At 48.9% G+C, this 288,358-nt stretch overlaps 2 protein-coding genes, 3 long non-coding RNA genes, 1 other non-coding gene and 1 pseudogene across 11 annotated transcripts; 2 read left to right on the top strand and 5 right to left on the bottom strand.

The window, feature by feature from the left end:
* Window positions 1-1,891: 1,891 nt before the first annotated feature.
* Window positions 1,892-6,156, top strand: LOC138419999 (uncharacterized). Its single transcript, XR_011249149.1, has 3 exons — window positions 1,892-2,035; window positions 2,316-2,519; window positions 4,945-6,156. It is a non-coding gene; the product is annotated as an uncharacterized lncRNA (long non-coding RNA).
* Window positions 6,157-20,079: 13,923 nt separating this feature from the next.
* Window positions 20,080-28,498, bottom strand: LOC138420125 (nicotinamide N-methyltransferase-like; annotated as a pseudogene).
* Window positions 28,499-45,898: 17,400 nt separating this feature from the next.
* LOC138421166 (uncharacterized) lies at window positions 45,899-51,316 on the bottom strand. 2 transcript variants are annotated; one of them, XR_011249425.1, is made up of 5 exons: window positions 51,068-51,316; window positions 50,685-50,786; window positions 50,018-50,080; window positions 46,552-46,841; window positions 45,899-46,207 (listed from the first exon to the last, which is right to left on the bottom strand). It is a non-coding gene; the product is annotated as an uncharacterized lncRNA (long non-coding RNA). The 2 variants fall into 2 exon arrangements; XR_011249424.1 differs by lacking the exons at window positions 50,685-50,786; window positions 51,068-51,316 and having other exon boundaries at window positions 50,018-50,111.
* A 473-nt stretch (window positions 51,317-51,789) lies between these two features.
* Window positions 51,790-51,862, bottom strand: TRNAG-CCC (transfer RNA glycine (anticodon CCC)). The gene has a single exon. It is a non-coding gene; the product is annotated as a tRNA-Gly (tRNA).
* A 531-nt stretch (window positions 51,863-52,393) lies between these two features.
* On the bottom strand, window positions 52,394-74,062 carry LOC138421165 (nicotinamide N-methyltransferase-like). 3 transcript variants are annotated; one of them, XM_069555068.1, is made up of 5 exons: window positions 73,816-74,062; window positions 73,326-73,395; window positions 57,609-57,747; window positions 54,997-55,204; window positions 52,394-53,403 (listed from the first exon to the last, which is right to left on the bottom strand). In XM_069555068.1, the coding sequence occupies exons 2-5, from the start codon at window positions 73,350-73,352 to the stop codon at window positions 52,971-52,973; spliced, it is 807 nt and encodes a 268-aa protein (XP_069411169.1). In that variant the 5' UTR covers window positions 73,353-73,395; window positions 73,816-74,062; the 3' UTR covers window positions 52,394-52,970. The 3 variants fall into 3 exon arrangements, with proteins under 3 accessions (XP_069411169.1, XP_069411171.1, XP_069411170.1); XM_069555070.1 differs by lacking the exons at window positions 73,326-73,395; window positions 73,816-74,062 and adding exons at window positions 57,451-57,517; window positions 71,196-72,076; XM_069555069.1 differs by lacking the exons at window positions 73,326-73,395; window positions 73,816-74,062 and adding an exon at window positions 71,196-71,399.
* Window positions 74,063-83,379: 9,317 nt separating this feature from the next.
* Window positions 83,380-282,897, bottom strand: ZBTB16 (zinc finger and BTB domain containing 16). Of its 3 annotated transcripts, none has more exons than XM_069555064.1 (7): window positions 282,534-282,897; window positions 277,866-279,223; window positions 185,635-185,732; window positions 149,871-149,957; window positions 93,671-93,841; window positions 88,333-88,500; window positions 83,380-86,061 (listed from the first exon to the last, which is right to left on the bottom strand). In XM_069555064.1, exons 2-7 carry the CDS (start codon window positions 279,131-279,133, stop codon window positions 85,832-85,834), a joined length of 2,022 nt encoding a protein of 673 aa, XP_069411165.1. In that variant the 5' UTR covers window positions 279,134-279,223; window positions 282,534-282,897; the 3' UTR covers window positions 83,380-85,831. The 3 variants fall into 3 exon arrangements, with proteins under 3 accessions (XP_069411165.1, XP_069411167.1, XP_069411168.1); XM_069555066.1 differs by having other exon boundaries at window positions 282,270-282,537; XM_069555067.1 differs by lacking the exon at window positions 282,534-282,897 and adding an exon at window positions 281,833-282,028.
* Window positions 134,667-136,822, top strand: LOC138421167 (uncharacterized). The gene is made up of 2 exons (XR_011249426.1): window positions 134,667-134,756; window positions 136,665-136,822. It is a non-coding gene; the product is annotated as an uncharacterized lncRNA (long non-coding RNA).
* Window positions 282,898-288,358: the final 5,461 nt, after the last annotated feature.

Raw genomic sequence — 288,358 nt, 5'->3', positions numbered from 1 at the left:
GAATACACAGAAAAACTGTACAACACGACCCAGATAAGCACTGAGGGTGTTCGAAGGACTGAAGCTGAAGCTGTGCTTTAGCCACCTGATGCAAAGAGCCGACTCATTACAAAAAAAAAAAAAACCCAACCATATTGCTGGGAAAGATTGAAAGCAAAAGGAGAAGGCGGCGGCAGAGGATGAGATGGATAGATAGCATCGCCAACGCAGTGGACATGAATCTGAACAAACTCTGGGAGATAGCGAAGGACAGGGGAGCCTGGCGTGCTGCAGCCTATGGGTCACAAAGAGTCAGACACAGCTTAGTGACAGAACAACATCATCATCCTAAGACAGCAAGATACATTAAAACGGTTACTAAGAATCAAGCAAGGTCAGAGCGAAGGAAACACGTGGGCAAGGAGCTAGAGGTAATACTAGACAGAAGTCAGGAGGCAGATTCTGAACTAATCCATTTGCAAAATAGCTTGAAACCTTAGAAGCCGCGTGATCAGCGGCTGATTTTAGCAATGGTAGAGGGTTTTTCTACATTGAAGTCCCTGCTCCACTCACCTATCTGAGCACAGCTCAAAGGAGCCATGGGTTTTAAGTGGAACAAAACACTTTGCATACCCCACCCCTCCCCGCACCAACACACATATTAGGGAAGAACCAGCTTAGTCAGATAACACCATGACTGTGACCCATTCCACCTGTTTGGGACATATCAACTTCTGTACCACCTCAGAATTTTCTTTCTGTTGCCCTACCCCAAAGCTTTTATTGTGACTTGGGCAAAACTGAAGAAGCCCAGAAAATGGAGCAGATTACGGGGCTAAAGGGGGAAGACTATCCAGGAGGCTAGTCTGGAGTGGCTACTTCTGTTTCAAAGCAAGTTGAAGAGGCATTGGTGTTACCGAGTCCAGGCTCACTCTGCTCACCACACAACAGGCCAATAAATTAACAGAGGGGGTGTTGAGGCAAGGAATACTGACTTCACTGGGTTGGCTGGCAGATTGAGAAGATAGCAGACTCGTGTCTCCAAAAAGCCATCTTTTGAGGTCCAGATGCTAATTTCTTTTATAGAACAGAGCGGGAGAGGAGGTGAGGAAGCGAAGTAAAAATACTATTTATCTTGCAAAATGGGATGCTTCTGTTTCTTCTTTTCTGCAGCCAATCACAGGAGCACTGGGTCAGATTTTCTCCCTGTGAACTGAACAAAGCCCCTTTAGTTTAACATTCAGCCAGCGGGGCAGGGTTCCCTGGGGCAAGTCAATATGTATGATTATCAATGAAAAGCAAAGGTTCAAGGCAAAGAAACAGATCCACCAGGGAGTCACTTGGCTCCTCCCTGTTACAGCAGGAAAAGCTATCCCCACAGTGAGGGTGGCTGGGCCATGAGGCCTGCAAGCCAGCCGCTTGGGGCAGAAAAGTTTGGGAAGATAAAGGAAGAGAGAGGAGAAAATATGCTGTTGTGAGGAATGGGACGGCAGGAGAAGATTCAAAAGGAGAATTCTTTGGAAGTCTTTCTCCATGTGGTACTGTATAACACAGCTGCTTCAGGACACCGCTGAACACACATGGGTTACTTTTCAATGCTTTTGGAGTCAGATTGGGTGTTTTGCTTTTTGTTGTTTTTGTTTTCCATGTTAAGACAATCTTGGAGGCTGGTCGCACTCACACACTTTATTTTGGTTAAGCATTCATATGTATTCTTTCCTTATAGTGAAAGCCTCGATATTACCGATAATAGTAAAAGGAAGCTGCAGGGGAATAAATGATGTCTTGGGGAGCAATAGATCAGAGTGGCAGTATCTGGAGAAATAAGAGACGGGCATGGTGTGGGTTAAAGCAGACGGATTTCACCCACTTCTTCATTTGGACCAGATCCACTCTCGTTGTGCAAACGATCACAAGTCCACAGGCCAAGGCCCTGGAGAAACTAGATTAGACCTGGATAGTATAAGCTATGATCAAGGGAGAATTCGTTAAAGATGGAAATGTCACCACCCGACGGGGTGATCCTGACCCTTTCCTCAGATGCCCCCACCAGAAGGTGGGAAGGAGAGAAGTGATGTTCCTCGAGAAGGGCTGGGGGTGGGGAGCAGGTTGTTCTTCGCCAAGATGAAGTCATCAGAGCAGTGGCAGGAGGCGGGGAGCCGCGGAGGGAGAGCCTGGGTGCAGCCGGCTCTTTAGTCGTCTTGCGGGCTGGGACAGGGAGTGGGGGTGGAGGTAGAGACCAGCTGCTCCCTCAGGCGGAAGGAGAATTTGTGCACAGGCAGGGGCCGCCGCTTTATGCTTTCTTTAGAGATCTTGGCCTTTCTGTCCCTGGAAAGGTTCCTGGAATTGCTCTGAAGTATGGAAATTGCTCTCACTGGAGCCATTTCGGAGCCTTCTTCCCATCATGGCGCGTCTAAGCTGGCTCCCGCGACCACGGAGAGGACTCACAGGAGGCCCGCGAGTGGCAGCGGCGTGCATTGAGAGCAGAGCGCAATTACACCCCGAATCAGAACCTCCAGGCCGCAAACAGGGCTTTGAGTGTGAGTTCCCCTTCCAGAAGGAAGGCGTTATGGATGCCTCTGCACCTGATGTGGTATTTCTTTTCATACTCGGTTATTCCCTGAGCCATTTCCTCAAGGCCCAGCAGCCTGGGAACACTGTCAGCCTGATAATGGCCAGCGACTCAATAGCTAGGCCTCTGGCCTGGTCTGAGTAGCCACTTCTGACCCTAGAGAACACGAGAGGTGATTCCTAAGGTTTCTGCCCTACACATAGCCTTCTAGACCCGGGGTGGTGGGTGGTAGAAGTACCGTCTTCCCACTTCTGACATAGCCAGGGGCCAGGCTGCTACCTTAAAGACCCTCATATCCAAGGTCATGTGCCCTCGGGGGCCCCACACTTTGCTCCTGGGTACCTCCCTTGTCATGCTAGTGCTGCCAAGTCCCTAGCAGGGCCCTGAAACGCCTGTGCCCCTGCCTTCAGGCCAATAGGTCCAAGCTGGACAATTCACCCATAAGCAGAAACCTTTCCTTCCAGACGACCGCCTTGGCCATTTGCCTCCTCAGACTGAAACTGAGAATCACCCTGTGGGGCTCCTGGGCACAAAAGACTTTCTGTGTCCCCCATTTCTTGATTACAGGGAATATAGTCAGTCACCTACATACAAATGAGTTCTGTTCTCAGAGCACATTCCTAAGTCCAATTTGTAAGTCCTACAGAGTTAGCCTAGGTACCCAACTAACATAATCAGCTATATGGTATTGTACTGTAAGAGGTTTATAATACTCCTCACACAAAGAATACACAAAAAACAAACACAAAAATGAACATTTTTAATCTTACAGTACAGTATCTTGAAAAGTACAGTAGTATAGTGCACCAGCCGCATACAGGGGTTGACATCAGTGCCTGCTACATCCCCGCTGCCCTTACACTTGTTTCTGGATATCCTGGGCTTGAAATAAAGATACTGTGTACAGTAAAGAACACAAGAGCATAACCACCCATGGACAATACGTGAACGCGACAGTATTTGTCAGAGACGTGATTGGACATGTGAACGCAGGTTTGCATCTTTGAAAGTTCGCAACTTGAAGGTTTGTAGGGAGAGTACTTACTGTGAGCTTCGTTCAGCCTCTGTGACCTTCCTTGAGTTCCAACGGGCTGATCTAAATAGCTGCTCTTAGAGAAGGGAGGGGAGCTGCAGGCAGGGGAGAAACAGTCAAGAAACAATAGTGCAGCTTTAGGGCAGAGTCCTGGCTCCCCTTCAAGGGACAGATGTAACAATTTGGTTAAGCTATTTTACAGGTACTGAACCCCCACCAGGTGGAAGAAATTAACAGTATGCTGCCCACAAGCAGGTAGACTGTAGACCAGTTGGAATCAGAAGGTTGATGATGCTGCCTTCCACTAACTAATCAGAAGGATTTCCCAACTGATCACTCCCTTCTCTTCGAACCATTGCTATTCAACTCCGCACTACCCTCTCCAGGTTGGGACACACAGTTTGGGGAGCATTTGCCTCTGCAGCCCCTTTTGCCTGGCAAAGCAATAGAGCTATTTACTTCACCCAAAACTCTGTCTACGAGATTCGATTCAGTGTTGGGGAACAGAGGCCAGATTCTGCATCAAAACCAATGAGTGAATTCAGTGATCTGGAGGACCACGCATGAGTGCTCCTGCCATCAGCTCTGCCTCCTCCTAGAAGCCACTCCTGTTTCCTCTCCGGCTGGATAGATGCCACTCTCAGGGGCTGAGCAGCAGATTATGCTGAAGGTCTTGCATTTCCTTTCCAGATAATTCACAGGTAGGATAGCCCAGCTATTAAGCATGTGGGTTCTCGAGTCAGATTGCCTGTGTACAAATCCAGCCTTTGCTATTTACTGTGGTACCATACGCATTACCATACTCATTTATTCATTGGAAAAGACCCTGATGCTGGGAAAGATTGAAGGCAGGAGGAGAAGGGGACGACAGAGGAGGAAATAGTTGGATGGGATCACTGACTCAATGGACATGAGTTTGAGTAAGTTCTGGGAGTTGGTGATGGACAGGGAAGTCTGGCGCACTGCAGTCCATGGGGTCATAAAGAGTCGGATACGACTGAGCGACTGAACTGATTGTGTTACCGTAGGCAAATGTTACTATCACTGCTAAAGCTTGCTTTCCCCATCTGCAAAGTGAGAATAGTAACAGTACATAATTCAGAGAATTCTTGCTAGGACTGAATGAGAAAATGCATGCTTCATAGTAAGTTCTCCATGTTAATTTCTGTCATTATTTCCTCCTGTATGCTAACTCCTCAAAGAGCTCACAGTGTGGTCACTAGACACCTTTGAAAAAAAAAGAAGTGAATATCAATTACTAACTTCAATTCATAATAATAAAGATACAATTGACTCTCAGAATTCACAGATTCCATATTTGTGGATTTGCCCATTCACTAAAATTTATTTGTGACCCTAGGATGAAGCACCAGCTGGAATCAAGATTGCCGGGAGAAATATCAATAACCTCAGATATGCAGATGACACCATCCTTATGGCAGAAAGTGAAGAAGAACTAGAGAGCCTCTTGATGAAAGTGAAAGAGGAGAGTGAAAAAATTGACTTAAAGCTCAACATTCAGAAAACTAAGATCACGGCTTCTGATCCCATCACTTCACAGCAAATAGATGGGGAAACAGCGACAGACTTTATTTTGGGGGGCTCCAAAATCACTGCAGATATTGACTGCAGCTGTGAAATTAAAAGACGCTTGCTCCGTGGAAGAAAAGGTATAATCAACCTAGACAGCATATGAAAAAGCAGAGACATTACTTTGCCAACAAAGGTTTGTCTAGTCAAAGCTATAGTTTTTCCAGTAGTCATGTATGGGTGTGAGAGTTGAACTATAAAGAAAGCTGAGCGCCGAAGAATGGATGCTTTTGAACTGTGGTGCTGAAGAAGATTCTTGAGAGTCCCTTGGACTGCAAAGAGATCTAACCAGTCCATCCTAAAGGAGATCAGTCCTGAATATTCATTGGAAGGACTGATGTGGAAGCTGAAACTCCAATGCTTTGGCCACCTGATGCGAAGAACTGACTCAGAAAAGACCCTGATGCTGGGAAAGATTGGGCGGGAGGAGAAGGAGACGACAGAGGATGAGATGGCTGGATGGCATCACTGACTCGATGGACCTGAGTGTGAGCGAACTCTGGGTGTTGGTGATGGACAGGGTGGCCTGGCGTGCTGCAGTCCATGAGATCGCAAAAGAATCAGACACGACTGAGTGACTGAAATGAACTGAACTAAAAATCAGGACTTGCAGGGCTTCAGCAATCACTCCTAGACAGTGAAAAATTGAGTTGCCAACACACACATCTTAGTTGGGGAAGAACTAGGCAAATTCTATCTTCTGGCTTCAGCAATCCTACTGCATGTAGTGTGTTTTTCAGGGTCAGTTTGGTGCCTATGTTTCTTGATTTTTGTGCTTTGCGTTGGTGACATCACTATTTAAAATGGTCCCCAGTCGTGATGTTGAAGTATTGTCTACTGTTCTTTAAGACAAGAAGGCTATGATATGCCATAAGTGGAAAATACATACGTTACACAAGCTTCATTCAAGCATAAGTTGTAGCTCTGTTGGCTGTGAGTTCAATGTTAATGAGTCAACAATATGTATCATTGTTGTTTTTCAGTTACTAAGTCATGTCTGACTCTTTGCAACCCCATGAACTGCAGCACACCAGGCTTCCCTGCCCTTCACTCTCTCCCAGAGTTTGCTCAAACACATATACATTGAGTCAGTGATGCCATCCAACCACTCATCCTCTGTTGCCCTCTTCTCCTCTTGCCCTCAATCTTTCCCAGCATCAGGATCTTTTAACAATATGTATTATATAAGGTATTTTTAAATAGAAACATGTAAAACAAAGTATGTTGTTATCAGAGGCTCACAGAAAACACCCTATATTTTCCCTGAGAGCAACGGTTGGGTGTTCCCTAATTCAGGGTTTGCAAAGACTTTATAAAATCTAACTACTGTGAATAACAAGAATTGACTCAAGGTAGAAAGAGCCCAGAGAACCCAGAGGAGGATCTATCAGCTCTGCCAGAGGAAAAGCCTTCTTAGAGGACAGATTTCTGAGCTGACTTGAACAGTGAGAGCTCCTTTGGGTCAGAGGGCTGGTGTGATGTGAGAGAGGGCTCAACAAAGACAAAGCTCTAAGCTATTATAGAAGCCCAGAAGCAATTCACCCTCCTTTCATTTAACAGATACTCACTGAGCACCTCCTGAGTGTCAGCCGGCAGGGGCGAGGGCTGGGTGGTGGGGGTGGGGCGGGCAGAGGAGGGTGAGGCCGCCCTGGATGCCACAGCACGGGGCTGGAACTAACCCCAGGTCTGTCAGTCGGGAGTGTGGAGCGACCCAAGGTGGCTGAGAACAGATGTCTAGGGTGAGGCTAAACGCTTCCTTTCGGTTGCACGGTAGACTAAACAACCCAAGGAAGCGGTGACGTTTCCTTCCCTGGAAGTACTGGAGGACAGTAGAAGTCTCTACGCTTCTCAAAGCCAGCTTTTGTTATTTGCTGATGTAACGCCATCCAGGGGCTGTCATTGTGTTTGGAATTAAGTATTTGGGCTTAATTTGTAATTCCCCTCCTTTGTCCATCTCTGGCCACTTCCCTTTTCCAATCCACATACCAGCCATCCCTTGATGAGCTGCGCTCTTTCTTGTCTGCAGGTGTTGCTGTGTTTCGCTAGATTATGGTTCCACCTCCTTCCAAGCCTCTGCCTGTAACATATGCTTTGTTTACTCTCGTCAACCTCTAGGTCTCAGGTTAAAAGTCACTTTCTCCGGGAAACCCATACCCATATATGCTTTCCCTATATGTCACTTTCCACCCTGTCCTGTTTTGCTTGACTTATCATCCATCCTGGCTAAAGAGACCATGAGCTCTGAGGAGGCGGGAACGGTGTATGCCTGCCTTACTGTCTGTATCCCTCCTACCTAGTGCCTGGCACTTAGAAGGTGTCTGTGAGCCCAAAGGAAGGGAATGAGCATGTTTACCCCAGGGGACTTTGGCACCCAGCTCACAATGAATCATTGGGGTTTTCCACTACATTGAAGGCTGAATGTTCCCTTCTCCACTATGGGGACAGCATGCGCCTCTGAGATCCAGCTTTCCTGAAGCCCGGTACACTTCTAATGATTATCAAGTTTTACTGGAGGTGCTGAGTTTACCCTCCAGCCAGCAGGACCCTCTGTGAACTGTGAAACAATTGATTCTTCTCCAATGCACTAAGTGCATTTAAATGCCTATAATTACAGTTGCATTTTCTGGAAGGACACTAATTATCTTTAATTCGTGGCTTATACTGATTGCCTGGGAGCAAGAAACTAAAAAGCATATTTTACTGGTGGGGAGATATTCTGCTTCTTTGCTTCAAAGTGGGTTTTGTCGGAGCTCTTTCCACTTGCCCTGCGTGATCCAGCTCCCAACCTGCTCTGCTATGGCAGGTCACTGGCCCTGCTCTCGAGGGGCTGGAGGGAGAGAGGAAAACAGGGTACTATTCCAGGTTAGTCTCTAAAGTCTTGCTGTCTTGACTTAGTGTCTGCTTTTGTAGGTTCAGAAACTTCACTTGCCACTGTATGCATGGTTAGATGCCCCACTGACTGACGCTGATCAGACTCATAAGAGACGGACTAATAACCAGAAAGCAAACTCTTCTCACTCGGTGGGAGGAAGATGGCTTGCTGGATCTTGGGATATGGTGGTGGTAAGGCATTCCTGTCCTCATCTATCCCAGAAGGTCAAAGAATATGAGATATTCTTGAGGTATGTTTAATTCTAGCCATATCTCTTTCAAGCAGAGAGAGCATGGATTATTACTCCCACTTTTCAAAGAGACTGAGGTCCAGAGGGATTTTACCCAAATGTCAGGATTTTCTGAGTTTCCGATGTCCTTCATTACAAGTTCAAGAGGTTGAAGGAGGTCAGGATCATGAACTGTGATCCTGGTCACCAGAAATCTATATGGGTATATCACAGGAGAATTTTTAAAAATTGAACACAACATTAACTTTAGTCAGCAGAGCCCTGACTTGCTAATGCTGGTGAGGATGGTTATTCCACTAAGTCATGTCTGACTCTTTGTGACCCCATGGACTGTAGCTCGCCAGGCTCCTCTGTCCGTGGAATTTCCCAGGCAAGAATACTGGAGTGGGTTGCCAGTCCCTTCTCCGGGGGATCTTCACAACCCAGGGACGGGACCCATGTCTCCTGCGTCTCCTGCATTGGCAAGTGGATTCTTTACTGACCGAGCCACCAGGGAAACCCAACTTGCTAATAGATGGGGCTGAAATTTAAACCAAGTATGTCTAAAGAGTTCAGTCTCAAACATTTCCCTTTGTTGCTGTCTTAGTTCAAGCAGAACCCCCCTCTCCCCACCCCACCCTCACCCTCAGGAGACAAGAGGAGCCACCTTTGGAATCCTTGTATCAGCCATTCACTGGCTGTGGCCACCCTGGGCTGCAGGAGAAGGCAGTGGCTGGTAACTTCCCAGGTGAGGTGCCTCCTATCAGCTAAGAGTGATTCCCCTGCGAAGAGGGCAGCTGAGCCCTTAGTAGCTGACCTGCAATAGCAGGACTGTGGGTGCTGTCCTGCAGAAGAGGATCTGGGTGCCGCAAGACAGCATCAGCCAGTCTCTAATCCTGTGTCTCGTCTCTTTCACCTCCAGGCATTTCATCCTGGAGGCTCTTTCATCAGAGGCTCTTCTCTCTGTCCAGAACTTGTTTCTCTCCTTTTTGGTCAGATAAATCTTACTTCTCCTTTAAGCCTCGTGGTAGGTATCACTTCCTCCAGGAAGCCTTTGCCAACCCTTCAATATTAGTCCAGGCTCTGCTGTGTTTTCCCACCTACACCACGGGAAGATCCCCTGGAGAAGGAAATGGCAACCCACTCCAGTATTCTTGCCTGGAGAATCCGATGGACAGAGGAGCCTGGTGGGCTACGGTCCACAGGGTCGCAAAGAGTTGGACACGACTGAGCGACTTTAATTACTTACTTACTTACTTACCACATTATGCTTCAAAGCTGACCTCCTGCTTGGCCATGCCTACCTCAACTGTAAGCTCAGGAGGCCAGGGAACATCTCTGTCTCATGTTCTTCTCTAGCCAGCATTTCAAACCATTATTCCTGGCACTCAATAAATGCCATCATTGTATGGAATTAATAATGCTCTTCTAGAGGATTTAAACTTGAAAGTCACTAGTTGACCTAGGTGTACCATAGCAGAGGCAGGCTGTGGGGAGCAATACGTACACCATCCCCCCTGTTGTCATGAACTGCAGGAGAGTCTTCAGAGCCTGAAAAAGTTGCACTTGTGCTAAACAACTGCTGGTCTATTATGAATTTATAAGCACAGTGAACCTTGTAATGGATATTTCCCCTCTTTGCTTTGGGTGCTGGGAAGCTCAGAGCCCAAAGAGTGAATTTTCTAACTGTAAATACAAGGCAGCAAATTCCATTTTAAGGAGAACACCTTGAAAACTAGAGGGAAGTGAAGCTCCAGGGTAGGATCTGGACTTGAAGAAGCAAGCAAATGAACAGACGGGTCAGGTGTTTGGGAAGTGAGGCAATAAGCCAATGAGGAGAGGGCTGGAGACTGGACAAGGGAGGGGAGACAGGAGAACGGCATGGTGAGGGGACAGCTGGAGAAAGTGCGACACCGAGAAACCCCCATAAGGTTATAAGCAAGTACGCTGAGGGCCTTCCCTGGTTGTCCAGTGGTTAAGACGCCTCACTTCCAATGCAGGGGGCACAGGTTCAATCCTGGACAAAGAACTAGGATCCCACATGCCTCCCCCCTCAAAAAAAGCAAGAATGCCAAATATCTTAAGTTGCTGCAGTCCCAGAGCATGAACCACTTCCATTGCCTTAAAGCTTCCCCTACTCATATATTTTAGGGCCAGTGGGATTTCAGAGAAGGAGAGGATCAGAAAGATTCTGCCCAAGGGTCATGTGTACAGAAAAGGATCAGAATATTCTTGAAGTGAGATGATTCACAAACTGCTACTCAATGCCAACAGGAGCTCAGATCCCGGGATCACCAGGGGAAATATAGGACCCTGCCCCTCCAAATTCCCTGACATATTAGAGGAAGCACGGGTTGTGTGAAGGACAGAAGTTTGAGCCAGTTTCACTTAAAAGGGACTAACTCAGGTGGCACCTATATTAAATTCTGTTTTAGCAACGATTGTTCTTTAATTCAGAAATCATTAACTCTCTGCCCTCATGGCCACCTGATTCAACCTCTCATCTCACAACAGAGACAGGCACGGAAAAGGGAAGTTTCTCGTCCCCTGTCACTGTCTCAGTTTCTTAACCTATAAAATAAGAGGTTTTGACTTTTACTTTTGTAAAGTTTAACTCACAAGTAAGATCATAAATTCTGCAAGGGCAAGGGTCCCATCAAATAATTGGGATTTCCATGGCATTTAATGAATAGTGGAAGGTGGGGAAAGGGGATAGAAACTGACCCTCGAGAAGAAAGGGAGGGATAAACTAACAGCTTACCCTCCTCCTTTTGGAAGCATCTTCCGCCTCTTGTTGCACGTGGAATGCTTGAGCTGCTCTTAAGGAGACCACCAGTCAATCGGGTGGCAGGTTGAGGATAAGTGAGTTGTTTCTGCTATTACTGATCTTTCTGAAGAGCAACCTAACTAGTGTTTACGATTCTTTAACTCCTCTTCTGTTTTAACGTTTAAGAGCTTTTCTCTGGGATAAGAGAGACGGTAACCTACCAGCAAAGAACTAGTCCCCAACACCGCTAAGTTACTAAGTAGCTTCAGTCGTGTCCGACTCTGTGCGACCCCATAGATGGCAGCCCACCAGGCTCCCCCATGCCTGGGATTCTCTAGGCAAGAACACTGGAGTGGGTTGCCATTTCCTTCTCCAATGCATGAAAGTGAAAAGTGAAAGTGAAGTCGCTCAATTGTGTCTGACTCTTAGCGACCCCATGGACTGCAGCCTACCAGGCTCCTCCATCCATGGGATTTTCCAGGCAAGAGTACTGGAGTGGGGTGCCATTGCCTTCTCCCCTCAACACTGAGGTTGGAACAAAAGCAATATTAACTCATAATTATATGGGAAGATTTGATATTCAACCCCAACCCTTCCCCAACTCATCAGATGCTATCAAAATAAAAATTAAAGTTTTAAGTATCATGATTTGGCCAGGAAGGAAGACTTCTTCACTTTTTAATTATTAAAAAACTGGGTTTAGAAAAAGCACAAAAACTTCTTTTTCCTTCCTTGAATAAACAGGAAATAGAAGGTGATGGTGAGTTTACCTTATAATCTAATATTTAACATTTCTTATGCTAATCTGGCCAAAAGCCTCTGAATGGTTTATTAAAATTTGCATTTTGTGTATAGACTTAAAAGGGGAAAGTTTTAATGTATGTATCATAAAAATAATTATACTATATTTGTTAAAAAAATAGGCTGAATTCATCTTCCTGTTTCTCTAGCAACCTCATAAGTGGAGTGTACACAAGGCAATACTGGGGAGAAGCTTCTTGTTTTGGAAGGTTTGACTCAATTTAAATTCGTTGCTGTATAAACGGGCCTTTACTGGAATGGTCTCCAACAAGAGCCAAGTGCGCCCTCTGCTGGCAATCAGACAAAGGAAAGTATTTCCAAGTCCAGCGATTCAGGGCAAAAGTTTTGCCTTCAAGGAAGAGAGAAAGGAGCACTCAGCAATGTTACATCACTGCTTCCGCTAGAAAAGAGGAACACAGCATAGTGGGGTTTTTCTTTGTGATAATCTTCCTTAAAAACCTTATCCATAGCTTAAAAAACTTGAGCAAAGCTGATCTATAAACGTATAGGTATAGCTCTAAGAAAAGCTGGTTTGACTCATGTCGGTGGGCTCTATCAGAAAGGACAAAAGGTCCTGACTGGCTGACCTGAAAATCAGAAAATCAAGAGCTTGTTCTAAGGTTCCTTACGAATGCATTCCTTTCTGGTCTCCTTAGGGATATAAGTCCCCCGAGGTTAGGGCTGTGTCACTTTCAGCATAGCATCCCCAGCCTACCTAAGCCTAGTGCCTGGCCCAGAACAGGGGCATAAAAGAACATCTGCCAAATGACTGAATAGCTGTGAAGAAGACTCTGGATTCAAGGTGCCTGTGCTGCTGACTTAGATATTGATTGCAAGACGGGTTTTCCTAGATGTAGCTGGAACCTCTCCATGACATGGTTGAGAGCTTTCGAAAAGCTCTTGTTAAAAATTAATTACTTTTGGCTGCACTGGGTCTTCACTGCTGTGCAAGGACTTTCTCCAGTTGCAGCAACTGGAGGCTCATCTTCCTCGTGGAGTTCTGGCTTCCCATCGTGACGGCTTCTCTTCTTGTAAAGCATGGGCTCAGTAGTTGAGGCACATAGGTTTAGTTGCTTCGAGGCACATGGGATCTTCCCGGACCAGGGCTTGAACCTGTGTTCTGCACTGGCAAGCGGATTCTTAAACACTGGGCCACCAGGAAAGTCCCTGAAGAGCTCTTTAAAGAGCTTCCAAAGGCCACATAGCACCATGTGGCTCGGCAGCTGTCCTAGATGGTGTGAATAATATCCAAGTCATCTGAAAGTTACGAATCACTACACAGATTACACTACCCTTTCACAGGAATCTTATTTGATATCAGTAGTCCTTCAGGATGGTTATCCCTCCTCTTTTATGGAAGGAGCCCTGAGCCTCTCAAAGGTGGACTGGTAGTTTCATGGTTTCAGTCAAGTCGCAGGATGAAAGTCCATACGTGGCCTCTGTCCCCTACTTTCCCCACCTCCTCCTAGCCTCTGCAATATTTAATGGGCCCCTCGCGTTCTCTGAGTTGGCTGAGGCTAAAATTAGAGGAGGCTGTCACAACTTTTAAGCATCAGCCGTATCATGGACATCTCCTCTTATTACTGGTGACAGTCAGGTGATGGGAATTACGAAGGCTGGACTGGCCGGGCTGCCGGCACCAGCTGGGTGAACAACCTTGTGGGTGGCTTCCTCTTCCCTGGTCATCACCCGGGACATCACACACCAGCTGGCATCATCCTGCTTCTTCCAAGTTTGCTCATGGCAAGACTGTGGAACACCTCCCCCAAAAGTAGACGGAAAAACACCTGTGCTGGGTCAGCGGTCAAAGAGATTTGTATAACTAGGGACGAGAGTGACCCCTAGTCAGTGTTTGCTAGTGACTCGGTTGGTCTGTTTGATTTCAGGGAAAGCAAACATAAGCCCAAGCAGACAAATGTTTGCTTAGATCCCAGCTTCACTAGGAGAACAAACCCTGGAGGAGTGTGATAGCAGGAGGGGTTGCTTCGCACATTTGTATGGGATGTTCCTCTTGTCCGCCAAACACACCCCTACGCAGCCGGCAAGACCCAGAGCCAATGCCAGCTTTCAAAGCACCACAGGCTCACTCATCTCAGAGCCTTTATCACTCCGAATTTTAACTGTTTACGTGTCAATTCCCCCTAGTGACCCAGTTCTTTAAGAGCAGAGGCCATGGGAGACCTCCTTGGTGGTCCAGTGGCTAAGAATCCATGCTCCCAATGAGGGGCCTGGGTGTGATCCCTGATCAGGGAAATAGATTCTGCATGCCGCAACTAAAACTCCTGCATGCTGCCACTAAAGAACAAAGATCCGACGTGCCACAGCTGAGACCTGGTGCAGCCAGATAAATAGGTCAATTTACCAATTAATCAATCTAAAAAGAACAGGGGCCGTGACCTTCATCTCTGTATGAAAGAAAAAGGCTGGCTATCAAAGATGGGTTAGAACACAACCCAGTGGCTTTCAAAGTTTTTGATGACAGCCTACAGAAATAAATACATTTTACATCATGATCCAGGAGGAAATGTGTGTGTGTGTGTGTGTGTGTATACATATACATATAAACGGTTTCTGCAGTGGCTCAGCAATAAATAATCCACCAGCAATGCAGGAGCCAAAGGAGATTCAGGTTTGATCTCTGGGTGAGGAAGATTCCCTGGAGGAGGGCATGGCAACCTACTCCAGTATTCTTGCCTGGAGACTCCCATGGACAGAGGAGCCTGGAGACCTTCAGTCCATGGGGTCACAGAGTCAAAGACAAATGAAGCGACTTAGCATACATACACCATATATATGAACATGAATTTCTGTATCTATGGATATACATGTAGCTCTTTAAAAAACTAACACAGACAAGATCAGGCATGTTTAGGCTGGTATGGCTGTAGACTAAAAAACTAATACAGAACTTCACAAAATAAGACTATACAAAGTGCTGCTATCTGGAGTTTTGTTTTCTAGTTTATTCTGTATTATTTTTCCAAATGTTTATTGTGATGCACGAATTTGATTTTATGATACACTAATGAAAATTGAAATCCATTATTTTGAGATGGAGAACTGCAGTAAGAGGGACCTATAAGAAACATAAAATTCCCACAGAAGTACATATTGAGACTTTTATTGATGGCTGGGATGTAGTGACTTGTGGAAGACAAAAAACTTCCTAAAGGAAAACTTTAAAAGCTGGAATCAGTTCAGTTCAGTTCAGTCGCTCAGTCGTGTCTGATTCTTTGCAACCCCATGAACTGCAGCATGCCAGGCTTCCCTGTCCATCACCAGCTCCCGGAGTCCACCCAAACCCATGTTCATTGAGTCGGTGATGCCATCTAACCATCTCATCCTCTGATTAAATAAGAAAAAGAAAAAAGATGTTTATTGAAAGATATCAGAGATCTGCTGAATTCTCTTGAACTAATTACAGTTAATGGTCTTCCCTAGTGGCTCAGACGGTAAAGAATCAGTCTGTAATGCGGGAGACCTGGGCTCGATCCAGTTATTCGATCCGCTACCCAGTATTCTTGCCTGGAGAATTCCATGGACAGAGGAGCCTGAAAGACTACCGTCCATGGGATCGCAAAGAGTCGGACACGACTGAGCCAACAACACAAAGAATATTGACTTGCAGTTTGAGAACTACAGGTGTAGTTTGATTTCATCGGCCCTCCCCTGGCCCCACCCCCACCTCCATTTTCTGTCCTTCTGTATGGAATGCATCCCCCTGGGGGAGGAGGAAGGAGTTCTGATTGGAGGATGTAGCAGAGAGGAGGGACAGAGCATGGATGGAGCAAGAAGGAAACTGCTCCGCGTATTTCCGTTTGAGCGCCTTGGACTGGGTTTGAGCTCCTATAAACAGAATGGAGCATTCAAAATTAAGCAGAGAAGACTTATAAAACTTTGAGCACAAGCAAGGCTGCTTCAGGGTTTAGATCAAGAATCTGTACACTATAACCTTCGGCCAAATCCACCTGTCCACATGTTTTTGTAAATAAAGTCTTTTTTTTTTTTTTTTTAATTTGACTGCATTGCGTCTTTGTTGCTCCACAACATATGGGATCTTAATTTACTGACCGCTGCGGGGAACTCTCCTCCCCTGAATTGCAAGGGGAATTCTTAACCACTGGACCGCCAGGGAAGTCTCTGTAAATAAAGTTTTATTGGAACACAGCCACATACATTAATTTGCTTATTGTCTCAGGCTGCTTTCCCTATAATTGCAGACTCAGAGTAGTTGTGGTCAAGATCCTGTGACCTACAAAGTAAAAAATATTTACTGTCTGGCTCTTTGCAGGGGGTGTTTGCTGACCCTTGGCGAGGATGGAAAGAGCTTCCTACCTCTCCTGGAGGAAGCCGGTATGGCTCTGAGCCATCCAGGGCAGAACCCCAGCACGGGCAGGGTTATCTTTCTCAGGACAGCCATGTCGTTCCTCCCCCAGTGTTTGCCGACTACAGATGTGGATCGGCAGCAGCACAATCTGAGCAGGAGAGGCTGATCCGGGCCGATTCTGGGCGGGGACCGCTGCTGCAGGGCGGCCTTCGGAAGTACCTGGAATCACTAGGGGTATCACTATGACTACAAAGATGAGAACATGCGAGCCAACTGATGTTGGCTTGCATTTGCGTTCTCAGTGCCCGGAGTAGGGAAGGTACTTGGAGGATGCTAAGCAAATGTTGGTTGGATTTTTTTTTTTTTTTTCGGCTGCCCTGGGTCTTCGTTGTGGTACCTGGGTTCTTCACTGTGCTGCGCAGGCTTCTCTTGTTGCAAATCGTGGGCTCTAGAGCTCCAGCTCAGGAGTTGTGGTTCACGGGCTTAGTTAGTTGCCCGTGATGTGGAATCTTCCCAGATCAAGGACCAAACCTGCGTCCCCCTGCATTGGAAGGCAGATTCCTAACCACTGAACAGCCAGGAAGTCCTTTGAATATTTCTTGAATGAGAAAGAAATTAGTGGCCTGCAGTGTAGAAACTGAGATTTACCACAACGTCTCTGGAAGGCAATGCCAGGAAAGAGCCTGGATGCCAGCATCCCAGAACTGCAATCATCTCTCCTACTTAGAGCCAAAGACGTCTTTTCTCAGCTACGCTGGCAACTAATATCAAAGATAATGATTATAGCTAACAATAAATAAATAGTGTGTGCTTATCAAGTGCCAAGCATCTATTCCATGTCTTTTATATGTACCAGCTCACTTTCATTCTTTGGATAAGAAATTCTATTTTTATCTCATTTTACAGATAAAGAAACAGACATGGAGAGATTATGTAACTTGTCCAAGGAGAAACAGCTAATAGGTAGCAGAGCCAGAATTTGAAAATGGGATGATCTCAGTAGGGAAAAAAAAAAAAAAAAAATGGATGCTGAGATTATCAGAGATGCTAGATCATTCGTTGAACCCAGGGAGTTTTCTTCTTTCTTTTCTGCTGTCACCTAAGAATTTATTTGTTCATTTAACAAATTTTAGGAGTGTGCTCTGTCTTCTCTGTGTTGTGTGTAATTGGTCTAGAGTTGGGCATGTTAGTCTGGTCAGTAAGATGTAGGAAGCCTGCTGGGGTTTCTGAAACAGATTCCCTCCCATGTAAACTCCACTCACAGGCACAGGCAGAGGAGAAAGAGATGTGATGGGCTGCTCGACCATGCTGTAAAGCCACCTCTTTCTCTTGCAGGTACCTATCTTTGAGTTTCTTGTTTGTGAGATTAATAACCCCTTATTGTTGGAGCCATTTCCAGCCAGATGTTGTCACTGAGACAGTCTCCAGTCCATTATCCTGTCGCAGTGCCTTCATCGCCCTTATCATTATCAGACAGTATCTCATTCGTTGATTAGTTTCCTTATCTTTCTGTCCCACAACTTCCTCTTCCAGAACACAAACTCCCAGAACAGAGCTCTTCCCTCTGCTGTTCACTACTCTGCGCCTAGAGCCTGGATCATGTCTGGCCAAACAGTAAGGGGATCCACACACAAACCAAGAGCCTCACAGTCCAGTGGAGGAAACAGACATGCATTACAATAAATGCCATCTTAGGGGTAGAGTCACGGAAGACCCATCTGTTCAGGGACTGGGCCTCACAGAGCCTTTGTGGCCAGTCTGGTCTCAGCGTTTCTCCCCCCAAGACTTGCATAGATCAAAATAGAAAACCTATCATTTGAAAACTGAAATTGCTGGGGACTTCCCTCGTGGTCCAGCAGATAAGACTCTGTGCTCCCAGTACAGGGGGCCTGGGTTCAATCAGGGAATGAAGGTCCCACATTCCACAGTCAAGCCCAGACGCTGCAACAAGACTCAGTGCAGCCAAATTAATGATAAAAGATAGAAAGTGCTGTTTAAAAAGAGATTGACTAGGAAATTCTAGTTTCAATCAATTTAAATTTAAATTGATTTAAATTTCAATCAATTTAAAGGCAGGCTTATGTTTTTGTTTGCAGTTATGCAAATTGAAGCAAGGGCCACTGCTTTGCTTGGGGAGAAGGTAACCAGATGCAGGTGTTTCAGGAGAAGCCTTGACTTCTATTCTGGGTGGAGGCAGATGGCACAAGTTTGGGAGAGCCCAGTATCCACAGATTTGGTCATTTCTTTGGGGCCCCAGGGTGACTGGTGCTGACTCCTGGGAGCTAAGCATGTTGCCTTCTGGGAGTAGTTATGTGCAGAAAGGATGTGCAGGCTTAATCCTGCCTACATGCTTGTAGGAACAGAGCCAGACTTGGCTTTCTCGATGCAGCCTGGACTGGCCTTCAGGAGGGAATGTCTGGAAGTCATTATCAGGTTAGAATGTTTAAACGTGAATATCCTACGCGACTGAACAATTGGAAATGTCCTGGAAGTGGACCCATTATTTACAACCAAGTAAATAAAAATGATTGCTTGGGCTTCCCTGGTGACTCAGATGGTAAAGAATCTGCCTACAATGCAGGAGAGTGGGGTTCAGTTCCTGGGTCAGGAAGATCCCCTGGAGAAGGGAATGGCAACCCACTCCAGTTTTCTTGCCTGGAGAATCCCATGGACAGAGGAGCCTGATGGGGTCACAAAGAATTGAGCATGACTGAGTGACTAACACACACAAATAAAAATGTACTGGTGTTGGACTCTTGTGCCCTGATGTGATTGTCAGTGCACATGGGGGCATGGGGAGGGGGAAGAACTCTCCTTTGAGGGAAGCAGAAATGTCCTCTGTCAGTAATCCTAGGAAGAGGGAAATCTTGGGATGAGAAATGAAGATGAGAGAAAAGGACTCCAGGCTGGGGGACGAAGAAACTCCTTCTCTCTCTCACTTGGGTAGAAGAAGGCAAACTTTTTCTACAAAGATCCAAATAATAGATATTTTAGGCTTTGCAGGGTGTATCTGAAGCAGGTATATCCCAGCAGGCAAACAACCATAGACAGTACGTAAATGATGGCCGTGGCTGTGTTACAGTAAATTTTACAAAATGGGCAGCAGGCTGGAATTGGCTCCCGGGCTATAGTATGTCAGCCTCTGTTTTAAAGCCTTGGGGTGATGGCCGTAGGACCTAGAGAGGATGAGCATGCCATAGGGAGATATGCTGACTCCAAGTAGATGCTTGGCAAAAAGCTATGCCAACAGGCTACCTCTCAGGACCCTCTAAGCCTGTGGCTCTAAAACACTCACTAGTTTCTAGCAGTGGCTCTATGATAGGGCCTGTTATTTCTCTCTCCAATTCCTAAGCTTCTCTTCCAGTAAAAGTTACAGTGTTGGCTTAGGTGTGTTAAGGGAATTAATGAAGGGCCTACCCCATTCTTGGGACCAAGAGGTGAAAGTGGCAGCTGTTCTCAGACCCTGGGTGGTGGTGGCTCCAGTGGACCCTAGAGGAGGACACGGTCTCCAGAGAAGGCAAGAACTGAAGGACAGAAGTCTATTCCCAGGAAAGATGAAGGCGTCAAGGAATGAAGAGTGAATAACCGCAGATATTTCTCTGTAAGCAGGTGTGGACTTAAGCCATCATAACAGGGAAGATCAAGGAAAATGAGGTCTTCTTTTGTAACCACAGGCGATGAAGACTGGGCATGCCATTGGTCAGACTGGGTCATCATAACACTAACACATGTGGGGAGCACAGAGCGGGTGGTCAACCAACGGTTGCCAGGGAGACTGACCTCTCCAGTCCTGTCTGAGGTGAACCACGGGGCCTTAGCCATTAGCCTCTCTGCAGCACACTGACTGTGGCAAGGACTGAAGTCAACTGGGCGCATCAGAGGAATTGCTGTAATGGCGATCCCAAGGTATCACACGGATGTGCTCAGCTTCTACCCTACCAAGAAGGAAAGCCCTTCGTTGTCAGCCATGGTGGAACAGTAACTCTGGGAGATCATCTCAAACTGTTGGGTGGTGTAGCCGGCCTCCCTAACAGCAGCCTCCATTGCCTCCGGGCCCAGACAGAGGCTGGAGACCTCTGATCTCCGATCACAGAGTAGCTGCTCTTCAGGGCATCCGCGAGCACCAGGAAGGCCCCCAGCTTCAGCGGGCTGCTGCGGTTCTTAAGAGCTGTGCGGCAGGCAGGGAGGTACACATAGGTGGCATCTCGGCACAGCGGGCTGAGCAGGCAGTCGGCCGGGGGCAGGGGGATGGCCCTCAGCAGCCAGCTCTGAGTCACGTCACACTTCAGGACCTGCTCGACTGCCCGCCTCAACTTCTCCTCCTTCTCTGGCCCCTTGACTCTGAAACATACAAACCAACATACGTGGGTGACTACCCCACTCATGGGGAACCCAGATCTCTCAGGTCAGGTACGAAAATGGTGATGCTATCCCAAATGTTATATCCTTAGGAGCACCCCTGTTGTAAAAACAGAGAAAGAAGACATTTTGGTGTCTGAATGTGACCGTATTACCTTGTGGTGGGTTAAATCTTTTTAGGAAGTGAATAAGAATATAGAAATAATAATCAAAATACTTGGCTGCTTGCTTCTACAATAAATGAACTGTCCCCATGAAGTGGAAATTCCTCTTCCACTGCTTAGAATAATGCCTGGATCATTTTATTATCATCATCATCATCGTCATTGCATTTGTCCCCTCTGCCAAACTGTAAGGTAGTGGCTGTTTGACCTGCAAATATCAGACTGTGGTTGTTTTCCAGTCACTCAGTCATGTTGGACTCTCTGAAACCCCATGGACTGTTGCACATCAGGCTTCCCTGTCCTTCACCATCCCTCAGAGCTTGCTCAAACTCACATCCATTGAGCCGGTGATGACAACCAACTGTCTCATCCTCTGTCATCCCCTTCCCTTCGCCTCAATCTTTCCCAGCATCAGGGTATTTTCTAATGAGTCAGCTCTTTGCATCAGGTGGCCAAAGTATAGGAGCTTCAGCTTCAGCATCAGTTCTTCCGGTAAATTTTCAAGACTGATTCCTTCAGGATTGATTGGTTTGATCTCCTTGCAGTCCAAGGGACTCTCAAAGAGACTTCTCCGACACCACAGTTCAAAAGCATCAATTCTTTGGCACTCAGCCTTCTTTATGATCCAACTCTCACATCCATACATGACTACAGGAAAAACCATAGCTTTAACTATATGGACCTTTGTTGACAAGCAATGTCTCTGGTTTTTAATACATTGCCCAGGTTTCTCATAGCTTTTCTTCCAAGGACAAGCGTCTTTTAATTTTACGGCTGCAGTCAACATCTGCAGTGATTTTGGAGCCCAAGAAAGTAAAGTCTGTCACTGTTTCCATTGATTCCCCATCTATTTGCCATCGAGTGATGGGACTGGATGCCATGATCTTAGTTTTTTGAATGTTGAGTTATAAGCCAACTTTTTCACTCCTCTTTCACCTTCATCAAGAGGTTCTTTAGTTCTTCTTCACCTTCTGCCATAAGGGTGGTGTCATCTGGATATCTGAGGTCATTGACATTTCTCCTTGTAATCATGATTTCAGCTTGTGCTTCATCCAGCCTGGCATTTCGCATGATGTACTCTGCATGTAAGTTAAACAAGCAGGCTGACAAAAATACAGCCTTGATGTACTCCTTTCCCAATTTGTAACCAGCCCATTGCCCATGTCTGGTTTTAACTGTTGCTTTTTGACCTGCATACAGGTTTCACAGGAGGCAGGCAAGGTTGTCTGGTATTCCCGTCTCTTTAAGAATTGTCCACAATTTGTTGTGATCCACACAGTCAAAGGCTTTAGCGTAGTCAATTAAGCAGGTGTTTTTCTGGAATTCTCTTGCTCTTCCTATGATCCAATGGATGTTGGCAATTTGATCCCTGGTTCCCCTACCTTTTCTAAATCCAGCTTGAACACCTGGGAAGTTCTTAGTTCACATACTGTTGAAGCGTAACTTGGAGAATTTTGAGCATGACTTTGCTAGTGTGTCAGATGAGTGCAATTGAGCGGTAGTTTGAACATTCTTCGGCATTGCCTTTCTTTGGAACTGGAATGAAAGCTGACCTTTTCCAGTCCTGTGGCCACTGATGAGTTTTCCAAATTTGCTGGCATATTGAGTGCAGCACTTTCACAGCATCATCTTTTAGGATTTGAAATAGCTCAACTGGAATTCTATCACCTCCACTAGCTTTGTTCATAGTGATGCTTCCTAAGGCCCACTTGACTTTGCACTCCCAGATGTCTGGCTCTGGGTGAGTGATCACACCATTGTGGTTATCTGGGTCATGAAGATCTTTTTTGTATATTTCCTCTGTGTATTCTTGCCACCTCTTCTTAATTTCTTTTGCTTCTGTTGGACCATACCATTTCTATCCTTTATTGAGCCCATCTTTGCATGAAATGTTCCCTTGGTATCTCTAATTTTCTTGAAGAGAGCTCTAGTCTTTCCCATTCTATTCTTTTCCTCTATTTCTTTGCATTGTTTACTTAGGAAGGCTTTCTTATCTCTCCTTGCTCTTCTTTGGAACTTTGCATTCAGATAGGTATATCTTTCCTTTTTGCCCATGTCTTTTACTTTTCTTCTTTTCTCAGCTATTTGTAGGGCCTTCTCAGAGAGCCATTTTGCCTTTTTGCACTTTTTTTTTCTTGGGAATGGTCTTGATCATGGCTTCCTGTACAGTGTTATGAACTTCCACCCATAGTTCTTCAGGCACTCTGTCAATCAGATCTAATCCCTTGAATCTATTTGTCACTTCCACTGTATAATCGTAAAGGATTTGATCTAGGTCATACCTGAATGGCCTAATGTTTTTCCCTACTTTCTTCAATTTAAGTCTGAATTTGGCAATAATGAATTCATGGTCTGAGCCACAGTCAGCTGCCTGTCTTGTTTTTGCTGACTGTATAGAGCATTTCCATCTTTGGCTGCAAAGAATATAATCAATCTGATTTCGGGACTGACAATCTGGTGATATCCATGTGTAGTGTCTTCTCTTGTATTGTTGGAAGAGGGTGTTTGCTATGACCAGTGTGTTCTCTTGGGAAACCTCTGTTAGCTTTTGCCCTGCTTCATTTTGTACTGCAAGGCCAACCTTGCTTGTTACTCCAGGTATCTCCTGGCTTCCTACTTTTGCATTCCAGGAAATATTGGATTTAAATGCTGAAACAGTATCTTTGTAGTAACTGCTGATCCATGTGGGAGTCATCTATAACCATTTGTAGAAACTATTGATCATACCACACAACTGTGGCCGGGGCCCTTTTAGAGAGATGAGAATGCCTGGTTTCCATTTTCAGTCTCCAAAAAATACTGCAGATAGGGAGTATGTTTCCTGACGAAGATAGTTTTCTCAGCCTTGTGAGGAATCCTTCCTCTTCTGCCAAGTCGGCACTCCACTCCAGTACTCTTGCCTGGAAAATCCCATGGACGGAGGAGCCTGGAAGGCTGCAGTCCATGGAGTCGCTGAGGGTTGGACACGACTGAGCGACTTCACTTTCACTTTTCACTTTCCTGCTTTGGAGAAGGAAATGGCAACCCACTCCAGTGTTCTTGCCTGGAGAATCCCAGGGATGGGGGAGCCTGGTGGGCTACCATCTATGGGGTTGCACAGAGTCGGACACGACTGAAGTGACTTCGCAGCAGAGAGAAAGTTCATTAGTGAAAGGAGAGAGTCAAGGGCAGGAGGTAGAACTGGTGCCTCAGATCCCTTTGGAATTTATTAGTTGAGGAATGAAGGAACAAGCTAACCAATGAACAATATTAAATAACACAGAGTGCAAAAGGGAAGCTCAAGAAAGGAAACCAACAAAGGAGAAAGAAGTAGCAGAAAATTAGAGGCAAGAGAAAGAAAAGAAACACTGAGGATGTCACGTGCCCAGAAGGCCACCGAGCCCAAACAGTAGGAGTGATGACTGGGTATCGAACAAAGAAAGCACTGGGAGCAAATCCAGGCTTACATGCAAAGATCACACAGTCACTGGCTCCAGAAGAAGCCAGCCACTAGGGCAACAAGACTTGATGGAGAGAATAGAGGATGGCCCAAGATAAGAGTAAGTGAGAGAGAGATTTACAATGGGATCATTTTGCATGAGGAAAAGCTGATTGTTTAAATAAAACTTGGAAATTTACCTCCAGTGAGAATGATTTCAGACAATAGCAATTAGTTATGGACATCGTATTTAAGTATTTAGTTAAGATCCTAATCCCAGCATGTATAATCAGTTATTTACAAGCATCCTTTAACTGTGTTATAATTTTCCATTTAAGAAGATTAAATTTTCTTAAATTTTCCATTTAAGAAGATTAATAACAAGCATATGAAAAGATGCTCAATATTGTTGACATCAGAGAAACAAATATCAAACCATTAGCTATCACTTAACACCCACTAGGACAGCTATAATAAGAAAGATCAATAATAACTAAGTGTTGGCAAGGTTATGGAGAAACTGAAGCCTACGTACACAGCTGGTGAGATGGTAAAATGGTTCCTTTTATATGCGACTGTTTTTTACTTTGGAAAACAGATTAATTTTGAAATAATTGTCTTAACATAAAGACTTAACATGACGCAGGAATTCTACTCATAGAATTATTCCCAAGAAAAATGAAACATGAGTCCACACAAAATCTTGTCCATGAGTATTATTCAGCAGCATTATCCATAATAGTCAAAAGATGGAAACAACCCAAATGTCCACCAACTTATGAATAGACAAATAAAATGTGGTCTGTCTACACAATGCAGTATTATTCAGTGTGCTCAGCTATGTTCGACTCTTTGCAACCCCACAGACAGTAGCCTGCCAGGGACCCAACAACTGTAGCCTGCCGGGCTTCTCAGTCCATGAGATGTCCAACAATGCTTGCCATTTTGTCCTCCAGGGGATCTTCCTGACCCAGGGATCAAACCTGCACTTCTTATGTCTCCTGCATTGGTTCAGTTCAGTTCAGTTCAGTCACTCACTCATGTCCAACTCTTTGTGACCCCATGAACTGCAGCACATCAGGCTTCCCTGTCCATCACCAACTCCCAGAGTCCACCCAAACCCATGTCCATTGAGTCGCTGATGCCACCCAACCATCTTATCCTCTATTGTCCCCTTCTCCTCCTGCCCCCAATCCCTCCCAGCATCAGAGTCTTTTCAAATGGGTCAGCTCTTCGCATCAGGTGGCCAGAGTACTGGAGCTTCAGCTTCAACATCAGTCCTTCCAATGAACACCCAGGACTGATCTCCTTTAGAATGGACTGGTTGGATCTCCTTGCAGTCCAAGGAACTCTCAAGAGTCTTCTCCAACACCACAGTTCAAAAGCATCAATTCTTTGGCACTCAGCTTTCTTTAGAGTCCAACTCTCAAATCCGTACACGACCACTGGAAAAACCATAGCCTTGACTAGACGGACCTTAGTTGGCAAAGTAATGTCTCTGCTTTTCAATATATTATCTAGGTTGGTCATAACTTTCCTTCCAAGGAGTAAGCGTCTTTTAATTTCATGGCTGCAATCACCATCTGCAGTGATTTTGGAGCCCCCCAAAATGAAGTCTGACACTGTTTCCACTGTTTCCCCATCTATTTCCCATGAAGTGATGGGACCGGATGCCATGATCTTCATTTTCTGAATGTTGAGCTTTAAGCCAACTTTTTCACTCTCCTCTTTCACTTTCATCAAGAGGCTCTTTAGTTCCTCTTCACTTTCTGCCATAAGGGTGGTGTCATCTGCATATCTGAGGTTGCTGACATTTCTCCCAGCAATCTTGATTCCAGCTTGTGTTTCTTCCAGCCCAGCGTTTCTCATGATGTACTCTGCATATAAGTTAAATAAGCAGGGTGACAATATACAGCCTTGATGTACTCCTTTTCCTATTTGGAACCAGTCTGTTGTTCCATGTCCTGTTCTAACTGTTGCTTCCTGACCTGCATACAGGTTTCTCAAGAGGCAGGTCAGGTGGTCTGGTACTCCCATCTCTTTCAGAATTTTCCACAGTTTATTGTGATCCACACAGTCAAAGGCTTTAGCGTAGTCAATAAAGCAGAACTAGACGTTTTTCTGTAACTCTCTTGCTTTTTCGATGATCCAGTGGATGTTGGTAATTTGATCTCTCGTTCCTCTGCCTTTTCTAAAACCAGCTTGAACATCAGCAAGTTCATGGTTCACATATTGCTGAAGCCTGGCTTGGAGAATTTTGAGCATTACTTTACTAGCATGTGAGATGAGTGCAATTGTGCGGTAGTCTGAGCATTCTTTGGCATTGCCTTTCTTTGGAATTGGAATGAAAACTGACCTTTTCCAGTCCTGTGGCCACTGCTGAGTTTTCCAAATTTGCTGGCATATTGAGTGCAGCACTTAAACAGCATCATCTTTTAGGATTTGAAATAGCTCAACTGGAATGCCATCACCTCCACTAGCTTTGTTCATAGTGATGCTTCCTAAGGCCCACTTGACTTCACATTCCAGGATGTCTGACTCTAGGTGAGTGATCACACCATCATGATTATCTGGGTCATGAAGATCTTTTTTGTACAGTTCTGTGTATTCTTGCCACCTCTTCTTAATTTCTTCTGCTTCTGTTAAGTCCATACCATTTCTATCCTTTATTGAGCCCATCTTTCCATGAAATGTTCCCTTGGTATCTCTAATTTTCTTGAAGAGATCTCTAGTCTTTCCCATTCTACTATTTTCCTCTATTTCTTTGCTTTGATCATTGAGGAAGGCTTTCTTATCTCTCCTTGCTATTCTTTGGAACTCTGCATTCAAATGGGTATATCTTTCCTTTTCTCCTTTGACTTTCACTTCTCTTCTTTTCACAGCTATTTGTAAGGCCTCCTCAGACAGCCATTTTGCTTTTTTGCATTTCTTTTTCTTGGGGATGGTCTTGATTCCTGTCTACTATACAATGTCACAAACGTCCGTCCATAGTTCATCAGGCACTCTATCTATCAGATTGAGTCCCTTAAATCTGTTTCTCACTTCCACTGTATAGTCATAAGGGATTTGATTTAGGTCATACCTGAATGTTCTAGTGGTTTTCTCCACTTTCTTCTATTTCAGTCTGAATTTGGCAATAAGGAGTTCATGATCTGAGCCACAGTCAGCTCATGGTCTTGTTTTTGCTGATTGTATTGAGCTTCTTCATCTTTGGATGTAAAGAATATAATCAGTCTGATTTCGGTGTCTACCATCTGGTGATGTCCATGTGTAGAGTCTTCTCTTGTGTTGTTGGAAGAGGGTGTTTGCTATGACCAGTGCGTTCTCTTGGCAGAACTCTATTAGCCTTTGCCCTGCTTCATTCTGTATTCCAAGGACAAATTTGCCTATTACTCCAGGTGTTTCTTGACTTCCTACTTTTGCATTCCAGTCCCCTAAAATGAAAAGGACATCTTTTTGGGGTGTTAGTTCTAGAAGGTCTTGTAGGTCTTCATAGAACTGTTCAACTTCAGCTTCTTCAGCTTTACTGGTCAGGGCATAGACTTGGATTACTGTGATATTGAATGGTTTGCCTTGGAAATGAACAGAGATCATTCTGTTGTTTTTGAGATTGTATCCAAGTACTGCATTTTGGACACTTTTGTTGACCATGATGGCTACTCCATTTCTTCTAAGGGATTCCTGCCCACAGTAGTAGATATAATGGTCATCTGAGTTAAATTCATCCATTCCAGTCTATCTTAGTTCGCTGATTTCTAGAATGTTAATGTTCACTCTTGTCATCTCCTATTTGACCACTTCCAATTTGCCTTGATTCATGGACCTAACATTTCAGGTTCCTATGCAATATTGCTCTTTACAGCATCGGACCTTGCTTCTATCACCAGTCCCATCCACAACTGGGTATTGTTTTTGCTTTGGCTCCATCCCTTCATTCTTCCTGGAGTTATTTTGCCACTGATCTCCAGTAGCATATTGGGCATCTACTAACCTGAGGAGTTTATCTTTCAATGTCCTATCTTTTTGCCTTTTCACTGTTCCTGGGGTTCTCAAGGCAAGAATACTGAAGTGCTTTGCCATTCCCTTCTCTAGTGGACCACATTCTGTCAGACTCTCCTCCATGACCCGTCTGTCTTGGCCCCACACGGCATGGCTTAGTTTCATTGAGTTAGACAAGGCTGTGGTCCGTGTGATTAGATTGGCTGGTTGTCTGTGACTGTGGTTTCCGTCTGTCTGCCATCTGATGTCCTGTCTCAGTGCCTGCCGTCTTACTTGGGTCTCTTACCTCGGATGTGGGGTATCTCTTCACGGCTGTTCCAGCAAAGTGCAGCTGCCACCCCTGACCTCGGACATGCGGTAGCTCCTCTCGGCCGCACCTGCGCGCCATCGCAGCCACCGCACCTGCATTGGTAGGTGGATTCTTTACCACTAGCGCCACCGGAGAAGCCATATATATATACACTTATGATGGAATACTATCCAGGAATAAAAAGGAATGAACTGACACAGGCTATAACATGCAAGAGCCTTGAAAACATAATGCTCAGTGACGAGGTCAGAAACAAAAGGCCACCTGCTGTAAGAGTCTTTTTATATGAAACATCTAGAAAAGGCGAATCTGTAGAGACTGAAAGCAGGCCAGGGTTCGCTAGGCACTGAGAGGACTAGGGGAAAAGGGGAGTGATTGCTGATGTGTATAGGGCTTCTTTGGGGAGCTGTGAAATGTTCCAAAATTTTGCTGAGGATCATGCAGTTCTGCAAACATACCAAGAACTATTGAATTGCACTCTTTGCAAAGGTGAATTATATCTTCTGTGAATTTTACCTCAGTAAAGCTGTTCTATTAAAAGAGAGAGTGGAGAGGGCTTTCCTGGTTGTCCAATGGTTAAGAATCTGCCTTTCAATGCAAGGGATGCTGGCTCGACCCGTGGTCTGGGAACTAAGATCCCACATGGAATGGAGCGACTAAGCTCACGTGCTGTAACTACTGAGCCCACGTGCCTCAACTAGAGAGAAGCCCATGAGCCTTGAGGAAGAGCTCGTGAGCCACAACAAAAGATCCGGCATGCCACCACTAAGACCCAGGACAACCAAATAAGTAAATGCATAAATACTTTTAGAAAGAGAGAAGCTTAGCAAGATATTACTTTCAGGGAATTCCTACCAACCAATAAGCTGAGATACACAAGGAATGATCACCACCTGTGACTGGGTCTACCAATGGGTCAAAATGATAGTAGCATGACCAATTTGCCCCAATCGGTCTAAACTTATCTATTTTTTTGTTTGTTTTTTGTTTGTTTTTGTTTTTTAACTGAAAATCCCACTTCCTGGGAACCTGTCTCAGTCCTGGGCAAACCAGGAAGGTTTATCATTCTAAAACTAAGGAAACCAGTTACAAAGCTGCCACCCCACCTGGTAAAATGTGGATGATTTGACAGAGCATTTTAAGAAGAAAAAAAAAATTCCAAAAGTATGGAAGTCTGTGTGAAACATGGCTTTGAAGAGGTAGATTAATCTAGAATAGAAAAAATTCAAATAACCTACCTGCACCTACGGATAACTTAAGTGTATACAAAAAGAAATGACAACACAGAGTTCTTTTGAATGGGTCTGAAGATGATGCTGTCTATTAGAAATGATTTGGTAATTTGTATTTAAGTGATTACGTCAGAGGCAGGTTGGACCTCTGGGCCCTGTTGTGTATGAAGCTATTTTAAAAACGCAAGTTGCCACAGAACTAGTACTTGCCAGTCAGATGATGATGGAAATTGTTCCCAAACTGTGAGACACACTGTGAAGTCTGGAAAGCTCACAGAGAAGGTGCCAATTTGAGAGGGAAATTTGTTAGGAACACCCACTGTCACGGATACCTGCTTGTCCTCGGATGTACTGCAAACACTGCTGAACTCAGTTGCCAAGGCAGTCACGTAAAGATTACACCTCAGGGCTTCTCAGGGCCCGCGATCCACCTGCAGTTAAATGGATTCTCCTGAAGACGCAGGCAATTACCACTCAGCCTCACAGTTAGCTCAAGGGGTGGGGAATAAACATACACCGGGAAAACGTGAGGCAGTTCTACAGAAAGCTAACAGCCATGTGACCATTTCTCTAGTTCTAAAGATCTAGTCTTTCAAAGGCATCAATATGCAAAGGAAAAAAAAGCACCAATTTCCTCTGTAAGTATAAAAGCCTGAAGGAATTGGAGAGGAAGCAGGGAAGAAAGGATAAATCGGGGACTCCTGGGAAGAACACTTCGCAAGAATGTCTTTCCAGACCCCAGGTAGTTATCCTGAGATTTAGAGCAGTTTCCTCCTGCCCCGACTCTGCAAGGCAAGAGGTGAATCAGAATGCCCTGGACAGATTCCATTTACCTCTCCAAGCCCCATCCCCAGATTCCAGCAGGTCCCCCTAAGGGGAAGTCATCAAGGCATATAAAGGAAATAAAAAGCTAAATCCGCTTAGATGTCAATGTGTGACTTGTAAGAGCAAGGACTAACCACCGGGAACCCTTCAGTATAGGCCATAGCTGCATGACACGGCAGGAGGAAGCCTCCAGAAAGCAAAATACACACGGTCACTTCATTTATCAATATGTTTTGACCTTCTATTGTGTGTCAGGAAGAGCTCTAGGCAGAGGGGACCCAGGGTGGAATGAATGAGAAACAAATCCTTTCCTCGGGGAGATTATAGTCTGGGAGGAACAAGTCATCCAATGATCTTCCACAAAACTGAAACAGTGTCTGTGATAAGTGCTAGGGAGCGGGGACACAAGGCAGTAAGAGAAGAAGGCTGAGAGCTTGACTCGTCTGGAGCATCAGGGAGAGCTCTTCCCGGAAGAAGTCAGGTGAGCAGAGAAACAGAGGATAAATAAATAGGAAGGAAAGGGGCAAAAGAGAGTAGGGATGGAGGAGGATATTCCAGTGAGGAAATAGCAGGCCCTGGGGTGGGAGGAGACACAGAGATGAGAACACCAGGTGCAGCTGAACCTCAGCAAACAAAGCAGAGCAGAGCAGAAAGGGAGGCCAGACAGTGAGCTCCCAGGTGATACGGGAGCTGCTCGTCTGGGAATCACAAGGCATGCGCCAGGCTAGACAAGGCTTCACGGACCATGCTAACAATTTTGCTTTTTATCCTAAAAGCCATGGGGAGACGTTAAGGGATGCTAAGGAGCAGAGGGATGTGATCAGATTTACATTTTGAGGCAATCAATTTGGGACAGAAGGAGAGGTGGGAGGTCAATTAGGAAGACGAGGATGGTAGCACAGACCAAGAAAACAGCCTGTGTTTTGCAAAATATTGGGAAAAAATATACTGGTCTGAAAGGAACTCAGGCAGTGAAGTGGATAGCGCTTGGTGTTGGTCATGAAACATGATTGAGGGGAAAAGGACAAGATTGGCTTCCAGGCTTCCGGCTTCTCCAATTAATCATATGATGGGGCCATTCATTGAGCTAATACCAGAGATAAAACAGATTTGGGGACAATCACAGCTCTATTCGGGCACACTGAGTTTGAGATATTTTGGCATACGTGAGTAGAAATAGTTTACCTTTAAAGGAAACGGCCAGTTGAAGGTTTTTCAACCTGTCCTGTTAATTTCCCCCAAGAGAGAATGCAGTGAGAGTCCTCATTCAAGACAAAGATGTACTTTATAAAAGGCAGAAGCTTGTCCTAGATGTCCCTGAGACAATTGTCATCACCATCAAGATCTTGATTTTGAGAAGAATGTCAGTCTTTTATGAGGTATTAAAATACAGAGATGCTTTGGGATAGAGGCAGTTTGGGTTTCCCTGATGGCTCAGATGGTAAAGAATCTGCCTGCAATGTGGGAGACCCAGGTTTGATCGCTGGGTTTGGGAAGATCCCCTAGAGAAGGAAATTGCAACCCACTCCAGTATTCTTGCCTGGAGAACCCCATGGACAGAGGAGGCTGGTGGGCTACAGTCCATAGGGTTGCAAAGAGTTCACACAACTGAGTGACTCACACACACACACAGAGGCTATTGACTAGTTCACAGAACAAATTTGGCACAGCTGTGTCTATTTGGGGCAATAGACAAACATCTTTTTCAATAGATATGAAATTCTTTGTATGGAGAGCATTTATTTCAGAGAACCACCGCCTCTACAGTTGCTCAAGCTTTCTCCTGTCCGGTACAAGAAGGTAAGTGAAGGAGCTGCTCCCTGCGGAGGCAACTAGCAGGGGCTCCAGCCTCCAGACTGCTCCAGGCTGCCCCGAAGGCTGAGGAGGGCTGAGGGCTGGTTTCCAGAGCACACTTGGAAATCATCCCCACCCACCAGCATGTCCTGACATACCTGCTGAGAAGTTCTGTTCTGGACATTGGTGCTTCTCAAGCTGTAAAATGCATTCAATCCCCCTGCATATCTTGTTGAGATACACATTCTGATTCTGTAGGTAAACCTGAGAATCTGCATTCCTAGTAAGTTCCCAAATAATATGAAAGCTGCTAGTCTGGGGACCACAAAGCCATATGTTCCAAGCTCCAGGAACCAGAGGTTAATTAATGGTTGTTTCTAGGTTTTCTTAAGGTAAAAGCTCATTTTCCTTGGTTCATGCTTGAGTAGTTAGTATTTGACTTTCTGACTTGATAAATGAATAGTGTGAGGCAAGAATTTGATACCAGTGTCTTACAACTTTTAGGATAATTGTAAAAATGAGTGGCATCTTACTGTCTGAGTCACACTGTAAAGGCAGAGAAACAGGAGACAGCTCAAATTGTCTTCAGCATCAGTCAGCACAAGAAATAGCTTCAGATAAAGGAGAAATAATCTCAGGGGAAATAGGCTGTGGGTTGATAGAGGGACTTGGAGATGCAAGAAAGACGTAAGTTGAATGGGATCACTATCATTCTCAAAATGGTTGAAGTCTAGGCTCTAGCAAAAGGATAAGGGTGCAAATGCAGAATTTTACTGCCAAAAGTACAGTTCCTTAGTCTAACAGAGTGATTGGGAAGGGACAGTGTCCCAGAGCAATTGTTATAAGCTGATGATTCTGGTTTGAGATAAGTAATGCTTTTAGTAGCCTGCTAGAAGTTAAGGATTCATTTCTGAATAAGATGGAAAGGCTTGTGATAGCTAGGGAAATTGAGAACAAAGTTCTAAAAGCCTTCCTGACACATGATTTGGACTTTGGAAAGGTGCACTGTCTGACAATGACTAAAAACTTTTTTATAAACTTTCCCTGAAATTCTATAAGTCCTGGGAAATTCCATATTTATTTAATAACTTTGAATATTGTTTAAGTCCTCATAGCTACAGTTATCTTCTAGTTAATGTCCATTTCAGTCTGTGAAGTCACAGTGTCAATTTAAAAAGCTTGAAATTACTTTTATTTTGAAGAACATAACTTTAGTTTGAAGGCTCTAGCCAGTATAAGTAATGCTTTTAGTACTTAATTCTAAGAAAAGGGTTTACAGGTTTAAATGGCATACGACAACAGTTTCTCTTGATTTCTTGTTTAATGCCAAGAGAAAAACATGGAGCAATATTTAAGTATTGTTAAATAATTTTACAATGTTGCTCATGATTATGGACAACAAAAATACCTTCCAAATATTCCTGGGCTTAGAAAATGTATCACTTTTTACTACAACAATCAGTGAACCTTGAAAATACTACAGCATTGAAAGAAGCCAGACACAAAAGGCCACATAGTGAATGATTCCATTTCCAGAATAGGCAAATTCAAAGAGATGGAAAGTAGATTAGGGATTGTCTAGAGTTGAGAAGGGGGTTTAGGATTTCTTTCAGGGGTGTTGAAAATGTTCTAAGATTGTGGTAATGGCTGCACAGCTCTTTAAATATACTAAAACCCACCAAACTATACACTTTTAAATGAGTGACCTGTGTGATATATACATGCTGCTGCTGCTAAGTTGCTTCAGTCGTGTCCGACTCTGTGCGACCCCATAGATGGCAGCCCACCAGGCTCCCCTATTCTGGGATTCTCCAGGATGTCTCAATAAAGCTGTTATATACATGAAAAAAAAGAAAACATGTCACTTTTCTGTTCTTGAAAAAGGTCCAAAGACCTGTTCAGTTGACTAAGAGATGAATCAGAATTTTTAAAGTCAACAGCTAAAAAAATCGTATATAATGAGCATAAAATACCTCCACATAATTGCGAATATGATTCCAAGCTGAGAGCATATGATCTTGAAAGAACATATAAAAATAATACTTTCAATGACAACATTTGGATTTAAAATCTCAAGAGTTTAACAATAAATACCAGGAAGATGCCAGAAGCACTTGAGGGCATCAAAAACTATTAAATTCCTCATAATATATTCTTACCTGATGTTGATAAGCTGAGAAAATTTCTCTCCAACAGACATCCACTATAAAAAACACTAAAGGACGTTCTCCAGGTGAAGGGAGACGATGGTAGATAGAAACCTAGATCTTCAGAAATAAGAGATGGATGCTAGACAGGACAGATCTGGATAAACATAGGAGACTTTATATTTGTTGAAATTACTGCTGACTGATGTGAATATACTTAAAACTACTAACCTGTACACTTTAAAAGTTAAGGTGATAAATTTTATGATATGTATTTTTTAACCATAATTAAAAATAAAACAGTAAAAACAAACAAAAGCACTGCTGATTTCTTGTAGCAAAATTAGTAACAATATGTGTGCATGCACGCATACTCAGTCACATCCGACTCTCTGCCAAGCTCCTCTGTTCATGGAATTTTCCAGGCAAGATTACTGGAGTGGGTTGCCATTTCCTTTTCCAAGGGATCTTCCTGACCCAGGGATCGAACCCAAGTCTCTTGCATTGGTAGGTGGAATCTTTACCACTGCACTACCTGGGAAGCCCCAGTAACAATAAGTTATAGTGTTATAGTATATATAGAATAAACATTCAACCACAATTGTATAAGGGGCAGGAGAGTGGGTTCAAGGAATTAAACTGTTGTAATATCTTACATTGCTCATGAGATATTATGAATATATTATATAATTTCTAGAAAAATCACACATGTGTAAACATACACACAAAACACACACACAAAAGAAGTCAATAGAGGAGATAAAGGTCCATGAAGAAGATAAAAAAGAACTATGAAAATATGTATTTAATACTAGATGGAAAAACAAACATTATTTCATTCACCAACAAGAAGCAGAAAGAAAGGCGCAAATGAACACCAAACAGATGGGACAAATAGAAAATATATACCAAGATGGTATATTTAGACTCAACCGTACAGAATCAGTAACTACATTAAGTGTAAACTGACTAAACAATTCAGTTAAAAGGCAGAAATTGTTAGGTTGGATTGAAAAGCAAGACCTATTACATGCTATTTGAAAAAAAAAAGTTACTTTAAGTATAAAAACATAGGTTGAAAACAAAAGGGTAGAAAAAGATTTATCTTGTATATTATTTATCTATTGCTACATAATAATTTATCCCCAAATTTAGCCATCTAAAATGAGAAACATTTATCTCACAGTTTCTACAGGTCAAATATCTGGGTACAGATTAGCTGAGTGTCTCTGGGGGAAAGTCCCTCGAGACTGCAGTGCTGGCCACTCTCGTCTGAAGGCCCACCTGGGGGTAACTTTGGTTCCAAGCTGACTCCTCAGAACAAGCGAGTGAGTATAAGAGAGAGTGCCCAATAGTCTCTTTGTAAACTAATCTCAGAACTGATGTCCCGTCACTCTGCTGCACTGTATTTATTAGACTCCAGTCACTAAATCTAGTGGACACTCAAGGGGAGTTCAGTTCAGTCGCTCAGTCGTGTCTGACTCTTTGTGACCCCATGAATCGCAGCACGCCAGGCCTCCCTGTCCATCACCAACTCCCAGAGTTCTCTCAGACTCACGTCCATCGAGTCAGTGATGCCATCCAGCCATCTCATCCTCTGTCGTCCCCTTCTCCTCCTGTCCCCAATCCCTCCTAGCATCAGAGTCTTTTCCAATGAGTCAACTCTTCGCATGAGGTGGCCGAAGTACTGGAGTTTCAGCTTCAGCATCATTCCTTCCAAAGAAATCCCAGGGCTGATCTCCTTCAGAATGGGCTGGTTGGATCTCCTTGCAGTCCAGGGACTCTCAGGAGTCTTGTCCAACACCACAGTTCAAAAGCATCAATTCTTCGGCGCTCAGCCTTCTTCACAGTCCAACTCTCACATCCATACATGACCACTGGAGAAACCGTAGCCTTGACTAGACTGAGAGAACTAAGCAACAGCATGAGTCACTTGGAGTGAGGATTAGTGGGGACCACCTTAGAGGGTCCCTACCACCTTATGCCAACTTCAAGAATAAGAAGGCTGGTCTGGCCATATTAATATCAAAGTAGACATCAAGACAAAGTGTATTACTGGAGGTAAAGGGAGATATTTCTTGATGATACAATGGTCAATTCATCAAAAAGACATAACAATCCTAAAAATGTATGCCACTAGTAACAAAGCATCAAAATGCATGAAGCAAATGTTGACAGAACTATGAGGAGCAGGAGATGGATCCACAATCATAGTTTGAGATTTTCACACCTCTCTCTCCCAGTAATTATAGAACAAGTAAACAAAACCTCATGCAGAATGTTTGAACAGTTTTATCGATCTACATGATTGAATTAACATCTATGAGGTTAAAGCATCTACCTGGAATGCTGGAGACCCGGGTTCAATCCCTGGGTCGGGAAGATCCCCTGGAGAAGGAAATAGCAACTCACTCCAGTACTCTTGCCTGGAGAATCCCATGGAGGGAGGAGCCTGGTAGGCTACAGTCCATGGGGTCGCCAAGAGTCGGACACGACTGAGTGACTTCACTCACTCACTCACTCACTCATGGAAACTATACCAACAACTGGACAATATGCAGCCTATTCAAGGTAGAAAGCACATAGAGTGTTCACCAAATAGACCATATGCTGGGCCACAAAATAAATCTCTGATTACAATGAAATTTAATTACAAGTCATAACAAAATCTAGGAAAAATCCCAGCAATCTTGGAAATTAACCCCCCAAAAATTGCAAGTAATTTATAGTCAAAGAAGAAATCACAAAGAAAATTATAAATATGCTAAATTGGATAATAAAAATATGACATATCAAATATCATGGGATGAAGCTAAAACAATGTTGAAGAGTGAAGTTAAATGATCCAAGCTTCCACCTTAAGAAGCTGGAAAGAGAAGAGAATATTAACACTAAGTGAGGATGTCCCTCGTGGTCCAGTGGTTAAGACTCCACCTTCCAATGAGGTGGTTGAGGGTTTGAGCCCTGATTGAGAAACTAAGATCCCACATTTGCCAAAATAACCTTGAAAAAGAACAACGTTGGAATACGCATGCTATCTGACTTTCATACTATCTGATATCTATCTGATTTCAGACTTAGTATCCCTGGTAAATGGAATAAAAGGCTAGCTTAAACCCAGTGGAACTTTAGAGATTGCATGACACCAAAAAGGTTAATTGGGAACAAAATGTAAAACTCCTGTGTGTGCTAAGTCACGTCAGTCATGTCTGACTCTTTGGGATGCTATGGACTGTAGTCCACCAGGCTCCTCTGTCCACAGGATTCTCCAGGCAAGAATGCTGGACTGGGTTGCCATGCTCTCCTCTGGGAGATCTTTGCCTCATGCTCCTGCAGCTCCCAGGCTCTAGAGCACAGGCTCAGTAGTTGTGGCGCAGGAGCTTAGTTGATCTGTGGATGCAGGATTTTCCTGGATCAGGGGTCGAACCTCTGCCCTCTGCATTGGCAGGTGGATTCTTTACCACTGAGCCATCAGGGAAACCCAGCTTCTGAGACTCTTATGCCTCAGTTTCGGTGTGTAAAATGGGCATAGTAGGGAGAGAAAAAGTTCTCCTCTATCCCCTTAGGGTCTCTGTCTGGACCTAAGAATTAAATGGACATAAGACAGAGTAACAGGAAAAAATATATACATTTAATTAATTTTTTAAATGTATACAAGGGTGTCTTCACAACAGAAGGAAGTCCTGAAGATGTGACCAGAGGAGGAAGCTTTTAGACCTTTTAGATGAAGAAATAATAAAATTGTGATGAATTGTCAAAACAAAGGGATTTGGGGCGAGGATACTAAATGGTAAAGAAGTAACTAGGAAGATCGGGATTGGTTCAACCAGGTTTGTTTGCACAAATTTCTCAGCCCCAAATTCCCTGTCTCCAGTGATTGGAATGTCTTCTTTCCAGGGAGGGCATCTTTCATATGAGATTTTTATCTCCTATTTTCAGGAAGAAAAAGAAGAGTCAGAGTATCCCTGTACCTGCTGTTTCTTGAAAGTGAAGTCACTCAGTCATGTCTGACTCTTTGTGACCCCGTGGACTGTAGCCCATCAGGCTCCTCTGTCCATGGGATTCTCCAGGCAAGAATACTGGAGTGGGTTGCCATTTCCTTCTTCAGGGGATCTTCCCGACCCAGGGATCGAACCCAGGTCTCCCACATTGCAGGCAGATGCTTTAACCTCTAATTCACACTAATGAATATGCCAAAGTGGCATATTATAGGGGTGATATATTTGGTTTACTTTGACAGTATCTGTTCTATTCAAGGTTCTCTGTTCAAGGTATTGAGAAATTCGAATCATAGCTTCCCTTACATGGAATCCTTACCTTGGGAAATGCACACTATTCCCACCGATGCCAGGGAACTTTAAAAATAGTGCTTATATGTGGCCTTGATATGGTTGTACTACTTTTCTCTTCACCTCATAATCCATTTCCCCCACCCTTTTCAGAAGCCATCAAGATTGATAGTCAGAATAAGATATCATTATAGATAGGTGTTCCTGGTGGCTCAGATGGTAAGGAATCTGCCTGCAATGCAGGAGACCAGGGTTTGATTCCTGGGTCAGGAAGATCCCCTGGAGAAGAGAATGGCAACTCACTCCAGTATTCTTCCCTGGTGAATTCCATGGGCAGAGGAGCCTGGTGGGCTACAGTCTAGGGAGTTGCAAAGAGGCAGGCTTAATGAGCAACTAACACACACATAGGATTACAGACTGAAGGCAAAAGGAAAAGAGGGTGGCAGAGAATGAGATAGTTAGGGAACAATGGACATAAATTTGAGCAAAGTCTGGGAGATAGTGGAGGACAGAGGAGCCTGGTGGGCTACAGTCTATTAGGTCACAAACAGCCAGACACAGCTGAGCAACTGAACAACGACAACAACAGAGATAAAAAGCTGCTTCCTCATAATGGCCCTTGACCCTCTCTTACATGGCAAAGGGCAATTATGTTTGTAGAATCCAGCTCTTACATCACATAAGGCAGAAGGGCAGGCTAGAGCTGTGAAGCAATGAATAACAGGTACAGATATCAATACACACAAGCAATAATAGGTAATATTTATGAAATACTTATATTGTGCAGCTACTGTTCCATGTACTTTACAAATATTAACTCATTTAATCCACGTAATGATTCTATGAAGAACCATATTTAGAAGTCCAGTGACTCCCAAGCAAGATATGTAAAAGCCACCTATCACTAGACATTTTATTGCTAAAACCACCAAACACCAAAGACTATGAGAAGATGCTGAAAACATCCAGAGAAAAACCGCAGATTATCTCCAAAGAGGGATAGTCACCCTGAGAACTGACATTGCAGGGCACAAAAGGAAGGCTGAAGACAGGAGAACGGTATTGTCGATGGGGCGGAAAAGAGTCCCCGTCAGGTTAGAATCTTTAACAAGAAAAAGTCTTTCAGGAACTCAAACAAAATAAAAACATTTTCAGACAAAAAAGGAAGTTTGCCTCTAGTAGTTCCTATCAAATGGATATCCTAAATAATGTCTTTCAGATGGAAGGAATGTGAACCCAGAGGGAAGGTCTGAGATTCAAGAAAGAATGAAGAATGATAATTTGTGGGTAATTCTAACAAACATATAAAAAAATAATGTCATTTGTGGTTATAGATAAGCAATGAAAAAGAGAATGTCATGACATGCTACATACCTTTCAAAGATAATAACTAGATATTATGAATAACCTTATTTTAAAATCTATATTTGCCTAAGTATACACTTAAGTAAGTATACAACCCATACAAAACTTGAATGGACTTATAACCAATGGTGAACTTAAAATTTTTTTCCCACACAAGACCTACAGGGCAGATGGCTTCACAAATGAGTTCTACCATATATTCAAGGAACAGTGTAATCTTACACAAACTTGGAGAACAGAAAAAGAACAAAACACTCCTCGAGTAATTTGATAACTTTAGCAAAACCATGATACCAAGGTTACTTATGAGAAAAATGACAAGCTAAAATCACTCATGAATACAAGTACGATAATCCTACACAATTATTGTCTGGCCAATCAAACAACAAATACTTAGAGGGTGCATACTATGTTCCAGGCACTGGTTTAAGCATTTGGAACATATTACTAAACTTTACAATAGTTCTGTGAGTCAGGTACTGTTATATCCCCATTTCACATATGAAGAGATAGAGACAAGTTAAGTAATTTGCCAGGGTCACTCCAGATAATGGTACAGCCAGGTTTCAAACCTAAGCCTGAAACACGCATTCTTTTAGGAGTTATACTGTAAACCAGGTGGGCTTATCCCCCAAAGTCAATTTAACATTCAAAAAATAAATTTATGTAGATAGTTATATTTACATATCAAAGGGAAATATAACTTCTGATCCAGTCAATAGCGAGGGAAAAAAGCTTAAATTCAACATCCATTCACAATGAAAACAGCTCTTGGCAAACTGGGAATAAAATGCAACTTCCTTAATGTGATAAGGATTATCTACAAAAACTTCAACAAACATCATACTTAATCATGACAATTTAAAAATCTTTCCCTTTGACTTGAGAACAGAGACAAGATTGCTAACAATTATCAATTTTATTCAAGATTTGACTAGGGGATCTTAGCACAGTAGGTAAGAAAAATGTGTATAAGGATTAGAAATAAGATAAGCAGATGATGATATATATAGAAAGTGAAAAATAATCTGAATAAATTACTAGGATTAGAGTTTAGCAAAGTTTCTTGATACCAAGTCAATGTAAAAAAATTAATTTCTAACCAGCAGCAGTTATAAAATGAAATTTAAAACAGACTTCATTCACAATGGCATTAAAAAATGTGAAGTACTGAGGAATAAATCCAACAAAACATGTACAAGATATTAATGGAGAAAATTATAAAATTTTATTGAGAGACATAAAAGAAGACCTAAATAAATGGAGAAATATACCAGTTCATGGATTGGAGGACTCAACATTGTAAAGATGTCATTTCTCTCCAAATTGATTTATAGACTCGGTAAAATCGCAATTAAGATCCCAATAGGTTTTCGCCGGAACTTGACAAGCCAGCTCTAAAATTTATATGACAGCACCAAGGGCCAAGAGTGGCTACTCTTGAAGAAGAAGAATAAAGTAGGAGGGCTTGCTCAACCAGATGTAATACTTATTATAAAGCTGTAGTAATTAAGACGGCATGGGATTGACAAATAGACCAACGACGCAGAGTAGAGAATCCACAAAAGGACCTACGCTCCTATGAATATTGGATGAATGCCAGAGGTGACATCCCAGGTCAATAGCAAAAAGACAGACTTTTCAGTCAATAACGCTGACATAAATGAGCATCCATAGGGGAGAAAATGGAATTAGAACCTCACTTGACAATATAATACAGAGAAATTAACTCAGGTGGATTAAAAAACTATATGTAAAGAATATACATGGGCTTCCCTGGTGGCTCAGTGGTAAAGAATCTACCTGCCAATGCGGGAGACACAGGTTCGATCCCTGGGTTGGGAAGATCCCCTGGAGAAGGAAATGGCAACTCACTCTAGTATTCTTGCCTGGAAAATCCCATGGACAGAGGAGCCTGCTAGGCTGCAGTCTGTGGGATCACAAAAGAGTCAGACAGGACTTAGCATCTAAACAACAAAATATATATAGCTACAGCTACAGGTATCAACAATGATGTTTCTTCCAATGCTACAGAGTGAAAGATGCAAGTCATAAAAAAAGACTGATGTTTTTATCAGATTTATACAAAGTTCAAAACAGACTAGAGTAAACTATATCATTTAATGATGCCTAAAAGCATGAAAAACAGTGAAATGATTGCTTCAGAATTCAGCATAGAGGTTCCTTCTGGAGGGAAAGGAAGGGACTATGCTGAGGCAAAGGACGATTCTCCAGTCTTCTACTTCCTAACTCACGGGTGATCCCATGGTGTTTATTTTCTATGAATTTATTTTCTATGAATCTGTTTATAAATGTTTTATGAACAGTTTTCTACATATATGGTATCTCACAATTAAAAAAAAATCCTGCCTGTCTAGATGCAGAGCCACTTTTAAAACAAGCACAGATTGAGAGACCCAGGGTACTTGATCATGGAGGTTTTCCCCAGTTTCCTCCGTAAAGTAGGTCCTCAGCGACAGTTTTATCCAGTGGGGTTAAATCACTCAAGGGCACTAAAGGATAAAGGACTATCTCAACAAAAGTAGGGCAAGGATGGCGGGGAACGTTACAGAAGTTGCCATTCAAGTTTCCTCCCAAGCTTCTCTTTCCAATTCTGGAAGAAGTCCTTTTGTGCTTCAGACATCAAGGCTTACTTTAGATCAGCGGCCCGATATGCTCCAGAGATGATCAGATCCCAGTCAGCAGTGATCTCTTATACTATTATACTCCATGGCTTCTGCTGATATCCAAGAAAGCAACGGTCGCCCAGGCATGCCGCAGCAATTAGGAGCCTGCTCCCATCGCCTCTGCCTGCTCCCATTGCCTCTGCCTGCTACAGCGGTGTGTGTCAGGGGTTGGTGGGGTGGGGGCGGCTCGTTAATAACGGCAGAGAAGTGGGTCTCCTGAGCCTCTTTCCGGATTCTTTGCTCAAACCAAACCTGAGGCCAGGTGTGAGCCCCCAGATCAGAGTCCCAGCAGAGCCAAATGAAGCAACTCCTCCAATCAGAGGAACCACCAATCTGGGAGCCTTTCAAGTTCTTGGTAATTAACAAGAAATAAACAAAATTACAAGCAAAATGATAACTCATCAGATTTGATGCTGTCCCACAGGGCCTGCTTGAGGGTTTAATGAATGTGTATGGTGAGTCCAGGGATGATTAATCTGAGCCTTAATTGCAGGGGAGTGGGGAGGTTTTTCTTAAAGTCCACAACCTCTCAGCTTCCCTCTTTGGTTGAGAGTCCTGCCTACCTGTGGGGAAGAAAGGACAGCTGTCCCCTCAGACCATGAGAAGGGCAGTGTGAGTGCAGAGAGCTACCTTTTGCTCCCTCTGCCTCTAACAGTGCGTCCTCCCACAGAGCCTCGAGTTGAAAACCCACAGCCACACTGACACTGGCTCGGCCAGAAGCTCTGCTTATCTAGTTATCTTTCTGGTTATCTATACTCATGAATCTCCACACTTTAACCTGGCCGCTGAACCCACTGCCCAGGTTGCAGAAAGTTTTTAGAAGGGTGTCAAAGACAAGAAGGAGAGGAAGACATGAGTGGTGAGCTCCTTGGCCACAGGAAGAAGGCTAAGGGGAGACAAATTGGTGGGGTGGGGGAGGGCTGCTCAGGAAAGAACAAAGCGCTTGAGCCTCAGCCTCGGTCAATGTCATCATCCAGCCAAAAGCTGTCCAGCCCCTGCCCAACCCCATAGGACGCGAGGTGTTTGAACTTCAGGGGAGCTCAAACACCTTCAGGGAATTCCGAGCTTCTTGGCTGTGGCAGGAGGGCCTGCTAGCTGGATGGAGATCAGCGTGTACCCAGCAGAGGTCATGCTGGGTACATGATCAAAGAGCAGTGAGGCCAGAGATCAGCGTGCTGCTCCCATAACACCCACCTGGCAAAGGCTGACACCTTTAGTGCCTTCTGTGCTCTTTGGATTATTTTTCTTTGCGTCCTTTCCTCCTTGAGTATGTACCTACTTGCAATACTTATGTGCGTGCACGCTCTGTCGCTTCAGCCATGTCCAATTCTTTGTGACCCTATGGACTGAAGCCTGCCAGGCTCCTCTGTCCATAGGATTCTCGGGGCAAGAATACTGGAGTGGGTTGTCATGCCCTCTTGCAGGGGATCTTCCCAACCCAGGCATTGAACCCACATCTTCTGTGTTGCAAACAGTTTCTTTACCTTTGAGCCGGCGGGGAAGAATTTATAATACTTTCTAAGATCTAACTAGAGCTGTCTTCTCTTTTCCACTGATTTTTTTTTTCTTGTTTCCTACTAATTACTGTAATGTTACAGTATATTTAGGACACCAGTCCTGTCACTAATAATGCTATACAAATACAAGCAAGATGTATTTCACTCTTTTCTCCCTCTGCTTATTATATATGTAAAAAAAAACAAATCATTTCATGTTCTGAGTAAAAGCTTTTTGGACTATGATTGGATTTAGTAATTCTGTTTCTCTTTGTTTAGTTTTGGAAAACGCATGAGGTCAGATGATTAAAGGAGAATGCTTGTGAAATTGGGAAAAGCACAGCAAAGGCTGAATGCAGGCTTTTTTGAAAAATTGAAGAAATCTACAGTGACTTCATGAAAATCAGACTCCATAAAGGAAGCCAAGTCTCAGGGAAAAAAAGCTGTGATTGTCAGTCTTCAATCTCTTGTCAGAAAGCTTTTGAAAGGAAGAATCTGTGTGGTGCAAGTGAATTCACCCATTCAATTCTATTTTCTTTTCTCCCTCGCGTTTTCCAATTATTCCCAAGTGTTTATTATATACTTTTATGTGTATTTTTGTAAAATATGTACTGTTGCTCCATCATTGTTGTTGTTTAGTCTCTAAGTTATGTTCAACTCTGCACAACCCCATGGACTGTAGCCCACCAGGCTCCTGTCCACGGGATTCTCTGGGCAAGAATACTGGAGTGGGTTGCCATGACCTTCTCCAGGGGATCTTTCCAACCCAGAGATCAAACCCATGTATCCAGCATTGGCAGGCGGGTTCTTTACCACTGAGCCACCAGGGACTGTATCCAGGGTTTTTGAAATATTGATTTATGGCTGTGTTAGGTCTGTTGTGGAGCGTGGGATCTTCGTCCCACAGGGTCCTCACCGTGGCCTGCAGGATCTTCTGTGTCGGCTCTCGGGCTCAGTAGCTGCAGGGCCCAGGCTGCAGGGCCTGGCAGCACATGGAATCTTAGTTCCTCAACCGGGGATCAAACTGAGTCCGCTGCGTGGAAGGTGGATTCATAAGCACTGGATCACTGGGGAAGTCTCCGCATATATTTTTATTTACGCCGTTTCCACTCTGCTTTGAAGGCCCATTCTCACTGTTGCGTGCACATGTGGCCCGTTGCTTCTGACCATGGCTCTTCCTGACTTGCTTCCCCGCATTTGTTATCTACGCCCCAGTAATGGACACTCAAGTCGCCGCTAAATCCCAGCACAACGTTCTGTAGATATCTAGGTCTCTCTATGGACCCGTGTGAGCCTTTCCACGGGGTATATTCCCAGGAGTAGAAATGCTGAGTCCTAAGGTACCACATATTTAATTTTACTAAGAATCACCAGGTTGCCTCCAGCAAGGCTGCACCAGTCTACCTCTCCACCAGCAGTGCGTGGCTTTTGCTGTGTTACCAGACTCACACGCGTGCCTCCAAACCCTACCGCGCTTCTTGAAATGATTGATCTACTGTACCAGTTTTTGCCAGTCTCATGAGAATAAGTGAAGAGGTGTATATAAATACATATATTTTTTGCCTTTCCCCGGTGAGCTTGAGTACATCTAAACATGAGTATGAGTGAGTAAGCTAGGCAACATAACAAACCCCAGATCGCAATGGCTTAACAAAACCATCGACAAAAATGGTTTATTAACAAAAATGCTTATTTTTTGTTCACGTCACAGTGCAGCGTAGCCAGGGTCAGGGGCAGAGCACTACTCCAGGTGGTCAGGCTTCTATTGCACAGCTCTGTCATCTTCTAGGGCCTCAGGGTCCTCTGCTGGATTCTCCGCATACAGCCAACAGGGACCGGAAGAGAGAGCCCTCAGAGAATGGCACTCACGGTGTGCTGCGCCAGGCACAGATGCGGTCACATTCCTCGGGCCAGAATTCAGCCATGGGAAACAGCCTGGGAAATGCAATGCGCTGTGTGCCAAAGAAGAGAAGACATGGAAATTGGTGAGGAATTAGATAATCTCTGCCGTAAGATGTTTATTACTCTGGGGCTTTCCTCATCTGTAAATTCTCTTATCACGTCCCTGTCCTTTTTCCCCTTGGATTTCTTCTTGTCATTCTTGTTCATCTGTATCTTCTAGAAGGTATCAGTTTCTGGTTGGTTTTACCATTGCAAATATTCCAATCTGTCTGCCTGATCACCTTGGCTATTGGGGTCTTTCACCACTCAGGAATCTAATTTTTATATAACCTAGTTAACCAGTTTTTAGCCTTACAGGTTTCATTTTTGCGTTTGTTATTTATTTAGCCCATACCTGGATTCCTCTCTCTTTTAGAAGAATGTTGTTTAGTTTTGGGTGTACCGGATCTTCATTGCTGTGCAGGTCTTTCTCCAGTTGCAGGGAGCAGGGGGTGGGGTGTGCATGGCTCCTCTTGTTGCAGGAAGCATGGTCTCCAGGGTGTGAGGGCTTCTGTGGTTTCAGCCCGTGGGCTTAGTAGTTGCCGCTCCCAAGCTCTAAAGCACAGGCTCAGTGGCTGTGGCGCGTGAGCTTAGCGGCTCCGCAGCATGTGGCGTCTTCCCAGACCAGGATCAAACCTGCGGCTCCTGCACTGGCAGGCAGAATCTTTACCACCAAGCCCCTTGGGAAGCCCAGGTTCCTCTTGAAAGCACCCTGTCACTACTTTCTTTGTCAGTTTCCCCCTCAGTCCCCAATTTGCAGGAGCATCACCTATTAAGAATAGGGACATGGAAGATCCCCCAGGGAAAGACTCACCCAGAGGCTAATTTCCCAGCCTTCTCATCTCTTTCCAGCATCCAGTTTTCCCTAATCCTGTAGGCTCTAGCCTGGAAAAGCTTGGTTCCCCAAAACACATGGAAATGTACAAAAGAGTTCATTCAGGAAGCCTTTTCGACTGGCGGGAGAGGTAGGCAAGAGCCAGGTCTGGAGCCTGAGCCTGTTAAGGTGGTCGCAGCATTAAAGGGTGTGAGGTTGGAACGTTCTCAGACACACCAGAACTTCTTTTAACCTCGCTCCCATGTCATTTCTTTCTTTTTTTCTTTAGTATTTTATTTATTTATTTATTTATTTTTGTCTACACTGGGTCTTTGTTGCTGACTGCGGGCTTTCTCTAGTTGCAGCGAGCGGGGCTACTTTCTTGCTGTGGCACTGACTCTATAGTTGTGGCTCACGGTTTCGTTGCTCTGAGACGTGGCTCGGCTCAGAACCAGGGATGGATCCCGTGTCATGTCTGCCGCACTGGGAGACCGACACTCTACCGCCGAGCACCAGGGAAGCCTCCCATGTTGTCTCGACTTCGGCCTCCTGCTCACCCTTTTCCCTTGCCTGAAAAGCCCTCTCTACCTCTGCTTGGTTAAACCTTCTTATCCTGAACCTGGGCGTTGCTTCCAGGAAGCCTTCTCTGGAAGGCTCCATCCCACCCCCAGAGGGTGAATGCACTTCTGAGTCTTGCACAACGGTCACTGAACTTACCACACTACGTTACGATGGCCATTTGCCTACGTGATCGTGAACTTTTGGAAAGAATATGAATCCAATTCTGTGTCCAATTCCCCTTTGTACTCCGAGCACTAGAGCAAGACCTAATACATGCGGTAACAGCTGTTGGATGGATCTGATGGGCTTACTATGTCCTGGCCACTGAACCTGGCTCTCCTGTCCCAGTTTTGTGGGCTTCGGGGAGGTCTGCATTACTGCAGAGATGCCCCAGAAGAATTCCCTTCCACAGGCCAGCTGGGGTTCCTCTCCCTTGGTGTGTCATCCTGACTACTTAGGCGCCGTCTCTAGTCGGGCTCTGACGCAGCAGATCTGATCAGCTCTCCTGGACCTTAGCCTCGGCTCTCTCGGTGAGGTGGGGCAGTGGGGTAGGGATGGAGGGGGAGGGCCGTCATAATTATATACGGTTAAGTGAAGGTGGTGAAAGTCAGGGTGCTGTCCTGGGAGTGGCCTCCTCTTCCCGATCCCCCCATTCAGCCGTCAGTTTGGACAGGAGAGCAGGCTCAGACAATGAGCCGGCGGTGGACAAGCAAGAGTGAAATAAGAGTCCTCCAGCCCCACTGGCCCTGCTGCCTGCCAAGCTCAAGTCTTGGCTGCCCCCTTGTGTCCACAGAGTGAAGGACAAGGGAAACTTCATCCAAAGCTGGGTTAGGACTGGTCCCCTGCCTCCTTCTCCCCAAGGGCACTCCCCGACACACAGGGACTCCCATTCAGCAGGACCACCTGCCCTGTCCTCCCGAACACCCTCTGCCCCAGTTACTCTCCACAGCATCGCCCTGTTTATTTCCTTCTGGGGCTTCTCACACCGTTGTTTTGGCCCACTCTTTTGTTGCCTGCCACCCTGGTGGCTCAGAGGGTAAAGCGTCTGCCCACAATGCGGGAGACCCGGGTTCGATACCTGGGTCGGAAAGCTCCCCTGGAGAAGGAAATGGCAACCCACTCCAGTATTCTTGCCTCGGACATGACTGAGAGACTTCACTTTCACTTCCCCACCCCTCTCAAGGGCAAGGAGACTGAGGGCAGGGCCTGGTTGGACTCAGTCACTGCATCCCTAGATATAGAACAGGCCCAGCAGGGAGCAGCCGCGCAGCATGCATTTCCTGATCAAGGTTCCCCAGAGATGCCTGATGTCCACCCGTGGTTCCCACCAGGGCCGAGCTGCCTCCTCCTCCTCCTGAAATGCCTTCAACACCCCAGCCCACCCCCGCTCCGCCTCACTGTCTGCCTGGCAACCTGGTATTTATGGTTAGTCCAAGGCTCAGTTTAAACATTGCCTCTTTGGGACAAACATGGACACCAAGGGGGAGGGTGGGGAGGGTGAGATGAACTGGGAACCTCGGATTGACACACACACTATTAATACTATATGTAAAACAGATAACTAATGAGAACCTACTGTGTAGCTCAGGGAACCCTACTCAGTGCTCTGTGGTGACCTAAATGGGAAGGAAATCCAAAAATCTGGGGCTATATGCAAACGTATGGCTTCCGTGGTGGCTCAGCTGGTAAAGAATCTGCCTGCAATGCAGGAGACCCTGGTTCAATTCCTGGGTAGGGAAGATCCCCTGGAGAAGGGATAGCTACCCACCCCAGAATTCTTGGACTTCCCTTGTGGCTCAGCTGGTAAAGAATCTGCCTGCAATGCGGGAGACCTGGGTTCTATCCCTGAGTTGGGAAGATCCCCTGGAGAAGGGAAAGGCTACCCACTCCAGAATTCTGGCCTTAGAGAATTCCATGGACTGGATATAGTCCACGGGGTTGCAAAGAGTCGGACACGACTGAGAGACTTCCACTTTCACGTTCATTTCCTGGGCTTCCCAGGTGGAGCTAGTGGAAAAGAACTCACTTGCCACTGCAGGAGATGTAAGAACCGCGGGTTTGATTGGGAAGATCCCCTGGAAGAGGAAATGGCAACCCACTCCAGTATTCTCGCCTGGAGAATCCCACAGACAGAGAAGCCTGGCAAGCTACAGCCTATAGGGCCGCAAAGAGTCGGACACATCTGAAGCAACTTAGCATGCACGCCTGTATATGTGTAGCCGACTCACTTTGCCATGCAGCAGAAACTAACACAACCTTGTAAAGCAACTATACTCCAATACATTTTAAAAAATATTTATTTATTTATTTGGCTGTGTTGGGTCTTAGCTGCAGCATGTGGGATCTAGTTCCCTGACCAGGGATCGAACCTGAGCCTCCTGCGGTGGGAGCACAGAGTCTTCGTCACTGGACCACCGTAAAAATATTTTTAAAAAATAAACATTACCTCTTCGTGATGTTTTCTTGATCTCCCCTAAACTGGGCATTTCCTTCTGGGTGCTGTCACCTCCTGTAATGGGATCAGAACTGTCTGTGAGCCTGGCAAGGGCAAGAATTATATCAAATTTGTTCTCACACTTTCAGTGCCTGGCAGATGGCAGATGCTAAATAAATATTTATTGACAAACTCTGATTACCCCTGGAGAGACTCGCAGAGCCCAAGGCCCGGAACTGCCCCCCGGGCCTCGCCTCCCTCTGCTTTCCAATAGAGAGCCCACCCTGCAGGCAGCACAAACATCACATCATTCACCCAGCATCTTCCCAAGGCCAGGTTTTGTAACAGGATTGTTTCCTCCAGGGGAAATGCCTTTCCAACCATCTCCCTCCTTTATAATGCATCTTGGCTGCTCTTCCACCTGAAAACTTCCTTGGTTCTAGAGCAGGAACCGATCCTTCCTTCATCTCTGCTTCTCATCACTATTCCTCTTCCCAGTTAATTCTGCCTTGTCCTAGGGCCCTGTGTCAGCTCAAAGGGTGCTTAGCAGAAGTGTGAAGCCTGTTGTCTCAGCGAATTGTAAACCCTCCCCTGTCACTAGCTCTGTCTCACACACATTAAAAAGCGTTAGTCACTGAGTCGTGTTTGACTCTTAGCCACCCCACAGACTGTAACCCACCTGGATCCTCTGTCCGTGGAATTCTCCATGCAAGAATTCAGGAGCGGGATGCCATTCCGTTCTTCAGGGGATCTTCCTGACCCAGGGATGGAACCGGGTCTCCTGTTTTGTAGACAGATTCTTCACCACATGCGCCCCCATGGAAATCATGAAGCCACTCACATGCCCACTCACAGGCGGCCCATGAAGCATATATGGTAACCTGCTGCTCGTGTCAGGAAGCCAACAGCTCCTGATGTGAAAGCTCGTGTTAACTAACACCAGGGCCCCGGAAAAATATTGCCCAGCTACATGCCCACACTTCATGCAGGGAAGCAGAGACTGGGCACCTCAGTCCTGCCAAGAACACCCACCCCAGACACTCTCCCCATATGCCCACCCACCTGCTCTTTGCCTAATGCTTTCCTAGCCCAGCTCAGCTTTCTGGCCAGATACCCCAGTGGATACTTGGAGCTCGCCCTGGATGGGGTGTTAGCACTCAGCCTCTGGGTCTGTCGACTTGCAGGCAAGTTCTAGGAGATAGTCTTGATCTAAACCCAGCCTCTGGGAGTCAACCTCACTGATCACTCTTGTGGTGGTTCCATGGATAGATGTGACCCACCTCTACTACCATGATCAGCACACACACACACACACACACACACACACACACGTGTGCACATGCCCACATACACAAAAAATATACCCCAGATACACACACATGGAGTAGAATGTGATCAAGGGCTTCAATGTTGCAACCACGTTTAGCGTGAGGACCAGCCCTAGGCAAAGGTTCTGACATTACAGTGTCCAGCTGGACGCAGGCACTTGACAAATATTTGCTGAATGACTAAATTGCTTGCTTGCCCACCTCCAATGCCACCCATCGCCACTGATTTGACACTCGTCCTCCCACTCTGAACACTGGCCTGTTCTCCCATACCACATGTATTAGCAGTCCCTCAAGGGACAGAGCCTCAATCTTGGAACCCAAGTGTCTTCAATTTTTCTTTTCTTAATTAATTAATTAATTAATTAGGCTGCCCAAGGTCTTAGTTGCAGGACGTAAGATCTTCAATCTTCATTGCAACATGCAGGATCTTCAGGTGGAGCATGTGGGATCTAGTTCCCTAACCAGGGATTGAACCCGGACCCTCTGCATTGGGAGTGCAGAGTCTTAGCCAGTGGACCACCAGGGAAGTTCCTGTCTTCAGTTTTTCTTGAAGTTCACCCAGCACAGTATGTTGTCTCCCCTCTGGGTCTCAGTACCTGTACCAGAAGCTCCTGCCCTTCACCGCGACTCCTTCACTTGGCTTACTCTTGGTCACCCTTTCACCGATTTGCTCCCTACTTCCCTCAAAAAGTCTTTTCCTTGTGTCCCATCCCTGCCCCAGACGGGGTTAGGTGGGGTTCACTGGACAGCGAAGGAAAACAACTTCTCTAGCTCTCTTCAGAACTCCTTATGCCATCTTATCACATCCTGTGACAAGGTCTCTACAAGGTCAGCCAAGCTTAAAAAACACACAAGCTTGGACTTCCCTGGTGGCTCAGACGGTAAAGCGTCTGTCTACAATGCGGGAGACCCGGGTTCGATCCCTGGGTTGGGAAGATCCCCTGGGGAAGGAAATGGCAATCCACTCCAGTACTATTGCCTGGAAAATCCCATGGACAGAGGAGCCGGGTAGGCTACAGTCCATGGGGTCACAGAGAGTCAGACACAACTGAGCGACTTCACTTGTTCACATGGTTATTTACCAAGGGTATTCATGTTATACCTTTTGGGTGTTACAGAAACCCTGGGGAGAGGTGTGATGATTTCCATTTCAGCGATGGGGAAACTAAGGTTCTGAGATATTAGGTGCCCACCTAAAGTCACAAGAGCAAGTTGAATCAGAGAGCCAAGGATCAAAATCCATGCATGTGCTTTCCATTTCAAGGGGCAGGGCTGCAGGATTAGCAGGCATGGGGAGGGAGGTGGAGACTGAGCTCAGAAGGCGTGCAGTCTGAATTGCCTAAAATCAGAGAGCGGGGAAGGGTCCTTCCCACTTCATTCCATGCAACCCTGAAGGAGCCCAGAAGGAAGGAGGTGCAGCTTTATTTCTCTGGTCCAATTCTTTTTCCCAGCTTGGGGCCATTAGTGGAATACATTATAAACATCTCTGGGAGAAGCATCCCGATTGACCTGGCGATCATTTGCCAGCAAGCATTAGATGTGAAGCTGGCGAAATGGAGAGAAACACAAACGAGGTGGCAGAGGGGTGGTCCCAAGCCCGCCCCCTGACCACCCGCTCCTCCAAGCCGCTGCCTCTAGTCCCCTCTCTGGGCCACCAGGAAGAACAGCCCTGTGTAGTCAGTGCGATTATCCACATGGGTCTCAGCGGCCCGAGCGACCTTCTCCAGCTTCTCAATGATGAAGCCGGCCTCCTGCAGGGCCTCCCGCAGGAATTTCTCATTCAGGGGCAGAGTGGGGAACCTCTTGTCCCCCACCATGAAGAAGGTGGACTCGAAGCTCCCGCTCAGCACCAGATGGCCCCCGGGCCGGAGCAGGGTCCTGAGGTGGCGCAGGGCATCCCGGCAGGCCTGCGGGGTGGGGCAGGCAGCCTCAAGACACAGGGAGGAGATGAGGCCGTCGGCGGGGGGCAGGACCGCGGGCTCCAGGGGTTGTTCTTTCAGGACATCACACTTGAGCACCCGGGTGACGGCTCTCCTTACGCGCTCCTCCTTCTCTGCCCACTTGTCTCTGGATGGAAGGGAAGAAAGAGAGAGGCCGGCTGGGTCACGCTCATCACATGGACCACTCACGTCACTCTCAGCCATCCTCTGCCTGGCGTATGGGCTCCCAGAGCACAGGCTGCCAGTTCTACAGATGAGGAAACTGAGTCCCATAGAGAGACCAGCTGGGGACAAAGTGAAGCCCAGCACCTGCCCACCCTGGGGTCATGGCTCAGGGGCCCCCTTCCGGCCCTGCGCCCCTGGTGGTTAGCCCGTTCTCTCTCTGCTAGCCCGTATCTCACATGACCCGGCAAGTGCCCCCAGAAACAGAATCTCTGCCTGGACTCAGAGAAGCAAGACTACAGTGTGAGTTTGGGGGACATTGTGGGGGGCCCCTGGCCACTCCATTCAACCTCCTCCTCGACTCACACATTCCCTTCTTACCTATGCCTGTTCCCAGGATGTGGGCCACATGCATTCTGCAGTATGAGTAAGTACTAGCACTTAAAGGCCTGCTCTTTCCAGCTCTGTATTTTTTAAAACACATTGTCTTAACATATACCCTCTGCTGTATATAAAACAGGTAAACAACAAAGACCTACTTAGAGTGCAGGGAACTATACTCAGTATCTTTAATAACCTAAATGACCCATAATAGAAAAGAATCTGAAAAGAATATATATATATACATATAAGTATATGTGTATGGAATCATAGTTTTGTTCAGTCACCAAGTCATGTCTGACTCTTTGTCTGACCTCACGAACTGCAGCATGCCAGGCCACCCTGTCTTTCACTGTCTCCCAGAGTTTGCTCAAACTCATGTCTGTTGAGTTAGTGATGCCATCCAATCATCTTATCCTCTGTTGCCCCCTCTCCTTCTGCCCTCAATCTTTCTCAGCATCAGGGTCTTTTCCAATGAGTCGGCTCTTTGCATCGGGTGGCCCAAATATTGGAGTTTCAGCTTCAGCTTCAGTCCTTGGTTATATACTTGAAACTAACACAACACTGTAAATTAACTATACCTCAATGTTTAAAAAGTAAGAAAGAAATCATAGTTTTAAGCAGAAGGAATAAGAAACTAATGCACAACTTCAACCATCTTAACTAGGGAGGGTGATATTTGCCGAGTGGAAGGGTTATGGTGGATCTTCCTGGTGCCTTGAAATTAAATGAAAATATACAAGGTAAGTAAATTCTGTTCCACTTGCCATGTAAGATTGTCTTAATTCTAACCCTTATCTCCTGTGATCCACAAAAAGATTCCACAAGTTTAGAGCTCCCTGGAGGTTGTAACTGGAACAACAGGGCACCAGCCAACCAGAAAGGAGGCAGCCGGGAGGGTTCTCCTGCTTGGACTCAGACCTTGGCTTCCTTGTGGACCTCGGTGATGTTTCTTCCTGGCTCCAGGTTTGTCTCTAGCCGGCTCTTCCTATTGCCCCTTTTGGTCTTTATAGGATTCATATCTCACTCTTCCTCCTTTCTTCTTGGGGTTCCACTGACTTCCTTCCTTCTTAGTCTCCATCTGCCTTGCCATTTATACACAAACTCCATGGAAAACTCTTGATTAGGAGCTAAGTGAAAACCATGCAGATCTGAAAACATGCAACAGCCCACTTACCTGTTCCCCTCAAGCTCACACACGTATTTCACCACTGGAGACCAGTCAAACGCCCCCGGCATCTTCTTCAGCCACTTCTCCAGCTCCTGGAGGTTCTTGTCTGTGTAGTCGGTGGCGACGATCTCTTGGAAAGACTCACAGGCAGAGGGGAACTGGTAGATGGTGGGCCCGGAGCCGATGTCAATCAGGAGTTTCCCTTCCAGCCCACCTGTTTTGGATTAGGAATATTTCTTCTGAATCATTAGTACCTGGGAGAAGGCAATGACACCCAACTCCAGTACTCTTGCCTGGAAAATCCCATGGACAGAGGAGCCTGGTAGGCTGCAGTCCATGGGGTCGCTAAGAGTCAGACACGACTGAGCGACTTCACTTTGACTTTTCACTTTCATGCATTGGAGAAGGAAATGGCAACCCACTTCAGTGTTCTTGCCTGGAGAATCCCAGAGACAGAGGAGCCTAGTGGGCTGCCGTCTCTGGGGTCGTACATAGTCGGACATGACTGAAGCAACTTAGCAGCAGCAGCAGGGCTCCAAGGCCCACACTTCCCAAAAGGTTCTGCTCTTTTTGCTCCACTGGGAGATGGCACAGGGAGTTGACCATCAGGGCATGTAACCTCCAGGACCGGGAACCTTGCTGCACTAACAGCTCCAGCACACTGAGCATGGAGAGTTTTTGCAGGAAGGGAGTGTTAGGAACAAGGGAGCTTGTTTAGGGGTAGAGTGTTAAAGAACCAGCGTTGACATTTCACCTACCAATTTACCACTGTAAAGTGTCCAGGACTTGCCTGGTGGTCCAGTCATTAAGAATCCATCTGCCAGTGCAGGGGACACAGTTTGATCCCTGATCCCGGAAGATTTTACATATTATGGGGCAACTAAGCCCTCAAGCCACAGCCATTGAGCCTGTGTGCCCTAGAGCCTGTGCTCCACAACAAAAGAAGCCCACACAGGACAATTAGAGAGCAGCCCCTGCTCTCTGCAGCTAGAGAAAGCCCACATGTAGCAATGAAATACATAAATTAACTGAATTTTTAAAAAGTGTCCAAAGGAGAAAGCTGATTCAATTCTTGAGTACACTGGTTTCCCTGTCCCAAGCACTCTTTGTTCATGTGCCCTGTGGCCCCACTGAGACCACATGTAATGTTCCAAAGATCAACCAGCAAACATTTATTGAGTATCAACTGTATCCCAGAAACGTGCTTGGCCGTTTGGGGACTAAAAGCAGAAAACAGGGCCTGTGAAGAATACTTGGCCTCCCCTTCCTGTTTTGTTTCTCTCCATCCACAAGAGACTGGTTGACACAAAATATCAAGAGTGTTTGGACCTTGGCAAGGAGCTTCCAGGGGCTTCCCAGGTGGCAGTAATGGTAAAAAGCAAAAACAAAAAACCCTCCTGCCAATACAGATAGACATAAGAGATGTCGATTTGATCCCTGGGTCCAAAAGATCCCCTGGAGAAGAGCATGGCAACCCACTCCAGTATTCTTGCCTGGAGAATCCCATGGACAGAGGAGGCTGGCAGGCTACAGTCCATGGGGTCACACAGAGTCAGACACAACTGAACAACTGAGCACACACACAGGGGGCTTCCAAGATAAACAACAAGGCCAAGAGGACAGAAAACCAGCTGGTCCTGACTGACTGCTGAGATGAGCCAGCTAATCTGCTTCTACACGTGTTTGTCTGTATGTTGTTATATCTGTAGGGTACAGTAGCAAATAAATTGAAGTAGGCATCAAAGGCTTAAGAAAATTTGATGCCAGAAAATTTTAATTGGAGAAATTCTGGCTACTGGGTTATGTTTTCTTCCCATATGAATGATGAAAAGATACCCAGCATTTGATTTTAGTGGTCCAGTCAGCCTAGCACTATACTTCCCTGGGGCAGTAGTGATGGAGGGAGGTGCAAATCTGAGAGCCAACCACCCATGATGTTTGCATGGGCCACAGTGGAGATCAGGCAGAAGGGCAAAGCCCACCCCAAACGAGACCAAAGCTTCCCTACACTTTCGGATGCCCTTCAGGTTTCCCTTGCAAGGGATAGGGAGAAGACAGGCCTACTCAGGATGATCAAAGACCACAGCTCTCAGGCTTTATGGGAAGAGGAAAATCTGACCTCAGGAACTTTGAGAGGATACCACCATGTACCATACAGCAAGTGTATCTAAACTCTTCCTAACTTCTTTGGTAATCCCCCTGCCAATGCAGGGGACACGGGTTCAGTCTATGACCGGGGAATATTCCACATGCCGTGGGGCATCTGAACCCTCGAACTGCAGCTGCTGAGCCCAAGTGCCCAGACGCCATGCTCTGCAACAAGAGTAGCCACCGCAGTGAGAAGCCTGTGCACCTCAACGAAGAGTAGCCCCAGCTCCTTGCAGTTAGAGGAAACCCACATGCTGCAAGAAAAAAAAAATTTTTTTTTTAATAAAATCTTCCTATAGGGCAGAGCCATACCCTCTGAAGATCCCAAGTTGCTATTAATGGTCTGGCCATCCTTTCCCATTCCCACTCGAAGACTGCCCTACAATGAAAGAAAACCAGCATCTGATTTAAAATTTGCGTGGCCACCCTTCCTCCCACAAACCTCCCCCAGGGCTGAAGGAGACCAGCACCTGATTTAAAGGTGGCGTTGTAGTGTTTTAGCAGGAAATGGAGGACTTCATCACCGATGGGATCCTGGTTCATCCTGTAATACTCCAGGTAGGATGTGGGCTCAAAATTCTCCTGGTAGACATCAGGCTCCTTGCGTTCCTGAAGAGCCATGAAGAGCAGTGAGTTTTGTCCAGGAAGGAGCAGCAGGCAAACTGATTCCCTGGGGCCTTCTTTGCGGGGCTCAGACTTTGTCCTCCCCCCAGCCCTCAGAACAAACACTGGAATGAAGGCCAGAGCAGCCAACAAAGGATGATTCCTGAACCTGCCTCCCTTTGGCCATTCACTGCTCGGTTCTCTTCCCCAGCCCCCAGGCTTTTCAGTGGCTTTGGCTTGTTTGGAAGTGTTAGTCTCTTTTGCTCCATTTATTGTATCCCCTTCTACAGTGATTTTTCAAACTATTTAAAAAGCACGCCTAATTTTTAAATGCAATCTCCAGCAAAGCCCCAGTATAAATGAGTGATCCTAGGATGAGATGTCTTGTGCTTAGTCACTCAGGCATGTCCGACTCTTTGTGACCCCATGGGCTCTAGCCCACCAGGCTCCTCTGTCCATGGGAATTCTCCAGGCAGGAATACTGGGGTGGGTTGCCATGCCCTCCTCAAGGGGATCTTCCCAACGCAGGAGTCAAATCCAGGTCTCCTGCATTGCAGGCAGATTCTTTACCTTCTGAGCCACTAAGGAAGCCCTGGATCAGATGTCTTAGTTAGCTTTTAATTTTTAGTGTTTTCTGAACTACGCTCCCCCCCAACACAACACCCTGGTTTCTGTCCTAGACAACTGAATAAATGTTGATAGTATTTAGTAAAACAGGGAAGACAAGAAGGTTTTAGTTGGGGAGTGAGGAGGGTAAGATGATGAGAGGAGATGGGTTTTGTTTTGAGCACACTCAACTTAAAACTGAAAAATCTAATCTAACCTGGATAAAGTTCTAGAGCTCACAGAGAGATCTCAGCGGGAGCTACAGATGTTATAAGACAAGTGTACAAAATTGTTCTATGACTGAACTAAATTTCTTCTCGAAGCCCCATGCAAATGGTAGACATTTTATCTCAATTATGTAGTCTTCCTTTGCCAGGGGTGAGGGTGGGGAACTTACTTGGTGCCAGGCACGGGAGCTGGCACTGTTTTTCATCCAGGCTGTTGGCATCGAATGAGATCTTGTTGCATAATCTGGTCCCAGCTCACTGATTAACAAGGGTTGCAACACCTTTTCCCAACCTCCATGCCTGGATATCTCTCTCTCTTTTTCTCATTTCCATTGCCCACTCAGGAGCAAGGGAAATCACTCTTCTGCTCCTCAGGATGTTCTGGGCTCTGAAGCCATCACATCTGTGTGTGCTCAGTAGCTGGGACTCACAGGCTTATTTACTCCGAGGCATGTAGCATCCTCCCGTGTCCCCTACATTGGCAGGCAGAGTCTTTACCACTGAGCCTCCAGGGAAGCCCCAGAAAATGTAGATCCTTCTGTGTGGTAGAGCCTCTTGTTTTCCGGTTTTATAACTGGTATCTATGTTATGGTGTTTTGAACAGAGTGTATTACTTTATATTATTTCTACTTTGGGGAAATTTTATAATTCTCTGGTACAACCAAGCTCATGTGCCACAGCTATCGAGCCTGCACACTCTAGGGCTGGGGGCGGGGGGTCGCAACCACTGAGCCCCCAAGCTCCCTAGAGCCCGTGGTCCACAGTAAGAGAAGCCACCACAGTGAGAAGTCCGTGCTCTGCAACTAGAGAGTGGCCCCAGTTCTCCACCATTAGAGTAAAGCCCCCACAGCCACAAAGATCCAGCACAGCCAAAAACAAATAAATAAAATTATTTAAAAATTTTTAAAGTATCTGATAAACACTTTTGGATCGATGAGAAAATCAAAACAAAAACTTTAAACTCTATAGAAGAAAAAACTGTTTAGGAAGGAATTCTGCAGATAAGTATCTATAAGACAGATAAAACAGGGGAAAGTTCATGATTCTAAATATCCATATTAATAAACAAGACAAATCATGAATGAAGCATTCAAATCAATCAGTGAAAAAGATTCAACACATTTAAAGAAAGCAAAAGGGTGAAACAGATAAAAATAAATGCTGACATTAGTAAAGGAATGAAGTTATAAGTACAGCCACCAGATTGAGCTGGGTGAAAGGAAGATGAAGAAATGTAGGCAGAGGGTGTAAACAGCACTTCCAGAGCGTGGCTGTGAAGGGGAAGAAAGATGTAGGGCAGCAGCTAAAAGCGGATAAGCCTTAGACAGGCAGAGAAACACTAAATATTTTGACAGCAGAAGAAAAGGCAAGAATGGGTGCCAATACAAGCCAGATTGACAGGAATGAGTAAGGAACTGAGTTCACGGCTGGAAATGGTGTTTTTCTTGAAACTAACAAGTACAGAGGTACAGATGTTTGAAATTCGAGGTGAGAATGAACAGCAAATGGAGGGCAAACACTGGGGACATACAGAATTATTAGGTATTTTCAAAGCCCTGGGTAACTGGATAAGAGTTTATTCTCGATAAAAGTTTATTCTTCCCAGAAGTATTTTTTTTCCCCCAGTGTTCTTAGAAGTCTGGTTCCAGGAAAAGTGAAGATACTGGGCTGATGTAGTATTGGAATTTTACAAAACAGGTGGAACAGAAGGCAAATGGATAAAAGGTAAAAGAGACAGCTATCTACTCACTTATTCAAAATAGGTGCACTCACTGAGCATAGATTTGGCAGCTAAACTGCCTAGATTCAGAATCTAGCTCCACCACTTAAAAGATATACTCTTGGACAACTTATTTAATCTTTTTCCTTTTTGCCTCTGGTTTTTTTTTTTTTGTTTTTTTTTTTTTAATCTAGAACTCATGAGGACAGTAACTTACTCCCACAGAGTTGTTGGGAAGATTAAATGAATAGATTCAAAGAACTTAGAACAGAAATTTCACTTCTGGCCAGTAACAAATATTGGAGCTGCCTTTCACCATAAACAGCCTGGACAAAATGACACAAGTGTTTTCAGGCACTGGACCATAGGCAGTGCACAGCTGCAATTCCTCAGAGAAGGAGAACACCGAAAGCGAGCCCAGCCCTCACGAGCTGACCGCCTGGGGACAAATGTCCTGACTGCAGCACGAAGGAGTGGGAACCAGGAAGACTCCAAGCATCCTGCTGAGCTGAAGAAGCCAGGAGCAGAGTTTGGAGCTGCTGGAGCAAACGGAACTTGTGGGGTTAGTGGCCAGTGCGGAGGGAGTCACATAAAGGGGGCTCCCGAATTCTACGTGGACACATATTCATTTTCTGGGGCTGCCTTAACAAAGAACCGCTAACTGGATGCCTTAAATAACAGAAATTCATTCTTTCATAATTCTGGGGGCTGGAAGCCTGAAATCAAGGCGTCATCAGTGTTAGTGCCTTCTGAGAGTCGCGAGAGAGAATCTCTCGTGCCTCCCACTGGTCACTCTTTGACATCCACTGGCTTCAAGATCTCTCTCTTGATTCCTTCCTTCATCCTTCATGTGGCTTTCTCACTGTGCACGTGTCTCTCTGTCTGAAATCCTTTTTGAAACAGATTGCATTGATTGATTCACTTCTGTCTGTGCTGAGTTTTCTCTGGCTGTGGTGAGGGGGGCTCCTCTCCGGTTGTGGGGTGCAGGCTTCTCTTGTGGCAGACATGGGCTCAGTCGCTCCAAGGCTTGTGGGATCTTCCCAGACCAGGGATCAAACCCATGTCCCCCACGTAGACAAGCAGACTCTTTACCACTGCTCCACCAAGGAAGCCCCCAATATACTTTTTTATAAGGGGCACTAGTTCTGTTGGATTAGGACTCACTCTGATGACCTCATTTTAGCTTAATTACCTTTATGAAGGATGAAATGATTGGATAGCATCACCAAGTCAAAGGACATGAACTTGTCTAGGAGACAGTGAGGGATAGGGAGGCCTGGCAAGCTACGGTCCAGGGGGCTAGAAAGACATGACTTAGCAGCTGAATAACAACAACAACCACCTTTATGAAAACCTCATCTCCAAAATTTATTTGGAAAGAAGTCACATTTTTAAGTATTAGGGGCTAAGACTTCAGTGTATCTTTTGGGAGGAGCACAATTTCACCCGTAACAGGGGTTCCCTGTCAGTTTCGGTCAAGAACTGGGCTGACCCTGCACAGGCTGAGACTGGAACAATCTGGCTGCTATGGAGTTGAAAGCTGAATGGAAACACTAGAGGTCATGATGTAGGAGATAGGCGGCCCCTGGGCCAGACAGCTGTTGTTTATCAAGTGGAGTAGAATTTAAGCTTTAGTCTCACCCAAACACTCCAAGGACAAAGCTAGTGGCGAAAGCTGAGCTCTGCTAAAACAAAGAGATAAGGTGCCTTCTCCAGAGGTCAATACAGACTTTCCTGTCTACACATGAGTAGGAAGGCTTCTTGGCGGTCAAAATGGGAGGGGCCCACCCCATAATAAGTGTGGCTATGCATTCACAGGCCTCTGTGGTGAGATCCATCTTAGAAAAAAGTTGCGCACATATCTTTCAGAGTGTCCAAGGAGCAGTCAGATGTGAAGGAAGAAACAACATAATTAGCCAAAGGGAAACAAAGACCTGGAAAGACTGTCCTATATAAGTGGTTTACATTCCCTCTTTATTATACTCCTCCTCATTGCAGAGGATGCCCACACCCTTTCTCTCCAGATGTATATCTCTGCCTAGCTTCTGACTTACTACCCCTCTCCTCATTGCAGAGATGCCCACACCCTTTCTCTCTGGGTGTGTGTCTCTGCCTAGCTTCTGACTTACTGCCCCTCTCCTCATTGCAGAGGATGCCCACACCCTTTCTCTCCGGATGTATGTCTCTGCCTAGCTTCTGACTTACTACATCTCTCTTCATTGCAGAGGATGCCCATGCCCTTTCTCTCCAGGTGTGTGTCTGCCTAGCTTCTGACTTACTACCCCTCTCCTCATTGCAGAAGATGCCCACACCCTTTCTCTCCAGATGTATATCTCTGCCTAGCTTCTGACTTACTACCCCTGTCCTCATTGCAGAGGATACTCACACCCTTTCTCTCCGGGTGTGTCTCTGCCCTGTTTCCATCTTAAATAAACTGTTTTTATCTGTGTGCTCTCCCATACATTGTGCTGTGCCCTCTACTAATAAATTTTATACCTGTTTTTACAGTTTTTGCCTTCTTGAAACATTCTTTCTTTCAAACAGGGGTAACAGCCAGGGTCACTTTTCTTCCAGCCTCTAGCCCCTTGCAGTCTAGTGGCTAGGATTCTTGGTTTTCACCCAGGTGACCCAGATCCAGTTCCTGGGCGGGGAGCTAAGATCTCTCTTCAGGACCACTCACTGCTCTCACTCAGATCAGTCACACAGTGCTGGGAGTTCATGTTCCAGTCACAGTGGAGAGGACTTCTTGTTACAGAATGTACTACTTCAGCATACAGTTGAGATGCCAGAAAGTTATGCTTTGGGAAGAGGGATTATACCCTGGAATAAAGGCTACTTTAGATGCACCCTAAGTAAGTAAGCAAGCTAAGTCGCTCAGTCGTGTCCAACTCTTTGCGACCCCGTGGACTGTAGCCTACCAGGTTCCTCCATCCATGGGATTCTCTAGGCAAGAATACTGGAGTGGGTTGCCATTTCCTTCTCCAGGGGGTCTTCCCGACCCAGGGATCAAACCCAGGTCTCCCGCTTTGGAGGCAGACGCTTTAACCTCTGAGCCACCAGGGAAGCCTCACCCTAACAAAGCCTAAAACCAAGCCTTGACAGGGTCAAGGAAAGCCTCTGATAAATTAATTACCTGTCAGAACAAAATACAACACTCTTTAAAGGAGAACAACATAATCCAGACTCCTTCTGATCGATTACCCACAAAATCTAGCCTACAATAAAAAATCACCAGATGGTGAATCACCAAAAAACAGAAAAATGTTATCCGTAAAAATCAATGCTATCAATGGAAACAGACTCTGAAATGGTCTAGCAATTGAAATTAGCAGACCAGGACATTTTAAAGCAGTTATAATTGTTCAGTTCAGTTCAGTCACTCACTCATGTCCGACTCTTTGCGACCTCACGAATTGCAGGACACCAGACCTCCCTGTCCATCACCAACTCCTGGAATTCACTCAAACTCACGTCCATTGAGTTGGTGATGCCATCCAGCCATCTCATCCTCGGTTGTCCCCTTCTCCTCCTGCCCCCAATCCCTCCCAGCATCAGAGTCTTTTCCAATAAGTCAACTCTTCACATCAGGTGACCAAAGTATTGGAGTTTCAGCTTTAGCGCTAGTCCTTCCAAAGAACACCCAGGATTGATCTCCTTTAGGATGGACTGGTTGGATCTCCTTGCAGTCCAAGGGACTCTCAAGAGTCTTCTCCAACACCACAGTTCAAAAGCATCAATTCTTTGGCGCTCAGCTTTCTTCACAGTCCAACTCTCACATCCATACATGACCACAGGAAAAACCATAGCCTTGACTAGACGGACCTTAGTTGGCAAAGTAATGTCTCTGCCTTTCAATATGCTATCAAGGTTGGTCATAACTTTCCTTCCAAGGAGTAAGCGTCTTTTAATTTCATGGCTGCAATCACCATCTGCAGTGATTTTGGAGCCCCCCAAAATAAAGTCTGACACTCTTTCCACTGTTTCCCCATCTATTTCCTATGAAGTGATGGGACCAGATGCCATGATCTTCGTTTGCTGAATGTTGAGCTTTAAGCCAACTTTTTTACTCTCCTCTTTCACTTTCATCAAGAGGTTTTTTAGTTCCTCTTCACTTTCTGCCATAAGGGTGGTATCATCTGCATATCTGAGGTTACTAATATTTCTCCTGGCAATCTTGATTCCAGCTTGTGATTTTTCCAGCCCAGCGTTTCTCATGATGTACTCTGCATAGAAGTTAAAGAAGCAGGGTGACAATATACAGCCTTGACGTACTCCTTTTCCTATTTGGAACCAGTTTGTTGTTCCATGTCCAGTTATAACTGTTGCTTTCTGACCTGAATACAAGTTTCTCAAGAGGCAGGTCAGGTGGTCTGGTATTCCCATCTCTTTCAGAATTTTCCACAGTTTCTTGTGATCCACACAGTCAAAGGCTTTGGCATAGTCAATAAAGCAGAAATAGATATTTTTCTGGAACTCTCTTGCTTTTTTGATGATCCAGAAGATGTCGGCAATTTGATCTCTGGTTCCTCTGCCTTTTCTAAAACCAGCTTGAACATCAGGAAGTTCATGGTTCACGTATTGCTGAAGCCTGGTTTGGAGAATATTGAGCATTACTTTACTAGCGTGTGAGATGAGTGCAATTGTGATAGGGAAATTAAAATGGAGGAAGTCTTGTTCAGGCTTTAGAAGCCTCTGATCTGCTTCTGATCTGCCTGGATACTGTCCAGATTCCATGACTGCCTGCAAGCACAGCAAGCCAGGCAGCACTTTAGACAAGAAAAGAAGTGTGTCTTGGAATTCCTGAGCCCCTAAGGGTCTGGTCAACCCCCGGGGTCTAACTAAACCCTGTAACTTATAAGATGAAACAAACAGCATTGTAAAATGGTTAATGTAAAACCAGAGTTGCACTTTTGCACATGAATTGATGATGATATCACTTTGTGGTTTGGGATTATAAGCCAGAGCCCCAAAACTGCAATTTGAAGTCTGAGTCATGGGATGGAAGTACTGCCCAGGACACTTTCCCAACTGGGACTCCAGATTGCTTTTAACAAAGGACTTCCCAGCCCACTGTCTAAGTCTGCATTTAGCTTGGCCCAATTTGGTGATGTATCCACTGTTACTTCTCTCTATTGTTTCTATTTCTTTTCTTTTAATGGCTGTATATTGAAATAGAGTCAGGTAATCTATAAAAAATTGAAATTATTTATGTATGTACTGAGTAGTTTTTTTTTTTGTTAATGAATCCTTCAAGGCTAAAACAAAAGTAAAACTTTCAGCAAAACACTAATAAATTTATTCAAGTAGATAAAGGAAAACACAGTCTTGATGAATAGCAAACAAGGAATCTCAAAAAGAAGACTTTTTAAAGAGAAATTCTAAACCAAAAATATAATATCTAAAGTGAAGAATTCACTGAATTGTTTTAACAGTAGATTGGAGATGGCAGGAATAAGGGTCCCTGAACTTGGAGAAGGAGCTGTAAAAATGACCCAACTCAAAGAAAAGAGAGAAAAAAAGGTTGAAACAAAATGAACAGAGCCTCAGTAATCTGTTGGAAAATATAAAGCTAACATTTACATAATTAGAATCCCTGAAGGAAAAGAGGAAGAGAATAGTATAGAAAAAGATATATGAATAAAAATGATAAAACTTCCCTAAATTTGATGTAATATATCAACCTACAGATTCAAAAGCTCAGCAAACTTCCAAGTCACAACAAGGCATATCATAGTTGCTTGCTTGCTTGCTTGCTTCTTTAGTTGCTAAGTCATGTCTGACTCTTTGCAACCCCATGAACTGCAGCATGCCAGGCTTCCCTGTCCTTCACCATCTCCCAGAGGTTGCTTAAACTCATGTCCATTGAGTCAGTGATGCCATTCAACCATTTCATCTTCTGTTGCCCTCTTCTCTTGCCCTCAATCTTTCCCAGCATCAGGGTCTTTCCCAAAGAGCCAAGTCTTTGCATGGGATGGCCAAAGTGTTGGAGCTTCAGCTTCAGCATTTGCCTTTCCAATGAATGTTCAGGGTTGATCTCCTTTAGGATTGAGTGGTTCGATCACCTTGCTCTCCAAGGGACTCTCAAGAGTCTTCTCCAACACCACAGTTCAAAAGCATCAACTCTTCTAGCCTGGCAGACTATAGTCCATGGAGTCGCAAAAGAGCCAGATACAACTTAGCAACTAAACCACTATCATGGTTAAATGAAACAGAAATATCATCGTTAGACTTGTGCCAGCTGTGAAATCATCCAAAGGAAAATGACATGTTATACACAGGAGAACACGGACACAATAAATGGCTGAGTTCTCATCAGAAACAGTGGAGGTCAGGAGATCAAGGATAATGTCTTTAAACCCCCAAACAAACAAATAAAATAACTGTCAACACAGAATTCCCTTTCCAGCAAAAATAGCCTTCAAAAATGAGGGTGAAATAAAGGTATTTTCATATAAATGAAAGCTGAGGGGATTTGTTACCAATAAACCTGTAGTATAAGAAATACTGAAGGAAGATTTTCAGGCTAATGGAAAATGATACTGATAGAATCTTAGATCTACAGAAGGAGGAGCTCTAGAAATGGCAAATTCTAGTCTTCCTTACCCCAATGTACCTTCTTTTTCGTCTAGACCCTTAATCACCTTTTCTCCCTCTTTAGGCTTAGGTACATCCATTAGGAAATTTTCATGTCCTGAGGCCCCTCAGATCCAAGAGATGACAGGAGGAATGGAAGGTTTGGGTCCAATCAAACCTGGAGAGCTGACATAATTTTTTTGCCTGCTCAGCAACTAATTTGGAAAGGTTCCATGGTTGAACAGTAGAGGGAAAAAAAAAAATCAACCAAGGTGAACCAGACACACCTCTCTCCAAGCAGGATTCAAGGTTATGACAAGGACTGTTATAGAAAAGAGGAGTTTTTCAGTGATATCTGGAAGCTCATAAATGGGCCCCTTGGAGGAAGACTTGGGCAAATAAAAATTGGCTGAAAATATTCCAGAGCAGTAGTTCACAGATGGGCAGGCATCCAAAAAAACCCACTGGGCTTCAAGAAGTAAATATTTGAACTTCTATTTACTTGCTAAATCTTAAAATAATTTTTTTTTACTTTAGTGTTTTTTGTACTTAATATGGTACTACAGTGGTACATGTATATAATGTGCATTAGTTTCTAAGTCGTGTCTGACTCTTTGCAACCCCATAGACTGTAGCTTGCCAGGCTCCTCTATCCATGGAATTCTCCAGGCAAGAATACTGGAGTGGGTGACCATTTCCTTCTCCAGGGGATCTTCCTGACCCAGGGACTGAACTAGGTCTCCTGCATTGCAGGCAGATTCTTTACCATCTGAGCCAAATGTTGAGGTATATGATTAAAATTTAATTTCATATCATTTTTTAACAAAAAATGTGGGAGATGATTGACCTCAGAGGAACTGCGACTTTGCTGGCAGAAACTGCCTTACGGATTTCATCTTAGGCCTCACATCATTGGTATATTCTACAAAGTTTCTGATCCAGGTCCATAATTACATCATGGTCATCCAGAAAGTGATTTTAAAATACATATTCCTATGGCCACAGGTGTTCATTCCAATGGCCTGGGATAAGTAATCAGATATTTGAGTATAATTTTACAGAAGCAGAAGAAACTCCGTGAGTTTGGGTGCACAGTTGGTGTGAGAACCACAGTAAGTGCAGTGTGTGGGAACTGACCCTTTCCCAACAAGCTTCAGAGGCTGCAAGATAAAGAGGGAATTTTGTGAAGAAGTGGGAAGATTGTACAGATGTTCTGTCCAGCTGGGAGAGGCTGAGCAAGGGACTAAAACAAGAGACACAATTAGCTGATCTGAGGGTTCCATTCAGCTGTCCCCCTCTAAGGGGAAGCAAGGCGATTGTTGTTCTCATAGCTCCTGAGTGCTTCCAAGTGGGCAGTGATGTCTCCACTCTATGGACCCAAGTCAGGGTCCATCAGATGACCCTACTCCACATGGTCTCTTCAGAACATTTCCTTCTTTTCACCCCTATTATCCAGCCCCATTTCCAGCCTTCATCATCTCATAGCTGAAAAGTTCATGATAATAACCACTTTCTTCAACAAGTCAGCAGTATGGGAGACAGGGAGAAAGAGATTTAGGAGAAACAGCAAATGTGTGGGCCTAGCTTGGTTCCTATTTCAAACAGGTCGACATTAAAAAGTTATTTTTAAGGTAATCAAGGAAATATGAATATGGACTGAGTGATAATACTAAGAAATCATTTCTAATTTTTTGAGGTGTATGAATGGCATTGAAATTCTATAAGAAAAATTGACTTTTAAAAAAATGAAGGATACAGTGGGATGGGGGAGGAGTGACATAATGCCTGGGATTTTCTATAGAAAACTTCACCAGAAGCAAGGAAAGGGGAAGAGAAATGAAGGAAGGGGAGAAAGAAGGATAGATAAAGCGAGTATCTTCTTGATAATGTTGAATCTGTGTGACGGGCTTTGTGAGGTTCGTCGTATTATTCTACTTGTGTGTATCTTGAAATTGTTCATTAAAAAAGTTTTCAGTAAAACACTAAACCAGTGTCTGGCACACATGATATATTAATATGGGTGTCTGTCATCATAACAGCTGTATGGCAATCCCAGTTCTTAACACCAGCAGGGGCAAACACAGCCAACAGGATCCTGGTTTTCACACAGCCCACGCTCAAGTGGAGTGGGGCCTGGACCATGATGAGTAAGCAAATAAAGAAGATAATATTGTGTGGTGGTAAATGCTGTGAAGAAACACACTTGAATGGGATGGTCAGGGAAGACTCCACCAAGAAGCAATGTCTGAGCTGAGACCTCAATTATACATGCAGGAGGCAGCCTGGCATAGGCTTAGACAGAGGGACCAGCATAAACAGAAGCCTGCTCTGTCTGGGAAGCAATGGGAGGCAGTGAGGCAGGGAACGCTGGTAAAGGACAGTGGGAAAGGCGGGACAGGGAAATAGACAGTGGCTAAGATCATGGCGTCTGTCCCATCACTTCACAGGAAATAGATGGGGAAACAGTGGAAACAGTGGCTGACTTTATTTTTTTAGGCTCCAAAATCACTGCAGATGGTGATTGCAGCCATGAAATTAAAAGACGCTTACTCCTTGGAAGGAAAGTTATGACCAACCTAGATAGCATATTGAAAGGCAGAGACATTACTTTGCCAACTAAGGTCCGTCTAGTCAAGGCTATGGTTTTTCCTGTGGTCATGTATGGATGTGAGAGTTGGACTGTGAAGAAAGCTGAGTGTCAAAGAATTGATGCTTTTGAACTGTGGTGTTGGAGAAGACTCTTGAGGGTCCCTTGGACTGCAAGGAGATCCAACCAGTCCATCCTAAAGGAGATCAGTCCTAGGTGTTCTTTGGAAGGACTAATGCCAAAGCTGAAACTCCAATACTTTGGCCACCTGATGCAAAGAGCTGACTCATTTGAAAAGACCCTGATGCTGGGAGGGATTGGGGGAAGGAGGAGAAGGGGATGACCGAGGATGAGACGGCTGGATGGCATCACTGACTCGATGGACCTGAGTCTGAGTGAACTCCGGGAGTTGGTGATGGACAGGGAGGCCTGGCGTGCTGCGATTCGTGGGGTCGCAAACAATCAGACACGACTGAGTGACTGAACTGAACAAGGAGAGAAGTATGGCTGGCTAGAAAGATGGAGTCCCATGGTAGGCAGAAATAACACAATTAGGAAAACTCTTGCCAGACAACTTGAAAGACAGACCAAATATGTATTGAGTCTCTAGCTCTAAAAGAAATTTTGGGGGAAGGACCAGAGTGTATGTTAGAGTTTGTGGGTTGTTCTCCAGTGTTTACAGCAAAATATTATTAACAACTTCCCAAGAAGAAATACAAGAAAATAGGGTGTATCCAGATAGTTGTGTGTTTGGGGATGTAGGTAAGCTGATTGTTTCTATGCCCTATGCAATTATAGGAAATAAGACTGAGAAAGGCTTCAAGCAATAAAGGTTCATTATTTAAAATTCTCTTACAAAGGGATTCAGCTTCACAGCAAACATCAAATTAAGAGTGTTATGATTCCACCCAAGCCAGCCCTCTCAGGTAGCCACCAGGAAGTTCACAAGCAGGCTTGGATTTGAAGAAGAAAAATAACTACTAATAACAATAATAATATCAATGATAAAAGCAGTTTTGACAACTGTGTGTCAGAAAGAAATTTGGGTGTGTCTGCCAGCATGAGGAATGGGTTAGAAGCAAATAGATCTAAAGGCTGTTTTTTTAAGAAATTGAATTGCCAAAAAAATCCATGAACCCAGCCTAATAAAGGCCTTGGAAGTTCAGACCTTAAAATCATATTCAGTCCCCCTGAACTTGTACTGCTGGTGCTGGTGGTGAAAGAGGTACTGTCCTAAGGGAGGCCCACCTCCCAGGACCACTTGAGATGGGTCAGGATAGATAACAGTCAAGAAATGATTCCTCAGAGGCTGGAGCCAGGGCTTTCTGAGAACATTGGACAAAGCGACTCCTCCCAAGCTAGAGATTCAGAACATTCCCCACTGCTGGGGCAGGGGTCCTTCACACGTACCTGTGTACAGGGCCTCCATCATCGCTGTGGTCTTGAGACTTGGATGAGCCCCTTGCTTCCCATTGCAGAAGGGGATTTTTATTATAAAGCAGGCTGTAGTGGATTGGATGGTTTCGTCCCAAGAATGTCCACTGTAACCTCAGCATATGACTTTACTTGGAAATGGGGTCTTAAATGTGGTTAGGATAAGGATGGTGATGAGCTCATATTGGATTTGGGGTGGTAGTTCAGCTGGTAAAGAATCTGCCCGCAATGTAGGAGACTCTGGTTTGATTCCTGGGTCAGGAAGATCTAAGGAATAGGCTACCCACTCCAGAATTCTTGGGATTACCTGGTGGCTCAGCTGGTAAAGAGTCCACCTGCAATGTGGGAGACCTGGGTTCCATCCTTGGGTTGGGAAGATCCCTTGGAGAAGGGAGTGGCAATCCACTCCAGTATTCTGGCCTGGAGAATTCCATGACTGTATAGTCGGTCAGGTGGCAAAGAGTCAGACACGGCTGAGTGACTTTCACTTTCCAAATCCAATGAGAGTGTCCTTAAAAGAGACAGAAACAAAACAGACACACAGGGCCAAGGTCACGTACAGAGTCAGGGATGCTGCCACAAGCCAGGGAATGTCAGGCACCTCAGGAGCTAGAAGACGAGACAAAAAATCCTCTCCTCGAGTCTTAAGAGGGAACGTGGCCATCTGACACCTTGGTCTTGGATTTCTGTCTTCCACAACTGTGGGAAAACTAGTTTCTCTTGGTTTAAGTCATCAAGTTGTAGTGATGTGTCAAGAGAGCGTCAGGAAACTTCAACAAGGGATACTGTCTTTAAAATCCTCTTCCCAACAGTAATACAAATGACTTCTACCCACGTGATTGTTAGCCATCAGTCATCTGGCCACACCTAACTGCTGGGGAACTATAACCTTAATTTAAACCAAGAAGGGGAGAAAACCGGTTCCTGCATAGCATGGGCAGTCGTCATTTATTTTAGCCATGTACCCGTGGATGTGGGTGGGATACACGTAACTTGCTTTTAGTTCACAGAGCTGATGGTGAAGACTGAACATCAACCAGAGACCCCGCATTTTGGAATGGGTGCAATGATAGGATAGAATTGGGGGTTATTTTTCTTTGGGAATGTCTTACATGCAGGCAGAAGAGTGTAAACAGAGGAGAAGGACAATTGCTAAAGGAATCTCTAGCTTTCCACCAAAGCTCACTCTCCTCCCTCTGAACGTGGCTGAAAGGCATTTTCCTGTTCCCCTTGCCCTTAGATGTAGCCATGTGACAGAATACAATCCAATGAAACGGAAGCAGGAAAGATACATATTGTTACCGGGCCAAGGCTTGTAAAAAGCAGGAAAACTCCCTTCAGACTCTGTCTTCCCTTCTTCAAGAAGATGAAGACGATGACAAGACCTCCAGGGATGGCCGAACCACAGGACTGTAGGGAAGAGCCATCCGCCAACCACAATCATCCACCTTCGGATAGCTAAAGGAGTGAGAAATGAACTCATCTTGGAGGCCCCTGGAGTAGGCAACAGCATGCTACTCCAGCATTCTCGCCTGGAAAATTCCATGGGCAGAGGAGCCCAGCAGTCTACAGTCCATGGGGCCACAAAGAGTCAGACATGCCTGAGTGAGCACACAAAGACATATTGGAGGAATCGTGTGTTTTGGATCTCTTTGTTATTGCAACTAGTGTTATCCTATTTAATATATACCCAGTGGAAGAAACAGGCATGGATACGTACTGACAGGCTTTCTGATAAGGACATGGTAAGTTTGAGATGCCTGTTTGATATGAAAGTGTTTGTGTCAATTAAGTAACTGAGTCGGGAACTCAATGGAAAATTGAGGACAAGGGAGAAAGATTTCGGAGTCATTAGCAAGTATAAACGTGACGGAAGGGGATGCCACAGGGGACAGTTGATAGTTAGGGCAAGAAGGTCAGGGGAGCAGCTAGAGATAGCCTACTGTTATAGCCAAAATTCCAGCAGAGGAGTCAGTGAGACTGAGAAGCAGCAGGCTGTGGGGTAGAGGCTAAAGCCAGGAGAGTAAGTGCTTCCAAAAGGAGCCCGGGATCTAGAAAGCTGCTGAGAGCTCAAGCAAGATGGAGACAGCAAAGTGGCCTTAGTCTCTTGGAAGCCACTGATGACCTTGACAAGACAATTTCAATGAAGTAAAACTGGGATAAAACCCAGGTCAGGAAAATGTTGTAAGAAAAACGACAGAAGGCAATGCGAATAGGCAAAATTCTCTCTAGAATTTTGTTGTTCAAAGAAGGATTCAGCTGGTAACTAAAGAGGGACTTCGGGTCAGGGGAAGTTTTGATAACAGATATTTGTAATACTGATGGGAATAATCTGGTTAAAAGGGGAAAATGGGTGCAGCAGAGAGAAAAGTACAAAAGCAAAGGGTTTGGAAGAAAAAGGGAGGATGAGACCCAGAGCCCAGGAGGAGGGGCTGACCTTCAATAGGATGGACATGTAATCCATTAGACGCCTCACTCTGGGTCTCACTTTATTGGGTTTCTTGGTCCTAGGGATTAAAGATGGCATGGTCTCATGAAGGCAGGCAGGCAGAGAGCTGGGCTAATGGTATGTTGTTCTTGGTGCTTATTTGCTGTTGTTGTCCTTGAGACTTCAGAGAAATCTAATTTAAATGTTACAGGCTGGTCTCAGCTGTGCTCTGGGGAGTGAAGGGAAAAGGTCAAGTGCAGCCACTTGGGACAACTGGTGTTAAAGAGGAATGCTAAATGGCAAGAGATTTCTGAGAATAAGGTGGATATCAATCAAATCTAACTTGTGTGGTCCAACCCCCAACCGGTTCCTGCTCCTCTCCTCTGGACTCCCTCCCTTCCCTGTTCCTTTCTCTGCCCATCAGACCAACCACCAAACGTGCGTTTCCCCCTTCTCACCACCTGGTGTCACTAGACGCTCGCTCTAAACTGAGGCTCACCCAATCCAGGCGGAGGGAGAAACAAGCGCTAACAGCTGATGTGGAGCCAGAGGTATCCTTTGCTCTGAGGATCTTCATAATTGGCAAGAGTCATAGAATCTCGGAAGTTTAGCGTTGGTAGTGAAGTGAAGTCACTCAGTCGTGCCCGACTCTTTGCGACCCCCATGGACAGTAGCCTGCACCAAGCTTCTCCATCCATCGGATTTTCAAGGCAAGAGTACTGGAGTGGGTTGCCATTTCCTTCTCCAGGAAATATTCCCAACCCAAGGGCTGAACCCAGGTCTCTCACATCGTAGACAGTCGCTTTACCGTCTGAGCCACGTTGGGAAGGGTCTTCTAAACCATTCCGTTGAATCCGTTTGAGACGGTCAGAGGTGCCAAGAGTCAAGAAGAGAGGCAAAATGACCCAACCTAAGATCACTTCCAATCAAATACCCTGTAGACCCCAATGTCCAAGGAGAGTCCACTACCTCCCAGAGAACTCAGGCGTTAAGCAGCCAGAGAGGTGCTGTGGACAGGCACAGGTCAACCCGCTGTATGAGAAGGGCGGTTCTATTTAGAGGCAGGAACTGACCTTAGCAACCTTCCATGACGGCTCTCCTAGGCTCTCTGAAGGTTCTCAGGAAGTAAGAGCTGGTCCCACCGCCCCTTGCGCTTTGCTGTCCCCTCTCAGGCTCTCGAGTGTGGAGCTGGGGACCTCTGAGCTCCTGTGCAGCCCTCTGGCCTGCCTGCTTCTCTCCCAGCAGCAAAGCTTTTGAGGGGCTGGATCCCCTCGAGGCTGATCTTCCTTCAGTGTCAGATGAGGCCACGTGGATCCTTGGGGTGTGGGCTGGCTGATGGCAGCCTTTGGGGACAGGAGGGGCTGGATTTGACAAGGCCAGTTGCTCAGCCAGGAGAAAAAGGATCGGGGAAGAAATACTGACTCGGGCGAACTTCTGGAAAATCCAACTGCACCATCTCCCAAGTAGTTTAGCATTTCCTTTCTGGTGTAAAACTGGACCACTTTCTCCTCTTACGAAGCCCAACCTGGTCCATGGACTGTAGCCCGCCAGGCTCCTCTGTCCATGGGGATTCTCCAGGCAAGAACACTGGAGTGGGTTGCCATGCCCTCCTCCAGGGGTTCTTCCCAACCTGGGGATCGAACCCTCGTCTCTTGTATTTCCTGCATTGGCAGGCGGGTTGTTCACTACTAGCACCACTGGGAAGCCCTACCTCAGACTCGGTATAGCACAGGGTGCCCCCCAAGAACCCAAGTTCCTTGCAAGGGGATGTGCTTTCCCAGTCACTTTCCAGACCTGCCTGCCCAGTAGAGGCACCTGCAGTCAGTGTCCACTAGGTGGTGATAGAGTCCCAGTGATGCCAGAGAGCCCAGGAACCCACCCCAAGTCTTCCAGGTCCTGGCTGCAGGGCCCTAGCTCTGGAAATGAATGCCCAGGCCATGAGCACCACTGCCCCCTCCCCCACTAATTTATGCTTTCATTTTATAGCAAAGTGGTGTTTAGAAAGCTGATTCACATGCCTTGCTTCAGTTGGCAATGTCCTGAAGGTAAACAGGGCAGGCATTTCTGTACCCCATTTTACACTAAGGACAGAGAACCTCAGAGTCGCTTGGAGTTACGGTCTAGGTCACACGATGAATGGCCTCAGAGCTAGGTCCTCTTGACTCTGGACACTAGATTCTTTCAGCCTGGACTCAGTTGCCCCTGTTCCTTGGGGGGAGCCCAGAATAGCAGCCACCACACATCAGTCAGAGTGGAGCTGGGTGCTCGATTCTGTGGGGCCATATGCTGCACCCTGATGGGACCCATCTGGGCTTCATTTGCTGCCAGGCCCCAAGGCCGGGGCTCAGCTCTGCCTCATGGGGCCTGAGGGCACTTGGTGAAGCAGACAGTGCCAGGCAGCCTGATGACACCACCCTGCAGGAGCCCACAGCTGGCTTCGCTCTCCAGACCCACCCAGGTGTGAATGGCAGGGGGGACGTGGTCCTCTGGCTAAGGCTGGCCTTAGGTCTGCCCTGGGACAGGCTACTGAGAGTGAAGGAAAGGCTGTAGGGCCCGGGTTTCCAGCAAATTCTGGGCAGGCGTGTGAATGAGGCAGAAAAAGCTGGGAGATAAAGGCTTTGATTCAACACAGGAGTAGAAGCTGTGAAAACATATCACTAAATGGAAATGGTCCAACCTGGGTTGATCGGGCCAGGAGTGGGAGGGTGTCACCTAGAGAGGTGGCCTGGCGGAGAGAAGAGACGGAGCTGATGGAATGACAGATCTCGGCTTCCAGCCTCACCTTCACCGGCCACCACCACGAGTCACAGTCTCAGTTTACCCACCCGTAAAATGCGGCCAGCACTCAGCACCTCACAGGAGCTATGAAGAAAGGGAGGCTTCCAAGAGTCCCCCAAATAGCAGACCCCCCTGGGGAAGCAGGGTGTTGGGCTCCTGCTCTTTTGAAGAGCCAGAACAAGAGAAGCAGCCCCCTGCTCGGGTCAGGGAGTATGAGGCGGAAGCTGTGACTTTCACATTGTGGCCCCAGGATCTCCAGGAGAGGGTGGGCCTTCCAGGCTGTATCTCTGCATCACCAACCCCTCCCCCAACCCCCCGCCCCCCAGGAGAGGCGGTGGCAGAGGAACGGGGTGCCAGCCGGGTACAGTTGTGAGCTGCAGAAAGCAGTGGCTTTCCTATTAATGTAGTCAGTAAATAAATAAAGGAGGGCTTAAGCGTAGTGTACAGCAATCAGTTTAGAGCTACAGGGTAATTAGCGCTGCAGGGGGCTGCAAGGCTGCAGAGTCAGGTTTAAATGAGTGAGTTCACTTTCACTGAGACGCCCCCCCGGAGAGCAAACACAGCCCAGAGAAGAGCCTGCCCTCCCGCCAGCCCATGTGAGGGGCAGGGGCTGGGGTTGGGGGGAGGCGGGGAATGGCAGGCCTGGGTCTGAGCCACAGCAAGAGTTGGGGGATAACCTCTCCCCAAAGTGGCTGGGGACCAGGTGTCTACACCCACGTGCTCATGCGTACACATGCACCCAGAGCGATATCCAGGCTGAGACGCACTGCTGTCCTGGGCTGACTGCTCCTCCCCTGCACATGGCTATGTGCTGACTCTTCAGGCGTCTCTCTGAACTGACGTGGGCACGTGTGAGGGGAGGCACGGTCGCCTCCACTGAAGTCTGCACACGGTGACATGCACGCTCATGGAGGTGCCTGGGCGGCATGGGTGTGCACCTCTGACCTCAGCCGCTGATGCTGTCTCTCCTTCCCTCCTTCTCCCATCTGTTTATCTGGCAAAGCTTTACTGGGGGCCTTCTACATGCCGGACAGCGTCAGGCTCTGGGAATATGAAGACACACAATGCCCCCTCTCAAGGAACTTAGCATTGGGGCAACGTTGACAGTTAAGGAAGTGAGTTATCATAACGCATGAGGACAATGGGACCAGGGAGGGAAGGGGTGACTGAACCCCATCTCAGCGGCCCCTTGCAGAGCTTTCCTGGGAAACTAGGGTTTGCCCAGGACCTGAGCCGAGACCAAAGCGAGGCCAGTGTGTGTATGCGTGATGCAGTTCCCAGAGCACAAGGCACAAGCAAAGGCCCACGGGGCACAGAGTTCAGTGTCTTCCAGAAGCCCTCTGCAGTCTGGAGCACAGGGGCCAGGGAGGTGGGGACAAGGGCAGGGCAGGGTGCGATGCTGAGATGAGGCTGGGATGGCCGGCAGAGGTTCTCTCATGGAGGGTCTTGCAAACCTTGTTAAGGAAGGAGTCAGAACTCCATCTGCAGAGTAACGAGGGACTTTAATCAAAGGAGTGACGTGATGCTGTTTGCATTTTTGGGAAATCCATCTGGCCGCTGCAAACTCAAGGGTGGACGGAGAGAGGAAGAGCACGTGGGGTCAGTACTCCTCAGTTCCCTGCCTTCCTGGTAGGGACGAGGGGCCCCGGAGAGGCCAGGCAGAAGCCCCAGCAGTGTAGACCTGGGTGGGGAACGCCCTGGCCTCGGACTCAGCTGGACAGTCTGCTCCCCCGCCACAACCTGAGTCTTCAGCAAGCCTCTGCTGGCTCTGCTGCTTGGTGCTCCGACCTCTGGCAGGAGGGGCCCCCTCAGAGCGGCTGAAAGGAGAGCCATTAAGGTTGATCCGTGTGACCCCAGAACCCACCAGAACTCCAGCAGCCTCATCCAAGAAGGGATAGTGTGCCTGTGTGCGGGGAGGGGCAGCCTCCCACCTAATGTCCCCGGAGACACAGTCAGGAGGAATGGAACCCCTGCCCCGCCCTGCCAGCAGCCCAGCCCCTCCTCTGAGCCCAGCAGAACATCCTCTGGGCAAGCCCAGTCCTGGAGGAGGTGGCCCTGGGCTGAAGGCTGGAGCTGAGGGCAGCTGCACCTGGGCTGGCCACAGGCAGGCGGGCGGCCAGCCCCCTGCCCTGGAGAGGGAGGCTGGGGCAGCGGGGCGGGGCGGGGGTGAGGGGGGGGTTGAGTCAGGCCAGGGAGCGTTTTCAGGCTGGCCATGGCCAGGGCCCCTCTCTCTCCATGAGATCATATCTGGGTCAAAGAGCACGTAAAGCAGGCAGACCCCAGCGGCCACACAAAGCCCATTCAGTCCGGCCCTATTCACTCACCTCCTCTCCCCCAGAGCCCGCGCACTGCGACCCCAGCACAGTGCCTAAGCCCCAGCTTTGATGTCCAAGAACAGAAAACGGCGATTAAATGTTGTTTTAAAGAGGGAGCGCTCACTGCCCTCCCATCTGTCAAGAGAACGCTGAGGCCTGGGGGGGAGGCGGGGGAGGGACATGGGGGAGGGGCAGGGAGGCCGGGGTGGGGTTGGGTTGGGGGGGGGCATGGGAATGAGCAGGGACGGGAGGAAAAAGGTCTGGCCCAAGGGCTCTGAGGAACGGGGCAGGGGCTCGGAATCAAGGGGCAAAGGGTTGTTTTCCAAGATGAGAAACATGGGGAGGGGAAAAGAGTATGGGACCCAAAGGAACCTCAAAAGGAAGGAGAGACAGAGAGAGAAGGGGAGAGGGGAGAAGGACTGGGGGAGAGGGAGAGACGAGAAGGTGAAGGAAAAAGACCAGAGCGGAGCGCAGAGACCGGTAAGGAGAAAGGACAGACGGACAGAGCGGCCACCCGCAGAGGGGCTGCCACCCACCCAGGCAGGTGAGTGTAGCTCCAGGCGATTTGCAGCTCGCAACCCCAGGGACACACAGACACCGGACCAGGGGGGCTGAAGGGTCGGCGCCCAGAGCTGGCAGGTGAGGCCGGAGATCAGGCCCCACCGCCCGGCTGGTGCTGGGAGGGCATCACGTGGAGGACGCTTCCTGCTGATGCCCAGGATGCCACTGGAGGCCAGGCCAGCCCCTGAGGCCTGGCACTGGTTTCACACCCAGGGGGCGGCCTGCCTGCTCTGTTCTTAGCGAGGTCTCTGTGACCAGATGGATTCTCCTCCTCCTTATTCTGGTCAGGTAGGTGGCCTCGGGCAGAGGTGTTGAGCCAGTGTGTCTGGCTTTCTGGCTTACACTTACCAGCGGGGCAAACACTCCTATCCCCAAGGAGAGGAAAGCAGACAGACCCTGAGACAGGGCAGCGTGGGAGGAGCCACGGCATCCCAGTTTGTACAAAGGCTTTATTCTGCCAGTGATGATGCTGAGCTTGCGTCCCCCCCCCGCCCTGCCAGCTCCAAACTCCTTTCTCCCCTAGGCCCGGCTGCCAGACCTAGGGACCTTTAAATGGGGGGCAGCTTCTTGTTGAGAAACAGATGAAACTCACTTGGCTGTGAGCATAAAGTAGAAAATATCTCTAAGACCAGACAGGACCCCCCCCCCCCCCCCCGCCGCTGCTTCTGATGTCAGGGGAAAAAGGAACCTGATTTGGAACGGGGAGTTCTAGATGCAGGGTGTGACCCTGCCACTCACCAGCTGTGGGATCAGGACAAGTTATAATCGAAGAACATTCCAACCCAGCAGCTTAGAATACTGGCTCCTGAGAGGAGGGGTCTGTCTGCTCCCTTCTCACTATATTCCCAAGGTTTATGACAATAACTGCCAACTACCAGATGAACACTTATGCTGAAGCGATAAATGGACAAATATCTGCTTCACACATCCTGTGTGCTAAGTCGCTTCAGTCGTGTCTGACTCTTTGTGACCCCATGGACTGTAGCCCACCAGGCTCCTCTGTCCATGGGATTCTCCAGGCAAGAATACTGGAGTGGGTTGCCATGCCCTCCTCCAGGAGATCTTCTGACCCAGGGTTGAACCTCCATCTCTTGTACTGCAAGCAGATTCTTTACCCACTGAGCCACCCAGGAAGCCTGCTTCACATACCGTACCAAGGGTCAAATGCTATTTGTGTATTTAATGCTATTTTTTAAAGGAAAACTCATCAAGTAAGTATGTCGTGAGGTGGGTATGAGCCTCTCAAATATGCATAAAAGTGCCACGTAAGTGAGGCTGAGGGGTAATGCACTCTTTCCCATCCCCACACAGAAACCTCAGTTCCTCCCCACCCAGGAAAAGGCAGAAAAGGCAAAGCACTTTTTTAAAAAAGGGGGACACTTCAAACCAGAGACAACTGAATTAACTTTATTCTCTTCTAACTGCAGATTCAAGGTATACAACTGAACATTGCTATTTTTCTTATGAGACTTATAAATAAAAATACAAAAAATGTTCACTACAAAAAAATCTACTGTTAGTAGGATGTAAAAAATATTCTCTTTGCTATAGAAGGCACAGACTTCACTTAGTGACACATGGAGAGAGAAAAAAACCTGCAGCAGTAAATTCATTTTTTTTTCAATTTTTTTCTTTTTTCCTTTTTCTTTTTAAATCTCGTCAGAAACACTGAAATTACAAAGAAACGCGTCCATCTACACGAAACGAAGGCAGATGCGGCAAGCTGCAACCAGGACCGCACAAGTTCGGGTGAACTGCTTCGGGCTTAGAACAGATAGGGGCTGGCAAGCACAACGCGGGGGGTGTGGCAGGGCTGGGTGGGGCCAGAGGCGGGGGGCAAGAAGGGGAGAGTGAGAGAGAAAGTGAAACAAACAGGAGTGAGAAGGGAGGGAAGGGAAAAGGGACGGAGGGAAGGAGGGAGGGCAGAGAAGGAGGGAGGGAGGGGAGAGAGGTGGGGAAGAGAGGAGAGGGAGGGAGGAAGAGATTTGTACAAAAAGGAACCAGTAAAGTTGAAGAAACAAAATTGGGCAACCTCCTAAAAGTAGGCTAAGAGGAGGTGCTGAGGTAGACATGAACTAGAACATCAATTAATTAAAAACACTATTCTGTAATACAGCGCGATCAGACTGGCACTCTTGCTGTCACGACAGAAGACAAGCCACACACACACAAAACAAACAAGTTACGAAACAAAACATGATACCCAAACCAAAAGGCTGAGTTCCGCTTGGTCCAGCAGGGCAGCAGAGCCCTCAGTGCCATAATTTACATACATATATATATATATTTATCTTTATATATACGGGTCGGATGTCATGGTGCACCACCACGGCGTCTTAACCTCACAAAGATCATGCATAACACTATGTGAACAACTCCTATGCCACACCCCAGGAGGCCGGTACCCTGTCTGCAAAGCGGGATGCCAAGGGCTCAGGGAGGCAGGGCTGCTGGCGGGGGCCTGAAGGCCCTCTCCCCACAGCCCTTTTCCCCTGACCCAGCTCCCCTGGTCTGTCTTGCACACCTTTCTCCTGGTTGGCTGTGCCTTTTGCCCCTCCACCCAGCAGCCCCACCGTATAGGCCTGCTCTGGCCTTTTGCCTTCCTCCTGAAATATCAGGTTAAGTGCCACCAACGAAGCTCCAAGATGGAGGGAAAAAAAGACGGGAGGGGAAAAACAGATTTGACGTAGGCCTAGGAAAAAACGAACACAGGCTGCTCGCTTTCCACTTTTCTGTCGTAACGTCTGGTGCCCCCAGCTTTTGCCCTCATGGGGTTTGCAGGGCATTGGCCGCCAATCTCCCCCAGCACCCCCTGGAGTCAGAAGGCTGCTCCCCACCACTGTTCACCCCCCTGGAAGGAGGTGAGCCAGTCAGCTCTGTCCCTGCAAGGCCTTGACACCCCAGCAGCCAGTTGTACCAACAGCATCCAGAAGGGTACCATACACTTGTGAAAAATTGCAGCAGGTTTTTTTTTTTTTTTCCTTTTTTCTTTTTCTTTTCTACACATGGAAAAACTGTTCAGGCACAAAGATTAAACAAGCCCGCGTTGCATCCCTGGATTGTACTGAATCACTGGGTCCCCCAGCCTCCCACCCCACCCCTACACCCCACATCTCCCTTCCCCATATTTGTGGCCTCCTCCAAAGCAGCCCAAAGCAGCAATGATACTTACTATTTTATATCTCTCTCTTGCTATATATCTCTCTCTATATATATTTGTCTATCCTATATACACATAGGATTTTAATGCTTTGAATGAGTGAAGGAGTGAACAGGGAAAGAGTGGATGAGTGAGGGGGGAAATGTCACCAAAAGCATTAAGGGGGCACAGTTATAGGAGCTGAACACAGGAAAAGGGACTGTTAGTCAACTTGGACTTCCCAGACTGGACAAGCTCACTGTGCTGGATAAGGCAGTAGCAAGTCAGGTTGTCAGCAGTACCACAGCCAGAGGCGAGGGGTGGCCAAGGAGCTGGCAAAGAGGAGGGAAGTAAGAACACTGGGGTCTCACCTGGGCAAAGAGCGGCCTTCACCCTCCTCGTCTCCTTAGCCCTCTTTGTGCAGACACGTCTAAAGCCTCCAGATCATCTCTGACCTTCACCTTGGCCATCAGGCCTGACCACCTTGGCAAGGTCAGAAATCATTTTGTCTTTGTGAGCAGAAAGCTGCGGCAAGAGGCATGCTGGAGTCTCTCCAGGGAGTCTGGGGCTTCGTGGGAGAGGAGGGGAGAGCCAGATACAGAGATCTCCCCGCTCGGCATCCTTCAGAGACCCGACGCCCAAACCCCCTCTCTCCCCATCTCTCGACCAGGATCCCTCTGGGATGATGGGGGCTGGCAGGGGCTGATTAAGTACCATCCAGCGCTGCAACACCAGATTACGACAATACTGCATGACTGAACACACAACCGCACACAACAAGCACACGCACGCACACGCATGTACAAAGGGACATTTTGGTGGTGGTGGTGGTGGTGAATTTTTTTGTCTTTTTTTTTTTTCCTATTCACATTACAAAAGGAAAAGGGCAAGGTCTGGTAGAACTGATGAAGGAACTAACAAATATTACAAAAATATTACAATTTGTAAATATCAGCTCAACCCTCTCAGCTTTTATGAACAGGGGAGGAGACCCAGGCTGTGCAGGAGGGGGAGGGGGAGGGGGAGGGGGAGGGGGAGAGGGGCCAGCTGGGCCTATGGAATAGTTTGATTTTTTTTTTCCTTCCCCACCTAAGGTGAATGATATCTTGCTGTTCAAACACTGTTTTCTGGGATTTATAGATCCCCTGAGGGCCAGCCTGTCCCCACTGCTTCCAGGACTGGGGGAGGCCGCAATAGTGCACAAAGATTTCTTACGGACTGCCCCTCCCCCAATGATTCCACTCTTTTCACATTATAAACACGACAACTGTTCTAGTTACATATTTCAAGTTTAACTTTTTTTCCTTTCCAAAGCACTAAATCATTATTATAGTTGCAAAACAGCATCCTCCCTAGTTATCACCCCCAGTCAACGGTCTAGTGACACAGTCCTCCCAATCCATATCCCCCCAACACACCACTTTTAAGGCCTTCAGATTTGGTGGGCGAGATTGCAGGGGAGAACAGAAGGGATGGGGCCCAGGAACAGGGTTGTCACAGCAGCACACACCCCTCCGACTTCCCTGTATGCCTCACAACCCTTCTCCCCTAAACCACTTCCCTAAACCCCTTTTTAAAACCTAAAAATAAAAATGCAGCCACAATTTTCTCAGAGAGAGAAAGGAAAGAAGAAAAAAAAAACACACAAAAAAAACCCACAAACAACTCTTACAAATAAAGCATGAGATGAAACGGAAGACCCGTCCCAAAGCGAACACAAATATTGCAAATGTGCTTTCCAAAAATTCAGCGGGGGGAGGTTGGGGAGAAGTGGGGGACGCAGAGCAGCAGGATGGGAGGCGTGAAGGGGAACAAAAGAGCTGGACAAACGTAAGAGGTAGCTTTGAGAAAAACAACACCCCCACCCCATTGCAACAACACACGGGCCGTCTTGTCCCCAACCAGCCCTGCAGAGAGACCAGAGGCCAGTTTTGGCAGTGATAATGCACACGGAGGTGGGGCCACACGCGTGAAAAAGGATTTGAAGAACACAGGCCCCCAGACCTGGAGGACCCAGCAAACTGTAAGAAAGGTGGGATTCGCTCCAGAGTGTTTTAGGCCTGGGGACGTCATGTCTGGTCAGAGCCAGCTGTGGTCCTGCGGTGTCCCCGGCGCCCTGTCCCCGGCAGGCACCCACCTCCTGCCCCGGCCTCCCATTCAGATCCTGAGTACTCAGCTCCTTCTGCACGGCTCCCTCCATCTGGGAGGCTCGTCCGAGGGGATGGGGAGGGCCTTGGCCAGCTGAAGTCTATTAAACCAGCTATTAATTTACACAAGAAACTGAAAAGAACACTCTCCCCATTCCTCCAACCCCCAACCAAAACAGAGATACAGGGGTCAAAAAAGCTCATGAGGTCACAAAAAACTGAGGTAATTCAAGTACAATGTGCTAACAGGTGAACAGAGGACACAGAACAGAAGCAAAACGGAACACAAGGCAAAGCGCTTTCAATGCCTCCTCTCGGTGGCCTGGGCACCCCTGGGAGCCAGGAATTCTGCACAGCCCTCTGGACCTGGGTCTCCCTGCAGAGAGCACCAGGCCTGGGGGGGTCCCATGAGTTCCAAGGGTCCCCAGCACGGCATCCCAACTCCCTCCCAGGACAGGGGTACCCCCCACCAGGTGTAGGGCACCTCTGGAGAAGGACATCACGTCCCTTCACGGGCCACGACCCCTTTCACGGACCGAACCCTCCTCCTAGGGGCTGTGTTCGTTTGGTGGGACAGCGTGTATTTAGCTGTTACATTTTTCCATTTTGGAAGCAAAAGCAGCTCAGCAGGAGTCTTGCTCAGGATGGCTGGACTGGGATGGGCTATTCCACTGAATTTGTCTGCATTTTTTCAGAAACCAAAAGGGTGAAAGTTGGCGGCGGGGGACGGGGGGGTGGTGTTCTCTAGTCAGACCCAGCTTCCCCACCAGGGAGCCGGAGGAGGCAGGAGACACTCCGATCCATGGGGGGGCTGGGAGAACAGGAGTCAAGGGGAGCCAGGGAGCAGGCAAGAGTCCCGAGGCTCCTAAAAGGCTGTGAAGGGACACCGGGGTGTGGGGGAGGAAGAAAGCAACAGATGAACTGAGCAGTGGGAAGGGCGGGAGGGGGTCCCTCCCCCACCCCAGTGTGCCCCCCAGCAAACCAGAGCTGCCACTGTGAGCGTCAACCAGTGACCAGCCCAGCCCCAGCCTCTGCAGGCCGCCCCCTGCACACCCCCACCCATCCCTCAGCCCCCGACCTTCCGGGGAGTCAGTGGGGCACGGCAGGCAGGGACGGTCTGACTCTGACCAGAGGACCCCGCAGCCCTTTCCTAGTTTCTATTTCGGGACACAAAAGGAGGATCTGGGTGGAGGGAAGAGAGAAACATCCCACCATCTGAGCTGGACAAACCCCCCCCCCTCCACCCCCACCCGAAAAGAGCAGGCCGACGACCCCCAGCCAGGAAAGGAGGGATGGAGGCCTGGGTGGAGGGGCTGGGCCAGGCATCTGGGTCACCTGGAGCCCCAGGCAGAACCAGAGCCAGACAGCCCCGAGACTTCCTTTTCCTCCTTTCTCTCTTTCTCCTTTCTGCTTTTTTTTCATTTGCTTTTTGTTTCTTGCTGTGTGTTGTGTGTGTGTGTGTGTGTGTGTGTGTGTGTGTGTGTGTTTCTGCCCTGCACGGTCCTCCTGGACTCCACCCAGCTCCATCGCTTCTCCTCCTGCTCCCGGCTCCCCCGCCGCGGCCTCAGGCCGGCCTCACACGTAGCACAGGTAAAGGTACGTCTTCTCTATCCTCCAGTCGGGCGGGATCTCCTCGGGCTTGTGGCCCTTCATGTGCTTCTGCATGGAGGACAGGCTGGGGCAGTACTCGCTGCAGATGGTGCACTGGTAGGGCGACGCGCCGTTGTGCGTTCGCAGGTGCTTGATCATGGCCGAGTAGTCCCGGGAGCGCTGGTGGCACAGCTTACACTCGAAGGGCTTCTCGCCTGTGGGGGAAGGGGGGTCAGGAGAGGCCAGGGGGCGGGAGGGGGCCGTGAGGAGCCCCACCCCGGCGAGCTGGGGACGCTCAGGCCCTCTGGGCCCGCACTTCTCCGTGTGCCGCGTGCACCGCCCAGCGTGGCGGCCACAAGTCACATCCAGCTCCCAAGTGCCTGAACCGTGGCCTGTGCGACCGCGACCCTATGTTCTTTCTGTTTTTAACTGAAGTGTGGTTGATTTACAATGGTGTGTTAGTTTCCAGTATATTACACTCTTAATCTTGTTCACCATAACTAATGTATTGTGTGTGCCTGTGTGCGTGTGTGCGTGTGCAAAAGTCACTCAGACGTGTCCGACACTTTGCAACCCCACGGACCGTACCGTCTATGGATTTCTCCAGGCCAGAATACAGGAGTGGGTAGCCTTCCCTTTCTCCATGGGATCTTCCCAACCCAATCCTGCCCACACTGCAGGTGGATTCTTTACCAGCTGAGTCACAAGGGAAGTTTTGGGTATTGGGACCCTGCATGAACTTTCTGGCCAACCCAATAAATTTAGCCACATGGAGGTAGTGGTCATGTGTGGGCCAGCTCCAGCCCCTGGACTAAAGCGTTAACTCTCTCTAGCGTGTGGACTCTCTCCTTCCTAAGAGAGGAAACAGAAATCTAAAAAAGTGCCCTCGAAGCCTCTAAAATTCTTAGGGATGGCTCTTTAGCACACAACTCCTTCTAGGGAAGCAAGGGGATAGAGTTCTTTCAGGGCTACAGATGATGAGAAGCAGGGGGTGCTAAGAGTGAGAGGACCCCAGTCTGGCAAGCATGCTACCCCTGGGGATGCCTCCTCCTCTAAGACTAGGAAGAATCTGCCCTGGACCCTGCTTCCCCTCTCGAGCTAGAATAGGGAGGGACGGAGACCCTGGGAGCCTGTGGCCTACACCCTAGCTGTGACCACCCACCCCTCTGTTACAGTCCCCTGGAGCTGAGCGGAGGACACAGGAGAACCTTGTTTCGATACAGTAATTAACTGGCCAGCCATCTCACTATCGATACTCCACCGTGCAGAGGCCCCTGCAAATAATGAAGTAATGAACAGCCAAAGTGATCTAACTATCGACCGGCTATTTACAATAGTCAGTGCCAATGCATTTAATGATCCACCCGCCAGGTCACATCTCCCACAAGGGGCTAAGGAAGCCCCTGAGGCTCTGCGAAATCCTGGGGGTCATTCCAGTTGTCAGCAACAACCACCCCATCCTCTCGGTGTGGCCCAACGCAGACCTGTGACAACACATATCCTGTGCTTACTGGCCCCTCCATCCACCTCCCCTCCCAGGAATTCACACCCTCCCCGCCAGCCCAGCGGAATCGCCTCTCCCTTCTAACTCTGCTCAGGCAGCTATTTCCCCTGATCAGGGGAGCTTTCTGTTTGGCCACATTCCACTGCCTTCCACTACTTCTTATCCTCAAAGGAAGTCCTTCTAAATATCTACCTCCAACCCAGCAGTGTGCCAGTGCTAAGTGTTTAACACTGGGCTCTCCACAAAGCCCTGATTTTGTAGCATTTGCAGATGGTCATGCTGTGAATACTCCCATGTGGCTGATTTTAAGCAAACAAGGTGATAACAATGAACACAGGGGCGGGGTGTGGGGGTGATGCTGGAAAGACTTGTGAAAGGAGCCTCTCCCAGGCAGGCTGGGGCCGGCTCCAGCTTTCCACTGCTCCCAGCTCTGGCAGCGCTGGACATCAGGACCACTTCCACCTGTTCTGTCCTCAGGCCCTAAGAAAACAGTTGCTCACATTCATGTAGAAAGGAAGGGCAAGGCCCTTTGAAATGGTAAAACATTATACACATGGAGGGGTTAGTAAAAACATCCGCTTTTCTAATCTCTGAACTCAATCGAACTTACGATTTTTCCCAACCCTCATCGTAAATCCTAACTTAATGTCCCCTAGGCTCTTATTCTAACCCTCAAGTCACATGAAATCATCCTAGCCTTCATTTTCAGCTAATCGGGCCAAGTGAACCCTAATTAAGGATTCATGAATGGACATCATCTGCGAGCTATTGGTATGGCTGCCTGGAAGGCTGCTCTGGGCTGCTGGAAAGTGTGATCGATTAGCGATGTCTGCCTCGCCCTCTCCAGAAGGTAGTGGCACTCAGGTCACTGTACTAAGCCTTAACAGGAGCTGTTCCACCCTGGTTCAGCCTGGGTCCATCCTCGCCTGGGCTTCTCTGGGGAGCCACCTGCCCCCGTCCCCAGCCCGTTTGCCCCCGGTACCTGTGTGCACCCGATAGTGCGTCTCCAGCTGGTGCTTGAGGCTGAACTTCTTGCCGCAGCCGTTGCACTCATAGGGCTTCTCGCCCGTGTGGATGCGCTTGTGGCTCTTGAGAGTGCTCTCGTCCCGGAAGCAGCTGCCACAGAACTCACACTCGTACGGGTGGTCGCCTGTGGGGACAAGGGGCTGCATCAGGCCCTCGCCGCCGCCCACCCTCTCTTTAGGGGACATTAGGGCAGGATCAGAGCACCAGAGGACGAGATTGCTTGTCCTCTGCAGTCGTGACAGGAGCGCCCACCCCTGCCGGCCCCTTAGCATTAACGGGGGGCACACACGGCCCCACGGGCATACATGCCTCAAGGGCTAGTCCTGGGAAAAGAGAGCCCATCTAACTCAGGGAGGACAGAGCCCCCAGAATGCAGGCGCCCCGGGGGCAGAGCAGACCCAGGGGCTTCTAGACCCTGCTCCCAGCTTCCCTTCTTCGAGGTCAAGGGTGCAAGCCATTCCAGCCTGACTCCACGACCCTCAAAAAAATCCCTCCAGTGTTCTCAGTCGCCCTGCTCTTTCCCTCCTCCACAGTCTCATGCAGTTGCTCTTTCCGTATGATACTCTCTTAACGAACTCCTAGTCACCCATCAAAACCCACATCACGTGTCACCACGGTTCAGAAGTTTCCCTTTAGCGCCACCTCCCATCACCACAGCCTAGGCAAATTGAGTCACTTTCTCCTCAGTCTCCGGAGAGAAGAAATGTCCAGCATTCTGTCCCTTTTGAAGTAGTAGCACAATTTTCATGGTGCTAATTAAAATGGCCCACGTTGAGCACTGTGCTGAGAACCTCACACGGATCATATCACATAATCACTTCAACAACCTTACCAGAAAGATAGTATCATTCTCGTGTTACAGATGAGAAACATGAGCTGTTTCAAGACACTTAAGCACGGTCCTGAAGGTCAAAGAACTGGTAAGCAGCTGAGCTGGGATTCAGATCCAGTTCCAGGGTCTGGACACTGGAATACCAGTAATACTAACTGGACATACTGGAATACTAGTGTCAGTTAGCAGACTAATAACTGACGTGCCGTGTTGTATCTGTTGTGACAGCCACCGTGCCTGAAGAACTGAAGCACCGCAAGGGCCAGAAGGAAGCCTCGCTCATCCCTGTGGCCTCAGTACGTAGCACACAGTCAAATCCAATCAAAGTGCTCAGAAAACGTCAGTACGTGAAACTGGGGGAGAACAGCTTTTCCCCTTCCCTGGCCTGGCATCTATGCCCATCAGCATCCTGTTTGTAATGCACCCTGAAATCCCCTACTGGGTCAGAGGCTGGGGCGTGGGGATTAACCATCCTTCCTCTTGTACCCAAAGTGGGGGCTTCAGTGGCGGCGGGGCGGGGTGGGGGGATGAAAGGTGAAGACTTCAGCTACTTATTTATTACAGGAGTGAAGGCACAGACAATAAAGATAGATTGATCACCCCAGACTTTGTTCATGAATATTTAAATATCGCTGATTCGTCTTGTCACTGTAATTACAATTTCTCTGGGCTGCATCTCCAACAACCACAGTTTATGGTAAAGAATGGCCCACTGTATTTCACTTGTCCCTCTGCAGATGTGCGAGGCTGCCAACCGTGTAATGTCCTCTGCATTTCATACATTTTCTTCAGCCGCTGAAGGTTTAAGTCATCCACAATGACCTACGTTTTTTCATTATCCCCATGTCAAACTGCGCTCGTGCCTGGGCATAAATTGTCCTTCTCGTTATAGACTTGCATGCCTGCGCCTTCACTTCCTCTTTAAAATGATATTTTACTCTCTTCTCTCTCCCCTCCTCAGGCCTCTAACCAAACCTCCCCATTCTCGAAGGCAGGCCTCTGTACCCATATAAATTCTCATCTCTTCTGATGGCTCTGAAGGGTTTTTAAGGCTCTGTGGGGAGAGGATGCTGGGGTCTGCTGGCTGGCGGGCTCTCTCACGGGAGGAAGACTTGCAAGATGCTCCAAGGATGTAGAGGGGTGGGTGGGAACCCTTCCATTGAGGCGTCAGATGGAAGAAGCTAGAAGAAGAGAGCTGTCCTTCCACGCCAGTCACCACCACCCTAGGGGCCCTGCCCTGGGTTCAGAGGAGAGCCCCCCAACGTGCAGATCTGGGGATGAGCAGAGATCTGGGTTCCCGGCACCCGCCTGCCCTCTCGCTGCCGGGCTGTGCAGACTGCCCGGTCCCCCAGCCTCCAGCCTCATCCAATCCCATGGGAGACAAGGCCCAGGCAGACCCTGGTCCTAATTAGTTGTGTGTCTAACAGAGTGAGGGGTGATCTGTGTGTGCCTGGCCCCGCACGCCACTGTGTGTGTGTGGATGCCTGTGCTCACCACCGTCTGACAACCAACTCCACCCCCCCCCTTAGTGAATCGGCAACGATTACGACTTTAATCAAGGATTCAGTATCCTCATTAAGATATAAATAAATAAATAAGGCAGGGCCCACGTGAGACTTCAGCCGGAGCCGGTAATTAAAACGTACATCGGCAGCCACTGGGCAGGTGGGTGGGGGAGCACCGCCGTCTGTCTGCGTCTTTCCCCCTCCAGAGGGGGCCCGGAGAGTTTAAAAAAACAAAGGGTTAAGGCAGAGGGGTTGGTTTGATCAGATTTTTATGAATTTAATTATGAAGTGGATCACATTAAATGAGTTTAAATAGGAAATCTCTAGAGGCAGTCCAGGGAAAGGAATAAAAAATTTAGGAAGGACAGGAATGCACCAACATGCACACACCAAAACACACACACACACACGCACACACACACACAGGGATTTTGAAGCACCTGGCCCAAAATCCTCACCCTGAGAGTTAATCGTGTCAGTGTTGCCATAATGTACACAAAACTGGCTGCAGAACTCAAAATCCAATTTGTGGTATGTTGATTAACTCTGTAGCCTCTTTAATGAGCTTGACATTAAGTGCAGGACAAACGAGACTAATTAGAGCCCCCTACGGCCTGCCCAGTGCACCTGTGACCCCAGTGGTCTGTCCTCACCTGGTTGGTTTCCTTGGCACCGGCCAAGCCCAATGTCCTCTTCCCCACCCCAGCCCCATCCCGTCAGCCCCTCAGCTACCCCTCCAACACAGCTGAGAGTTTATTATATGATGAGCCATGTGAATCAGGGATCCATCAATGCCAACAGCGCGGCTGGACTAACCTACCAAACACAGCTGCCGATGCTAAACACCCGGCCCCAGCAGCAAACGGGCCAAGAACAACGGAATATTAATGAGGCATTGTGTGGGGGTGTGCTCGGCCTGTGTGCACAGGCCCTGGCTAGTGTGAAATTGATGGGTGTTGGTCTGTGTGTGCACAGGCAGTGCACACGCTCCATGTTTCCTAGATTAAGCAAGTACTTCTCCCAACGATGTCTGGCAACAGTTCCTCCCAATGGATCCGAGCCACGACTGACCCAGGGACCCGTGACATTTCGGTATCTGAGCTCTGAGAAGACAGCATGGGCACAGCAGGGCGACCCTGGGTGGGATTATCTGAGTCCCGTGAATCCAGCCGAGGGCACCCAGCAGCATGCTCAGAAGTGGCCAAAGGGGGATTCCCTGGTGGTCCAGTGGTTAAGAATCCTCCTGCCAATGCAGGGGACACGGGTTTGATCCCTACTCTGGGAAGACCCCACGTGCCGCAGGGCGTTTGAGCCCATGCACCACGACGGAGCCCACGTGCTGTGCAGCCTATGCCCTGCGACGAGAGGGCCCACTGCGATGAGAAGCCATGACTGGAGGGCAGCCCCCGCTTGCTGCCACTGGAGAAAGGCCCACGTGCAGCAATGAAGACCCCACTGTGGCCAAAAATAAACAAATAAAAATTAATAAAAAAGAAGTGTCTGAAAGGTAACTGGCCATCTTCGATAAGCTGAGCTTAGGGACCCAGTGGGGCAGGTGCTGACAGAAGGTGCTGATACCTGCCGGGGATGCTTAGGCGGTCACTGCAGAGAAAGTTCTTGCCAGCATCCTCTCCTCCTTCGCCCTTCTTGTTGGACCTTACCCTCTGGGACCCCTCCTCATCCTAAGCCAGCAAATCTGAGAAGTTCCAAGCAAATCTGGCGATGCTAAGGCAACATGCTCCCCTGAACAGAATGGCATCCAGAGGTGAGAGCCTGGGAGGCTCCTTGGTGAGGACGCCTATTGCCAGCAGGACAGGCCAGGTTGTGATGAATAACCACCTCTCCCATGTTCAGCAAAGCCTGCCACTTAATCCTGGGGCTGTGACAAGACCTGAGAGTGAGGAAAGGGTCCTGCCGAGTCTGTCAGAGGCAATGCAGAGTTTTTTATACCCTCTCCAGCAGCCAGGAGGACACACTCTGTTACACCCCCGGAAAGATAATTTGCCTCTCTACATCCCCGGCCCCATCACCCACCTCTCACCCCAAACCCAGGACAGAACACACACAAGCAGAGACACATGCAGACTTAGAAACGGGCAATCCTTCATCGACGTACAGTCAGAGGAAGGGAGGCTTCAAGTCACCTGTGACATTGCTGGGGGTTAGGGGATGATGCAAGGAAGCCAATGCCCCTCGGGTCTCAGAAGCAAGCACCCCACCCCCTACCCCTGACTCATAGCTACTCTCCTTCCCCACCAGCAGCGACTGGCTCAGTTTATACACCCACGCTGTCTCTCCTAAGCAGGGCAAGGCCCAATACAGAGCATGTGCTTCTGTTAACTAGTAAGCCGGACCACTTCTGCCACATTCCCTTAAGAGCCCAAGGCTGACCTCAGGAACATACGTGCACAGCGTGTGTATGTGTGTGTGTATGCTGTGTGTGTACATTGTGTGTGTGCATGTGTGTGCAGTGTATGCCTGCACAATGCATGTGTGCCCAACATGTGTGCATGGTATATATATGTGTGTGCATACAGTGCGTGTGTGGTGTGTGTGTGTGTGTGTGTGCGGAGTAGGACCAGTGGTGGGAAACAGACCAAGCAGGCAGATTTTCCTCAAAATTCATTTCAGGCCCACCTGCATCAGAATCTTTGGGAATACTTATTAACCATGTTGAGTCTTAGAGTCCCACCCATGCCCACTAAATAGAAGTTTCTGAGGTGGGGGGGACCCATGAGCCTACATTTCTAATGAGCGCCGTCTCTGTTGGGCACAGAGATACCGAGACCTAAACGTCCCCAAGGTGGGATGGGACAAGAACTGTCCACACTGGCCTGCACCTCAGAGGCCCCTGCACACTGGACCGAGGGCTCCCCCACCAGATGAGTTTGGAGGTAAACTGTTTGGACAGCGGTTCCCAGAGACCCCGCCCACCCGCCCGCCCGTGGCCAGCCTACCTGTGTGTGAGCGCAGGTGGCGTTTCAGGGCGGTGTGGCTGGGGAAGGTGCGGTTGCACTCGCTGCAGATGTAGCTGCGCACGCCCGCGTGGACCTCCATGTGCTGCTGGAGCGCGCTCTGTGCCTGGAAACGCTTCCCGCACAGCAGACAGAAGACAGCCATGTCCGTGCCTGCGGGAAACGGGGCAGAGCCTCAGCTGGGCTGGAGCACGAGCCAGTGTCAGGGCAGCACTCCCGGCCCCACACTCAGCAGCGAACCCAGAGGTAGCGCGGGCCACGTGATGCTGATGGAGCCCCCAGTACACGGCTCCACCGGTGGACAAAATCCACTCACTTCCCATCCTCATGGAACCTAAAGTCTAGTGGGAGAAACAGAGATATTAATCAAGAACATCATGGCAGCAAATGACTCTGCAATTGTCTGGAGTGCTGTGTCAAAGGCAGGGTACCAAGAAGCCATCTATCAGAGGGCCTTTCCAAGCCTGGGCAGGAGATGGGGCGTCCGGGGGCCTCTGTGAGGAACCACAATGGCAAAGATGAAAGCCACCATTGGAATGTAACACTTAAAACATCCCATCTGCAAAATGGGACCTCTACAGCCTCACCCTTCAGCTAAGGAAAAGGAGACACAGAGAGATTGAGTAATTTGTCCAGAGTAGCGGAGTTCACAAGCAAACAGAGCTGGGATTCAAGCTCAGGCAGCCTGGATCTGATCCTCCCCTGACGCTACAGACCCGATTCTCTTAACCACGTCTCCACTCATGAATGCATACCTCCTAAGGATCTGTTCTTTGAACAATACTATTTCAGTATCTACTACAAGCAGGACTCTCTTTTTGGCCCTGGGGGTGTAGCCATGGAAAACTGTACAAAGTGCCTGCCCTCATCGCAGATGTTACCCAGCACACTGGGGACATGGGGACAGCATTCTAGGGAGAAAAAATAGTATCTGTGAACTGGACAGAAACATAGCCGGTAGAAGGATCAGACAGAACAGTACAGCTAGGGAGGCAGAGAAAAAACAGGGAGGGAGTCAAAGAAGTGGGCCAGGCCAGCTTGTACTGAGTCTTGCAAATCGTGGTAAGAACTTTAGGCTTCATCCCAAGACCAACATGCAGCTGTCAAGGGATTTTTAAAAAAGATTTTTTCGATGTGAACCATTTTTAAAGTCTCCACTGAATTTGTTACAATATTGCTTCGGGTTTATGTTTTGGTATTTTGGCCATGAGGAGTGGTGGGATCTTAGATTCCCAATCAGGGACTGAACCCATCCATACTCTCTGTATTGGAAAACAAAGTCTTAACCCCTGGACCATCAGGGACGTCCTTGGTCAAGAGATTTTAAGCTAATGAGGGACATGAGATTTTCATTTAACTCTGGTTGTTTTCTGTGCTGATCAGAAGTAGAGGTAGGTAGCCCATGATATCCTACAAAGTTGTTGTTGCTGTTTCGTCGCCAAGTCGTGTCTGACTGCAACCCCATGGACTGTAGCCCACAAGGCTCCTCTGTCCATGGGATCTCCCAGGCAAGAATCCCGGAGGGGGCTGCCATTTCCTTCTCCAGGGCAACTTCCTGACCCAAGGATCGAACCAACATCTCCTGCATTGGCAGGCAGATTCTTTACCACTGAGCCCAGGAAAGCCCTACAAAGACAGGCTGCTATTTTCTGTTCGTCACCCCTCTTTCTGGTGCTGCTGTGGAGCCATGGCTTTCCAGGGTTCAGCATCTAAGGAGGAAGCATCTAAGCCCTCCATCTGAGTCCCAGCTGGTCTTGGCCGCCTTGGCCACTCTTTTGGGTTCCATTTTCCTGAGCATGTCAGCTCCCCTGGAAGCTCCCAGTCTACTCGCCTCTCTTTGCAGGCGTCTGGGCTTGATCACTCGTGCTCAGCCCAGCCCTGCCTCCCTGCCCCGCTGTGTAAAGGACACAAGCAGGCAAGGGGGTGGGGTGCAGCGCCTGCCAGTCCAGAGTGGAAGACGGGGCAGAGCTCCGGCTGCTTCAGATCAAGGTCTGCTCGGGGTGGCATCAGGGAGCTCCCAGCGGGCAGGGGGCGGGGTACAAGATAGCACGCAGAGCCTGCTGTCTCGCAGGTCTATCCGTGGAGACAGCAAACGGGGGGTCTCTTTTGTCTGCCTCAGTCCCATTCACGGCTGGCGCTACGAGGGACCAGCAGGAAGGCAAGGACGGCTTCCCATTTCCCCACATCCCCAGCCCTCAAGGCACTTGGAGCCACGCTCCATCGCACCCACAGGCATCGCCTGCACCCAGGTCCAGGGAAGGCTGGGCAGGGGACGTGAGGAGCAGCCAAGGCACGACCTTCCTCCTGGCCTCAGAGAGCAGAGGGGACGGGGACTGCTTTACGCCTTGTGCTAGGTGCTTTATTTATGCCATCGTCTCATTTGAAACTTGCAACCGCACCCGGCAGGATGCTCATGCCCCTTTTCACAAATGGCAAAACAGAGTGGTTAAATAACTTGCCTAAGGTCACACGGTCAGAAAGAAGAGGAGCTGGGATTTATAAATGCCTCAGTTTGTCTGATTTCAGAAACCACGGAGTTGGGTTAATGTCTATCTGCCTGGGCTTCTCTGGGAAGAAGCACAATGATGACGCAGAGAGCCAGTTCCAACCCAGCTGGCTCAGGAGCCCCCATGCATCCAAGGCCCACCCTAGAAACAGACAGCCCAGGCCAGGAGGAGCGCCCTAGAAGACGTCACGAGGTAGGGCTCTCTGAAGCCTTCCAACCCCTCTGGGAGCCAGCAAGGCCTCTGCAAGAGGAACTGAGGTGCTCACTCCATTTGATTAGGGGGGTACAGTGAGAGGAGTGATCTGCCCAGCAGACACAGACAAGGGTTGACAGTGACTCCTCAAAGTCCAGTCTGGTCTGGCCAGCACTCCCGAGGGTGGCGTCCATCTGCAACACATCCAGGGGCATGGCAGCTCTAGCTGCTTCATCCCACGAGCCCTATCTCTGGCCTGAACCTCAACCTACAGAGAGTCCCGATGAAGCCAGACATCAAACATCTGCCTTTTATTGCTAAGAGAGAACAAGCTTCCCGGGCAAGCCATGCCCTTTAAGAGCCCAGGTTTCTCTTTATGGATCCCCCAAAATCCCCAGTGTGGAAGGAACCTGGGTCAGAGGGAACATGAATGACATTCCCAGTAGGAGATCCCAAGCCTAAAAAGCCAAGCCCAGAGGAGTTCTGAGGGTAAGTCCCAGCCCAGGGAAGACTGAGAACCCTGGCAGCCTCACCCTCCGGGTCTTCCCAGGGCCCCAGAGCTGCCCCACTGTGCGGCCCCTTCTTCTCAGGATCCCCTGAGCCTATTTCGTGTCCATTCAGGCAACTCTGTGAATATCACCTAGGGCAGGCACTGTCCTAGGTGACAAGAGGGATGCTGAGATCAACCAGAGACACAAGGTCCCGGCCGCGTGGAGGACACAGACAAACCAACCACCAGCCAGAGGATAAGACAGGCTGATCCCAAGAGGGCTCTGGAGATTCCTTCTTAGGCTTTAAGAAATAAAGTGTACTGAGGAGCTAAGGACCACAGCAGGCACAGGAGCCAAGCTAGAAACAACGCAATCAGATATCAAAGCAGGCAGGAAGAGAGGACAGACCCCCCCCCCCCAACTCAAGGATGAAGATAAGCAGAGACAGTTATTGGGGGTCAGATGGCAGACGGCCATACTGCCAGGTGGGATTGCTCAGGGGTGTGGGGAAAAGATGCGGGGAGCACGGGCTAGCATGTTCCAACCAGTACGTGAAGGCAATGCCCCTGGGTGCTGAGTGGGGACCAACGGCATTGGCAAAGTGGCTGAAATCAGGGACAGAGGTGATGGCTTTTGTCCTATCACTGGAGGAGTGTTGGGACCAGTCTAAGGTAGGGGCTGGGAGGACAGAGGAGGACTGGAGAAGTGGAATCCCGGGGCAATGGCAGGACAGGACCCTCAGCCCGGGCTCAAGTCAGGAAGCCTCATGCGTCCGAAGTTCTGGATATCGGCTCTTGGCGACAAGTGTAAAGTCATGCAGTGACCGCCAGGAAAGGATCTATTACAGGGTCCCCACGGTGGTCCCTCCTTCCTAGGCATCCCACAGGGCACAGGGGTTCCCCCTGGTCACTGATGACACTGCCTGAGGATCAGAGATGAAGAAAGGAGGGGCCCCATCCACTTCCCATTCTTCTGTTTGGAGACCAGCAGCTGAGAGGATAGAAAATATCTTTAAAGGAAAAATGAAAGGGCGGGGGTCGGGGGGAGGGAGAGAAACGGATGAGACACAAGAAAAGCTATTGGTGCATGTAAGTTAAAAATCCAGCGACTAGATTTGACTTATTAAACAATTTGCTGTAGTTCCTGCCTAGCTGATTGTTCGCATGTATGATGAGTCAGGGCAGATTCTATTACACTGGGAGATTAGGCAAATAAATGCTAGCTTTTGGAAACACATTAAAATGTGGGACTATGGAAATAAAATTATCTAGAAAATTTTATTAGCAATTCATTAGCTGCCGTGAGATGTAGGGCGAAGCAAGGGGGCCTGGCAGTTTTAGAACCCTGTTCCCTTCAATGCCTGAGCCCCTGAGACGCACACTGCCCCTTCCTCTGCTGTTGGGGGAACCTCATGCCTAATACCACTGGGGAGAGGCAAGGAGCCTCCACTCATTGCAAAAGACCTTCAGAAATCAGAGGGCCAGCAGGACACGAGGGAGACCAGGGAAGCACGTGGGTCCTGCCTCAGCCACTCCATTGCCTTGCAACCCAGAGCAAGTCACTCTGCTTCTCTGGACCAGAGTCTGTTCCATCCTTTGCCGCCCTGCTTGTGGCCGTTGAGAGCATCCAATGAGATACCCAAGTGGAAAAGCTTCTTAGCTATGAAGCGGTGGCAGAACTAACGCCAGCCCAGAGGATGCCTTTGTCTGAATTAGAAAATAATGCCTCTTTCTCTAGCCCAACACAGATCCTCGCCTGGGCACACAGCTCTGGCACGCAAGGACGGCTGGACTCCAGCCTCTGTTTCTCCCTCAGCTGGGCATCCTACTGCAGTGAACAACCTGGATACAGATCACGGTCGCCCTGCACGAGACACAAGCTGACGTTGTTTTATCGACTCTGGGCTGCTTCTTCCAGGAAACTGGCCCTAGAGAAGGTATCCTGGATGAGAGACACTGTTTAGGACTCAGTGCCAAGGACACCTCCTTCCTCTGAGCCTCACAACCCCAGCACAACTATTAAACCCTTTGTTGTACTTATTTTTGACATGTAGCTCTGCCCAGGAGATGGTAAGAGATGGTAAGCAAGAAGCACTTTCTTCATCATTATATCCCCTAACATAAATCACAGGGCCTGGCATACAGTAGGCGCTCAATAGCTGCATGTTGCATTCAAGAATAAATAAGGATGGACATCCCTGGCAGTCCAGGGATTAAGACTCCAATGCAAGGGGGCAGGTTCAATCCCTGTTCGGGGAACTAAGATTCCCACATGCCACACAGCATAGCCAAGAAAATATAAAATAATAATAATCAATAAAGAGCTTTTTTTTTTTTAAAGAATAAATAAGGGGTTGTGGGACAATCACAAAGAGCACAGGGGGTCACAGGATGGGGAAAGTCATGGTACAGAGCAATGGATGGCTAGAGCTGGGGAAAGCCCAGACTGAACGCAGAACGTCCAGTAAGATGCTCCTCGGAAATGAGTAATGCCCAATAATCCCTAAAGAGCTGATGTCTTTGGGGCCTCTCAGGTCCGTCTAGTGGGCTGAACAGGACACCTTGGTTCTGGCTCCATGTTTCAGCCCTGCTGCTCAGAAGCAAAGACCCAGTCCACAGAAGGATCAGTTTTACCACCTCATGCAATGATACAGTCGGCAGACCCTGGTTCTCGCCCAAAGGTGAAGCCCTTCTTGGCTGTGACCCTGGGCCAGCTACTTGCTGCCCTTGGCCTCATTCTTTCATCTAGGAAATAGTATTCATGACTCAGCTGCCTTTTCCAACACCAACTTCATAATGCTGTTAATAGGCAACTGGCAAAAATTATTGAGTATGCAAATCCTACAAAGGTATTGTTTTCAATCAATCTGTAAATTCAAATGTAAATCAGATACATAAATTAGGCTTGGCCCAAAGAAATCATTTATCAGGTCAAAGAATAGAACCCCCTCTGCCCTTATGAATGGGTCTCCATCTTAGGCTGGACCCCAAGGGTGTCTGCCTGGTCTGAAGGGAATATGAACTAGGAGGAGGGAATGGGTGTGCTTGGGTTGATGGAGAGAGGCCCTAGGTAAGGCGGGGAAGAGCATGCAAATATCTGTACCCTCATTAGCACCAATTCTACCCGGAGATGGTGGCCCCCAACATGCCTGCCTTACACCCTCAAGGGCAGCGCAGCCGATCTGGCTGCAGGGCATGTACGACTCACAGATTCCCAATTTAAAACAAGTTTAATTTTAGCCAAAAAAATAAAAAAGAACCGGAGAAAGCCAAGGCTAGGATGGAACAGGAGGCAGGAGGGGTGACACCGACCCAGGGTATTTATTTCACCCCGGTGATGACTGGGTCTGAAATTATGAGACACAAAACCCCTCATGTTTACACCTGTGCCATTTCCATACCAATTAGCTCTTTAATAGAAAGGCAGGAACAGGATCAGAGGGGCACACAGCTGGAGAAGACGCTCAGGTGCTACACCTTCTTGGAGCAAGGCTCTTATTATCCCTAGACATAAGCAGGTTCTTAATCAAAAGAGCGGAGGAATCTAAATATATTGGGGCTTTTTTTGGTAAGCCGGCCGTGACTGTTACATGTGTGTGCGTGTGTATAAGCATGTGCTTGCACACGGGCCAAGGATGGGCTTCTCATGTCCAACTCCACCCAATCTCACCCAAGAAAGGGAGAGCTGCTTCCCCACCCCCTGCAACTTCTTCTTTCCAGAGGAAAGAAAATAGCAAATTTGGGCTGGGGCGGGGAGCACCGTGTGAAAATCTTGATTTAAATGGGAACCACCTCCAACCTTCCACCCCTCCACCCCCCCCATCCCGAAGTCCTCAGACAGGGCTACCTACTGTACTTCCTCTGACCTTCAGGAGTACTCTTTCCTAAGACACCGTTTCCAGTCCTCTGAAGCCTTGTGAGCGCACACCCAAACTGCCACAGAAACTGATACCTCTCCCTCTTCCCCTTCTTTCTCCTCCTTCCCCCTACTCCCCTGCCCCAGGTCACTGCTAAAGAAGTGGCAGAGCTGCGTCATCCACTGTGCAGGAGAAAAAGACAGACAGAGACAAGCAGCCCAGGGCTGACTCACACGGAAGGCAGGAAGGCCCTGTCTGCATCTCAAGAGGCTGGAGGTGTGAGTGTGGGGTGGGGAGGACAGGACCGGAAGCAGACAGAAAGGAAGCAAAAGCCCAATGCATGACATGGGCAGGGATGCCTCCTTTTTGAACCCCCTGAGCCATCACTAGGGCTTGGCTCCTTTTCAAGGGATCGACTGAAGAAAGCACCAAAACGATCCTGCTCTAGCTCTCCTCCTGGGCATAAGCTGAAGCATCATTTGGGATGAACCCTCAACTCCCAGCCTTCCTGAGAAGGCTAGCTATGTGCACAAAGAGGGCCCAGTCCACCCAGCCCAAGAAAATGTCGGCCCACCAACCCCCGACTCCCGCCCCGGGAGTGACAACTGCTGGAGAGTGGGAGACAAGTCCCACTGTTTCCTTTACTGCCTACAGCCAGCCTCTCTCCCAGGAAGGGCAGGGAAGGCTGAAAAAAACAGCTTTGGTAGGCTTGCCTCAAACCAAATTAGCCACAAGTCTGTGCACCAGTGCTTGCCTCCTACATATAGTCACCTACTTCTAGGGCACCTTTAATCATCGGCTTCGTTGCATCTTCCCAAACCAAGCCAGGAGCTAAAAACCATAGCATCTTAACCTTCCTGTCAACTTCAGTCTTGTCAATTTCAGTCTTCTTATCCAGCCCGCTTGCCACATTTTCCTTTATTTCTTATCTGCTTAGAATCTTGGGAGGCACCCATATATCAACATAAACCTTCTATGTCCACAGGGAAAGGGGGGAATGTTGGGATTTCCTATCATTAGCCCAGAGAGTAGAGTTATCAATGAATAACCAAAGGGGGAGGAGCTGGAGCTGCTGATTCAAATTTGTTTTGGAACTAAGACATGGATTGGTGAGTGACTACAAGTCTCAGGGCATGTGCGTGCTCTACACACACACACACACACACACACACACACACACACACACGAAGGCACACACTCACTCACACACACCCCTCTCAGTCTCTTGGGGAGTGTGGCCGCATCCTCAAGCAGCAGCAGCAGGCAATGCTGGCTCCCAGAAAACTCTGTATTTGTTTAGCAGTGAGCTGCAGACACAAATGCATTTCATTACTCGGCACCTCCAGCTACAGTAAACAAATTTGTCAGCTCACTAGCTCATTAAGGTGCACCCCGGACATGGGGGGGATTTATTGAGACCTGCACAATAAAAGTAACATGAATGGATTTACTAATTTTGTCAATCATTCCAACAAACAGAGCCAAAGAGGGGGAGAAACTGGGGGAAGGGGACAAGAACAGGGGAGGAGGGGTAGAAAAGAAAGGAAAAGCAGTGAAAAGGAAGAGGAAAGTTGGATTTGGTTGGTAAGAGAGAGTCCACGGGTTAAGAGGGAGTCAGATCTGTGCTCTGCTGCCTGGTTACATGACCAACCGCCTCCAGTTCCCGTACCTTGGGCTGCTTTGTCCAGGACGCATGGGCCCGGGCAGAAAGGCGGAGAGGGCAAACTCAACTGCAAGACCTCAAACCGAGTCCCAGGGTCCCGGGCAGCACTGCACTGATGGGAACACGCCCTCCCTGCCCCGCCTCAGAGAGGGAACTAAGGGATCAAGGACGCAGAGCCCCCTTTGGAGGAAGCAGCAGCCACCACCTCCCCATCAGACCGGCTGCCTCTCCTGGAACCTCCCACCTGCCCCTCATCCCCGTCCCAGCCCAGCTCCTGGACCCTTCCAGACGTTCTAGAAGGAGCCCAGGCTGCTACCGCCAAGAGCAAAGGGAGGAAAAAGGGAAGGGACACGGTGCGTGCGGAGTTGGGGGGAGGAAAGTAAATCCGGAGAGGTATGCGGCCCTCTGGTCTGTAACTTTCAAAAAGACAGCAGGACTAGGGCAGAGGTCAGGGGGTCCGAGGCCTTAAGCACCTCGGCCAGCTGTGGCAGTGCCGCGGGACGCCTGCCCGTATAAATCAGCCATAAGCAGCCCCCGCTGGGGGCGAGGACAATGGGCCCCCACGGGGGTGGGAGGCAGGACAATGGGGCCCAGCCAGTGCGCAGGCCCGGAACAAATGCGCCCTGGCACCACGGGGGCCCCCATTTGTGAAACTAATTGGCCCACGATTGAAAAATTGGACCAACTTCAACAGCCCTGAGTGGAGAGGGGCGGCCGGCAGTCCCTTAAACCTAGCTCAGCTCAGGAGAGCCTGCCTGGCCCAGGAGTAGGGGTCGGAAATGGGAGCAGCTCCCGGGTGCTGCCCACTCTGGCGGAGGAAGACGGGCCTCTGAGACAAGGCCGTCTGGGAGAGGAGGGGCCTCGAGCTGCCTAGAAGGACCAATACCCGGCTTCTCCTCCCAAGAGGCAGAGAAGGACCGACTTCCGCAATTTCCCTACGCTGTCTCTTCTGCAGGACTGAAGATCACAGGAGACAGGCAAGGCACCTGTCTGCCCAGAGGGTTCCTGAAACCCAAGAGCTCCCAACTTCCTTCCTTTGGTGGGGAGATGGGTACAAATAAACCCAGAGCTGCAATGGGTTCCGTCCTCAATCCAGCCTCCCTGGCATGTATTCAGCTCTGCACCTGTGGCCTATAACCCCCGCGAGAAGCCTGCTGCTCTCTATCAGGCTGTGTGAGAGCTGGCTTGGAAGAAGCCAGGAGCCTCCTGGTCCTGAGGTTTCTGGCAAAGAAGCCCTGAAACGTGAGACAGGAAGCCAGGATGACGTACGAAAGGACATGCCAGAGTAATCGCCCTGCCATGGTCCTCTTGCCCTTCCCTTTCCAGTGACTTCTCACTACCGCCTCCTAGTCGAAGAGGACCAGAAGGGTAGAAAGCACTGGAAGGCCCATCCTCAGGTCCTGGCTCAGCAGCTCCCTTGCTGTGCACACTCAGGTCCCCGGACCTCTCTGGGCCTCAAGTTCCTCATCAGAAAAATGCAGGTAGAAGTCAGTAATCTTCAAGCTTCCCCTCACTCTGTGTGTTCAGTCGCTCGGTTGTGTCCAACTCTTTGTCACCCCATGGGCTGCAGCACGCCAGGCTTCCCTGTCCTTCACCCTCTCCCAGAGCTTGCTCAAACTCAAGGCCACTGAGTCAGCGATGCCATCCAACCATCTCATCCTCTGCCAACCCCTTCTCCTCCTGCCTTCACTCTAACAGGCAGTAATCCTAGGCTTGTAAGAGGGTGCTGGAAGCTAAAAGGCCTTTCCCACAGTAAGATACGTTCCAGACATTTCTCCTTCAAAGTCCCCCTTGACAGTTTTTCTTTGGTTAAGGAGACTCTCAGGGCTTCACTGGGAAGCCACCATCTTTGGCTCACAGAGAGAGCCCCAGGAGAGGCACAGAAGACAGCTAAGCTTGACTGAACACCAGCTTTGGGCGATCCAGGTCTCTCCCTCTGAACCCTCCACCAGTCCTGAGACACAGGGGTGTTTAGGAAGATGGGGCAAGCAAGACTCAAGAGACCCTGCTAGGTCCTTTCTCTCAAGGGGTCACCAGTTACTTAGTACCTCCTAGAATGAGCCCTACGCCTAGAAGGGCAATTCTTGAGCTGCTGAGTCTGAGAGTCCCTGCCAGCCTCTTTGTACAGGGCAAGGGCCAGGCTGATGGGGAAAGGTGAGGGGAGAAGGGGCTTTCTCTCTCAGGCCTCCAGAGCTGGGTGACAGAAAACACAACCAAGATGGTGGGTCGGAGAACCAGGCCCCCTGATTCCAGTGGCCTCATTTCCTTAACATTTTGCCCAACACACAGTAGGCACTTCAGTTTTCAGCTGTGTGTCCAAGGCTTCATGGGAGGGTGTTGCGGTTCCACCTGAAGATGAGGCCCAATTTCCTTATTGCAGTGATACAATAACCTATCCCCAGGCAGCTTTCCTCTCTCTTTTTCTTCAGGTGTACAAGATGTTTTCAACAGAGCCCACCTCCCTAGATCCAGGCATCCCCAAAACCACGTTGAGGCCCCCTAGGCTAGAATTGGGACCCAGAAAAGGGATCAATGGAAAAGAAGATACCAGCTCAGCTGGGGTCTCATCTAAATGGTCCTGTAAATCCCAATGCATTTCAGAGATGATGAGGATGAGCCAGCAGGGAGGCCCACCTAGAAGAGAAGGGACAGAGGAGGAGACAGGCCTCTGCAGACAAAGACCCAGGGACAGAATATGGTGGGGAGGGGAGCAGGGACTGGGGGAGATGGAAATTCACAATCAAATGGAATACTGGTTGTTTCAGACAAACATTGGGCACTGCAAAGGAAAACCACCCCATATAAATAAACAAAACCAAACCAAAGAGACAGAGAGAGAGAGAGAGATGGATGTATTCATTTTACTGACATTTTAATGGCTCCTCTCCTTCCCCCCACCCCCCTAGAAGATGATTACAAATTAAGCAGCATTTAAACGCTTTTTACTGTCAACAATTAGGAGGAGGGCTGTGAGCCTGAGAGTGTGGTGGCCATTCATTCCCACGGTAACCAGGCTATCAGAGGCACTGCCAGGCCTGCCTGTACTGTACCGCACACAATGGCCAGAGAGGGAAAAGTCCGCACACCGTTAATTTTGCAGGACATTCAGAAGCAAATTAAAAGACAAAAAGCTTCTGGTGCACAGACAGAGAGAGTGAGGGCAGGGCAGGCAGGTCTAGCTTGTGGAGTAAAGTCTTAGCAACAGGAGAGTTTAAGCACAACCTGATTACACCTTATTCAGGGCTGCCTTGTGTTCAGTTTATGTAGCGTGTGTGTGTGTGTGTGTGTGTCTGTGTGTGTGTCTGTGTGTGTGTCTGTGTGTGTGTCTGTGTCTGTGTCAGTGTGTGACAGAAAGGATGAAGAAGTCTCCTGCATTGCACGCAGATTCTTTACCATCTAAACCACAAGGGAAGCCCTCTGGGGACAAAGGAATAAACAATTAGAGAGACCAGGAGCTTAAGGCCAGACTCCAGACCCCAGCAAGTGAGTAGAAGAAACCAGCTAAACCCTGATGCAGGCTACACAGTGAGTACTGGTCCACAACACCCACTCCTCCAGTGCCGGAGCCATAGCTTCTCTGCTGGACCACAGGGAGGAACCTTGGGATCTGAATTTCACCCTGGTGAGAAGGAAGGTTTTCATTCCAGGGTGGACTGAAGGACAAATTTAAGTTTTCAGAAACTGGCTCTTTCATCACCCACACTGTCACCACCAACTCAGGTCCACCCACCCAACGCCACCAATATTCACGTCTTTCAGAGAAGTTAAACCCTAGTCCGCGCTGGGTATCGGCACATTTTATTGCTAGAACTCTGTGTTATCCAACTCAAAATCAATTCTAAGAACCCATATCATCACAGGGGCCTTTTAGAATAATGAAATAATGAAAACTCATCCCTAGAATAAAGGGGAGAAATGCAAGGATTAAAAAAGAAAAGCAGTGTGGGAGGGAAATACAGGATGTAGCCGCCAATTTCCTTTCCAGTCCTTCAGAGAGGGAGATGGAAAGCAACAGAAGTGAGCCGGCTACTTGGTGGAGGGCACGAGGAGGCTGGATTTAGGAGCCAGGTACATTTCTGTGCCAGAAGGTTTAATATGCAGAAGGGGTGCCACAGAAATAAAAGAGACACGTCCCCTTTAAAAGGAAATATAATTTACAGTGTGCAGCCAGGCGGCCCATAGTTTCAATCTCGTTTACTATAGAGAAAACTCTGCTAGCTGTTCTCTATCCCACAAATCCGATTTAATCAGACAAGCCAGCCAGCGTGGCTTGGAGTAAAAACGGATAATTAGTAAACAGAGAGCTACTCCAGTGCTTCATTGGCATTCGAGCTGGGCTACTGTGTCGCATTTAAAATGCAGTCTGATGAAGTTTACAAAATCAAACCATTTGTTACTCCTATTGAAGAGGCTTCAGGCCACTTGCAATTAAATTGGAATTAGTGCTCAGAATGAGACACAGCAAATTCATACTAAAAAGGGATCTGACTTTGAGACATTTGACTTCAACAGTTTCTGTGTGAGTGCGTGCGGTTGGGTGTTACTAAAAAGACGCCTCACTCACCCTGACTCTGCAGGGCTCCCCAACTCGGTGAGCTTGCCCCCCACAACCTGCTATGCTCTGGACTGACGATGAGAGATGGGGCATCGTGGGGGAGGGGACAGACAGCTGACACTGGGGAGCCAGGCCCTTGCATTCACACCAGGAAGATACTGTACTGGGGAAAATGTGTCCACAAAGGACCATATGGCTCCCTTCTGCATTGAGCCTTTGGACAAGGGGGTAGAAGGGGGGCAGGGAAGCTGCCAGAAGGCACGCTTCCAGAGGGCGCTGGCCCCGCCCACCTCAGACAGCAGGCTGGCAGCTTGGGGAGAAAGGGGGCACCTCTTCCCCTGTTGGCTGGGTTCCTGGGATGTTCCCGCCATCCCTCTCTCTCTTGAGAGCCGGTGCACAGGGAAGGTTTCTGTCAGGCGTCCTACCCATCAGCACACTCCTGGCCCCGGGCACTGCCCTCTCAGGCGGAAAAGGTTAGGCAAACTGGCTCCGCAAGGCCTCTCTGAACCTCCAGGCCAAGAAACCCCAATGCAACCCAGGGACAGAATTCAGGAGGCTGGTGATCATGGAGGAGAAAATATTCCCTTTTTATTTTTACCAACCTCTAACCAATGGTGGGAAAGATTGAAGGTGAAAGGAGAAGGCGGCGGCAGAGGGTGAGATGGTCGGATAGCATCACCGACTCAATGGACATGAAACTGAACAAACTCCCGGAGACAGTGGAGGAGGCTGGTATCCTGTAGCCCACTGTGTTGGCAAAGAGTCAGGCATGACTTAGCGACCGAAAAATAACAACAAACTGAAATTCAGCAGTTCCTTCAATGGGGGAATGAAGCGACAAAGCAGTCAGATGAACTGTACTTGTGACCTGCTCATGCACAGGCAACTAGATACTTTCACACCACATTAGAAGAAATGTTGCGGTTACCTCGAACCAGTTATGCCAACTGCAGATGCCCAACCACTGCTTGAGCCTGTTAACAGGATGACAAAGGATCCCACATATTAACTGTATTACAAATGGTTTAAAAATCTTGTGCTATCTGTATTTAAAGTTTCCCTTGGTAATCTTAGGTATTTCACTCTATGCAGCTAGAGACATTATTCCGAGGCAGGGTTCCTAGCTTTCACCACATTTCCCAAGGGGCCCATGGCACGAAATGTGAAGAATTCCTGGTCCGGGGCTCGGGGGACGTAGGGAGAATTACTGTTCAACGGAGACAGAGTTTCAGTTTGGAAAGACGAAAAGGTTCTGTGGACGGACGGTGGTGACGACTGCACGACAACGCGACAGGACTTAATGCCACTGAGTACTGTGCGTGCGAGCTCAGTCGTGTCCGACTCTGTAACCCTAGGGACTGTGTAGCCCACCAGGCTCCTCTGTCCATGGGATTCTCCAGGCAAGAATACTGGAGCGGGTTGCCATTTCCTGAATGCCACTGAACAGCACTCTTAAAAATGGTTAAAACGCTAGATCCTATGTTCGATACATTTTACCCATGACCCCCTGCTGCTCAGAAGTATCAAGGCTAAAATCCAGTTTCAATCCTTCTGAATGTTTCCATCTCCTTTTTAGAGAGAACTGAAGCTCAGGCTCCAAGGAAGGTGGGGAGTCATCACGCACGGGTCTCGGAAAGGGCCCTGCAGAAGCTCCAGGCTCAGCTCTGTGGCCGCCAACTAGCCTTGGTAGAGCTGCTTCAAGTTCAAGGTTTATGGTGTCTCCCTCCCCATCAGAACAAAAGCCGACTGAGAGCAGCAGACCCCGTGGCTGTGTCTCTTGGATCTGACAGGCGTTTGATGAATCTTTATTGGACGGAGAGAAGGACGGACCAGCGGATGAAAGATTAAACATGAATCTTCTCTCTGACTCTCAATCTCATCTGGGACATAAGGAGGACGGGCTCTGTGATCCTTTAAGGCGCCGACAGTCTCTGCGGGGCTCCATCTGCTCACTAGGCTCCCCTGCCTACTGCCCACACCTCGCCTCCAGCACGCAGCCCTCAGAAGTAGACAGTGGGTGGTGTGGCGGGTTCGTGCACACAGGTTGGGGGGGACGGGTTGTGGCAGGGGCATGCCTGACGTGGAGACTGAGGGCGAGGGGCTCCTGCCCCCGGGCCCCACGGCTCTCCCCTGGACCCCAGGCCTCGCCCCATGGAGAGGAAATGGGCCGGTAGCGATGGTGGGAGACAGAGGACGATGGACATACAGACCTGCTGAGCAGACAGGAGACGAGAGGGAGGCAGGGAGGCCTGAGGACTAGGCCCTGAGGTAGCATCAGGTGGCATGCGGTGGCCTTTAAAGCCTGGAAGGAGGAAACTGTCCTTTGTGCTACTCAGGGAGGGTGGGAGAGAAGCATGCAGTCAAGAACAAAAACCAAACCACATGGTCCACCAGCCTTCCCCACTTCCCTCAAATGTGGAAGTCCCCTCCCTTCAAGCAGGCTGTGAACCTGACTCTCTAAATCTTTCCCAGGGGCAAGTGACGGGGTAGCCACCCAGCAGACATCGCCAGGGCCTTAAGCCTGCACCAGGGAGTGTGGATGCTCTTCAGACAACTGGTGAGGAACCTGGGCCTTCCTTGCCCACGCCCTCACACGCACGCGTGCACACACACACACACACATGCACACACGCCCCTTGACAGCATGATGGAAGGTCTGCAGAGAAGCCCCAGCCTCACATTCTAAAAAGGAAACACAGGAGTGTTAGGGAGTGGTCAAGGCTTCTCATTTCTCCCCTGCGGGTTCTATTTCCTAGGTCCCTCCCCTCTCAGTTCCACCTCTGGAGTGGGGGCGGGGGGCTCTAGGCCACTCCCTGCCAGGACTGGAACTTGAGGCTGGACCCAGCGCAGATGGGAAAGCTGACAGTCAACTCTCTCATGCCACAGCCAAACGCCCAGCACCCCACTCACAAAAGAGCCCAAGAAGACACCTCTGCTCTATTAATCCAACACAAGCGCCACTTGATTGCCAAACCTGCCCCTCCTTCTTCTTTCCAGTGATCTTCATGTCTCTCTTGGGGTGGCAGCATTTTTATTTCCCTTGGGAGACAGCATTGGAGCCTCATTCTTAGCACCATTCACTCATTTTCCCATGCACCCTGGCACCTGGCGTTTCATGAGCTCCAATTCTGCACAGGCATCAAATACGAAGGCTTTAGCCCTAAGAAGACACTTCTTGCTCTCACTAAGCTTGCAGTCCAAGAAATGGAGAGAAAGAAGTCAGACAGAACTGGCTCTGCCATTTACTTCCTAGCTAGAGAATCGTAGGCAAATTTCCTAATATCTCTGGGTCTTGGTTTATTTTCATTAGAGAGATAACATCCACAACTCAAGCTCGCTGGGAGGGTTGGAGTTAATACATGAGTCTCCCACAGTGTGAGAGTTTCTGTCGTAGCTCAGTCGGTAGAGAATGTGTCTGCAATGCAGAAGACCCAGGTTCAATTTCTGGCTTGGGAAGATCCCCTGGAGAAGGAAATGGCAACCCACTCCAGTATTCTTGCCTGGAGAATCTCTTGAACAGGGGAGCCTGGCAGGCTATAGTTCATGGGGTCATGGACTAAGTCAGACACGACTTAGTGACTAAAACCTATAACCACCACCACAGTGTGAGACGGTAGGGAGTGGAGAATTAGTAGCTGGTTAGAACAGGGATCCAGGGACCTGGCTGAAGGCCGTAGGGAGACAGGTCTGTAAATAATGGATTTGGTGTTTGGACTTAGGTAGCCTGAACTGAGGGTTTCCCTGATGGCTCATATGGTAAAGAATCTGCAATGCAGCAGACCCGGGTTCAATCCCTAGGTCAGGACGATCCCCTGGAGAAGGAAATGACAACCCACTCCACTCTTCTTGCCTGGAGAATTCCATGGATAGAGGCTGGCAAACTACAGACCATGAGGTTGCAAAGAGTCGGACACGACTGAGCAACTAACACCTTCACCTTCATCCTGAACTGTGCAGTCCCACTCCAGGAGATGCTGACAGAGAATACTCCAGGCCTTTCTTCACCAGCAAGAGCTACTCCTCTGAAGTATTACACTGAAACCTCCTTCCCCGGCCCCAGCTCTCCCATCCAGTTATTCTCACCAGGACTGTTCTCGGAGCCCCAATGATCCCCATCATGTCCTCCCTTTCTGCCTTCTTTTTCCATCAGCCCCTACTTCAGGGCCCATGGTTCAACTCCCATCTGCTTCCTGGCCAGTTCCTGAACTCCCTTGCCCATTATCCTCCCACTGTGCCACCCCACCCCTGCCAAAGGCTACCCTTGGATCAGTCTAACTCCTTGCCTCCCTCCACCCCTAGAGCTGCCTACACATGCTGCCCCCCTTCCCTCCCATGTGCCCAACCCACCATGATCTCAGCCCTGATTCCATCATTCCACGAAGACCAGGACTGTTCACCTCTGATAACCAATGCCCCCATGTCACTAAACCCAACAGATGTTTCTAGTCCCTCTTAGAGGGCTTAACGGCAGCATTGAGACTGATGACTACTTTTCCCCTTCCTCTTTCATGACACCACACTCTCCCGGTCTCCATCCTGTTTCTTCCAGCAACTCTGTTTTAATCTCCATGATGGGTTGTGACTATCCTGGAGGGCCCAGTGCGTTGGAGTGCCTTTGGATTCTATTCCAGGCTCTCCTCTCTTGTTCTGTAAACTCACCAGCTTCAAGAATCGTTTATATGCCGATGACGCCAATAGATACATGGCCAGCAAATCTCTCTCTTTACGGAATTCCAGACATAACAATGAATCCAAAGGCCTCCTGGACGGATCCCCACTGGATGTCACACGGGCCTCACTCCTGTGACACAGACTGTTCATCATCTTAACAACAGCAACAACAAAGTTCTGCTTCTTCTCCTTCATCCCCATTTCAGTAAAGGGCTCCACTGTCACCCACTGGGCCCCAAATAAGAAAAGGGGCCATCATCTTTGATTCGTTTCTCTCTCATCTTCTACAACAGATCACTTATCAAGTTTCTTCAGGCTCCTAAATACCGTGAACTTTTCCCACTTCTTACCCGTCCTCACTGTAAATACCCTGGTTCAAGCTACCACAGTTTCCTGCCTGGATTATGGGCAACACTTTCCTTACTAATCTCCTTACCTTCTGTGTAAACCCTTCCAGTCTATTCACAACTGTGTAGTCCAAGTCATTTTTCTAAAACATAATTTGATGTCACTCTCCGAGGACCTTTTAATGGCTCCCCATCACCCTCAGGAAAAACACACAGTTACTTAAGGTTTTTAGGGGTCTTTCACAGTTAATGTCCATCATCTCTCCACACTCAGGCCTCAGCCCTACTCTCCACTCCTATTTTTCCATTCACACATCAGCCTAACTTGTCTCCAACTCTGGGTGTTGACTTTAGTCTGACATTCTTCCCTTTCTCCCCCAATAACCTATCTTCTTTACTTAACAACTTCTCATCCTGCAGAAGACACCACCTCCAGGAAGCCTCCTCGATTCCCCATCCAAGTGGAGGCCTCCACATGTGCTCTTATAACAGCTTATGCCTCCACTGTAACAGTATTTATCCTGTACGTGACTTGCTTACTCACCTGTCTGCCTCCCTGTAAGACATGAGCCCCATGAGGACAGGAATTCTGTTTACTCACCGCTGCATTCCCAGAGCCTAATACACTATTAGGTATATGACGGGTGTTGATAAATATTTACTGAATGGATAAATAAACAAACGATACCCAAAGTTTTAACCTTTAATATCTCTGTGGGTCTGGTCCACGATCCTTGGCAAGTTACGATTTCTAAAGTCCACGCCATTAATATTTGATTCTTACCGACTTCAAGTAAAACATGCCTCCTTACCCTCTTCAGCCATTCTGCCACCAGCCCAGATTCCCTGTGAGTTGCAGGCTTCTGGGCCTGTCTGTTTCTATGATTAGTTTTCCTGACTGTAGAATAATCTTTAGCAAGACGCCAGCAGTCTTTTTGTCATGGTGTTCTGGGAACAGTGTATTCTGGTTTAGTGATCATCTGGAAGATGATAAATTGAGATTTAAAAAAAAAAAAAAACCACCAAAAAGTGTGTTGTAAACGGATCCCTTAAAAGCTTGAATATTTGTTACAATATAGTTAATAGTGTGACTGACCAGAGTGTGAACTCGTATCCGTATGCTCCAGAATCTGGGCACGGGCTCTCCCAGGCTTGGCCTCGCCTCCCAACCTGGAAGCCTCCTGCGCAGAACTACCCAGGGGGTACATGTGGTACCCAGTGCAGAACTACCCAGATGTCTCTTCAAGATGGAAAGTCATCTGCATCAAAGGAGGATCCAGCTCTCTGAATGAAAGGACTATAGAACGGAGTTACCAGATATTACTTTCTGGCCAAAGCTGTGAGCTGGCAGCCAGCAAGTCACTAACAGTTTGGAACCTGATGTTAAAACTGGCAACTCCTCCTGGCCCCTGGCAGGACATGGACCCAAGGCTGTACATGCACCCGGTGTCCACTTGCTGCCTCTTCCTCCTCTAAGATCAGAGCTGGCCCTCAGCTCTCCCCGAAGGACTTGCTCTGAGCTGCCCAGAGGACAGAATCCTCTACACTCAGGCAATGGCCTTCCTCAAATCACACTCTGGGCAGGCTGCCTTCAGCCTTCTTCAGAGGGTGATGATGTATACTGTACTATTCTGAGACTCTGTCCCTAGAGCAGATGGAAAACCCCTAAAACAGAGCTGCTAATGGAAATGCCCAAAGCTGCATCACCATCATACATGTAAGTTGTGACCTCCAATACTATTCTGCTCGGAAACTTAAGATTGATTTTTCTTCAAGAGTTCAACAGGCTTTTGCCTGAGATCTGAGTCCGGGGTTGCCCTCTGACCTGGTCAAAGACCCAGTTCCTGTGGCTCTATGGGTGACCTGCCAGTGGTGAGTGTAGTACCCGGTGTCCTTGTAAGCAAACGTGACAACACAGGGATTCCCTGGGAGATACCAGGTCCCAGGCAAAGGGGCCTTGGCATTGCCCACATCCATTCAGGTCCCTTTGTGTTTCCAGCTTGTCCACAACTATTTCCCTTTCCCCCACTTCTCAAAACCCTCGGAAATGAGAAAGCAGTGTTCATTCATTCATCTTTACACCTCTTTCCTAACTTTTTTTTGGGGGGATGAGAAGGTGGGAAGCATATGATTTTTTAGACTAATGCTAGGGGCCTTTGAGAATTGGCAAATACTGAGGACGCTTTCTGTTTATTTGCATTAGAGTAACTGTTCATTTGGAGGATTTTCACAAAGGTCTTTAAAAGGAGTGAGGAATCGTCAAAATGTTCCCATCTGAACTCAAACAGAAGCGCTGTGGAGCTTTTTGAAGCCTCTGGGATCAGCGGCAAAGATCAGCAGGAAAAGCCTTATCCTTCCAAAGGACTTCAAGCCAGGTTCCCCACCACCACTCACGCAGGACATCTGGTTCCAGGAGGGTTTTCCACACAGGGAACGCCAGCGACAAGTCCCAGTGGACGTCGTGTGGCCACACCTACTCCTTTTCACAGCCTGAGTCTTCCCTTTGGACAGACCAGTTTCTTATTCCTCCCCGGCTCCTCCAGTCTCCAAATGCTCCCCAGGTCACCCAACCTACTCCCTTCTCCCTGGTCTTCCCTTCCTCCTCCTCAGGTCAGCTGTTTCTTAGAAACAACAGCCTACTGAGATAAGACTAGTTCGTTAGTAATACCAGCACAGAGAAAGCTGACACGCCTCTTGACATGAGGGGCCTGGACAACAGAGCAATGCGGATGTGGCCGTGCGGACTGTACCAAGGCCTCAGACAAGGACAGCACAGACACAGCCCTCAAACCTTTCAGCTCCGACAACCTGGGCAGCTCGTGAGCTTTGGGTTTCCTGAAACATCGAGGGCAGTGCACAAGCAGGGCAGGCTGAGAGGAGGTTGGGGGACGCATATGGACTCCCTGCGACATTTTCTATTTTTTATTTTTATTTATTTATTTTTTAATATAAATTTATTTTTTATTTTTTAAATATAAATATATTTTAATTGGAGGCTAATGACTTTACAATATTGCATTGTTTTGCCATACATTGACTTGAATCCGCCATGGGGGTACATGTGTTCCCCATCCTGAACCCCTCTCCCACCTCCTTCCTCATCCATCCCTCAGGGTCATCCCAGTGCACCAGCCCCGAGCACCCTGTATCATGCATCAAACCTGGACTGGCGATTCGTTTCATAAATGACAATATACATGTTTCAATGCCATTCTCCCAAATCATCCCACCCTCGCCCTCTCCCACAGAGTCCAAAAGACTGTTCTATACATCTGTGTCTCTTCTGCTGTCTCCTGCAACGTTCTCTAACTCAGCTGCAGAGGGCTAAGGTGTCTCTTCCTCTTTCCACTGTGAATTTTTTTATGATGTGCTTAACTTCAGACAAGGCAACTTCCATCTCTGACAGAATCTGGCTTGATTCCCTCAAACTAGTTCATTCTCCAAACGGCAAAGATCCCGAAGAGTCGGTTTACTCAGGGCTGGAGGGGCGGTCGTGTACTGTTTGCACAGAAGACTGCCTCTGAACGAACGCGAGACCAGAATGCTCATATTAATTAACATCTTCATAGAAAGGAACCTCTCCAGGGAGTATCTGTTTGATTATTCTTATTTACTCAGTGATTTTGCTGCGTGGTTCTTCCCTCCCCTAAATCCGAAGGAGCCCAAACAGATTCTGTGAAAGGAAAGGAATCTGTGTAGCCTGTGGATGGAGACTCTAGGGCCAGAGATCGGAGCAGGTTGACTTTTCTGCTGCCTGTGGGCCTCCAGGCTGGAAAAGCTGCCACCAAGCATCAGGACACTTACGTATAGTCTACGTCCGTGTATGCCTGCAAATTGTCAACACGGTAAACCTAAAGAACATTTATGACAGGGAGCCCTGCATCACCCCAAACCTTCTAACTGACAGCTCTGGTGGGTGTCCTGCCCATCTCATTCAGTGCTCATGACTGTCCCCAGACGGGAACCATGTGAGGAATGCCAGGATCAGTGTTGGACCACCAAACTCAGGTACCAATTTCTAGGTGGCGCAGAGGGTGAACAGTCTGCCTGCAATGTGGGAGACCCGGGTTCGATTCCTAGGTCAGGAAGATTCCCTGAAGAAGAAAATGGCTATCCACTCCAGTATTCCTGCCTGGAAAATTCCACAGTCAGACAAGCCTGGCGGTCTACAATCCACAGGGGTCACAAAGAGTTGGACACAACTGAGCGACGTTAACACTTTCACTTTCAATTACTAGTTTAATAAATGAATTGGTGGCTACCATGAAGCAACAGAGGAAAATAAGAATGCTGCTAACGGGCCTTCCCTGGTGGTCCAGTGGCTAAGACTCCCTGCTCCCAATGCAGGGAGCTCAGGTTCGATTCCTGATCAGGGGACTAGATCCCACATACCATAACTAAGACCTCTTCTTACGCCACAGTAAAGATCCCACGAGATGCAAAGAAGACTTGGTGCAGCCAAAAAGAGAAGACAGAGAACACTGTCAGAAATTTCTCTGTGTTTCTATTTATTAGGCACCCTGTAGGAAGCAGCTGCTGTGCAATGCAGGTCTTAGGGACAGGCTGATGAATCAGACACATACAGTCCCTGCCCTTGGAGAGCTTCCTGTCTATGGAAGGAGACAAACCAGCGTGACTACTTCTAAAACTCTCGAGGGTTGGACTCTAAAGTCGGGCTCTAGGTGAAGTCTCCTGATGTCTCCCCCTCACAATATAGCCTCATACACTCTTCTTTGCTGCTGCTGCTGCTGCTGCTGCTGCTAGGTCGCTTCTAAGCTAAGCTAAGTCACTTCAGTCGTGTCCAACTCTGTGCAACCCCATAGATGGTAGCCCACCAGGCTCCCCCATTCCTGGGGTTCTCCAGGCAAGAACACTGGAGTGGGTTGCCATTTCCTTCTCCAGTGCATGAAAGGGAAAAGACAAGGGGAAGTCACTCAGTTGTGTCTGACTCTTCCCGACCCCATGGACTGCAGCCTACCAGGCTCCTCTGCCCATGGGATTTCCCAGGCAAGAGTACTGGTCGCTTCAGTCATGTCCAACTCTGTGCAATCCCACAGACGGCAGCCCACTAGGCTCCCCGTCCCTGGGACTCTCCAGGCAAGAGCACTGGAGTGAGTTGCCATTTCCTTCTCCAATGCATGAAAGTGAAAAGTCAAAGTGAAGTCACTCAGTTGTGTCCAACTCTTAGCGACCCTATGGACTGCAGCCCACCAGGCTCCTCTGTCCATGGAGGTTTCCAGGCAAGAGTACTGGAATGGGGTGCTACTGCCTTCTCCAACACTCTTCTTTAAGAGGCTATAAAAGGACACATTTTCTCTCTCACACACATACACTGCCCCCCCCCCCATTCCAACACCCACAGTGCAAATATGAAATGTCTGCTCTTCCGGGCCAGGCTGGGTTATGCGGCTGGAGAATAGCAGGCAAGCAGTTGCTCCAACGTCCTTGTACTGGAAGTCTGTTTCTGCCTGAGCTGATTTATTCCGAGGACCATCTGGGCACAGAGAACAATGTGCTCTCCTATCTGAATGACCGGCCTATTAGTCATACCCTCTTAACTCGACCCCTCCGTCCCCTAATCTTCACACTTCCCTTCATTCCCTTTGACGGAGGCCAAGGACTGGCTCTCTTTTCTCACCTCTGCCTAGGCTGAAGAAGTTCGTCCAGGACAAAGAACTCTGCCCTCGTGCCTGTGGGTCCAGCAGTCAAACTGGGACAGGCTGGGTGAAAACCAACCCCCTCCACTCTCCTGTTTGCATATGGGGATAAAGCCCCCCAACAATGCTCACCCCAGGCTTCCCAGGCACCAGACCCAGACGGACTTGAGAATCAGCTCTCAATTCCATTAGCGACTCACGTTCTAAGAGCTCTCCCTGAACTGGCCTCACTTCTCTCTGATAATCCACACGCTGCCCAGATGGTGGACGTGTGACTTGTCCAACAGCGTTGCGTCCTTACCCATATCTGCCTTAAGTTGTCCTCTAGCGGTTTAACATGGAAAGTGTCATATCTATTTTTTTCTTTTTAAAGTTTCGTTGAAATGTAATTGATGTACAATGTTGTGCTAATTTCTGCTGTACAGCAAAGTGAGTGCTCATTTAGTTATGTCCAACTATTTGTGACCCCATGGACTGTAGCCCACGAGGCTACTCTGTCCGTGGGATCTTCCAGGCAAGAATACTGGAGTGGGTTCCCATTCCCTTCTCGAGGGGATCTTCCAGACCCAGGGATAGACCCAGAGATCAAACCCATGTCTCCTACATCTCCTGTACTGGCAAGCAGGTTCTTCACCACTGAGCCACCAGGAAAGCACACAGCAATGACTTAGTTATAAATACATATATATGTGTGCGTATAGATATTATTTTTAATACTCTTTTCCATTATTGTTTTAAGCTACAGTTCTTCCAGAGCAGCGGGGAAAAAAACCCAATCTTCTACTTTGATCTCCTCATGGCCTAGCAATAGCTAAGTCAGGCATCACAACTCGATTTTGCAATAAGAATGAGGGACCCCAGCACAGAAAACCTGAATCTTCAAGCCAGATTAAAGAGTTTCAAATGCAGCCTCATCTCCCACCCTGGCCCTGTACCCAAGGGAGGGCCTGGGTTTCTCTGGGATGGGAAAGAGCCAGAACTTGTTCAGATCCCTAATCAAAGATCATATACCTGCTAAGGAAACTCCCTTTAAGCATTTCACTTGGATGCTACAAGATGCTGCTTAGGTCTGTGACCTGTGGGTTTTGGCGTGGTGGTTTTGCTATATTTTGGCTTAAGCGCTTAACTGGAAACAGTCATTACAAAGAGAATTCTGATCCACGGGGAAAAGCAAACCTTCATGCCTCTTCCCCCGCCCAGGTTTCCACCGCATTCATCCCCTGTTCTTGTCTCTGCCATTCAGATGAAGGGGTCTCAGTCAATCTTCCCCTTGCTCCGACTCCACTCCGCGCACGCGCGCGCGCACACACACACAGACACACACAGACACACACACACACACACACACACACACACACACGGCTTTCACTTGATGTCTCGCCTTGTGCCAAGGCAGAATTGATGGTGATGAGCGAAGGAGACAGGAAAAAACTCCAGCGGACGATTAGCTGGGTTAGGTTTATGGCAACAGGCAGCAAACTCATTCATTTCATGTTTTGCAGAATATAAAAGCGCTGAAACATTTTCATTTTAAATTCTTATCATTGGATTTACTGCTTTTCTCCCACAATGATTTGTGTTGCTTTTTAATTTTTACAGTCTCTACAGAAGCCAGATGCTACTGCCTAAGGACAAAATAATAAAAACCTACTGCAGTCATGAGTTACAGAACAAAAAAGAAACAAGCAGTTGACAGAAGTTAATATCTCAATTTAACAGCGCTGCTCTGCTAATGATCCTTTGATATGTGTTTATTTAGAAAGGTCTGATCTTGACCTTGAAGGCAAACTCAACCGCAAAGTCTTTATGAGAAGAGAAAAAGACTTTTATTTATAGATTGGCTTTATGTCAATCACTCTAGCAGCCGGTCCCAAAATGCCAAGCCATCAGAGAAGGACATCAGGAAGAGTGGGACCCACATGCCCAGAGAAGCGTTCATTTGGGGATCAGGGTGAGAGTGGGAAGGTGGGGGATGGGGTGTAAGAGAAGGTCACACCCAAATGGGGCCATGATCCCAGCTTCCTCTGGAAGGAAGCGGGGGTGCTTATATTCCCTCAAGAATATGCGACATGACCTAGCACCATAAACCTCAAAAGAGAGACACACATGCAAAAAGATGGGGCCGCGGGAAGCGGCCAGCTTCAGGGCTCACTGGACGAGACTCCCAGGAAGGGCCGTGCCGCAGGGCAGGGTCGGGTATTCGATCCATCTAGAATGGCCCAGAGGACTGACTGTTCCATCCCAGAAGAGGAGGGGGGATCTGACATCCCTTAAGGCGCCAGCAGTTCTGAAACAATTCCTTCAGCCTGTCTTCTCTCCCGCCCCAGACCAGGGCACTGGTCAAAGGAGCTCCCTGGGGTTTAAGAGCACCAGCCGCTGGGGCTCTGGAGCTCCTCTGGCTCATCTGTGGGTGTCTCTACACCCGCCACGCCTGGGGGCGGCCCTCCAGAGACAGCCCTCTGCACCCCAGGCCCATGCTTCTTTCTGCCAAGTCTAAGGCTGACGAGGGCTGAGGCCTTGCTCAGCTTTTGGCCCTGCAGTGTTCAGCTCACGGTGCTCCCTGCGCCCCACGATCTGTCCCAGTGAACTCTCCCCTCCCGGTCTCACTGGCCCTCAGAAGCTAACAACCACGCCTCTCGCCCAGACCTCTGAGCGCGAAACCCACAAATGCGAGTGCCCCAGCATGCTCCACAGGCACCCTAGATTTAGCGTGTCCAAGCCTGAAACCCACATCTTCCGCTCCCAATCCCGCCCCCATTCCTGGGTCTCTGTCTCAACTGTCAGCACTGTCTCCCATGCTGTCACTCAGGCTAAACGCCTGGATGTCATCCCCGAGGCCCCCCCCCCCACCCTATCCCAATCTGGCTAATGTTTTAGGACCTGAGACCTTGCCATGTGTGTCCCTTCCTTCTCCTACCAGAAAGTCACAGCCTGGACCCAGCTTCCAGTGTCCCCACCAGTGTCCCCACCAGGATTCCTGCAAGAGGCTCCCGAACACAGCACATCTTCCCGAGCGCATCTCACACAACCACCAACGTGGCCTCTCGGAAACTGATCTGATGTTGCAGCGTCCTTTTAAAGGCTTCCCAGGACTCTCCATCACCTAGAGAGAATTTCTAGGCTCCTTAAGACAGTCTAGGGACCTCCCTGGTGGTCCAGGGGTTAAGAATCTGCCTACCAATGCAGGGGACACAGGGTTGATCCCTGGTCTGGGAAGATCCCACATGCTGCAGAGCAACTGAGCTCAGCTGCCACAGCTACTTGAAGCCCAGGACCCTGGAGCCTATGCTCTGAAATGAGAGAAGCCATCGCAATGAGAAGCGCATTCTCTGCAACAAAAAGCAGCCCCGACTTGCTGCAACTGGAGAAAGCCTGAGCACAGCAACGAAGACCCAGCACAACCACAAATAAATACGTTATTTAAAAAAAAAAAGATGGCCTAGCAAGACCTCTGTGGTCTGGGCCTGCTTTTCCCTCCAACCTTACCCGACACGTCTGTCTCAGACGTGATGCTTAAGCTACCCCACCGCCGTTTCTAAGCACACACAGGTCTGTTCCTTCTGTCCAGCTCTCCCTTTATCTTGTCTAATTTCTCCATCTTCTTTCAATCCTGTGATGTCTTCTCCAGGATGTCTTATCTGTCCCCTGAGTATCCACTGTGGACACTTCCTCTGAGTGCCCACAGTACCAAGTACAAATGTCTCCATTAACCAGCACTGTCTGTTATAACCACCTGCTTACTGTCTGTCTTCTCGACTCTGAGTCCCTGGAATCAAGACATCAGGACTTATTGACCCTTGTATCCCTAGCATTTAGCACACAGTAGACACTCCATGAGAGCTTCCCAAGCGGCACTAATGGTAAAGAACCTGCCTGCCAATGCAGGAGACGTAAGAGACGTGGGTTCGATCCCTGGGTTGGGAAGATCCCCTGGAAGAGGGCATGGCAACCCACTCCAGTATTCTTGCCTGGAGATTCCCATGGACAGAAGAGCCTGGCAGGCTATGATCCAGAGAGTGCAAAGAGTCGGACACGACTGACGTGGCTTAGCAAACAAACATGCAGGCACTCAATGAATGTGAATGAATGAATGAACATCGGGCTATTTCGCTTCTGAAAATACTAGCGGGAAGCAGGGGGTCCTTTAGGAACATGCCAGCACAGTGAGAATCTGGATTTGGTTCAAGGAAGGGGCAGTGAGGCCTCACACATCCTTTGTCTCCAGCCGTTCATCAGAGGATGGAATGTGTGTGCTCTCGGTTGCCTTCAGCATAAATGTTTTTAGGCTGCTAGCACCCAGTTTTGTCAGGTTCTCTGGGGCCCAAACAAGTTTTTCCAGACCAGCTAGGTGGGCACTCCCCTGCCAAAGTTCATCAGCCTCCAAACGTGGTGCTGGAGCAGTCATTCTCCCGTGTCCTTTTCACCCAGACTCCTTCTGATCGAAGATAACAGCAGAGTCAGAGCCCCGGGGCACCCCAAGAGCATGTCATCAGCCTGGTGAGGGTGTGACAAGGAGAGACGGTGGGGACAAGGGGAAGGAAGGCCCACCAGACAGCCTGGGCACAAGGCCAGCTAAGGCAAGACTCACACCATGGCCACAGAGGTCCCAGCCCAGCCCTACTCTGCCAGGAAGTCATCAGCACCCAGATCAGGGACTTTCTTGTATTTGTCCCCACCCACCCCACACACCAAAGCTGCAGTGTGTACTTTACTGGTGCAGTGTGTACAAGGGAGAGGGGGGTGGGGAGACAGGGCGGGGTGTCCTCTTCCCCACTGAGCAGCCCCAAGGAAAGGTTCACTCAGGGCCGCAGGGCCTGTTCTTACCTTGTTTTTACCCCAGATAAAGTGGGAAAGGTGATAACCTATGGAAATCACAGCTTTATCCTGGCCTGCCTTCATGACGCTCCCACACCCCCACCTTGGCTGCCAGGTTCAAGGGTTTCCCTCCTCTAAGCCCTTCCTGTCCTGGGTGAGCACCGTGGGCAGGGTCCCGGCCACCAAGTCCAGCCCCCTGCCTCTGACTTTCCAGCTGGGGAGTTCAGCCAACCTTTCTTCAATGGTCTTCATGAATGATGCTTGAATTATATGACTAAGCTCTATTACTTTTAAGGTGTGTGATCACCAAACCATTTAAATGCAACTTCTAAAAGATTTTTAAAAATCAATGAAAACTATATAAAAAGCTAAGAGCACATGTATGTGTGCATGCTCTAGTGATGGACATGCCTCAGCCTCTCTTAAGACCAGCTCTTCAATTCAGGAAGTTCTCTCCAGCATCTCATCTAGATTTCTTTTCCTTATTTTCTTTCCAAAAGCTCACTGTCTTCGTTGTAGGGTACAGATGAAAGAAACTCCTTTACAGAAAGAAACTCCTGTACCTCTTTCTCTGTGCTTCTCTTCTCTTCCCTAGCACAGCCGGCCACATCGAGGTGGGACTCCAGCAGAGAGGGACTGGGATGAGCCGCCGTATGTCCCCTTCCCCTTCTGGGTCGAAGCCAGTCATTGAGAGGCGAGAGCTCTTGGTCGTCCCGGGCTGGCAAGCCAGGTGGCCCTTCTCCACAATCCCCCTTGAATGAGGAGCCTGACGGTGGAGGAGGGAACAGCTAGCTGCATGCCTCGGCCACTCAAGAGGAACAAGATGACAACTTTAAAACACGTTCTTTTACTGCAGGCAGCCAGCTTACACCCAGACTGAGTTATGAGTCCTTTGTGTTGAACAACTACTAGTTATCAGGTAAGTCATAAAGGATCATTCATAAAATTAGATTCACCACTTGTTTTTATAGCACTCATTAAGGAACATAAAAAACGATTCTTTTCAGCATTTGGGGGGGCGCTGAATTATAAATTCAATTAACTGGACACAGTTAACTTCATAGATCCAGATATCCTTATATCAAAGAGGCAACTCCCAACCACAAGCAGAAGAGAAGAGGACACGCTCTCTTCCTTGGTTTCCCAGGTCCCTGGTGCCAAGTAAGCAGTCTCTCTGCAGTCTACCTCTGACACTTGTATCCTTTTCACCCTTCACTTGTGCCTTTTTCTTGGCCTTGGGGAAAGGAAATGGATTTTGAAATCATGGGGAGAATTCTTGGTCAAGGTACAGAGCTTCTTTTCAGCCTCAGGTTAGGGATAATAACAACCATAGGGCTGATGTATAAAGATTAAAGTATAGCATAAACAGGCACTTTCCAAGTGGCATTACTGGTAAAGAACTCACCTGCCAGTGCAGGAGATAAAAGAGATGCAGGTTCAGTCCCTGGGTCAGGAAGATGCCCTGGAGGAGGGCACAGCAACCCACTCCAGTATTCTTGTCTGGAGAAGCCCCATGGACAGAGGAGCCTGGTGGGCTACAGTCCACAGGACTGCAAAGAGTCAGACACGTCTGAAGCAACTCAGCACACACACGCACACACAGAGCAGAAATAACATACCTGGCAGAGGACCCGGCACCCTGTCAGCACGCCATGAAAGGGAGACGGCTAAAAATGCCATTTTCCTAAAACAAATCCACTTCACTCCACTTCCCCCACTCACTCCTTCCTAGTAATTTAATCAGCATTTGTAGAAGAGCTAACATGCCCCAGCCCTGGGTGAGGTCTAGTGATGGAAAGGTGAGGATCAGTGCCCTTACTGTGGGAGCTTACGGATGGGGCTGGGTGATGCCCTCGTTAACATATTGCTCCTCTAAATTCCTCTCCATGCACACCCAGGCTGGCATCTGATTACACAGTGACCTTTTGCTGGTCTCGGGTTGATTTATATACGTCTATATATAGTGTCTCCCAGCAAATTTATGTTAGGATAGTGAGAAAAAACAATACGAGCACTGACGTCTGAAACTCGTGAGTTGCAGCCCAGCTCTGAAACCTAAAGAGACAGAGGGGTGATGCAGCTCAAGGGGCAACTCTGTAGTCCCAAATCCAGCTTGGCCACTTCTGCTGTGTGGTCTCGGGAAAGTTACCTAACTCCTCTGTGCCTGTTTTAGGCTCTGTAAAACCAGGATGATACCAGTACCTACTTCACAGGGGTTTCGTACAGATTCAGGAAGATCATGCGTTTTAAAAGTTTAGCACTACCCAGCATGAAGCAAATGTTCAGTCAGTTTTCACTATAATGGTTATCAGATTCATCTCCAGGGAAAGTGGTTCATGCCTCCCTCATCTGGAGACAAGCATGGTCACTTTGAAAAGCTGATAGAAGGACTAAATAAAATTATTACAAGTAAGACTTAGAACAGTGTCTGACACTCAGCAAAGTCTATAAGAACGCGGTAAATGCTGTTCTCTCACCAGCAAGAACCAGGTCTCACACAATTTCAGTCTTTTCCTCACAGTGATGCCCCGTCAGCCCAAATTAGCATTCACTAATTTAACTGGAATAGGAATGTAGGGGAATAGAAAGAACTGGGATTCCTAAAGCAATTCCCGAGAAGACAATTCCTTGTACTGTATCTTCTTAAGTGGCAGCAAGAAGGACAAAATCAGGGATACGGCCAACAGGGATATCATGCGACTCCCACAGACACGTAACTCAGGCAAAGAATTTCTCTGCCCGGGTTTCCACCGGTGCTCAACGAGTTGAGAGGCATGAGCAGGGCGTCCCTTTGCTATCCTGGGGCATCACCAGCTAAGTCAGCTGGGTAAGATTTGGGGGGTTAAACGTCCCCCTGGGGTGCTGAGCCCACAGCAGAGAAGAGCTATACACAGTGAGGTGCCCTGCGAAGTCCCGGCTCTGGGTGGCCCCTCTCACACCCGTGGACAGTCAGCCTCCACTCAGGCCACTCCTGAGCTCCAGGCCAGGGGAAGCTTACTGTTCAGAAGAACATCCAGACCATCAGAGTGACAAAGACTGGGAGAGGGATGCTGCTATTTTCTACCACGCAGAGGACACGGAGGCCCCTCCCCCACAGCCCCTGGTAGATGTTTAGGAAGGGGGCATAGAGTGAGTCCTCTGGGTCACGTGAGCACACACTGTCTATTCAGAGATGGAGGCGGGTCCTTCCAGCCCAAGGAACCTAGGAGAGGCCCCCAAGTCTCAAACATCTAGGGTTTAAAAGCACAAAATAGTGGGTTGGCCGAAAGTTCGTTTGGTTTGTGGCCAAGCAGATACCATCACTTTATCTCCACTTGGCATCCAAAACTTTAAGAAACAACTTCATGTGCTCAGAGGAGCCAGCGGAAGGGGGGTCAGGAGAACAAAACCCAGTGCCTGCCTCTACAACCAACCAGCTGCGTGACTCCGAGTGAGTCCTTCCACCTGCCAAAGCTCTGTCTCTTCATCTAAAACAGGGGGACGCTGGGGCGGAGAGACCCTCGCTAGGTTTTTAAGGTTATGCTACAGTTGAAGGACCACCTCTGTCCTTCTTGCTTTCCCAAGCTGGGGCCACACTTAGGGACAGAGGGCAGGGACCTCCAGGGATCCTCAAACATGTCTGGGGAGGGCAAGAGACACAACAGAACCCCTTCCTTTCTTTCTTTTTTTTAATCCAAAGTCACTCCCAGCTTCTTGGGACACAAAAGTTATCTCTTAAGGTAAGTTAAACCTTCTCAAGATGAATTTTCCTGCTACTTTTAATTAAAAGTTCTTTAGAATTAAAAGGACACTATTCAGAAAAGGTTGAAAAAAATTTTCATTGACACTCCCTCCCCACCCCCTCCCCCTTTTCCCAAGGCAAAGAAAAAGCTGTTTTGTGCACTGCTCACCCAGTCCGCACTGTACAAAAGGAGGTGGATTGGCGGCAAGACACATGAGATGACCCTTTGACCCCGAACCGCTGACAAGTCCTCAATGGCATAAATACCAGATAATCAATCACATGCCAGGAGGGCGAGTCCCCCTGCCCTCGCCCCAGCGTTGGGGTTTATGAGAGATACACTGTAAATAGACGCTGGCTTCTTAAGAGAGGCCCCCTCTGCATTCCAGGGGCCGGCCATAATCCTGAACCAGGCCCAGCCAGACCCTTGACCATCTCGTTTTACAGCTTTCATCACGAGCTTATAAAGCGCTCTTCCCTCCCAATCCCCCTCTGCACGCTGGACTTTCTGGTATGAAATGAAGACAGTCCTCACCCAGCCACCCCCACCCCCTATCCAAGAGAGGACTCCAAAAGTCACTGCAAAGAAAGCTGGGCTAGGGGAGCCAGAGATGGGGAAAGTCACCCAGAAAACCTGTGGGGTGCCGATGTGGTGGGGACTGGGAGGGGTGGGGGGAGGTGACCAAAGAGATGCAGGACCTGGGCAAGTAATAAAGAATCAATAATGGTACTGATGTCAACAGGAGTAACAACAGCTAATGTCTGCTAAGCAGTGAGGACACTGATGTAAGCGTCAGGCCCCATTCTGGGCTCTTCCCATGCTATCCCATTACATACAATATCCTACTATGCTTGTCATGAATGTGCCCACCTTACAGATGAGGAAGCGAGGCTCAGAGTTCACACAAATTGCCCATTTAGTGACTAAATGACAGGGGAGGGATTTACACCCAGAGAATTGACTCAGGTCCAAATACCCGCCCTGCACCATCCTCCAAGTCCACGGATTTCTGCCTGGAGGGGGAAAATGTCGGAAATCAATCCTTTGGATCAACCAGTACTTTGAGATCCCATAGCAATCGGGTGGAAGGAGGCATTAAAAAGTTCTGAGGAACGTGGGTCTAAAAATCGATGTACCATCTGACTAGTGTCCAGTTTCCAAGCTAGCCGAGAACTAGGCCGGTTCCAAGAGAGAAAGAGTGTTAAAAGGAAGCCCATAAATTCTGACGCCCACTGGAACACCAGACTTTCAGCTCTGCCCTCTAGCTCACCTTGGACCCCAGGAGCTCGGACAGGCAGCACCAGGCCCGGACGTCTCTAAGGCAACAATGGTCTTCTGAACCTTTGCTCTTGCTCAGAAGTTTACCAAGGTCCTAAACCAGTCCAGGCAAACAGGGACATGGGGGGCAGGGAGAGGAAGACAGAGCCTCTTGGCAACTAATTTTGATAATGCTTTTGTGTCGAGGTCAAAGGTTAAATATGGCCACACTAATCCGCTTCTTCCAGAATTAAAGCACAAGGGAGATTTTTCTGTAGCTTAGCAAGACAGTTTTTCTCATGGCTGGAGAAATGGTCCTGAGCAAGCCCACTGAATGGGGAGCCTGGCTACTGGAGACATTCTTGCATTTATTTGGACAGACCATCCCAGGCCCTGGTCACTCGGTCAGAGTTATTTATTATTAAGACCAAGGTGAAAGGAATGCAAAGTGGCACTTAAAAAATGTAAGAGTCCCTCTGTCCAGCTCCACCTGCTTCTAAATAATGTTTTCTGAGATGCCGGAGAAAGAAGGGGGAGAAAATGCTGGGGAACCTCGCCCCCACACACAGAAACTATAAGAATCATATATGCGAACTGCCAGCAAACTGTGGTTCTTAAAGAAACTCTAATAACCCACCATATATTGGCTTCACAGGGTGCCGGGCGCTCCACACCTATTATTCTCTGAGCCTCACAGCAGGCCTGTTAGGTAAGCGAGCTTTTTGGAGCCCTTTCTACCAATGCAGAAACTGAGCTTCTAAAAGGGCAAGGTCCAGAGTCTTGGTTCTGATAAGCAGCAGCAGCAAGGCCAGAAACAGTCTTTGTTGCTGTAACTGCAGGAGACAGACAGACAGACATCCTTCACGCAGAAACACGGGGCTCCCCCGCAAGCAGGAGACCCACAACAAGAAGGCCGGAGGGAATGTGGGCCGGAAATGTCTCCTGGATTCATTTTCTTGAAGCTCTCCCCACCCGGGGAGGGGCATGCCACTGAACTGGCAGGTGAGAGAGGAAAGGACACGGACCCAACTCGTGGCAGGGGGGGGGTGGCTGCTGAGGAGGCGTCCCCTCCGTTCCTCCCACTCTGGCTGGGAGCAAACTTCTCCTTTGCCACCCCCTTCCCAGCTGGGGGAGCCGTCACCACCCCAAGGCAGACAGGGGAGCTCCCGAGGGAGGCAGTGGTCCTGCGAGAAATGATTGTCCAAGTGTCAACAACCTGCTGCTTCTCAGAGCCTTGGGGTCAGAGGCCAGGACGGAGCACAATGGCTTTCTCGGGCTGAAGGGTCCAGGGAGTGGGGCCTCTGGGGGGTCCCGGAATGCAGAGGCTCTGAATCCAGGCACCGGGGTCTCCTGTCTTGCCCTTTTATATCCTTCCTCTCTGCACAAATGCCAGACACCGCCAGCCTCAGAAACAGGAGACTAAGAAAGGAAAGGGATTAGCGACAGCCTCCATCTGCAAGCCTAAACACGCAGGTTTTACTATGCAAGATACAGGGAGCAACTCAGTCACCATCCCCATGAGATAAATTTACCCTAAAGCAGCATGAGAAGAAGACTCAGCCTGAGGGTCTCCTCCTGCCTCCGAGCCCTTCCTGGCCCCATCACGGCTGGGCGCCCACCCATCTTGCTCCCGAGCACGCCGGACACAGCCGTCCTCTCATCTGCAGGCTCCTGAATGGGGGTGGGGGGCAGGTGAGGCAGGCTACCCTCAGATGCTGGCAGGTGGGCACCTGCCACATGCCCATGGTTGGTGCTCCAGTCACACAGGGCGGAAGAGCAAGGGATGACCGAGCTCAGGTTCCTTCTGGAACTTTCTCCACACTAGAAATTATGGATCTGGAATGGATGGCATGTGGGATCTGACCTATTCAGATCATATTCAGTCAAAAACCCTAGGACGCCTCTCTAACGTCTGTCCATCATGTTACACTGAATAGTTAATTTCCAGTTAATTTCCTGCTTCCCCCACTACTTTTTGTGTAATTCAAAATATATGATAACAGAATTTGACTTTTTTTTTTTCATGCAGCATTCATGTATGTGCAGGGGACAGGATGGTAGGTGCAGCAGAGCAAGCCAGGGAAGCGAAGGGCCAGGAAGAGCTGGGAGGGGTGCGGTGCAGAGGGTATAAACTGGGTATCTGAAGGGCAGAAACCAAGGCCCCCCAGGGGCTCCCGAGCTGGGACAATTAGAACAATAGCTTACATGTGAATTTGCTTTTCACCTCACAGGGACGTTACTGCTGAGATTATTCTAGCTGTCACATCCATCTTTGGCATGATTGGGGCAAGCATGAAGCTCTAGTTTTTCAGGTAAGGAATCTGAGACTTACAAAGGTTGAGTGACTTGTCCAAGGCTATATACAGCTGGCACGTGAAGAGCAAAATTCTAAATTCGGACAGGTTCCCTTTTCCTGCTTTTCACCAGGAAGCTCCCTTTATTGCTTTTGGTTAACCACACAACAAATACTGATTGGGTGGCTACTCTTCTAAAAACAGTCAAAGGGTCCAGGGACCAAAGATGGTTCAGACAGTGCCCCTCCCCAACACATGGAGTAATAAGACGGCCAAGTGGGGCAAGTGGAGTTATGCCTGTGGTGCAGGAGATGAAAAGGAGGCCATGCCTTCCACTGCTTATTTGGGGAAAAGGGGGTGACAGAGGACGGTCCAGTCTTAACCTCCTTGGGCTGCTCTAGCAAAATGCTGTGACTGGGCAGCTTAGCCATCATTTACTTCTCATAGTTCTGGGAGCTGGAAGTCCTAGATCAGGGTGCTGACGTGGCTGGATTCCCGGTGAGGGCCCTTCTTGACTTGCAGATGGCTGCCTTGGAGCTGTATCCTTACATGGAGGCAAGAGCTCTAGTCTCTCCTGCTTCTTCTGTTGTTGGTAAGTCGCTAAGTCATGTTCGACTCTTGGCAACCCCATGGACTGCAGCACACCAGGCTCCTATGTCTGTCACTATCTTCCAGAGTTTGCTCAAATTTATGTCCATTGAGTTGGCGATGCTATCTAACCATCTCACCCTCTGCTGCTCCCTTCTCCCTCTGCCTTCCATCTTTCCTAATTTCAGGGTCTTTTCCAACAAATCAGCTCTTTGCATCAGGTGGCCAAAGTATTACAGCTTCAGTTACAACATCAGTTCTTACAACAAACATTGAGGGCTGATTTCCTTTTAGGATTGACTGCTTTAATCTCTTTGCAGTCCAAGGGACTCTCAAGCATCTTCTTTAGCACCACAATCTGAAAGCATCAATTCTTTGGCGCTCAGCCTCCTTTACGGTCCAGCTCTCACATCCATACATGACTACTGGAAAAACCAAAGCTTTGACTAGACAGACCTTTGCTGGCAAAGTGATGTCTGCTTCTGCTTCTTATAAGGACACTAATCCCATTATGGGGGTTCATCATCCTTAAGATCTCATTTAAACCTGCCAAGGCTCTACCTCCAAATACCTTCACCTTGGAGGTAAGGGCTTCAAGACATGAATCGGGGCAGGGAACAGGGGTGGAGGGCAAACACAAACATTTATATAACATAAACAATGGAGGTGAAAAGAAATAGTCTACAAAAACAAGACATAGGAAAATGAAGGAGTCAGGGGAAGCTACAAGAAGAAAAGCAGCAAAGAGAGATAGGAAATTATAAGTGCTTCAGGATGAACACTGTAGGTGGTAGCATGAGATGGCCTGAAATTCTGATTGGAGGCATTTTCTGGGCCACGCAGTACAGCCTGATCTTATCTCATCCGGAAGTTCTCAACCCTGGTTTTACATGTGAGCCTCCGGGGGAGCTTTAGAAAACATCCATCCTGAGCCCCTCACTGGCCCCCTCGCTGGAGATTCTGATTCAGCAGGTTTGTAGTGGGAATCCTTGCTTGCTATTTCTTAAAAAAAAAAAGCTCCCCCAAGTGAGTTTAATGTATAGCTGATAAACGACAATGAGGACCTTCCAAAGGAGGAACACGGGAGAGACAACACTGGGTGTGGGCTGCCAATTCCTCCTGCAGATTCAGGGACCAAACCCACGTCTCCTGCATCTCCTGCATGGGGAGACAACACCGGTAAGGATGCCAGAGCCAACCTTAGCTAAGGTAAGTGCATAAGGCTACGCCCTAAAACCAGCCTGGACCCATCAACTCCAGAACCATCCTCCACTGCCATCTCCATCTGACAGAACTGGGCAGGAATGTGAAGACAATGGGGCTCTCCACGCCACCATCCTGGGTCTTATGTGATAAAACCATCACCTGGGGTCCTATCCCAGAGTCAGCTGCCTTCAGACCAGTGACTTCAGTCTAATCATGTGCTCCTGAGCAATCAGGCAGAGACATAATGTGGGGGATACTGTGGGCAGGAACTATGGGTTTCTGGCTGCAGCAGAAAGAATTTCAGGCAGATGAAGGGACGAGAGATACTCCAATCACCACCCCTGGATCCCCACAGCATGCATCTGATTCAAGTGCCTTGTATCACTAATTACCTTTTCAGCTATGTCTGTGTTTTTTCCTCCTTAGCAATTGTTCGCTTTCTGAAGGTAGGATTCCAATCTGATTGTTCTATTTTGAAAAAAAATTGATAGAGTAATTCAAACAGTACAGCTGGTGGGCAAGTGAGATCTGAAGAAGTTCAGAGCATCGGCACCATTTTTGCCCTGAGCTTCTCAGACCCCTAGGGGCCCTGGCAGCTCTCAGTGCAGACCCTGATGCACGGATAACCAAGGAAGGCCACATGGACAGAATCTCCGACTCTGGAAATTCCCAGGAAAGGGGCTGAGGATTATTTCCAGATTGAAGAGTTGCGGGAATCCCAGGGGACGGGAGGAGTGATCCAAGACCAGGATTCCTGGGTTACATACCACAGTGCATGCGTGAAAGCTAGGTCATATCCGACTCTTTCTGACTCCACGGACTGTAACCCACCAGGCTCCTCTGTCTCTGCAATTTTCCAGGCAAGGAAGTCAGTTGCCATTCCCCTCTCCAGTGTATCTTCTTGACCCAGGGACTGAACCCACATTTACTATATCTCTCACATTGCAGGTGGATTCTTTACCACTAAGCCACCTGGGAAGCCCCCTAGACCACAGTATGTCTCTCTAACTTGCTGTGTGATCCTGGGCAAATCACTGAACCTCTCTGAGGCTCAGGATCACACTCCTTAATGCCTCCTGCTCCAATTCTGAAGTCTAGGATTCTAAATATGTTAGAATTTGAGATCTGGAATTAGCCTCTCCCAATATGAGCAGCAATATGAGTACACCCCAAAGCTGGGCTAATAAATGTAAATGGTGATTCCAGGCTCTATTTTGTAAGGTGGGGTTGTAACATTATGACTCACTGATGGATGAGGCAAGTTCTCTTTCTGAGCAGCAACCAGGCCTCCTTCCATCACCTAGAAGCTTAAGATGTTGTTTTTGTTCAGTCACTAAGTCATCTCAGATTCTTTGCGACCCCATGGACTGTAGCACGCCAGGCTTCCCTGTCCTTCAACTATCTCATGGAGTTTGCTCAAATTCATGTTCATTGAGCTTAAGATGGGGAGGCCAGAAGGCATCCCAGAACAGGGCGTCCAAACTTGGGAGCCAGATGAGAGCAGGGGCCAAGATGCTGCCTTCTGGACCACTTCCCCAGAGACAGGGGTTCCCAAGTCATTTCAAAACAGAGCAAAACTTGGTGCCCCTTCATTTGTCAAAAACCTCAAGTGTGTTTCCCAGAGGAGAGAAGTCAGAGCGACTCTAGGGCCCAAGGGGCAGCTTTCCAATACAAAGTCTCCCCCTTTTCAATTCCTGTAACTAAAATGAATATGGAAAAGATAATTACCTTTAAAACATACTTAATACTTGAACACATTATCTCTACCTGCAGAAAAAGAATGTTATCTGATGGGATCTTCCCCATAAGCTTAATCAAATTGCTATCTTAAAACTCTCTGGAGTCCTGTGAAACAGTAATAGAAAATCTGAGGCAGAGGCTGGAAGCATTTTATATTTGTTTGGTGGAGGGGAATGTGTATTCCATCTAACAATGGGCACTTAGAGACAAAGTCATTTCCAATCTGTAATGGATCTTCTCCAAACGGGGGAAGGGAACACTTCATCTGACCCAAACCTGTAATCCCCCTGTTAGGTAACTTTTTCTAATGTTCAGAGAAGGAAATGCCAAAAGAAAAGCCTTTTCCTTAATACCTGTTTGGGGTTCTTCTTTGGTAGGAAATCTACTCTAGTTGGGCCTGGGACACTTAACACATGGAGATACTTACCTTGCTACTTAACTCTGGGCTTAAACTTGGCAAATAAATCGACGCCTGTATTTTCCTTGCTCTGCCCAGCCCCCAGGCAGTGCCATCCGTTAAGCTAGTGGAGTAGGTAAATTACCTGCCCAGATCGTGCCCAGGGCGAGTGGCCATTTGCAAGGCTGGAGAAAACCAAAGGCAAACAGCTTCTAAGAAGATCGAATGTGAGGACTGGCTGTGTTCCCAGCATCTCAAGCTTGCCTGGAATGACCAAGTAAACAGCTGCCGCAGAAGTGCCTGGCCAGCCCAGTTCATCTTGTTGACAGAAGCAGCGATAGGTAAGAGGTGATAACATGTTGCATCTGTTAGTCACTCATCCTGCTTGCAGCCCCCCGGAGGGTCCTTCACGTGTGGGGAGTGGTTCCCCACCCCCCACCAAAGCATGGAGAGCAAAGGGGGCATCCCAGTGCACAAAGTAAGGCAATCAGAGGCTTACAGAAAAAAAAAAGGGGGAGTAGGGGACAATCCTAGGGAAGCATTACAATGATCATCAAGATACAAGTTTGCTGGCATGCGAGCAACAGATTACAGAACAGCATGCGCTGCCTGTTATGGCCCCAGTGTTGTTTAAAAGACAACAGAAAAAGATGGTGGAGCTACAGGAGACACATTTCTTCTGTTTACATGTGTTTTCTAATTTCCCCACACGGAGCGCACACTACTTGTGTGATTCTTTGCTTAAAACGGGCTGCCTGGGTCCACACTATTCATGTACGCCCTCTGGTCAGAGGGACTCCTCTCGGGCATGAGAAGGCCTGGCTGTTCTTCTGAAGATGTACAACACAAGGCAACTCCCAGTCTCCTCTGACTGTGCTCAGATTCACATCCTTCCCTCACTGAGGGTCCCGACCTGATCCCTTCTTTCTTTCTTCCCGGCAGTTGGCAGTCGATACGGAGGAAGGACAGGAGGAGGTCTCTGAGCCATCCTGCTCCCCACTGCCTCCAAGAACAGAATGATCCTGAAGGCACCAGAGCCTCCTGCACTGTCTGAATGGTCACCATTCTGCAAACTGCAAGCGATCTAAAACAAATCCTGAGATGCAGCAGGTAGAGGGGATTGGGCTGAGGGTGTAAAAACCAACAAGACCTGGAAGTTGCTTTTCATTTCAGTGAAGATATAATCCACCACAAACCATGAAACACACCCTTTTAAAACACACAGTTCAATGGTTTTCAATGTACTCAGAAAGTTGTACAACCATCATCAACACTAACTCCAGAACATTTTCATCACCCCTCAAAAGAAACTCCACACTCATTAGTTTTCACTCCCCATTTTCCGCTCCCCTCAGCCCCTAGCAACTACTAATCTGCTCTGTTCCTATAGATTTGCCTATTCTGAATATTTCACATAAACAGGGTCACACATTATGTAGCCTTTCATACCCAACTTCTTTCGTGTTGGTTTTAACATTCATCCATGCTGTAGCATGCAAGCGTATCTATTCCTTTTCATGGCTGGATGATGATACAGATATACCACGTCTTGTTCATATTCCTCAGCTGATTGATAGACACGTGGGTTCCAGTTTCTACACTGAGGGTATAAATGAAGTGGCTATGAACACTGATGTACAAGTTTTTGTGTGGATGGGTGTTTTTCAATTCTCCTGGACTAGAAGTGGTTTTTTAAAAGTAAATTCTTGTTATTAGGTTGTCATTTGTGTCTCTCACACATCAAAAAAAAAAAAAAAAAAGAGCACAGGGTATTTAAAAGATAGTTTGAAATATCTGAGACTTTCAACTACATACTTGGGTTCCAAGAAACTGACAGCTGTGGGTCCTTGTTGTTCCCCAATCCCACACACGTATTTTTATTGCAACTCCTCTGCTCCTCCACCCCAGGGGCCACCATGTCACCATCCTTACCCCGTGGGCTTCGCCAGTCCAGTTCATCCTCTAAGAAAAAATCTGCGCTACAGCACATGAAATATTTAAGCTGTTTTTCTAAATATATACATTATTTAGCTTACAGTCTATAAAATATTTACATTGTTCCTCCCACCCCCAAATATCTGCATTATTTACAGTACAATCAGGAAAACATTAACCCTTGTAGGGCTTTTTGTTGTTGCTTTTAACTTTTAATTTATATTGGAGTACAGCCAATTAACAATGTTGTGAGAGTTTCAGGTGGACAGCAAAGGGGCTCAGCCAAACATATGTGTATCCAGTCTCCCCCAAACTCCCCTCCCATCCAGGCTGCTACATAACATGGAGCAGAGTCCCCTGTGATATCCAGTAGGTCCTGGTTGGTTCTCTATTTTACAGGGCATCCAATCTACATGGCAGCGTGTACATGTCCATTCCAACCTTTGTTTTGTGACCTGGGCAGTTTTCCTGGATGTCACTGGGTGCACACAGCTGTGAGAGGCAACAGTGAGTTCTCTGGCCCAAGTCACTGGGGACGCAGGAGCTAACACAGTGTTCAAAGCCAGACGGACAGAACCAGTCACACCTGTCACCAGAGGGCACAGACCACTGAATTCCTAAGGACCAGAGGACATGGACCGTAGAATTCCTAGGGAGGCAGTTCTGGAGGCCAAGCTCGTACCCTACTCGTGCTGACATTTATCTTAGTTGCTCTCTGAAAAATGGGAGCTCATTCCTATTGGGCCCTGGCCTGGGTCACCCCTCCAGGTGTGACGTCAGTCCTCACTTAATTTTAAGGAAAGTCTCCCCTGCTACCTATGTCCTCTATCAGGCCGTGGTGAATACAGACAGTAGTTGTGACCCCTGAGCGCTGGCACAAGCCCCTCCCAGATCCCGAGTTCTCCATCTGGAGTCACCTGCCTTAAGAGTGGGAAACTGAGGTCTAGACAGTCACGTCCTACGTCTGCCTCAAAAACCCATTTACTTGCACTTGCAGCCTTTTTTTAGAAATTCTCCTCCATGGAAAGAATGAGGCTCAAAGGTGATATTTTTTATTATTTATAATATGACCTTAATTTTTAGAATCAAACAAGGGACTTCACTGGAGGTCTGCGGCTAAGACTCCGTGCTTCCACTGCAGGGGACATGGGTTCGATTCCTGGTTGGGGAACTAAGATCCCACATGCCGTGCAGCATGGCCGAAAAGTAAATAAATAAAGTAAAATTATATAAGTAAAACATGCCAATAAGTCATTATTATTATATAATAATAAAGAAAATAAATACTAGTTCTTATTATTATTCAGAAATAGATACTAATGCAGAAAGTAAAACCCGCTTCACTCTGTAATCCTATTCTTTAAAGATAATCACTGTTAATAGGTGGACTGTAGAGCCTTATAGAATCTTATAGGATGGCTTCTGTATTTTACATGAAATAAGATGACACTAAACCGCCTTCTCCTCTAATCACCTTTTATCGCACAAAACATCAGGGCTCTTTTTCCATGCAGGTGCCATAATTAACAGAGTCCCTTCCTTTGGACACGTAGGTTGGTCTCAGGCTTTGTAATTACATATAATGCTGTAATCAGCATCTCTAAGGGAAGCTAAAAAACTGACCTTTGTGACATAAAGGCCAAAGCTGGGCATGAACCACCAAGGGTCCCTGAGCATCTGCGGCAATGTAATAGGGGTGACCTGCCCTGGGTTTCCAGCCCAGCTCTGCTGCATGCCCCCCCGAAACATCAGGAGTGTGAAATCAATTCTCTCATCTCCTAGTTGTTCAACTCAGGAGAGATTTCCTCTTCCTCCTCCTCCCCCCTCCCCCCAGTACCTCTACTTACCCTGCTTCTGTTTTGAATCTCTAAAATAATGTGACAAGTTAATGATGGTACAATTATCTAAATGTTTAACAGACATGTTATCTAAGTGAGTCGGATTGAGATTCCATCCCGCTGACAATAAACATCAGTGGTGGAGCAGAAAGCGATAGGCAAATTATAGCAAACCCTGCAATTTCAATGCTATTAAATTTGGAGGAATAACAGCCTTGAGGCCTGTAAACTCTGAATAAAATAGGCCCTTGTGTTTGTCCAACTATTAAATCAAAATGCTACCAACATCCTAGAAAAAAACAAGGCGATTTATGGCTTTTCAAGTTTAAGTTACACATTGGTTTTTATTAACTCCTTTCTGTCATCAGGCAGCAGTGGTGTCACGGGGGGAGAAGGGAGCACAGCCAGAGAGGAAGGGGCAGGAGCTGAAAAGATGGAGGGGATACATGGGGCCAGCAGGAGTTGGGGGTGGAGAGGTGAGTGGGAGCCCCAAGGCTGACCACGGGGACTCTGGTCTGAGGACCACATGAAAGGGAAGAGGCCATTCTGAACACAGGCAATTCTGAATCCAGTTAAGTCCTCTCTGCATATGAACCTTCGAGTTGCAAACTTTCAAAGATGCGAGCGTGTGTCTGGTTCCAGCAAGGAACCAGATCCCGTGCCACCCACGCCAGCTGTGAGTGAAACTGCAGCTCGCCCTCCGTCTCCTGCTGCTGGCGGTCCACCAGCTCTACCATCTCCCACCTCCTCGCCCTCCGCCAGTCAGGAGCGCTTCTTGCCTGCTCACTCAAGACCAGCCCCCCGATGCCAGTTCTCACATTGTACTTTTCAAGGTATTGCACGGTAAGATGTTTTATTTTTTATGTTTGCTATGAATTATGTGTGTGAGAAGTATTATAAACCTATTACAGTACAGTACCATGGGGCTGACTGTGTTAGGGGTACCTAGGCTAACTTCAATCGACTTAGGAACAAGCTGGACTTACCAACCCACTCACGGAACAGAACTTGTTCGCATGGAAGGGACTTAGGACCGTAGGAGAATGACACGCACCCGGAAGTTCCATCAGACTCCCAGCTGGGGGCCCTGAACTTGAAGCCTAGCTCTTCCATGGAGCGAGCCATGCTACTTAAACTGCTCTGAGCCCACAGCTCCTCAGCGGTGATAGGGGCAGTGAACCTGCCTCTTAGTGGGCTCTACCAGATAATATATAAAAGCACCAGAGCCAGGCACTGTCCAAGTTCTGAACAACAGTCCTCAAAGATCAAAATCGTTTCAATCCCCTTAAACTTCTGGAATAGTTTTTAAAAGACAAAAGATCTTCACCTTTAATTTCTTCTTCAGACACAGTATGCATTTAATTTTTTATTGAATACACATCTCAATAAAATGAAAGAAGCGGTTGTCTACTGGTGAGACAGAAACTGCAAATGTCTAATGTGCTTAGTTATGTCTGGCTCTTTGTGACCCCATGAACTGTAGACTGCCAGGCTCCTCTGTTCATGGGGTTCTCCAGGCAAGAATACTGGAGTGGGTTGCTATTTCCTATTCCAAAGGATCTTCCCCATCTAGGGATCAAACTTGTGTCTCCTGTATCTGAAGATGGATTCCTTACCACTGGTCCACCTGGGAAGCCCCTGCAACTGGCATAGGTGCAAATGTGCTGAAGTGGAGAAAAATGTAGACCATCCATCCAAGATCGGAACTTTAGGCTGTGCTTGGAACCACGCAACCTCTCAAACAGCAATTCTTCTTACCTAATTCCCACTCCCGATATTTGAGAGAAGCAGAGAAACAAAGCAATTTGTCCCATGTCATAAAGCAAGCCTGTGACAGAGCCAGGATGAGAACTCAGAACTCAGTTTTCCTTTCCCCCCAATTCATTCTTGTTTTCCCTAATACCAAGCTGCCCCCACACGACAATGATGTTCATCGTTTCCACTATGATGGGAGACAGCTGGAGGTGGGGACCGAGTGAGTCCTGCTCACTGCTGTATCCTTATCCCAGGGCCCAGCATCAATGTCCAGCACAGAGCAGATGCTCAAGACGTCTTCTGAATGAATGAGCTTTAACCTCTTCTAACCCAAATCAATCTCAGTTCAATTTTCCTCTCCAATCCCAAGAGAGCTAAATACCACCGATCCCCTCAAAGTGTTAACACTTCATGCAAAAGTATTGGGGTGATGGATGGGCAGAGCTCAGAGGTTCTGTAGGGCAGTGAAACTCTTCTGTATGATACCATGGTGAATACACATCATTATACATTTATCAAAACCCAGAGAGTTTACAACAACAAGACTGACCCGTTAACATGAACTCTGCAGGATAATCATGTATCAACCTCGGTTCATCAGGGGTAACAAACGCACCATTCTGATGAGGGATGTTGACAGGGAGGGAGTTGTGTTGGGGTGGGGAGTAGAGGGTATACAGGATACGCTATGCTTTCCACTCTATTTTGCTATAAATCTAAAATCACTCAAAAAAAAAAAAAACCAAAATCTATTCATAAGCAGCAGCACTGGAGGTCAGTCCAGAAGGAGCCAGAGGGACCCTGGCACCGCTAGGGTGACCGGTGCAGAAGGCAGGCGTGGCTGGGCAGCAGGTGACAGCAGGCTGCTGTTCCCTACACCACAGCAACAGCTCCAACAGAGCTGAGAGCCCTGGGCTTGGAAAATAAAACTCTATATTAGGCATCAAACACGCCTCGATAGTAATAGCACAAAACGAGCTCAAGAGTAAGTCTGTGCTGGAGCACTGACTGTACAAACAGGGGCACATGACTCTCCCTCCCCAAGTGCCCATGACGTCCTGCAGCCGTCCCGAGCTCGGGCTTTCTCGGGTTCAATTCCCTGGCACACCACGTGAAACGCTATACCAATCACCCCTGATATTTATAAAAGTCAAAAGCTATTATGCTTTCAATGGGAGAGGTCACGCCAATCCAAGTGGAGCCCACGTGTCCATCTGATGACCCCCTCCTCCCTGCCGCCCTTCAGCCTGGGCCAGGGTGGGAGGCTCGTTCTGCCTTTTTTCCATGTCAAGCTGTGGGGAGAGGAAGTTCTTTCTCATCTGCTGGCCCTTCTCCCTTTCCCTCCCCCATCCTCTTTGGGACCAGGGAACAGAGAGACTGCCCTTGGGAGGAGGAGCCAGAACAGTTGCTGGTTTTCCTACTGCAGGAAGACAGGAGCCAGCCGCCCTGATAGGGCTCCTCCCTCGTGCCCAGCACCACCCCTCGTGCCAGGCCCAGGGCGGGGCGGGGGGGGGGGGGCCAGAAGGCCGGCAGCCACCCCCAGGTAAGGAATGTAGCTGCTCACCCCCTTTGATTCTCTGCCCCGGCTGCTCATCCACCACCGAAAGTCCTCCAAACAAGGACTTCATTTTCTCCTCTGGAGTTCAGGGCCAGAGACAGTCCCCGCAGCTCTTTCCAAGTATCCTTAATATATCAGGAGGGACAGAGGGGCCAGTTCAAGCAGGCAGCCGACAACACCAAGCTGGGGGCACAGCTCTCTGCACAATCAAAGGGTGTACATGTGTGTGCTCGCGCGTGTTTGTGTGATATCACTGCCTTCTCCTCCCAAAGCCACAACAAGGTGCCTCCGAGCCTCCTTCACACTGAGGAGGAGAGGGCCCCAGGGAGGGCGCCTCTAGCGCTTGCTCCGTGCTACCAGGGGTGGGCAGGTCCTGCAGCGCCGCTGCCCTTGGCCGCCGGGTGAGTCAGCTGTTCTGGGCCACACGACCCTCCTGAGGTTGACATGGAGAAGCTGAGAAGGAGCATCTTAGCATTTGCATCTACTTGAATGGCTTTCTCTGTGACGCAGGAAGGTGGAAATGAAGCAAGTTTTTCTAGGCCAGCAAAATAAAGTCCTTATTTTGTAGTCAAGAGTGGAGAGTACTTTGGCCTGGAAGTAAGAACTCGTGGGTCCTAATTCTGGTTTGGCTTATTTGTTCTCAACTGACCCCCCTCTGCAAACATAGGCCTCTGAGCCCTAGTTTTTTAGGCTGTTGAATGGGCAGAGCTGAGTCCCCGGCTCTGCACATTAGGTATGATGCCCAGGCCCACATGGGGAGGAGAAGCAACATTAAAACACAGGCTTTAGGGTGCAGGAGCCTGAAGCACACGTTCTAGCCATCCTGGACAGGTCATCTTCAACTTCTCTAAGTTTTAATCTTCTCTAGCAAAGAACAGGGAAGGAAAATGTCTATGTTTTAGGACGGTAATAAGGACTTAATAAAATCATATATCCAAAATATCCAAGAGTACAGCTACTATATTATCTGTGAGTGCATGCTAAGTTGCCTCAGTCGTGTCCGACTGTTCGCGACCTCATGGGCTCGCCAGGCTCCTCTGTCCATGGGATTCTCCAGGCAAGAATACTGGAGTGGGTTGTCATGCCCTCCTCCAGGGGATCTTCCTGAGCCAGGGACTGAACCCGCATCTCCTATGTCTCCTGCATTGGCAGGCAAGTTTTTTTTTGTTTGTCTGTTTTACCACTAGCGCCACCTGGGAAGACTATATTATCTGCAACCAAAGCAGATTCACCCTACTTGTTCATTTCCTCCACAACACTCTGTAGCCTTCAGGAAGGCAGGGACCACCCCTTGCACACAGTAGGTACTTCAAAACTTAGTGGATAAATGAATGAAGGAAGGATGGGACGAATCAGCCGCACAGGCTACTCTGGTATGTAGCGAACACAAGTCACTAGCCTGGCCAACCTCGTGGGGGCAGGGAGTGGGCTGGAGAAGAGAGGGGAATTGCTTTGGAGCAAGTCTGCAGATCAAGCGTCCTGGGCTCTAAGGCGTCTGTGAAGCTTCCTAGCCCCAGAACTCCTAAGCTCAGGAATGACTTTCCGTCTCTTTTCCTTACCTGGGTACTACGAGGGCATAGAGTGGGATGACACAGGTCTGACTTGTATTTCCAGAATACCCAGGTTCCTAATGGCAACAGACATGGGCCAGGACACCAGTGGGGGACTCAAGCTCCTGGAAGGGGGAACACAGGACCTTGCTCTGTTCCAACCCCAGCTCTGCAGCCTGTCCGGCCTAGTTGGATATGTTATCGGTTTAAACGTCGGAAGAGGGCAGTCCCCCCGGGAAGCTTTGAGCATTCTAGGAACTAGGACCTTAAATAAAATCCACGAAATCTGCTGAGAGGCTGTTTCACATACACAACTTCATTATGCCCTCACCTCTCCCCGCTGCAGCTACAGCAGGGGCTCTTGGCTCTACAGGTACGCTGGAAACACCCTCTTGACCAAAGGACACACCAGGATCCTCAAGATCCCATCCGCTCAGCAAAGCAGCTGCGCCCCATTCTTACTCCTTGCTTACCGTATCAGCCTGCCCCTTCCCCTCTCACCTGCCTAGTCAGGGGAAAGGATACCCTCCAAGGGCATGGCGAAGACCCTGATGGCGCAGAGTTAGTAACCACCATCACCACTGACTGAGCGCTTACTCCATGCAAGGCCTGTGCTGAGTGCTTTCCACGGATCATCAAACTAAATCCTCACAACATCCCTTGTACGACAGCATCATTGCTGTCACATCACCAAGGAGGAAATGGGCTTAGGGAAAGTTAAGCGCCCTGCCCAAGCTCATAAAATGTGGAAGTGATGGGACCAGATAGGACTTGAATCTAGACAGTCTGACACCAGATTCCAAGCGCTCCTAATACCCTGAATGTCACACTCAAGACTTTGGGTTCCAAGGGTCCCGCTTCTTTGAAACCTGCAACACAAACCTGAACCACGCTATCAGGGCCCCAACTTGTCTGGTGAATAAAGCCCTCGAGAGGTCATCCTCCCTGAGTAGCCATCTGCACATCTGCCTTTCCTGCTGTGGGGTTCTCATGGGCTCTCTAGCCTGGCCCCCAAACACTAGCATTGGCCCCATCTCTCTTATGTTCAGATCGCACATAGACAGCTGTTCTGAGTCCCCTACATGCGGACGTGTTAAGTCACTTCAGTCGTGTCCGACTCTGTGCGACCTGACCCTATGGACTGCAGCCCGCCAGGCTCCTCTGTCCGTGGGACTTTTCAGGCAAGAATACTGGAGAGGGTTGCCGTGCCCTCCTCTAGGAGATCTTCTCAACCCAGGGATTGAAGCTGCGTCTCCTGTGTCTCCCGCGTTGGCAGGTGGGTTCTTTACCACTACTGCCACCTGTGAAGCCTCTGAGTCTCCTACATATGAATTAAAAGAGCTGAAGGTTCCTTCAGCTCAATTCCAAGGCTGCCGCACTGACATCTCCCCGCTCCCCCACAGGGCCTGCTGCAGACTGCCCCAGCCCCCTTGCCCTCAGTTCAGCAGCTGAGGTATCTCCCCTGTCCTCTAATTAATGCCACCCGATCCCATCTGTTGCCCCTAGGCCTGTTCACATCCCAAACGGGGATGTACAGTGGCTCGGACAACATTATGATTTGTAAAACCCACTCCTAATTAGTTTGACTTTGAGTGAAGAGGGTAATTATTTTTAAATTTATTAACTGCTGCCTGGCCAGAGAAGTTTCCAGATCAAATGACACAGGGAAGCTATTTCTGTTCAGTGACGCAGCAATTTATATTACTGATCGGTCATTAAAACCTCTGGCACAAAACCACTTGTGTTTCCTGAGCCAAGATACTGTCCGTGTGTCAAATTTCAAACCCAGAGTATAAATTAAGCCATTAATGTTATTTATCAATTTATCTGGACTTTTAAAGAACTACTTACTAATTTAAGACATTCCTGATATAGAACCCAACTGGTGCACTGGGTGTGTGTGTGTATGTGCGTGTATATGTGTTTTCTCGCTTTTTATTTTACTGAACAGTGTAAAAAAAATTCTGATGTGTAAATGAAGTACAGGCATCTTGGGGAGCTGCAGAGCTGTTAATTCCTGACTGCTCTGCAACCCAAACATTTTGGAAGCAGCAGTGTTTTGCAATATGTATTTGTCATAATATAAAAGGTGTAAAGTGATCTCTGTTTATCTCCTCAAAGTCTTAGCTGTAGCAAAACAGAAAACTGAAGTGTGACAACGAAGCCTGAGCCCAGCCCAAGCGTAAGTGTGTCGTCCCTGAGCACCAGCTGGAGCCCACCAAGATCCTGGAGGGCAGGGACAAGGAAGGGTCACACCCACGGAGACAGAAGTCCTCCAGGGTAAGTGGAGGAGCTAAAAGGGTGAGCCCTGAAGATGATGTGTTTGGCGAAAATGGGATTGGAAATATTTTCTCCTAAATTCATTCTGCAGTGTCAAGAATATCTAAGAAGCACCCTGATAACCCATCCCAATGCCATGCTATACATCAGCTCTGTGAATTCCCTACGTGGCGGGCCTGCCTTGGGCATGGAACTCCCAGACCCTATCTATTTCAGGGATATTGTATACCATCTCCTGAGGGGCACACGGTCATCAGGGTATTGAAGATGCTTAGTTAAATAGGTCATAGGGATCCAAGAGCTCTGCCCAGGACGTGGCCATGAGCTACACAAGCTCTCCCTAAACCGTTCAGCCACAAACCCATGGACAACAGTAAGTCAATGAGCAGGCAGCTGGGGATTGGTAGAAAGAGCACTGAAGTCAGAGTTGGGTCCAGTTCCAGCTCTTCACTTCCTAGTGCTGGGCTTCTAGGCCTCCATGGTCTCATCTGTAAAATGGGTACAGTGGAAGAAGGTGTTGGATAAATATAGGTATCAGAAACATAAGACGGCAGTTTCATGACTTTACTCTCCCAGGGTCTCTTCCTTCTCAGAGCTTCTTCCCCGCTCTCCTGTTCGCTCTCTTAAAGGATATCTGGTACCCCACCGGCTTCCCCTAGTCCAACAGCTTTAGCATCACTTTCAGCATTCCTTATAACAAGGCCTCTCTCTTCCTCAGAGGCCCCCTTTCTTAGAACAGAGATGGCATCTAGATGTCACGTTGTGTTTTTTCATTGATTATTAGGGGAGTCCGAGAACCCATCTGGGTGCTGCAGGTTCTACAGGTATGTCCCCTATAGTACTGTGCCCAGCTCTGCCTGTCAGCAGAACTGCCTCGATGCCAACCTGAACGGCCACCACCACCTCTGTCCCCAGCCGAGGACAGCCTGCCCAACACCAGGAGGGGCCAAACGCTTCTCCTGGCAAGGAAGCATGCCCCTCGCTCACAGCCAGCTGGGAAGGGAGCCTTTCTTAAAGCATCCACCCTGGTTCCTTCTGCACAATTTGGATTCAGCTTGGAGATAAAGCAGAAGTAAGTCTGAGGGTTAAGACTCCGGTGGTTAAGACTTACTTCTAATGTAAGGGGCACAGGCTTGATCCCCAGTCAGGGAACTAAGATTCCCACATGCCTGCTCCACAGTACTATCCCTGGCCCCCAAACAGGTCTGAAGGAGCCGGGCTCCACCTCTGCTAAGGAAGGATGGGCACTATACCCTTTGCAGGTGAGGACATCTGAAGGGCAGAAAGGACTAGGAACAAGGTTATCCACCTGCTAGCCAGCAAAGTTAGATTCCACCCCCTCCCAGCTTCTGACTCAAACTTCAGCTTTTTTCCAATCACTGTTGTTTAGCCTCTCAAGTCATGTCTGGCATGCCAGGCCTCCCTGTCCTCCACTATCTCCCAGAGTTTGCTCAGACGCATGTCCATTGAGTTGATGATGCCATCCAATCAATCTCACCCTGTCACCCCCTTCTTCTCCTGCCCTCAGTCTTTTCCCAGCATCAGGGTCTTTTCCAATGAGTTGACCTTTGGCATCAGGCAGCCAAAGTACTTGGAACTAATATTCTTTTCTGAAAAATGTTGGTCACTTTCAAGTCCTCACTAACTTAATAAATCCTGGAAGGGCATTAGTCCTAAGACACCTCCTGGTTTTCAGAGCCCAATCAATACCAAACTCTAAAAACAGGTTGCAATGTCATTTACACCACTGAATTATACACTTAGTTAAAATGGCAAATTTATGTATCTTTTATGACAGTCTTAAAAATACACTAATGTATCAAAAACTACAGACCTGGATCCTTCAAACACATGACCAGGATGTGAATTACATCTCACGAAAGTTGTCTGAAAAACTATACAGGGAGCACGTCTGCGTTGCTCACTGCCATATACCCAGTGGGTGCCAGGCACACAAAAGGTGCTCAAGAAGTGTGTGGGGTCCTGTCTGTGAACGACACACCCATCTGCTCACTCAGCAAGGACGCAGTCTCTCGCCCTGGCCCTGGCACTTAGGGCAGCTTGCTCCCTGCTGCTGCAAATTTAATCTGGATGGACAGAATTAAGCTGCTTTGCAAAGCTGGCTCAGAGTTTGGTGCCCTCAGCCCCCAGTTGGAATTCTCAGAGCAGGATTCTCAGTTACGTGTGCAGTCCAGAGGCAACAAGAAATAGCCGGGAGTCTGAGAGACATGCATCCTTCCTTGGCTTTTAAGAACACCAGCTCTGGGATCCTGGGCAAAATCTGCAGGCCAAGTCCTCTTCTCTAGAACCGAGCCAGGGAGACACTGACTGGGCTGACAGCTCACCTAGAAAGTTCTGCTTAATGCCACAGGTCAGGGCAACACCAGCCCAGAGTGCATGATACCAGGACTATGACATACGTCTTTCACATGGAGAGGCTGATTTTGAGGAAGTTTCTGCTTCCTGACTCTTGGAGCCCTGAGTGAGAGGTCCAGGCTGCTCTGCTGGAGAGAGAGGCCAACAGGAGGAGGACTGGGAGGCAGATACGAGAGGGAGGGCGCTGGCCCACACACCACCCAATGCAACCACGTGAGAGACCCCAAGTGAAAACTGCTCACCTGAGCATAGTCACCTACAGAAACGTCTGATATGTTAACACAGTGTGGCTTTAGTCTACTGTTAGAGTGGTTTTCCTTGCATACCAATTGGTAACAAACACTCCTGCGGTCAATCATCAACATAGGAACTGGAGTGATATTTTAAACCCATAAATCAAGTCATGTCATTCTCCATTCAACACCCTCCAATGGACTGTTTTGCCCATTTTCTATAAATGTTTGTCTGCATAGGCGTGTGTGTGTGTGCACAGTGTGTGTGTGTGTGTGTGTGTGTGTGTAGTTTACTGAGTCATAATTCTTGTACCATATGATATACCAGTCATGCTTTTCAAGGACAAAGTCAGTACTTTTTAATGTATTCAGAGATGCACAACCATCACCACGTTTTAGAACATTTGAATCACCCCAAAAAGAAACTCCATACCCATTAGCATTTACCATTTCCCCCCAAATCTCCCAGCCCCTTACTAACTTCCTTTCTGTCTGGAGAGTCGCCTATTCTGGATGTTTCATATAAGCAGAACCATACAACACGTGGCCTTTGTGACTGGATTCCTCCTCTGAGCATAATGTTTTTAGAATTCCTCTTTAAAATGTTTAGAATGTATCAGCATTTCATCCCTTTTTATAGATGAGTAATACTCCACTGTATGAATAAACTACATTTTGTGTGTCCATTCATCAGTAGGTTGACGCTGAGTTATATCTACCGTTTTGGCTATTATAAAAATGCTGTTAAGAACACTTACGTGCAAGTTTTTGTGTAGATACATGTTTTCATATACGCAGGAGTGGAATTCCTGGGTCACAGTATCTGTTTACCTTTCTGAGGAACTGCCTGTTTTCCAAAGTGGCTGCACCATTTTACACTTCCACCAGCAGTGTATGAGGGTTCTGATTTTTCCACAATCTCAACAACACTTCTCATTTTTATTAAGCTACATCTTGGTGAGTGTAAAGCATTTAGTATCTCATTGTGATTTTGATTTGTAGTTCCCCAATGGCTAATGATGTCAAGCATCTTTTCATGCGCTCAATGATTATTTGTTTATTTTGGAGACATATCTATTCAGTCAGATCCTCTGCACAGTTTTTGCTTTGGTTATTTGTATTTCTATTAGAGTCCTAAGAGTTCCTCATATTTTTGAACCAAATGAAAATGATTTGCAAATATTTTATCCCCCCGCCCCAACCCCAAGAATGGACTCTCGGCACACGCAGAATAAAATCCAAATTCCGTGCCAGGACTGAGAGACCCACCTAATTTCTGACCTCATCTCCCACCACTCTCTGCACCTCACTGCCTGCCCCCTACCACCACACCGCTCTTCCACAAACCTGTCAAATTCAACCCACATGCTTGAGTGTTACAAGTATTTGTTTCTTTTACTCAGATCTTCTTTCCTCGAAACCTTTAAGTAACTAACTCACTTTCCAACTTTACAGCTGGGCTCAGATGTCACCCTCTCAGAGGAAGACTGACCATCTGACCTAAAATACCCCTTTTTTCCCTTATCCTGCTATATTTTTTCTCACTAGTGCTTATTACAGCCTGGCATTATTACTACACAATCACGTGCCTATCCTATCGCCCTACTAGAATCTCAGCTCCATGAAGAATGCTATCTGTCTCATATGTTATTAGACCTTAAAGACTCCCACAGTGCCCAGGATATTACAGGAACTCAATTAATATTTATTAAATTAAATGCATCTACTACTATTTATCGAATGCTTATTATAAGCCAAGCATTCCCCTAAATACTCCAAATAAAATATCTTATTTAATCCCCCCAACAAATCTATGCTGCACGGTAGATACTAGTATTACCCTACTTTTCCAACAGGTGAGGAAACCCAAATTAAGAGGGCTTAAGTCACAGATTCACGGCTCCACAAACAGTAAACGGCAGTGTCAGGATCAAACCAGTACCATTCCTGTCCCCACTACTCACTTCAGCAAGTCACTTACCCTCCTTTGAATCTCGGTTTCCTTATCAGTGACACGGGAGTAGCTTTCTACTTCACAGAGTTATGGAAAGACTGGCTAACTGAGATCAGGTAAAGCACTAAGGACAGGGCCTGGCATGTTGTGAACGCTCAGTAAGCGTGAGCTACAATGATGACGCCGCTGCCAAGTACCATGATGGGATAACACTGATGCTATGAAATCAATGGTTTGAGATCACAGCAATATCACTGTTGGGTAATATTGTTCAAATGCACGCCTGTGGACAGACTGCTTTCTTTTAGACAATGACTAGACTCTTGCAGAAGGAGGGCCAGCCCACTGGGCCACTTCAGAGTTAGACAACATCACTGACTTTCTAAAGCCTCTTAAAGTACCAGCATCTCCATGGAGATGGGCTCCAAGTGGCCTATTAGAGACAGAGAGCTTGGCCTGATCCAGGGCAGCTGTTCTTCTGGGGCAAAGTCACACTTATAAGCTCCTGCCCAGCCAGCTCCACAAGCAAGGGTAGCTGAAGATAGCACAAACCACCCCACTCACAGCTCCCCAGGGAAACAAGGGCCAAGATACTCACATCCACAAGCCACCACAACGGAGGCCTGGAGGATGGGGTCACTCAACAAACCACCCCACTCACAGCTCCCCAGGGAAACAAGGGCCAAGATACTCACATCCACGCGCCACCGCAACAGAGGCCTGGAGGATGGGGTCACTCACTCACCAGTATGGGTCTGCCTGTGCGTCTCCAGGGCTTCCTCCTTCGAGAACTGGGCACCACACTGATCGCAGACAAAGGCTTTGGCACCCGCTGCAAGAAAGGGGAGGCAGTTACCTTATTATTGAGAGTGACACTGCAATAGGAAAAGGGGTCCTGGGCTAAAATCGTGCAGGTGGACCCTGGGGGAAGGGGCTGAACACCTGTGAAGCTCTCAAGTCAGGGATAACCCACGGCCCCAGAGCCAGCCTGGACCCACCTCCAAGATGTGACCACCCACCCAACTGAGCTCCCAAATGCCCCCAGCAAGGGCTCTCCCAGACGGAAGAGGGAACAGAACCAGACAGCCATAACAAACAGCGAAGGGATCCGGGAGAGATGTGCAAGAAGAAGGGGGATCCTAAGGGGTTCGCACCCAGTGAGGGATGGAAAGGCGTCCCTGATACTGTGAGGGGAAACGTGCCCTGCTGCCCAGACTATACGTTATGGAAAAAAAGAAACTGCTGACACAGTAGTACCTGGATAATTCCCTAACTGAGTATGCCTGGGGGCTTCCCTGGTGGCTCAGACGCTAAAGAATCTGCCTGCAGTGCAGGAGACCCAGGTTCCATCCCTGCGTCAGGAAGATCCCCTGGAGAAGAAAATGGCAACTAACTCCAGGATTCTTGCCTGGGAAATCTCATCGACAGAGGAGCCTGGTGGGCTACAGTCCGTGGGACTGCAAAAAGTTGGACACATCTGAGCAACTAACACTTCCACTTTCTGTGTGTCTAAAACCAAACTGTCGGGACTTTCCTGGTGGTCCAGTGTCTAAGGCTCCATGCTTCCAATGCCGGGTGCTCGGGTTCAATCCCTGGTCAAGGAACTAGAACCCCCTATGCCACGACTAAGAGTTAGAATGTCTCCAAGAAGTTCGAAGGTCTGCAGCTAAGACCTGGAGCAGCCAAATAAATAAATAAACGTAGGCATTTTTTAAAAGTCAAACCAAACCACATCTACCAAAAATTAAACTTAAAAATATTTAACTGTCTACCCCCCCAGGCACCACCTGCAGCTAACAATTTAAAATCTCTGAATGACTCTCCTTCAGAATAAAGTCCACAATCCACCGGGTAACTCACAAAGCCCTTCCTGCGCTTCTCTCTCCTGCTGCTTCTCTCGCTCCTCATCCTCGTTCCCTGGTCTCCAGCCCTCCCGAGCAGCTCTGGTCCCCTGCAGGAGCCTCGCACTTCCACACTGTGAGCTCTCTGAGCATCCTTCTGTGCCGCCTCTGTCTCTGACAGTCCACCCCTCTCCCCAGCCCCACAGTTCGGCATTATCATGCCTCAGCTCCCACCCTTGCCCAGGGTCTGGTGAGGGGGACCCTCTCCAGGCTCTCACAGCACCCCGTTTGTTCCAGGTTGCGGTCTCACCAGGCCCTCTCCTAAATGCCTGTGGACCCGTCTCCAGCTCCCCGAGGGAGGAAGTATGTCATCATATGCACAGTTGTATCTGCCTAACACCCAGTGCGAATGAATGACTATACATATCTGTGGAATAAACAAAATCAGTTCAGTGCAATTCAATTGGATCAGCTTTTTTGGAACCATTTTTACAAGCATCAAAATAACAGTGCCACAATGTGACAATGACTTTCTACCACTTGCTAATGGCTTTCAAGGCTCTGTTCCTTCATCTAGGGAGCACCTGTCACAAGCTTTGGAAGGTTTTCCTCCAAATGTCTTCTAGCTGCATCTCACCCCCTGCATGTTGATAACCATTGCCCCTACCGAGGCCCTTGTGGGTTGTGTCCAGAACACCGGATGACTCGAGGAGGACTGCCGCACCACCAGCCACCCTCTGATCCACCCAACAGAGGCAGGTTCCTGATTCCTCACACTTCCTTGCTCAAAAATATACAATGGCTCACAATTTGCACTGACTCTAAACTCCTCGGGCATCCCTGGTGGTTCAGCTGGTTAAGAATCTGCCTGCAATGCGGCAGACCTGGCTTGGATCCCTGGGTTGGGAAGATCCCCTGGAGAAGGGAATGGTTACCCACTCCAGTATTCTGGCCTGGAGAATTCCATGGTCTGTGCAGTCCATGGGGTTGCAAAGAGTCAGACACGACTGAGTAACTTTCACTAAACTCCTCTGCTTGGCTTTCAAGGTGTTCCATCAGCTCACCCGGTCAGCTGTCCAACTCCAGTGGGAATTATCCTTGCCAGCCCTCTCCGGGTGCCGCGGGGCCCTCCTGGGTCACGGTGACCGAACAACGCCTCTCTTCATTCCTGTCCATTCCAGTCCTAGTCCATTTCCAAGACCAAAGTACACATGTGCCAAACACGCCAGCCCCTCGCGGCTCTGCCCTTTCCAATCTGCTATCTGCTGCTGCACTTTGCTCCTTTCGACAAGTCTGAGCACTTCTTTAAGTGTGCCTGCGTTTTAGCTTTGTATTCAAGTCGCATAAGAGGCACAACTATTTCTTTCACAGATTTATAGTAGAAAGCAGTCTAGTGCTGTTTGCAAACCACCTCAGATTTCCTGGTGGGCTACAGTTCATGGGGTTGCAAGAGTCACACACGACTTAAGCAACTAAACAACAACATAGCATATCCCAGGCGTAAGGTGGAGTATTTAGCATGTATCATTTCATTTACTCCTAACAAGCTTTCAAAAGACATAGTGTGATTAATCCCATTTAGCGGATGATTCAACTCAAGTTCAGAGAGGTTAAGAAGCTTTCAATGTCACACAGTGGCTAACCGCAGAGGTGGACTCAAACACAGGCAGCCTGACTTCAGAGCCTTTCCTCTGAATCCCTGCACCCTTCAGCCTTCCCAGGGTTTCATCTGCAAAGATGCTTCATGAATATGAAGCTGGGCTCTAGACTTTCTCCCCCTACAAAAAATCCAATTTATCCCTTTTATACCTCAAAGTGTTATGTAAAATTCTAGTTAGAAAAAAAAGTTCCACTGCTTTTCAGTTCAGTCACTCAGTCATGTCCAACTCTTTGCGAACCCATGAACCGCAGCATGCCAGACCTCCCTGTCCATCACCAACTCCTGGAGTTTACCCAAACTCATGTCCATTGAGTAGGTGATGCCATCTGACCATCTCATCCTCTGTCTTCCCCTTCTTCTCCTGCCTTCAATCTTTCCTAGCATCAGGGTCTTTTCAAATGAGTCAGCTCTTCGTATCAGGTGGCCAAAGTATTGAAGTTTAAGCTTCAACATCAGTATTTCCAATGAACACGCAGGACTGATCTCCTTTAGGATGGACTGGATCTTCTTGCAGTCCAAGGGACTCTCAAGAGTCTTCTCCAACACCACACTTCAAAAGCATCAATTCTTCAGCACTCAGCTTTCTTTACAGTCCAACTTTCACATCCATACATGACTACTGGAAAAAAACATAGCCTTGACTAGATGGATCATTGTTAACAAAGTAATCTCTCTGGTTTTTAATATGCTGTCTAGGTTAGTCATAACTTTCCTTCCAAGGAGTAAGCATCTTTTAATTTCATGGCTGCAGTCACCATCTGCAGTGATTTTGGAGCCCCAAAAAATAAAGTCTGACACTGTTTCCCCATCTATTTGCCATGAAGTGATGGGACCAGATGACATGATCTTCGTTTTCTGAATGTTGAGCTTTAAGCCAACTTTTTCACTCTCCTCTTTCACTTTCATCAAGAGGCTCTTTAGTTCTTCTTCACTTTCTGCCATAAGGGTGGTGTCATCTGCATATGTGAGGTTACTGACATTTCTCCCGGCAATCTTGGCTCCAGCTTGTGCTTCTTCCAGCCCAGTGTTTCTCATGATGTACTCTGCATCTAAGTTAAAGAAGCAGGGTGACAATATACAGCCTTGACGTACTCCTTTTCCTATTTGGAACCACTCTGTTGTTCCATGTCCAGTTCTAACTGTTGCTTCCTGACCTGCATACAGGTTTTTTAAGAGGCAGGTTAGGTGGTCTGGTATTCCCATCTCTTTCAGAATTTTCCACAGCTGATTGTGATCCACACAGTCAAAGGCTTTGGCATAGTCAATAAAGCAGAAATAGATGTTTTTCTGGAACTCTCTTGCTTTTTCCATGATCCAGTGGATGTTGGAAATTTGATCTCTGGTTCCTCTGCCTTTTCTAAAGCCAGCTTGAACATCTGGAAGTTCACAGTTCATGTATTGCTGAAGCCTGGCTTGGAGAATTTTGAGCATTACTTTACTAGCGTGTGAGATGAGTACAATTGTGCGGTAGTTTGAGCATTCTTTGGCATTGCCTTTCTTTGGAATTGGAATGAAAACTGACCTTTTCCAGTCTGTGGCCACTACTGAGTTTTCCAAATTTGCTGGCATATTGAGTGCAGCACTTTCACAGCATCATCTTTCAGGATTTGAAACAGCTCAATTGGAATTTCATCACCTCCACTAGCTTTGTTCGTAGTGATGCTTTCTAAGGCTCACTTGACTTCACATTCCAGGATGTCTGGCTCTAGATGAGTGATCACACCATCATGATTATCTGGGTCATGAAGATCTTTTTTGGTATAGTTCTTCTGTGTATTCTTGCCACCTCTTCTTAATATCTTCTGCTTCTGTTAGGTCCATACCATTTCTATCCTTTATTGAGCCCATCTTTCCATGAAATGTTCCCTTGGGATCTCTAATTTTCTTGAAGAGATCTCTAGTCTTTCCCATTCTATTCTTTTCCTCTATTTCTTTGCACTGATCACTAAGGAAGACTTTCTTAACTCTCCTTGCTATTCTTTGGAACTCTGCATTCAAATGGATATATCTTTCCTTTTTTCCTTTGCTTTTGCTTCTCTTCTTTTCACAGCTATTTGTAAGGCCTCCCCAGACAGCCATTTTTCTTTTTTGCATTTCTTTTTCTTGGAGATGGTCTTGATTCCTGTGTCCTGTACAATGTCACAAACCTCTGCCCATAGTTCATTAGGTACTCTATCAGATCTAGTCCCTTAAATCTATTTCTCACTTTCACTGTATAATCATAAGGGATTTGATTTAGGTCATACCTGAATGGTCTAGTGGTTTTCCATACTTTCTTCAATTTAGGTCTGAATTTGGCAATAAGGATTTCATGATCTGAGCTACAGTCAGCTCCCGGTCTTGTTTTTGCTGACTGTATAGAGCTTCTCCATCTTTGGCTGCAAAGAATATAATCAGTCTGATTTTGGTGTTGGCCATCTGGTGATGTCCATGTGTAGAGTCTTCTCTTGTGTTGTTGGAAGAGGGTGTTTGCTATGACCAGTGCGTTCTCTTGGCAGAACTCTATTAGCCTTTGCCCTGCTTCATTCGGCACTCCAAGGCCGAATTTGCCTGTTACTCCAGGTGTTTCACTGCTTTGAAGTAATTTTAAAATCTTTTGTTATTCAGTCCCTGAGCCGTGTACAACTCTGTGCACTCCATAAACTGCAGCACGCCTGGCTTCCCTGTCCTTCACTGTCTCCTACAGTTTGCTCAAACTCATGCCCATTGAGTTGGTGATGTCATCCAACCATCTCATCCTCTGTCACCCTCTTCTCCTCTTGCCCTCAATCTTTCCCAGGATCAGGGTCTTTTCCAATGAGTCGACTCCTGGCATCAGGTGGCCAAAGTATTGGAGCTTCAGCTTCAGCATCAATCCTTCCAATGAATATTTAGGATTGATTTCCTTTAGGATTGACTGGTTTGATCTCCTTGCAGTCCAAGGGACTCTTAAAAGTCTTCTCCAGCACCATAGTTAGAAAGCATCAATTCTTTGGCGCTCAGCCTTCTTTGTGATCCTCACGGTTCGTCCTCACACATGGGTGAACTCTCACATTCATCCATGATACTGGAAAAACCATAGCTTTGACTATACGGACCTTTGTCAGCAAAGTGATGGCTCTGCTTTTTAATATACTTTCTAGGTTTGTCATAGCTTTTCTTCCAAGGAGTAAGCGTCTTATAATTGTCTTGGAGTATTTAGCACACTAAGGGCAAGAATTCAGAATACAAGTTATACCAGTATAGACTTAAATACTAATAAACATTTAGGGCATTGATCTTGTCTACATTCCTGACAAGGAGCAGGATATACCCTCTATTAGGGGCTCAATAAATACTACACAGCTGACTAAATAAATGAATGATAAAGTGCCTCAGGAAAAATATGAAATTACTTTTCCTTAAAGAGTTTCAAAAATAAATATTGTCATTTGTCTTCAGTGGCTGGAGTAGAATTTTGCCTCAAGGCAGGGAAAATACCATGATCCCCTCCAGGTATCCCTACAAGTTGCAGGGTGTCCTAGGGCCAAGCATCTGTACGCGGCTTCAAGAGCTTCTAAGAAAGAGCCAGGGAACTTGATGGCAAAGCAGTCACCATGTGCATCCACCCTGGAGGCAGCCAGGCCACTTTTTATCCATTCATACTGGAAATGCAGCAAGTACCTTTTGAGTACTTGAGGGCAGAAGTGGGAAGCCTCGGGGCAGAGGAAACCATCCCCACTTACAGTGAGAAACTTCCCCCAGCTCCAAATCATCAGCCAGCAATGAATTTCTGCAGACCTGTAAGGAACTGGATTTTAACCCTAATTTTTGCTTTGATCCTACCAGTTCTCATAGCTCCCTAAAGGACTTACAGGTTTTGTTGGCCACGCCACATGGCACATGAGATCTTAGTTCCCTGACCAGGGAATTGTGCTCCCGGCAATGGACAGGTGGAGTGTCTTAACTATTAGACCACCAGGGAGGTCCCCTCCTGGGTCCCTAAAGAAGAAGGGGAAGGAGGGCCTCAGGAGGGAAGCAGGGGCTGGAAAGGGGAGGGCCCACCATTGCCGTCGCCATGATGCTGGAGCCTCTGGGTGAGGAGCCCACTCGGGCTGCAGCTTCAAAGAGCTGTGATGATGAAGATTCTTAGAAAACAGCCATCCGTGTGGCTGCAGGAGCACCTGCTTTAATGACTGAGAAGCAGGGAGTGGCCAGGTAGGCAATCACGGGCCGGGTGTGTGACATCGTCGAAGCCAGATGAAGATAAAGCAGATGAGAGCACACGTGATCTTAGCAAGGGTAGCGGCTTGGCCCAGGCCTGACCACATCTGGCTGCCCTCAAAGTCCTCTGCTCTCCAACCCCTGCCTTGCCGAAGTCACAGAACTGTGTGTGTGAAAGTCCCCCATCCTCAGTGACTGTGGGTGACGACCTCCTCCCACGTGGATGCCAAGGACATAGGCTCCCACGCCTGCCTGCCCTCACGAAGCCTCTGTACTCCCCGTCCCCACCCAGACTCCCTCCACAAACCCCAAGCCCAGGAGCAAGGACAGGCAGTTACGAACCGGGTAGAGGGAGGCACAGAGCCCCCCTCTCCCAAGGAGGCATGTGCCTTTAAATTGTCCCTGTAATGGCTGGCTCAGAGGCAGAAATATTTGGCAGCCCTGAAATTAAAAGTGATAAATTTCCTCACCAAGCTTTGATCAATAATAGAGGCCTCATCTGTTAATCAATAGGACAGTCTCTGCCTGTTTACTGTGCATATGTTGTTTGCTGCTGCCTCCAGCGTGATGTCAGGTTTGCATTGAGAGCAACTCAAGTGTGCATAAACCACACGGCCATTCCCAGAATGCATTACGGTGATATCACCCAGCCACTGATACATTTATAAGCCATCAGGGCAAGGGGGTGGGGGGAGGTCATGCCAGCTGAACACAATGGGCACATAAGGACACCGCAGCATTTATACCCCTCCACAAAATTTCTTGGGGCTCATGCAGGGCATGGCTCAGCGACAGACATTCTTTGCCATCCCCTCCCTACATAAAGGGGATGTTCCCTGGATGTCTGTTAAGTAGTTGCCAAGAGGGGGAATTACAGGACATGGAGAAAAGAACATATCCTGGCCCTCAAGAAGCTTATATTCGAGAGGGGAAAGCACGCTGTTAAAAGCCAAGTAGCTATAAAATAGGTGGCAATAAGCCATAAAGAACTACATACGTGAAGAGGGCCAGGGAAGGCGGGGCTATTTTTATGGAATGAGCTGACATCTGAGGAGGTGAGCCCACAGTCTTAAGAAAGTCCATTCCAGACAAAGGAAGAGTGAGGAGGCTGGCTGGCTGGCACGCGTCAGAGAGCGGAGAGGGACGGATAGGGTTTGGATCACAGGAGGATAAATTCAATAGCAAAGAGGCAGAGCCGCACGATGATCAAGCGGTCTAGACCCTCGCTGTTCCCCAGCTGTTACAGATCAGAGCAAACCAGAGGAGACAACGGCTTGATCCAGAATGGTGAGAACGGGTCCCAGGCTCGCCTCAGCCATGCCCTGCCGTGGACCTCACACCCCTCATCACACCTCAACATGCATGCATCTCCGTCTGCAAAATGGGAATGATCGGATCCACCTGCCTCACTTGAGGCTATGGGAACCCAAGGAGATCATGTAGCTGATGACTACAAATCTCTGGTTAATCACCAGGCACTCTGCGGACAGGAGATTACTGATGTTCTTTATACCTTGGCGGGTGGAAGGGGCACAGCAGAATGTGGTTAGGAGCGCAGGATTCGAGTCAGACAGATCAGAGTTCAAATCCCAGCTCAGCGAATCACCAGCTGTGACCCTCGGCGAGTTGCCTAATCTCAGGGAGACTATTGCTCCCTCTGTAAAATGGGAACAGCAAGAGACAGTCCCAAAAGGGCTGTGAAAAGCTGGGCAAAGTGCTGGGCCCCACGGGCCGGGGCAGAGCCACAGAACCGGTCAGTGACACTGACCGCCAGCCCAGACGGGCTCGGGGCCAGGACTCCTTTCATGAACGTCTTTGTGCAAAGTATGATTGATTTTACTGAAATTCAATGTACAGCTATTTGGGGGCCATTTATCTCTTGTAAAGTGAGCTCACATTTGTAAAGACATATTTCACTATAATCACATACACACACGCGCGCACACACACACATCCCTTGTCATGCTAATTTAAAAGGTGAGGGATTGTCTTGTTGAGGGAGCAGAGCAATCTATCAGAGGACCAACATGTCAGTATTGACAGCTCTCCGTATCCTGCCCCCTTCCCCACACACCCCTGCACTTTCTACACTGCTGTCCGAGGAGCTCCATTCATAGGTCCTATGTTGCCTGCCAGACTTCTTTCCTCTCTCTGTCTCCTCAGCAGACTGCACGCTCCATGAGAGCAGGCAGGGCTGGCATCTGGCTTGTCCTCTACTCCAGGGGTCCCCAACCTCTGGGATCTAACGTTTGATGATCTGAGGTGGAGCTGATTAACAATAACAGAAATAAACTGCATAGTAAACGTAATCTGCTCAAATCATCCCCAAACCAGCTCCCCGCCCCCCTGAATCATCCCCCAAAACCGGTCCCTGGTGCCCAAAACGTTGGAGACCACCTCTCTACTCCCAGTTCTCTCCCAGTACCTGACACGTGGATGGCGCTCACTAATTGCCCCATAAACACAGAACCGTCAGGCAGGTTCCTGGTTTGCAGAACTGGCCTGTGAAGGGGGTACTGGCCACTCAGGGCACTGCCAGGCCGTCCCCTAGGGGGTGGCAGAGTCCTTGGTCTACACGTGTTGGGTTGTCTGCTGGCCCTTTTTCAAAACTCAAGGACACGGTCTCCGCCTGGAATTCAGGCAGTCTGGAGGAGAAGGAAAGGGAAACTTAGGAAGTGGAGCTGTCTGCTTCCCCTGGAGCAAGATGTCCCTCTCTTCTGCCCGCCCTCTGGCTCCCTGTCCAGCTGCCCAGGACTCACTCAGCTGCAGCAAACAAGCAAGCCCTCCCTCCAGCCCACTCGGGAGCCTCTGGTCAGCCAGAGTGGACCCCCCACAGGCCAGCAGAGATCTGCTGAGCACACCCGCTCCCAGTCCAGACGCTAAGCTTAGCTGAGAAAAATGGGGCTATGTTAGCCCCTCAGTTGTGTCCGACTCTTTGGAGCCCCACAGATTGTAGCCTGCCAGGCTCCTCTGTCTGTGGGATTCTCCAGGCAAGAATTCTGGAGTGGGTTGCCATTCCCTTCTCCAGGGGATCTTCCTGACCCAGCGATCCAACGAGAGGTGGCGGGGCGGAGGGCGGGGGGTGTTGCAAGTGGAAGCAGCCGCCTGACCATTCTGAATTCTCTCCTTCCTCCCTGATGCCTCCAGAAAGTGAAACAAGGGCCAGAGGAAGGAGGAGGGCTCACAGCGGGTTAAGACTGGGTGAAAAGAAAGGAGGCAGTGGCCAGAGCCCACATGGAGGCGTCCTCTGTGTGTGTGGGAGCCGCCCCACTCGGTGCTAAGGATCACCCCAACTCACAGGAATCAAAGGCGAGACATGCCAGAAAAGCACTTTCAAAACCATAAAGCTTTCTATCAATGCCCAGCATTCCAATAACAACAGAGCCGCAATCCAGTAGAAGCATGGCAGGCAGGCTGCCCGCAGCCGCCCTCCTCTCCTGCCACCCGCTCGGGCTGCTCCTCCTTGGCAGAGCACAGCACCCCCTTGCCCAGAAATGGGGTTGGGGGTCCCGCGCACCTAAGGGAGGGGACGAGAAGGCACTGCACACAATCAGATGTGGCCTGCAGCCTCTCTGAAGCCAGTAAGGCGCAAGCCAATGATAAAAGGAAAAAATTTCAAAATCCCTTGTCTCCCAAAACTCTCCCACCCCCGTGCTAACAAGAAGGGGTGGGGAGGGGGCAGGGAGGAACCACTGAAAAAACACCTAACGTCTGCCAGCATCTAATGTCGAGTACTGTGTCCTTTTTCTTTTAATTCCTTGAGATTTTAAAATAAACATCTTGACTGTTCTGATGAGATATGCATGCCTGCTTACATAAGGAAGTACAGAGTGTACCAAAACAGCAGACCCAAAAAAAGCATAAGCTGTCAGAACAATGAGTACAGACTCCGGGCATTTTACAACGGGCCATGGTGTACAGTTTTATTTACAGTACCTCTTATCTGACAGAGAACAGTACACTGGCTGCCAATTCCAAAGGCCAGCACTGCGTGTTCTTTCACTCAAGGAGATGTGTACTCCCTAAGAGGAGCTGGAAAGCCTGCTCTCTCTCTCTCTCTCTCTCCAGCTCGCTCGCGCACTCTCTCTCTCTTTCACCTTTATCAACAAAACAAAAACTGGTACAGAACCAGCATCTCTGTAAGATACACAGATTTAGGGAAGAGGGAACAGGAAAGGCAGGTGGGCAGATGTGGGCTGCCCGGAAAACAACCAGCCCTATCGATTGGCTCAGAATATGGTTCAAGGGCAGTTCTCCGTGACGACCAAGTAGGAGAAAGGTCCTCCGGGCCTGGCCCTGCTTGCAAGATGGGGGTGGCAGGGGGAACTAATAACACTGGGCCTCAATCAAAGGTAGGACTCAGAAAGTCACCAGGACAGACTTCCTGGCCAGGCGACAGAGATCACGGAATGACCGGGGATTCTGGGCGGCAGGCTCTCCTGATCTCTAGACGTCAATTTCCCATCAATGCTCCGCTGACTGCCAAACACAGTGTCCCTCATCCCTATCACTCAGCCCGGAGAGGCTTAGAAAAGCTCCTCTGTTATCACTTTTAACACCAGCAGACAAACCAACAGGCTGAGAAACACAGTCCATGGCCCAGAGAAACACACACACCAAATACACAGCTTCATAGCAGGGAAGAACCCTCGCTCTGGAATCAAAACACACACAGGGTCAAGTCCTGGCTTCTACCATTTCTAGCTACCACCCCCAAGTAAGCTAATTATCTTCTCTGGACCTGTTTCTTCACCTGTAAAACTGGGCACAGAGCATCTACTTCACAGGGTTGACTGGTGACTCATTTAAATACTCTATGTAAAGTCTTTACCACCATGCCCGGCATCCAGTGACTGCTCAATAAAAGCTGGTTGTCAAATTAACGTCCTCATCATTACCACTGCTCCCTCCCCTTCCCCCGGTGTCAATGTCTGAGACCCACACAGACATCAAATGAATGCAATACACATCTCATAACATTTAAAATATTCTTACCACCCCAGACCAAAGAGCAAGAAACAAAAGGGGAGAGACTCTTGTTTGGTCTCTTTTGATGAGACTCTTTTGATGGCCAGGTATGGGCCTGGCATCAACTTTGTGGCCTTGACTTTCCTCCTTAAAATGGGGTTATCTATCCTCATAAGATAGCATGAACAAGAACCTGTATGAAATACCAGGCACACAGTAAGTACCTGGATAGTTATTACGATTACGGAATAATTTCACTTCATCAAGTTGATGAGCTCCAGGAGACCAGCCTTTGGACAGCGTCTTCAGGAACTCCAGTCCGTAAGACTCTAGCCCCATAGCTCCCACCTGTGATGAGCAAGCGGCTCAGAAAGGAGAGACACTGCATTCTCTGGGGGCCTTGAATGCATGGTCTTCAGCTGTTTGGGACGGGAGAAGGGGCACCCTCGGATGAGGCGGGTGAACTGGCCCTGTCTGAGCTGTGTAGCCGTGGGTGAATCACTTCATCCTTCCATCTGTAAATGACTAGTTTTAAGTGGAGACCCAAGGGAGAAGAAAAGACCAAGGGGCATCGCTAGGGAAGAAGCTGGAAAAACAGGGCAAAGGAGGCTTAAAGTGGCCGTAAAGGGGCCCAAATGCTTACAACCCTTGGCAATGGGACAGTGGTGCTGGATCAAGTTGGGGCTGGGTTCCCTGGTTCCAGCAGGGGATTCCTTCCCCAGGGGCAGACTTTGCTCCATCCGGCAGCCAAAGTGGGGCAGACAGTCCAGACACTGAGAGAATCATTAACCAGACAGAGCTGGGCTGAGCCAGTGAGGCTGAGGTGGAGGCTGAGCCAAGTTCCAGGGAACACCCAAGCTTTCAGGTATCCACGGCTTCGTCCTGCTTAAAAGAGGTGGCACTGCACTCTTGGTATTTGTAAAGGACGAGGTAAAAAGGCCACAAAAACTCTAGCAGCGGGGCGGGGGTGACTTTTGCCATGATTTCACTGGACATCCCCTCAACCAACCCCTGGTCACCAGCAAGGACCTTCCTCCCTAGTTCCCACTCGGGGATTCTCAGATGAGAGATTCCTAAAGGGCAGAGGGCTCTCTGCCGGCCTCCAGCAGCCTCGAAGCCCTGCTTGTGATCTGAGCCTCTGGCCTCCTGCTCTCAGCCTCAACCACTCTGCTCCCTTCTACTGGAGTTCCCCGTCAGGGGTCCACAGCCAAAATCTGGAGTGGCGTGGGCTCGCCCCTGACCCACCTCCCAGGGGAAGAGCATGGCACTACCTAGACAGTGCGTGCTGAGTCAGTTCAGTCACATCCGACTCCGTGTCCCCACGGACTGTAGCCCGCCAGCTGTCCGTGGGGCTCTCCAGGCAAGAACACTAGAGTGGGCTGTCATTTCCTTTTCCAGGGGATCTTCCCACCCCAGGGATCAAACCTGCATCTCCTGTGTCTCCTGCATTGGCAGGCAGGTTCTTTACCACTAGTGCCACCTGAACAATAGAGAAAAGCAAAACCAGGCTACTCCAGGGAAGACAGCCAGAATCAAAACCCCACCTATCCACATTACAAGCTGAGGGTTGCCAGCACCCCAGTCCCCCAACATCCCCTGATACCCCCTCCAATTAAACTGTCCCTTGAGGTACTTTCAGAGAAGAGGGAAGGCAGACTCGCTCATCCCTGACTGCACTCTGGCCCCCCCTGTCTCCCGGCAGGATCCTTCCTCCCTCACTTCTCACTGACTGCAAAGTATGCCAAGGCCTCTCAAAACCTGGGAAGCTCTTTGAGATCCCTACAGAGGGAATGCCCGCATCCCCGCTCCTCTCAGTCCACTTCCATTTTTAAGCTAAAATACCCGTGTGTGTGTGTATGTGTGTGTGTGAGTGTGTGTGTGCGCGCGTGTGTTCAGTTGCTCAGTCGTGTCTGACTCTTTGCGACCCCATGGACTGTAGCTCACCAGGCTCCTCTGTCCATGGGATTCTCCAGGCAAGAATACTGGAGTGGGTTGCCATGCCCTCCTCCGGAGGCCAGACCCAGGGACTGAACCCACGTCTGCTGTCTTCTGCATGGCCGGAGGATTCTTTACCACTGAGACCCTGGGCAAGCCTAAAACACCCATAGTTGATCCTATCCCAACAAGTTACAAGGAACAAGGCATTTCAGGGGGTTTCAAATGCTGTCCCAGTGTAATAACCACTGCACTAAGAAACTAGTGGGCAGGGGTCTGCAATACGAGCGTCTATTGACTATTCCCTTTGCCGAGCCCTGGAAACAGGAACTTCCCCACTCCTGGGAGCCCCACCAAGACGCCATGCCACAGCCCCTGAAGAGAGCCTGCCAGATTACCAGAAGAGGCAGGATTCACCCACTGTCAAGCCCATCCCTGGCTTTGACACTGACATATTTCAGCTCAGGTGCCCACCAGCTGCATCAAGGGCGGAAGCCGTTTAACCTCCCTGAGCCTTGGTTTCCTCACCAGCTAAAGAGGCAATATTAATAATACACCTATCGTATCCTACAGTCTGAAAGCGTACAACGCCAGGGGCACCACTCAGCCAGAACGGAGGCCACAAGCTTGGTAGGACGTTCAGATGAGATGATGCACGTGAAGGTGTCCAGCAACAGGAACTGGCGCTTGGCAACTGCACCCTAACTCTTCCCTCCCCAGGATGCTAGGAGTCCTTCCTGCAAGGGCTGCCCTGCCGAGACAAGCAACAGTGCTGCTGCAGCCTTGAGAATAATAATGATACTGATAACATTACTTTTTAATGGATTTATTTTATTTGTTTGGCTGCATCGGGTCTTAGTTGCAGCATGCAGGATCTTTCATTGGGGCTCACGCTTAATTGCCCCAATGTGGGATCTTACTTAGTTCCCTGACCATGGACCAAATTCCCACCCGCTGCATTACAAGGCAGTCTAAACCTCTGGATCACCAGAGAAGTCCCTGATAATTCAATTATTGAATATTTATTATAAGATAAACACCATATTAACTACTCTACATGCCACAGACCATTTAACTCTGCCATCAATTCTAAGATTACTCTCATTTTATAGAGGTGAAAACTGAGGTCTGAAAAGCTTAGTACACATACCATTAAATTCTGCCATCAGTTTTAAGCTTCTTCCCATCTTATAGAGGTAAGAATTGAGGCTGACTCCAATTAAAATAAATAAATACATTTCAAAAAAAAAAAGAATTGAGGCTGAAAACCTTAGTTCAGTTCAGTTCAGTCGCTCAGTCATGTCCGACTCTTTTGACCCCATGAATCGCAGCACGCCAGGCCTCCCTGTCCATCACCAACTCGCAGAGTTCACTCAGACTCATGTCCATGGAGTCCATGATGCCATCCAGCCATCTCATCCTGGGTCATCCCCTTCTCCTCCTGCCCCCAATCTCTCCCAGCATCAGAGTCTTTTCCAATGAGTCAACTCTTCGCATGAGGTGGCCAAAGTACTGGAGCTTCAGCTTTAGCATCATTTCTTCCAAAGAAATCCCAAGGTTGATCTCCTTCAGAATGGACTGGTTGGATCTCCTTGCAGTCCAAGGGACCTTCAGGAGTCTTCTCCAACACCACAGTTCAAACACATCAATTCTTCGGCGCTCAGCCTTCCTCACAGTCCAACTCTCACATCCATACATGACCACAGGAAAAACCATAGCCTTGACTAGACGGACCTTAGTCGGCAAAGTAATGTCTCTCCTTTTGAATATACTATCTAGGTTGGTCATAACTTTTCTTCCAAGGAGTAAGCATGTTTTAATTTCATGGCTGCAGTCACCACCTGCAGTGATTTTGGAGCCCCCCCAAAAATAAAGTCTGATACTGTTTCTACTGTTTCCCCATCTATTTCCCACGAAGTGATGGGACCAGATGCCACGATCTTCGTTTTCTGAATGTTCAGCTTTAAGCCAACTTTTTCACTCTCCTCCCTCACTTTCATCAAGAGGCTTTTTAGCTCCTCTTCACTTTCTGCCATGAGGGTGGTGTCATCGGCATATCTGAGGTTATTGATATTTCTCCCAGCAATCTTGATTCCAGCTTGTGCTTCTTCCAGTCCAGCGTTTCTCATGATGTACTCTGCATAGAAGTTAAATAAGCAGGGTGACAATATACAGCCTTGACGTACTCCTTTTCCTATTTGGAACCACTCTGTTGTTCCATGTCCAGTTCTAACTGTTGCTTCCTGACCTGCATACAGATTCCTCAAGAGGCAGGTTAGGTGGTCTGGTATTCCCATCTCTTTCAGAATTTTCCACAGTTTCTTGTGATCCACACAAGAAAAGGCTTTGGCATAGTCAATAAAGCAGAAATAGATGATTTTCTGGAACTCTCTTTGTTTTTTCCATGATCCAACGGATGTTGGCAATTTGATCTCTGGTTCCTCTGCCTTTTCTAAAACCAGCTTGAACATCAGGGAGTTCATGGTTCACGTATTGCTGAAGTCTGGCTTGGAGAATTTTGAGCATTACTTTACTAGTGTGTGAGATGGGTGCAATTGTGCGGTAGTTTGAGCATTCTTTGGCATTGCCTTTCTTTGGAATTGGAATGAAAACTGACCTTTTCCAGTCCTGTGGCTACTGCTGTGTTTTCCAAACGTGCTGGCATATTGAGTGCAGCACTTTCACAGCATCATCTTTCAGGATTTGAAATCGCTCAATTGGAATTCCATCACCTCCACAAGCTTTGTTCGTAGTGATGCTTTCTAAGGCCCACTTGACTTCACATTCCAAGATGTCTGGCTCTAGATTAGTGATCACATCATCATGATTATCTGGGTCATGAAGATCTTTTTTGTACAGTTCTTCCATGTATTCTTGCCACCTCTTCTTAATGTCTTCTGCTTCTGTTAGGTCCATACCATTTCTGTCCTTTATCGAGCCCATCTTTGCATGAAATGTTCCCTTGGGATCTCTAGTTTTTCCCATTCTGTTGTTTTCCTCACATACTATGTAATTCTGCCATCAATGCTAAGATTCTTCCCATCTTATAGAAGTAAGAACTGAGGCTGACTCCAATAAATTAATTAATTTAAAAAAAAAAAAAAAGAACTGAGGCTGAAAAGCTTAGGTTTGTGGCCCAAGGTCTCAGTCAGTAAGTGAAAAGAAAGACACAAATCAATCAGGGTGACAGTATGGGAGGCCCAGCTAACCTTCAGGGCCTCTGATTATGTAAAAGGTTATCGAGGAAGAAGTTCACATCAAGGGGAGCAGAAGAGACGCTCAGAGGCAGCGAGCTCTCGGCGCCTGCTGTTTTCCACCCCCTGGCTCATTCCTGGAGGGAGGTCTTTCTCACAAGCTCCAAGGCCAGCTCCCCAGTTTATATCCTCGTGTCTGAAGAACAGCTCTCCTCTCCGGGTCCAGGGATGCACCATGCCCACTGCACAGCATGGACGGATCTAGTCCCGCTGTGGACTCCGCTGTAGCATTCTGCCTCTGTTTCTCCACCTCTAAAGTGGACAGCATGTTCCCAGCCCCGCCCTTCTACCTAATTGTGGAGGAATGAGTTCAAGATGAAAAAACATGCAGGGCCTGACAGAAGGTACCATCGATCTTTAACACTGACTTCCAGTGAAAGCACAGTTGGGAATATCCCTTCATGACTAGCTCCCTTCCTGGGCCTTCTCCTTGTGACTTCGAAGCCATCAAGTTATTTTATCATGAAAAACAGTCAATTGGATTCATTTAAAGCAGAAAAAAAAAAAATGAAAAGGCCTCTCACATTGATGAATGACAGTGAACTATAAAGAATGAAACAGACAAGGCTTTCTAGGCTGACCTTCCGTTAACCAAAAAGTCCCCTTCTTTCACCTTCCCTGAGCATTCTGGTCAACCCCAGCTTGACAGAGCAGACGCCCTGTGGTCTCTCCCCTTCCCCAGCTCTGTCTGCAAATAACCCTTAGAATCTGCCCTTTGCTCAATGCCCAAACTGGATTCCTCACCCATCCCCACCCGCCACCCAACCCCTCACCACAGCAGCAGGTAAATCCGACAAGTTCAGGGCTGAAATATGTAAATTTTAGATCAAGGTGTCCATCCTAGACTCAAGCATTGTCAATTACTTTAATACAAAAACATATGGGGGGAGGGGGAGGGTGGTCTTCAAAACCAAGGCAGAAGCAACCAATCCACAGCTTTCTATTCTTTATTATTTTTTATTAGCGTATAATTGCTTTACAATGCTGTTAGTTTCCGTTGTACAATGAAGCAAAGCAGCTGCATGTGTAAGTATAGCCCCGTTCTCTTAAGCCTCCCTCCCACACCCCCCATCCCACTCCTCCAGGTCATCACAGAGCACTCAGCTGAGCTCCCTGCGTTACAGAGCCGCTTCTCACTAGCTGTCCATCTCACACGCGGTACTGTACGTATGTCAGTGTTACTCCCCAGTTCAGCCCACCCTCCCCTCACCCACCTCTGTGTCCACAAGTCCACTCTCTATTCCTGCCCTGCAGACGTTACGGAATGGCTACCCACGCCAGTATTCTTGCCTGGAGAATCCCATGGACAGAGGGGCCTGGCAGGCTACAGTCCACGGGGCTGCAGAGAGTCAGACACGACTGAGCAACTAACACCACTTTTCTAGATTCCATACGCTTATATAAGATGATATACGGCATTTGTTTTTCTCCTTCTGACTTACTTCACTCTGTATGATAGACTCCAGGTCCATCCGCATCGCTGCAAATGACCCAGTTTCATTCCTCTCGCTGGCTGTCATTCTGTTCTTGATGACAGCTGGAAAAGAGGCCCACCGCCCGGCTGGCCCCTCACAACACCCACCACCCCATCTCAGTCCGGGGGCCTCGGGGACTGCCACCCTCCCTCCCCTTCCTCGGGCCCCTCAGCGGCACCTCCAGGCTGCCAGTCTCTCCAGGCCTGCTGTGGCTTTCAGAAAACAGAGCATTTCTATTTTTAGCGCTTCTCAGCCTAATAATACTCCCCAACACCCATTCAGCTTAATCACTTTATTGAGGGCAAGGACCAGGCTCTCTAGCCCGAGTGCTTCTGATGTTAGGAAGTAGTAAAATGTTCAAACTGGTTAAAAATGACACTCACTGGCTTGCCTTTGGTGTTTCTGAAACCTTAATTGTGGCTCAGGCTGTGGATCTAAAGAAGCTTGCAGGTTTCAGAGTCTTTCCTCCTTACCCCCTGCACCATAATTGAGGTGTTACATTACAACCGCCGCACTGACATTTCCAGGCTCAAAATTCAGGAGCCTTAAGACTCCACACTTTTCCAAACGGAAATATGGCTTGTCATACTTAATGCCCATTCTTAGTGTGAACCATCACCCTCCATCCCAGCCAAGAAAAAAAAGAGACACAAAAACAGCTCTCTCCTTTTGCGGCTGACCTCATGCAAAAGGCCCAAGCAGGGTAACTGTGTCCCATGCTAACTCATGAAAATGCACCTGACAACTGAAGCGGCAGCGAGCTGCCGCTCAAAAACTGGAGGGTTCGTCGGGCTTGTCTGGTGTCGTTGGAGGACCTGAGAATTTGGTGAGTCCAGAATATAGGCTGTGGGCAGCTCTTCTGCAGGCACCGTTGAGACAGTGACTTCCGAAATTGCAGGGGGAATTTTTGCAAGCTTACAGCCTGTGCCACGCGAGCTAGGGGCTGGGAGAAGCGGGCAGCCTAGAAAGGAACTGCAAGCGATTTTTGCCTCCAGGGTTAAGACCAGGGATGTGGGAGGCAGGCAGGCCTGCATTTATGGCCCCACGCTGCCTCTCCCTCAGTGACTGATCCTGGGCAAGTAAATTCAGTTTCCTCATCCATAAAGTGGACATAATAACAGAGACTGTCCCAGGGATCTTGTGGGGATCACAGGAGATGACGAATAAAGCGTCTGGCATAGGAACGGGCACCTGTTGGGTCTCAGGAAATGTCAGTCACCATTGTAACCATCACTTTCGGCCTTCCCCCTTCTGCCATGGACACCCTCGAAGACAGGTGTTTGGTCTTTGCCTCTTCAGCCTTGCACAACCACAGAAAAGGAACGTGGCACTAAAATAGCTAACCATAGGCAGCTGTGTGGCCTTGGAGTCCTCAGACAAGAGGGAGGGAGTCCCTGTGGTCCACAGTGGCTGATGGAGGCTGTCCCAAAGCTGAAGCTTGGAGGGACGACTTCTCAGGCCCCTCCCAGCTAAACAGGCCACAGCCGGGTCCCAGGCCTGCAGGCTCACCTGGACAAGGCTATTCCACACTCCTGGCCCACTCCCTCCTTTCCTTCTCTCCCTCGTAGGCGAGGGACTCGAGGTACCTCCATAAACTTTCTGCTCTTCAGAAGGCAGAGGCGGAATGCCTCATTAACTTTCCTAGCTAATTTTACAATTTAACCAAACAACACATTCCTGCCTCGATGCAGCCAGCCTCTGACTGGGACAAATTTATAACTGTGAGATGGAGGAAGAAGACAGTCCAGGCCAGAGAGTGAAGGCAGTGTCCTGAAAACTGAAGTGCGAGATGGAAAAGAGAAGAAAATGGATGGGCCACATACTTAAAAAAAAAAAAAAAATAGCTCTACGTTTGTTCGCAGAGCAGAATTCTAGGCTACGCCAGGTTGAGAAGGGAGGGAAGAAAGCCACACGGGTCATACAGCTTCAGAAAGATGGAGAGCTCCATAACAATGACCCTGCCTGTCCCCCTGGAAGGCGGGGGCTACATCTGGAAGCAGAGCTACACGCTGTCCTCTGAGGGGCATGACTCAATGCAGGTGGACAGTGGGCCAGAGGCTGGGCAGGGCCACCCAGAAGACAAGGTCGGCTTGGCAAGGCCCCAGGCCCCCTGCCAAAGGGTGCTGACAAGTCCTCCCCAAGCCACTTAGTCCAGACCTGCAGGTGGCAGGTTCAGGCTGCAACCTCCTGATTACAACTCTGGCCGGGGATGCGGCACCAGGGAGCGTATAGCTTATCTAAGAAAGTTTTTACCATAAAGAATTCTCTGGGACAGAGAAGACAACATTTATGTAGGCCCACACCTTGCCCACCCAAGACAGACAGATCCCAGTTGAGACAGAGGGCACAATGCCAGCCTCGTCACCTGTGGTCAGGCATGTTCTCAGCGCACACGTCAGCAAACAAGATGCTGGCCTGTGAGGTTCCCTGACCCTTGTCCGCTGTCTCCAGGCTCCCAATGCTTGCCCTCATTCCTCTCCCACCTGTATCCCAGAGCATCTGACTCTGGACCCCAAATCTCAATCCACGTACACCCAGCCATCAGGGGCCAGGTGTGCAGGACGGCTCCTAACAGGCCTTCACAAAATAACCACGCCATCAGGGCAGGGACGTTCACGCAGAAATCCCCAGTGAGCAGCAGCCTCTCAGAAGAGTGCGTCTCCGGGCCTCTCTCTCTCCTGGGCTCATCTTAATGAAGAAATAAAATGAGGACGATTCCAGCAAATCAAAAGTTTCAGGGAGTTCTCTCCTTACCTGGAGTTACCTTGTTACTGACGACTGTGGCCTCTGCATAATTACTCCAGCAAAATGCTCATTGCAACCGCCAATGAGCTCCTAGCACTCAATTAGCTTGTAATAGTCAGTGAGAGTCACCAAGCTCTAATCTGACTACCCCAGAAGACTTCTTATCCCAACTACCTAATGAAAAGTTTAGAACTTCGTGTTGTTGTTTTTTTTTTTCCTCCTTTCCCTGGCAAGCAAAAGAATTCCAATCAAAATAGGAGGGAGGAGGGAGGATTGTGTTAAAGGCCAGGCAGAAGTCTAGAAGATATGTCTCTGTCAGGATGAATGAGGAGAGGGCCCCAGGGAAGAAGCACCGACCTTCACCTTCAAGAGGCACATAGGCAGGGGTCTGGGAAGGAGGCTGGGGCCTGGGGGCCTTAGCCTAAGGCATTCCTCTCCCTTCCCCTGTCCCCTCCAGGGCTCCGAGTCCGTCCTCCACCTCAGAGGTGCAGCCCTCTATGGTATGTGTTCTCAGCCTGTGCTTTGTGGAGCCTGGACACTCATGATGTATTCTGGGGGTCATCTAGTCTTGCATGAGAAACACAGAACACTCCGGATCTGTGTCCAATCTGAAAGCCCACGTTCACACGTGTGCTTATTCCGTGGACACCGTGCAACAGAGAGGCTGCGTGAAGTGCCAGCTCTTCGTTTTTAACGCAGTCATTCTCAGCCTGCAGCCCCAGGTGGGCCTCAACATCCTTAGAACTCTTGAGGATTCTCCAGTGTGAGAAGCTGGGCTTTAAAGTCTCTTCAAGACTGCTATGAAGAGAAGAGGGAGACAGGACAGGAGGAGGAGGAGGAAGACACCTACCCGGCTGGCTGCTGCTCACGGAAGCTCTTGCTCCCTCTTGTCCAGAGACACAGATCCACTGCCCACCTCGTGGCGCCATGTGGACACTCCAGCAGGAGACAGTCCATCAAAATCTCAGGAACCTCCTCCCTCATCACCCTGGTCCTCGGGACCTCCCCCTTTTGTAAACTGCCACACTCACTCTTTCCTGTTTTCGGGCATGGGGGCACACCCAGCCTTGCTGGGGTCTCACATTACCCTCTCCGCCAGACCAACGGCCCCTGGCAGGTGAGGGCCCTGACTGCAGCCCTTCTGTATGCGCTGCCGGGCACTACATCGATGGGCCCTCCCTGGCCATCAGCTAACTGATGAACTCATTCACGGACGATTTCCACCCACCCCACCCATCCCCCCTGCAAAGAGAGCCACTTCTAGTGACCCAGAATAGTCATTGAGGCTTCTCTGCTGCCCCAAGCTTCACCATCTGGTTCCCATTTGGTTGATGCTTTGGTCCCCAGAGAAGGCTCCAGCATCCCCAGCGCGTGCCTGGGGAAGATGAGGTTGCTGGAGAACAGACAGAAGGAGCCTCACGCCAAGTGGTCCAGCTCCACTGGACAGAATCTGAAAGACCAGGGAGGCCTGCAGCGAGTCTCACTCCCAAGATGGAAAGTCTGAGGAGCCCCGAGTCGTCACAGCTCCCACGTGTAGGGATGGCCAGCTGCCCCCTTTACTCTTGATTCAGCATCACAGAGCAGAGGGCCTCCACTCAGCAGCAGAGCACCCTGCTGGGTTTCCCTGCAAGGGAGACTACCGGCAACAGTTCTCTGGACCTGCCACTCCTCTCTGCGTGAGAAAGCGATGGGAAGAAGGAACGGGCAAAGGACACCGCCAAGCTCTCACCCGGGTGGGAAGACCACATCCTCACCCACAGACCCCCTAGCAAGGCTCCAAGAACCACCCTGTCCGCTGCCCTGCAGGGGGATATCCACAGATGAACACAAGAGACTCGAGACTCGGGAAGAGCAGGAAGAGGCTCATGAGCTGCACCCCCGCTCCCGGTGGCCCAGGGGCAAGGCCCCCAAGCAAGAGCCGGTGACCCCCTCCCACCCCTAGGACCCCTGGGGACAGGACCTTACTGGCTCTTCCTATCTCGGCCCCCCAATCACTGAGACCCTGGTTATTTTTATAAACAGGAAAGCAAGCCCTTGGGCCAGCACCGCAGTGAGGTGTGGGGGTATGGAGGGCAGAAAGCCCTGGCAAGGAATCTAGCTTCACCACTCCTGGCTGTGTGACCTTCCACGAGGCACTCCAGCTCTTTAAGGACACTCTAATGTCCTCACCTGTAAAACAGCATCAGAATAACTACCCTCCAAGGTCAGTGTTAGACAAGCGAGTTCGGACATGCAGAACGCCAAGCACCAGGTCTGGAACACAGGAGGCATCCAATACATGTTCTGGAGGGATTTTTCTCTCCTCCCCTCCACCCAGCGGTGCATCCGGAGCCATTCATTTATTCTACAGGATTTCCTGAGGGTCTGCTGGGTGTCCGGCTGTGGAGAGGCCGTGGAGCATGCCCCGGATAAGGGCCTGCCTCCGCTCCTGTCTCCCCGTCCAGACGGCTGACCCTCAGGGCTGGCAGGATGCAGGGCAGCGCTTTGGGGGTGTGCCCTGCCTCGCCACACGCACATGTCCACTCACCCACTAGTTCATTCAACAAGCAACTGAGGTATACCCACCTTGCAGGTCGCTCTGCTAGGTAGTATGGGAGACATGGAAATAAATCACGTGTTCTGAAGAAGCTCAAGAGTCTGGTAGGTGAAAAAGGACAAGCAAATAAATAGCGATGACACAGACAGGTGCCATAAGGGGACAGATGAAAGGCCATGAGCAATCAGATCGGGGTGCGGTGGGGTGGGCGGCCTCACGTCCTGCCCAGACCGACGCAGCCTGTGGCTAAGCCGGCTGACTTTAAAAAGAGAAGAGGAAAAAGATCACTGGTCCACTGGCACTGTTCCTCGCTCGGGAAGCAGGCAGGATCTATTTTAAAACGGCTAGAGGCAGGTTAGCGCCTTTTCTGGCAATTCCCAAAATTCGTGCTTCCTCAAGCTGACTGGATAGCAGGACGGAACCAATCCTGTCAAAATCCTACAGATCTTAAAAAAAGAGAAATCATCTAGCTGTCCCAGCCAGGATGATAAAAGGGCCCTGCCATTCAAAGGGAGGGTCAGCGTGGGGAGGAAGGTGGGGCTGGGGTGGGGGGCAGGGAGAAAAAAGTAGGGGATTGAGAAAAAAGGGGAACGGCCCCCAAATATGGATCAGGGCAACCGGCAAAGGAAATGTATGCATTGTAGTGGCTTTACTACCTAATTAATTCAGTAATTTCAAAAACAATTTTATTTATGTTCCATTTACCACATCAAAAGTTAAAAAAAAAAAAAACATACTGATGCTAAAATAATACCTCAAGGCGTCTATTTTTAATCAGTTAAAAAAAATAGGGAGGGTGAAAAAAAAAAAAAGGCAGTCCTGGGTTTCTATACAATCTCTCCCGGGCAGACCACCAACCCTCAGAGAGAGAGAGGGAGCGAACACAGCCAAGCCCTCTCTGAGAGCCTTCCTGGCTGCCGAACACCGAGCTTGTCAAAAAAAACAAATCCATAATGGCCCGAGGCTCCTCTCCAATCTATTTTCTGCTCAGCTGGTTTTAAATGAAGTTATTATGAGTCATTAAAACACCCGCAAGCCAGTGGAAGTCAGCCAATTACAATTTTAAATTTAGCCTGTTCTCTGCCCCGTTCTCTTGTTTTCTTCCTTTGCCCACAGAATACTGCTGCTGTTATTTCTTCCCTCCCTTCCTCTGCCCAAAGTGGAAGAGACAGTTATGAAAATGCAAGAGTACTGCATGGAACGCAGAACCATTCACAGGAAACCCAAGTTATTAAATTAAAACATGTAAAAACTTCTGCCCCCTCCAAAGTCAACCCGTCAGCCCAAAGTACCACCTCAGCCCACTGGATTCCTCGGAAACTCTAGACTCCATCCTAGAGATCACGGGGCTATTTTTTAAATGAAAAGCTTCTTGAGAACCTACCGCATAGCACAAGGAACTCTGTTTGCTCTGCAGTGGCCTAAATGGGAAGGAAATCCAAAAAAAAAGAGTGGACATATGTATGGAGGGGCCCCCAACCTCTGGGATCGAAGGCTTGATGATCTGAGGTGGAGCTGATGTAATAACAGGAATAAAGTTCACAATAAATGTAACACACCTGAATCATCCTGAAACCATCCCCCTCACCTCCAATGGTGGAAAAATTGTCTTCCACAAAATGGGTTGCTGAAACCAAAAAGGTTGAAGGCTGCTGGATACATATGGCTGCACAGCAACAGCGTAACACTGTAACGCAACTGTACTCCAATACGATTTTTGTAAATGAAAAGGTTCTTGCGTGGGATCCCTGTTGAGAAACATTTCCATTCATCACACCAAACCAACATGTCCACGGTAGAATCCAAGAGAGGGAAACATACCATCCATATCTAAGCATTAATAACAAACAACGAAGTCGAAATTCAAAGGTAACACAGGCTTTGCAATCAGGCATGAATGTCGAGGGAAGTCACTAGATATGATGAGCTCATTTAGTTTTTAAATCTGCAAGGTAATGGTCTGTGCGGAGCCATTAGAGCAAAGGGACAATTTTGAGTATTTCATGTAAACGCTTCTTCTTCATCTCTTTTTCTTAGGTGTGCACACACACACACATACACATGCACACACACACAGAGCTGCCCTCACGACTGGGAACATAACTGTAGCTTTTCCACATCTTCCAAGAAGGAGTGTCCTTCCCGAAAGATGGCCCAGTCCTGCTTCTGCCCCGACCCTAATTAATGGATAAGTCTGGAAGCACAGCAGAACAGACCCCTAAACCTCTAGGTACACTGCTCATCACCTCCAGGGCCACTCACCTTCCTGGTTCCTCTCCAAGACACGCACACACATACATATACATGCACAGACCACGAAAGGACCAGTGCTTTGCTCCAGTCAGACGTGACCCAGGCAGATGGAACACCTAAGAAAGGGGCGGCTGCCACGCTCCTTCACTGAGAGTCACTGAAGCCCAGGGTGGAGGCAGGAGGCTGCCGCATGCACTGCTGGACCTGGCAGCTCTGGGTGAGACAGGACTTAGGGTCTGTCTGCAGCTCTCAACCAGGCTCACTGAGAAGAGGGCCCTGAAATGCAGAGGTGGCCACCAGGTCCACTGGGACCAACGGCAGCTTACCAAAGGCAGGAGAATCTGTCTTGCCCCTTGCAGATTGCAAACCTGAGGCCTGAAAACATGGCTGCCCCCACGTTCTGAGGGCCCCCAGCATGGATGCTAAGTTACCTCAGTCATGTCCGACTCTTTGCAACCCCACGGACTGTCGCTCGCCAGGCTCCTCTGTCCATGGGGATTCTCCAGGCAAGAACACTGGAGTGGGTTGTCATTTCTTTCTCCAGGAGATCTTTCCAACCCGGGAACTGAACCTGCATCTCTTATGTCTCCTGCACTGGCAGGCGGGCTCTTTACCACCAGCACCACCTGGGAAGCCCAGGGTCCCCAGAGCACAGCAGATGTCACCATCCTACCCTTAAACTTGAATCTCCCCACTCAGTCGCTGCAACTCTGGGGACGCCAACTGGTGGCTCCTCATGGTATGTAGAGAGGCCCCTTCTTTCTGAAGTTCAAAAAGCAGAAGCTTCAGCAACAACTCCTGCCCTCCCCGCCCCCCCCCCGCTCCCCCCCCCCCCGCTCCACTGCATGGGTCCATTCCTCAAGGGGTGGGTGGGGGGCTCTAACATTTGATATTCATCATCTTTTCTGAGAGAGGGTAGAAGCTTCACCAAACCCAGATCTGTGCCCTGAAGTACAAACTCTTTAGTAACAGGGTATTATCCCTTATTCAACAAACCCTCATCAAAAGCCTTCTGTGTGCTGGGTATTCTGCCCGGCCACAGGACGTGAGGGTAAGCACACTCCCAGGTGCCCAGTGGGCTCTGCATTCAGGGGCATGGTACAGACCTCTGGGGGCACAGTGCCAGCAAGATGCACTTTTTTAGCACCAAAGTCCAACAAGGATCTTACCAGACCTAACCCTGCTTATCCATACTCAACCACACTCAGTTCAACATAAGGAAACATCCAGGAACCTAGGAAAAGCAGGAATCAAGCCAGAAAAGCCCCACTCTGGTTCCCTAGAGGTATGGGGCAGGAACACACAAGGCTAAGGTGCCGGGAGCACTCTGGAGTCCTCCTCAGGCCTTCCAGGCCAGAGTAACAATTTATTCCACACCCCAACCACCCTCAACTTCCCAATGAAAAACCTTCGAACTCTGTGAGACAGCCAAGGCCTCCCCTGCATGGCAAGAGACCAAGTCTAATGAAGACGTAAGGAAGAAGCTAGGAGACGTAGAGGAGCACTAAGAAAGGGCTGGGCCCGACACAGATGCAAAAACAAAGAGGTGAAGTGCGGTGAAAGGAGACGGGGGAAGAAATGGAAGCGAGGAGAAGGGCAGAGCTGAAAAAGAAACACCTGCTACCGGAGAGAGCTCAGAAGGCCGCATGGAGGACAGCTGGCAGAGAGAACCGTCACGCCTTGGTCTGGGGGCAGCTGGTCTCTTGGGTACAGCCCTGGACACTGGGACCCAGGACAGACCGGGAAGAGAGCAAGGCCCAAGGGCTGAGGGCGAAGAGGGCAGCGGAGGACCACGCAGCAATCCTGGCAGGGTGCACACCCAGGAAGGTGAAAAGAACCCCAGAAGTAAGAACATGGCATCGCCTTTGGGTGGATTCCTCACCAACATCCTCCCCTGCCACCCCACAGCCAGCCAGCCCCAGACAAAAACAAGGGCCAGCAAGGCAGCCCAGAAGGTGGCAGGGTGGCGGGAGCAAGGGAGGGGGAAGGACAGAACAGGAGAACAGACAGACAGACAGACAGAGATGTCCCAGCATCCATCTCTCGAGGGCCATCATTTCCTGATACGCACGTCATTATCTCGACAGAATCAGATGGCACGGAAGGGAGTGTGTGTTGCGGGCTGGGGTGGGAGGGGGGGGCCGGTAGAAACCACCCTATTTTGGGATAGAAAAATCAGAGAGAGAGATACACACACACGCAGTGAAACAGAGAGAGAAAAAGAAGGTTATTACATAATTTCCACTTTCTTCCCTCCACCCTTAAAGTAATGTTCTATCTGACAGGCTCCTCTCCGAGGGGGGGAAAATGACAAATCCAATCCCAAATTCAACAGCCTGTGTTCTGTTCGGAGAGCACACAGTGTACTGTACAGCCCATAAAACTCCAAACAGCCTCCAGACACTGCCGCAATCGTCCTCCATCAAAACACTTTGTCTTGCATACAAAAATAAGATACAGCGCTGAACGGAATACAAAATCAACCCATTACAGTACAGGGAGGCTGCTACTTAGCAACGAGGGGGCTCTAAAGCCTCGATGCTCTACAGGAAGCAAAATCTGTCGAGCCTGTTGGGCAAATGATAAACATTAGCGGTATTAAAAAACACAAAAGCCATGTAAATGGATAGACATAATGTGGAAACGAATTTATAGAATAAATTGGGACGGGGGGACTCGAGCATAGGGGGAGAGGCTGGGCTCCAGAGGGGTAGATGCATGCGCTTCCCAAACCCCTGCTAAGGCACCATATGGAGGGAGAGACGTGTGTGTGTTGGGGGGGTGCTATGTGAACCCCTTTTTTCACACAGGGACTGCAGGTGAAGGGGCAGGACGGAAGTGGTGAAAACACTGTTTAATACAATGACCTGCCATGAACTTTCTGAACTTTCTCTGTTCAGCTGGCCCAACATAACACCTGAGGGACCCAGGCACACACCTCCAGCAGCATTACGGTGGGGAGATGGGGGGGCTTTATCTACCCCGGGGCCACCATCGCACCCAATGCCACCTCAGGACCTGCCATTTGCTATAAACAAGATCCCTGGCAAAAAGAAAAGAAAAAAAAAAAGAAAACAAAACCAAAAACACCCCATCTGGGCTGGAAAAATCAGTATATTTCATCAGGTAAAGGGGAAAAATACCCTGGCTGTGAATCAGCAGTGGGGTTTCGGATCCCAGCCAAAACAGGAGCTAAAAGGCAAAACCATATTCTTCTGGTCTCCGTTTAGGCTCGAGGCAGAAAGGGAGAAGGGGCGGGGGTGGGGGGCAGCAAGGGGCAGGGAGGAGGAGGGGGGGAAGAAATGTATTTTTCATCAGCCAGTGTATAATTTATAAACAGCATTAAACAGTTTTTGTTTTCTTTTTCCTCTCTCCCGTGTATGGGCTTGGACGGCAGTCAAGCCTGCATTAATTTCTGCTTTGGGTACAGTGTGTTCTTGGAGGCACATCTGCAAGTGATCATAAACTCTCTGGAATGCTGGCAGAACATCCAGACCTGCCGGCAGGCCAGTGACGACACCACTCTGGGAAAAAGTTCGGGAAGCAGGCCAGATTCAGAGCAGGGAGGGAGAGAGGGGAGCGTGCTGGAGACAGAGCCGGGGATAGTGGCTTCTCCTCGTCCCTGCACCCCCTAGACCAAAGGGAAGGTGAAGGCGGTCTCTGAGCCACTCACACCCCAGCTTAACCCTCGATCGAGCCCACCTCTGCAGATCCAGGACCTGGGAAGTCTCTTCTTGGTTATCTCCTGCTTCTACCCCAATGGCAGAAAGCCAAGAGCAGAAGGGAGCGAGCAGAGAGGGAGCAAATGGACCCTCGGTTCAGAGCCGCCCAGACAACCCTGTTCTCGTGTTCCTAGCAGATGGGTAATCTGGGAGGAAAGAAGAGAAAGACAGGAGAGAGAATGCAAGGTCAGGAGAAGCTGCAGGCCCCAAGCAGCCATCTTTGCATCCTAAGATGCTTCTCTATCATCAGTGTGGGACCAGTTCATAAGCTCCACCTCACAGTCACATCTCCTTTGCCCCCTCCCCACATTCTGTCTTTGCAAAGAAGGACCCAAACGTTAGTGGTTCCCAAAAGATAAAAAAAAGAAAAAGGAGGCCAAGTACACAATCCACAGATCTTTGACATCTCGTAAAAGTTTGTGACTTCCATCCCATCAGGACAGGGAAAAGCAAGAGAGGAAACAATTGTGTTTCTGACCCCAACCCCACCTGCCCTTTTCCCTGCCAGCCAGTGACCCGGCCCCGGATGATACGCCCGGCCACACCACGCTGCTGCTGCAACCAGAAAAATCTGTTGGCCAAAGACCATGCTCTTTCCTGGTGCTTCTAACTATGGGGAAGAATCTGCTTTTGGGGGTGGTCCTCGACATGGCTCACACAGCCCGGAGAAGGGCAAGGACGAGGGAGCATGCAGACAGGACTCCCAAAGGAAGGCTGCGTGCCCCCAACCAGGGCAAGAGGCACAGACCACACCACACTCCAGCCATGCCTCAGGCGCACCACCTCCCCTAAGAGTCTTATGAACCCTATACTCCAGTCTAGAGTACATTAAAAAGACCAACAGTCCTTTCCATTCCAGAGGAATAAAAGTGTCCCTGCCTTATCCAATCTTCCAATGGTTTCTGAGTGCCCTAGGTAAAGTACAACTCACTTTGCAACTCGAGGCCCCTGCAATCTTGCCTCTCCGCCACCCCATGCCCAGCCTGTACTCCCCAGCTACACTGAGCATCACCCCAGGAGGCACGGGCTGCCCACCTCAGGTCATCTCAGAAACCCATTCTACCACCTTCTCCAGGAGCCCCATTCCTCTTCTGAATTCCTCCTAGAACTCTGTCTTAGCGATCTGCACATATCACCTTCTTTTACCGTAACTTCACAGTATCAGACATCCTTCCTACTAGACATAAGCACCCAGAGGGCAGGGGTGCTGCCTGTTCTCCAGGGTTAAGTACACAGAGCCCGAAGCATCTGCTGGCTCCAAAAATGAATGACACTCCCAGAATAGAAGCAGGCCACAGAAATATGCAAGCCTCTAAACAGTATGCGGCCAAGGCAAAAAATAGGGGCAAGCAGCGATGGGTGTGCTGTTATAATCCACCAGGACATTAGGCCAAGCTGGGGGAAACCTAATGGGAAACCTTACCCCAGCACATCACAGGATCAACTCGAGTCATCGCCCGAGTCTGTGGTTTCTGCACGGACATCCCAGAGCGAGGACGTTCTCTTAAGAGAGAACAGGAATGGCAAGGACACAGCGGGTCACAGAGGCCCCCACAAGGGAAGGGGCAGCAAAGGACTGGGTGGGAGATTTCAGAGAGATCTGGGCGCACACAGGGGCTGGGACCCTTCCCCTGTTCCCTGCACCTGAGATTCACATTCCACAAGGAGCAGCTTTGCAAAGCACTCCAGTGGTTGCTCTTCTCACCCCAAATCTCCTTCTCAGAGCTCAAACCCTCCTGATCTCCAAACCACCTCTGAGAACGCGGGGTCTTGCCAGATCAATCTCATTACTGAGTGAGTTAGGTTATTGTTTGTTAATCTAAACTTATTGTTATCATCAGGTATAACTCACAAACACTTGGTTAGTTAACGCATTCAAATCGAAATCAAAACTTCAATTAAACTGAACATTCACTACCACCATTTAGGATCTTAAAAAAGAAAAAAGAAAGAGACAGAGAGAGAGAGAGAAAGAATTGTCTCTAAGAAGGGCCTCCTACAGGGCAAACTTCTAATTAAACAAATTGTCAATTTCAACACAATGCAAACTGATTTAGGAGTATAAATTTGGTATTCCAGTCACTGAAAATAAGACCTCATGGTGTCGATCTCACACAGGCTGATTTCCTCGGGTAGGGAAACGCAGAGGAGAGGAGGAAGATAATTCGAGAAAGAGGAACGCTGGGGAGGAAGGGTGAGCCAGAGCGCTTTATCTTTTCAGAAATAATATCTCCGCAGAATTCAATGAGGCCTGTTCTCAAGCACTGGAGAAACTCCTTCTTGCCTCCTCCTTCACCCCACCCCTACCAGATGAGAAAAAAAAAAAATTAATCGTGTATGATGACAAACTTGGCTCAGCACTCACTGTACACACTGTACCCACAAGGCTGGCGCCCAGCCAGGCCTGGCCCAGCGCCAGAACTACAATAACAAACACGGGCCACGCTCGCCAAGAGGGGGTGGGGCGGCGCACGCAGAGCCTGCAAGGCAGTGAGCCTGTGCAGCTCCGAGGAGGAGAGGCAGTGAGGATGAGCCTTTTCGGGGCAAAGATGGCCTTCAGGGGAAGTCAGGAGTTCCCTGACCTCGACCCAGAGCCCAGACCCCCTTTTCCCACGCCTGCCCCCGTTTGAAAACATGGTCCCCAGGGCAACTCTAGTTCTGCGCCTCTCGGCGCTGCTGCTGCAGCCCCTGGTGAGCTCCTCTAAGGCGGGGGTAGCCCCCCAGATGCTCAGGGGCCATCCTGGCTGTCTGCTCCCTGCACGGAGCCTTCAGTACAGAGCGGCAAGAAAATCTCACGTCATCTAATTGAACGTCTCCTCGAAGACCGCACATACTTCTGTTATCGCGGAACAGGAGGGAGGAATTGGAATGAGGAAAGTACAATTTCTGCTACTGGAATCTGGGAGAAGGCCTGGCATCCCGACACGGCCAGGTCCCTCTAGAGGCCTCAGGGCCTTCACTGTTTAAAGAGGGGGGACGAACAATTCGAGATCTAGCCTCACGAAGCCCTTGTCACTGTTTTCTTCTCAAGCCATCCTGACACGAGGGTGAGAGGTATGTGGGGCCAGAGAAAGAAAAATCAGAGTCAAAGCAAGCTCTGAGCTCTCTGTAAGGGCGAACTAAGGCCCTGCCGTGACCTCCCCCATCACCGAATCCTCTTTTTCAAGGGCAGTGGCAAGTGAATTTCAGAGGGACACATCATTTGCACAGACTCCAGGGACAGAGAGGAAACCTAGGAAAACAGGCCCCAGGGTATGCACGAGGCGGGACTGTGGGATCTTGAGCCCCCACTCAGTCATGGGGCGGTGCATTCCTCATCTTGCCCGACCTGGGGCCCCTGGACCCACCTGAATGTGTGTAAGCAGCTGCTCATCCTTCTGCCCCTCCACCCACCTACCCACACTCCTGAAGAACTGGGTTCACAACAGAGGCCTCAGCTAACTCACACGTAGCCAGTGCCCTGCAGGGAATCCTAGGGACACAGTCTGAACTCTTTCTGTTGCAGGAGAGACCCAGTGAGAGACCGGAGCTTTCTTAAGTCGCCTGGCTTCCCAGGTTGTAGTAATCCACTCAACCAGCATCTATAGACTCCAGCACTGTACCAGGTTAACGGGCTGCACATCACGGGGACGGACCCTGTCCCCAAGGAGCTTATTCCAGTCTATTAGGGGAAAACTGAGGAAAAGGGCAGTTACATTTCCTGAGAATCTATCATGTGCCGGGCAGAGTGCTAAGTATCTAATGGAGCCTTGCGTTCAGAGGTTCAGATGGTTTACATTTCTTGCCCAAGGTCACATGGTTAGGAAGAAGATGCCCAAATTCCTAATCCTGACTCCCAAGAGGGAGGAAATAAGGCAATTCCATTAATAACAATAATACAGAGAAGAAAGACTGTACCCAGAGACAGCTTCAGATAAAGAAATACGGACTTGAGAAGAAGGCTTGATCGCTTCTGGCCGGAGGTGGGGGACAGTCAAGGATGGGATCATTCTAGAGACCTTGGAAGACCTGGGAAGACTGGGGATGGGTTATTCCCTGCACAGGGATGGAATAAACAAAGCCACAGAGCTCGGTGAGCAAGCTGTGCTGGCCGGCACACCAGCACCAGAGCACACCGACCAGAACGCGAGCATGGCTAGCACGCTAGACCCAGGAAACAGTAAGAACCAAGGGAGCTTACTGGGCTGAGTTACAGCGTGCGAGGAAGCCTTATCTTCAGGCTGCATCACCCGCATGGAAGTGCCTGACAGCACGTGGGGTACAGACCAACACAGGTGCCAAGAAGCAGGGAATAAATGAAACGCAAGACTGGAGGAGGGTGGCCAACCTGTGGGCAGAGAGCACACGGGACCCCTCGCTAAACCCTGAACAACCTGCAAAGAAGCCGGAGCAGAAGATCGCAGGTGCAAATCACACCAGAAATCACAACACACCAGAAAGCACACGGGCACCCAGCTTGATGCCAAGTCCAGGAAGGCCTGGACTCAGAGGACTCCGGGCCAACGGGGGGCAGGGGGGGATGAGGATGGCGCCCTGGGGCCTGGTGTGGGGGAGGGGAGGCCCCAGGGGAAGGAGGGAAGGAACACAAAGACACAGGGGCCGGGCGGACACAGACACACCCAGCTGCCCGGCGTGGCCCAGCTCCTGGACCTGCAAGAGGGAAGAACGGGAAGGAGTTAGAGCACCTGATGCAGGGCTATGAAGGCCTGTGAGAGGGACAGCACCCCACACGTCGCAGAGGCACACGGCTGTGCAGGAAGGCAGCGCGAGCGGATGCGTATGAAGCTGCCAGCAGCAGGACCAAGGCGATGAAGACAGTGAGACAGGCCACAGACGTTCAGACCATCCTCCAGGAGCATGGCGATGGCCACGCTCCCTGACGACAGCTTCAGAACCGAGGAAGCGGGAGGGAAAGTGGAAGCAATCGACAGCTACTGAACACCAACTGCGGTTTAAGAAGGGTATGCCGCCTTCATCATACATTCTGGTACCTAACTGATAGGAGTTAGCAACAGCTTGCCCTTTACAGATACAGAAACTGGGGTTCACAAACCTGCCTGAGGTCACAGAGATGGGGATCTGGCCAACCCCAAAGTCCAGACTCATTTCACAGACACTGAACTGCCAACTGCCTGGAGGGCCCCGTGAGGGAGGCAATACGGAAAAGGACAGCAGATGCTGGGCATGGACAAGACAGGAGAGAGTAAGACCAGATGAGAAGACAGTTGGCTCGTCTCCCCTAAAACCTGACTCCAGAGCCCAAAGACAAGGAAATTAGAGGGAAAAGAGCACTGGCCCCATGGAAAGTGTGGCGGCCTCTCCCACTGAACCCAGGCAACCCCCCTGGCCTCGAGGCAGCAGCCTTGGACCTGCCGTATCCGCCCCTCCACCGAGAATGCCAGGGTACACTGCCTGCTTGCCTCTCCTCCCTTCACGCCTCGTGAGGCAGAGAAGCTTTGCCCAAACACAAGCAAAAGCACCAGCAGCCGCAGAGTCGACCCCACCAGAATTGGATTAAAATTAACTTGCAAAAGACAGCACGCTGTAACTAGCTTTGTGTTCCAACCTTTCTATATCTATTTAATTAAAGGCTCCTGTATAATGTGAACCAATAGTCAGATTCATTAGACAGCGAGAACCTAATTCCACAACTGTTCTGCTAATGAAACTGCAGTCTACTTGGGAAGGTGGATCACACAGGGCACTGGGTACCCACGATGCCCCAGGAAGCCCAGGAGGGCAGAGGATGGACCCATCCAGATGGTCATGTGGTCAGGATGGACTTCTCACTCCAGCAGCCTGGAAGGAGCATCCACGGGACGGGGCAGACCAAGGCCCACTAGCAGCAGAGACGTTCACGCTCTGGGTGGGGGAAAGGCAGGCAGGCAGGAGGTGGGCGTCTGTGCTCAGATGGGCCGGTCAGGGCATCCATGCCTACCTGAGTGAGCCAGTAAGTGCATTCTCAGTCGCAGACTGTCCAGGAACCGCTTTCCGCAGAGCTCACACCCGTACGTCTTCATCCCGCTGTGCAGTTTCCTGCAGGAAAGGAAAAGACAGGTTGCTGCCGCTCTGGTTGCATGGAAAGCAGGCCCACCCCCACTGGGGGAATTCACAGCCAGCCCTCCAGCAGGTTGACAGGAGGAGGGGAGACAGAGGGCGTGGGAGCTGGAGGTGGACCCTGACACATTCATCATCCCACAGGTGGCCGAGAGCCCCCTTTCCCGTGAATGGCTGCCAAGGCGGCATCTATACCTGGTCCTGTCCAAGGGCTGGAAGGATAGGGCATGCCCTAGTGCTTCACCCTGTGGCACAGAGACCAAGGGAAAAAGTCAGATTCAACTGTGGAGGGAGGACGGAGGAAGCCCCAGGTCAGTCAGACAGACACAACTTTCACAGTCAAACTAGCATAGGCCATTCGTACAGGCCGAGGTGCCTCTGCTTACCAGGCTCACAGCACGGCCCATGCTGCGCTGCCCTGTGAGAGCCCCCGGCTCCCCCAGGAGACCACACACCCCGGAGGGCCGCCCTGTACCTTCTCTGTCTTTCACAGCCCAGCGCCCACCCAGTGACGGGCACAGAGCAGGCTCTGAATAAGCGTTCTTAGTGAACCGAGGCCTTCAGGGACATCAGATGCTCCTCTTAGAGTATCCAGGGGTTCTTAGACCTGCAGTCACTCTCCAACACAAAAAACCTCCCCAAAGGCCCAGCTTTTGACGTGCTTTCCCTCTGCTTCCCACCAGAGGTTGAACCCAGATGGAAAGAAAGGCTTGAAGAAGCCAGATAACATCATTCTATAAAAGGAAGGTGGGAGCCTTCGGTGCTGGTTTTCCAAAGTACTTTGACGCACGTTATCTCATTTTACTGTCCCTGCCACGTGAGGTGGGCCAGCCACCCACAATCACCCCAGCACCCCAGAAGACAGGGGCCCTGGTAACCACTGTTCACAGGTCCAACCTGCAATCCTGGTCCTTGCCCACCGGACCCCACCGCTCAGGCAGGAGCCAGCAATAGAGCTGATGAGGGGCAGGGAGGCGGGTGGCTAGCGGGGAAGGTCTAGAGAGTCGGCTGTGGGCTGGCATGAGGGCCGTTTGGCCCGGAACTCTGCCTTTCCTCCACCCACACTCCTGTTCTCAGGCCTCTCTGTGCCTCCGCCGGATACAGGATCCACCCCCGCCTTGCCCGCCGCCTCCCCAGGGGCCTCAGCCCCAAGGAACCGGGCAGGTACTGCAGCCAGAGGTAGGAGCCGAGGGCGGTGGGGCGGCAGGCAGGCACTCTTAGGGGAACTGCCCATCACAGCTGGGACACAGATGTGTTAGGCCCACAGTCAAAGGTTGGAGGGCTGCTGGTACAAGATACTAGATAAACGCAGGTGGGGAAGGGGAGGATCATACATTCCAGTCAGCGGTGCCCAGATCATGACACTCAGGCCAGCCACCCACTGCCAGCACCTTCCAAGTCCCACGAGAGCCCAGAGTACGTCACCACCCTGAGGGCCCCAGGGTGAGTATGAGCCCAGGCTGGTGGCTTGAAGACTGTATCTGGGGTCCAGTGTGCCCAGCTTCTGTCGGCCATCGCACTCAGGCCCCTTAGCAGAACTCTTTCTCAATCACAGTTGTGTTTGCTTGCCTTCCCTTTACCCGCGTGCCAAAGACAACACATGATTTCTCAATCGCAAGTACACACACACCCTCATCTGTGACACGGCCGTGCACCCCACCCCCATGTTATCTGATTCGTGGCTGAGGCCGATCCATCCCAATTGAGAAATAGTAACAGTACAGAACATTTCCACCGAACATTCTCAACTCTAAATATATTTCACAATGCTGGGCACTGGGACATGTCTTAATAGCATTCTGGGCAAAGCGGGTTTTAAAATATGCACCCAGGCGTAGGCGTGCGTGCGTGTGTATGTGTGTGTGTGTGTGTGTGTGTGTGCGCACCCATGCATGTGCCCACGTGGTAGCTGACTGTGCCTGTCACTTGCCCAGGCAGGACAGGGGTTTGCTTTCCCAAGAGCTGTTCTGTGAAGCAGCAAAAGCTTTGTTCACAGGTGGTCCCACAGGTGACTCTGGTGCACATGCTCACGGTCTGGTCAGCGTGGGTTCCAGTCTTATTTATCTCCACCTTTGTCTGCACTAATGCTTTCTTAGCTTCCAGGAGTGCCCACCTCTGGGGTGGCTGTCAGGAGGAAGAGGAGGACAACACCCTTTCAGGTTGGCTTTCCCAAAGGACACTGGAGTGTCTGAGAATCGGGTTTCAGCAGCCACCACCAGGAAAGCACCCCCACCCCACCCTCAGGCTTCTGTTTCTTCCTCCTGCAGGTCAAGTCTCTCACCCCAATGAACACTTTCAGGGTTACCCTGATGCCTTGTTTGGTGCCAATGGATTTGCCTGGCCACTGGTGTCAGCGGCTTTCTTGACCAACAGGAACGGCGTGGTTTGTAAGGCGATGCACTCTTGCCCTCTACTACAGGGGGAGCAGGATGAAGGGAAGGATGGCAGGGGAGCAGCCAGAAGACCTGGATCCTGGTCCTAACTTGGTCATTAACTTGCCTTACGACCTTGCCCAATCCTGCTGTCACGATCTCTCTGCATTTTTTTTTTCACCTGTAAAGTGATGGATGATGTCTAGTGAAAGTCGCTCAGTCATGTCCACTCTTCGCAACCCCAGGGACTGTAGCCCACCAGGCTCCTCTGCCCATGGAATTCTTCATGCAAGAATACCAGAGGGAGTTGCCGTTCCCTTCTCCAGGATATTTTCCCAACCCAGGGATCGAACCCAGGTCTCCCCCATTGCAGGCAGATTCTTTACCACCTGAGCCTCATAGGATCAAAATTTTATTATCCAAAAGTCTTACCCATACCCTTTTATCCAAGGGATTCCTCTGAGGGGTATTATTACCTCTCTGGTTGGGAAGATCTCCTGGAGAAGGGAATGGCAGCCCACTCCAGTATTCCTGCCTGGAGAATCCCACGGACAGAGGAATCTGGTGGGCCACAGTCCACGGGGTCACAAAGTTAGACGTGACTGAGCGAGAGGGCACATACATTCTCTCTCTGAGCCATATTCCATTTGTGTGGTGTCTCACAACACCTAGGCAGTCGGGCTAGGACAACCCAAGCAGAAAATGACACCCGTTCCCAGAAATCTATTCATTTTAAATCCTTCTAATACAGACAACCTAAGTTCCCTCCTTTACCCACTTGCAGTCTATCTTTCAGTGAAAGAAACTTCCAGAACTCATGGCCAGCCTTTCTTTGGAACCATTCTGCCGCCCTGCACTTTCTAGCCTCCAGAGACACGGGTGTCCTCTCCTGCCCAAGCCTCAGAGTAAGGAAACTGCCCTGCTCCTGACCTACTAACTCAGTGCTCCCACACAGGTGCCGAGGGTGGCGTCCAAGCGATCCCAGGTGGAGTACAAGGACCGCAGTCCTGCCTCACTGGCGGAGAGAGTAGGACAAAGCAGACGAAGTCCAGAAGAGAGAGGGAGGCACCTCACAGGCCCGCAGCTCAGCTTAGCCCAGAGCCGGTTTGCCCATCTCCTTTGTTACTGTTTAGACGCCAAGAGATGGCTGTAACGAGGCAGTGACCTCTCCTAGTTCAAAGAAAAGGGAAATGGCAGAGAAGAATCTGAGTGTATTCAAGGGTCACCAATAGATTCTAAATGGCACCATCTGTGGGAATGATCAACATGGAAACAAAGTCCCAACTGGTTTCTAGAGTAAAAGAACTAACTGTCAGAACTCAGGGTCTGTCTCTCTAGAGCAGTGGTCCCCAACATTTTTGGCACCAGAGACCTGTTTCTTGGAAGAGAGATTTTCCATGGACCACAGGGTGGGGTGGGGGGAATGGTTTGGGGATGATTCAAGTGCATTACAATTATCGTGCACTGTATGCCTATTATTGTTACATTAGCTCAGATCATCAGGCCTTAGATCCCAGAGGCTGGGGACTCCTGCTCTAGACCACAACCCCCATCACCTCTGTCCCTCACTGTGCCGCTGCAAAGTATTTGATGAAAATGGAAAGTCTGTCCACCTTTTCCTTCCTGAACCACACACACCTATATTTTCCCAGCCCGGCCATGCCTTCTCACAAGGTCAAACTGCTCGTGGCCATCTGAGGCAGGTGGCTAGCGGGGAAGGTCTAGAGAGTCGGCTGCGGGCTGGCATGAGGACCGTTTGGCCCGGAACTGAGCCTCCACTGTAACACAGGAAAGGAGGACAGCTCAGGACATCTTTGCACCTTTCTACGCCTGATGCCTTGGTTTTCACACTCTCTTCTCTGAGAAGCAAGAGCACCGGGCACGGTTTTGAGTGTAACCCAGTTCAAGACGGCCCAAGCATCTCCACACTCTAGTCGGCGGAGAGTCCATTCCCCCACAGGCTTTGGGGCCCCGTCACCCACTCTTGGGGAGCAGGCCCAGATGCTCCCCCACCCCCACTTCTGCCCCAGCACATCCACACCTGACTCATTGGGTAAATTCACCCTGAAGGTGAATCTTCAATTCGGTCCAAGAAGACAAAAAAAAAATTAACCTCTAACAGGTTTCTAGCTATTTTCTCAAGAGAGCTGAATCATTATGAGAAATCAGAGGTGAGCTAAGATGAACTTCTTAACAAGTTAACTGGAGGGAACGACACACTCCTCACTGATTCTCAACCACACAATTCTCGCCCAGTAAAACCAAGTCAGCAAGCTGCACGCTCATTCAAACCACTTTCGTGCTGTTGTGAGCCTGAACGCTCATACTCATCTGCTTTCGACTGTGACTATGGAATGGCAGAAGCCCTGTTTCGCTTTCCTTTTCTTCGTAGGGCCTAGTTTAGAAGCGACTGCTCAGTGCTGCCAAAGAAATTCCAGACAGCCTCCTCTCATCGGAACACTGCACCAAGAACAAGAGCATCATGGGCACCTCCAACCCAGAGCTGGACCTTCACTTGTGCCCCTGAGGTCCACACGTGGAAGGCCAATGGTGACATCACAGCTGCACAAAGCCTGAGCTTCAAACCAATCTTACCTCAGGATAAGGCTTCATCTCCCCACTAGACCACAAGAGGAGAGTAAGTGGGAGCAGGGAGAGACTGGTGCTACATGCTATCCTCACCCACCCAGCCTCCAAGGACAGCAGTCCATACCAGCTGCTCCCTAAGGGGCGCCCTCTGCATCTATGCCCTGCAGGGGAGGCTCAGCCCTCCTTCACCCCACACAGCCAAGGACTAAGGGGAGGATGCTAGAAGCAGGGCCAGCAGCACTGCTTGCCTGAGAGAGAGGGGTTCAAGGCCCAGCACCGTCAATATTCCATTTCTTCCCAAGCTCCTCTGCCGAAGACAAATGGCAGGGAGAACAGACCAGCAAGAGGGGAAATTCTGTTCCAGTAACCCAAGGGCTGTCCTTCTTCGCTGTCCTCCTGGGGAGGTGAAAGTGCCCGCCCTGTGACTTTGCTGGTCACACCACACCAGCATTGAAAACTAAGATCTGTCCTGAGCGTTAAGTGAGTAGGGGAACCACCGACTCACCTCTGTCTGAGAGAAGATGCAGCGGGGAAGCCAGCCTAGAAGGGCCTTTATAAGATGATGCTTTCTTTGTTCTCACCCTACACGACTCCATCCCCTGCTCCCACCAACACTCTAGCTTCAGCAGCTCTGAAGGTCCTTCCAGCTCACCCCTCTACTTGGGGTGAGCTGCCCCACATGCAGAAGTCAGCCCAATGCTTGAGCTTTTGCTTTCTGATCCCGTGACCATCAACCTGACCTACACAGTGCTTCTAGGGGTACGCAGAAGAGATGAGGACAAGACAGAAGGTTCTATGACTCAGCTCCTCATGATGGTTTCAATGATCCCTTTCTCTCAAAAGCCTGCTGCCTCCCAGGAGTCAATACTGTCTAAGGCTTTCTACTGATCATGGGAAGGCAGCCCCATGCAAACCTCCCGCTCCCCTCTTGAGCAGGACCTGTCCACTGGCCCTGAATGGCAGCCACTGGCTCTGAATGGCAGCCATGTCTCCCCACATGGGCACCCTGTGAGCTGGGTGCACCTTTGGGAGCTCTGACAAGGCTCTCAGTCTGCAAAGCAGCAAATGGCCCTTAAATCCAGTGGTAAGAGAACCTCCCCAGCCTCCCTCATCTCTCTGGGCAGAAATGGAACTGACAGAGGAAAAGAGTTTATGCACTTCCACAACGGGCTTACTCTTCTTCCCCAGACCATTAAATTCACAACGTGCCTTCTATGTCCACTTGCCTACAATTCAAATGCCAAGAGGAAGGCCAAACAGTCAACGCCATTCTGGGCTTAAACTTTAAGAAAAGATGAGTGAAAAGCGATTGGGTTACGAGGGATTTACTCCCAAAAGCAACTTCTAGGGAGACTGCGGAGTTGTTTCTGTACACAGTCCAGCCTCCTGTTCTTTCTCCGTATGCCTTTCTGTGGTGAAAGAATACTCTGAACAGAACTGTTCCACTAGTGGCCTCCATCCTAAGCCAGGGCAGGTCATCCACAGGACACCTGGGATGCTCATGGAATGTTCTCTGCTTTCTAAAGGTGACAGGGTATCTCCTCAAGGGACATCTCTCTCTCCTTTTTTGTCCATACCACGCAGCATGTAAGCATGCGAGAGCTTAGTTCCCCAGCCCACGGAGGGAAACCACCTTGGGAGTGCAAAGCCTTACCTACTGGACCACGAGGGAAGTCCCACAAGGAACATCTTCTAATGCGGTCAACAGTGAGTGATCTAGTTCAGTCACCAAGGGTCAACAGGCACATCCAGTGTCATCCTCCTTAGGTACCTTCTTGGAGTATCAAGCCCACAGTTCTGGACGAAGCCATTTGTAAGTTCTTCAAATCTACAAGCTCCTGGAGGACAGGAACCGAGACTCCACTTCTCCCTCCAATCCCTCAGCTACCAACGCAGGCGCCAGAGCAGACCCATGAGAGGCTGCAGACCCACGAGAGGCTGCAGCTCCTGAAGCAGCTGCCAAGCACCCCGAGACCAAGGGATACCCGACACTGAAAGCCAGCCCCGGAACTGCCTGGGTTCAGACAGGAGGCCTGGCACCCCCAGGGAGAAAAAGAAAGCATAGTTCTAATCTTGACTAGGGCGTGGGTCACGTTCATTTTCTCAAGGCATAAATAAGGGAAATTGTCCTTTTACCCACTTTTTTTAAACGTTGAGATTAGACAGTCATTTGACAAGCTGTGAATGCTTAGCTGGTATTACCGCAAATTATCCTTCCAGCAATAGAGTTCGTTGCTCTCTGACTAGTCAATATTAATAAACATTAGCGAATGCTTTTACAACACAATTTATTTTTTAATACAGCTCTTTATGTATGCCGTAAAGTAAATATACCAATAAAAAGCAAGGATTTCAAACAACAGATTTAAAAAAGCAACCGAGAACTAACAGAGTGCTAGTTAACACCTTCTGTGCTGCTAAACGGGGGGCAGACCGACAGCAAGCATCCCTCTGCTGGGAATCCAGGCCTATGGGCCGTGGAAGATGGAGGCCATTTGGTTGCCTCAGAGCCTTTTAAAGAGGCATGTTTTCTCAAAAGTCTAGATTAGAAGTGCGGTATTTTGACCACTAGCGGTAAAGAACCCACCTGCGAGTGCAGGAGACATAACGAGACCCGGGTTTGATTCCTCGGTCAGGAAGATCCCCTGGAGAAGGGAATGGCAACCCACCCCAGTGATTTTGCCTGGAGAATTTCATGGACCGAGGAGCCTGGTAGGCCAGAGTCCACGGAGTCACAGAGAGGTGGACATGACTGAGCAACTAACACACGTATTGACCAAAAAGCTGGACTAGGGGTGGGGGACACAGTGTCCACTCTAGCTGGTCCAGGAACCATGGGGGACACAGTGTCCACTCTAGCTCTTCCAGGAACCATCCCAACGACCTTGGTCAAATCACTTGCCCTCTCCAGGTTTCACTCTGCAGCTTTGGAACCAAGCAAGAATTGAGTTAGATGATTTTCGAGGCCTTTTCCAATCAGGTTTATGACATTAAACGGCTGTGGGGTTGACAGGGGCCTGTGCTAGCCAGACTACAATCTTCTTTGAGAAGAGGCCATACAGGTAACATCCCCTCAATCTCTGTCATTGAGCCCAGAACATAGGAGGGACTCAGGGCATCTTTGCTCAATGAACAGACAAATATGAAAGGGAATTCAAGGAGAAAAAACGTAGAGATTAAAAAACCCCACTGCCTTTTACACATGCATGGACATGCACACACGTGTGCACACACACACACACCCAGTAAGAAACAGTTGTCCCTTTAGATGGCCAACAGGCACATGAGAAGATGCTCAACATCGGTAATTATCAGAGAAATGCAAATCAAAACTACAATGAGGTATCACCTCACAAAAAGTCAGAATGATCATCATTAAAAAGTCTGCCATTACCAGATGCTGGAGAAGGTGTGGAGAAAAGGAAACTCTTCTACACTGTTAGTGGGAATGTGAACTGGTGGCAGCCACTATGGAAAACAATATTTTGTTTTCAGAAAATTTAAAACAGAATCACCATAGGAATGAGCAGTACCACTCCTGGGCATATATCCAGAGAACACTATAATTTGAAAAGATACATGCAACCCAATGTTCAAAGCAGCACTATTCCTAATAGCCAAGACATGCAAACAACCTAGATACCCAAATGCCCATCAACAGACGAATGGATAAAGAAGATATAATCCATAGATGCAGATAAAGATACACACACACACACACACAATGGAATACACACACACACACACACACAATGGAATACCACTCAGACGTAAAAAAAGAAGGAAATAATACCATTTGCAGCAACATGAATGGACCCAGGGATTATCATACTAAGTGAAAAAAGAGGAAAACAAATACCATATGATATCAGCTATATGTGGAATCCCAAATATGACACAGATGAACTCATCTCTAAGACAGAAACAGACACGCAAACACAGACAACAGACCTGTGGCTGCCGAGGGGGCGGAGCGAGAGGGGTGAACCGGGAGTTTGGGATTTGCAGATGCAATCTATTATATACAAAATGGATAAACAAAAAGGTCCTACTGTACAGCACAGAGAACTCCATTCAAAGCCCTGTGATAAAGCATGATGAAAACGCGTATGTCAAAGAATGCATGGATAACTGAAGCATTTTTCTACACAGAAGTTAACACAACGTGGTAAGTCAACTATATTTCAGTACGATGAATTTTTAAAATAGACCAGTTGTCCCTGTTGTCCAAAAGAGAAGACCTCCCTGGGCTTCTTGGAAAGAAAAGCATGCATTCTGCCTTGGCCCAGGATCAAGGCCAATCTGGAGCTGACTGAAGAGGGGCAGGGGCTGTCCTGAGCCTTGAAAATATGAGGAGGAACAATGTCATTCCCCACGGCATAACCACACAAAGTACAGTGCTTTCAGATAAGGCTGCCCCAGAGTGTTAAAACACAACGTCAAAAATGACAAAGGGCCATGCTAATCTCCCCGCAGCAACTGCTCAAAGAAGGATCTTCGTGGCGGCCCAGCACCGGGAGGCCCAGGCTTCTGGCTGTTATGTAACCGGCCCTTTGTTTTAAAGCACCAAGTTCTCCCCAAGTCATTTATTTGAAATATCTCTATCAACAAATTTCACCAAGAACAAAAGTTTTTCATTTGTGCACCAGGCTATAGGATGATCTTATCGCACACAATCTCATACAGTCTTCTTTCAACAAGGTCTTAGCGTGCTTATCTGCGAAGTTCCTGGTAGCCAAATATGATTGAAATGTTCTATTTATGCTCACTGGATTAAGGAGATGTTGCAAAACTGCACAAAAACCTGGCAGATGTAAGCCAGGTATTACAGCCGAGCCAGTTAAGATCTGAGGGAAAGAGATCAATACACACTTTGGTAGTTTTCTTTTGGGTTTTTTTTCTTTTTTAATTTTATTTTTTTTAAAGAAACCAGAAAAGTTGTGCTTTCAGAAAAGAGAAGAGGAAAAAAAAAAAGTAAAATGCCTTAAGATTTATAGCTTTTCGGAGCTTTTTTCCAAACCCAAAACAGGGCACCATGAGGCATGCTTGATGATGTCAGCCCAAGGGAAACAAAAATAAACCCGAAATATTCTCTCCAGATCCCAAAAGGCCCTATATGGGAATTGAACTGTGATTACAGATGAGCAGCGCTTTTTGCTGTCACTCCTATATGAAGCTTTCAACCAGTACAAATAGCCAATTTCTAGGAAAACCCTTTCAAAAAGCTACAGATTCCCCCTTAATCTTCCTGCTCTGCCTGGGTGTGCGGAGGAAATGTCGGTTCTCGTAGGCTCACATGAGAGAGCCTAGGCTCATCCTGAGATGCTCTCACGTTAGCCGGGCAGCCAAAATTCTACCGCCTTCCCGTCCCACAGAGCAGCATGGATCCTGAGAGACTATTGAAAATAACCGAGGTTTATTAAGGGCCTGAGGAGGAAGTTCCCGTGGAATTAAACCCTTCTGAAAATCTCCTTAATGTATATTGCCTCATTCTTTCTGCTTTAGCACACCGAAAATTGAATTACTTTTCTATGAGGATGCTGAGCTTTGGAGCCATCATTCTGAACATCAGTCTCGAAACGCAAGATAGGGGAGTGCACAGATGAACCTGTATGGACATCCAATCACACTGCGAAAGTCACTGTCATTTTAATGAAGGAAAAAGGCAAAACCCCAATAGAGAGCCATTTCCCTGCTAGTTCTTTTTTTCTTCTAGAAAAGTGCAAAAAAAAAAAAAATCTAGTCCACAGAGATTTAATAATAATATGGCTAGTGTGTTTAAGCGTCTGCCTGCAATGCGGGAGACCCAGGTTCAATTCCTGGGTTGGGAAGATCCCCTGGAGACAGAAATGGCAATCCACTCCAGCACTCTTGCCTGGAAAATCCCATGGATGGAGGAGCCTGATAGGCTACAGTCCATGGGGTCGCAAAGAGTCGGACACGACTGAGTGACTTCTTCTTCAGTGCGTTTATAAATCACATCTGAGTCCGAAAGGGTTTGCTGAGGACGGTCTCAGGCCACCTCATGTCTGGGGAAGGGAGCACAGTCCCCTTTCCGTGGATGAGGACACTGAGGATGAGTCACTGATCTTCCCATAAAGCAGGCAGACGTCTCCAGATCTCCCACCTCCCGACCCACATTCACACTTGCCCACCTGAGAGAATACACGCTCCACCCGTAACGTCTCCTCACACCCCTAGAGGCACCAGAAAACAACCAGCAAGAGAGGAGACACTGAACACACGCCCGTCACTCACCCAATGCGAATCGGGAAGCAAACGGAGCCAACCGAGTGCACAGCTGAGTCCAGTGATGACACCCAGCGCCCATGGCAGGCTGGCTCCTGAGAGGACTTCAGCACCTCCTACCGGGAAGACCTCAGGGAACACTTGCAGCCTCACCCCCGACGGCTGTTTAATATCTGTTAAGCACCTTCTGGGAAAGTTAAGGCTGCACTGGAGCCGAAGTCCACCTGGGTAGGTTCTCCGTCAGCGTTATTCTCCATCACTGCACTCCACTGATTTCCTGCATATCGCTTGCCATGACTGACAACTATACACTGAGTTTTTGCTGCTCTTCCTTATCGCTACTAGACTGTAAGCTCCCTGAAAGCAGACACTATCTGCTGAAGCTTCAGAGTCTGGCGCAGTGCCTGGTACAGAGTAAGCATTCAATACATTTTTTAAGTGACGGCTTTATTGAGATCATTTACATACATACCATAAAATTTACCCCTTTAAAGTTACCTTTTGATGGTTTTTAGCATATTCACTGAGCTGTGCAACTATCACCATTATTTCCATTCCCAGAACATTTCCATCACCCCCAAAAGAAACTCCCTACCTGGTAGCAGTCATTCCCTATTCTTCTGTCCCCCAGTCTCTGGCAACCACCAATCTATCTTCTCAACGGATCTGCCTATTCTGAAACATTCATGAAATGGAATCATATGGAAGCCTCTTTTGTCTGGCTTCTTTCACCGGGCATAATGTTTTCAAGGTTCATCCATTTAGTAGCATGCATCAGTACTTCATTCCTTTTGATTCCATGGGATGTATATATATGTGTGCATGCTCATGACCGACTCTTTGCGACCCCATGGACTAGCCCGCCAGGCTCCTCTGTCCATGGGATTCTCCAGGCAAGAATACTGGAGTGGGTTGCCATTTCCTTCTCCAGGGGATCTTCCCGACCCAGGGAGTGAACCTGGGTCTCCCGCACTGCAGGCAGATTCTTTACTGTCTTAGCCACCAGGGAAGCCCTGTATATATGTACATAGGGCTAACTTACACATCTAATGTATCCACTCGTCAGCGGGTGAACTTCTGGCTATTTCCCCCTTTTGACTGTTATAAATAATGCTTCAGTTATGTCCATGTGTGTACAAGTTTCATCTGTGGACTGCTCCTGGGCGTTCACCGAGAAGCAGACTTGCCGGTACCTCCATGTGTAACCTTCTGAGGACCCTTCCAAGGCCAGACTCTTGCAAGGCAGCTGCACCATTTTACATTCCCATCAACAATGTATGAGGTTTCCAATTTCTCAGTACATTTTTGGGCTAAATGAATAAATGAATGAAGATTCTTTCTGCTCTAAAAGCCTGCGGAGAAGGGGATACATTTCCAAGGCTCCAGCACTAAGCTCGCATCTTCATCTGCAGACATGACATGCCACACTCGTGTTTAACAGAAACCCCAAAGAAGGCTATTTATATTTAGCTCATTCTAGAGAGAGAGAGAATCGAATGAAAAAATGAAGACAAGGAAAATAAAACTCCAGACAGCTCAAAGTGGGTTCTACCTTCGCATATGATTTCAACCCCCACTCTCCACCCCACATCCAGACTCAATAATTTAATAACATACATGCCTTAAACAGATTTAATTGAAAAAAATATGACCAGGATCCCAGCTCAACTGCAGCTGACTCTGATTTGGTCAGCAAGGAGAGCAGCTTTATTTGATAGCCCTGCTTATCTAAGACGGGAAGTTTGAAAATATACTTAAAATCAACACATACAAACAAAACTATCCCAGGAAAAGGCTAGGAGAGAGACCCGCAGAAATGAGGACACAGGCAAGCCAACAGCAAGGTTGGCCTCTCTTCCCAAAGTGTGGGAGTTGGGAGAGAAGCTTCGAGAAGGACTCCTCAAACTTCTTTTGCTCCCCTTGTCTCTCTTTGTAAAAAAAGGCAGCCCTATGCTTGCTGCACAGACTCCTTGCAAAGAACAAACAAACAAAGGCTGGGACAGAGCAAGGCCCCTTGCAAGCTGCAGGTAATTAAAACGGCCTGTAAATGCCCCAGCAGAAAGCACTTCAAAGAGACAGTAATTCCAGCAATGGCCAGTCAAGACCGTGTGGTGTAAAAATTATGAGTTTTCCCAACGGGGAGCTTTGTGTGAAAAGGACAAGGGTTGGTGGCAAAGGGAGGGTGAGCCACACGGAGGAGGCTGACAACAGCATCCACACCGGGTGTGCACAGGACTGTGTGTGCAAGCGTGCATCTGGGTGTCACACACAAGGGCAAGAGAAAGGAGGGTTGTGTATGTGTACAAGAGTGCACAGTTATCGACACTGAGATGGTCCAAGCATGCGGACCTGAGATAAAAGGAAAAACAAAATAAAAGCCATAATGCATCCTCTGCCTGTGCTGGGCCTCATTTCACAGGGAGGAGTACCAGGCAGCCTGCTTGCTCCGCCAGCTCCTAACCTGTAAGCCTGCCGAGCTAGGTGTGCAGGAAATGCGTAATACCCAGGACGCTGGGCACGGCCGACAGTCACCACACAGCCGGCTCTCTGGGTGTCCTCGTACTTTCCATCTCACAGACACGCACTCAGGACCGCAGACCACAAGCTATGTTATCACAGAACAGAGGATGGAGAAAAGAGATTCTTAAAAAGAGTCATGTGGCCATGAATCTGACCACATTCGCTAAATCTTCCGGGCTACCTGCCTGGTGGCCCCGCACTCAGGGGATGTGGTGGCCAGTCCGTGGCACGGAGCCAGTGCACACGACACGGGAGGTGGCAGTCCCGATGCACAGGGACCCTGGCCTCACTGTTACCATACACGGCACAGAAAACCCACACGACACACCTCAGTGATCACCTGGCCACAGCATCATCACCATCTGTAAAAAGCCTATCGGTAGGGCATTATTTTTCCCGGATTCTCCCTACAGGATCGAATAGCCATGAAGGGACATTTCTCCTCGTAGGAAAGCTAGCATCACCTTTAGGGTCCTTCCACTCCCAAAGCTGACGAGCATCCATTTCACCCCATCCTCTGCCTGTGCACCTACTACGTGCCAGTAGTGCTTGGGGCTGCATCGCTCGCTTGTCTGACTCTCCTACTAGACAGAAAACAACCCCAAGACAGACGCAGCCTCACTTCTCTGTAATCTCCAGCCTCACAAAGGGGCTGGATCTGTGGGTGCTCAGGACATGTTCTGGGGAGGAGTGAGTGGGCAGAAGTGTCTTGACCAGCCCGTGGGTAATACACAAGCAGAAGAGGGGTGGGGTACATACAGTATAGTGTGCAGAGCCTGGCACCCAGCTCTTCTTAACCTGCATCAGGCGGTTGAGGGGTCAGGTCACATGGCCTGCGGGAGCCCCGGAGCCCAAGGAAGGAAGGTGACAGCAAGCCAGTGCTCGCTGGGGTGGCAGGGAAACGGAGGCTGACGCGAGCCGGTGGCTTTATTTCCCCATAAACAAAATCGCACTCTGCCTCCCTCCCAGTCCCACTCACTAACTCCTCCCTGACATCACTGGCTTTAAGCCCACACATAAAAATGTCCTTTACTATTTTTATTTAATGAGCTTTCATTTTCCTCCCCTTCTTTGTAAATGAGAAAGGAAAGTCCACCTCCTAATGGGGATGGGGGAGAGGAAGCCAAGTGGAATCTTTTTAAAATAGGCCATAACTTCACCAAAAGGCTTCTCCTGGACAACACCCCCGACGCACCATCAACCCTCTCCCAGCCCCTGCACCCTGCCACCCTCCCACTTCTCACCACTCAAAACAAGATGCATGGATTTTGGACATTTGATTACTTTTAAGTATATATTTTCCCCTCAAATAGACTGAATACAATGGTTAGGAAATGTGACAGAAAACTATTCTGAGCCATTTATTGCCTTAATACCCACCTTTGTCCAACAGGCAGTTTTGACAACAGCGATAAATTCCAAATTTATGTCAACAGAGCATATGTTGAACACCTCATTTCTGAGCTAAAGCGGCATGCTGCCCTATAAATCACCGTTCTGTTTGAAATGAAAGTAGATTACAGGCCTGTGTTATTGAGCAGTTAGAGCTATAGTCATATAAATCAGAACTTTTAACTCTAGGCAATCCGTTGTGCAATTAACTAAAGGGTACTTTGTCATTTCAAGGCTTGTGCACAGACTTGGCAGGGCTCAGAGCTACTGGGGAAGGGGGTGGGAAGGAGAAAAAGTTTTCAGACTGCAGGAAGGTTCTCGCTGCAGCGTCCATCACACCACCACCACCCACGTCCCCCACCTCCCCCCACCACCACCGCCGCAACAACCTGCCAAGACTGAATGCTGGCAAAGACAACCTTGTAATCAGTATCTGTCACGAAGACAACATCATACCGAGTATTTGTCACCAAGTCACCTCTGGAAACCGAAGGATCTTCTCATTCATTAATTAAGCATTTCCTGAGCACAAGCCACGTGCATAACCTTGTGTTAGGTGCTAAGGGGATACCTGAGACCTGAGAGGTGACGATGTAACACAGACAACAATACTAAGCTGATGCTGACAGTGAAGGAGGATTAGGAAGATGGTATCCAAGACATATTTGAGCACTTGCTATGTGCACCATCTCATTCAACGCTCAGAACAACTCCACTGGGCAAGGGTATTTGCATTTCTGTTCTGCCATGAGAAACTGAGGCACAGGAAGTAATCAGCTTGTCTGAGGTTATCAAGTTGGTAGGCGGCAGAGCCTGTTACATTTCTAGATGGCAGAGCAAACATGTTAAAAACTCAATCTCTGATACCAGCCCTCACTGTAAATTTCAGGGTGACAACTGACTAGCTGTAAGATGCTGTGATTCTCTAAGCCTTGGTTTTCTCATCTGCCAAGTGGGATAAACATTACCTCAGAGGACAGAAAAATGAGACTGTGCACATAAAAAGACACAGCAAAGAGTTGAGGATGTGTGCTAAATAAATCAGCTAGTAGAAGGCTGAAGAAGAAGAAAGATAGACCCAGCTCCTCCAGTTGGTTCATCACACAGCTGGTGAGAAAGAGACAAAGAATCCCAAGTGGAAGGTGTGGTTATGAACAGAATGCTGACAAATAATCCATGTTTCAGACGTGCAGAAGAGGAGCAGCTTAAAAGGTGAGTGGTGGGGCTAGAGATGGCTTGAGGGCATGGTGAAACTGAGCTGGTCCTTTCAGGGGCTCTGTAAGCTCTGAAGCTCTACCAACCCATGTTAGGGACTATTAAGAATGGAACGGCCTTGGATAAGGGAGAAAGTTCCATGTGATAAGCGGCATCACATGAGCCAAGACTTGCCAAGTCATGCTGGACCAGCCTCTGGGAGTCTGGCTGGCTATGCAGAGGGGTCAGGTGAAGAAGTGGGTTGCAGAGGTCGTAGCAAGGGCTGGATTGTGCAGAGTCCTAAGACAGAGGCAGACTTTGATTTGAGCACTGCAGTCGTTGACCAGCCACCAAAACCCTCCCTGAAACAAACAATGAAGCTGGTGTGGAGCGGAAGGCTTGGTGTGGGAAGGAACCATGGAAGGAGAGGGACAGAAAGAAGTACCCAAATTCTGTATTGAGAAGGAGGATATTTCCGAAGATGGTAGTTAGATCAGCCTCCCAGAACAAAATGCCAACACGGCATCCCAGCTATGTGTGTATAAGATATTTCAGTCCCCTAAGAAGGTACAAAAAGAGAGAGATTAGAATAAACCACCTGTCTCGAAGATACTTCAGTCCCACAAGAAGGTACAAGAAGAGAGATCAGAATAAACCACCTGTCTCAATGCCAGGCACCTGGCTCCATGTAGTCCATGTTACCAAGGCAGGGAACTCAGCAGAGCCACTGCTTCTGTTACCTGGCAGCAATGTCCACGCAATTAAACAGACCATCATCTCCTGATGGGAACGGAGAACGAGAACGTGCAAGGGAGGAGCTGCACTGTGCCGCTTCCCCTTAGTCATCTTGGGCTGGTCCCCCACTCAGTGCGGCGGGAAGCAAAACACAAGTCGCTCTCCTCTCTCACCAGCCCAGACAGGTTGAGAATCAATCAGGCAGGTATGGGCACAATGAAAGATATAACCACACCACAGGACAACGCCTGCCTCCCTGAAGCTTGCCGTCCAGCTGAGAAGACCATTCACAGAAGAATGTAAACCGGTTCTTACTCCCATGCTTAGGCGTCAGGTCCCCACTTCAACCGCTGCACCCAGGTTCTGCGGGAATCAAAAACTTGAGGACTCCCCTGAGGATGGACTTCCTAGAAGGCAGCAAGGATGCGTAGTAGGCAGAGAAGAGGAAAGGTATTTCAGATGAGGGCAAAGCAAGGCTGAGAACTGCATGGTTCCTGAGCAAAGGGTGGCCAGCCAGAAGCCAGGCGAGGGGGAGCTGAGAGTCGTGGAGCGGCGTGGGAGGCGTGTAGACCCGATGCTAAACGGGAACAAGGTGGGACTGGGAAGCAAGCACACAGGGCACCATCGCAGGCCCCTGGCACGGGGAGCGGGCACAGGATAAAGGCGGTGCCACAGCAGAGGTCTGCCTCGCCCCAGAAGCCCTCCCACCATGACCCATGGCACTAAAGCACATCTGGCCTTGGAGACTGGCCAGACACTTGCTCTGCGACCCCCTGCACAGCCGCCCCTTTGCAGACACGTAGATTCCTCACAGGAGTATCAGGGTGACGGGGCCTTCTTGCCACCCACTCTGTCTTGGTCACTTGCCAAGGGTGCTCTGTCTTGCTCCCTAGCTGGATGCCAGAGAGACGAGCAAAGAATGAGCAGAAACCACACCCTCCCCAAGAATCCCCTACTACAGGGCACACACAAGCGGCCACGTCCCCACAACACACTCCATCTCTTCACCATCTGGCTGAGCAAACTGCTGGTCTCTGAGGAAAAAAAAAAAAAAAAGGTAAAAAAAGAAAGGAAACCTCTTAGAGATTATTTGTTTAATATCTGAAAAGTGAGGGAGCAGATGAAGTATGCAAGTTTCATTTAGAAAATCATTAAGGAACTATTATAGTAAAATGAGGCTTCCTGTTTCCAAATAAAGCTGAAACAACCACACTGAACACACTGGCAGAGCTGGCGGATAAAGGAGCTTCGAGAGGAGCAGGAAGGAAGAAGGACAGTAAAAATAATAACTGGAGAGGTCAGGGAATTACAGGCCGCCCCCTTCCCCCTTCAGGAGAGAGGATCAGTTTGATAGATGAGCTGAGACATCCACAAATCAACAGCAACAGTCTGAAGAAGGGTCTCCATCGGGTTTCAGAAGTGCGGTTCCAGGCACCCCTCTGTTTGGTGGCTACCATTTGCAGCACACGATGTTTGTCTTACAAACTCTCACACCTCTGCAGGAGGAAGAGGCTGGCATCAGCTTTTTTTTGAGACAGAAAGCTGGCTGGGGGACAGGTGATGACTGAGACCATGGGAATATGAGTAACTAACTCCTCTAGGAGGAAGGGAACAGTGAGGGGCACTCCCGTTCCCTCAAAGTTGACAGATATTTATTGCCCACTAAATGCAAAGCATGGTGTTAGCCACTGTGGAAAGGTTCGAAGAAATGGAATACACAGGCTACACCCTCAAGGACCTTAAAACATAGTAGGGAACATGAGCATGTAAAAAGCTAACAACACATGACAAGAAGAGGGGAGAGGAGATGCAAGGCTGAACATCAGATGGAGGGTGCTACAAGTTTCACGTATAGGCTCCAAACAACAAGGCAAAGGAGAGTGCTCCTTCTCTGCCCAAGGTTTACTGCTGTCTGGAAACACCACAGCCATGTCTAACCCCCCATGCATCCCTCCCTCGGCTCTTACATCCTCTCCTGGCTCCAGACTGTGGGGTCTGTCAAGCTGGGGGTACTAACCCTGGCCACTCTTCAGGCCTGCTACGCTCTAAAGGGGCAGCTCCCAGGGCTAGACCCTATCACGGCTCCAAGAGTTGCCTCCTGCTCTCCCTGCCGCTTGCTTTTCTTTCCAGCTTAGGAACAGAGGACTTGTAGGTGGGCCTGTCAACAGCCCCTGAGCACCTTTTCATCCTGGTCCTCGCCAAGCTCCTCTCTAGGGACCCAACAAGCCACTCCTCATGTGCTGCCTTCTCTCTGACTCTCAGCACTCACCTGAGTGGTTCCCTCTGCACCTGTCACACACACAGCACAGGGCCCACCGCATTCATCACCCAGATAGGGGGCTGTGCTCAGAGCAGCCAGGTAGGATTTGTCCCCAGCTCTGCACCATCCACTTGGGGAGGAGGGAGACTCCACCGGGGTCTCAGAAAGCCCCCTACCATCCACAGAGGCATTCTCCAATGCTACTGCTCCACTGTCTTCTCCATGGAACCCACCTTCACTCTCTCTGCCCAAAGAGAAGGACATGGTCAACCTTTATGAAATCAACTATACCACAGTGGGCAGGGAACTTTGGCTCCCTTCCAGGAGACATAATTTAATTCATGTGCTAATTGTCTTGCTGGAAGCCTCCAGGACTCTCACTGTGAGGAGGCTGGAAGGATTTGGAAGCACCTGGAAATCCTTGGGTCTGGTCATATAAATACTGAACTGCCATCTGAACATCCACATCCTGTCAGCTCCCTAAGGCTGACAAGTGTGTGGCCAAGTTCCTTCTCCAGCGAGGCTGAGGGATGGAAAGGACCACAGGTAGCCTTTTCATCTTTCTTGCTTGCTTTCCACTTTCTTTCTTTCCCGAGACACTTGCATCTTGGAGCGGATGGGAGAGCTGGGGAACGAGGAGGCACTGTGAGCTGGGGGAGCACTGACTTCTTTACCTGGTTGTCAGCTGTGACCTTAATCATGACAATGAGGTTTAGTTTCTCTTTGGGTAGAGAGATGAAGAGAAGCAGACTTCAAATGGGAGAGATAATGGTTGGTCTGAACAACGTACCCCCAAAGGTCACCCGCGCATGCAGGAAATAAGAGAAGACACAGATGCGGTTTCCATAATAGTTTAACCTTCCAAGAATCAGAGGGCTTAGAGAGCCTGGGAGGTCCATGGGCCTTCTCTGTATCCAGAAATAAAGCAACTTAAGCATTACAGACAGAAAACCTAGAATATTTTTAAAGACTTCCAGGAAAGAAATGTCAGAGAGAACATGGGACCGCTGTGGAGATTTGGAGGCAGGAGAACAGCACAATAAGAGACACAGATCATCCAGCAGAAAGAGCTAAGTCACAAACCCCAGAGACAGTACGTTATGACCTTCAAGGAGGCTGATGCCCTCCACTTAAACCTACGCTAGAATCTTAAAAATAAAACTGAAATACCCAAGACAAAGTCATCCTCCGTAGACGTTATTCTCAGGTTCCATGATGGAGAGTAATACCTCGCCAACCAAACCCTTTGGGAGGCAATATTCTATCTGATTAGTTTCATCCATCTCTTGGGGGAACACTGAGAGGCTGATCTCTGTCTCTACCACCACAATTCACCCACCGCCCCTAGACTGGCAATATCAGAAGGCAAAAACCTTAAAACACAGCGGGGCCAGAAAAAGGAAAAGCTCTCAGATGGTCACAAACTGAAAGATTTTCCATGGGTCATATAAGCTCTCTAAGCCTCAGTTTCCCGCCTCTGTAAAAGGAGGATGCTCCTCTCCCCCCAACTCTGACAGCCTCTGGACAGATCTGTGGTTGATGAGCTCATGAGACCCTCTCCCCTATGGGAGCAGGACCTCATTTCCACAGCTGCTCCTAGACGGCACCTTACCCTCCAAGTGGCAGTCAATAACCTTCACAAAATGCCAAGACTTGAAAACAAATGCTGTTTTTAGCCCTTCCTGGGAGAACCTACTTTAAAAAAAAAAAAAAAAACTTCAGGTTGTTCACACAAGGAAGATAAGTTCAAAAGAGAACCTGAGTGAAGGAAGGTGGAGTTAGGCATCAGAACCCCAGATACCCCGCTGGCCAGGGTCCAAGCTTATCCCTCAAGGCAGAAAAATGTCAGCCTAATTTCATGCAACCCTCTTCCCATCTTTAGCCAGCGCCCCACCTCAAGAATCTGTACCCAGTCAGTGAGTACAGAGCAGGAGAGAGAGGAGACACCCCACAGAAGGAAGGGAGGTACAGACAAGGGTGGGCTTGTTTTGCTTTGAGAATCTGGGTGGGATAAGGGTCAGTCCTGTCTGGCTCTCCAGAAAGGGATGAAAAAAAAAATCACTTGTGTTGCAGGAACTCCTGAGAGCAGTAAAGAGCACTGTTCCCTCTCCCCAGTCATTCACCTTCCCTCCACCTGGCTGCATTAGTTTCTTTTTGCTGCTATAACAAATTACCACCACGTTAGCAGCTTAAAATAAAGCAAATGGATAATCTCACAGTTCTACAGGCAGAGAGTTCAAAGTGGGTCCCCCTGGGCTAAAATCACAGTGTGGGCAGGCCAGTGTTCCTCCTGGAGAGCCTAGGGGAGAGTCTGTTCCCTCACCTTTCTCAGCTTCCAGGGGCAGCCCTCACTCCCTGGCCTATGGCCCCTTCCTCCATCCTCAAGGCCAGCAACTCCAGGCTGTTTCTCCCAGGCTGCCATCTCTCTGGCTCTCTGCTTCCATCCCCGTATCTCCTTTTCTGACTCTGACACTGACTCTTCTGCCTCCCTTTCCGACATCTTAAGGCCTTCGTGATTACTCTGATTATCTTGGACCCACTTGAATAATCCAAGATACCTCTCTGTCTCAAAGTCAGCTGATTAGCTGTCTTAGTTCCCCCACTGCCAGTAACATCTTCACAGTTCCCAGGGAGGACACAGACATCACGGAGGGTGGGAGGCACTATCCTGCCTGCCATATTCATTAACCATATGACTTCAGGAGTGAGTTTTTGTCTGACACCATGATCTTCTGCTGGTGTCCATACTTGCCATCACACCAGCCCATAAGGCTTTGCTAAGGAGGAGGAGGAGTGCCTCATATCACCTTAGTGATGCCCCCAGACAACACCTGGTGAATTTCTGAAGCACTGGAATCCAGGCTGTACTGACAGGATCCATAGGCTACATCTACCTCTGTGTACACACATGTGCAAGTACGTATGTGTGTGTGTAGTGTGTGGCCTTAACCCGAGAGAAGGGATTATAGCATATACATCTCTGACTCTTCCACAGTATCCAGCACATCTCTAGATACAGAATAAGACACTCAACACTGGCGCCTTATCTGACCCCTGGACCAATGATCCCATGAGTAATGTGGATTACTCAAATCCCAGAATCAGGGAACTTCTAAATCTTAAGCTTTAGAATTAACCTGAAAGGTATTCATGTAAAAACACAAGGCAGTGTTTATTATAAAACAAATACTTAGTAAAAGTTTTCCCTCTTAATTCTCTCTCTGGTTACATTTCTTTTATCCGTCATCGTTGTTTACTTCCCAGATGGGGGAAGTGTTGGCAGCTCAGTCATGTCTGACTCTTTGCGACCCCGTGGACTGTAGCCCGCCAGGGTCCTCTGTCCATGGGATTCTCCAGGAAAGAATACTGGAGTCACTTGCCATTCCCTTCTCCAGGGGATCTTTCCAACCCAGGTATCTTGCACTGCAGGCAGGTTCTTTACCATTTGAGCCAGGAGGGGGCTAATCAAAATATGAGTAAAGACCAATAATGATGCTTTAAGAACACGAGGATTTCAATTTTTCTGGCCTTGCCTATATCCATCCCACCCAACAACCTGGTGAGCCGCAAATGCTGACATGTTAAATACCTTCACTGTGCAGCCAATCCCAGGTAGAAAATGCTGCGCTCAGTTTCTCTGGAGGGCCATCAGCTGGCCCCATTCCCATCTGTTAAAAATAAGAAATAATCCTTTCCTCGTCTTCATAACTGAAGACACAGCTGAGCTTGTGTGTCTAGAAGCCCAGAAGCCCTCTACACTTTGCCTGCCCTGTGCCACCACAGAGTCTGAAGATGGAAAAAGAGGAAAGATGAGGGAGAAAGGAGGACAGAGGAAGACCCAATGCAAAGCTGTAGTGAGGAAATACAGCTCTGTTTGGTGGTAATGCAACCAGGGTTGGGAGAACAAATCAAAGCCACTGGAGGTTTGCAAATCACTCTCTCCCTGGACATCCTTTGGCACCAAGAGCAAACATCAGGCACAGAGCAGAAGCAGATACAGTGAAATGCCACTGTTGCTGAGCCCCGCTGATAAAGTGTGGGGTCCACGTGCAGACTACGGGAAGCGACTTTCACAGATCCACCCCAGCCAAGGGAAAGCTGTCCTGAGCCCGTGGTGGGGCCCAGCCAGGCCTGCTCCTGTGTCTCAGAAGCTGCACACAACCCCACCATGCTCTCCACACCAGGGCTCTCTGGGCACTGGAAAAAAGACCCAGGCTGCCCTCCCAACACCCGTGGGAGACCTAAGTACTCTGCCAGCTTGTAGGGGCTGCCGGGGAGAGTTCCATGGGCCAACTACCCCCAGGGACCATAACAGCACGGCCAGAAATCCAGTCTGCAATGCTGCTATAGTCATGATACGTGTCTGAGGGCCACCAGGCCAATCCAGCCGAACACCTGTGCCAGAGGAGCAATTTCCACGGACGCTGACCTGCCAAGAGACTCGTGTCTCCTTCCTGGAGGCTTGGACCTAACAAGCCAGGGCCAAGACTGCCCAGGCCCCATTTTCCAGCCTGACACTTGGGGTCACTGAAGGGACCTCAGTAAGAGGGCCTGGGAGGAAAATACCATCAACCTGATGGCTCCTCACAGTAAGACCTTCAGCCCTAAGCTCAGGCCTTGAAAGGCAAGAGCCCCTGGGGCTCTGTGCTGGACCTCAAACTCATGATTGCATTTTGAAATCCAAGATGAGAGTAGCCTTTGGAAAGACTGGGCCACATCCTCTGGTGGGCGCTCAGCAAAGGCAGCATGGCAGGAAATAGAGATGGAGGCCTTCAAGTGGAGAGCCCAGAGGGCACCCTGCCAGCACACCTCCCCAGGGGCTGACCAGAGAGACCCACTGCCAGGAGGGGTGGGGCGGAGCTGGTGAGCAGCCAACTCCTCCGGTTCAGGACATTAATTAGGATCGGAAAGTGTACCCCACACATCGTGTAAATGGACCCATTCACCAAGAGAGCACAAACACCTCGGCAAGGCAGGGCAGCGATGGGCTTTGTGAAGAAAGGAGACGAGAGATGGACAGGCAACGCTTTTGATTTTGGAGAGATCTGGAAGGTTACCAGCCCTGTGCGTAGCTGCACTATAAAAAGAGTCAGACACTAAGTATTTCCTTTCCCATAAAATATTCATTGCCGCATGGAAGAGCCAAGAAGCCGAAACCTCAAGCATGTCTAACTTTGTGCTGCAGTAATAACAGAGTTTTATAGGAACCTTCTGATTGTATTTATACCAGGCTATAAATACAGTTCCATCTGAGAGAGAGGACAGGAGACACAGCTAGCCCCCCCACAGAGGATGCACTGGAATGAGAAAGACCCCAAGTACATCCACGATTCCAATGAGCATCTCAGCTAGAACACGTCAGATGGAGAGATCCGTGGTACCCATCCTCCTTAAAGAAGTATGTGCAGAGAAGCCTGGACTCTTCTCACAAAAAAATGCTTGGGATGTACTGAAAACCTGGGTTAAAAATGGCACTGCTCTTGCTTAACAACGGAACAATGTCCCAAATGCCTGATGTTTACTCAGCTCTTTGTAATTTACAGAGTGCTTTCCCATCCGTTGATCCCTCCAAACAAGCCTACACAGAGCAGCATGGGTGCTGTTTTCTCTATGAGCCTCGGGGAGGTTAAGCAACTTGTCCAAGGTCACACAGCTAGAAGGTAGCAAACCCTGATGAGATGCAGGGCACCTGGCTCCACCTCCAGCCCTCTTTCCTGCAGTCACCCCTTCTGATGGACACTGGAAGGCAGATCTCTAAAAATTCCACTTGATGACCCCATGCTTCGGCTGCATGACTTCACCCCCTGTGTCTTACAGGGACAACTTTTCCCATATGAAATAATGAACCCCTGCCAGAGGTTGCCATGGACTGGTAAATTGCACATTAAACCAAGTGATAAACATCTTTTCTTCAACTACTCATTCGCATTCACCATACATACGACACACAGACTTCATTTAACTAGATCCTTACAGCATTCTAGACATAAAGGGTGTGGCTTAATAAAATGACATGTAACAATTTCAGAGCATTTGACACTGAAGTTTGAGTTGAGCTTAAGTTCACAGTAAATAAATTTATTCTAGTAAGACAGGCCCCAGTCTTCCTAACTCCCCCAAACCAGTTGGATTTTGCTCAAAAGACTTTTTAGTATATGAATCCACTGACTTCCAGGGATGTCCTCAGAGAGTCAAAGATGCAGAGTATGCGAAATCCCCGTCATTCGCCCTTGGGTACACCCACCAAACCCAGAGCAGACAGACACCGCCAAAGGCTCGCTCAGGGCCATTCAAAACCAATGAACATGTCTGCCTACTCCAGAAGCACTTTAATGTGTTCCAAGGCCAGATCATCCGTGACCTGCAATAAGTATAGCAAATTCTGCCTCAACAGAAAGTTCTGGAAAGTCTCTGAGAATTTAGATCGGGTTGTAAAGACAAAGAGAAAGGGGTAAACTATGGCCTCCTCAGGGATTATTTATTCTGCTTAGTTCAATCTAAAGCTAGTGTGGGCCTAATGGTTTTTAATGGTCCTAAATGATTCAATGAATCTGGGCATTCACTGGTGGGCCATCTGGGGACAGGCCTGCCTATCTGCAAACTGGCAGGCTTCCCTATTTGTTCTGCAGAACAATAAATGTCAATGAATTAGAGGCTTCAATAATTCAGTACATTTCCAGCACCTGATTCTTCGGAAAAACCAGACCCATGAAAACAAAATATTTTGTGTGCAAGTTAGTAAGACTTTTTGGACAAAAGTGTTCAAAGATGTATCTTAAACTGGCACCTCTCAATCTCAGCATTATGGACATTTTAGACCAAATAATTACTTGTATTTACGGAGTGGGGGTGAGGAGGAAGACTGCCCTGATGGTTGTAGGGAGCTCAGAAGTGGCCATGATCTCTATCCACTTACATACCAGTAACAGCTTCCCTCAGTTGCGAGAACCAAAAATATCTCCATACGTTGCCTGGTGTGCCCTGGGAGACAAAATTGTCCCTGGGTAGGAACCACCTTCTTGGAGTACATATTAATTCAAACCAGTTCTACATGTTCCATATGACATGTACAGTCGTAGGTAATAGCCAAAGGCTAGCTCTCATATGCTGTCAAAGGATTTAAATATCTCACTACATGGTACTTACAAAGAAAATGTACTACTTCAGTTTTGCAAAGCATTTCCGCAGAGCTCATACCCAAAGGATTTTCTAGTTAAGCCTCAGTTAGCCAAAAAACAGCTTCATCCCGAAATATTCCAGTTAACTCTGTTTTATTACATGAGGGTACACATGCACACACAGAATCACCTTAAGCTACGTTTATTTAGCCTCAGAAAAGGATTCCACTACCAGCTCACTTCTAGGGTCGAATAGGGGGCTGAACGCATCTATTTTATTTAGGAGCAAGAATTGGGAAGGCAACTGCAGAGAAGAGAAAATGAAGTTTTGATCACCTCACTGGATACTGTCCTCTCGGGTGTCCAGGGCTCACTAATAAAAGCCACTGCAAGCCTGGAGACTGCTGTCTATCTGAGTTCACACTCAGCCCCAACACAAGGCTCACACAGCTCTCTATATGCATATACGTGAAAGCGCACACCCATGCACTGTGTGAATGCATGCCCATGCACTGATGCTGACACATATGAATCACACCTGGTCCAGCACAACCTCATGGCTCCTTTGGGTCACAGAGTCAGTCCTGGATTCAAAAGGGCCACATCTCAACTAACTTGACAAATGAAAGCGGAAATGGCCCGGGGCGGGGGGGGGGCAAGTATAAAGATCACATACAAATCCATCGGCCCATCCAAGACCTTCCATCCTGCTGGGCCTCCGATAGGGCTGGACAGTTACTCAGCTCTCTTCAGAGACAAACGAACTGGGGACATCCAGATGCTTGCTTACCCCAAAGACCCAGGCAGTCACTAAGACAGCACGGTTCTCTCTGGGATCCGGCCACGCCCTGGTGACATTTACTTTTCCCCTCCACAAAGAGGGTGAGCTGACAAAGCCAAGAGGCCTCTCTCCCAAGCTAACAAGCAGAAACTTTTCGTAAGTGAGAGAAAAACAAGGCCTGCCTTTTCTGCAGCATCCTGCCTCTCTCCAGGACTACTGTTAAGAGACATGATTTCCACACACACCTTGCTCGTCCGAGGAAATCAATATGAAAATCAATTCATCCACTGATATATTTTATCAAGATACATGTGGCAATGCCACATTTCATTTACTGTGCAGCCCTCGGGAAGGCCAAGGTCACTGGCTAGAAAGCCGGCTGCAGGAGGGGGGCGGCCCCACACGCCGCTCCGGCTGCAAATAGAAAAGTGAATGAAATAGGAACAGAGATAGAACAGGGAGCCTGGGGATGCAACAATTACTGTATGGAGGAGGCGCAGCGCCGGGGCCAGCTTGTTTAAATGTGAAATAGTTGGGAGATTTAGAATTCTGAGTAATTTTTCTTCTGACCGTGGCAAACGCAGATGATTTTATGGGTGTGCCAGTCAGTAGAATATAAAATATTTGTGAGCAGGAAATGAAGAGGGAGGAAGAAAAAGCAGGTGGGAGGGTAGGGGTGGTGGGTGGGCGAGGGAGACCAGACAGGATCTGGCCAAGAGGGCCAAGACAAAGAATGAAAGGGAGCAGGCAGGAGGGCCACGGGACACGTGCTGGGCACGAGCGAATGGCAGGAAGCGAAGAGGAATTTCAATAAGCCTCAGGGAGGAAAATTATGATATCTGCATGGCTGCAAAGGGGCATATTTTTAGTAAATTTGAAAGTGATTTGCCACACACGGCACCATCCCACTCGGAGGGCTCTCTCCGCCGGCTCCGGTAGCTGCGCCCTGGATCAAATGTACTCGGTAATTGCAGAGTCACTGCTACCCTCTTACCTCTAAACAGAGCAGATTAAAATAGCATGAACAGCTATAATAACAGGTTTGGGATTCAGCTTTTTACAGCCAGAAAAATGCTTATGGAAATAAGGATTTTGCTGACTCTCTTCAAAGTGAAGTAAAGAAGAGAGACGTGAGCGGTCCCGGAGCCGCAGTGTGAACGGTACGGGCGGACGGGGTCCAAACGGGCTGGGGGGAGCAGCGCACCACCTCCCGAGCAGACCCCAGGCTCAAAGTCAAGGTTGCGGGACAGATTCTCGGCACCAGTAGAGGGCAAATGGCACATCAAGGGCAGACGGCAGGTGCGTGCCCCTTCCTGGGGAAGGCAAACTGCACTAACTCAGGCGCCTTCTAAAGCAGCCCAAGGTTCTACTGGCCAGAACCCCAAACCAGATGCTCATTATTCTTGAGGAACTGAGCTTCATGTTACAAGCTCATGAGTGTCTCGGGAACACACCCAGGGTCCCAACTGCTGCTAACCCTCACTGAAGGCTGACTGTGGGCCAGGCGCTAAGAAGGGTTTCATGGCTTCACCTCACCAAACCCTCATAAGATCTCATACCCTAGGAACTAGCTGCTGTACCTTCCTCCCTTTTCATAGGTGAGAAAACTAAGGGTCAGGAGTTTGACTTATCTGCCTGAGATTCCTCAGCTAAAAGCATTGGAGCCGAGACTCAAAGCCAGGACTATCTAAGTCCAGAGGCTGGCATCTTCATCCCTCTCACTGTGACCTTGTGGATGGTGTGCCCCCTTCCCAGAACCAGGGCTCAGTCACCATTCATGGCCTCCGCAGAAGCAACTGGGGGTCTGAGCATCCAGCTTGCCTGCTGATAAGACAAGCACAAGCTAAGCTGCAGACTGCCCGGCCTCGGCCTGGGAGGGACTGCCCTCCCCTACCCCCAAAGAGATGTTTCTGGGTGTTCCATGCATAGGACAGGCATGAGGGCAAGCTGATGCCACAGCTCGCAGGAGCACCGTGCCTCCAAATCACTAACATCTCGGGATCCTCCAGCCTTCCTAAGAAAGGCGTGCGGCTCTAGAAGTGTCTCACTCCTTGCTGCAGCCATGGACACACTGAGCTAAAAAAGCAAGAGGCCTGATGGGGTGGGAACAGGGGACAAGAAATTAAGCTCCCAGAAAGGGAAAGAAATTGTCCAAAGTCCTACGAGAACTAAGCAAGAAAGGCTTAGATCCAGGCAGGTATGAGTCCCAGTCCTGCACCCTTGCAGTTGGATCTTTATTAACTTGCCTCACATCACTAGTGATAGTCAAGAGGCGGGGGGTGAAGGGAGGACCCTCAGCATCTAGTCTCCAGGCTTTATAGAGAGGTGACAGCAAAGAGATTCTGCAACTCTAAGATATGTGCTCAGCTGCCTCGTCCAGGGCTCAAGATTAATCACATAACCCTTCCCCAACCCCACTTCAGGACGGCCCCAGGGCAGGGGGGCGCCGTGACACCTGATGAGAGAATCAGGCTTCTGTATGTCCAAGGGGTGGACACGTGGGTGGCAGCTCCAGACTTCTGCAGGGATGGAACAGGCCCCTCCCTGAGCCCTCCTGGCTCCCCAGCAACCCCAAAGAACCCCATCCTGAGATCCCCCTTTCCGACCCTTCCTTCCTCTAATCCCTGACATGAGTCCAACTGAAGAGCCCTCCCGATCCCATACTCAGGCACTGCCACCCAGCCACCCACATACCTATCTGTCTGTCTGTGTCTGTGATGACAGGGGCAGGGTGTGGAGGCTTCAGACCACTTCCGCCGTTCTCTAACTCCAGTCCGTGGGGAACTTACTGAATACAGATTTCTACTCACGATCCAGGGTTCTGATTCCAGGCCATCCCTGTGGGCCAAAAGGCTTTAACACCTGCCCCATAGGCTTCCAGCACAGGTGGGTCAATGGGTCACCCTGAGAACCCCGTGATCTACGGGCTGCAGTGGAGGAGGAATGAATTCCTGCATTCGGGCAGGCATGCTCATGAGAGGAGCTGCACCAGGAGAACGCATCAACATCCTCTCATCCCGGGAAGGCCCTGACCCCGGGAAGACGCTGCTGTCACCAGGGTGCGCGACTGCCAGGTGGGGGGTTGCAGGGAAGCAGGCAGGGAAGCAAACGCAGTACAACCCAGAGCCAGGAGCCCAGGAGGGGCCCAAGAGCCAGCACTCCCCACCTCTGTCCTACCAGAATCAGAGAGACAAGGTCTCGGCCTTTGGGATGCTTACGACCCACTGGGGGAGAGGAAGCTGTCATACCCGGAACCGTGGAGGGTGCCACAGCTGGTGGTAAAGTAAGCAAGTGTGGTTTCGTGGAGCCGGGACTCTGCTGCAGACTGGAAGGTGGAGAGACTATGGCAGCCTCTCACAGGCACAGGCACTGATGGGCCGGGAGTGGCTTCCCTGCTTCTGCCAAGGACACACAGAGGGCCTGCTCTCGTCTGTGAACATCTCTGGGGTATGAGCTCTCAGACCCTCCCCCCACCAAGGCAGGAGTGTCTGCCCACTGCCCCAGCTCTCATTCCCATGCTAACTGCAGCGCAGGGGCACATCCCCACTTTTTTTTTTTTTTTTTTGGCTGTGCCAGGTCTTGTTGTGGCATGCGGCATCTAGTTCTCTGACCAGGGATCAAACCTGGGCTCCCTGCACTGGGAACACAGAGTCTTCCCACCAGGGAAATCCTGCAACCCCACTCTTGACAAAGACAAAGCTGGGACCACTCTCAGCAATAACACTGAGCTCTCTGATTCAGACAGGAAGGGCCTCACTTCCTGCTCTGTGGGCAAGTTTCTGGGACCATCCACACAGGACCCAGCTGAGTCGGCCGGCCCTCATCCTGAGAAGGCCCTGACCCTGCAAAGACCTATGTTGACACCCACGGCCACCACCCCAGTAACCTGACCTGTCCCCGCGGGGAGGAGCGAGGCCAGGGGGACAGCTGCCAGGAAAACTCCGCGTGGATACCGGACCAAGGAGGCTAGGGTCACGAGGCTGCCGGTTTGTGGCCCCCTTCTAGGGATTTCGGGGCAGAGCAGTGGATTCACCTCGCTTTAAGAGCAGCTGGGGCAGAGCTAGCGTTAGATGAAGATACCATCCACACCCGGGCAGAAGGGAGGGAGTCCACGAGACCTCACAGAAGCACCAGTTCGGAGCCAGAAAGATCCTAGAAACTGCAGAAGCTGGGGGTGCAGCCTGAGCAAGCTTTCCATCTCACTGTGAGGGCAGCGGGGGGCGGGATGGACACGCACTGCGGTCCTCTCCTTTCACCCAAAGGACAAGTGTTTGTGTGATCCCAGGTCCAGCCCAAAGGCAATGGCAAAACCTCTCCATGAAAAGGGATACCTCGTTCATTCTGTTCTTCTGTTACTTCTTCATGAGAAACAAATGCATTTGTGGAGTGAACTTCCTTGATTTCAGGTTTGGCCCTGAAAGACCTCATTTAGCCGTCTGAAGCCCAAAGGGCTCAAAGCAAGGAGCCACTTCAGCAACGTGCACCCTGCACCCTTCCCATCACCCAAAACCAGAACAGGGGAGCGGAGGCCACCGGTCTGCAGAGGACCAAGGAAGGCGGGGGTTTTTCACCTCCTACTTCCCTACCATCTCCTTCCTGCAAAGCAAATGGGTCCACTTTCTGCAGTCTTGCCTGAGCGGCAAAAATGAAAACACGGGTGACATCACGGGGGAATGGTGGGAATCCTGGCACTGCCACCTGACAGCTATGCGACCTTGGGGGCATTGCTCAACGACTTTGGGCCATGGCTTCCTCACGTCCAGAAACAGTAATCCCACCTACCTCCAGCTGCCAAAAGCATGAGATCAGGAAAGAAACCCAGGGGCAAGAAGTTAAAAACCAGTAAACTCCAAATTGGAACAGGCGATATGCAAGTTCTCTGTGTCATTCTTGAAACTCGTCTGTAAGTTTGAAATTATTTCATAAAAATAAAACACAGATTAGTTTTCCTTAGGGGAAGAGCTCTTTATATATCTTTGTATTGCTTCATTTTCTTAAAAAAAGTGTACGTGGTTCCTGTTATCTTTTTTTTTTTAATTTGAACAAAGTTTTCAAGGGAAATAGGCAGATGGGGAGGCAGAAGGTTCAGGACTTGCACCTGGCGCAGAGCACGGTCAGCAAGGGTTAGAGCCTTGCAGTCCCCTCCCCTTGGCCACCCCCTGGGCTCTGGATGAGCCTGAACACTCCCCCAGACACGTGCAAGCTCCCTGAGGACAAGAGACACAGCCTCCCTCTCACTCACGACCCCCCTCCGCCACGGCCGCTCGAGCCGCACTCTGCACTGGGGTGGTCATTCAATACCTGGGTCCATCTGACAATGAGAGCAAGTGAGAGGCTGGAGCAGGTGTGCCCGGCGGAGTCATTAAGGACAGAGAGATTTTCATCAGCCTGGCTTGGCTTAACTGTCTCCTTCTGGTGTGCGCATCTCAGGTTTCAGGGATGTGGCCAAGACACGCAGATTTGCCCGTGGCTGAAATGGTGAGGCCTCTCAGCGCTGTGGGCTCGAGGGGTTAATGTTTGGGTATTCTCTCCTCTCCCTCCATCCCCTTTCCCAAATGACCGGCCCTAATCCCAGAGCTTAGCAAGGGCGGCATTCCAGAACACCTCAGTTCCGGACCTTGTTTGGTAGGAGGCTGGGGGAAAGATGCCGGGAGGGAGGGGAGAAGCATTGGGGACAAGAATTCTGTTGCTGGCTGCTGCCTCCTCAATCATCACAGCCGCGAACACACGGCTGCCAGAGCCCACCTTCTCACAACTCTGCTGGAAGCGCTGGTGGTACTGACGTATTAAAAAAATAAAGAAGGCTGTGTGCCTCCCCACATTACCTGACCCCGCAGCAATGTGCCTCGCCTAACACTCACAGTAACTGGGAAACTGACCATGCATGACATGGATTCCTCGGAGTCACAGACAGAACCAAGCTCCCCCGTCAGCCCCAACCATCTCCCCCAAATAAGTGACCTTAAAGGCAGAATACATCTGCAGAAACCCTGCTGAGATTATTCATATGTTTTGTGACTCCTAATTCAGAAATAATCAGTGGTTCCGGGTTCCAAGTTTAAAAATATATTCATCATCTGGTCTCTGCAGAAGCATGTTATCTCACTGGCTTGGAAGGCTCCCTGCACTGGTCCGGCAACCTCAGATCTGTTTAGCCATAGGTGACAAGAGTGTGTGGTCCCATGTCACCTTTTTCATTTTATTAAAAGCTCTTATTTTAAGGCCATTGGCAATAAGAGAGTCTGAATACCTCTGGATCATAGAGCTAAGAGGCTGGCAAACTGGAAACCCAGCTCTTTCTTCACAGCTCCTCTGAGGCACAGAGAACCCATGAGCGTGAGAAATGGGAATTTATCCTTCATTCAAACTCTGTGTGTAAACCAGTACGGACAGCAGCTGATTACAGTGTGATGAAGGGTGACAGGGGCCCGGGGCCGTCCTCAAACATTCTTGCATTCCTTCTCCAGAAAGTCCTCTCTAGCTTTATAGAGACGTATACGTGTGTATATGTATGCATACGTGTACAGAGTACATCATACACACACACGCATATACACACACACAGGCACGCATATACACACACAGCAGAGTCATCCACCCCAAAGGTAGTATACTGACAATGAGGTTCAGATTCTAATACGGCATGTGGGGCTGCCTTCACAATGTATTCAGCCTCTCCATCTATAGCAGTCTCCTTCTAAGAGCCTGATAAAGCTTCCTTCCAATCTGCTGGACTCAAGGGTAGAATCTGAAAGCCATGCTATACATAGATGACTGCCATGGACTGAACTGTATCTCCCTCCCCACCGCAAGTGCCTATGTTGAAGCTCTAGCCCTCAATCTGACTGTACTTAGAGATGGGACCTTCGGAGAAGGCGATGGCACCCCACTCCAGTACTCTTGCCTGGAAAATCCCATGGATGGAGGAGCCTGGTGGGCTGTAGTCCATGGGGTCACAAAGAGTCAGACATGACTGAGTGACTTCCCTTTCACTTTTCACTTGCATGCACTGGAGAAGGAAATGGCAACCCACTCCAGTGTTCTTGCCTGGAGAATCCCAGGGACGGGGGAGCCTGGGAGACTGCTGTCTATGGGGTCACACAGAGTCGGACATGACTGAACTGACTTAGCAGCAGCAGCAACAGCAGCAGAGATGGGACCTTAAGGAGGTAATCAAGGTTAAATTAGGTCATACAGGTAGGGCCTTCATCCCACAGGATTAGTGCCCTTATACAATGAAAGACCAGAGAGAAGCTCCCTTGCTCTCTCTTCTCTGTCTCCCTCTCTCCCTCTCTTCCTCTCCCTTCCCCTCTCTGTCTCTTTATCTTCCTCCCTCTCTCTCTTTCTCTCCCTCCCTCTCTCTCTGCCGTGTGAGGATACAGCAAGGAGGTGGTCATCTGAAAGCCGGGAAGAGGGCCTTCACCAGAACCTGACCATGCTGGACCTTGGACTTTCCAGCCTCCAGAACTGGAAGACAATAAATTCTGGTCAAAACGCCCCAGTCTGTGGTGTTTGGTTACAGCGGCCCGAGCAGACTCAGACAGGACCCTTACCACAAGGCCTTCGGTGAGTGAGCAGCCAAGGGCAGACACCTATGCAAAATGCAACAGATTCCCTCTCTAGAGTCTGGGACACCGACAGGAAAGTTCAATTAAGTCCTGTTACAGGTAAACCTGGGTGGGAGTCCTGGGATGGTCATCTTCAGACCACCCTGAGGGCCACAGAGAGATAAAAAGGCACCTAGGTGCATGGGCTGAAGTGAGGCTGAGAAAGAGAAACACTGCCCAGGTTTCCGACAGCGACTTTCAGTGCTGCTCACTTGCCTTTCAAAGATGGGCTGTATCCCTACCCTCAGGCACCATGGAACACTCCCGTGTTATGACAACAAATAGTCTTGTTTATTTTAAGCCGGCACAAATCTTTTTTTAAAGCTACAGCCCAAAAAAAGCCCTGAGTAATAAACACGAACATAGACACTGAGGTCTTTAAGAGCCAAAGCAGTGTCTTCTAGGTGTTTATTTAACTGCCCCACCCCCACAGTAAATGCCCACATTCTACAGAAACCAAAGGGACGAGTATCCACTGAACTGAAACCAGGTCCATCTGCCAAAAAAACGCCTCTTAAAGAACCAGAAACCAAAGATGGCCCAACGCAAGCTTCAGACAAAAGTCACTCATAAACAACAACTGCCTCTTTGCTCGGCCACAGATCTTACACAGACTCTAAGGATGCCATCTTTTCTCATCTTATGTGCCTCACACACAGGGTGTGCATTCAGAAAATGAAGAATAAAAGGCCGTTTCCATTTCTGATCCCACCCTCTGCCAACCATACCAGGCACACATCTGCTGGAAGAAATGGTTGCTATAGAAATCACCATTTTTGGAACAGGCAAACCCAGTGTCTACAAAGAATGCAGCCATCTCAGTCCTCGGTGAAATCTGTGGTCTTGGTGCTCAGCAGAGTCTTAGAGGACAGCCAGTATCTTGCAACCAAACTGACCAAAGCCAAGGTCAAGACACCTCACATCTCTGAGAATCTATCTTGACAGCCCAGCGTGAAGAGTTGCCAACTGGAGCTGAGATTGTGTTCAAGGACCCTCCCTTGGGAGTAGAGCCAAGTCCAGAGATGTCTGTGAAATGCTATAAAACTGGAAATATGACATATGGGTGAAGGCTTGGAATCTGGGATCAGACAAGTCTTGGTTTCAAATTCAGGCTTGACCACTTAGAGACCCTGTAGCCTTGAGCAAGTGAGTTACCATTCCATGTCTCAGTTTCCTCATCTGTAGAATGGAGATAATAATAATCCGTAGTTCATGGGATTATATAATTATGATTAAATGTGATAACGTACGTGTGTATGCGTGTGCATGCTAAGTCGCTTTAGTCATGTACAGCTTTTTGCAACCCTATGGACTGTAGCTCGCCAGGCTCCTCTGTCCATGAGATTTTCCAGGCAAGAATACTGGAGTGGGTTGCCATTTCCTTCCCCAGGGGATATCACCGACCCAGGGATCAAACCCACGTCTCCTGCCTCTCCTGCACTGGCAAGTGGATTCTTTACCACTGAGTCACCTAGGAAGCCCAGCAATGTCTACAGCATGTTTGCTAAATAGCCACACTGCCAGCCAGAATTAAGAACCAGACGATCAGGACAAAGTCCGTAATTCGTGGGATTATATCAATCGCATGAACAGTCAAGACAAAGAGCAGAGTCGTGGATTTCATGTTCTGATTTGGTGAGGGCCACCCTCCCCATCTTATTTCCATTCTGGAGGCTGACTAGGATTGCCAGGACATGGGTGCTTGCATCAGAAGCGGTGGTCTTCTGGGGTCAGCTCACACCACTGTGCACCTCTCCCCCCAACTCTGCCTCCACGACTCTACACTCTCACCTCTCTCTCTCCTCTTTAGTCGCTCAGTCGTGTCCGACTCTTGCGACCCCACGGGCTGTAGCCTGCCAGGCTCCTCTGTCTACAGAATTCTCCAGGCAAGATTACTGGATTGGGTTGCCATTTCCTTCTCCAGGGGATCTTCCCGACCCAGGAATTGAACCCAGGTCTCCTGCATTGCAGGCAGATTCTTTACCAACTAGACTATGAGGGAACCAGCGCTTCAAATCAGTCAGAGTGGGAGTATTTCTACCATAAATATTAGAAACGCTACAAATCAGGTGTTTTGTCCGTTAAACATTTCCTAGCATGTCAATGGGAGAAGGCAATGGCACCCCACTCCAGTACTCTTGCCGGGAAAATCCCATGGATGGAGGAGCCTGGTAGGCTGCAGTCCATGGGGTCACGAAGAGTCAGGCAGAGTTGAGCAACTTCACTTTCACTTTTCACTGTCATGCACTGGAGAAGGAAATGGCAACCCACTCCAGTGTTCTTGCCTGGAGAATCCCAGGGATGGGGGAGCCTGATGGGCTGCCATCTATGGGGTTGCACACAGTCGGACATGACTGAACCAACTTAGCAGCAGCAGCAGCATGTCAATGAAAAAGCTCCCTCACCAGGCAAGTGGGATCTGAGATTTTGTACCTAAGACTGTGCAATCCTAAGGTTTCTCAGGCAGGATGTCACAGGACACAAGGACTGCAACTGGGCATCCCTGAGAAGGGATCTAGTTTTCCTAGTTTCCTAATTTCATTTAGCTTTCCTCCACCCATCAGACTGTGGGGACTGGCTCCCTGATGAGATGCCGTCTCGGAGGGACTGAGGTTACACTGGTTCTCAGAAAAGGGAAGAAAGCCCTGAAGGATGGGCAGAAGATTTAGAGACGAGGGCTGACAAGAAGGGACCCTTGGGTGCCTGCTGGTCCTTCCCTTTTTCATCTTTCTTATTCAATTCCTACACTTCACCAGAGCTCCAATTACCATCCCCATAATCCACAGACTCTGTCAAAGGTTCTCAGGTCCCAGAGAAGGCCCTGACTTGGTTCCTACCAGGACACTGCCACCCTTTAGAGCTTGTGATCAGGATGAATAAAGAAGTCATCCAAAGAGATGCCAAGGAAGAATGCCGAGGAACGCAAACTTGGTGGTTTCTAGGGGTGAACATGTAGTAGGCATCAAGAGGGTACTACTGCAGTCCATGGGATTGCAAAGAGTCAGAAACAACTTAGCTTTGGACCAACAACAACACACCAAGAGGGAGAGGAGTTGAAGAAAGTGGGACAAATCAGAAGGAAGCTTTCTCCCATTTCAGAGTATAGCAACTTGCAGATACAAAGAGAATTCCGTTTTAAAGGATGAGATCAAGAATGGACTATGCAAAGGAGACAGCGTGACCCAGGGGAAGAGGAGGCCTAGGTTCAAGGTGAACAAAGCTGCAGGGCCCCTAAGGAAGTCTGGTGGAGGGGACAGCTCTCCATTACCTACGCCCCACCAGATGCTCTGAACCGCAGCCCCACTCATTAGCAAGTGCTGGCTCCACCCCCAGAGTCCTGAGAGGACCCTGGAAACAGAGGGGTTTGGGGGTGGCTCCAACGGCTCTCTGGTCCCAGGAAATTAGAGAAAGTCTCTGCTGGCCTCTCAGCAGCTCCCCTCCTGGAAAGGCCCCAGAAAGCCACCTAACTCATTCCACTCCCTCCAGGTCTGTCCACAGGACTCTATCCTTCGTATCATTGTGACGGAAGACTCTAGTCTTTCTTCTGAGAAATCCCTCCTCCAAGGAAAGCTGCTCCTCACTCCAGAGGGAACAGCCCAGGCGATAAAAAGTGATCCTCACCAGCACCAGGCATGGCGGTGGGAAGGCTGGGTGTCAGTCAAGGTCCCCGCCCTACGCTCCCAGCTGGGTGACATCAGGCCAGGCACGCAACCACTCTGAGCTTCACGCTATTATCTGTACCCCGACCTAACAATACCTACCACTGACCTCTCGTGACGATTAATAAAGTCTGGTTTTCAAGGTACCTGCACAGGGACTGACATAAACATTAGAGGAGAGGCGGTGCTTCGGCTGCTGTTGAAACCCACACTCCGCATCACTGGAGAGACCCAGGTGGGCCCAGACAGAAGCCCCCCATCACGCTGTCCAACCCGAAACTTCTGTGGCCCCACACCCCTTACCAGGCACACAGCCCTGTGCAAGCTCTCTCTGGTTTTGCGGGAAGAGAGACTTCTGTACCATGCAGAAACACAGTGGAGACCGAATTAGCGGGTCCCTAGCAGGAGTTCTTCCCAGGAAATCCTACAGGCAAGCCCAGGCTTCCCAGAGGAGAAGGCAGTGATGGAGCGTGAACAGGCATGTGCGTGCACACGCTCACTCTCACATACTCTCTCCCACACACACCCTCTGTCATTCACTCACATATATGACCCCCTGCATCCTTCATCACAAAGGCCAACCTGAAATGTCAACTGAACTCCAAGTCACCGTCCAAGTGACCCACGCTTCCCTCTCCTTCACTGTTCCAACCTGGAGACAAGCAAGACCACGAGAGCTCAAAAACACACTACAGACACATGCCTCAGGCTCTTTTTTTTTTTTCTTTAAAGAAACACTATTCTCTTCCTAACCCCTCCCTCAAGACTGACTCCTCAGTCAGAACTATGAGCTATGAACTTCAATGAGACTATGAAGCAGGAAGCCAAGCTTCTGGTTGCTTCCTATCTCTGGACCTACGTTTCTTCAGGGAAGATAACAGCATGGTCTCCAGGTTCTAAGATTCCATGATATACATTCAAGAATTAGTCAAGATTACCATAATAATAGCTTTCCCAGTGGCTCAGGGGTCAAGAATCTGCCTGCCACACAGAAGACACAGGAGACATGGGTTCAGTCCCTGAGCTGGGAATATCCTCTGCAGGAGGGCATGGTAACCCACTCCAGTATTCTTGCCTGGAGAGTCCCATGGACAGCGGAGCCTAGCAGGCTACAGTCCAGTGGGTCACAAAGAGTCAGACACGACTGAAATGAATGAACACACAAGCACCATAATAATGACGATAAACCTTACCAAAACTCCAGTCTGTCTTCTCCAGAATCTGTGGATTTTATAAAGTCATCAAATATGTAATAGATTCAACACTAATTTCAGACACACACCTGGGGTCCTGTGATAAAGTCTGGTGTGTCTATACAGCCAAGGATTAGAATTTCAGAGTCGTGATTTCATCAGTCACTAACTATAAAGGATTAATTAGGAGCGAGGGAAGAGCCCATGGCTCAGGAATCCAGACCTAAGGAAAATATCTATCTCTGTTCTCCAGATGTCAGCACACACACGAACAAAGGTCTTTGATGAAAACACTTCTCATTATTCAGGGGACTCCAAAAATACTGTTTTCTGCCATGGAATTGAGATACTTCTGATGCTTATGTACTCTAAAGCATCATCAAAAGTCAATAAACACAACTGAGTTCATATACAGAAAACTTCAACTTGTCAAAATATCTTTCCTTCAAGACCCACTGCAAATACACAGACAACTTCTGCATGGTTTTTCCCCAAGATCTCTTCCAATAGCACGTTCAAAACATCAACTTAATTTTTCCACCCAGAATTTCTTTTATATTCCCAGCAGTCATCCAAGCCAAAACTCAGGGGTTTCTCCCAACTCCCTCCTCACAATCCTGCCCAACCAAGACCTGTCCACCTCATCCGCCAGCTGCCCTGTTCCCTCCACCTCCCTGCTGCTCTCGTAATTCAGCCTGCACTACTTTGCCAAAAACCACTCAACAGGCTCCTAAGTGGTGCCCCTGACTCTAAACTAACCCCCACAGATCCATCCTCAATTCTACACTTGGCGGACTCTTGCTAAAATGTATTTCCTATTATTTCACTCTCCTGACTGAACGCTTTCAACACTTTGCCCCACATGTACAGAATAAAGTGCATGTCCTTTTGCTGGCAAAGTCCTTCCTAGTAGACTCAACATCGCCTGCAACCACGGCCTCTACCTACCTCATCACACATCTCAAGCTCCAGTGAAATCCAGTGGCCTGCAGTTTTCTGGTCCTCCTTCCCCTGGGTCTTTGCACATGCTGTTTCTTCTACCTGGAATGCCCTGCCCTCTTGCCTAACTAGTGATCTTTCTCTCATCTTCCCAAACTCCGCTCAGATGTCACGTCCTCCACAAAGCCTTACCTGCAGCCTCTCGCAAAAGCACAGCCATGGCTGGCCTCTAATCCCCCTATACTATGCTCTTCACTTTATCACCATTTATATTATACTCTAAGGGATCGGTGTGTCCCTCTACTAAGTTACAAGATTCCCGGCAACAAGGACCATTTCTTTGGATGCCTGTATCCCTACTGTCTGTTATGTAGCAGAACTCAATAAATACCTGTTGAAAGAATGAGTCAGATGGGGCCACACTGGTCTTGGAGCTTCCAACGCATTTCCTAATTATCTTAGAGAATGTGTTTGTACTCTGTTTTCTATTACAGCCATTTGTTACTAGTTCTAACCCCAAATTATGAGCAAGGAAAAGGCTTATGCTTCACTATTACCTCTCCAACAGAGCCAAACACATCTAGTAGGTATTCAGTAAATATTTGATGAATTGAATAAAGTGAGTTCAAAGTGACTCGCCAGTGGAGATGTAACTTTAAACACACACACACACACACACACACACACACACACACACACAATGTTCAATCACCTACTTAGGAGGCCCTGAGAGGTTTCCAAAGGTCCAAATATCCATCTTCTGAGCTGAGGGTTACAGAGGGTCAGATTCCAACCTGAGAACGAGGAGTAATTCAGCAAAGCTGAAAAGGAAGACTGTACATTGCAGGTCAATAGCTCCCAGGTATTAACACCTCCCTCTACCCCTCACTTAAACACATGCATGGAGACTCTTGTTTTTTTCTTCTAGGTCTTTCTGCCCCCAATTTCAGCAAACACACACTTGCATACACCACCCGGAAGTTGGAAGTGAAAACGCCCCGGGCAAGTAAAAAAGAAGACCATGTAAACCCATCTCCAAAATATTCCCAGTAGTTGTGATCCCGTGGCAGGCGGGCAGGGTAGGGAGGGGATGCAGCCTGAGGCCCAGCGCTCTGCACACACACGTGAAAAACCAGCATGTATGTGCCCGCACATGTGCACCCTGGGAGCCTGCGTGGCCAGCCCCTGCCTGCCTCCCCGCCTTTCACCCTCCCTTCCTCCGGGAAAGATAAATTAGCGGCCTGTCAGTAGAGGACAGCCACAGCAGTTGTGTTTCTGTAAAGGGGCAGTGGAAGTGTCTTTGATTAATGAAACCCTAATACGCGCCTGTTAGACAACGTCTCTTCAGCAGCTTTGAAGGAAGACAGATCCTTTCCAACACGCTTTAAAAATAAGAGGAGAAAGTCCCAGTGTGCACCCACCACCCGATCAGGTACGGGACCCCCGTTCCCAACTCCAGCTCCCAGGAGCATGGCCTGGGGCTGCCCCGGGGGAAGGGCATCGAAAGCAAGGGGTGGGACCCACTTCTCTCCCCGCAACAGAAGAACGTGGGACTCGCGCCTGCTCACTAAAAGCAACACCTGCCCATGTGCTGGGAGTCCTCTTGAAGTCCCAACAACAGACATCAAAGCTGATGCTTGGGAGCTGAGATAACAAGGAAAGGGAATAAAAAGGGGGGAAGGGAACAATACCCACAAAAAGTCTACCTCACCTTTGACCTCCCGAGAAGCGGCAGACCCCAAACACTTTCAGCTGGGCTGGAGGGCGCACCCGCTCTCCACTCTGGTCACATCCTCATAAAAATGCAACCGTCCCTTCTTCTGGAAGGTCTTTTTAGAGACAGTAGTACAGAGCTTCAGCTCCTTGGGTGAGGGTACAGAAACTGAAGGGGTCCTGCAGGCTTTCAGCGCTATTACACCCTTACACAGCTTGGTCCTACCTCCCCTTTAACAAAATAAGGAAAAGAAAGGAGGGAGGGAGGAATAACCGCGTGAATCTGTGCTCCTGAGATCTTTATTTCTCTGCCCCTCTAGCCCATCAATGTGGAATGACTTCTATGAAATGCAGTTCAGGACCAGAACATTCTAGGGAATACATTAACATCCACCCTGACTTCCATCCCAAGTCTTGAAAAACAGCATATATTCTGTAAAATAACATATGTTCTGTTTCTGGAAAGAACTCTGATAAGAACTGAAGCAAACATTTTTTATAAACACTACCGCTTAACTCAGCTCCCTGCACCTTCTATAGCACTAAGGCTGGAACTTGGCAGCAAAGACACAGATCAATCAGATGAGAGACTATAATTTTTTTTAATATTCCAAATATTCCAAGGTCTAAAGAATGATATAATAAGCCACTCATATGGAATGAAGTCCCCCGTGGGTCTTTTCCCAATCGGATTTTCCCTCCCAAACCCACAACCCAAAGTAACTTCTCGCATCAATTTCCTGCCTTCAGTCTTCATTATTCTGTCTTCCAACAAACATTTACTGGTTCCCCACTTTGTGGCAAACATCATGCCAAGTATTAGGAACACATTCTCCAGAAATCATCTCCAATTAGAATATCAGGTTACTCTAGACTCTTAAGAGTATTTATAGTATGTTCTACTCATGGCATTTCTACTTATTTCCTGAAAGTATGTCATGGAGACAGAAATAGTATTCTTTCTACTGAATCACCTGGAGATTATAAGACAGCCAACAGGGAGAGTTTTTCCGTAACAATTTTATCCCTACCATCCATTACGTCCACTAATAAATCAGCTTTTTAATAGAAAGAGAGTAGGAGCTTAGTCGCTTCAAGTACTTAAAACTAGACTAACCTCATATCGATTAAACAACGTTTTGTTGAATGACTAATAGAATGAATAAATGAATATACAAGTAAAAGAATTAATGCCAGGTTTCAAGCGAAGACTATCTGGATGACAAGACAGCTAACTCTAGCTGCCCCAAGAACCTCAACAGAGTTGGCTCTGAAAAAGACACCCCTAATCTGCTTCATTTAGGGAGAGGAAATGAAAGGATGGGGAATAAAAGCAGAACGGGGGTTAACTCAGAAGAGCCATCTCATAGAACGTCTGCATTCTGTAACCCCTTTTCCCAAACAGATCTCAAACCAGAGAATACGTCACGAGGGCAAAGATCATGACATTTCTATCTGCCCTCCATCACTTCTCTCAAAGCAAAACACTTGTCCGGTGCTCTGGGAGGATAAAAGGTCATGATTAGATGGGTTTTAGATTGGGAATATCCTGAGGTCAGCGTGAGCAGCTCTGAAATTCCTTCTTCTCTTCCTTTTTGTCCTCCCGAAACTCCAACCAGGTTCCAAATCAACACCTCAACCTTACTTATGACAACAAAACGCATGCAGTGTGAAGCCTCCAGGCCCCGGAAGCCTCTGGGGGAGGCTACACTGGTCTCAGGAGAGAGTGTAGGAAAAAGGAATGGATACAAGTTGGTCTGTCTGGTAAATTGCTTACTCATAAATAATTATCGCACAGTGCCTGCTGAAGAAAGTGAAGAATTTGAAGACAAGACAGAACAACAGAAAAACGAGCTCTCTGCTCCCAAGTTAAAGTCTAAAAAGGAAGGTTAGGGAGACTTCCCTGGTGGTCCAGCGGTTAACACTCTGCACTGCCAATGTAGGGGGCGCAGGTTTGATCTCTGGTTAGGGAGCTAAGATCTCACATGCCACAGGGCTTGGCCAAAAAAAAAATAATAATAATAAAAATCAAAGTTAAAAAAGAAAAGAAAGCAGCCTGCCCTTCTGCCTCTAAGCTAAGTAACTGAAGTCGCTCAGTCGTGTCCGACTCTTTGCAACCCCGTGGACTGTAGCCTACCAGGCTCTTCCGTCCATGGGATTCTCCAGGCAAGAGTACTGGAGTGGGTTGCCATTTCCTTCTCCAGGGGGTCTTCCCGACCCAGGGATCGAACCCAGGTCTCCCGCATTGGACGCAGACGCTTAAACCTCTGAGCCACCAGGGAAGCCTCAAGTATCCAAAAAAAAAAAAAGGGAAGGTTAGATATGCAGAAGTATTTCTGTCAGAACCTAGAAAGCAGTAGGTCCTTTGAGAGGTCAAAATAAAGTGTATGGAAACAGAGGTGGCTTTATGGAGTTTTTATTTTAAAAGCCTCGGCAGGAGAGAAAACCAGGAGAGAGAATGGGGTGAGGCTGCCTTCTGTGGACGGGCAGCTCGTAGGTAGGAGTCCCTTCAGCACGGGAAACTTCCGTGAGGCAAGTACGCGCTGGAATCGCCAGAACGACACTCCCCTTAGAGAAAGGGGGCCTCAGATGACCATGGATTTCTTTGTAGGAAAAAAATCAACCTTTTGTCTTCACCCTCTCTCCTCCTTCCCGTTCTTCCCCTCCCCTCTTTCCTGCCCTCTCTGTTTCAGTATCTGAATACTCTACAAATCCAAACTTTAAAACACGACCACTGAAGGCTTTATACGCCCCACTCTATAGGCATCATGGTGACATTTTAAGATTAGATTAATTATAGGGATTTCCCTGATGGTCCAGTGGTTAAAACTCTGTCCTTTCAATGCAGGGAGCATGGGTTCAATCCCTGGTCAGGGAACTAAGATCCCACATGCTGTGCAGTGTGGCCAAAAAATAAAATTAAAAAAAAAAAAATTAAATTAGATAAATTACAAAAATGGTATAGGATATAAAAGGAACCATAATCAGAATTACAGGACAAATGATAAACTGGAAAAACATCTGCTACGCCTTTAACAAATAAAGGATGAACATTTCTGATTTATACAGAAAAAGAACCAACAGATATAAAGGAAAAAGACAAAAACCCAATAGAAAAACACACAGAATGTTTAAAATTTTGATGTAGTCAAATATATAAAGATAAACTCTATATACCTCAGGTTTTGTATATGACCTGTTGAATACATACATACATATATATATATATATATATATATATATAAAATTTAAAATGTATACTTCCCCCGACACTGAAGAAAACATATCTGACAAGTGCTCACAAAAGAGAAATTCTTTACTGATGTGGGTCTAGAAGCCTCCAAAAAGAGTTAGGGTAAAGAGAAGAGGAAAAAATGTATCTCAACAGCAGCCAACAAAAACACCAGAGATAAATAAATTCAGCATGCTGGCATCTGCAGACCCGGAAAAACTAGGCTACAGATTAAATTAATTAGGAAAACCACCCACAGCAAACCAAAAGCACCGGGAAAGGGAGACAAAAGGGGAAGGAGAGGCTGAGCGCTGTCAAAACAGAGGTGTCAGAAGAGCCTGGGTACAGTAACTCCTTGGGAACTTCAGACCATCAGGACACGGTGGTCTTGGTCCCATTCATAATGTTTGCCTTGGCTGAGGTTCTAAATCACAAAAACATCTGTATAGAAGGAAGCCACTGATTTCAGTGAAATCATTCTGGAAACTTTTCACATGTTGCGAGTCATTTCAGGAAAAGACAACGCAGTTCGTGGTATGCACTGGACGCAAGAATGATGTTGTCAACAGCTCTGGCCAACTTCTCTCTTCTCTTTTGGTGTGAAAGCACAAGCAGGGGGTAGTGTTCAGAGACGGAGAGGGGAGGAGAGAAACAATTTAAGGAGCATAGGCAATTATATAGGTTGGTTTTAATTTTGAAACTAGTACTTAAACACCAATGGTATTGCCTTCAGCTCTCTAGAAACAACACTGTAATTAGGTTTACTCAACTTAACTTAAAACATGTCCAGTCATTAAAATTTTTCTTGATCCAGCCAAGTTATTGCACACACACAATCTCTAAGCCAAAAGTACATCAAGTCCCATCAAGAAACAGCAAACATGCTTTTCAGAAACCACGCTTGCGTGTCATGGCCTTCTTTAAAGATAACGTTCTCACGATTAATTAATTTATGATTAGCCCCTCCCCCAACATGCACAACAGGTTCTATGCAAATTCTTGAGCTTTTAAATTATACTGTTAATGAAAGCAAATAAAGGCAGTTAAAAGGCAATTTGCTCAATTGGTGTTAATATTTAAGCACAGCATGTGTAAAAAACAAGATCACAGAATTCAGTTTTTACCAAGAAAACTTTAACCCAACTTTATTTCCAACAGATCAGACAAGTTACCAAGAATCAGTTTTTTCCCCCTACCCTTCAGCATCAGGTAATGAGGCTTTTTATTAAGTAAATATTTCACATTAACCTCATCAGTTTCTAGCACTTAGAAATTCCAATCTATAAAATCAAATCAGCTTAATCATGTTTAGATTAGAACCTGCATCCCAAAGGCAAACTGAATTGTTTATATCTCCGGTCTCCTAGGCACACTCAGGCACCAAGATTCCAAGGTGTGAGAACAGGAACTTTCCCACCACCTCACAGATCTTGAGGTCTCTCCTGTTGCCTGATTCTTAGTCCTAGAATCTGAACCAGTGAAACCAACACACCGGTCTTGGCATCTCTGCCAACTGTTTAAAACCAGCCTCACACAGAAGTCCTAAAAGTTTACCAGCCAGGAAAGAGCAGCTGCTGTGACGTTGCCCGGAGCACACCTAGACTCTCGCACACAAGAGGAAACTATCCAGGTCAGACTTCTAACATCTACTGTCCCCTAGGAACCCCAGATGACTGCTCTGGGGGGTTTCTGCACACAGGTTGCTACAGAGGTTTATGACCAATCTTCCACTTCAAGGTTGGAGTGAGGTACCAGGATCTCCCAGAAAGCCTGAGCCCCCTAAAGGAAGAGGAAGAAGAGCTACGCGGGAGGCAGTTAAGAGGGTCAGCCTCTCTGGGATGTGGAGGCTCCCTGCCAAGAGCCCTGAGACCACCCCCAGCTCACACATATTCACCTAACTCTGCCAAACTCTCCACACTCCTTCTCCAGGAGTCTAGTGCCCATGAAGCATAGCATTTCAAAGAGTACAATTCTGAATATGATGTTGCAGGCCTTTAAAGTACTTGAGGGACTTCCCTGGTGGTCCACTAGTTAAGAATCCGCCTTCCAACGCAGGGGACATGGGTTCGATCCCTGGTCGGGGAACTAGATCCCACATGCTATGGGGCAACTAAGACCCGATGCAGCCAAATGAATGAATACATTAAAAGAATTTTTTTTTAATAATATGGTACTTGAATTCGCAGGTTCCCCCAGAAGTCCTCGTGGGGCCCCTGCCAGCTCCTGCCTGGCTCATCCGGTGCACCTCTGTACGCCTCACTGCTCCGCCCAGCTGGTCAACTGAACCACCGTGGCCTCAGCGTCTTATCCCACTGCCTAAGAGAACCGGCCAGGTCCGCCCTGCACCAGCTCCAGGGAGGCTGGACCTGCTCTGCATCAGCCTGGAACGCACCGGGAGAACAGCCCCCGCAGACAGTCTTGTCTCTGAATTCAGTCACTAAATCTCTCCCCACCCCTCCTTCCTTTTCCTCCCTCCCCTAAGCCCGCTCATCCCCAAACCATTTCTATTCGATTAAGGGGACTGGCCACAGCAAGGATGTTTACATTAGGCTCACTTCCAGGCCATAACCCGTCCTGAGGGAACACATTCCTAATGGGGCAATGGAAAAAACTATGCAAAAAATCTGGGCCTCTCTGTGCTCCCAACCCCAGCCTTGGGGCACTCCATCAACCTCCAGGTCTCCCCAAGAGTGAGTGCCACGGCCAGGGCAGCAGGGGACAGGGCCTGGCGTCAGGGCCTGGGAGGCTGGGGAAGGTGCAGACATTTTCAGTCTAGCGAAGACTTGGCCCAGCCAAAGATGTCCCTCCTCAACACACAAAGAACTAATCTCACTCACCACAGCATTATTTCTGGAGAAAACAGCATTTTCCAGAAGGCCAGTTCAGGACTGGGACAAAGTTCTTTAGAAAAACTGCCACTTTCAAACGGAGAGCTAATGAAAAGACAAAGCTAAATCCACTAAAGAAGGAGCAACGATGCTTCCTAAGGATGAGGACATGCCCCATACTCTTCCTGCCTCTGCCTTTGTGTGTGTGTCCAGTCACTCAGTTATGTCCGACTCTTTTTGACCCAAGCGTTGTAGCCCCCCAGGTTCCTCTGCCCATGGGATTCTCCAGGCAAGAATACTGGAGTGGGTTGCCAAGCCCTTCTCCAGGGGATCTTCCCAACCCAGGGATCAAACCCAGGTCTCCTGCATTGCAGGCGGACTCTCTGCCGTCTGAGCCACAGGGAAGCCCAACATGGAAGAGGATGACCTATGTGCCCATCCACAGTCCCCACAGGGCACAGACTCACCGGAGAAGAAATCACAGAAGATGAATAACTGCAGTTTGGCAAAGCTAGTTCTGTCCGGGTGCCCACGTCTAACCATCAACTCTGAAGCCAGACTATCCCAATATTCACAGAGAAAATCCAAGGCATTAGGAGCACAGGCTAAGCAATTAAGACAGACCTGGGTTTGATTTCCAGACACCCAACTTAAAAGAATGGGCTAAACAGTCTAATCTCTTTGAACATCTCATGTGTACACATGAGGTTTCCCATCAGTAACACCAGGATGCCAAAGGTCTGTCGTGGGGACTGAATGAAGTAATGTGATGTGGACCCAACACTGACCTCAGAGCCCATTGCACCCCAGGGGGTCAACCCAGGGGAGCTGCCTCCATCATGCCTAGGGAAATCAGTCACCACTACCAGCTACCCTCCTCAATCCTACTGGCCATCTCCTAATCATTGAGGTGTCCTATAGAGTGCTGAGTGGGGAAGGAGTGGGCGGAGGGGGAAGGAGGGAGATGAACTCAAAGGTTCGTCGTGATGTTAAAGTGAACTCCTTCCAGAACAGCAGGCAGGGAGCTATGACGGAGGAAATCCATGAATAAACACATGGACCTCAATTCCATTCTAAAAATCAGAGATGTACTGTGACCACTTCCGTAATAATAAAATCTGGCTCACTGATTCATGCTGGGCTTTTTTTAAAAATGGAAAAAGAAAAGGAAAAAAAAGATTCCTAAGATACTGGAGATGCTAGGTGTTGTAGCTAGTTCCAGAACATACTTCCTAAGGGCCGCAAATACTTCGTACACTCAGCTGTTCTTTGTACCCTCTTTTGTCAAGAGCCTGGGGTCTCAGAGCTAAAGCTGGCACCAAAAGACCATCTGGGGCTTACAGACAGAGGTTTAAATAGCTCAGTGAATGAACCCTAGAATTAATGAATGAGAAAGCTGTATGGTCCCTATCTGCCTGTCCTCTCCCGAGCAGCACTCAAACCCTGCCAGTATCTTCTACAATGAATGCTTCCGAAGTACAAACCAATAATAAAATAATAAAGATAGGAGGTGGAAAAGGGATCCCATTACAAGGAAGGACAACTTAAAAAAAAAAAAACTTAGCCCCAAATCTCCTGCTAAAGTATTCTATTTGCTCCAGGTTAATTAGAAAATCTCTCTCCCCAAATAGGACAAGGAAAAAAAAAATGTGGAACTGCACACTGTCGCCAAGCTCTAGCCATTTCAGTCCAGCACACTGTTCCTCTTTGGAAAACATCTATCTCTAAGGTCAGTTTGACCAACCGATTCTGGAATTAAGAGGCTATAGCTCTCCCAAGATGCGTATGTATACATTCACAACACACAGTGGAGGAGTCAGGGCCACACATGTAACCCCAGGGGAAGAAACAATCCTTGGGTCACTTGTACAGCTTCACAACTGTTCTTCTGAGGTGGAAAATCTAGCACTGCCCTCACTTCAATAGGCTCAAATATCACGTTCTTTCGGAAAAGAGACACCACGGGAGAAAAGCTCTCTCTCCCAAGCGACCTGCACTGCTACACTCGGCAGTAGCCCGATTTATTCCCTCTCAACGACCACGCGTTTCATCACCAAGGAGGCCAGAGCATGAGAAAGCAGGGCTAACGTGAGAAAGTTAAATTAGATCTAAACACACAGTATTGTATGTAGGGTGCTGTTACAAGGTCTAAAGAGCTCTTCTCTGGACATTATCAGAACCAAAATAGGAGGGATACCCAGGCAGGTGTCCACGTGGGTGAGTCACATGATGCCTGAGGCCCCTTTCAGGACCTGGATCGTAACGCAACAGAGAAAAGCCCAAGAAGATAGTAGGTGGACAGACAGAGCGATCAGCCAAGCAAGGGGATCTCATTCAGGCTTGACCCCCATTGACAAGAAGACCGTGGACAAGTCACTGAACTCTCGGGGGCTCCACTCTCTTATCTCAGCTACAAAATCAAAGGGATTGCCAGGATCCCTCCCACCTCGGAGCTGGGTTTGCTGTTACCAGGTAAGACTGTCTTTCTTGGGGTGTATGGATGTGCAGAATTCCTATGTGTACTCCCAACCCTTCCCAAGCCCAACTGGTGACAATACAACTGTGCCTTCAAACCACCATCGCGTGGGCACTAGGCTGTAAGGGTCGGTCCAAGTGGAAAAGTCTGGGCTGGGAGGAACCAGGATCAGAAAAGCAGACAGACCAAAGACACAGGGAACTCACATGGTAAGCGAGGAAGAAGAGAGGAGAAAGAGCTAGCCTTCTTTGAGAAATCAGAGAACTGAAGACAGTGAAATCGGTAACCCTCAGGCCAATGTTCACAGGGTGAAATGACTGAAGAAACCGAGGTCAAGCATTAGGATTTTATTTCCTTTTTCATTTTTCTATATAAACCACCTTTTTTTTTTTTTTAAAGTCAGGAACAGAAGCAAGGTTCTTATGACCTCAAACGACGGTAAACACAGCCCTGAAATGAGCCCAGGCAGAAGGGATGAGCTGCCTTCGTTTCACATAAGAGACGGAATGCTTCATAAAGGGGCAGCCATCCTGTCACTGATGGGAGTACTTATTCCGTGGGAAGTGGAATCAGACACATCGCCAGGACCCAGCATTTTCTTCCTAACAACCCTCGGCTGTTAAAGGTTAAGACGGACTGGAGGGAAGGTGGGGGGAGGGGGGAGAGAGTAAGGGGAGAGGAAAACATTATGCAATATTAGAATGCTACTTTTATTTTAAAAGCCATCATGTGTAAAGCATTAGTGTTTTTGAAATTGCATTCTTGAGTTAATTAAATGGACAATCTTTTATACATAAAAGTGAAAGAAAGCAATTAAAAGCTAAATGAAGAAAAACTGCCTTCCCCTGGTGATCTGGGCTACCCTGATCCCTTTGTATTAACACGGAGCCAAGACAAGGGTCTCCAACACCACTGTCCAAATGTCTCTTTTATGGCCCTCTCGGTGACAGTTTGAGAAGTATTTGTCTTCCTTCTAAGTTTACCTACAAGACTGTTAGGATAAGAGGAGAAGGGAAGAGCAGTAGGGGGAGAGAAAAAACAAACAAACAAAAAAACATCATCTAAGCACAGCCAGCAAACAGGGAACCCAGAGACAGACCAGCTCTCTCTGCCTCCAAGGAAGCCTTAGAAGATACCTCACCTCTCTTTTGTCACCTCCACCAAAAAAACAGCCACACCCAATGTTTCAGCCAGAAGAATTAATTCAGAGTTTCAGGTTGCCTGGCTAGCCTCAGCTCACAGGCTTGTTGCAAGAATCAGAGAATATTCAGATCACAAGAGAAACTAAGATGAGTCACCACATGCTGCTATGTCCACCTCTCAGGTGCCAAATACCAACTGGTCTAGTCTTTAGATCACAGAGACATGTCTCACCCAGGTGGGTGGATTGCTGTTGTTCAGTCGCTCAGTCGGGTCAGACCCTTTGCAACCCCATGGACGGCAGCATGCCAGGCCTTCACTATCTGTCCCTCACTGTCTCCCAGAGTTCAAACTCATGTCCACTGAGTCGGTGATGCCATCCAACTATCTCATCCTCTGCTGCCCCCTTCTCTTCCTGCCCTCAATTTCCCCCAATATCAGAGTCTTTTCCAATGAGTCAGCTCTTCATATCAGGTAGCCAAAGTATTGGAGCTCTATGGGTAAAACTGTTAATTTGCCTGCCAATATGGGTCAGGAAAAGGCAGGTCTGGTCTGCAGTCTGGTGACCAACCTTGACCCCAGGGAAGACAGGAATGGCAAACTTGCCTTCTGATGGCCAAAGGAACGCAATCCTGCTACTCAGAGTGGTGGAGAAGACTCTGGTGCCTCTAACAAGAGTGTCCCAGTGATGAAAGCAGATACTTTTCTCTTTTGTTCAGCTAGAAAAAGAGCAAGAATAAGTTAATATCCATTCAACAGGATGGCTGGCTTTCCAATGGAAACATGCTGCAGAAGCTAAATGGATGCTCTCTGTTTTGGAGGCTGGGTGAGCTGAATGCTATGATGAGATGCCTCCAGAGCCCAGGTCTTCAGATTCCCAGGCCACAAGATCTCCTACTTCGTGGCTTCTGGGAGGTCTGTCAATTTCCCTGAATCTGACAATCATACCCAAAAAGATTTTGGAACATGCATGCAAACCACCACAAAAGCACCAATTCACTCTCTCATCCCTGCTTGCCCTCTGACCTAGTATTACAGAGTGTTTTAGGAACAGGGTTGATGGCTAGCTATTCTGGGGTACTTTCTTTTCCCTTCCTGCTACGGAAAAAGACAGGTATATTAGAAGAAAAGGCTACCAAGAGATGGCCAAGTCCAGAAAGGGTGGGAAATACTCAGTCTTAGGTGAGTAGCAGGATTGAATCCTGATATCTTTCATCAGTGGTGTCCTTCGCCAGCTAGCAGGCCATGTCAACAGGCTGGCACATGCTTGTGAGGTTCTTACAGAGCTATGCTAAACCACTCCCTAGCCTGTTTCCATCCTTTCTGCCTCCAAAGGAGGAACTCTTGTGAGGCTGAAGATGAGAACGTAGCTAGTTGCCAGTTTTCCATGCATGTTCAGCCTTAGAAGAAAATCTCAACCTCTATGTAATCCAAATGCACCCATGTAGAAAAGAGCCTCCGAGGCTACAGAGGTGCTTGCTTTGGTTTCTGCTCCCTCCCCTGTTCCTCCTTGGCCGATGATCTCAAACTGGGCACCTTGACCAAAACGCTGGTCTGAGTAGGAAGGAAGGAAGATGAGACCAGAGAAGAAACTGGCACAGATAACCCACAAATTCAATTATTCAGCCCACACACAAGAAAGAATAGCTTGTTAGATTTCTCTTTGATTCCCCAGGCTCCAAACCCACACACTGATGTCAGGGAGGGGTGCTCAACAAGCCACCGAAATGAAGCTCCTTTGTGCCGTAACACCACAGGCACCCACACCTCCCTCTGAGATAGAAAGCTCAGCACCATTCACTCCAGCCAAACCCCACTCTGTGCTGCGGCTGAGTTGGTCTTGGGCCCCAACTTGTGAAAGGAATTCAGGATGGGTTATACGTTACCTGTATCTCCACCCCACATCTCCTAAACCATCTGATAAGCGCTAGAGAAAACATCCTGTGTACAGAGCTTGAGATGCTGACACGGGGTGGGGGAGCACCAACGACAGAGGGCCGACGAGGAGTTAACCCCCCGAGAGTCAGGGGCCCACTCTTTGGAAAGTTCAGAGAAAGCAAAGAGAAGAAAGATTCCACTGGCTGTTACATGTGGTCACCAACACAAAAATGCAAGCAGAGACTTCTGTGTCCCAAAGTTAAAAAAAAAAAAACCAAACCTCTTCAGTCCTAGCAGACGGTACATGCTAAAAAAGAAATGAAAAAAAAAAAAAAAAAAAACCCTAAAAGTGTGTTTAAGCAGAATGTTCAGCCGCGTCTCAGAACTGGTACAGGCCCTGCCCTCTGAGTTCATCTCCGGGTTAAACGGTGCTTTGGACCCACGCTGGGGGAGGAGGTCTGCTTCCCGAACCCCAGTTATTTTCTGATCCTCCTCCCTGCCTTCAACAGACAGTGTCAGTAGCTTAGTCGTGTCCGACTCTTTGCGACCCCATGGACTGCAGCCCGCCAGGCTCCTCTGTCCATGGGACTCTTCAGGCAAGAACACTGGGGTGGGTTGCCATGACCTCCTCCAGGGGATCTTCCTGGCCCAGGGATCGAACCCGGGTCTCCTGCATTTCAGGCAGAAGAGGATCCAGCCTAAAGGCAGGAGACTACTCTCAATGACCTCAAGGCTCTCTCAGCCCCTACGTTTTAACCTCACTGATCACAGCATTAGGGCTCAAAGCAGGAATAATCCTCAAAGAAACGAAGTGCTGTTTTACAGACCTCTGGTTCCAGCATCCTTGGTACAGTCATGTTTGCTTTCAAATACGGTCTTCTAATGTTCCCAGCAGCTGAGAGGGGCAAGACATAATGGTTTGGAAGGACACTCACTTTTGATTGGATTTGGTTCCTCAGGACACACAAAACGACCTAGCTCTGGCTGACGCTACTGTCCCCACCTGACACTCGGCTGGCACTGGGGGCTATGATGGATATCGGGGAGCATTAAAAGCTTCAAGGCCAGGGAGGAAGCTGCACAGAAAGCTCCAGGATTGGCCTTTTTTCTAGAATTGCCCTAGGCTCTCCTGCCTATAAAATTTTGTAGGCACCTAATAAATAATTAAGTGACTGTTTACCTCTTGCTAAACCACACCTCAGGGATACGGGACTGATCCCAGGGCTATCTGCAAAAAGCGCCGCTCTTCCTACGTATGCCAGGATCATCCCAGAAACACTGGCCCAGGCATTTCCCAACTGGTTCATTTCCAGAAAGATTGGGGCAGGGGGTGGAGAGGCGGGAGGTGGGGACTGACTTATCAGGAAGAAGGAAAAATCTGAACAACTGATTCCACCCTGTCCCTGGAACCACTCTCACTGCAGTCATGATGGATGAGGAGCGTGATGACAAATGACAAACCTCTCTCCTGAAAGCCCCGCAGTGAAACGTTCATGAGGATCCCAAGCTCGGTCCATGCATACAAAGGCAAGAGCGTGTCAGGAACGGCCGCTGAGCATCCTCAAACCCCAGGCAGATCCAAACCCACACGAAGCACCAGCACCTTACAGCAACAATAAGAAAGCCTTCCCAAAGCACCTTTTAAGGATTTTTTTCCCCCTGGAAAGGGAAATTGCAAACCTGCAGAGCAAAGCAGCTGAGGCCCGTGGCTCAGAGGCCTATGAATGAGGACACGCAGCCGTCGGTGATGTGTTTAGTGCCAACCCCAATATACCAGACAAGACCCGCGAGACCAGACACAGACCACCAAACGAAGGAGGTCCCAGGTGCGGAGGCCAAAGGCAAGGGAACACGTCTGCCCCAGGACTTTCATTCCTTGGAGCAGGGCCCAATTTCCTACGGAAGAGAAATGAAAAGCCACTGGGAAAACCTTGCCTGTTCTCTCCCCATTTGGGACACCACCAGTTCCTTTATTACCACCATGATGGATACAAAACAGAGCCACAGTACATGAAAGTATCTCCATTGTGTACCATGACATCAAAAAAAAACAAAGAAATACAAGCAGGTCCCCTGCTCTCAATGGAGAGGAAGGAAGACAAAGGAATGAACATTTATTGGGCACTACAATAATAGCAAGGAGAACTCCATGTGTTTTTCCATTTGATCCTCACAATAACCTTACAAGCTAGGGGACATCATCCCCATTTTACAAGAGGCTAGGAATGTGTAAGCGACATGCCTAAGGACACACAATTTAAAAAGTGGACAAACTCTCTCTCGATCTAGGTCTATCTTGATTCTAAAATTTGGGCTTTTTCTACCATATCATGTTTCTCTCTTCAGTCATGCAAGACTCTGAAAACCCCTCAAATAGATCTGGTTAAGCAGATGAATTACACACAGTCCTAGGAAAATATGCTGCCATAGCTCAAAAAAAACAACAATGCTGAGCTGGAGGATACGGGGAGGGCTGGGTCATAACTGAGTGATATTCTAAATCCTTTTACAGGAGGTAACTGTCCAAAATAAACACTCACCAAAAAAACCCCAAAACCCAGATTGCAATGTTCCTGGCCTTAAAAGTCCCTCTGGATCTCCCGAGAAGCTTGCCATGTGACTACATCCTCATTAAAACTCCTCTAGGGATAGCACCCCACTGCAGTACTCTTGCCTGGAAAATCCCATGGATGGAGGAGCCTGGTAGGCTGCAGTCCATGGGGTCATGAAGAGTCGGACACGACTGAGCGACTTCACTTTGACTTTTCATTTTTATGCATTGGAGAAGGAAATGGCAACCCACTCCAGTGTTCTTGCCTGGAGAATCCCAGGAATGGCGGAGCCTGGTCGGCTACCATCTATGGGGTCGCACAGAGTCGGACATGACTAAAGCGACTTAGCAGCAGCAGCAGCAGCAGGGTCTCTCCCCACCCCAAAGGTCCTTCTGGATTCCCAAACCAGCACGAACTTTTGTGAAGGCAAAAGTAAACACCTGATCTCTCCAGCTGAGGAATCCAACAGCCACTGTCTGGTCTCCCTCCGCATTTATATCATCCCAGTCTTATAAAAGGTTAACAATTTCATAAAGCTAAAAGTGCCACCTCTCACAAAAGGATCTATCAGAAAGGTCAGAGTCACTTCAGCTCCCAGCACTGCTCAGTGATTAAAAACCTCTGGAAAACTAAAACCGCTAGAAGCGTCCTCACTGAGTTTCCTCTCTTTCCATCAGTGGCTGAGCACATTCAAGAGAAGAGAGGCCAGCTTGCCAACCCCCCAACCCCTCCCCCACCCTCACGGCCAAATTCGCACATATGCTCTATGACCACATCCCATTACCAGCAGGATAAAACGCTTCCTAGAATCAGTTTTGGCTTAAACACTTTTGTCATCCAGCCAAGCCAGGACTACAAAAATTAAATAAATCTCAAATATGTTCCAGCCTCCTCAGGATAAGTCACCTACCGTGCCTACCATATTATTAGACACTAAGGGTGTGGGGGCAGTGGAGAAATAATTTTTTGACTTTGACACCTGGGTCACTGGCCTTTCAATCAGTTGCACAGACCCAGCTTCATTCACTTTCTCCAGGTATGAGCTGGTACTCAACTCACCAAGCCCTCCTGCCCATCACCTTCATCTAATGTTAAGCGTCACCTTGGGCTGAACACAGAAGAGGGAGAGATGACTGGATAAGCCATTTACCATCCCGTGGAAAACAGAAAGGAAAGCGACGTTTTGCCACCGTTGATTAAGGAGGACCTGACAATCTGGGTTAAAAAACACACGAACAAACAAAAATCAGGGCTCAGAATGTCTCCGTGTTGTTAAGAGATCATCTCCCCCGTCTTCGGGACCCTGGTGGAGGGCAGCAGCTCAGGGGTGGTGCCTCCGGGGTGCTCAATAAGGAGCTCGTGTTTCTTTTCAGATCTTTAACTCACTTTCTGGCAAAACAAAGCAGAACTGACTGTTTACGTGTAAGTGCATTTGAAGTCACAGACCACGTACTGGGCTGGAGACAGAAGGAATGCTTCTTAGGTGTAGGAACACTAGGAGGGCGTGTGCCATTGGCAACCCAACTGCTCCGACACAATACGCGTTTTACACCCTGACAACCAAACATATTTGAAATATATTTTATAACCGCTGAATCCCTAAGGCAAGGAGAGAAGCTGTGTCATTGATGCTCTTTTCCAAAATGGAAGACCAAATGAAAGATCCGGACTGCCTCCATACTCTCTCCAAAGCTGACCCCTTACCCTAACACACGCGCGCGCGCGCGCACACACACACACACACACACACACACACACTCTTTCACTCACTTGAGTCGACAATGCACAGCTCTAAGAACCATTAACTCACCAGCAGGCTGGGTCAGAAGACAATAGTATTATCCATTAGTTAAAATACAACCCCACGGAGACTGAGATTAAAATGCTTATTTACTGTCGGCCACAGATATGTTTCTTGTTGCATTTTGCTTTATTGTTGGAAAAGCATTTATCAGGGAGGATCAGGAGTCTGGAGAGAACGGAACTGGTGTGAGCCAGGTACCCGGAGAAGAGATAATCTAAACAACACCTACACTTCCTTATTATAAGCTATACTCCTTCTTTTAACTGACCACATCATAAACATTCTAAAATAGATTTATGATCTACATGTTCAGAAGATCAGAGTTATCTAGCTCCCTTCTTCAACGGGGGGAAGAAAAAAGCAGGCTGTGAGACCACTGTTTAGAAGGGCAATTCCATACTTAGAAAAACTAAAATCAATATCTGTTGTAGCACTTTTCTCTCCCCCTCAGTAAGATCGTGGTTGTTTTAGGAGGATACAAGCTTCTGAAATGCAGCCTTAACAAACAAAACATTGCTCAACTGTTCCAGAGGCAGGTGTCATAAACAAGCAGCCACATGGCAAACATATTGATTTCCCAGTCCTTATCTCACGGCAACCAGCGCTCAGTTACCAGGCTTCTTTAATATGTAATTTACTGCAGGGGAAGGACAGCAGGGCCCAGGATGTCTGAAATATTTACTGGAGAATTCGGTGGTGGCATGGAGGCTTCCCACAAGGGGTGGCGACATGCAAGCAACTATGAATCCTGGCTTGAAAACCACAGTTGATCATTAGCATTTCCAAACTGTTGAACGAAAAGGCTTGACCCCACCCCTCTCTTCCTAGCCAGCAACCCATGACTTTGGCACCATTGATCTTCATCAACTATGTTCAGGCTCTGAAAACCTAGTTCCCCACCACCATTATTTACATACGGATGTTTAATTTCTGCCAAAACACTACAAATAAATTACCTTTTATCTGTTAGATGGGTTATACTGGACCCTTCACTTGCTTCACAGTCCACCTGACTCAAGACAAAAATAAAGAGGACCCCGGCAGGGTGCGGATTTCAAAAGCTCCCATGCCTCGTGAAAGTGTCGGAGTGGAGTTGGGTTTTTTTTTTTTTTTCCTTTTAATTTAAATCAGACTTCTTACATATCCCAAGCTGCAAAGCACCAAAAAAGATCCAACGCTAATTAAAAGCAATCAATGTATGGTTACATTAAGTGGGAAAGCAGTTCTGTGTCTGGCGTTAAAGGTTGTAGGTTTAAAATAAACCTAGAAATGCCAAAGTTAAGCATTTTCAGATCAGCGCCAAGGCGCCCACACGCCTGGTACTATATATACGGCGAGCCCCGTACCTACGCATGCTGGCCATTAAACCCTCAGACGCACAGAACGAGGCTGCTGGCTGCAACGCCACCACGGGGTAGAGGAAACTTCCATTTCCAGAACTGATATTTTCATCTTGAGATGCTAACTTATTTGGGCATAGATTTTTTTCACTGTGAATTTCCTTAGGAGTTTTACATTTTTCATTTAACTGAAAATCCAACTAAGAGGAGCTGAAAAGTTTCTGCTCAGAAGCTCACAAAATTCTCTGGCTATGTCTGCAACCCTTGGCGGGGGATGAGACTCACCACAGATGGGGAACAGAAAGCTTCTAAAAACCTGACCACACAGGTACAAAGTCAAAAAGCATAAACACCTCTTCCACAATTTTCAGAAATGTTACAAACCCAGAATGAATTTCCTTCCTCACTGAAACCTCTCTGTGTTTGTAAAACCACAGACATTTTTAAAAATTATTGATGTAGAATAAAAATTAAGGGGGGGGGGGGGATTTTCCTCAGCCTTCTCTCTGGGAAGAGGTCAACCAGAGAAAGTATCAGAGCCAAACAGGGGAGACTTTTCTAGAACCACATCAGAAACAACACAGGGCCTCAGCAAGTAATCGTACCACCTGAGAGGTAGATGAAAGTATTTTATCCTGCTGATAACAATACTGATGGTTTAAGGGTGCCAGGCTACTGGCTGATAATCAATACTATATCTAGGTAACTGTTTCTTTAACATTTAGCAGAGGGCTTTTAACAGTATGATAACCTAAGTGTTTTCCAAGAAATTTTGTTTCAAAAGCCAGGTATCGCAATTAATGTAAATTTTTATCATGGTAAAACAGACATTACATTAGAATGTACTATTTTAGCTATTTTTAAGTGCATAAATCAGGGGCACTAAGTGCACGCAATCACCACCATCATCCATACACAGCATTTTTCATCATTCCAAACTAAAACTCTGTCCCCATTAAACACTAACTCCCTACTCCTACGCCCACCAGCCCCTGGCAACCTCTATTCTACTTTCTGTCTCTATGAACGTGCTTCTTATAAACCTAGATACTTACAAACATACTTACACACAAGACTTACCTTTTATGTCTGGCTTATTTCATGCAGAATAATGTCTTCAAGGATCAGCCATGCTACATCAAGGGTTATGTGTCAGAACTTCCTTCCTTTTTAAGGCTGAATAATATTCCATTGCATGTATTTACCACATTTTTATCTATCGATTCACCTGTCAAGGGACACTTCCACTCTTTTGTTACTGTGAATAACGCTGCTGCTAACACGGGTGTACCAGTTATCTGTTGAAGTCCCTGCTTGCCATTCTTTTGGGTCCATACCCAGAAATGGAACTGCTCATGAAACACATTTTTGTTCCCTTAAAAGGAATCTGTTGTTTGTGTTTTGGTCTCCAACACCTTCATCAGAACCAAAAAAAAAAAAAAAGTCAGAATCAATTTGGAAAACTGCAGTCAACAGTGTTGCCAAAGCAGAAGGCCATGCAGAGAGTGCCTCAGAGGTTTCAAAAGTGCCAGTGAAGTGTGACCCCGGCCACAAACTGGGAGCTGCAGCTGAAACCCTGCACTTCCTCGCTTGAGGGGTGAGAGTTTCACGTTCAACGCCAGAAGTGCACCTGAACACAGGAAAGATTTGTAGAGTACGAGGATTGTAGCTCAACGCTTAATGAATGATCTGAATATGCCATTACTGCCTGGCACCTTTATGAGCTAACAGTGGTAAAAACTCAGGCGTATTTTTCTGACATGACCTTATTTAAACCTGCTGGAGACTTACTGTACCAAGCAGCATGTGAAAACTAGCATGCTGACATTTCAGGTCATGCAAACATGCAGGAGACTTCCGAGGTCTGTTGTCTCAGCTCCCAACAGCTTAAAAACTTAAAATGCCAAGGTAAAAAATTGCATGTATATCTTTTAGGATACACATGTTCAGAGGTCTGTCTCACCACAAATCAAAAAATAATAAGACAATCCAAACTCTCCAAATTAATGAAAACCCGGACATTAGCTTTCCACCATCGAAAGCCTGTCAACGTATTTCAGCTCCACTGGAGATAAAACGAGAGACAAGGGGAAAGGCAATTTTAGGATCCTCCAAGGGAGTCGCAGCTTTAATATTAAAATGGCCCTGGGTTGTTCAGACTATGAGGAATTTACTTTTCATAGAATAAACTTTTCTTTTAAACTCCTTTCTTAAAAAAAAAAAAATACAGTGTCTTAAGTAGATCTTTTGGAATTTACAAGATAAATACTGGTAATTTGATTCTTATCTTCTCTAAATCCAATTCTAAGCCAATTTTGTGTAAAGGACACTAATTATAGCCTACAGGGAGAGAAAAGGTAACCTATCAGAGAGAATACACTTGAAACATTTAAAAGGCTATGGGACCCTGAAAAGTTAAATAGATTTCAAATCTATCGGAGTAAGAATAATAATTAGTTAAATGGAAATTATTCTCAGGCCCTGGTCTACTTACCATGGGCCCTTCAGAGTCTTGTCAATACAGCACCCAAGGGCGCTCAGGCTAAAGGGCCCTGGGGTTACCCTACCACTGGCCTAGGCCTGGCAGCGGCTTTTTAAAGACCCAGCCTTGATGAGCAACACTACAAGAAAAGAGGTGAGCAAATCGATCTTCCTGCAAAGGGCCGAGCTCTGCCTTGTTAACAGGTCTCCCACTCCCAGCTCCACATCCATGAGGAAGAAACTGGTTGCATAAAATGCTGTGCTTTTCCAAACTCAACCCCACAGACGGCAACGCCAGGGACTGGGGGCTGTGTGCACGCGCGCGGCCACTCCCACCCCTTCCCGTTGCTTTTCCTGGCTTTGATCACCAGAGACAGTCATGCTACGAGGATGCCACAAACCCCACCTGACGTTTCTGGCAGCTTTAAGGACGCCAGGGCGGGCAGAGAGGCCCCCGGCCCCTGTGGAGTTGAGCCGCCGTGGCCCGCAGCCTGGTGCAGTCGCTGTAGGGCCCTGACTGGCTCTGAGCTGAAGGAACCCAGACGGGTGGAGGGATCAGTGAAACCCTCGGAAGGCCTTGGCTTTGGGAAACTCTGACTCCCAGTCACTGACACTCAATGGGCTGATGGCTCGAAACAGCTCACTAGAATAGCTTTCATTTCAGGACCCCTCCAAGCACAGAGGCCTCTGTGGGCCAGGAGCCTTGCATACCTGACTGAGCAGATGCGAAATCCCACCCCATCCCACCCAACGGAAAAACGGGCACCTTCTCTAACTCATAAAGAAGCACTGTGTGGAGTGCTGGCAGCCAAGTTTGAGCCCACACAGAGACTTCCTGAGCAGCAATGGCTCTCGGGAGGCCCCTGTCCATCGTCTGCACACCCAAGTTCCCCCTCTGACTCCCAGACGCTGGGTGCCCAATCGGTCACAACACTGCAATTCATGGGGTGGCCTGTGCCCTCACCAACCGTAAAGGAAACTAAACCTTTCTGAGTGGCCTGTGTGAATGAACCAACATCGCAGACTACTACTGGCGGACTCATCAGGTATGCTGCTGCTGCTGCTGCTAAGTCACTTCAGTCGTGCGCGAATCAGGTATGCTCTACTGCAAAGTCCAAAAATATATTTTTAAGGGCCGATATGGCAATGGCAGCCCACTCCAGGGTTCTTGCCTGGAAAATCCCATGGACGGAGGAGCCTGGTGGGCTGCAGTCCATGGGGTCGCAAAGAGTCGGAGACAACTCAGCGACTTCACTTTGACTTTTCCCTTTCATGCATTGGAGAAGGAAATGGCAACCCACTCCAGTGTTCTTGCCTAGAGAATCCCAGGGACGGGGGAGCCTGGTGGGCTGCCATCTATGGGGTCGCACAAAGTCGGACATGACTGAAGCAACTTAGCAGCAGCAGCATGGAAGAATTTAACCAGAGAAGGGCTTCAAGTCTGAATCAATGACATCATCACTATTTCAACTGCAGCAAGACAGAAGGAAAAAGTGTCTCTTGACAATGCAAGAATCATCCAGAACCATTCCTCATGTATGGCAGATAGTCCCAAAGAGCTAGTGTGAGGCCTTTTTTATAAACCATCTAGAAAATGGATGTGGGTTAAGTGGTAGAAATAAGGTTCTCCATGTTTCTTACAGATTAGTCCCTCAGAGAAGGCAGGCAGCAGAGAAATCAGTGCTGGCAAAGAGGGAAAACCCCCTTGGCTGTGTCTTTCCAATCTTTTTCTCCTTTCAGCTAGACAGGACATAGAAATGGCCTGACAGGTGAGCACACAGTAAGGAGATTTTCTGAGGCTCCTTATAATTCCGTATTAAGGCTCCACCACCCTTATCTGGGCCTTTTGCTCACTCCCTCGAGGTGCCTTCTTGCTTCTGCTTGTGGCTGTTTATTAACTGCCTCTTGGGAAGATGGGTGAGAACATGAGAGGGTTGCCCCCAAAAGAGAAGCCGGGGTGGTAAGTGTAAGGGGGAAGGGGGGGTGCAGAAAACGAAAGCTGAGAGGAAGATGGCCCCTCTGTAGCTGGGGAACACCAGCTTCCCCAACTGCACGACCACCCAGGGCTTCCAAATGTCCCGAGGCTCTCTAAACAGGACTTGAATGTAACCATTCTGTGCCACTGCTAATCTGTGGCCCTGATTTTTGGTCCTGGACATTCAAAGATAGAATTAAAGGGCAAAGGCAAAGACATTTGAGGCTTCCACACCCATCTGGACTCAACCACTGGAGTCACAGCAGGTCAATGAAGAAAACACTGTCAGGCTTCCAGAATTTACCAATGCAGGGTAGGTACTTGCAGTTTTTTTAATCTCCTTTTAACAGGTAATTTTGGGGTGGGGTGTGGTCTGTGTGTGCTTTCATCTGTTCTACAATCTCGAACCTTAATGTTCTGAATGTTCTTCTGGAGGACTTCTCTTCCCTTGATCACATAACGCAGACCAGAGGGTGTCAAGTATGAAGAACCCCAAGAGCCAGGGAGGACGGAAGGAAGGTTGGGGTCCCTACAAAGCAGGGTCCCCAACCTGGCTCCTCAGACTGAGAAAGGGACTGTGGCTGGTTAGCTTGAAAGAAAAGAACCCTATGTGAGCCAACCCCACGTGTTATCTGACCCAGACGTTACAACAGTCCTATATATGAGGTAGATGCTATCACTGCCCCCATTTTACAGATGGGATTAATCAGGGGGAGGCAAAATCAGGCAATGGCAGCTACTGGAATGCAAGAGCTCGTGGAAGTTGACTCGCTGTCCATGACATTGCTCTTTGGAGAGAGGAGAGTGGGGGAGGAGACTGGGGTCCCCTCTACACTTTACTCCCAACCATAGCTCCTGTGAGACGAGGGGCCCACGAGGAGAAACCCTGAGGAGAAAGGAGGCTCTGCTACAATAAAATCGAGAGGATCAAGACGTGTAGTGCCTGCCTCTGCCCCCATCCCCAGATGGCAGAATTAGCCCTAAGGAGCAGTCCAGGGCTGTCTCCACACGCACAGGCTCAGAATCCCAGTGGCGACCCTCGCACTCTCGCCCTCGGCGCGCCCAGGCCAAACGGCTGGTGACAAAAAGCCCTTCAGAGCTCCGGGTGCCCCCACCTTTTGTAGCAAGCCCTGGAAGGCCTGAGTGCACACACACAGTGCCCTTTCACTGCAGCCTCTCGGGGCTCCCGTTTCACTGGGGCCGTGAAAGAGAGTACTGTAAATAAAAGAGGCCTGGCTGACCTGTCCCAGCCCCAGCCCTCCGGCTCCTCGACTGTAACAGAGCTGCCGGTCAGCAGAGCCTCAGGGGCTCTGCACAGCCCCACACCCACTGGGTACCACGGGGCAGGAAGACCTTGGCTGGTCTAGGGGTGTCAGGGAGGAGGGGTGCACGGGCCTGGCCAGTCTCAGTGACTTTGAGGCATTTAAGCACGTGTTTCAGTGGCTGCAGGAAGATCAGCTCAGAACACCAGTGCGTGACTGGCTGAGGAGAGGGGGGAGGGGAGGCCATTTGGTTTTGTTCTCTTTGTCCAGTCAACTGGACAAAAGCAAGGAGAAGGGGAGTGGGCGGAGAGACTGGAGTCCACCCTGATCACAGCCACAGGACACCGTCCCGGGAAGCTAGAGAAGCAGAAAGGAATCGTATCACACTGGGTGCAGCCACATAATTACAAGAAAACATCAAGCAAAGAAAGAAAGATAAGATTAGGAAAAAGGAAAAAGGCACAGGGAAGTACAGAAGTAGCAACCCAACTCTCATACACAGAAACAGAGGCCAAACCCCACACGGGAGACGCTCAGCCCGGAGCTGGTCAGCAAGGCACTGACGGAAGTTGGCACAAGCCGGCTAGGAGAATTCACATCCATTCGCGATTTGACGGAGCTTAGGGGTTGGCAGGGAAAGACACGAGAGTATGGTGAAAGGTTCTTTATTAAATGCCCGTAGCTTGTCTTCTCTGCAGCCAGGTAGGAGGACAAAGGCGTAAGGACCTTTAACCACCCCAGGACACCCACTGTAATTTCCACTAACTCCACCTTAGGAGGGAGGAGGGGATAAAATCAGAAACTTGGAAGACAAAACAAATAAGCAGAAACAACAAAGTCAGATACGTTTTGCTTAAACTTCCCACAAAGATAAAATGCTGCAGGGGAAAGGCAGAAAGAATCTGAGAGTTTGGTAGAAATATTAGTTATCTCACGAGAAAGGGCAGACAGCCATGGGGCACACACCCCTATCTCGGCCAGGAAAGCCAACGTCTCAGACCTTTCTCACTGACAGCCCAGGACTGGTCCACACGGCATCGAAGAAAATGAAGTCCTTTTTTAAGTTTGCCAATGAGCTTCCCAGGATGGAGAGACCATAAAGCCTGAGTCTCTAAGCCATGGACAAGGAAGTTCTTACCCAGACCTCAGACAAGCCCCACACAAGGCCTCAACCACACAGGCTCTCCCAAACTACCTTCTGACCACCGGAAAGTCCAGGCATTTCTGTGATGTGGAGCTGGCGGACAGGAGCCCGGGAGCGCTCTGGCTAGGCCATGCTTCCCTCTTCCCTCCTTTGCTTCCCAAACCACCAACAGCCTCCCAGAGCCAGCGAGGCAAGGCCTCAACTCAGAGAAACCCCAAAGTTCAAGAGGCTACCCTGTCTTCCCACCCGCTCTTTGCATCAGGCCCCTAGAAATAAAGCAAGGGTATTCTTTCTGGCCCTCTCAGGTATCAAATGACAAGAATGGCTTCACCCCACAGAAAATATACCTCACCAGGGAGACAGTACCTCATCCACAACCATCCACAGCATGTCATGGCGGGGGACGGAAGAGAAGATCGGAGGAAGCCATGCGGAACGACCTAAGGGCGCTCCATCATCCCGGGGCTTCAGGTACCTGCCCGTGAAATGGGCACCAGACTATCAGCATCGCTTTTAGCACCGAAGGCCACGAGCTGAACTAGATCATCTCTTCGTGTCCCTTCCAGATCTAAGATCTTGATTACAGGAACAATCTCAGCAGCAAACAAGAGCCGCCAAGTGACCCAGAATCAGCCATTTCCTGCCCTGAGCCTGGCCGGATGCCCCAGGGAGGCCGCGAGTGGAGTTATAGGCCTGCACCTGCCATCCGGGTGCCTATAAAACCCGTGGACCTTTACAATGCAAACACTTTGGGACTCACTTGCCAAGTGGAAAGGGACAGAAAAGGGAAGGAGCCGTCCAGCCTCCCTGCCCCTCTCATCTCCAGATCTAGCTCATAGCTAAACCAGGTTCGCCAGGCCAGCAGAGAACACACAGCGCTCTGGCAAACTCAGGTGCAAAAGGACGACTCCCCAGCGAGCCCTTCAGGACAGGCCTGAAGGGCTAGCTCAGCGGCCTCTGCCTCTCCCCGTCTATGTCTAGTCTGGAATGGGGACGATTTCCAGTAGCCGAGAGCAGGCTGATCCCTACCCCCAGGTCTTGGGGATCAGAGGCGCCCTCTACAACTCAACCCACGCAACACATCACAAGTCACCACCTTGTGCCAGGCTGGGCGCTGGGAGGAAGAAAAGAAAAAGCCACAGTCTCGGTGCTCTTACTGGAGCGATGGTACGGAATTCAATGCAGTGGTACCAGCGTGCTCACCAGGCGAGCAGGTGCAGATGAGAAGCCCTTGTACGAGTCCTTCCCTTCAGGATCAGCCCCTCCCAGGCTCCCTTAACCCACAGGGAATCTCCAGCGGAACCAGCGAATGTCCACCCTCTGGGTGCTGCCACCCCTCCCAGCAAAGCTCTCCCTGACACCTCTGCTCCAAGGACTGCGGCCCACTGGAATGTGGGTCTCCTCTGGGGGTGCTGGAGGGCGAGGGAAGAGGAGGATCCAGCTGCAGGGCTCGTGGCTCTCGGCCCCGGGGGCCTGCTCATTGTCACCTAGTGGGTAAAGGCAGGCGGCTGTGCACTGCATGCCTGCGCTTGAACAAGGCCCTGTATCCACATTCCCAGCCACCTCCCTCCCTCACACAACATTCGCACACCCCAGCCCTTGCTGCTGCCTGGCCGATTCCTGCCATAATAAAGATGCCAATTAGGACAAATTTGGCACTGATCAAAAAAGGGGTGGGGGAAAGCAGACAGAAAAAAGAAAAGATAAAAGAAAAAGCTCCAAGCAAAGATAGTTCTGCTTCGATAGTCCCCAAGCCTGGGCCCACTTTCTGGGTTTTCTTTTTACTACCGGCTTTGCCTTGATGGCTAACCCTTAGGTGCTGTTGTGATTGTTCAGTCGCTAAATCATGTCCAACTCTTTGCGAGCTCATGGGCTGCAGCATGCCAGGCTCCTCGGTCCTCCTCTATCTCCCGGAGTGTCCACTGAGTGATGGACATGCTATTTAACTATCTCTAACTCCTATGGTTTTTTCCAGTAGTCATATATAGACGTGAGAGTTGGACTATAAAGAAAGCTGAGCACCAAAGGATTGATGCTTTTGAACTGTGGTGTTGGATAGACTCTTGAGAGTCCCTTGGACAGCAAGGAGATCCAACCAGTCCATCCTAAAGGAGACCAGTCCTGAATATTCATTGGAAGGACTGATGGTGAAGCTGAAACTCCAATACTTTGGCCACCTGATGTGAAGAGCTGACTCATTTGAAAAGACTCTGATGCTGGGAAAGATTGAGGGCAGGAAGAGAAGGGGACAACAGAGGATAAGATGGTTAGATGGCATCACCGACTCAGTGAACATGAGTTTGAGTAAACTCTGGGAGTTCGCGATGGGCAGGGAAGCCTGGCGTGCTGCAGTCCATGGGGTGGCAACGAGTTGGACATGACTGAGCGACTGAACTGAACTGAAATAAACCCTTAGTACTACACTGCAGATATTCGGAAAGCTCAGCCCACCCGTTTCATAATAATGCCACCATCCATCAGACAACCTCCAGTTCACTACGCAACAAGATTCATGTAACAATTACAATATCCAGGGCTTGGCACTGGACTTGGGGAAAAGAGGAGAGGAGGAGGGATGGCTATGAACTGAAGAGCACCCAGATGGTACTCAGAAAGGGTGTCGGAGGGAAGAAATGAACCAAAGTGGTGATAATGAGCATCAAGTTTTATCTATGCCTCTTTGCATGGGAGGTTTCCGAGGGCATCTTATTTCCCACTGGCAGCCAAGGGGAGGATGCACCCAGAAAGGCTGGGAGGAGATAGCACTTGTGCTTGAACTTGAAATCTCTGGCCCTGCCGCGACGAGTGGAGAAGTTACAGCAATTGAAGGAACGAGTCTGATGCAGCAGTAACGAGTACTGGGCCTCCATGTGCTGGATGATGGGCTGAAAGGTTATAACTCAGACATGAAAAACACGGTCCCTCCGCTTGAGAGGCATGTGTCCTAAGGCACGTGCTGAGAAAGGGAGGAAGCACAGGGACGCAGCTGGAATCTAGGATCCCCGATGGCTCTGGACACCAAGCTAAGAATTTTCCAGTTGCTTCAGAAAGAGGTAATGGCTACTGTGGGTTTTCAGCAGAGCAGCGGCATGCTCAGAGCTCTGATCGGGAGGATGTGGTGATGAGCCACGGTCAGGGGCACTGCAGGAAGGCTGGCTGGGAGGCTGGGATATCCATCCGATTGAGAGGGAGGAGATGAGCCAGAGAGGCAGGGGACACAGGCAACGTCACTGTCTGAAGAAGCGGGCAGAGCCTCTGGCAGAACTTGAGGACACAGAGGAGAAGATCCCAGAGGGACAGTGCTGAACTCAGCCCGTGCACACCAAGTTCTAGTTTCTGGCAGGCCTGGTGTACCCAGCAGGCAGCTGGAAAGGCACATGTGCAACACAGGGAAGACCGAGATCCGGAAGTATTCCTCAGAGAGCAGACCACAGAAACCATGAGATGGTCAAGGAGGAGGCTGGAGAGAGGAGAAGCAGCAGGGACAGCATCTCAGGAAACACCTCCACTGTGGCGCTGCAGGGCCGCCTTCAGCCACCGCAGACCCACAGTGACAGCCCCCACCCGCCTCTGCTGTGAGGAGGAGCTACCAGCACTTGGCAGATGAGGAAGCGGGCCATGGGGACCAAAGTGTCTGCCCCTCAGCAAGAGGCAAAGACATGCGGAAAACAGATAACCAACAAGGACCTACCATATAGCACAGGGAACTGTATTCAGCATCATGTTTAACAGTCTGCAGCTGGAAAGCATCTGAAAAAGAGTGTGTGTGTGGGGGGTGTGTGTGTGGGGGGTGTGTGTGTGTGTGTAACTGAGTCACTTTGTTGTACGCCTGAAAGTAACACAACACTGTAAATTGACGACACTTCAATTTCCTCAAAAAAAAATTTAATAAAAAAGTTCACCAATGAAGATTTTTAAATAAAGGCAAGCAGAGATCCTGCGGAAGTCCATGTACTAGATCACACTGCCTCTAGGGAGGGAGCTTCCGGAATCTTGAGGCGGATGGGCGAGGGGGTTGATGTTACAGAGTCCAGGAAGGTACACTGCTTTCGAGAACTAGGAGGTCACAGGCAGCCTTTGAAATAAGAGCGTCAACATAGTCACCCTGATGAAGGCTGGATGGAGATAAACCAAGGAGCATCCTGGGGCAGGAGAACCTAAGTCCAAAGCTGAGGAGAGGGAACCTGGAAGCTCGAGGATTTCTGCAACAGCACCTAGGACTTCCGTGGTAGCACAGCGGACAAGAATCCACCTGTCAATGCAGGGGACATGAGTTTGACCCCTGGTGCAGGAAGATTCCACATGCCGAGAAGCAACTGAGCCGGTGAGCCTCACCTACTAAAGCCCCTGCACTCACAGCCCACCCTCCACAACAAGAGAAGCCCGTGCATGGCAACCAAGAGTGGCCCCCTGCTCACCCCAACTGGAGAAAATCCCCTGAGCAGCAATGAAGACCCAGCGCAACCAAAAATAAATAAATAGAATTACTTCTTAAAAACCCCAGCACCCACCCCCATGGCTGGTTGTGAGGATGAAGCATATTCACGCTCATGAATGGCTTACTCCAGAGTGGGTGCCCACTTAGCTGTAATTTCTGGAATCGCTGCTGTGTGTTCAGCAAGGCATCAGGTAGTTGATGGGGAGAGGATGGATAAACCATGATCACCACCCTCACAGAACCTGTGCGGTAGCTGGGGAGACGAAACGTGAGCCCAAACAGCCTGGTAAGAAGGCCATGGAGCTTATCGTGAAATGCTGTATATTTAGAAATGCTTAGAAACACTTGTTGGGGCAAAATGGGGTGGGGGTGGGGGGCGGGCAAACAGTGAGAAGGGGCTTCCACAGAGGCCTGACTCGGAGAATACAGAGAAAGAGGACAGCTCAGGTCTGCCAGGGGTGGGCATGGGGGTGGGGGTGGGGGTAGAAAACGCCCCAAACAAAAGCACTTTCATTCCAAACCCGGCTCCCCTGGAAGGCCCAGGGCTGAGTTTGAGCGGCTGCGTCATGTTTGCCAAGAGTAGCAACTGAACGTGAGAAAGGACAGGTGTGCGCCAGGTCTAAGGGGGCCCATTCAATGTCGCTGACCAGGTGGCTCCATGAGCCAGTGAGTGTCGCTCAGTCGTGTCTGACTCTCTGCAACCCCGTCGACTGTAGCCTGCCAGACTCCTCTGTCCATGGGACCCTCCGGGCAAGAATACTGGAGTGGGTAGCTATTCCCTTCTCCAGGTGATCTTCCTGACCCAGGGATCGAGCCCAGATCTCCTAAATTGTAGGCAGATTCTTAACCGCCTGAGCCACCAGGTAAGCCCCAAAGAGACAGTTCTCTCTCCCAAAGTGGGGTGCGGATGGTGGGAAGGAGTTAGGATAGGAAAGAACTTTGGGGAAAAAGCCAGCATCCAATCAAGGCTGCTTGTAAAGCTCTACACCACTTCCATCTCACTCCCAAATATCCAGAGAAGGCTGGAGAGCAACAGAGTGGGGTTAGCATTCTGAGCGACTTCACGGCCTCTCCTCTCCCAGGTCTGTCTTCTACGAAAATCTGAATTACCCAACCTCCAACCAACTCAACCTTGCCCAGAACTGCTAGCCTGGCATTCAAAGAGCTCCAAGACCTGGCCCCGATCCATTTTCTCTGCCTGCCCTTCCATTCATCCCGTGTCCATCCCCTACTCCCGCTCACTGAGCTGTCTGTGGGCCACCTGCCCAAACACATACACGGTCACCTTTTCTCACTCCCCAGCTAGAAATGGCAATATCTATCTCTACTTCTCCAAATCCTTGCCATCATCCAAGCCCAGCCAAATGACACCTCCTCCGTGAATCCCTCCTGAAGCTTCAATCAGAACTGTTCAATTCCTCTCCTGTGCTCCCCTAGTATCTCACTAATACAATAATTGAGCGTATGTCTGATAAACACACACACACAGAGCCATATACATGTGTGCGGCTATCATGTGTTTTACTGTGAGCTCTTAAGAGGCTTTATTAACAGCTATGTGCTACCTCACAGCACTTGGTAAGCACCCAGCACACAGCAGGTGCTCAGTAAATGTCTTTTGAATTGAATACCCATGGCTAAATCCTCAGTTTATTAGGGTGTTCTTTAAACTATGGGTAACAATCCATTAGTGGGTCTTGATTAACAAATGTTAAATGAAACAGAAGAGATACACAGAAGAGAAAATATCAGCGCCCGTAAAATATAATACAGATAAAGTTCTGCTGAACCTTCAGTTTCAGGTACACTTGTGTTAAGGCCTGGGCCTAGATGAAAAATGTACCTGTTCTGTGGGCCTACAGCCTCCATTCTAGGATAAACCAGCAAAGAAAAAAGCTAGTTATCACAGGTTTCATCCAAAACATAACCTCCAGAGAATTCCTGGGGGGAAAGGGGTCACTATCCGTTCACTCGCCCTTGACTCCACAGCTTCAGAACAGAAGCATCATGGCAGGGTTTTGGAATTCAGACAAGAGTCACTGATCATTCTGGCAGGTTCTCTAGACTCGCCCACCAAGGCAGGAAGGCCCAACTCCAGGGCAGATCTGTAACTGGCTTTATGACTAAAAGGGGGAAATGTACAATTTAACCCTTGGCTAACCAGACCACACACCAGAGCAGCAGTTAATCTAAACATTGTATTTTAAACCCAGAAAACAACATTTCTAGAAGACCCAGGATCAGCCTGCTCCTAGGACTGCTAACTTGGGCCCCCTTGGAGAAGGGCGTCTGATCCCTGCTAGGCTGCACAGGGCTCTGGATGCCTCCCCTTCCTGACCCTTCACCCCTCCTTCTCCCCACTCATGTCTCATCAACTCTCTCACCCTCATCTCCACTTGCTACCTGGGAATCCCGCAGTCTGGCCACAGATCTCTAAACTGGTTCAAAAGTCTCCCTCCTCAGAAGTGCTTATCCCTCTAAATAATGAATTTCCCAGTCCTAATTAATGCGAAGAAAGGGATGATATACATTTTTCTGCTGCTTTAACTTACAGCTAGTAAGACACTTTGAGGGAAGAGCAGCCTCTAGCTAAAGGGTCAGATAAGCTAAAATCAATATAAGCCACCACCTCGAATCTTTTAAATCATCATCTGCCCTCCCCTGACTATCCCTGAGCCAGACCCCTGAAGTGGGCATGGAGCAACCACCAAGCCTGCAAATGACCATCTACTCTACCTAATATTCAGAGAGATCATCTCCCATCCAACCCTTCATTCCTGCTTCCCCCAGTGACCTTCCCCACAAAAAGAAAAATCACTGCAGTCTCTGGGAGCAATCAGACAGCCAAGAACAAGGGAAATAACCTCAGGGCAGCCAGAGGAAAGAACAGAAGGCAGACACTCGGAAGACCCATTAATAGAAGTATAACATCTCAGACAACAGAGGTGAGTGTCTGGTTCTTCACCTGCCCATGTCAGTGCATACGATCCTTCTGATGTCTGCAGTGATATAAACCTGACAAATCTAGAAGCATCTAAAACAGTGTTATGAGAATGGTGAACTGAACTGAAATCATAGTATATGGTAAACCACTGCCTAACTAAGGAAGACACGTAGCTATCTTACAAAGATCTCAAAGGCTGTGGCCCAGAGTCTCTGTGACTCCAAAGAGCAGAAGTGGCGGTGGGGCTGTAAGAACTCTCTGGAAGAAGCATTGGCTGCTCGGGGAATAGCAACATCCCTGTCCTGAGGGGTCCATGGAGAGACTCGGTGGCATGGAACACATGAGAGCCTCAAATGGGGGCTGGCCACCAAAGTCCCTTCTAGCTTATCACCCATCACAACAGGGCAACGCCAGAAGCCAGGACACTAGACCCCATCATCCTTTCAAGAGCGGGGGACACACACTATGGCTCGCTTATCCATCTTGAAAGTGGCTGGGGAAGACAGAAAGAAGAAAGCAAGCAAAGTACAATGTATTTTCTACCACGGCTCCCTGGACCCAGCCACTGGGACAGTAGAAAAGCTGGCCTGGGGTTGAGGTTCCAAGACGGGGGCTACTAGTCAAGTTGTCATTGTTGTTTAGTTGCCAAGTCATGTCCTATACTTCCACAAACCCATGGACGGTAGCCCACTGGGTTCCTCTATCCATGGGATTTCCCAGGCAAGAATACTGGAGTTGGTTGCCATTTCCTCCTCCAGGGGATCTTCCCAACCCAGGGACTGAACCTGCATCTCTGCACTGGCAGCTGGATTCTTTACTGCTGAGCCACCAAGGAAGGCCCCCTCCGGTCAAGCCCTCAATCTGAATTCTCCAAGCTGGCCTCTGGGGACCCGGGGGTATCAGGCAGGGAAGGAGGATGTTTTTCCCGCCTGGTTTAGGAACTGCTTGTTTTCTGTCGTTTCGGGCTATGGGAGGTAGGTGCCAAGCAAGACTGTCCCCCTTTCAGCTTCTCTTTTTTTAAGAAAGACAAAGGAGAAAAACAAAACAAGCAAACAGCCGTAGCCCAAGCCCAAGTGTGCACTGTGGGCGGCCTACATGAGCTTCCTTTATCCAACCACAAAAAGGCATCAGTGGAACCAGCGAGGGGCCCTGGAACGGCCTTTCCCAGCAAGGGCCCACTCCTCCGTTGAGGTTAGCAGTTAACCAGGGGCCGGGAGCCGCGGGGCCAACAGACCGAGCTCCTCTTACACAACGCAGCCCTTATCTCCCCCAGCCGCTGTCGCTCTGCAGACGCGGGCTTCGGCTGCAACCACAGCCCAGACTGGCCCACGGGAGATACCGGCCCTCCGCTCGCTATCAGGCAGGCAAGCGGGGCGACGGACGGTTAGGCTGAGCTCAGACCTTCAGGTTTCTATTAAAAGAGTGTCAGACAGCCGGTAACAGTCCGGCTGGCCAGCTTTTCGTGGTGTCGTTTCCTCTGATCCCAGGGCTGCAGTCCGCTCTCCCCAGGGCCTCTCCCAGCCCCTCCGCCCACCAAGAAGAGGTGGCAACGGTCCATTTCATGTCACGTCATTCCACCTTGGTAGATGCTGGGTGCAAGACGCAGGGAGAGGGGCTGATGATTAACCATTAAACAAACTCCTCTGCAGACCCTGAAGGCAGAAACAGAGCTGGGGTAGCTTGGGAGCCAGGACACCGGGGGACAAGAGGACCAGCCTGGACAGCTCAGACCTTGTCACTTTCCTGCTCAAACACCTTCAGAGGCTCCCAACTGCCCCAGGATAAAGCCCCCGAACTAACAACAGTTACGTTTATTGAGCAACTACCTTGGTCCAGGTCCCGTGCAGAATGTGTTAACTGCACTATCTGAAACCCTCAGGCGAGCCCCCATGATATCCCGCATGATAACCCCACCGTAGGATGAGGAAGCCACAGCTGACAGTATTTCGGCCGTGTGGCCAAGATCGGAGTCTACACGCGGCAGCGCGACAACCCTTCCTCAGGCTGCCGGCGTTCTCCCCACCCTTCCACCCTACCTTGTCCCCTTCCTGGCCTGGCACTTTCTGGCACCCCCACCTGACCCCAACCTACCATTCCAGTATTAACCACCCTCAATCCAGCCAAAGAGAGTTGTATTATCCACGATCCCAACATTTACCACAATTGCAACCCCACAGCTTTTCGGAAGAACACTAGCTACATTTCTCCCCCATCCAGAAAGCCTCACAAAGCCAGACCCTCTGTTGTCTTGTGCACCACTGAATTCCAGGGGCCTAATCTGGGGCCCCTCACACAGGTAAGTGTGCAACAACAACAAAATTTTTTTATTAAAAATGAATCCCTCCAGGTGGAAGGCATTTCATCTCTGAATTGCCTTGTGGTTTTTTCCCCCGTATATCTGCCATAATCTGTCCGTTTTCTACTTTCTCTCATAGTTATCAACCTACTCGTACACATCTGCAGTATTTTAACTCAACTGCTCAAGTTATAAGCTCCTCAAGGGCAAGTCCCGGGTCTTACCAATACTCAAAACCCCAAAGCAGTGCACCGCCTGCAAATCTAAAGAATTCAGTGCACACTAGTCCACTCAGCCTGAGCAGGAGAGAGGTTAATGAGCACCCCACAAGGCCAGCCACCGTGCCAAAAATCCACCCCACACAGCCAAAGATCTGAAACTGCCCTTAAGTCAGATTCTATTCTTATCCTCCCTTAACTCCTCCTTGGTGGCAGAAGCAGGGAGCAGACCCCGGCAGTCACAGGGAGGTTTGTGAAGAAGGAATTTAAGGAGGCAGGGACATGGATTCTAGTCCTTACTAATTTGCTACGTGGCCTTGAGTGAATCACAGAGCCTCTCTAACCTCCATATCTTACATCCTAAATGAGCATGCCGAAATAAACAATATATGGGTCCTTCCAGGTCTATCAGTCTATGATTACTGGTCACCTTGAGAACCCACAGCTGGGAGGCAGGTGGGGGTTCTGAGAGCTTTCCTTCCACAGCAGGTGAGAAGAGGGGTGAAGACTGGGGGCACACAGAACCCCCCTTGCACCATTCCTCAACCTTCCAAAAATAAGCAAATCCTAGCGAGAGAATAAGCCAGTCTCTCTCATTAGGAAGGATGACAACCAGGATTTGAATATGGATTGGAAGTAAATAAAAGGGAAAAAGCAGATACCGAAATAGATTTTCAATAACTAACTTCCCTCTGGTTAAACCTGAATTTTTTCCCACATATGTATACTTTCACAGATTCAGTCGGGGAGCGTTCAAATTAGCACCACCTGGCCTTAAATACTGCGCAAAACACATAGCAAGCATTTTGCTTTTATTTATGTCATCAATGGTTTCAATGGAATGACTCATCCTTCCTCTTTAACACTCGGTCCTAATATGTTTTACTATAAATAATGTAGAAAGCGAGGAGAGAGAAGGAGAGGGTCTGAGCGTTGCCCCCCTCTCTGACCCCCTGCACAGCCAGGTCACAAAAGATCCAGGTCTGACGGACAATCCCAAGGTGAATGGAACTGACTGACAGCCAGTGGTGGTTCCCACGGAGAGGCAAGTCAAATATTCCTCCCTCCAGCCTCACGGTGTTGAGGACAAGTAAGGATGTCAGAAAAGGGGACTAGCCACGCTGAGGAGGTGCTGGGCACCAGGATAGGATTTTAACACAGCAGCTCCTTTAACCTTCCCAAGAGATGGAAGTCAGGATTCACTGGGGCCCCTAAAGCCTCCTGTGCCCATCCCCTCGGAGAACATATGTGCAAACTCAATCCATTCTTCTTGACTTCCAGCAACACTGACTCGTGATGGGCTAGATTTTTTTTTTTTTAACACCAGAAATGCCTCTTGGGAGCCCAAACTCACAGGAGGCCAAACCACAAATGCAGAAACACTCCAGCAATGAGATGAGTCTGTCCCAGGCCTCGAGGGGGTGGGTGGAGGCGCAGTCAGTGGCAGCGACTCCTTCAGGGTCATCGGTTGGAAGTCACAAGTCCCTTGGCCCTGTTCACCTCCCACACAAGAAGTAAGGCCCCATGCACCCTGGGCTGAGCTGACATGCCCTCTCTACACACTCTCTCCAAAAATCTGCCTTCACAGTCGGCCACAGTCACCCATGTCATCACATACTATATTCGCCAGATTTGTCACTGAATTATTTCGACCATTTCCAAAAGTCAAATCTACCCTCCCAGAAGACGAGGCATAAGAATGTGGCACAGGCTTCAGAAGGGATTCCGAAAGATTTCCAAAATGCTTGGGGCCTGGGCCACATCAGAGGATTAAGTGATCACGTATTAGACACAGAAGCTTCTTCACAACAGCAAGTAGCCACTTCCCAAATGGAGACCTCCATATTCACTAAGCGCTCAAATTTGTTTGTTTGCTTTATTACTAAGTCACGTTCAACTCTTTTGCGACCCCCTGGACTGCAGCCCACGAGGCTCCTCCGTCCATGGGGTTTCCCAGGGAATAATGCCGGAGTGGGTTACCATTTCCTTCTCCTGGGGCTCTTCCCTACCCAGGGATCAAACCTGCGTCTCCCGTGTTGGCAGGGGGGTTCTTTACCACTGAGACACCTGGGAAGCGCTCAGATTATTCATCTATTATTTCACCTGCTGACTGCTAGCATAAGATCAGTCAGTACTACCTTCCACTTAGCAGTGCCCAAAACAAATGATCTCACTGGTTTCTTTCATCGTTGCTCCCTTGGGCCAAAATAGAAGGCTTCTAAGGGCTAGTTCTAAGGCTCAGTAGTGCCTATTTACACAGTGCCTTCTCTCTGTTACAGCTTTTTTTTTTTTTTTTGGCTATACTATGCAGCTTTTAAGATTTTAGTTCCCTGACCAGGGATGGAACCCAGGCCCACAGCAGTGAAAGCATCAAGTCTTATCCACTGACCGGCAGGGAATTTCCTCTTTAAACATTATTTTATCCAAATAACCACCTAAAAGGTATACTGGCCACATTTTTTTTTTTTAAGGGAACAAGGAAATAAGCGCACAGAAAGGCCCTTATTTGTAACTTGTTCGAGGCATCCAGCTAGTAAATCTAGAGTCTGGGTTTTCATCCAGGATGTCTTACTCTGAACTTTGCATTCTTCCCATCACTGCATATCATTCCTAGAGAACACCACTTCCATCACCTCCCAGAGAGCCTCTTTCCTGCCACCCCCACCCCAATTCCTGGGCTGTATTTCACTATCTTCAGCATCTCCTGGACTTTGTGCTCACTGTTTCAACTTCCCAGTAAGTCTGTCCCCGTAGATACCCCTGCTCTAAATAGCACCCTCTGTGATCTGCAAACATTACAAGGACATCAAAACAAAGCTATCAGTTGGGTTCCAAGCCTTAGCAGCCAGTCCAAACTCTTTTGTTTGATTCTCAGACAGCTTATTGACTAGGCAATGGGGTCAGAAGTTTTCACCTCGCTTCTTCCCCAACCAGGCACTCTGCTTAAAGCAGCAAATTCAGGGCAGTTAGGAAAAGTCCATCCCTTGAAGATTTCAGATTTACATATTTTTAGTCAGCACGCATTACTTATCAGCCTACAACTTGTGGGAGGGGGAGAGGATGGAGAAAAAGACAGGAACTAAAGAAGCAAAAGATTACCTACACCCTCTCCCATCTTGTATGAACACGGGCCTCGACAGCCCACTCAGTGAAATGTTCTCAGAGGCTGCCTGTCCACACGGAGGGGGAGAAAGGCAGAGGAGGGCAGGAAGCTGATAAACTGTGATAAACGCAGCGGCTGTGTTTTACAAGATACCTGTTTTCTGCCGTCAGGTCCCCTCACACGTTTCCACCCCGATCTGAAAGAGGGTCCGAGCTCCCCACCTGGTCTCTCCTTCCTCATTCCACCTCTCACCCTGACCCCAACAGTTTATCTTTGCATATTGGAAAAACCGGCATTTATCAAGTAATCTACTCCTCACAGATTGTTAAACAGACCACAGGGGTTATCAGTGGAGTTGATATAGGAAGATAAACAGCAATCTCTTATGCAAATAGCACTAAGAATATAGGACTGGCCACAGGACAAAATCAGAATTTAGGAGAACATGCATCTTAACACTTTTCTCTTGATTCCAACCCTCGAAACCCACAGGAACGTGGAGAAGATTCCCTGGGTGTATTTGCCTCTCCTGCTTTTCAGGGAGGGGCAGGTGTGTGTGTGTATGTTGGTCCAACCTGCTTTGCAAGAGTGGTGGCTTCGTATCTAAGAGAACCTTCCATGGCTAGAATTCATGGCCCAAACTTCCTCCTCCTTGCAACAGCCATTTCATTTTTCTGGGATTCAGAATCATTGGAGTGTGCTTTGTTCAGAAAGGTTGAAAAAGGTATTCTCCAAGGTGAGAGTAGGGGTCAGCGGGCAGCAGGGGAAAAAAAATCCAAGGAAAACCAGTAGTTGTGGGTTCTGGACATCATCCACGGGACCAGCAGATACAGACTACCTGCCCCCGGGTCTGGCAAATCTGCCTTTGCCCAGAAAGAAGCAGGCCCGGCTGGCATCTTTTCAAATCCTTCTCATTTTAAGGGCAAATTTGCATCAAGTACCAAGAGGTGAGTGGCTCCAAGTGACAAAAGAATTGCACTCAGACGGATGGACAGACAGAGCAAGCTGCTTCTCACACCAGGCTGTGGGCTGGGGAGGGGGAAACGGGAGGATGACAGAATCCAGGGCTGGCCAGAATGAAAGTCTGAATGGAATAGGCTAATTTACACAGGAAGTAAGCACTTACCAGACCCTTCATCTCAACACACAAAACCCTCCGCCATATCTGGAAGCAATTACGTCCAGTTAACATGATCTGCTTGCCACTAAAATTAACTGCAAACAGAAATATTTTTCACTTTTTGCAACAGGAGATGCCAAGATTTGGCCTATCCCCTCCCTCGAGCCACTGAATCTGGCTTCTGGGGAATATTTAGCAGCTACTCAGCTCAAAACACAAAACCCACTCTGTAGCTGTCAGGACACAAAAAGTAAAATAGTGGATAATTATGAAGGGGGGAAGGAGTGGGGGGCGCCGGTGGCAATGAAAACCATTGTGCTAGGAACTGAGGAAGGGGCCAGCCCCGGGCCCTAAATGGGTCTGCAGCGCTCGAGAGTCCAGCCCTGGTTTTCCACGCTCAACTTCAAGGAAAGAAAAATGTTTTTAGAGTCACTCAATTTAGCAGCGGCTTCACATTGTTTTTAGGTACCGGCTTTATCCCTTCTGCCAAGGGGACGGGGGTGGGGGTATATAAGGAGGTAGACTCAGAAATGTTAGCGGATCCTTAATTTAGCAGAGAATCGAGGGGACAACTGTCACGATTTCACTTTTGCATCGAACATTTCCAATCCCTACGCTGCAAACGCCCTCAAAGCAGCTTTCACCTGTTCCAAGAGGGGCAGGAGCCGCTGTTTACGTAAAAGGATGGAGAGAGGGTTGAGGGGAGTAAGAACGTCCTCCCAGAGTGTGTGTGCCCTGCAACGACCCAGGGTCCCACTCCCCAAAACTCTGGGTAACAGAGAGTTACCGAGGTCATCAGTTGCCGCCACCGCTGACCACGCCTGTCCTTCACTCTGCACCCAACCACACAGTCGGTAAGAACTTATTTTTATTTTTCCTTGAACTACTGTCAACGATGCCGTAAACGCCAGAGACGGAGGGACAGGTCTGTTTCGCAGTTCCGGAGGCGTCCCGTCCCAGCTCTCCCTCCCCCGCCAGGCCCACCCTTTCCTGGCGCCCCTGGTGCAGTTCACCCCTTTGTCACCAAGGGCCTTTAGCAAGGCAGCAGCGGCAGCTAAAGTGACGGCCTATCCTTTCGCCAGACAACTCACAAACGCCTCTTCTCAAAGAGTCAGGCCAGAGTTCACCTCGAGAATGAGGTCAAACGCTGCTGTGCTCCACAAATGTCACATTTACAAACGTTACTCACAGGTTCAAAAAGACAGAAGGAGAAGCCACCTAAGCAGTCTTTCCGTAAAGAGTAGAGCCTGTGATGAGGGAGAGAAACGGTCTTGATATTCGAAAAAAGTACTCTGCCATTCTCTTCCGTTTTTCAAACCATGTTATGATGAGCAAAAAGGAAACAAGCACATCCCTCCCGACACTGCACCCTGAGACCAGGCCACGTGCCTGGCCCGGGGGTCCCGTGTGCACCGTCCTAGGAACATCATCATGGCAGCACACGGGAAATTGACGTTATTAACTTCCTGGTGCAGATGAGGAAGCGGGTGGCTGGGTATCTATTGCGGAGCTCCAAACAGGCAGAGAATGGATTCAAACCCAAGTTCACCCTTCCGCAGGCAACAAGCACCCCTGAAGGTGCTTTTCCGGGAAGGAAAAGCAAGCAAAGTGTCCTCCTGACGTTCCAGCAGCCACTGCACCAGCCAGCATGAGGGCTCCGTCCTCCGCCCCCCAACACCTAGGCGCACACCCTGAGCTCTGTCACCACACGGCCGCCCAGGCATGGAAATGGTTAAGTCGCCCTCGCTGCATAAATCAAAAAGTTCAAGGCTGCAACATACCACAATGATTCCCTCTTTACATATGACAAGAACCAGAGAGGGGCTGAAATCCCAAGCATCCTGAGCGGGGTCTCCCCAGCCCGCACAGGTTACGCCGCCAGGGTCAGGGCCGAGGACCTTTAGCGGCAACATTCATTTCCTGAACAGGACAAGTTCTCCTGACCATAAAGCTAATAGGAACTTCCTCGCACGGCGAGCTCCGGCTGACAGGGCTACTTGTCACTGGCCATGCAGGAGGAGAGCGCTGGTTCCCATTAGCGGGTTATGATGCCAGGTGCTACTAATAAGGTACATCGGCAAGAAACAAGAGCCTGCTAAGCTGTCTCTCCAACTCTGGAAGCAATCAGGCCTGGGCTGCAGGGCTGGGGAGGGGCCTTCTTTAAAGGAGGGGTGGGGGGTGGAGGGAGGTGGGAGCTTCAGCCACTGTAGACCCCCAGCAGCATCTAACCTGCTGAACGGCTTAAATAAATACATTTCCAACAATCCCTCCACATTTCCCCCAGCTACCATAAAAAGACTCCCCCAAATTAACACTCATAATGTTTCCCCCAGCTCCAGGCCTGATGGATCACCGAGGGCCATTACACTCGGCCACATCTGCTTCTCACTATGGCAAGGAGAGTTGTGCCAACAGGCCTAATGGCACTAAGATCACAACGCTCGGCTAATCCACTTAGAGGCCAACGGCAGGAGAGGGTGGCTGGGGGCTTGGAGAGAGAGGCTCCCTTGTCAGGCTGGGGTCACAGGAGAAGAGGGAAGCGTAGGGGTGGGGGGGGGGGGGCTGGGGGCAGCCTCACATGTGAGTTCCTGCTGGGTGTTTCATGTTACACGGCACCCCATTTAACATGTTGGCACCACATTGAGAGGTAAGGGGCTACAACCTCACTTTACAGAAGGGGCACCTGGCCGTTCAGACAGGTGAAGCCATCTACCCAAATCTGCCCAGATCCACCATGAGGCACGGGCATTCAAACCCAAGTTTGGGATCCGTCTATATGCCCCTGCTCTACACACCTTGTCTGCCTGCAGTCAGGGGTGGCGGGGTGTCTGTCTCATTCTTAGCATGCCTGGTGTATACACCCTTACTTATCACCTCAGAGGATCTAAATGACCCTAAAGAGGGGAGACCTCGAAACACTCCTTCCAATGGCCCACGACTCCTCCTCCTCCCATCCACATTTCTGTGACTGCATACTCTAATAAAATCACCAGTAATGCCCCCACTGTTTCAGGGAGTTCTTTCTCTCATCTAACCTGGATTCTTCCCACTACAAAGCTGGACACATTCTGTCCCTGCCGAAGAAGGTCATGTCTTGAGGACAAGAGTTGAAACAGGGCAAGAAATTTAGAACCAAGCAGGTTTCTGTGAGTTGTTAGCCGAAGTTTCCGTGCTGACGATCAAGTACTGGATTCTCTCTTGGCAGCTGCAGAGATAAGCCTCACATAGGCAAAACCCAACCAGAGTTTTTCCAGACTGAGCCAGCATAATAAGGACACGGGGGTTTTTAAGGGGAAACAGTAGAAAGGGGTATTTCTGATTATGCTGGCATGAAATTAACGGCACGGGATTTTTATTTTTGTAAGTGGGTTTCTTTTTCTCTCTCTTTTTTTCTGTTTTTGAAGTCAGCATAAACCCCCTTTATCGCTAGAAGCTGGCCTCTCCCTGTGTCTGTAAGAGATGACGGACTCCTGTGACCCCAGCCCCCTAAGACACAAACCCTTCCAGGTAATTACTACTCTCCCTCCGTCTTCTCAAGCCACCGGACAAAGCCAGGAGGCCAGATCCAGCCAAGTGGTGAGCCTCCTGGTTAGCAACTTCAGGGAACATGGAGCTGGTCCTTCCTGTATCCCCCCTTCCCTTCTGATTCCATCAGGGGCTGAAGATCCAAGCGGGACATTGTAGAAAGAAGTATGAACGTGAAGCCAGAGACCTGGGCACAAACCCTGGTGCCACCCTTCACCGTCTCCCCAGGGAACAGTCCGTTAACCTCTCAGGCTTCCCTCTGCCCATCAGGGAGTGGGAAACAAATATCTAACCCCAGCGGGTGGCTAGAGGTTCTGAGCAGATACTGACTACAAATGCACTTAGCATGTGTATCAAGCACTCAAGGCGATATTTGCTGAATCTGCCCTTAGAAGCATCCTGCACTGTAGGGTGGGGACGGGAAGGGGCTCTGCAGCATGCCGCCCCCAAAGCCCAGACTTCTCTGGGTGAGGAGGCATCTGTGCTCCCATCACAGTGATTTGCTGGCCTGGCCACGTGCACACGCGATAGGACCCGGCGTTGGTGAGTAGCCTCAGCATTCGTAACTGATGACAGTGGAGTGCTGCCCAGCTAAATTTAAAAGAAGGCTGCAATGACTCATCAGGCTTCAGGTCAATGGGACAAAGAGTACCCTGGCCACAGTGCCTCAAGAGATCAGCTTTTTTGGGGGAAATGCAGGTGCTCACGGTGAACTAGCTGCAAAAACACCAGCAGTTTTCAGGTGCTGGATAAATGGACACCTCTGAGGGCAAGCAGGACCTCAACCAACAGGAACACAAATTTTACCCGGCACTGCCAGCAAAAATACAACAGCAAACACTTGCTCTCTGCTATTCTTCCATGCTCATGACAAATATTTAGTTGATTAATTCCTGCAACAACCCAGTGAGTAGGTACTGGGTTATTATTCCCATCTTACAGACAAAACAAGCAAAGAAAGGTTAAGTAATGTAACCATAGTCACACAGCGGGTAAGTGGTGAAATCGAGATTCTGACCCAGATAGTATAAGTTGCTCAAAATGCCCAACACGAAGTGTAAAATGTGGTGCTGGAGGGTGGGGAGCGGGGATGCGGAGGTAGATTTTCCTTACTAACAAAATAGATGCCACTGAGTCAGAGTTTTCACTTAAAACCGCCAAAACAGAATTTGACTACAAAAACCTTTACTTATCATGGAAAATTCCAGAACCTTCCAATGGGCAAATTGAGGCACGCCTGTATTCATTTAGCAAGACTTTTTATGTCTCACACGTGGGCTTCCGGTTGGACTTGTTTTAAAGTCATTAATTTTTTTGAATTAAAATAACTGGAAATGTTTTTCCCCTGAATTAGCAAGAAATCCGAGCTGTGAATGGAGGTTTGATTTTAACAGTTTAGGATAATCACTATTTTAAAGAGTCATAAATAGCTTTCCTAGAACAAGCAGGAGGGAAAAGTACTGCTGAACTAAAGCTTTCTTCCCCTCTCCTTCTAGCAATTAGCAGCTCCAACCAATAGTGACAGCGAGTTAAAATGGAACTTTTCACTGAGATGAAAGAGTAGGCAACTTTCTTCCATTAGAAAGAAAGTAAAAGAACTCATCTTCAAACTTCCCAAGAGTTCAGTCTATATTGCAGATGACTCAGTAACCCTAAGCAGGTTGAAGCATTAAAAAACAAAGTCAGAGCAGACAATCAAATCAAACTGACCGTCTATTTCAGCTGGCTGACTGCCAAACCAGATTCCAAAACAGAGCAAAATTCAAATAACCAAAATGACTTCATGAAGATATAAGCGAGTGCCAAAGGAGCAAAGGAGAAGTTTGTTTTTTTTTTTTTTTTTTTTTTTGAGAGTTAAACAAACCAGAAATAGCTCATCCAAGGGCCTGGTTTTACAAATTAAGACATTAAACTCCAGATTAAAAAAAGAGACAGAACTGAAAAACAAAAAATACAGAACCAGCCTCCCAAACGGCAGGACACAGCACCACAAAGCCATCTTCCCATCTTCCCAGCCAGTGACCTCCTGAACAGACTAGATTTCCAGGAGCCCAGGAGCTTATAAACTTAAGTCGTGCATCATCCCCCAAAGGATACTTCCTGGAAACAGAAATGGTTTCAGCAAGGATTTGGGCAAATCTGTGAATGACAGAGCAGCCGTAAATAGCTATTAAGAGACGCCAGGCTCCACCTGACCTTTAGGATTGACGTCAAGGAAGAAGAGTGGCAGCCTCCAACGGCGGTATCTTAGGGATGGCATTGGCACCCAAAGACTAGGTCAGATGGATCTGACCTAGAATGGCAATGCCCATGTGCTTATAAGGCCTGGCGTGGGGCACCCGGGACTGCGAATTAGAAGGAGAGCCGAGCTCCTGTCTCTAGCCATTTATAGATAGCTATGTGACCTTGGGCATGTCACTTACTCACTCACAGCCCATTTTCCTCATCTGTAAGTTGGAGCTGATGACGGTGACAATCCCTTACCCAAATCCTTGGTGCTTTGGAAATCTGAACTGTTCAGATTTTTAAAAGGTACTATGGGGCCTTGAGTGTACACCAGGCCCAGAGTAGTCTAGGGAACCACTCCGTAATCAAACACATTAATATTTTTGCGGCAAAACATATGAATATTCAAAATAGGCGAGATAAATATAGCCTCACATCAGTTCAGTTCACATCAGGTTTTGCCACTAAATGAATTCGCTGCAAACTTACACAAAGCGTTTTTAGCTTTCAGAGGTTCTCAGACGACTTCACCATCACCGGTGTGGAATGAGAGACCTGCACCCCCTGAGGGGAGGCTGGGAGGTTAAGAGAGATAAAGTCATTAAAGGTGGTTTGCAGGGGCTTCCCTGGTGGCTCAGGAGTTAAGAATCTGCCTGTCGATGCAGTAGACACAGGTTCGAGCCCTGGTATGGGAAGATCCCACATGCCGCAGAGAAACTAAGTGCAGGCGCCACAACTACTGAGCCTGCGCTCTGGAGCCCGGGAACCGCAATTACCAAGCCCACGTGCTGCGACGACTGAAGCCCGTGAGCCCTACAGACCATGCTCCACGACTAGAGAAGCCACCACCGTGAGAAGCCTGTGCACTGCAACGAAGAGCCGCCCCTGGTCACCGTAACTAGAGAAAGGTCCACACGGCATCAAAGACCCAGTATAGACAAAAATAAACAAATATTCCTAAAACAGGTGCCTTGCAAAGGAAACAGCGGGGCAACTGATAAAAGGCATTATTAATACTACTGCTGGGTCTTCCCGGGTGGTCCAGTGGTTAAGAATCTGCACTTCCACTGCAGAGGGCACGAGTTCCGCCCCTGGTTGGGGAACTAAAATCCTGCATACCACGTGCTGCAACTGCTGCTGCTAAGTCGCTTCAGTCGTGTCCGACTCTTAGCGACCCCATGGACTGCAGCCTACCAGGCTCCTCCGTCCATGGGATTTTCCAGGCAAGAGTACTGGAGTGGGGTGCCATGGCGCGGTCAAAAAATAAATAAAAATAAATTCAAGTACATTAAAATATTACTACCACGGCTATCATTATCCCACTGGAGGCTCTCTTCCAAATAGAATCTGGTATGACCTCAGCGGTGCTTAAAGCTGGCAGAATGATGAGAAGGGACCAAGAATTCAGGGCAACAACTAAATTCTCCAAGTGGCCTAAACCAAGGTCAACAGTTACCAGCCCTCTACATGGTCAACCACTGAAAACCATACAGCTGGCCACCTGAAAGAGGCCAAGGCAAGGGCCAGGCAGGACCTGATGGCTCAGCGACACGGTCATGCACTCTGGACCTGGCCTGAGAAGCCTCTGAACAGGGCTGCAGTCCTGAGTGCAGAGACAGGGCTGGGACCACCTCTGGGGTTTCCGAGGATGCTTGCAAGAACTAGACAAGAGCTCCTCCTGTGTGTGTGCAGGACACACAGTGCTGATCCGAGGGCTTGTCTGCAGGAGATGCAGAGGTTCCTGGGAAGCCAGATCCCACCCTGATTCTGCGGCACTTTAATTCAGAAACGTATTAAGACCAGGCTGGGAATTCCCTGGCAGTCCAGCGTGTCAGGACTACTCACTTCCACTGCAGGAGGCACGAGGGTTCAATCCATGGTCAGGGAACTAAGATACCTCAAGCCACGCAGCATGGCCATAAAAAAGAAAAAAGACTTAGTCTCATGAGCCTGGGGAGACTCCTAAGTCAATCACATTATTCCCGATAATCTTATCACATGTACGTGGCTCTGAGAAGGAGACTGTGCACCTGGCCTAGTTCAGCTGGTCCCCAGATCAGATCCAGACAAGGTGACATGCAGAACAGGCCCAGCCTTCCAGGGAGAGAGGAGACAGAACAGAGACCAAGCTTAAACAAAGTGCTATTCACTCAGTCGTGTCCGACTCTTGAGACCCCATGGACTGGGGCCCGCCAGGCTACTCTGTCCACCGAATCCTCCAGGCAAGAATACTGGAGTGGGTTGCTATTCCCTTCTCCAGGGGATCTTTCTAGCCCCGGGACTGAACCCAGGTCTCCCGCATTGCAGGCACATTCTTTATCATCTAAGCCACCAGGGAAATTTAGAGAAGGAGAGTCCAACACTAAAGAGACCCTCCCTCCCTCAGACATTATCTTCTGCGATGTGAGCCTGCTGGGGAGGTTTTAGAATCCAGCACTTGCTCCTGCATCTGCCTGGAGACAGATCTGCTTATCCAGCAGGCCCTCTGACTATTCTGACTTCCTTCCGGATACTTTAGGCAGGTAAGCCCCATTTGATTTACCCAGGTAGCATCTCTGTGTGGGCTTCCCATCAATCCATCAGGCCACATCTGACAGTGCTGTTACATCTCACCATGCACTGCAGGGACCATAAGTTTACAAAGTTTCACTCCAGCTGTCTGTCACCCCAACAGGCTCCCCTCTCCCCAGCTTGGAAGCAAGTCACAAGGAAAGCACACTGATGTGATTCTATCACACACCTTCCTTCCTGCCTCCCTTCCCTGCACTCTCCCCCTCCTTCCTCTCCATGCCCTTCTGCCCATCACCTGCCACCCCCACCCCGCAAGAAGAAAAGGGACTACCACAAGCAGGTACCTAACCTTTACCAAAGCTCTAGCCTACTGGTTTACCAACAGAATAAAATAAATCCTGTAGCCTGTTATTTCATCATGTTCTTCACTATCACATTCACAGCCTCCTGACATCAAAATCTCCCACTCTGATTGTTTTGCCTTGACTTTTTTGTTTGTGTTATGCTGGCAGCTTTACACAAGAGAACAGCAGGAAGTTGGGAAGCAGCACCTTCATCCTGGAGGTCTGAGAGGGAGAGAGGTGAAGCCTCCTGAAAGCATGTCAGGTTGGGAGCCAGGGGCTGCCAGTGAGAGCGAGGGAGGAAAGCATGCGGGAACATTCTCTCCGTCCCTGATCTCCTCGGACCCCACAGTTTTCCACCCAGGGCACAGCCCCAGGCTCCAGCCTATGGGGCGGCGGCAGCCCACTTTCCACCCTCAGTTAATAGCACATTCTCCCGTGTCAGCAGCCCAGGGCATGACGCCAAGGATGCCAGGACCAGCGGCTCACCATCACAAGCTCAGACGGACAGCGACATCCTTTGCACCACCTCCCAGTCAACTCAACCCCTCGATGGCAGGGCCATGGACACCACACTGTAGAACTCAGAGCCGCGAGGGCGAAGCAGAGATGAGACCCAAGCAAGGCGGGGGACTGAGGGTCCAGCCCTCACCCTCTTGGTTACTAAGTGCCAGTGGCAGCTCCAGGGATTTCTGGATGTTACTTCGTTAATCCAGCACCCCACCCTGCAGAACTCCTCCATTTGAAAGAAAGTAAAGCAAGACCCAGAAAGGTTACATAACGTTGCCAAGCTCTCAGTGCTAGACACGGCTAGTTCTGTTACCCATGCTCTGGTGGGGAGCGAGGTGTAGAACACAGCCAACCCTCCAGCTCTCCCCAGAGGAACAAGGGTCCCACAGAAAACTCCTGGGAGAGTAACATCTTTTACAGCCCTCTCAGGTAAAGAGAAGCAAAAAACCTACTTTCCAGAGCACAGGGGTTGGGGAAAATGGGAAAAGGTAGTCGAAGGTATTCAAAAAATAAATGAGTCCTGGGGTTATAACATACAACATGATGACTATAGTTAACAACACTGCATTACATAATGAAAGTTGCTAAAAGAGTAGGTCTTAGAAGTGCTCAAGAAAAAAAATTATCTGACTATCTAGAGTGATGGACTTTAACTAAGTCAACTTATCATAGTGATCATTTCATAAAATATTCAAATACTGAATCATACACCTGAAACTGTTATACGTCAACGAAATCTCCATTTTAAAATTACTTTCCACTATACCCCATTTCTCATAGCACATAACTGAAATAATTCACATCCGGAGAAGGCGATCGATGTATCTGGTCAAGTCTGGGGAGAGGGTTTCCTCTTTAGGAAAGTGTGAGCAAAAACAAACACAACCTCGGTCCGTTTCTGAGCAATACAAGCATCACAAAGACACACCTTAGTGGCGGTTATGTTTTGCACCCGACCGGAAGAGAATCGGCTACATGGAGCTCAGCGGCACTTTCCAAAAGGTAAGTGGTGTTGGAGGACGTTCTGACTCAGCTTGGTGGAATCAGATAACCTCCAGGTGCCTCCAACTCCATGCCCCTACCTCCTCTCCCCCACACCCCCTCCTGAATGGTCAACAGAAGAATGGGGGGGGCAGCGAGGAGAGGAGTGCCAACTGAAGAATCCACCCAAGATCTGCAGCACAGCAGGCAAGAGAGTGTGCAGGGAAATGTTATCACAGATGACAAAGAGAAATTGGATTTCCTGACACCCCTCGCCTGACCCAGGAACTGGAGGGTGATGTGATGGGCACATCAAACTCACTACAGATTCCCTCTGTGTTTACTCCACTTCTGATGAGCAATTTCAAAACCCTTCGTTGTGCAGACAAGACACTCTTTCGGACTGAATAACTCCGGGAGGCAGCAAAGTGCAAGAAGGTTAAGACCTGAATTTGAATCCAGCTCTGCCTCTCAGTATCTACACGACCCTGGGAAAAGGTCTTATTATCTCCCTATGGACAAGAACATCATCTACCTGGGAAAACCGCTGTTAACAAAAATATGACTCCACGAAAAGCAATTGAAGCAGGCATGTCATAAAAGCTATTTCACAGAGAAGGAAACAGAAGCCAGAGGGAAGCTGATGCTGGCCCAAAGTGGTATTTAATTCAATGTGAGTAGGGATGGGTTAAGAATAAGACTGCAAGCTGCAAAACTAATGTTTCTCATACCCATCCTTCTCCCTTGAATTTAAATCAGCTCCCCTGAAACGTGTTTACAGGGTCACAGAAGGAAAAGGGAGAGGAGGCAACATTCCTGGTGATGAAGGTTCACCAGGAACAACGTTTGGGACTGCAGCTGCTCTTGGGTCTAAGCAGACTCCAGCCCCTCCCCTCCTCCTGAGCTGCAGACACGCCAGCCTTGGCAGGAACCACCACAAGGGAACTCAGGTACCTGAAACCCAACGGAGTGGCCAGACCCCGGCCGTGGGCCCTTCCTCCTCACCCCACCTTTCCCTCCCTCCACTTCAGAAGTCTCTCCAGGCAGAGGAGAGAAGACTCAGCAGCAGGAAAAGCAAATCAGGAGCCCAGATGCAAAAAGAACGCAAAGAGCTTAGTAAAGACTGGGCGAAAGGAATTCCCTGGCAGTCCTACTACTGAAGGCAGACGTTCAATCCTCGGTCAGGGAACTAAGATTCTGTAAGCCACTTGACATGATCTAAAAATTATTAAATAAAAATTAAAAAAAAAATTTTTTTAAAGGAACTGGGCGCCTAAGTTCCCCCATGTTCAGGAAAGACCCCAAGGTCTCTCAACAGACCTGGAAAGTGATCTTTCCAGGGATTTTTTTCACAAATAGCAAAGAGAACAAGGGAGCCAGGCCCCAGGACTAGGGGACAGCTGGGAACGAAGGCGGGGCGGAGGCCAGAAATTCCGGGAGGGGGTGACGGGCGCAGAGGGGCCTACCTGTGCTGCTCCACGGCCTCGTTGTCAGGAAGCTCCACGCCACATACACTGCACTGCTCCCCGACAGTGCGGCTCTCGGCCTTCATGCCCACAGCCAGCTCCCCCAGCTTGCTGAACAGCTCCCGCTGGATGAAGCCCTGGGGCAGCAGACCCCCGTAGGTGCTGAAGTCCATGGAGACAGCCAGAGCGGGCTGCACGTGGAGGCCCGAGGTCACCGAGGATGGCATGCTGAGCACGGCATCGGCCTTGTGGTTGGGCAACACGGAGTAGAGTCCCAGGTGCTTCTCAGCTGGGGGCGCAGGGGGCTCCAGTCGGCCGGGGGGGCCCTGGCCGGCCTCGACCGGAGGCGGCAGCTGCTCAGCACTCTCCTCACGTCCGTAGTGCAGCTCCCTGGCGCTGGTGATGACGCTGCTCCGAGTAGGGGTTCCGGGCCCTTCCTTGCCCCTTTCTTCCACCTTGTCCCCCATCCCAGCTGAGATGCTAGACTCCGCGGTCCCAGGGCTTTCCTGGCCGGGCACCTCATCCACTTGCATCATCTCCGGCTTCACCTCAGCCACCGCAGGGTGCCGCCCACCCCCGGCCAGGGTCGGCTCCTCAGGCCCGGCGGGCGGCTGAAGAGCCCCCTGCAGGAGAGACTGTCCTATGGTCATCAGACTGTCCACTGCCGCCTTGGTGGGACTCATGGCTGAAAGGCCAAATGAGGTGGAGACGGAAGGGCTCTGGTCCACCATGGGCCCAGGGAGGCTCTGGGCCGCCACACTGGCATAGCCACTCTCCTCGCTGGAATGCTTCGAGATGAAGATGTTCTTCAGGTATCGCGCCTTGCGGTCCTCTTCCTCCTCGGCCCCACCCTCCGCCATGGTGGCCTCCGTGTCGTTGTCATCTGAGGCCTGGATGGTCTCCAGGATCTTCAGGCACTGCTCCTCCAGGTACTCGATCTCCAGGATCTCGGCAGCGTACAGCAGGTCATCTAGGTCCTCCGCCTTGGCTTGCAGCGTGGCCGTGTATGCATACTCCAGAATCTGCTGGAAGGTCTTGGGAGACAGGAAGTCCAAAGTATAGTGCTGGCTGTTGCGGTGGAAGAGGATCTCAAACATCTTGCTGGTGCAAGCCAGCACAGTCCGGTGGGCGTGGAACTCCTGGCTGTCCACCATGATGACCACATCGCACAGCGTCCCGGCCAGCCGCATCTGGTTGGCCTTGCACAGGAGCCCCGTGGGGTGGCTAGGGTTCTGCAGCTGGATCATGCCCATCTTTGTCAGATCCATGGTGCTCCCCGAGGCTTAGGCATGAGGCTCTCTTTCCTTCCTGGCTCTGCGTGGCGGGGCAGGGTGCGTTTCCTGGGCCAATGGCAAGGGCTAGAGGGGAGAAATGAGGAAAGAGGCAAAAGAGATGCAAGAACAAAAGATAGATTAGTTACTGTCCCTAAAAGTAAGAATTCAATCAATAGCCCCTGCCCCAAACCTGCAGCAAGACAGTCCTGGAGATTTTAACAGGGGGGAAGGGCTTCCTAGAAATCTACATGACTGCCTTTACAGGCCCAAGAATGATGGGAGTAAAGAGAAGGTTCTGCTGTATAACACATGCCTAATTCACTGGTCTATGACATCTGTTAGAAGAAGTAAAATGAAAATTACTGTGGAGTCTTGTGAGTCCTGAGCTTTAAGTCTGAGTGTGGGGGGCTCCTGTGCAAAGTCAACATTGATTGTGAGAAGATGCCCAGTGCTTAACTTAAATGAGTAAGAATTTAACCCCCTCTTCTAGTCAGTGTAAGCACTCAACTTCACTTTCAACCCCCTGTGCAGCAAATCTCATCTTCAAAACAAAGTTTCTCTAAATCCTGCCTCATTGTGGTAGCCCCAGGAACAACACCTAGCCAAGCTGGGGCTAGCAGCCTAGAGTAGCAGCTCAAAGAAATCTACAGGCAAGGTTCTCCTCCTCCAGCCCACCTTTTCACTCTCAGTTAATGCCTTCCTGGGTTTCTACCCTTCCACTCTTCTCAGGGTTGCCAATGGCTGATGAACCCACGCCCTGACCCTCTCCTTAAGCCCTAAGAGAAATACACACACATAGTCTATGAACTAGCTTGGCTCACTCCCAATCATGGGTACCTCAAAGTGACTGTATAAGTAATCCAAAACCTCAGCTGTGCAGTGTGCATGTATGTGCGTGCACCAGCCAGAGAAACAGAAACAGTTTACACACGTGCGTGCGTGCATGCTCAGTCGTGTCCAACTCTTTGTGACCCCATGACTGTAGCCTGCCGGGCTCCTGACCAAGCAGTTTTCCAGACAAGACTACTGGAGCGTGTTGCCATTTCCTCCTCCAGCAGATCTTCCCCACCCAGGGGTTGAACCCACGTCTCCTGCATCTCCTGCATTAGCAGGTGATTCTTTACCACTGCACTACCTGGGAAGTCCCAAGCACACGTGTCCACACTTACATAACGTGCCACACTTATATAATGTGCTGCACTTATCTCCTGCCCACAAGTGCCCAGTAGTGAGGAGGACCTGTAATATGCAGGCTAGGGATTGAAGGGCCTACAGAGAGATCCTAGAAAACATGTACCCCTAAAGCCAGGAGTGCATGTGCTGGGAACACAAACCCCCAGTATCTCCCACAGGCTCCCGGGAGTGGGCAAGTCCCATGACCCAAAGAGGAATTGATGCTGGACTGCTACACCTGGCTCCAAGGGGTGAGAGGTGATATTGGCACCAGCATCTATGGTGTGAGTTACCAGCATGAAGGGAAGATTGAGCTGGAGACAAAGGCCTCTCTCCAAGTGCTCTTTGCGATCAGTAACAGGGCTCTGGGTCTCCCAAACCTGTCTAAAGCGTGTCTGAAAGATCTCACAGGCCCAAGTCCCTCCCAGCCTCGGCCTTGCTGTGGCCAATATTGCTGTGAAATCAATTGGGAGCAACGCAGAGCAAGGGCTCTTCCTCTTGGAACACTGCTGGCCTCCGCCCCCAAAGGGAACCCTATTGACTCCAGGCCACAAATCTTACTTAGAAAGGGTTAACAGGGCAGTCAATCAAGAAGACACTTCTGCTCCCCACCCTGGGGTGAGAACGGAGGCCATGGTGGGGGGCGGTGACCATTCACAAGCGCCTTGCCACCATGCGCTTTCCCCGCAGACTTTGGGTTTCAGAGAACTAGGAGGTAGGAATCGAAAGAATGGAAGCTAGTCTACCCGAATTCCTTCCCCAAAGCAAGCACCGTGGGTCCTGAAGGAAATCAGGGTGCCCTGATCAGCCGTCCCCGAAACCCGCGGCTCGGCGCCCGGGAGCCGGCTGGTGCTGGCTGCAGCGCCGTGCCCCTCGTCACGGCGGAAAGCCAGCGCTAACCAGCTCGAGCTCCGGGGATCGATCGCGCGCTCACACCTTCCCGCCCCTCACCCCCCACCCCGTTTCCAGCCACCCCCTCCGGAGACTTGGAGACGACTTCAGCAAACTTGGGGAAGCAACTTTTCCGGGGAAACCAGATGGCAACGAGAAAGGGAGCTGGGTTAGGAAAGAAGAAAAGCGAAAGAGACCCGGGCGAAAGGCAAGAGTTCAGGCGGGCCGAATGCTGGGGAGAGAGAGGCGAGAAGGCGGACTCGCCTTGAGGCGAAGGGGAAGCACAAAAGCCCGACGAGTTGTGGGAGGAAAGGCGAGAAGGGATCTGAGGGCCCTCTCTCTCCAACCCAGGGCGGGGATCCCCGCGAGCGGCGGACAAGGTCCCCGGCCTCGGGCGGGTGGCGCCAGCAGCAGGCGCGCCCGGCCCAGGCACGTTGCGAGCGTTCCGGGGAGCGGCCAGCGAGTCGGTGCTGAGCGCGTCTGTGCGTTCCAGCGGGTCCGCGGGCCGGCGAGATCGTGCGCATTTCGAGCGCGTGCGGGAGTGTTCGAGGGGCTGTGAGAGCGAGCTGCCGGCGCGCAGGGGTGGGAAAGGCATCCCGAACGCATCAGGTGCAGAGCGGAGCACCCACCGAGCGCGGCCGGGAGCGCACAGCGAGCTCCGGCGCCACAGCCGGTCCCGCCGAGAGCCGAGGAGGGCCCGGAGCGCTGGAGACACTCCAGCGCTCCACCACGGAGCCCCTCCCCCCCAAAACCGGGGGGATCAAGTCCAATCAAGAAAAAGGAGCCCACCACGTTTTCCAAAGAGAAACAAAACCCAAGTGACTCCCAGTCCGGCTCCCCTCCGCCCCCAAAACCACTCCTCCGATCCTAGCTTCCCAGCTGGCGGGCGAATAAACACACAAATAAACCACAGCCCTATCTCGCGCCCGCGCACCGGTCGGCATACATATGAGCACCCACAGGCTCCCGGCTCCTCCGCCGGCCCCTGGTGGTACAAAGCCTCCTATTCCCAGCCCTGCGCTTGTGACCCCCGGCCCCGCAGACCGCTCTGGCCCCCACTTCTCACCCCGACTGTGCCCTGGAGTGGAAAGGTTGGGGAGGCAACTGCGCCCAAGCTGACAGCCAGGGCTCCCCCTTCCAGCCGACCCCCAACCGCCGGCGGCGACGGCTGCAGCAGCAGGAAGGGAACAAGCCGAATAAAATAAGGCAGAAGCCCAGCGGTCGAGTGGCCGAAGCGAGCGCCCCCCCCCCCCCAGACCTCTCCAGCCCTGGGGTGCCCGGGCGCAGAGCTATCTCTGGGCAGTGCGCCTCTCCCTGGCCTCCAACTCACCGCTGCCGAGCCGGGTGCCGTGGGGTGGGTGTGCGTGCCTCTTGGGGGTGTGTGCCTCTGTCTGGGAGGGGTGTTGCTGGGGAACTGTTGCTCTCGGTATCACGGCGGTAGCGGCGGCATCGCCCGGCAGTTCGCAGTACCCGCTCTCATCGCCCTCAACTCCTCTGTGCTGCGAGGTTAGCAAATCACCACCGGCTGCGGCGCCTCCGCCGCGTCCCACGTCAACGCCGAGCCCCCTCCCCTGCGAGGCCCCGGCGCCTCTCCATCTTTAGTGCTGGCGGCCGAGCCCGGCTCCCTGCCCACAGCTGCCCCCCTTCCCTCCCCCCTCCCGCGCCGTTCCCCGGCTCAGCCCGCCCACCCCCCCGCACTGGCCGAGCCCGCGCGCGCTCTCCGCCCCACCCCTCCCCTCCCCTGCAGTCCCCCTCCCTTCCCCGTGCGCCGCGCGCCGTGCTTCGCCTGACATCTAGCTGCTGCTGGGGCGCTGGCGGCCGCCGCTCACCGGCCAGGCGGAGAGGAGAGGAGGAGCTCGTGGAGAGGCGCACCAGGGATTTGGGCGTCTCAGTGGGGGCAGTGGAGATGAGGGGCGAGGAGCTGCCCCCATCTTCAACCCCCAGAATTTTAATCTCCAGTGGGAACAGGTTTTGTGTTTCCCTGCTGCTTCCAGGCTCAGAATTTTGTTCTCCCAACGTTTGCCCCATGAGTGCGTGTCATCTCGCCTTTCACTTTTTTCTGGGGGCTCGGGACGGCACCCCTCGACCCCGGCGTCGTCTTTAGAAGCTCGTTTTCATGGTACCCAAGCCCAGCGCTTTGGGGCCTCCAGGCCTTCTGAGCATCCAGACTGCGATTCGCCTCCAGGCGCAGAGTTCGCGGGCCCAGGGGAACCGAGTGCCAGAGGCTCCCGCGGGGATCTGTCGTCGAGGGGAGACGCCCCCATTTTAGCTGTCGCGACCCCTGGGGGCCAAGATCGAGGCGCGAGGGAAACTTCTTGCCAGTCTTGAGCATCCCCTAAACTTCCCTCCCCCCTCCCTTGCGCCGACGCCCCCCTTCCCCCCGCCCCCGGCCCCCAGGGAACCTTGGCTGGAAGCAATTCCGCAAGAACTGAGCTCAGTTCGGGACAAAGTCTTCAGGGGGCGGCGAGTGAGAGCCTGGAGAAGCTCCAGGCTCCCCAAAGTGCCTCCTCTCTGCTGATCGCTCCACTTTAGAGGGCGGAGCTGAGGTCAGGAATCCCTAGAGCAACCAGAAGACATGCGCCCTTCCGCGGGCTGCGGAGAGCCCCCGTCTTCACCCTTTCCTTGGAACTTGGCGAAGGTGGTGGGCGAGAGGTGGAAAACGCCCTTCTTCTGGGCACACACCTTGACTTCCGGCTAGGGTGAGGGTAGTGGTGGAGAGCGCCCTCGCTGGGTCTCCAGACAGTCGGCCCTGGAGGTCATACAATCTTCGCAATGCGGGGCTTCAATCACGGAATCTGGAGTCCCCACCCTGTCCCTGACAAGGGGGTGGGTCAAAGGCTTCCCACCAGACACGCATGAGTGTATCCCGATGCGCCCTGTGGCACTGCCCCAAACCGAGGGTCAGGCCCCAAGAATTAAAGCGTCTTGGAAGATGGCAGAAGCCCGCTAGAGGCAAAAATCCACTTCCGGCCTGGCAAGGCCAGCTGGCCAGAGTTTCCATCAGAACTGAGCCGAGTTCACAAGAGCTGCTAACGGACCAGACCCGAGAACAGGGAGCTCCATCCCAGCAAGCCCGTCCTTGTCTCCTCGCAGGAAAAGTGCTCAGACCTGCCTGCAGGAGTCGGGGGAGAGAAGCCACTTGAAAGTGAAGAAAGGGAGTTAGTTACACCGCAGTGTCTGACGGATGCCAGGGAAAACCCAGTCCCTGGGTATTCTGATGAACAATAAAGAGCAGTCTATGATAGGGCTTCTTTTCTAGCTAAGATCTACAGTCTGTAAGAGGAAAGAAATTTAAGGAAAGTTGAGAAAGAACTGGTGTGATAAACAACAAGGTGTCGTACAAATGGCTCAGAGGTTAAAGCATCTGCCTGGAATGCAGGAGACCCCGCTCGATCCCTGAGTTGGGAAGATCCCCTGGACAAGGAAATGGCAACCCACTCCAGTACTCTTGCCTGGAGAATCCCATGGAGGGAGGAGCCTGGCAGGCTACAGTCCATGGGGTCGCAAAGAGTCGGACTCGACTGAGTGACTTGAGGACGACGAGGACGACAGGACCACGAGGACGACAGGTAACTATAGGGGTTTCTGGTTGGCTCAGACCGGAAAGAATCTGCCTGCAGTGCAGGAGACCCAGGTTCAGTCCTGGGGTGGGGAAGGTCCCCTGGAGAAGGGAATGGCTCCCCACCCCAGTATCTTGCCTGGAGAATTCCATGGACAGAGGAGCCTGGCAGGCTACAGTCCATGGGGTTGCAGAGTGGGACACAACTGAGAGACAACACACACACACACAGAGAACTATATTAAGTATCTTGTAATGACCTGTAATGGAAAAAATCTAAATATATGTATAACTGCATCACTTTGCTATGCACCTGAAGCTAACACAATATTGTAAATCAACTACAATCCAATTTTTAAAAAAGAACTGATCCACAAGGAGAACAAGAGGAGAGAGATGGAAGGAGAGAGGATGGTCCTAGCACCTCACCAGGGAAATAGAAGGAAGCATTTAACTGAAGCATTTAGCTTCTGCCTAGATAGTACCTTCCGAAGGTTGCTACCTCTCTCCACGTCCACCTACTAGCCCCTCCTGAGTGCAGTAAGAGGCGAAGCACACAATTAACCCCTGATCTAATCTCCTATTAATCCTCAATCAGAGGCAGGGAGACTCTCTGGGGAAACAATGGGAAAGAAGAAATCCTCTGTGGCCCTGGACCCCTCCCCCCCAACCTCCATGCCATACTCACGCTATGTGAAAATCTCCCTTGCTTCATAAACTCGACCCATTAAAAAGCCCGGCCCTTGTTAGTAAGTGTTAAAGAGAGATTAATGCCCGAATTTAAGAGGTGGCGAAGGTAACAAAAAAGGAGGAAGGCAGGCGAGGCTTTGGGCTGAGTGCCAGCGTTGGGCTCCAAGCATTTCCACTTAGCACTGAAGGCTGGCTGCACAGCAGTTTGATAAGGTTTATTGGGCCCAGATAAAGTGGCAGCAGCTCCCCCACCAAAACTGGCACCATTTATAGCCAGAGCTGTGTGTCCTTGGGCCCCGGGAAGGCTGATGAGAATCTCCAGTTCAGAGATTTCATATGGCAGCACCTAAAAACCAGCAGGATGGAAAATTACAGCAGAAAACTCTCATTCTCTCATTCTCTCTCTCTCTCATGTTCATGTATCTGTAGTAGATTTTTTTTTAACTTTTTTTTTCCTTGGGTGTGGTAAGAGAAACTGGGACATGAGTTTTGACAGATCCTAAAAATAGGAGAGACTTCAATCTTCCAGGGACATCATCCTGCTGGAAACAGAGGAACAGATGAGATGACCTTTGGGTGGAATTCCATCGCTAAAACATCTTATCCCTTCATCTCCTCCTTTGCTCATGTACCTCCCTGTGGTAGCAGCCCTTCTGAACTCAGGTTGTGAAGAGAAGGGTACATCAGGTCTAAGTGATCTTACAGGAGGGAGACCCTGGGGATTATACCTCATTCTGAGCACTGTCTGTGAATCACACATGACCTGTATTGTTTCATTTAATCCTTGTAACAACTCTCATAATGCAAGTATTGTTCTTTCCCTCATTTCTATGGATGGGAAACCTGAGGCTCAGAGAGGTTAAGCACTTTACCCAAGACTACAGAGCTGTTAAATATCAGAGCCAAGACTTAAATCAGACCATTCCAACTTCAAAGCTCGTGATCATAATTTCTAGATTATATAGCCTCTGTGCTGTGCTTAGTCGCTCAGTCGTGTCCAACTCTTTGCGACCCCATGGACCATAGCCTGCCAGGCACCTCTGTCCATGGGGATTCTCCAGGCAAGAATACTGGACTGATTGCCATACGTTCCTCTAAGGGATCTTCCCCACCCAGGGATCGAACCCAGGTCTCCCTCATTGCAGGCGGATTCTTTACCAACTGAGCTACCAGGGAAGCTCCTATATAGCCTCTAGTGAGATGAAAAAAAGGAAACAAGGGCTTTTAATTTCCCTTCTCCTCTTATTCCACAAAGACCAAGGCCTCCGCAACAGCCAGCCGAGCTGGGAACCGAACAGTTCTGCACTGAATCAGGCCACCAAGGAGGCAGACTTAGATGCCCAGATCTCTGCACTTTCTTTCCTCCTCAGAAATCTCAGTCAAGGAAGTCCTTGGAGATCCAGCGGTGAGGACTCTACACTTTCACTGCCGACGGGCCCAGGTTCACTCCCCAGTCAGAACCGCAAGCCGAAAGCTGAGTGGCGCAGTACTGGGGGGAAAAAAAAAATCTCAGCAAAAGTTGAGAAAGGAGTTTGGAATTACAATAAAATTCTAATTAAGTAGATGCCCAGGAAGAAGGTGATTGTGTTGTTTAGAGTATTCTGCTTGAGGGTTAACAAAATGTTCCAAACCATTTTGTTCCAGCTCCTTCATTGGAAAATAGTCTTAAAATTGGAAGGTAAAATTTCCTATCATGAAAATGAGATCAAAGACTCCTGTCTTTGGGGGAGAAGCAGCCACTTCATATTTCTCCAAAACCTTGTGATACGGAATGAAGAATATTCAAGGAGGGATGCTGGCAGTAAAGGCCCTGAATGGAAAAAAATTAAAAATGTAAATAGTCTCCTCTACAATGGAGAATTCCAGGTTGCCACCAGAAGATGCACCAGGCAGTCATGTGTGCATACTAAGTCACTTCAGCTGAGTCAGACTCTGCAACTCTATGGACTGGAACCCGCCAGCTTCTCCGTCCATAGGATTCTCCAGACAAGAATACTGGAATGGGTTGCCATGCCCTCTTCCAGGGGATCTTCCTGACCCAGGGATTGAACCCAGGTTTCCTGTATTGGCAGGTGAGATCTTTAGGCCATCACATATACTCTCAGATCTTTACCCCACTGGGGACTCTTGAGGGGAAAAACACAGAAAGCCTATTGTGTCCATTTTTGGAGTCAAATGATCTTATGATGCCTCACGGCCATCACTGAGATATCCTCTAGATAGATACCAATAATGTTAAACACTAAGCAGAATCGGGAATTCTCTGACCATCCAGTGGTTAGAACTCCACACTTCTACTGCAGGAGGCCCAGGTTCAATCCCTGGTCAGGGAACTAAGAATCCGTAAGCCACGAGACTCAACCAAAAAAAATAGCTAAGCAGAGTCATATTTGCCCTCAGTGCATATGTTGATAGTTTTCTTTTGTTTTTCTTAATTATTTCATCCCACTTCTTTTCATCCCCCCGCTAAAAAGCAGAGGAAAAAAAAAATCAGGCAAGGTGTAGCTTCTGGTTATTTGAAGTTTAGAAAAGAAAATAAGAAGATAGTTTCTTTGACTAGTAATTGTCATCTTTTCCCAGTGGATGTCTGGTTAGTGATATTTACACCTAGGCTTCTCCTCCAGGTACTAAGAATGCCCTTCTTTTCTGTAAGGCAGAGAGTGTTTCAAAGGAAAGAGATGAGGGGTTATTTCTTTTAGCCCCAGAGGCCTTGGGTCACTGTGACCCCAAGATTTTGTGACTGAGGAAGAGAAAGCTTTTTCTTCTCTCTCTCCCACCAGCATATTGCAAATAGTGCTGGGACCTAATGTTGTCAACTCAAATAGCAAATCTGAGTTGTTATTAGTGCAAAGATGCCCTGAGGGGGTAGGCAGTGTGGATGAAATCTGCAATGGATGCTATGGGGA

This window comes from Ovis canadensis, chromosome 15 (assembly GCF_042477335.2).
Source record: "Ovis canadensis isolate MfBH-ARS-UI-01 breed Bighorn chromosome 15, ARS-UI_OviCan_v2, whole genome shotgun sequence".
NCBI classification, from domain to species: Eukaryota; Metazoa; Chordata; class Mammalia; order Artiodactyla; family Bovidae; genus Ovis; species Ovis canadensis.
Note: the sequence above shows the minus strand (reverse complement) of the source record. Positions and strands in the feature narration are given on the sequence as shown.

Bases quoted from the DNA above. Each gene is read 5' to 3' on its own strand.
- LOC138421165 (XM_069555068.1), bottom strand. From the start codon at position 73,352: ATGGATTACATGTCCATCCTATTGAAG. The intron at 57,748-73,325 runs GTCAGCCCCTCC...ATGGCTCTTCAG, and splicing joins ACATGTCCATCCTATTGAAG to GAACGCAAGGAGCCTGATGT. The intron at 53,404-54,996 runs GTAAGTGGGCTG...CCTTCCATCCAG, and splicing joins TGTGAGCTTGAGGGGAACAG to AGACAAGTGGGCAGAGAAGG.
- ZBTB16 (XM_069555064.1), bottom strand. From the start codon at position 279,133: ATGGATCTGACAAAGATGGGCATGATCCAGCTGCAGAACCCTAGCCAC. The intron at 149,958-185,634 runs GTAGGCATGGAT...CCTTTCTTGCAG, and splicing joins GCACTTACTGGCTCACTCAG to CGGGTGCCAAAGCCTTTGTC. The intron at 88,501-93,670 runs GTAGGCTGGCCA...TTGTCCCCACAG, and splicing joins CCACCTGCGCTCACACACAG to GCGACCACCCGTACGAGTGT.